A 234,487-nucleotide genomic window follows, 5' to 3' on the forward strand; every position below is an offset into this window, starting at 1 on the left:
AAACACACTGCCGAGACAGTGAAAGAATACCTGAATAGAAAAAACAGTGGAGCACTATCGGTGATGGATTGGCCTCCCCAGAGGCAGTGAGGTGCAGTGAGAACAGGACAAAAGTCAGCCAACATCCAAAGAAGAGCATTCAATGTCCTTCAGGAAGTCCGGGGCCCATTTTTCTAGCAAAATATACATTTAAATAGAGTGTGGCTCAAGATTTTCTCCACATTACCATATTCACAAGTTAATGTAACTCCATGTAAGTCTTAAAATAATCAAATTTTACCATCTAGTCTCTACAAATGTAGCAAAGTACTTTTAAAGCTATCATCACTCTGTTCTGGTGGCATCAAGTTATTTCAAATAGTTTCTTTAAACAGGTATTTTCCAGCTGTAAGAAAAACATGAGCAAGTTTTTGCAGCTCATAGAAAAGAAAAGAACAAAAAATCAAATCTGAAGCTGCAAGAAAGAAAATTGGACAGCTGGTTTTGAGATCAAAACTGAGATTACTGTAAGGACAAAACAAAAAACAAAAGTGGAGGAGCATTTGAGGACATTAAAGTTTTAAACATCTGTGAGGCGTCTGAAACGAAGCCTCTCCTGGTGATAAAGAGGTTTAATTAAAAGCAAATGATCAGCAGTTAGCAGAGGCTCCATAAATAACATCTAAATGAAGCAGCCACCAGGTGTAAAACACCACAGTGGCATTTAGCGAGTCGATAGAAAGAGGAATTAAACTCAATAAAAAAAACTGTACAAAAATGTGAAAATAACAAATGTAAATTATATTTGCATAAGGAAACTCCTTCAAAATTGAGCGTATTAGCCAAACCCAGATTGTGTCCTGTCTGTGGGGATTAGTGCCAGCAGAGCACACATAATGCAATATGAGAGCTGCTGTGTGGTCCTCTGAAAGGGCTGTGTGGTTGTATCATAACACTAATGCATTTTATTAGGAAACTGCAAAGAAGCTGCTGAAAATAAAAGCGGGTAAGGATGAAATTTATCTCGGACGGTGCAGGCAAACTAAGATTTGTTCAGGAATATATATTTTTGGTGATTTTCCTGCAAAGGAGGACAACACTCCTCATGCACTTTTCACAATGATGAGCAGTTTCCATTACAGAGCCATTATGGGCGCATTACTGCCATCTAGCTGGGATTGTGATGAAAATTCAAAGGGTGCAGTTACAGCAGGGGGATGCTGGATGTGTGGCAGCAGTGCCGTACGGTAATAATGGGCCACACAAGGGCCTGAAGCTCCCAGTTTCTATTAAGAAGCATTTGTGTGAATGTTATGAAAGTACTCAATGATAACCCAGTTCAGGAGTGGAACTGCACGGATTTAATCAATTCCAGCTTCTCTCATCTTCTGATGCTTGCTCATGGAAAACTTTGGAGATGATTTTTGCTTTAAAGATGATAAAACTGTCCATGCAAAATATAAACAAAGGGCTTCAAATGGGAATCAGTACAAATGACGTTTCAAAAAACTGCCTTTACACCAGGCTCAGAGCAGTGTCAAAGCAAGAAGTTAAATAGTTTTTCATGCATGGGCCAATTTTGAGATTTTTGACTATTTTGCTTCCATAAAATGTTTTCTTTTGTTCAGAATGCACAAAAAAAGCCTAAAATAACAGTTAAATGTGTTTATTTTACTGCTCTTTATCTGCTGGATATAAGTGGATATTTCAAACACTATACAAAACATAACATCTTGATGATTTGGGAAGTTTCTTGGTGATATCTATTAGGCAGGCGAGCACTACGCTCAGCATATCCAGGCTTTCTTTACATTAGCTGGCTCAGCAAAACCTAAAAGCTCTGTCAGAGATAACGGTCTACATGACAGTGGTTATCAACCTTTCTCGTTAATTCAGGGCTTCCAGCTTCAGGCTCAGTGCACGCTCACATAAAAGGGCACTTTGAATCTCTTGCTGCACAAACGGCAGGAAAGTGGACCAAACTGAGCGTCGCCTGCTTCAGTCAGAGAAACAGCTATAAAAGTAAAATGGCAAAAGGCAACAAAGTAAGAAAACTGTTGATGTTTCCCACTCGGGAAACAGTAATGTGACACGGAGCTGCACATTAGTGCTCTGAAACTTTATAAGTGATGTATTTAAACATCAGTCTGCTCTGATCTGACTGTCTAGTGATGGAAGTGTGGAAAAAGTCAGATTATTTGTACTGATTCAATGATCTTACTGATAGACATCCTACAAATGGACTGATTCATTTACTAATCTGTGTTCTACTCCTTTCAACTCCAGCAGTGAAAACGAGACTTCAAGCATAAAAACATTTGTTTTCCGAACGCGTGCTGTGATTTCCTGTGACCACGAGTCATATTTTACACTGCAGCATTAGTAACACATGCTCAGCAGGTTGCATGTTGTATTCCTTAAGCGGGGAAAACCTCCTTGGGCCTTTTGTAACACAGTAAGTAAAAGTGTGTCGCTTCCAGCTGATTCTAAACTGAAACTGCAAACATTACCTGCGCTGGACCAGGCAGCATTAGTTGCTATGGTGACATAGTCAGGTTCAAAGATACTCTCCTCCACATGATCACAAGTGATGCAGACTGAAAGCAGGTTGTGCTGCCCTCTGTTGCACCGAGGACGTGTTATCTGAACATATGTGACACATGTTGATGAAAATATACAATCAATTATTCATGCGTCTTATTGTGAAGGTCGGCGCCGCGCAGCACTTTCTGACAAATTATTCACTGTTAATGAGCTGAATTTAGCTGAGCTGAGTTTAGCCTTCAGGGAAATAACAAATATCTAAGCAAAGGAAACACGCTGTAACTCTCTCGATCTCTCTCCAAGTGTAAATAATAAAATTAGATTCTGACTGAGTGTCACAGGTTCTTGCTGTAACACCTCGGCTTTTTTCCACCCCAGCCGTGACAAGACAACATTCCTGTGGCGGAGCCGTCAACAGTTTCTCTAAAAAAAGATCCACAGCAATCTGTCTCCGAGCGTTAATTCCCACTCACAGTGGCTATTTTGCGGCCCCAGTTCTCTCTGCACATTAAGAGAACAGCGTCGCCGCAGGTCAGTAGATCTCATTATGCTGCTTCTGTGATGCAGACTGACAGGACGATCACGATGCATCCAGCCGCTGCCAAACTGTGTTTGTGTGACCCAGCTGCATAATCCACGACCCACTTACTGCATCTGGATGCGACTATGTCTGGTACACTGATCCCCTTTTGAACTGTTACTGTACTGTAGACATACTAAAATTAGCTGAGTACGCAGGAAAGTACCTTTAACTGTCAGAGAGATCACGCTGGTGGGTTTGAATTTGCTGTTGTCAAATGTTGTGAAAGCTGTTTTTGTTAACGTTGGGGGTTTTTCCCCTTTTGGGGCACAGTAAGACTATTTTTGAAAGTATGGCAGAAACTTTTGCCATGTTTACTTTATGAGCATAACATATTTTTTTAAGTTTATTATTACAACAGAGCATTTTCTTCACTGGAAGCTTGCCCCATCATTTGTATGTAGATACTGTTGTGTCCTGCATTCACACCAAGGACAGAACAGGAAAACATGTTATCAATGCAGGACATGCTGGCACCTTTACATTATCCTGCACACTTTTGCAAGTCGAAAAATACATTTTCCTGTCAAGGTCAATAGCTGGAATATCGCTTGCATGTGAGAGATAGCAACAGAGTGGGCTTATAATTTACAGAGATAAAAGAAGAAACTTGTTTCGAGACCAGAATGACAGCAAATTTAAACAATGTTTCAAAATAATTACACAAACTAGTGAGCAACCTGAAAAAGTAGATTTTACAACAGTTTTTTAATACATTTTTGACAATTAAGTCAAAGATACTGAATCCTCAAGTTCAGATAAGACTTAACTTTTAGAATCTACCTCGTTTCAGTGCATTATAGTTGTTATTAAATAAAAAACTCAAAACATAAAAAGTACATTTACATTTTTTTAAAATTGGCATAAAAGTTCAAATTCAAAAAGTAGAAAAATGCCAAAAGAGCGATTTTTTTATTTTAAAATAATATTTTGAAACCACTTTTGCAACATCTGGGTTTATATTTTTTATATATAATTTACACAACAAATGTAGGTTTTAGTGTTTTGTGCGTGGATTACTTTCAAATTAGTGGGTGGGACACAAATCTTCGGAGATGTTACACCAATCAAACTGTTAGAGTACTACATTCTGTATTACACTTGTATTTATTGGTTGATCCTGATGATTTTTTACAAAATTATAAAGGAATACTGCTGCAGTATATCAATGAAACACATCAGCATTTTTCTTTGGACTCTTTAAAGAGTTTAAAATGCAACGCATAGCCACGCAGATCGGCTAACTGGTGCTAATGTAATTGGTGCTACAGTAAGTAACAGACTAAGATAAAATAATTTCACTCACCAGAATTGAAGCACACATTTGTTCAGTGACCTGTAGCACACAGCAGGACACTGTGGCTGTCAGAACTTTTTCTCTAACGCAGCTCATGTTCCAGATTAGAAGGACTTTTAAAAAGCTTGTCACAAAAACACATCGTTTGTTCCAATTTCATTGGCTGAATCTATGAAAAATGCCAAGGTTAACACGGTTTCACAAAAATAAAATTATACTTTTGCCCCAACAAGGTGATTCCAAGGAGCTGTTGGCTGAAAACTTGGCAAACGTCAGCAGTGTGTACAGTGTGTCCTTAAAAAACTTGAGGAAACTGGACAAGTGGAGGACAAAAGAAGTAGCAGCAGCTGTCTACAGACAGCCCTGGCCTGTCTACAAAACTGTCTACAGCAGATGAACAGTATCTGAAAGTCATGTCCTTAAGGGAAAAATCCTAATCCTAATTCTCTTGTATGTTGTATGTAGGTCCCGTACCAAGAGCAAATACTTGATACGGGACCTGAGAGATGCATCTTGCCCTTTAGTTGATCCATATACTGTTTAATGAAGCTTCATCAGATCTCAGTGGAAGAGTGGCTGTCAATAAGCCTTTCTTATGGAAGGGAAATGGGGAGAAAAGGCTGAAGTATACCCGAGTGTACATGAATTGCACCGGAAATCACGGACAACTAGTCAGTATTGCTTAGAAAGGTCAGGAAAGAGGTACAACATGACGTGTCTACAGTCCTCCGTAAAACATGGTGGAGGTTCTGCCTTGGTTTGGAGCTACATTTCAGCCAGTGTTGTTGGTGAGCTTGCCTTGTATTTTGTATAATAAGATTGGCAAAAGCTTCATTTTTTAAGCATAACAATGGTCATAAACACACTTCCAATGCAGTAAAAGCATACCTGGATAGATGAGCCTGGACTTCAACAGAACAAAAGACAGCCAACATCCGAAGAAGAGCTTTGAATGTCCTTCAAGAAGCCTGGAGAACTATTCCTGAAGATGACTTAAAGAAATGATAACAAAGCTTAGCTAAGAGAGTTCAGACTGTGTTGAAGAATAAAGGCTGTCATCACCAAATATTCACTTTCAAGCTTGTTAGAATCATAGACTATTTGTTTTGTCTTACATCCTGTATTTTCATTCATGTGTGCATGTTTCTATGAGTTGCTACGCCTAGTTCCCATTTTTCTAGCAACATATAAATAAATTAAGGATGTCTCAAGACTTTTGAACTGCACTTCGCCCTAAAATTGGACTGAATTACAGAAGAGGAGCTATAAAGCATTTCCTTCTTTTGGATGCTCATATTAAATATGGCCAAAGTTTCACATAATGAGATCAGCGAATGCGTAAGCAATCCCTGCGAGCCAAAAGCTCAGACTTCAGGCTCCTCTAGACTCGATTTAGTCCGACAAGTCATTACCACCCTGCTACACAGAGAGCAGATATCCTCAATACATTCATCTCAGGCACACAACTCTGTCTCTGAGCACAGCATAACCATCCAGCTGCCTCTGTTTGCACGGGGCAGTCCATCAGAAGAAACTTGACATGAAGGAAGGGTGGCCCTTAAAGTGAGAGCAGCTGAAAGCAGAGCAGTGCCTGAACTCTGAGTCATGCAAAGCTAATCCAGCAGAGTGAGAACCAAAATTCTGGAGGTAAAAAAGAGCAGCATACTGCTAGTAGATACAGACATTTAAACACAGTTCTCCGTCTTAATATTTCAAGACACTGGCCCAGTTGCTGTTCTTGTTCATGAATGATTTTTGAAGAAGAAAGCTAGTAACCACTTCTTAAAGAGTGTTAAAAAAACAAACCTCAGGAGGAAATAATGAGGGAAATTTTTGCTTTGATTTTATTGAAGTCATCTGAGGCTTATGTTCGCTCTACTGGCGGTCATGCAGTGCAGTGTTTCCTTCTGGCTCGAGGCCTCTGCCTTCAGCATTTTGCTCTTCCTGCTGTCTTTGCACTCTGCTGCCTGACAACAGCAGGCGCTCTCCATCCCAGCAGCTTGCACGCCATCACGGCACTGAGGACTATACCAACGCTTCCCCCACCCTCCACCCCAACTACACTCCTTTTCCCTTTTTTTTAACTCCACTAATGCAAAAACACAGTCTCTCCTTAACGGCTTAGCTCTCCTTTCACTCACTTTTGACGCCGCCTTTATTCTGCACAGCCGCCGATGCTGTTTATCCCTCCAAAGCAACACTGAAAACAGGTCACATGCATTGTGTCTTTATTATAAATGTGCTGCAGAAGTATAATATTCCAAGTGTCAGCTTATCTTTGCAATTTGAAACTTCCATCATCATACATTACAAAAAATAAATAAATAAACAAAAAGAAAACAGAACATGCCAATAACCACAAAGATCATAGAAGCCTGGTGGGAATACAGTGACTGTCTGGAGGGTATCCAACAGCTTCAGCGCCTACATCAGATCTTAACTACTTAAAGGTAACTCATATCCACTGGAGGATTAGCACAATATCTGCAGAGTACATCAACTGTAGATTACAATCAGTAAATTTACATTATTAACAAAGGGGGGCGGGGATGGGGTGTATATATATGCCGCAGTTGTCTCGACAGAAAACTATCTGCAGGGCCAGAACTCATGATGAGACCCTTGAAGTCGCGGCATTGGAAAATCTGGGACACAGCAAAATAAAGTTTTTAATCACTTTATCGATTAAATCACAGTGAAAACCACAAGTAGATAAAGATTAGAGGTTAGCGAAGGATACACAGGAGATATTAGAACAATGATAACAAACCCGGCTTTTAAAATGATGTTCTTCACACTAAAATGCTACGACACTGCTACTTCAGAGCCCCCACCCATGTCTGATCTAGTGTTTCACAAACACCTACAACGAAAAGGTGCTGATTCATCCAGGTGAGAATCAACTACTGAGGGTTTTTTTTTTCCTTTTTCTTTTTTTTAAGTATAATATAAGAACAATCTGTCTGCTTTCAAAGCTCGGGCTACCTGAGGCTACAGCCGCATCTTTGACTAAACAATCACAAGCTATTTAATTTGTTAACCAAATAGTGATGCCTTACAGCTGCCGCTCCACTGTGGCGCAGCACTTCCAGAGTTTCAAAATCAATCCCTTACAAAGATTATCAAAAGACAGATGGTGCGGCATCACTGACTTCCCTGTAAAGTCTGTGTGTTTTGTTTTGTTTAAGCTTTAATCACTACAGCGTGACTTTTTTCCTCCTTTCTCCAGCTCACAGTGGTTGCAGGTGTCGAGCAGATACACAGTATAGTTGCACAGAGCGAAAGCACATCTCGATGCTTCCCTCCACATCAACTGGTGAGAAGTGAGGTCTTTGCAAAGCAAGAAACTTTTTTTTATCCCCTTGCTCTAAATTCTTTTATTTGGCACATATTTCCTCCTCGCTGTGTCGACTGTGCCTCCGTAATCCCCTTTTCCGTTTTAGCACCCATGGCTTGGTAAGCCCCGCTTTCATCCTCCTTTTAGTCGGCCCGTACGCTCAAACACAAGATATCATGGAGTCATTTTGAGCCAGGGAGCAAGAGACAGTCTGAAACAAGAGGACATTTAAAGGGTTTCCTCTCTGCTGCGCGTGTGAGTTCATGTGCGCAACACAAAATCCCAGAGCCTCTCTGTGCGTTTGAGGGGGATTTAACCAGAGAGGTCATTTTTTGTTGGGAAGTTGAGAGGCGATCCCTCCGCTGCGCTCTAGTCCACCAGTTTGGAGGCTTGTGATGAGATCTCTTCAAGAGTTCGAGTGTCTCTGTGTTGGAAATCTTTCCAAACGTGTTGGCCGGAATACGAAGGGACTGATTAAAGTCTGTCTGTTCCCTTCTCTCCAATCTAACGTCCCATGGACCCCTCCCCTCACACCCTCCCCAGATTTAGAGTAGCAGCATTTGCATATTTTATTCTCTTCCATTAGCAAAAAAGAAAAGAAAAGAAAACAGGGGGGCAGGAGGGGGATTTATATCGATTACAGAAATATAAGTAAGCGCTGTATATCGCGGGGAGGTGGGGGGCAAGGGGGTGTGGGGCACATTTGTCACACATCCAGGTAATGACTAGGCAGGTAAAGATGGTGGTGCAGGTGCGGGGCCAGACGGTCTGTTGCCTTATCCGGTTTCATCCTGGGATGAAACTCAGGGTTTCACATTTACTAAAAAAAGAAAAGGAAGCGTATTAGTCAGAGCTTTATATTCTGCAACTTCATATGGATGTATAAACTTTCACAGACCACAGAGGACAGTTACATAATGAGAGAAGAAGAAAAAACAAGGATTGCCAAATCCCAGCGCTCTTCAACTCAAGTTGAAGTTGAGTCTACGGTTGTTCTTCCAGTCATTGAGCTAATTAGCACATCTCTTGGCTTAATAAGACCCACAAGGCTGCAAATGGGCACGCTCAGAAATAAAGCAGAAATAAGTGTAATCTGAAGTGAAAAGGCATGATTGAGAATGACTAAACTGCACGTGTCTAAATGTAGAAGAACAGCAAAACAAAAAATAAGACAGAGGCTAGTCCCTTTCTTTGCGAGTCACTGAAATAATCACTGATCTGTTATCAGAATCCTTTTTATTTGCAAACGTACAATAAAAAGCACATTTGTCCAGCTCCCGAGCCGGTCAGCAGCTCACGAGCTGGGCATACAGTGGTTATACATGTGGTACAGAATCAACAAGGCTTCACATTTTGTACAAGCAGAGAGGGCAAGGCGTGAAAACAAGACAGTGGACTACACACGTCACTCTACAGATACACACACGGCAAAACCGAGGCATGCGGTCGGTTACAGCTGTAGGCCACCCGTGCAAACATGGAGGAACACGTCAGAAAATGTAGATCTGCGTCTGCTTCGGGAGGGCTTAATATGTTCTGATCTCTATGCAGCGGCGACATGGTTTCTAAAGGCTAAAGTGCTGCAGTGTATAAAGCCACGTGCAGGCGTTGGGGCTAGCGCTCTACTGTGCAAACACAGATAGTAATAATATCAGTGATTAAGGTCAGACTGTGCCAACAGAGCTGAATATATTATGCTAGTATGATGGGATAAACGGTGACAACAGCAGGTTGTGGAAGCTGCGACACATCCTTCAGTAATTCACGAGACGAGAGGAGAGTTCGCAGGAAAGAAGCGGCTCAGCAACACAGGAGGTTAAAAAGGAGAGGTTAGGGGGGGTTTAAAGGTCAGATTTGGGACACTCACTGGCCAGGTTGACAATGCAGGCGATGATAATGATCGTCCCTCCTACTAGTGAGACCATGGAGAGCATCTTGGCCACGCGTCCCAGACGCACGGCGCCGTCCAGATTTCCCTGCTCCAGACTGTTCTTGGACTGAGGGAGAAGATCAAAGCGTCTGTTAGCATCAGCGTGATTAAAAAGAATAAACTCCAAAAAACCAAACACGCACACACAAATCCTGCTCTCACCATGATGGAGTAGACAAATCCAACAATGTTGATGGGCCAGACTGGGCAGAAGCAGGCCAGCACGGAGAGGAGGAGGTAGTCTTTGACTTTGGAGCGGTCCAATGGTGGGTTGGTGGCGATGCTGGAGTGGCGAGAAAGCGACGGCCTGGGCGAGAAGGCGGTGTAGCCGATGGAGCTCGCCCTGCTCCCCTTCCTGGTCTTGCCGTGATGAGGGTAAGAGATGGAGTGCTGCCTTCTGGGAGGAGAGGAGACGACTGGAGAGGTGCTCTTCTCCTCGGACACTGAGTGGATCCCGTTACCTGCGTGTGAAGGATGAAGAGGACGAAGAGGTAAAACGTGAGTGCTCGCACGCCTCCCGTGCTCTCCCGGGAGTTCATCCACGCGCAGGAATTTGACTTTCCCCCAGCGAGCTGACTAAGCAGCTGCCCGACCCTGCCTCCCTCCCCACCCGCTGCCTCGGTATGAGGTCAAACTCAAGTCACTCACCGTTCTTCAGCTTCTCGTTGATGACTATGACGAGCTCTCCTTTGGATTTGCTGCGGGCGGGCCTGGTGCCAGCCGGGCTGCTGCTGCAGCTGTGGATGAGCTCTTCGCCTCTGACTGGCAGGCACAGCTCAGAGACGGGGGCCTGGCTCGACAGGGAGCCGTCTTGGTCCAGAAGCGATGGTTGTTCTTCCACAGGCCAAAGGCCGGGGACGGGCATCATGTTCACAGCCATGCTGACAGAAAGAGAAGCCCGTGTTCGTGGTCCGGTCCTGCACGTCTGTAGTTACACCTGGGGCCAGAAAGTGGGTTTAAACACATTCATAAACAAAAGCTGTTCCTTCCCATCTGCTTAGGGATTGTGCAAAAATCACTGCAGTGGAGAAGAGGGCAGACAGATGGAGCAAGAGTTAAATATTTTCTTCTATTTAAACTATTTTTTAATCAAATATTTAGACCAATTTTTGCTATTGGAGGACAGCAAAATAATAGCAAGTCTATAGATGTTGAGTTCTTGGTCACAGTCTCAACCCAACAGAAAGCAGCTATAGGAAAGTAGGGCATAGTATCAAATGAGCCACGAATGACCTAAAAGTGATTAAACGGTGCCTTTATGGTTGGGTTGTTTGCCTACAGTTTATTTAGTAAAACTCTACTTGTTTAAATCAGTTTGCAGATGCTGGAGAGCAGCGCTGCCTCCCTGAAATGAAATATTTATATGGCTGGCAGGGGATTTCTAACTAGCAGTTTTCATACAGCCCATAAACACATCCCGTTTCAGCAGATTTCAGAGTGGATGTGGGCTCAGTATCACCCATAAGCCTCTTTATAATCCCCTTTTGAACGTCAGATGACATCTCACGTTTGATCACTGCTCACAGCTGCTGAAGGATGGATGAGCAAAACACAGTGAACCGTAAATAAGGCCTCCAAGACTCGCTTTCTCAGGTAACAAAAAGCAGGTCAACAAAAAGGAGGAGCGGAAAAAAACAGGTATGGCAGATGGAGACAGCTTTCCTGCCACGGTCTCCGTGCAGGTGTGTACATAGCTTTATTTCACCGTGTGTACACAACCGCTCACCGACATATGGTGGCCGGTTTTGCCGGGCGCAGAACAATAGCTAGAGGACAAAGGGGGGAGAAAACTCGGATAGAGGCCAACAGGGAGGGAGGGAGGCTGCTCGTTAATTAGCCTGCCGCTGATGGGTTGGATTCAGTGGATGTGCGCTGCTAAACTGCACCGATAAGCAGGAAAAACACATGCACTGGATTCACAGGAAATGACTGGAATACACAAACAGCCATTTGTGTATCTCGCACCCATCAATCCATCAAAGGGAAAACTGTAATCAAACTGACCTTTGTTTCCTTCCCTTTCTTTTTTAATCCAGCGCTTGCCTCGTCATCACGTCGCTGGATTGTGCATCGTGGTAACCTCACTCCCAGGTGGGAAAAACACAACAAAAACTGTCAGACGTGACCAAACATCTCCTCCAGAGCGCAGAGGGTTTCTAGACGTGCTCCGTTTAAAAGCCCGATCATATGATTTATGTCCAGTGAAAGCTGGGGGAGGGAAAAAACAGAAAGCGGTGGGGCTGGTGTAGCCTTGCGCCAGCGCAGTGAGCTGGGATGGATGGAGTCTCCTGGATATCAGGGTGGTTCAGAGAGGAGGGGTGTGTGTGTGCGTGTAAAGAAAAGTGAAATCAACCAGAGTACGTGCTGTGCGAGGAAGAGAAAAGGTGTGTGTGAGAGATGTGCTGTAGGGGGCGGTGGTTTATAGCATCCACCTACCGCCGGTGTTAAACTGTGACCTGCTGTCTGTGCGATGCTAATTAGCCTAATTATGTGTTCATGCAGAGAAACCGTCGATACGGCGGTGGAGCGTCAGCTCGCATAGATCAGGGTAGGAGACACTGGAGCTCAGGCGAAGGTAACCATAACATTTATTTACCGACGTCAAATAAATACACAAGCATCCAATAACGTGATATGGGAGGTTTATTAAAAAAGGACACGCCACCAGCTGGGCACAGCAGACACTACATAAACACAATGACAACAAGCATTTAAAAAAAAAAAAAAAAAAAAAAAAAAAAAAAAAAAAAAAGGGGTGGCTTCAAATAAAAAATAAAGTATGTACATGACTTATATTAAAAAAAGAAGAAGAAAAAAATCATTTCCCCATGGCACTCACGATGTTTGCCTGCAAATAGAAGAAAAGAACAATGAATACAAACCAAGAGAAGCAGAATATCAATCAGATGCTCAGTTATGGAAGGATTATATTTATTTTGGTTAATATTAGGAGCAGAAAACGTGTTTTTGTAACCAAACCTGATTTTTATTTAATGTTTAACACATTAATAAAGTCTAATGAAGATGGCATAGAACCTAGCTCGCCACAGGGAGTGTGCAAAATTAAAGCAAAATCACTGAAACAGAATGCAGTACAATAATCTCCATCTAAATTATCCCATTTTAATAATTGATGAGGACAGAATTGTAAATCACAGTAAAACTCCATTAGTTGCACAGCCTTACTGTCAGTAATACTTTATTACTACGATTGAAAGTGTCTGCTGCTAAGCTCAAAGTGATCATACTCAAGTTTTAGCAGGTTTGTCAACCCCTGCTACCTCAAAATCAGCTGACGGGAATGCTTTTATTTTGGAGGGTTTTAGAGGTGCTTCTAAGAACCTGAAGCAACCCACCAAAAAGCAGAGTGGCAGAAGATAACCACTTACAATGACAGCAAGAACCTAGCTTACCTTCATGAAGGAGGAAAATCTCTTTTCCGTCATCCCCTCAACTTGTATCAGGTCTTCCACCTGCAGAATAGCAATCATATAGTCTGTGCATGTATTTATATTATAGAAGCCACAGTAAATAAGGTTTGTTTTCCAACCTTTGCGAAGTGACCGTGGATCTCCCTCCAGCCCAGAATGAGCTTCGCCTTCTTGTCACCGATCTGCTGCAGACTTTTCAGCTCTTTGAGGCAGCCTGTGTTCAGAATTTGCAGGATTTTCTGCTTGGACTGATCCACCATCGACTGGTCAAGCTGGGACTCCCAAGCACTCTTTGTGTTGTTCTCTTTACCACCTGGTGACTGATAGGACAAGAAAAGAAATATAAATGCACAGATATACACCAAGCCGTTAAAACATTTTTGCTATCAGACAACACAAGCAATCTACTTTAAATCTGAACGTCTCTGCACTGGTTGGGAGAGGAAGGCAATTTTAACCAAACAAATTTGAGATCCTTTCTGCATCTGTCGAGTCAGAGAAACACACTGAAGCTAATGCACGTTGTCAGCTTGTATCTGATGCTTGCAACTCTGCAGATGTGTCAAGTTAAGCACAGCACAGTCAAGGCGCGGTTGCTGACCTCAATCAGGTCTGAACACGTCTCCTCTTTCTTCTTGACGCACACCGACTGCTTTTTGACCACAAGAAGCTGCTGAAGGGGCTGGCGCTGGGACACTGAGGGGCAGGAAACAGGAAAACACTGCATTAGGACAGGATCTAAGACAAATATTCTTACCGCATTAAAAAAAACAAAAAAAACCAAACAACAACTGCATTTTAAAATGAAAGAGTCAAATTTTTATCACTTGAACCATTTTAAAGCAAAATGCATGCAGGAGGCACTAAGAAAAGTTCTCTGGCTCACTCTCAGTGTTGCTGAGGGTTGTAAAAATAATTCTCTCTCATCATCATTTGATACCTTCTCTGGCTCCAGTATTGTAGATTGAGCTTTTGCATCACATTGCAGCCCATCAATAGCCGCAGTGAATCAACATGACAGAATTAGTGAGTCACTAATCTTTAGTGAAGCACTCAAATAAAGAATTTATTGAGTCCTCAGTCAAGGTCAGCAGTGTGTGATACCTCTATAGTCTTTAACACTGTAGTCATTTCTTCATGAGGCAAACAATCTATGGAAATTCACTTAGTTACAGTACGATCATCTGCTCTAGGATTTCTAACAGACCTTGCAGCGGTTGGACCACAGCCTGCTGTTTATTGGGTTTTGTGGCATCTGACTGTTTTCTCCGCAGGGCAGTTGTCTTGTTCTCGAAGTCGGGCTCTTGTCCTGTAATCGACTTTTCTCCAGCCAACTGACTGAATAGCATGGCCTTGCTCTCAAGCTCCCTCTGCTTCTCTTTGAGCTCCTGCACAAAACAACAACAAAAACAAAGAAGCATAACAAAAGAGACCAAGTACAGCAATTAAATATTGACTGATTAGTAAACATATGAACAGATCATCAACTGCTGACATGTATGCAAAGTAAAACTGACAGCAAGAGCAGAAAAGGGGGGCCAACGTTACAGCCTTTCCAACTTGATATTTCCATGTATGCATGCATGCAGATGTCAATTTATAAAAAGGACAGTAGATGATGATTTGTATCTCTCCCATAGTAATCCCACAAAGCCCAGGTGTTGCTAGTGGGACTGTTGCAAGAGAGAATTAGTTTCAGCACCAGCTACCAAATCCTGGCCTACTGCTCAGAGACCACGACCTGCTTAAGATGCTGTCTCACTGTCCTCTCGATACCACTGCTTAGAGCAACTCTAAACTAAACAGAGCATTCTTCAAGTCAGCCATCCATGTGGACAAACTAGGTGTGCATTTTCACCTTGATCTCTTTAAGCATGGCCAGTCTCTCTTTATCCTGGGAGCTCATCGTTCTCTTCTCCAAAGCTATTAATCTATCCATCAGTGACTGGTCTGATGAACTAAAGGGGCAGACAAACAAATCATATCAGACAAAGAGGCTGAAAAACAGGGCAGACAGTACGATTTGAAACAAGTCAGGTATCAAAAAGTCATGTTTACAGGATTCCAGACAGACCTACACACAACAGCATCTTTCTCCGTCAAAGCCTTTCACTTCAGTCAGACATCATAATACAAACCAAACAAATAATCAGTCTGTGTGGTCTATAACCTGTGGTTACGTGTAGAGGGCGAGGAACCATCGTGTTCGGATTTCTTCTCCTCTTTATGCTTCTTCTTCTGTGGCTCAGTGCCAGACCCCCCTGTCTCTCGTTCCTCTCTGGACCGCTTCACTGGAGACGAAGGCAGATGGAAAATTAACAGTTTAGTATTCAGTGCACTGTAGCAACGGTGTCTGTGGGGGCTCTCTAGAGTGTAAAGCAACTCAGACAAAAATGGCACAGTATCAGTCAAAGCTGCATTGCAGTGCTTGAATTAAAGCCAACGGCAGCAGGTAAACATGAGGAGCATCTTTGAGAGAGTGCAGTAGGAAAGACATCAGAACGGCAAAAATGCAAGTGGAGCACCAGTTTTACAAAAAACAAACATCCATCTGACCCAGAGACAGCTGTTTACAGTTAGTCACCATCCTCTGGGATGTGACATGGGTGCCCCCTGTTGGCCTTTGGCTCAAATTGTGACAAGACTCTTCCTGTTTCCCAATAAAATGCCCTTTTATACTCTAGTGTCCCCTGAGTGAAAAAAGTGAGTGCTTTTCTCACCTGGCAGCACAGGCACAGCCACAGTTTCGCGGGTGAAGGGCTTGTTCACAATGAGCTTGGATTTGGCTGCAAAGTTGAGTGCACTGAAGGTGTCAAAATAATATTTGTACTCTGGTGCAATATTGGTGATCATGACGGAGTGTGCCGAGCCCCCCAGAGAGTCCTGCAGAAGCCGTGTTAGTTTACTGTCCCTGTACGGCACGCGCACCGAAGTGCCCGAGTTTAGAGAGTCCACAACTTTGCTGAGTGTGAAGAGAGACAGGTTGATGGCACCACTCTCCTTCAGGCGGATGCCCTGGTTGCCGGTGCGGCGGTTGTCCTCTGAGCCAGCCAAATCGACCAAGTACAGTTTGCCTGTCTGTTGTCTGTGGGGAAGTTGCTGCTGAGTCCGTACAACCTGTATCAATGCAGAGATTAAGAATGGAAAAGCAGCAGCGACACAGAAGTCAGGCAGGAAAAACAAGGAGGAGGTGAAGAGTCATGGGGTGAAAGGAGAAAAAAAAATACGAGGATTACATTTTATGAAAACATGACAACAAAGGGAAAAAACAAAGAATAAATGAAGAAAAAGGACAGCAGATAATGGTTTGTGTTTCTCTCCCATAGTAATCCCAGGAAGCACAGAAGTTGCTAGTGGGACTGTTGCAAGAGAGAATTGATTTCAGCACCAGCTACCAAATCCTGGCCTATTGCTCAGAGACCACGACCTGCTTAAGATGCTGTCTGGCTGTCCATTTGACACTAACAAATAAAACAGTTCAATAAACTACACCAAGATCATCAAACCTTAATGAGAAGGATAGCGTGGCTGCGGCTGGAACGCTGGTTTAGCTTAGTAGAAGCTGTAGTACGGTTGAGCGTCGCAGGGACAAAGTGTTTGTCAAAATCTGCGAATTTGCTAATGTTCATGTGTGTCAGGCCAGGGATAAGGATGTTCTTCTCTTTGTCCTCTCTGATGGGTAAATCCTGGGAGTTTGGTGACAGAAGATCAAGCACCTGAGAAAGGACCAGAACAACAAGAATAAGAAAGCGGTAATTGATGAATGATGCACACTAAAAGAAAAAAGGTACAATTAAAAGGTTCAGAGGCCATGCAGTGGAAAATGTAGTTAGAAAGTTTTGCAGTAAATTCAAGAAGACTGGAGGCTAAAAAGCTGTGTGCGCCCCCCTTGTTTTATTAAATCATGCTGAGGGCCAGTGACCTGAAACTGAAAGGGTAGGCTGAAGATGTTTTCACACATGAAATTTTAGGTCAACCGATTCAAATATTTTCCACATTTGTTCATTTTGACAGGTAGCGCAACAGGAATTAAATCTGCTTCAAAAGGTTTCATACTACGACATGTAGTGGATGGTGTCTACAAAAGGAAACCGCATGAATACAGCAGGTAAGAGCTGTCCAATCTGACACTGCACTGAGTTTTTATTAGAGCTGGCAGGTTAAAGGCTGGCTAACATCCTATCTGACTGCGTCAGATATCTGCATTCTCACATACAGCTCTGCTGGGTGGGGCCAAGGCTACCCTGTATGTGCCAAAACATTTTAGTTTGGACTACACCATCTGCATAATAATACTGTTGGCTTAAATTTGCAGAATTAAGGGAGTCAGCTTTTGGTCAATATAAAATCTTCTATGGGTATTAATAACATTTCTAGAGAAGTGTCCATTGGAAACGGAAATATTTCCACTTTTAAAATTAACATAAAGGCAATTTTATTTTCAATAGAGGGTTTTAATCAGGGCTGAAAAAAGATTGACCACACTATAATGATTTTCTGTTTTATGCAGTTTCACTTGCTAAAGTGACATAACAGGAATTTCATAGAGTTCTGTAAATTAAGGTAACCAAGATTCAATACCTCAGCTGTTTAGAGACATTTGAAACAATTTTACAACCTTTGGAACAAGTAAGTACCAAAGGTTCATTTGATCCATTTAAATCTAGAAAAAAAAAACAAAAAAAAAACAACAACCACCACCACAACCCCCCCCCCAAGCTTTCTATAATGCTACAAAACGCAGAAACACACCTCTTAATCTCAGTCTTTCCATGTTCTGTGCAATATTTTTGGCTCATGTGCAATTATTTTGGTCCTAGTCTGTTTCAGTGTTTCCTACACATACACCATGTATATAGTTCCACTCACATATGTATACATATACACTGTTTTTTATTTTATTCTATTTATTTATTTAATTATTTATTTATTTATTTTCCGCCTTTGTTGTATATTGGTTTCTCTTCTTCTTACTTCAGCACCTTTGTGGTTCAGCTACCCAATTTCGCTGTGCAAGAAACTGCACAATGACAATAAAAAGCTCTAAGTCTCTAAGTCTAAGTCTCTAAAGACAATGTTTTCTAACACCTCAACTTGAATGACCACCAGCTCCATTACTTTGCTTAATCGTGAACAGAAAGCCAGAAATAACTGTACGCTCTTGTCTACTTAAACAACACTTCATACCTTCTCATTGTAAATTTCCAAATACGACATGCCAATGCTGTAGTCCCATCCATCACTCGCATCCTTGGCTTTCACCAGCTTGAAGACCTCACGAACAGCTCGGGGAATCACACCCGGCTGCTCTGAACTCCCCAGCATGGTGTGGGTCTTACCTGTGAAAGAGGATGCAAAAGCCTAGAGTTAGAAAAGGGTGTCTTTGGGGAGCCAAAATATCGATAAACAAAATCAGTGACCTCGCTCAAGTCTTAACGGCTTAATTTATAAATGCATGTGCACAGCTAATATACACGTTTCTTGAAACCCTGTAGACTGTGCTTCAACATACCAGCTCCTGTTGGCCCATAAGCAAACACACTGGCATTCTGTCCGTTCAAGATGTGCGGCAGAATGGGCTTCACTGAGAGGAAAACTTCTTGCTGCGTCGTTTGTTCACCGTGAAAAACGTCGAAGCTAAAAACAATAACAACAACCACAGCTCTCTTAATATTTAAAGCTAGACAATCACTGAAATCTTTACTGATATACATAACAGATTATTAGGAAGGAACTGACTGGTATTTAACAGTTTCTGTGGCGTTCCTCCAGTTGATTATCTCCAGGTTTTGAGAGTCCAGGCCTCTTACACACGGTCCCTCGCTTTTCTCATCTTCTTTGTTCATATATGGTCGCAGACGAACAGCTACGCGGACCCTGGATGTCTTCTTGTTTCCTCCATCTGATACCGCCACACGCGTCGCCATTATTGCGCTTCCAAAAAGAAAGGCCCGAATAAAGTTTAATAATAAGCTAACTAGTTAGCCACGAACGTGCTTGAAAAAGACAGTTTGCGTATGACAGCACTGCATTAAAACGCATGACATTCAAATGAAACCTCTCCTGATAAGCTGTGTTTTCCTTACTGACGAAAGCCTCTCTCGGCTAATAACAAGCTAAAGCTGGATAGCTCAGTCATAACTTCCCCAGAGAACGGATGCTTCTTGCCTGGCTAATAATAGTCACAAAGCCAAAGCCCGCTATATGCTTACCGATATTATTTGGGAATGTCTGAGACAAGCCACACCTTTGTTATGCCCTAAATTTTCCTTCCAGCAACATTTCGGACGCTTGGTTTTAACAATGGCGACCGCGTCCCTTAAAAACTTGAGCAACTAACCGAACACTTTTTCAAATGCAGAGCGCAGAAACCGGAAGCGGCCGTAAACCAACCAGAACTCGCACAAATACTGGCGCCTGTTTTACGTCATGCGTCCATATTAATGAGATTTGTGGCTTTTCTGATTACACTTGTCAGGTTTACGCTACACGAACGTACATATACGTACGTTTTAAAAACAACAAGAACAACATGAACAGAAAAGCAAAGGAAGCTAATACAAATTTCGCCCTGTCTGCCCTAAGACCTGCTCGCGCTTGCGCAGTGTGCAGGAAGCGCGTCGAGCGTAGATCTCCAAACCATTCCCCTCTACTGCTGGAGTGTCCGCTCGCAGTGAGTGTGGATTATCCACATGACGTTGTATCAACGGTGAGGTGAAGCTCCCCCGCCCCAGCAGTGCAGAGGCTCAGGCAGATCCCTACAGCCAAAATGGCGCAATGTTTACGTCTGTGCATAAGCGTTTGTTATACTTAGTGACTCTCATGGGGAGTTTTTACTGGAAAAGTATTTGACTCAACGTTTTAATCGCTTTCACAGCAGCACTGATCCGGGAGAAGCCGTTAATGACGATTTAAGGCACGTATGTTATTAGCAGACTAACTACTGTTTAAGAAATGCTGGCGGTTAGGCCTGACGTTAGCTAGCCGCTTGTTTTAGTTGACTATACGTTCACTTATCCTTTAACAAAAGTAAACGGCTACGGCTAAAAGTTATAGCCTCTAAAAAATCATCTTACCCCACACAGTTGTGTATACCTTAAGTTAGTTTCAGCTACACTAAAATGTTTTCTAGATCTAAATGGCAGGCTTCTGTTCAGCAGATCTGTTGCGAGAAACTTCACCAGCAGGAAGCATGCAAGCTGAGGCCACAGACACCTCACTGAAAGAGGGCATAGAGGTTCTGAACATGAAGGACTCAGAGGAAGCTGCAGAGGGCAAAGAGGACGAGGACAGCACGGAGCAACCGGATACGGAGATGGCAGAGGAGGAGGACGCAACAGCCAAGGAGGATACAGGTACAGTACACGCGTAAAGATACATGCATGCATGGGCAGGTGTAGTGGAAGGACGCACAATAGACAGGAAGTTTCATTACCAGGGTAAAAGTCTTCAGTGTGGACAAGCATGTCCTGTACAGGTAACTAGTGTGAGTCGGAAGTATCAGCAAGGACAAATGCACAAGTGTCATGCAGGAGTGTGCAGGAAATGCAAGGACACAAAGCACAGCTGAAACACGGTCACGGTTTATTAGTAGGTACTTACCTTGTCGGCTTCCTAAGTCTTTACATTTTTACAAATTGGCACAAAAGGCAAAACGAGTGACTATATCCGCCCATTTTCTTAAATGCTTATTCACCCAGGGTCTGGTGTGGGTGTGGTGCTGGAGTTGGCATTGGTGTGGTACACCCTGCGCCAGTTCTTTGTATGAAAGTTAAAAAGAAAAAGCAAACAGACTGCTGGGACTAGATATAAGCTGTGGTCAGAGTAAACATGAGCACCAGTGTTGTGTCCAAAAGTGATTTCTGATGTTTCTGTTTTTAACTGTAATATGTTTGCTTATATTGGTATATAGACTGCAGTCAACTGGATTTATGATGGGGATGTATATTTAAAATACAGAAATCAAGTATCTTTTTGACCCTGCGTCATTATACCTAGATTATCCAATCTAGAGCACTTTAAAAAAAAACAACATAGTCGTCCAAACTGTTTTCCAGGGTTAAAAGACAGCAATAAAATGCAAAAACCATCTATTAAACAAAACAAAAACAAAAAATCAATACAAAATATTAATATTAGAATCAATCCAATTGTGAACTTTAAGAAAGTTGGAGGTCTTTTAATTTAAAACAGTATATATATAAGTTAAAAAATGGTTTCTATGAAACTATTCAGTAAAGCCACTATTGCTCAGTATCTGATCCAGCCTTCATTAGAAAAGTCTGTGTTGTTCTGTGCCCTGATGTACTTGATCACTTCAAGTCTTTTGGCTTTTTTATCACTTGCTGCAGAGAATATATTACACACGAGTGAAACGTTGGCTCCTGCTATCAATAAATGTCACCACTGATTTTCAAATAGTTTTGCTATTTGCACCCCGATGCCCATCAGTGGGTCTGATGTTGATGTTTTGTTGACATATCAGTCCGTCCCTACGTAGAGCTTGTCACAGAGAAGTCAAAGCAGTGTGTTTGAAAGATGTTTAAATTGGACCTATTATGTATTGCTTTCTGTCATACATACAGTACTTTTTGCAGTGCTGATTGCTCCTATTAAACATGGCTAAACCTTCACATATTGAGGTCAGTGTATGTACAAGTAATCCCCTTCAAAAGTCCAGCCTACAATCTACACATGGATCTGTCAGTGGAAGCCAATATTCCTTATGTGGTTGCCTCACACATCAGCCACACGGACCTGCAGTTCAGACCCTCTGAGGGGCAGCCAATCAGAACAAAAGCATGTAGCTCTAAATTGAGGGCGGGGAGCTACATCAAAGCCCAGTATAGGGTTAATCCACAATAAAATGTCGCTTCATTATTGTTTTTAAAAGAGATTCTAAACTGACTGTGTACGTTTTTTTTCTCAGATGGGAACACAGATGCAGTGGGAGGAGAGGCACAGCAGGATGAATCTCAGGCAGACGCAGGGGTGGAGGCTGAAGATGGAAAACAGAAAGCCGAAGAGGCGGACGGTGACTGGGAGCTTCCGTACAGCGACGAGGAAATGGAGGACCCCAAAAACTGGATGCCTCCTCCTGCAGAGATCAAAAGACTCTATGAGCTCCTCGCTAAAGGAGATATGCTGGAATTGAACTTTGTGCCCCTTCCTAGAAGGCCCCCCACGCCTGAACAGACCTCCTCGCCCGAAAGAGACGAAGAGGAGGAGGCAGCCAAGGAACGGGAGAGGCAGGAGAGGGAGCGCAAGTCAGTGTTGCTTTTCCTTTTGGTCATTTCAGGATTAAGGAGTTTGGTTCGAGTGCTTTTGGTTGTTAACACCCTCATGTTTCGTTTTGTTTTTTCAGGCCTCCAACTCCAACTGAGTTTGACTTTGATGAGGAGCAAATGCAAACCACTCCAAAAAATGCCTTCCTAAGCCGGCGCAGGACTCCTGGTATGTCACAATCAATTATTTGTGTTGTCTCTTTATAATCTGGACTTTTTTGTCTTTTATTAATAATGATTTTTGCCTGTTGTCTCCCAGGATCTTCTGCCCGCTCCTCTGTTAAAAGGGAAGCTCGGCTGGACAAAGTATTGTCAGACATGAAGCGCCACCGCAAGATTGAGGAGCACATCATGCGCACAGGAAGAGATCTCTTCAAGAGTGACAAGAAGCTGGAGGAAGCCCTTTCTCCAAACAGCCAGAGGGAGCGGGAGAAGGAGAGGGAACGGGACAGCAACCCCAACACCATCTTCTCACCACGACAGAGGAGATACTGATGGTTTCTTTTGAGACAAGGACTTGCCCAAAGGCATTTAAAGCCAAGCATTTCCCCGAGGCTTTCTAAAAAACTTGAATTTTTTTTAATGTAACAAGTTTTGTATGTTTTATGTGTTTTGTATGATGGCAATAAAAATTTTAACCCTGGAGGACGTCCCTCACCTGTTGTACTCTGAGCGTACTGACAGTTTATTTCGGTCTGTGGCTTAATGAATATGATGATATCGTTATGATTCTAAATTATATAATAAAGCTACTTTTGTCTGCTCCCTCGTCACAGGTGGTGGCCACAGTGGGTAGCTCTGCTTTGATTTGAGTTTTATGCAGGGTATAATATAATGTACCTGAAAACACTATTTAGTGAGGATTACGTTACAAAGTAATTTAACTGACGGAGTCACTTTGATCTTATGAAACTTGTTTTTTTGGCCGTAATGCAAGAATTCATATACTAAATGAAACAACTGGTGACAAAGGTATTTCTCCCATATTGGTTTCTCTTCACTGGCTTCCTTTTTAAATCCAGAATCAAATTTTAAATAATTCTCCTCACATACAAGCTCTTAAATAATCAGGCCCTTTAAAGACCTTATAGTACTGTGTCACCCTAATAGAGCCCTTTAGTTTCAGACTGCTGGCTTACTGTGGTTTCCAGTAAAAAGTAGAATGGGAGGCAGAGTCTTCAGCTTTCAGGTCCCTCTTCTGTGGAAACCGGCTCCCAGTTTGGATTCAGGAGATAGACACCCACTCTACTTTTAAGATCAGACTTTAACCTTTCCTTTTTGATAAATATAAGGTGACATTGAATAATCCTGTAGTTACACTGCAATAAGCCTAGGCTGCTGGAGGATTGGGTGGGTCATGGGGCCCACTGAGTGTTCTTCACCCTCTCTGTGGATACACCTCTCTGCATTTAATCTTAGTTAATATTAATCTGGCTCTCTTCCACAGTGTGTCTTTGTCCTGTTTCCCTCCCCTCACCCTCAACCAGTTGTGGTGGATGGCTGCCCCTCCCGAGCCTTGTTGTGCCTGAGGTTTCTTCCTGTTTGATGGGAGTTTTTCCTTCCCACTGTCCCCAAGTGCTTAAAAGGGGGGTCATATTATTGTAGGGTCTTTACCCTACAATATAAAGCACCTTAAGGTGATTGTTGTTGTGATTTGGCGCTAACAATAAATATGAGGTGCTAACTTGGCAGGCTAATGTTGTAAGTACAAAGAAATTTAAAGGATTTCATTTCAATTAAAATATGACTGAAGTGCCGATTTTCAGCTTTAATTTTGAGGCTCTACAAATATTTTGCATTGACAAAAGTAATTGAACAAACTAATATAACTTTAAACATAAGGACTATTTTTAGTACTTGATGAAAATTGTTTGCAGTCAATGACGTCCTGAAGTCTACAACTCATGGACATCACCGAATGCTGTGTCCTCCCTTTAAGTCCTCTGCTGCAGCCGCCTTCAGTTGCTTGTTTGCTTGTCTCTTTGTCATCAGTTTTGTCTTACCAAACTCCAAAGCATGCTCTTTTGCATTGAAATCAAACTCTTGGGTTGCTTTTGCAGTTTGCTTTGGGTCATTATCCATTAGCACCCATCAATTATGGAGTATTTAGCTGAATCTGAGCAGAGCACAGCGCTGCACACTTCACAAATCATCCTTCTACTCCTGTCAGCAGTCACATCATCAACACCAGAGACCAGGTTCAATTAGCAGACATGCTAAGCTGTTCCTTATCTTCTTCATACTTTTCTCTTCCCATATTTTAGTACACATTCATTTTTGGAGCTCACACTGCCAGTTCCACTGAACAGTCTCCAATTTCAAGTTCAGCACTTGGTATCAGCTCCACATCTCTTGCTTGAAACATTTGTCATGAAATAACATGAGAACACGCCTCATCTGGACATCAAAACTATGTCTGAGCCTCTGAAAATGAGGAAGTTTGTAGAAAAATGGTTGCAATTCCAAAACCTTTAATGCGAAATGTTTGCATTAAAGCTGCAAGTCTGCACTTCAATCACATCTGGACTGTTTGAGTTAAACTACTATACGACTACTATATTGATTAAACTCTAACTTTGAGCATCTAATCCACTAAACTCACATTGCAACACATTTGTAATATTATAGATGTTATTAGGCCGTAGAATTGAAAGAAAAATGCATAAATCTGCTTCGTGTGGTCTCATTAATAATTTTGGTTTGTTTTTAACTCTTCCCCCCCCCCCCATGATGATGACATGATGGCCTCCCCTGTACTCTCAATCACGAGTTTCGATACCTCGGTATATTTGAGAAAATAAGACATTTGATAACAACAGTTTTGTTTTTTTCCAAGGGTAGCTGCACAGGCAGAGACCACCCTCACTGACCCTCACTAACTTCTGATGCAAACCCAGTCAGTTTGTTTTATAAACAGGCCCCAAATATGAAAGAAAAGTCTCAGTTCAGAAAACAGCTTCAAGGATTACTCTGAGTAGGCCTTCAGGTGGTAAAGAAAGCTATAACTACAGAGCTGCAGTGGTGACAATGAATAAACTTTTCAAAAATCACACAACTTCACTGATTCTGGCACCCTCTACTGGCTCATTCCTACCTAGTGATGGAGCTAAACAATCAGTCTGATTTTAAAAAGTACTAAAAGCTTAAAAATAAATAAATAAAAAAAGAGAGTCGAGACAGGTTCAGGACAGAGAAGTATATTTTAGCTAAGATTGAGTAACAATACAGCCTTCACATAAGGCTCAGAAGCATAGAGTATAATATGTATGCATAAATATGCATTCAAAACCACAAACCAAATAAATAAATAAATAATAAATACTTACAAATAAATAACAAGCATTTCGTGGAATATACAGTACATCAGTTGAAATGTTTTGAGTATTGTCAAGAAGCAGTACCTTATGAAGTCATGGAACAGGGGAATGGATATTCTGTGTTCAACATGCCCATGGCTCTCCAGATGCTTTGGCACACACTTCCCTGTCTTTGATGTTTTTAAGCTGTCTGAGTTTTTTGTTTTTTTCCCGTTTTGTTTCCTTGACCCATTTCCAGAAAAGTGTAGCTACTTAAAACAAACATGAAATCATACAAAACAAGCTTGTTTGTTCGAAGAAGGTTCATAGAACCAGTGGCTCAAATGATTGGAACATTTCATACAGGGCTGAAAGGCTTAACTCACAGACTTAACAGTTAAAAAAAAAAAAAAAAGTAACAAATGTGCTTCCTTGTCTTTGTTGTTCCCCTTCAAACTTTGACGAAACCCCCTAACAGAGCTAGAAACACTCAAACATCACAGATCCCTTTGTGAAATATTCCTGCAAAGTAATTGGTGCTGTTGTACAACACCAAACAATTAAAAGTAACCATCTTATATGTAAAAAAAATATAATAATAATAGTGATGAAAAGGAATCTACACAATCTTTATCTACACTGAAACGAGGACCACTGTGGAAATATCTGAGGGTAGTTTGCGTTCACTAAGCTGTAAGACTGTGAAATGTTTCCGTCTTAACGTCGAACTGTCAAAAATGTCGGATGCAGAAGTCGGACAAAGCCTAAGAAAATAAATAAACACTGACCTAATACTGACATGGAATGACTTGTTTTTTTTCTTCTTTTTTAAAACATCTGCTATGTACAACCATCACATTTTTCTGTCCGAGGGAAAGCCTCTTCCTTCTTTCTTGAGAGTAAAAAATAATAATATTTAAAAAAAACTAAAACATAAAGAAACAGCAAAGAATCAGGGGGAGGGGAGCAGGAGGGAGGGATAAGGCAGCAGAATACAGTCGTATGAGATTATCTCCGTTCTAAAGATGAGTCAGTCTGCAGGTCGGTTACATTTTTGTTAGAGTGACAGTGACTACATAGAGGATACAGATAATAAACACTAACAAGTCAAAATACTGTTTAGCTGGGATCTTTTTTTCTTTTTTGAAGGTCTTCTTCATTACTAAACTGAATTAGGCCTTCCATCTACAGCGAACATACTAACATACAATATAATACATTCCTATTTTCCTGCTCTTCCAGGAGGCAGAGAGGACTGAATTTGATCTACGTGAGGGGAAACGGCCACCTATGCTTGCTGTACATCCAGGCAACTTCCTCTCTAGTCAGTGCATGTTCCTGTCTGTCACAGTGCCCGAAGACATCTTAAATACTGAGCGCGCCAACACTTCCTTTATGTTTCCTACAAACTAAGAGGCTGAAGTACTTGAAGGCTAGCCGCTGAAGCGTTTAACTGTTTTGCTGGCTACAAGCACTTCAGCACAATCTGAGGCCACCGTCTCAGCTCGTTTCAAGTCTCGCTTTCCTCCTTGCAGCGTTCCTTCCTTTACATACTCATTGGTACATTCGCCTTCTTTCCCTCCCCCGCCCCCAGCCTCCCCTCCACACCGCTCCTCTCAGTGCGTGGCCAGCTCGGGCTCTGTGGGGAGCGTGCTGTAGCCGTTGGCGGGCTGGGGCAGAGTGTTGCCATCCCTCTGGAGCTCCTTAGCGGCGGCGGCGGTCGGGTGCGGCCTCTGCGAGCGGGAGGTGCCCGTGAACAGTCGCAGGGCGCCCCTGCAAATGAGGGAGAACCAGTAGAGCTGGGGCGCCATAAGCAGAGCAGCGCCGAGGTTACAGTGCCAGGGCACGGTCAGCGGAACCATGTGGAAGGGAATGGATGCGTACCTGGACCCAAAACGGGGAGGAGACAAAAAAAAAATTGCAGGGCTGTAAAACGTGCGCTCACAAACCTTTCTAGTGGCTGTGCAAGTCACTGACCCGAGTTCAGCCAGACAGCAGAACAGAGATGGAAAGAAAGACATACCTTCCGTAGACGTAGTAGAGGTAAGGGAAGAGTAGGACTCGACAGATGAAAAAAGTGATCAGCATAAGAGCCCCATTCACTTTGTGCAGGAGAGTGTGCTGCTGTTTGTACTGAGAGCGGGAATAAAAAGAGAGAGGGAGAAAGAAAAGCAAGCGGTACAGTTTGGTGAAAGCCACCGATGTTAATCTTTGACTGTAATACTGTTAATTCTAATATTGTTATATTTGTTAATGCTATCTAAACAAGACGAGGTGGAAAGCACAGTGTAATGCTCCTGGCTGGACACTGGTTGGTTCCTACAGGAAGGGTGGGAGGGCAGGGAGATGCTGAAGCAGCCCCTTTTTACACCCTCATTAGCTTAAACCTTTATCTTGAACCTGTTTTCGTGAGATAACACAGAGCACAAACACACATCTGCCTAAGAGGTTTTTCCTCGTGCCCATTCACTAATCTCACATGCTAGAATTACATGGCATCCCATCAATAAGAACCCTTTTGTATTACATAGGTTTTTTTTTAGTTATTTCTTTAAGCAGGGAGGTCTAAGGACACAGCTTTTGCTGTTTATCAAACTGCCATGTGCACTGTGAATGGGAGAGCCAGGGTGCTAAGTGATAAAGGGTAGAAGGACATGCAGATAATGTATCTGCTGAACATCCAGTGTAAATCTAGGGGCTATGTTCAGAGACAAACAGCTGTGGGAGCCTCACTTTGGAGTACAAGCAGACACTGAAACACACAGACCTAAAAACAAATATAGGGGGGACGTGCAACTCCAGCAGCGGACTGTGTTACCAATTAAAGACTGATGTTTCTGACAGAGCTGTTCATGTAAGACGCAGCTGACAGGAGCCGCTGGGCATGAACAAGCTGCATGCTGGGAATGGCTGGAAATATACTCTCCGATGAATTAAAAAAGGGAGAAGGAAAAAAAAAAAAAAACAGTAGAGAGTGCAGGAGAACTTTAGTGTGACACATGCACATGCAAAAAGAATTTAGATAAAAATGCACTTCAATCTTCCTACAGGCTGAACTCAGATGCTTACCTGGATGAGTATTTTTCCTAAGCAGACAGACGGAGTGCTGAGCTCAGCCATGAACATTATGCCCTGGAAATAATCGCCCTTTCCTTGTCGCCAAAACTAGGGAGAGAGGGAAAAGAAGGCTGATTATTTGTCTAGACTGCTTTGTTCCTTTGTGGACTTGTTAGTACATCTGAAATAAAAATACCCCTTCTGTGGAAGTGAACGTTTAGCTAGTCAACTGAAATAGTTTGAAGACTTAATTGCTACTCTGTCAGACAAATGTGGACGGCTTTTTAATGCCTCTAGAAGCTGAACAGTGAACACGCTGCACAACAGTGAATAACTTTAAATCTATTAAAACAAGGGCATAGTTTTAATAGATTGGAAAAAAGGTACTGCTTAGTTTAGTTTGTTTATAAATGAGAGAAGAAGAATCAGAGAATTATCACGTTCTTATTTGGCACTGGGCTATTTTTCCCTGACTTAACAGTACATTAAACACAATATACACCATATAAATTGCTTTATGAGACAATGATTATTAAATTGGACTTTTATATCCTTTTTGTGCGACACAGTAAGTTTTGCTTTGGGAATAAAACGTGAAACACTTCTGCCACAAGTACACTGCACCTTTTCACAAGACTAAAATACCTGAGTGTGGGTAGATAATTCACTGCTATACTTTTCTTGCTTCGCTCAGATCCGTGCTCAACAGAAAGACCAATGTATGACAGTTACCACAGAGACGGGGAAGCAGACGGTGACCATGACAACATGGTGCAGCACCATGAGGAACTCGCGACGCAAGTAGCTGGTCAGCGCCGAGCTCATGTGCTGGGGTGCCGCCGAGGCCTCCTCGTGCCCTTTGACCCGGAGCTTGTACCAGTAGCACATGAACATGGCGTAGATGTCGTACACAAAGTAGGGAACGGCGAACATGATGTAACTGCTCGTGAGCCAGTGCCTGGAAGTATAACAGGAGGGACACAGCTTCACTAACAGTCAGAACACAACTTCATTAATACTGCGCTTGCCTGCCAAGTTGGAGCTAAGTACAATTAGCTATACAAACTATGACAACCCTTAATAAAACAAAGCTGGCCCCCTCTGCAATGAAAAAACTAACTAGAAAAACCCACCTAAAACATACAGATGAGAACAAAATTATTAGGCCCCCCCCCCTGTGACATTTAAAGTTTTTGTCAAAATCTTCGGTAAGGATTTGAGCTGTCACTTGAAAAAAGTATTATGTCAAAAACAAAAGAAAATGAAATGCTGATTCTCACAAAGCATGAGATGGATTGTAGTGTCAAAGAAGACAACCACTGGAACCCTACACAGGACTGTGAGGTTCATATCAAGAAAAACTACATTTCTGCAGAAGAGAATCGTTCAAGCCAGACTGAAGTATGTTAATGATGACCTGGCACATCTTTGGCTCAGATGAGACAAAACTAGAGCTCTTTGGCCACAGAAATGCTGCTTTTGTTTAGAGAAAGAAGGGACACAATCCATACATTGAAACACGGTGCAGGGAGTATTATGTTGTGGGGTTCCTTCAGTGCATCTGGAACTGAGGATGTCCTTGAGGTGGAAGGAATCATAAAGACGATATTTGATATCTGATGAATGATATGGGAAGATTTTGAAATAAAACTTCAAGCATTCAACAGTAAAACTAGGTCTGGGTCGTCCCTTTGTCTTCCAACATGACAACGACCAAAAACATATATTGCCCCGGTAAAGAACTAAGTGAACGCTGCTGACTGGCTTGCACAGAGCCATTACTTTAATCCCACTAAAGATCTGTAGGGCAAACTGAACACCAAGGTCCATGCTATAAGACCTTGCATCTGGAGGGGCTTGAGAGATTTGCCAAAGAACAACTGCCTGGGATTTACACGAGACATGTGCAAGAAGAAACAACAGCACGCTGTTATCCAGCAAAAAGGATACAGTATTGGCTTTTAGCAACAAAGTGAAAAGTGAAATCATTTAAGCATCCAAAGTAAAACTAGGATGTTTGGAAAAGCTGTTTTAAAAATTCCTTGTCCTGTTTGAGAACACTTGGAAAACACTTAAAAAAAAAAAAAAATTTTTTAAAGGGCATTTCGATAGAGGGATTAATAACTCTGTCCTCATCTGTATGTAGAACATGAAAACCAGAGAGCCTATACATAGTCCAGACACAGACCTGGAAATGACCAATCATGATATTAAAGCCTGATCAAATGTGACAGAATATATTCCAGAAATGTATTCATAGACTTACTGGTCCTCAATGATGTCTTCACAGGAAGAGGCAATGATGTAGCCTGCTGAGGAAGCCATGACTGCCTGAATTGAGGACACCAACCTGAAATGACAAGCATTCACTGTCTAGTTAAAAATGTGCAAAATAACACAGCTCAAAGTACCTCTAAAAACATAATAGCTTCCACATTAATCTGACACATTTGTTATGCAAAAAAATAAAATTAAAAAATAACAGGTTTAGTCTAAAACAACCTTGATCGCACTGCAGTAAAAGCACCACTTTGCTATAATTTTAGAGGGCATGCTGTTGGCATAAAAGGTAAACAGAGTGAGGGTCGAGTTTCTAGATGGCATTTCTACATCTACTGCGAATAAGACAGCACGGCAATTCAAAAGCATTTCAGAGGGGCTAACCTAGCTGATACAATCACTGCGTCCCCTTCGCTCCATTTCAGTCCTGGAATGGTCTTCAGGCATTGTTTGGACAGCAGGAAAAGGCCTGGAAAGAAAATAGAGCCAGCAGCTAGGATGGCCAGCATGGTCCCTGGCGATCTGTCGTTGAGGCAAAAAGTTCAGCAGGCAATCTGGTCCTTGAGATCCGTCGCTCTTTCACCTCTCTGAAAAACACGAGACATGACAGAGTGAATGAGGGCTCATACTGAGCTCACTACAATTCCCTGGTGTAAGCATGTCGCAAATACTATTCTAGACTACCATTGGTGGGAATAGATTTTTCTACTGAAAGGCCAAAGAAGAGCTAAGATTCAGGTAAGAGAAGGGTGCACTGCACTGAATGCTGAGAGACTACACGGGGGTAGGATGTCAGTGAGCAGACGCCTTTGTGCAACATGCCGTTTTACCTATATGCATTTATATGCATATATATATACCTATACATATAAAAGCATGTGGTTTTACTATGCGGTTTTTACAGTTTGCACATAGTCGAGGAGCTGACTCATTAAAAGTTGAAGTCCATTAGCAAAATACGCATTGCGCTATTTTTAAAATCCCAAACGTCGAAAATATTGACATTGCATGTGATGCTACTGCTGCTCACAGCTTCTGGCAGCACTGCTAGCCGAGGTTAACCTGTCTGGATAACCAGATACAGGTTAAGCTTTTGATTCACATACAAATAAGCTATGCTGACAACATTGGCGACCCAGCCTAGTCTAGTCAGTTAACCTTTAATTTTTAAATTGGCCCAAGCTCTGACGGGATGCTGACTCAAGGAGCCCACGTGTCAAATTTACTTGTTACTGAGCAAACGCTAACTTACGTTTTCTCTCCAAATTTAACAGCTAGTTAAGCTAACTAGCGGCAGAGTGGCAAGGCGAGTTAGCGGGCTTTGCCGTTTTCTTCTCCCAAGTCCTAATAAGACAAAAACTGGGTCAGCCAGTATGCATGTATGCTCAGTGTACAAAACGATATAGCCAACATTATATGCCATCCCGCGGCAGGCAACAGCAACTGTCTGCACCCCTCAACCGCCCGCTAACAATGAGTACAAACGCTAGCTAGCGCTAGCTGTGGTACTTTAGTCACCACTGGCTTGGCAACCGACACCATCCATCAATCCACAACAACAGTTAGAGAGATACTAGCACCTCCACATAAATACTAATCGTCAACTGTGTCCCCGTCTGTGTTTTCTCGCTAATTCATGGACAAGACACGGTGGCGTTAAACTGTTTCGTTAGCTTGTTATTTGTTTGTAGCACTTAGCAGTAGCAGCGCAGCTAACAGACCCCGTTAAGCGCTAACCGTGGCTAGCGGATTGGAGTTTACACATGTCTAGAATAGAGGAAGAAATTGTTATGCAACATTTACACGGCGACTCTGCAGAGTCCAGTCAGCGGCCAGTCGAAAGTCGTGTCCTGTTGAAAGCGTTTAGAGGTATCCCGGGGGTCTCCGCCTCGATGATCCGCATGTTTATGTGACCACTTCAATGTTGAAGGGTAGCAGCAGCGAGCTAGCGCTAGCGTGCCTCAACTTAGATCAAAATCTGTATGAGGGCAGCTCACCGAGGGCATCGGTGGGAAGCATGCGACAGAAATAGCAGTATCTAATTAAACAGATGACAAAAGACAATGGCGCAGTCGGGTACAGGTGTCAGAGTGACTGTAGCTGGTCCAGTCGCTATGTCATCTCCTCTGTCTCGCCACAGCAGAGCAGAGATGCCGCTGCCTCCCCTCCTCTCTCAGCTTCCCAGATGCAACGTTGACTCAACACTGTTGGACTGCTGCGCCAGCTACTTTCCTACAGGTCCGGGCGGCAGCATCTCATGTCATGACGAGAAATTTGCACCAGTCACAGCACCGCATTTTGCAAATTGTTGTTTTCTGTGCACTGAAACGCTGAATGGATCCCACGTAGGGAAGCAATCTATTTCAGCTCGATTTTTAGTTTGCAAATATTCACTCTGCTTCTTTCAAAATCACAGACGTTTTATCTGTTTATATAAAACACTGAAAATGTGCACAAAGAATAAAGCCCCATTCTCTGTGGTACAGGCTACATCTTTGAACCGTAGAGTCATTGTTTATAAGTGAACAGCAACAGCCAATAAATGTATCTCTTATCAGCCCTCAGCTGCATATAATCAGACGTGCCTAGTGTCTTTACAGGGTCACGGCCCTGCCTGGCAGACCTTGCCAGGGAAGCTTGCAGATAACGGGACAATTAATGCTACTTTGTTCAGGCTTGGCAGTGATATCCATGTCTAACACTACTCAGTTGGTGCTGGGTAACAAATGTGTATATGTATGTGCAACACATGCACATGCCAGCTGTCGGTGTAAAACGCAAACATAAGCCAAGGTGAAATTCAAAAGCAATCTGCCATGAAGGTTATAAACATGAGTGACCTTCCTAACTAGGCTCGTGAAATTATTCTTTATATTTTGTGGTTTATTACAGATTTGTAAAGACGTTAAATCATGAATAAAGTACAGTAAATACAGTAAACACACACACACACACACACACACACACACACACACATATATCTCGATCGATAGATAGATAGATAGATAGATAGATAGATAGATAGATAGATAGATAGATATCTATCTTATATCTATAAGTATAAGTCATTATACTTATAAGTCATCATAAGTATAATGACTTATACTCATTATGGGCATAAATGTTATGGTAACTATGTGATTTTAATGATTTCTTCGAACTGTTTCTTTTCCAGGATGGAATGATTGTACAAAGTCTTTAATGACTTTTAAAAACAAGAATTGGGTTTACACATTTACATGTATTTGGGACTTTCTCTTACCCACATTGGGTGAGAAGTATATATACAGCGTCTAATATATATACAGTACATATACTCACCTAAATCTTCAGTGTCTTTTAACTTAACAAGGCCAAGGCCAATGAACTTCATATTACTGACTATGATAGACTACAACTGGCAGTTTCTCTTTGCCAGCATAAAAAGAATTTGTTTGACAGAACTTATTGGATCGATCAACACCGAGAACAATGGGAAATTCTAACAAACTCAGTGAAGATCTAAGAAAGAGAAGTGTAGATTTACACAATTTGAGGAGGTCTCCTATAGCCATTTCTAAACAACTGCAGATTCCAAGATCATCAGTTCAAACAATTAAGTATAAGATATCCAGATGTGTCACCACTTTGCCAAGGTCTGGAAGATGACACTAACTATCACCCTCAGATGAGAAGAAACTGGTTAGGATGTTCAGGAACAACCCAGGAACCACCAAAGCTCAATCGTGCCATCAACTGGAAACTGCTACAACACCAGCATCACCGTCCAAAATGAAGTAAGTTTTACATCGCTATAGAGTGAGAGGGTGCTGACCAAGGATGAAGCCCCCTTCCAAAAGTGACACCTATAAGCTCAACTGAAATTTGCAGCTGCCCACATGGACAAGCCAAATGGTCAGACGAGACAAAGATTGAGCTATTTAGCCACAATGACAAGAGTTATGTTTGGAGAAGTAAAGCTGAGGCTTTCAAAACAGAAAACACGGTACCAGCTGTCAATCATGGTGGAGGTAGCATCATGCTCCTGGGGCTGTTTTGCTGCTAGTGGTATTGGATCAAATAATGAAGCCAGTGGACTACCTTCAAATTCTTCAACTTTACCTCAGATCAACAGCTATATGGTTGGAACGTGGACACAGTTGGGTGTTCCAACAGGACAATGATGCCAAACACATCAACACTGGTTTATGAAAGGATAAAGCAGGCTAACATTAGGCTTCTGAAGTGGCCTTGCTTAAGGATATGTAAAATGGGGGTGCAAGTATACTTTTGACCCTTTGTCTATGAGACAAAATCCAAACTATAGTCAAACTTATGGACCCAATTCTTGTTTTTTAAAGTTATCAAAGATATATGCTGTACAATCATTGCAACTTGGAAAAAGAACTGTGGAAAGAAATCATTAAAAGCCCCAAATTTCCATGACGTTCATGCCCTCGATGAGTGTGTGCAAACTTCTGACCACAACTGTAGAATAGTTGGTCTCTGCTGTAGGACAGTTTACAACTATCAAATAATCGTGAATTTTTAGAAATCAAACAAACAATCACACAAAGTAACCAGTACAGTTTAAATTGTTTTGGTGAAACAGCTTTTAGTTATCAAGTCAAGAAAAAAATGGACCCTTTATTACTGGCATAACCCATGTTTCTGTGGGATCCTTTGAACTTAATTTGGGCTTCATGAACAAGGTGTATGATTTCTGAACACTGCAGCATAATCATGTACTTGGAAATAAAAAGTGAAACCTGTGTATATGTGTGTGGCGCTAGGTTTGAGTTACTCAGCATTTGTCTTCAGCAAACAGTGTTCTCAGATAAAGAGGCTGATATCCAAACCTGATATTTACGACTTTAAGAGGTTGGAGAAATTTTCAAGTAACTACTGATCACTCTTAGATTATCTTGATCCCAACAGCACAACTTATGCCACTAACAATAACAGGGTAGAACAGCTACTAATAACATGCAGTGTAAAATGAGTTCAGTTTGTTACTAGTTGATCATACTTTAGTCCACACCCAAGGACATTAACAGTCTTCCTGAACGCTCAACGGCATCCGCTCTTGTAGACACATGAAATATTTTTTTCTCAGTTAAACTGCAAACTTGTAGCTGCATGTCTGAGTAGTAAAATTTGCTTGGGGCCATTTCAGCTACTGGTGTCGGAGTTCTTGTTAAAATTGATGGAATAATGAACAGAGAAAAGTACCATCAGATTTTTATCCACCATGCAATACCATTGAGAAAGCATCTGATTGGCAACAGCTTAATTTTTCTGCCAATACAGTGTTAGAAAACCACACAATGGAACAGTATCAGTCATGGATTGGCCTCCCCAGAGTTCAGACCTCGGCATACTGAATCAGTGTGGGATCATCTTGACAGAGAACAGAACAAAAGCCAACGAACATCCAAAGAAGATGTCTGTGAAGGTTCTCAGTCATCCAGGTCATCGTAGTCAAAGGAGCTTGCAAATAAGGTGGGGCCATGTTTCACAATGAGCTGACCCGAAACCCTGGCTGATTGGGACCCACACCCAGTTTCACACCTTGGCTCAGGCGATTAGAGGATCATCAGGGGGTCCTTTTGTCCCTCTTTGGGGGGAAACTCCCACTAGGTTTAAATCTGGGACTCCCCACCATTTGACCTTAGAACTGAAGAAGCTTCTCGGATGAGAGGTGAAACGTCTTCAAGCAACTTAAAGAAGTCCAGACGCTTTTCTTTGCAAGCTCCTTTATTCAAAGAAGAGCTTTCAATATCCTCTAAGAAGCCTGGAGAACTATTCCTAAAGACTACTTAAAGAAATGTCAAGAAAACTACTACTACTACTAAGGGTTGGCTCAAGACTTTTTCATAATGCTGTATAGATAGTACAGTCATCTATACAGTCTGACTATACTAATGAGTACAGCCGTACATTTCAAGTTCAAGGGAACTTAAATACTGGTTTAGCTAAACCAAATGACACACAAGGGGGAAAATGGCTGCGATAACACTAACTAATCCAAAACAATTAAACAAACTTGAACCCCCCCCCCCCAATGAATCATGTGGTTTCACCCAATTAGGCTGTCAGCTATTCTTCAGCTCTCCCAGCCCTTTGCCACACCTTTTGCCAGCCAGGAAGGGGAAGCCAAACCCCAGGTAACTCAAGCAAAGACAGATTATTATAACATAAAACAGAACTTTGACCTTGCAGTGTTAATATGTGTGCATGCCATACAAACATTGGAAGGTGAAATGAAAAAATAAATAAATTTAATAAAGAAACAATATTGGACAATAAATAGAATATATTTAAAGTAGTGACTGCAAAGTAAACTAAAGTGAATCAACTGGTGGTGAGGTGTGGAGCTTACCATGTGTGGCTTGCCGTCACAGGTGCACATCAGTAATATGAATATCCCGTTCCTCCACATCCCAAACATGCTCTACTGGATTGAGATCTGATGACTGAAAATATCCTTCACATCATACACCACGAGCAGCCTGAAGCGTTGATACACAGCAGGATGGATCCATGTTTTTATCAGTCAACATTTTTCAAATCTTCCATTTACCAGTTTTGGTGAGCCCATGCATATTGTAGCCTCAGTTTCCTGTTCTTAGCTGACAGGAGTGGCCCCTGGTGTGTTTTTTTTTCATCTGCTTCAAGGTTTGCTGTGTTGTACTTTGTAACAAGTGGTTGTTTGAGTTACTCTTACCTTCCACTCAACTCAAAGCAGTCTGGCTGTTCTCCTCTTACATCAGTAAGGTATTGTCACCCAGAGAACTGCTGCTCACTGGATATTTTCTCTCTTTTCTGAAAGCATGCTAAAACTTTTTTTCTTGTCATCAATATTTTCTGATTAATTTTAAGTGAAAAATGTTTATCCAGTATCCAAATTGGTGCTGCTGTATGGACTTTTACTAACATTATCCCTTTTTTCCACAGTGAAACCTGACATTTTAGAACAGCGGTCCCCAACCCCCGGGCCTTGGACCGGTACCGGTCCGTGAGTCGTTTGGTACCGAGCCGAGGCTCAGGTGTGAAATGTATAGTTTTCAGGGTTTTTATCGGTTTTCAGCGTTATTTTGTTATCGTTTTTATCGTTTACTCGGTTTTCCTTGGTCTTTTCACGTGTGTTATGAATAAATTTTATTTTTTTCGGTACCGGTACTAGTTTTATTTTGTTGTATTTATCCGCGACACCTTAAAGGCCGGTCCATGAAAATATTGTCGGGCATAAACCGGTCCGTGGCGCAAAAAAGGTTGGGGACCGCTGTTTTAGAACATTCCTGATACAAAAAAAAAATCCCTAATGTATAACTGCCTGTTGGAATGTTATACAAAAACCTTTTACTCAATTTAGTTGTTGTGTCTTCAGTTAAAATCAGCACTAGTGTCCTGCATTGTAAATTGCCCAACTATGAAGAAATAAATGAATGGGTAAAGATTTGTGGTCTCAAATGATCAATATGTGCAACTTTAGCATGTAATCAGACAGCACTACACTACTATAATCCTTTTAACTGCATTCCCTTACTCAACCTTTGTACTTTGCAGACCAAATTATGCATCATTTATGTTTATTGGGCTACTTAATGTGTATTTCAATGTGAAATACTAAACTGAAGACTCTCATTATTAATATTCTTATCAGTGGTGCCATTGTGGTTTGCACTGCCACCTCACAGCAGAAGGTTTTGTTCTCCCTGTGGCTGCTTTGGCTTCTTCTCACAGTCCAAAGACATGCACGTTAGGTTAGTTGGCGGGGGTGTGAATGATTGCCTGTCTCTCTGAGTTAGCCCTGTGATGGAGTAGAGACCTGTCCTGCATGTACCCTGCCATTTACTCAGTATCTACTGAAAGAGGCTCCAGGCCCCACCGGGACCGAGATGGATGGACGATCGTCTTACACGGTCGGAGAAAGGATCAGCCCACAAACCAGTGCCCATTTACTCTTTTTAATTTAAATTGTCCAAATTACAAAATAATAACATGAACTCTACTGCATCTACAAAATAACATAATATTTATGACTGTAGTAAGCATCATTGATTTTTTTTTGCTCTAACAACCTTTTAGACATGCATACTGTTGAGAAATATAAAAATATAAATATAAATACATCCCATTAATATTCTTAATGAATCCATGACTAAGATTTGAAATATTTTATCATAAAAGAATTAAAATGCAGTTGAGTACGATAAGGCATTAAGATGTATCACAAGAGCTGTACAGAATCCTAGAGTAGAGGTATTACTTTTTTTTTTCTTAATGTAATGGAGAAAAGCTAAAAATTAACTTGTAGTAATTCACTAATTTTCTCAACAGGAAGAACGTATTTCCAAAGGAAAAGAAAAAGGAGGGGAAAAAAAGGTGAAAAGAACTCTATGAATCTCGAGATAACGTATCAACACAAAACTGAAAACTCGCTCCAGTACGAAACCAGGATTTAGTTTACAGCAAATTCCGACTTATGTCATCAAACTCCAACTTGTGACTTTAGAAGCCCTTTCAACACCACTCAATCACCCACAATATAACTCAAAAAAAAAAAAAAAAAGTCCATTCTTCACATGATTAATGCAAAATGACGTGTTCGAAACATTATGTGCTATACAGAGGGTTAAATGACTAAATCTAATGCATAAGTTTCACTCATTGGACTGGTACATAGAGAAAACAAAAGGACTGTGGCGATACAATCAAATGAATGGCCAACAATGTTAAAAATGTCTGAATGAAATCAACACTTTTATAAATATTATTGTTTACAGCCAACTAACTTACTTAGTGGAACTGCTGAAAAGTTTCTTTTGTCATCACAGCTCCCTAACAATACGCATGACTGAGCTAGCTTGTTTTCATGCAAAAAGGTAGTTCTCAGGTGCAAGATTTCGCCATGTCAGAAGCTGAAGTGTTTGTTAGCAGTTGTTTCTTGCTTTTTCTTTTCTTTTTTTTTTTTAATTTCAAAGGCTAGACCCAGAGAGGAAGACTCAGAGCGAGAAAAATCCAAGAAATCTTAAACCCACTTCGATCCTTTACGGAATCCAGCAATAACAAGTTTAAGGTGCTTGACAGTGCTGAACGCAACTCTCTCGTCATCTCTGTACCTTTATGGAGACAAATGAATAAAGCACATCCCACGAATGCATGCCGTCTTCTGTCCCGATCTACAAACAACCGAATTAAAGAGACTTAAAGAAACGATCATCGCCGCTTCAAATCAAAAGTTAATTCTCTGAAAAAAAAAAACAAATAAAATAAAACAAAATACAAGCCAACATGCGAGTCGAGCCGAGACTTCCGCGCACCCATCCACGCGACCTCCCCTCTAAACCGATTCTTCGTTTTATTTTCTGGGAGTTGCTCTCTCCCTGCTACTTTTTTTCTTTACTTATTTTAAACGCAAGCCTTTTGGATTCTTAGTAAGTGAGCTGCAAAATGGAGGTAAGATCAGAGCTGGTGTGAGATATACATACAGTACTTGGTGCACTTGCAGAGAGCAGCCGACGCCGGGGTCGAGGAAGAGGCAGAGAGAGAGGAAAGAGAGAGGAGAGTGATACAGTAGATGCTCACAATACCACAGTTTCATTGGAGTTTTAAACGTACAAGAGCACTCGGAAATATCTGGACAACACATCCACGTTTGTCGTTAGTGTCACTGAACCTCCTGCAGCTACAAATGTCCTTTTGTCTGCCCCCCTCCCCGGCTCCTCCATTTTCTCTGGTGCCTCAGCTCTGCAACTCTGAGGTTAAACTGCCCTTGAGCACCGACTGGTGTTAATCTCCCCCTCAATTCTTCATCCTAACCTTACCCGTGAGTGGGGATGTGACAAAACTAAAATCGGATCAGCATCTACGAGTAACTCCAACCGTCTCTGACCTTGCCCTCTGCTGAAGGACAGGGGTTATTGCTGATGAGCTCTCTACTGCTAACTTTGGGGTTGCGGTGCTGCAATGCTAGAGCAGTCTGTGACGAGCAGGTCCACCACCGTGTTACCGGTGACGTAGACGGTGGGTGCTGTCACCATGTTGCTAAGGGTGATGGAGCTGCTGGCAGCCACATTAGAGGTGACGGGGTTCTGGGCGGCCTGGTTGTTGGTGTGGGTGCCCATGTGCCCCTGGAGCTGGGTGGGCGTCTTGCAGTGGACGCCACACAAGTGACAGACGAGCATGCCGCCAGAGGCGCTGCCGCCAAAGCCCCCCGGGCTGTCCTTCCACTCCTGGCCGTGGTGCTTCTGAGCGTGGACACGAAGGTACGTCAGTGTGGTGAAGCCTGATGGGCGAGAGGGAGAGAGCCGAGAAGCGTTATTTCAGCGAGAGATGATGCCATCGAGATCCAAGCACAAACGAAACAATGCAGCAAGCTCATAAAACAACAAATTAAAAACTCAAGGTTTTATTTTTTTCTCTTTTGCAAGACTCCCCTGACCCAAGCCTGCCAACCACAGTGCTACCATATTATTATAATACCATATTTAAATATGTAAATGGTCATAAGTGAAAGAACGAGTGTGTAAATGTGATTGGACACTAAATAAATATCAAATACTGATGTTGGAACCTCATGTTAACAGTCTGAAATTTTACAAATACACTTTACTTCAGTGGTTAGCACTGTTGTCACCGCAAGAATGTCCTGAGTTCGACTCCACCATCTGGCCGGGGCCTTCTGTGTGAAGTTTATATGGACACTTTTCAGTTAAGTGTTATGCAACAAGAGTGAACTGGCCACATTGTTAGGTACACCTTGCTAGTACTGGGTTGTACTCCTGGCTTGCCTTCAGAACTGCTTTACTTCTTCGTAGCAAAGATTCAACAAGGTGCTGGAAACATTCCTCTGAGACTTTGTTCTAAGAGATTCAAAGTGTGCCAAGAAAATATCTGACGCACCAGTGCACCATCACCACCACTGATATAAGGACTGAGCCATGAGCCATGCTTTTATGGCTCATGGCCATAGGACTGAGCCATGCTTTTATGAAGCTTATGCCAAATTCTGACCCCACCATGTTGCAGGAGAAATCAATACTCTGCTTTACTTCTGCATAACTTGGTTGTAATAAGAAGTTATCTGAGTTACTGTTGCCTTCCTATCAGCTCAACTCAGTCATCCAGAGAACTGCTCATGACGGGATCTTTTATAGACTGTTCTTTGTAAACCCTAAAGATGGTTTTAATCCCAGCAGATCAGCAGTTTTTGAAATACTCAGGTCTGGCACTAAAAACCATGCCACATTCAAAGTCACTGGACTCTTTCTCTGAAACATTCTGGAGATTTGCTATCGCAGTAAAGCTGCTGAACAAACAGCCGTGACTTCAGGCATTTGCAGCACTCAGCCAGGAAATAGTGCAGCACATAAGTGCATGCTGAAGCGGTGATGGTAGATTGATTTTGTTTTCTTCAGGCAGAGCAAGATAAATGATCCTTTTCTCTGTTTTTTCTTCATCTTTCACACAAAGCAAGAACAAAAGAGTAAAGGTTAAGCCAGGTGCACTGTGGTCTTTTTGTTTTTGACATTTTTACTACAGAGTCCACAGTCTCTGTTTCATCCCTAAAGCTATGTCTGCTTTAATGTCCGTGTTTCCTCCCTCAAAATGCAATTTATATTGAATGTAGTGCAACAAAACACCTGTACTTACTGCGGTTACAGAGATGGCATGAGTGGTGCTGCGACTGGTTGTGCACTCTCATGTGATCTGTGATGTAAGCAGCTGACAGGAGCTTCCCACAGATGTGGCAGGGCACCTTCTCTTCGTGGCGAATCATATGTGCACGCAAACGATCCTTAGTAGCGAAACTGGACTCACATGTCTGAAAAAACAAGAAAGCAATATGACAATATGATGGCAAAACTTTTTGCAAACTACAATTTTTAAAGTGAGGTTTTACAATATTATGTTTTGCACACCACAAAATCTTAGTGACAGCTGCACATATTTGAAAACCCACAAATGAATTCCGCACACTGTTTGTCGCTAATGCACTGTTTCAGGCATCACTTTCTTTACAGAAGAAATACATTTGTTTAAAGTGTTTAGGTTCTACAGCTATTTTACCTTTTCAGGATCAATGTATGTCCAAAACAATGTTCACACTGCTAATGCTGACATAGGAAGCTGTAGCTGTTAGCGCCACTGTACCACAGCTAATTTCTTTGGGGTGCTTTTGACATTTGAAAGATTTCCAGGGCATTTATCAGACAAATACTATGCTTTGCTTTGTGGTTAATGGAACTAACAGCCTGTTCAAGAAGCCTAAGCTCCAGTTTTGGTAAGTAAAATTCTTTACTTAGCAGTTATTAGCGGGTATCTGTTTGCTATCTTGCGTTAGCTGGCAACTTAGCACTTTGCCCTCTTATCCAAACATGTTCACTTCAGGCTCTAAAAAAACAAAAAAACAAAAACAAAACAAAAAAAAAAAAACACAGGATGGTGACAGTCATGATGTCAGAATTGAGACTTCAAAGAGGACTTCACAAACCACTGTGATGTCAGCAGCTTTTTTATACAGTTAGCGCATGCCCATAGCATATGATTATTCGGTCTGTTCGTACTGTTGGTAAGCTAATTTACTTAATCATAATAACAAAAATTAAAAAACAGCAGTGGTAAAAGTTATTTTTATAAATAAATAAACAGATAAATCTATGTATGTTTAAAGGGCCACGTGAACTATGTAATGACTGTGCTACTACACTCAGCACAGAGACTCTCACCCCTCAATAAGTGCATAACAATACAATTGGTATGCAAGATTTTGTTCTATTGATCATACAATGATACAGTAAAAGAGAATTTCATAACTTAAGTGTCATGATGGCTGCATATTTATATTTATATATATATTTATATTGGACTGTGTGAGTGATCCACAGTCTAATAAGTCTGTGTGTATCTGTGTGAAAGAGTTTTATCATTTTCACTGTCACGGTTCGTCATCATATAGTTGATAAACCAATATTTATCAAATTTAAGTTAACGAAAGTTCAAAGATCTGTAGTTCACATCTTTATGTATGACACACGTAGACGCACATATACATAAACACACAAGTGTGCGATGAGACATGCTGATCTTGCCTGTGTAAATATCCAGCTTTAGTTGTGCTGCATGTAGGCATAATGTTCACAATAATGTTAAATAAATGTTATGCCTACATATCTGATTAAAATACATATGTACTTTATCCACATCAGTTTCCATGGGTATATTCTCATTGTTCATATACTCGCGTCTGTCTGCAATATATAAGCTGAAAATATAAAAGCACTGCAGTGTGTAAGAGGAACACTATGCACACAGTGAAGTGACTAAACGTGTAAAGTTAAGTGAGGATAAAACACGAGATAATCGTGACTTACGGGGCATTTGAAGGGTCGCTCCGAGGAGTGCACCTGTCTGACGTGACTATTGAGGTGGTCGGGCCTTGGGAGTAGAGAAAGAACAGAGAAACACGTCAGAGCAGGAAATTCTTCACGTGCTGCGAGTGTGTCGGGAACATTCGTTCTGCTGCATTACCTGGAGAAAGCCTTTCCACAGTGGGGGCAAATGTAGGGTTTCTCCACGCCGCCCTGGTGGGAGCGCACGTGGTGGCTCATGCGGTCCTTCCTCTTGAAGCGCTGCTGGCAGATGGGACAGGAGAACGGCTTCTCGTCTGAGTGGGACAGGCGGTGACGGTTGAGATGGTAGACGTCTCTGAAGGCCTTCCCGCACGTCTCGCAGGCGTGGTTCTTCCTCACGGGGTTGGGGTTGGGGTTCGTGGGCCGCTGAGGCAAAGCAGACAAGATAAGCACACTACAGAGTTCAGACGTTAAGCTTTTCGCCGCTGCACTGTGAAAAGAAATGCGTTCATTGTTGGCTGCCCTGTTTCTTATGTGGAAACCATGCAAGATGCACACTGAGATTTTGCCAATTAAGTGTGGGTTGTGCAAAGTTTTCACTATTTGTGCAAAACATTTAGCCACTTTCACACTGTTTGCGTTACAGAGAACATGCAGGGGAGCATGGGGGAGGCTTCCAAGCACAGTGTTTCTCAAACTGAGGGACCAGTGCCAAACACTGGGATGGTATTTACTGGTCCCTTAACGGATTTCTGTTCCTGGGCTTTATGGAAAATGTGAGAAACTGGGGAATTTGAATCAAATACAAAGCAGGTGACACATGGGCAGCTGCTCGTGGGGAGAAGACGTCTTAACCATCCCTCCGGTCAGGCAGCTTAAGAAACAACATGCTTGAAGGTTCGGGGTTGACGACAGCCATCTCCACAAGGCCCTGACCCACCTGTACTGCCGCCCCTGTGGCCATGACGACAGCAGCAGGAGGCGGAGCATGAGGGTTAACACTAGCCATTACGTTTGGCATGGCCACCCCTTCACAATCCTGACCACCCAGGGGAGGCTGCTGAACGCCCGCCAGCACACCGGGAGGGGCGAGAGGGGGAGGCGCGGAGAGGTGCAGCAGGGAGAGGGGAACATGGGGCCTCTCCGCCCTCCCTCCGGCCCCCACCGCCATTGCCGACGGGTCCGCCGCCGCCGCCACCACCTGGCTGGCAGCTCTCTCCTTTGCTCCCTCCGCCTGCTCTCTGGCCCTGTCCTTCATGCGTACCCCAGTGTGGACCGACTGGTGCCGCCGCAGGTTGTAGTTGTTCTTGAACTGCTTGTTGCAGATGGCACAGATGTGTTGCACGCGAGCTGGCCGAGACACGGGCTTCACTGGAGCCGAGGGAGGCGTGAGGAAAGACAGATGATGGAAAAATGAAAGAAAGATGTTAACTTTTAATGCTTTATATGATCCTTTAAGGCATCCTGCAGGAAAACAGATACATACAGAGTATGTGGCCGGTCTAAATATAAACCTCTGGAAGGTCAACTAGTCCAAAAAAAAAAAAAAAATCCAAAGCAGAAAAGTTTGGCCTTTTCAGTCCATCTTAAGAAAATGTAATAGAAGATTTTTTAAAACTTTTTTTTTAGCTTACATAACTAACTGGTTAGCTATTAAAATGACTGGCTGATATGATTGATATATTGCGCAGGGCTGTTACTGCAGTAACCATTGCATTAACTATTCTGATGAGATTAAAGCCCATTCAGAAATGAGTTCTTCAGACACTCTAAACCTCAAAGATATTCTCTTATCGACCGCAGATGACACGCATAATCGAAAATATTCACATTTTAGGAGGGTGACTTATTATCTGAGTGACAGATGGGGATGTGGTGGTATATTGTGCTCCATATTTCTTATTTTTCTGCTGGCACACAAGTGAAGACGGTGTGCTGAAGAGCGTCATGGCTCAGGCTTTATAGGATTAAAGAAATTTAGTTGCTTTCTATGATAGCAAAAATAGACACACATTATTCATAAACTACACGATCCTGCTCTGATCACCAGTGGTATGAGTTGATATTCTTCATGCTGTTGTCATAGCGATGCTGAGATGCTCTACACTGTGTCATTCACCTGTACCTGATAATCCATGAGTGACCTGTACACTTTTTACATTTTTTAGACCACACAAGTGGTTCATTCGCTGCCATTTGCATTTGCACGTTTAAGTACTCGGCTATTTTAAGAGATTCAAATTTTTGTGGCCATCATCTGCCTCGCTGTGTCCGGTCTTTGCACAAACACTTTTTCTCCCCTTTATCAGCTCCACAGGTGTTTAAGAGTGCAGTGTCCCCTTACCAGGCAGAGGTTCCTCACTGAGAGCAGTGGTGTCCACAGTTGAAGGAGGCTGTGCTATGTGCTCTGTGGGTGGGGTCTGGGGAGAACTCGTATGAACTGGCAAGAGCTCTGATTGGAGGCTCCCCTCCACTTGGTTTTGGGTGGGAGTACTCTGGAGAAGCAAAGGAGAAGGCCATCACCAAATGTAAACACAAGTCACAGCTATATCTTCTCCAAGAGTGCGGCGTAGTAAATGCAAGAAGTGAGGGCTGCAGGACAGCTGTGGACCCACACTGAGAGACAGACAGAGGGAGAGAGAGGGGGGAGGCCTGCGCGACAGCACGCGAGCTGTTAAAGTGAAAGCAGAGCAAAGAGGAAAGAGAGAGGCCTACCTGGAAGAGAAAATTGCTCCAAGCAGCATCCATTTTGCGCCACAGCGGTGGAGATTAGAAAGTCAGCTCTGGATTGAGATCGAGGAGAGCGGTCTTTGCATCGCTTTCTTCGGGTCGGCCCGCCGCTGATCGGGGCGCAAACAGCCGCCTGTCCGGCAGCAGAAACGCCGGGCTCCCGGATCCTCTGGAAAAACGCGAAAAAAGCCGTCTGCAAAAATATGTTTCTCTCATTGAGGTAGCCTAGTGCTGACGATTAAAATGCACGCAGCTGTTGACTAACGCACGCTGCGGTACACAGGCAGTGGTGGAGCAGGCCAGGCCAATAACAGCCCGTTTCTCTCTTTGACTTTGGTTTCTAACTTTAATTAATTTAAACAGCAGTCTCACTGAAGCGCAGGATCACACAGTCCAAACTACTTCCAGAAAAAAAAGAAGCAAAAAACAAAAAACCTCGCATCTCACAGAATCACACTTTAGCAACAAACAATAAGCCAACCTGCGTGAAATAAATGCGTATTTTTACGCAAAAGAACAAATATGGGTTATAACACACGTATCTGGCAGCACAGCAGGTCATGCTTTGTTTTTAATTTATGAATCCAAATATTTTTTTTCCGATTTCCCCCCAAATAGGCCAATCGGGTGTTTGTCGAAGCCTCGCTGTTGGATTCAAGCCCTGACCCCGGCGAGCGGCGCTCTCGCCGGGCCGCAGCCTATCGCTCCACCTCGGCCGTTCAGCTGCGAGGATGTCATCTTTCTTTTTTTATCGCCCGCTCTCCCTCCTCCCTCCCTGTCTCTTTCTTCCTTTTCTTTTTTAATTCCTCTTTCTTCTCCCCCTCCTCTCCTTTTCTCGCACCGCTATGTCCCACTTGCTCTTAAAGGGATAGGGTTTCCTCTTTGGACACCCCCCTCTCATTTCCGTCTCTCTCGGCAGAGCCCTGTCCCTTCTCCCGCTTCCTTCCTGGGTTTTCGGCCGACACAAAATCCACTCGTGCGTGTTTTTTTTCTCCCCGCCTTCCTCCAGCCAGGCCCTTACTGAACAGATCTGCACCGCAGAAAACAGCCGGAGTGACTTTCCATTAACGGAGCGATGACAGACGCATCTTAAAGGGCAGTGCGCACAGATCCTCCCAGTCAGGCTAATGATGTCAGAGATACAGTGGAGGACAAATAGCAGCTCAGGATATGAACACAATGGACGAGAGTAATTGTTTAGCGAAGCATTTGTCTGCTTAGGGGAAAAAATAACAATTAAAATGATTTGAATATTTGACTTGATTTTTTTATTTTTATAAAACGAATATATTATAGATAATTAGAAAAGTTTGCGTCATCATCATAGGGAAATCATTTCATTTTAAACTAAGGAGCCCAGAAAATCACTAGGATCACTGGTAAGTGTAAGAATAAAGGGTCCATCTTCAGTTATGTATGATTAGTGATGTCTAAATAAATAAAACAATATGAGATCCTGAATTTTAAAGAGGGGGACTTCTTTAACTGGGTTATACGGAGGACCAAGTATGCCAATGAAAAAAATGCATTAAATTAAAAAAAACTGTAATAAAAATATTATTACAAATAAATATCATACAAGTAATAATATATATATATATATATATATATATATATTCTGTCCAATTTAAAAACAGTGCCATCATTACACTAGGTTTGTTGATCAGCAAAAACCTGGGCTTTTTCTATATAAAGACTAACTGCAGACTGTAAATATTAAAATTGGAAAAATGATACATAGGAATTACATTGAAAACTTGGATTTTATTTAAAAAATAAAAATACATTGATAAATAACATTAAATAAATAAATGGGTAAATTCAAATGCAAATAAAAACATGTCATTTGAAAGACTGTCTAACTGATGATACCAATTTATTTACAGTCATTTAAAAAAAAAATGTTAAATTTTGGTCCTCCATATTTTCAGCCCCCTACTGCCTAAAACATATTTAAAAACACTGACAGATGTTCTTTGCCATATCTTAAAAAACAGAAAATATTCACACTTTAGAAACTGAAACTAAGATCATTTAGGCCCCTTTTTCAGATACTTAAAAGTTATGTGAAAACCAGAAATCAAATCAAGACAAGTTAATGTGTTAATATCAATTTATTATCTTTTTTTTAATTACTTTTTTAAAGCACCCCATTTCTTTTCCAGTACATGTGTTAAGACCCTTATTCCTCTCCTTCCTCAAGCTTGGAATTGCTTGACTTGAATATTTAATAAGAATTTCAACACCCTCCCCCCAAAATCTCTGCAAAGCACCGCCGAGCATGTGTTCAATCCTCATCCTCATTCTCCTTCATCCAGGGCTCGCCACGGGAACCGAGACTCCCCTGCCTCTCACCGAAACCCCTGACAGCCGGTCTAAAAACACAGTCACACTGATGTCCCCACACACAACGGCCGTCTCCAATCCACCAGTCTTAGTTTATATAAGGAGTTTATGCATGCACTGAGATTCCAACCAAGCATAAAGTAGTAGGTTATACAGGGAATTGTCTTGAGCTGGTGTTTCTGAGTCATACAAACAGCAGGGTGATTATCCTTTTTTCCATTTTTTTGAAATAAAGTAACAATAATAAAAAAAAAAACAGAAACAAAAAAGTTATTTCTGATCTTCTTCAAGTAAATGTCAGCCCACGAGACCCTCTGTGGGCGTCACACCAAACACTGATGGGTCTTATTGATCCGTGTGGACGGGCTGCTGCTGTCACTGCTGCTGTGCCGGCACCAGAGGGCGCACCTCCACAGCAGCTCGGTCGAGGCCCGTCCTTTCACTTCCACTTCTTCCTCCGCACACTTTAAAAACTTTATCTTTTTTTTTAAACATACTGATTGCATGCTGCACCCTTCAGCAGTCAGATTCTCAACTTAACCCTGAAAACAAATAAAAAAGGAAAACCAGCGTTTACATTCCAGTGGCCAATTTTTTTTTTCCTCTATGAGAGTCCAGAAGAGGTCTGTGTTCACGTGAATAGCAGGGTGTTGTTGTAAGAGTATCTCTTTGAAATTCAGTCTAAAAATGAAAAAAAAGAAAGAAGTGGTAATATAACTAGACTTTACCGCTTGACACACATACAAAATAAATCATTAACAATTATCAATAATCCCTTATTAATAATCATTAAGACCTTGAACACACAACACCTGACAACAGTTTTTATCACCTTTTTTTGTGTTTTTTTGTTTCTTTGTTACACAGCCAAAAGTGGGCCCTTTTTGCTTATCGCAAGAAAAAAATAAAAATAAAAAAATAACCGTGAACATGATTACAACAACACTTACATCAGGATTAGTTATGGTAATATTGACACCTATAGAAAATGCAATTGGAGCTGTCACTCTAACTCTTGAATTCAATAGTCGTTTTTGAATATATCAAAATTACTATCATTATCTTTGTTACTCTATAAAACCAAATGATTGTTTTTTTGTTTTTTTCTTTAATATTCCCATAAATATGTACAGTAAAGATCCAAAAACAAACCAAATGTGGGACGAGTGATTTTAAATGCCAGTGAAACTCGGGACAGGTACGATACATTTCAAATGTGTTTCGTCATGTTTTTACAAATGTTTTTTTTTCTTTTTTCTTTTTTGCACATCTATCTCATGCAATTGGAGTGACTCCCATAGACACCTATGTTGTTTAGATACTCAATACGTCATGGATGCCAGAAAGCTATGTGTTTTTTCCCCCCTCTCTCCATATGTATTTGTACATTTCCACATAAAGATTTTTCCTCATCCCATTTTTCCTTTTTCTTTTATCTCTTTTTGTTTTTTTTTTAAGAAGAGTCTCTTAACTTTACAAACATTCCGTGTTATTTGTATTCGGCTTTGAATCACCTCGCAGCCGTCAAATTAAAAAAAAAAAAATTCAGATGGCACGACATCCCTTTAAGAACCCCTTAAAGGCATTGGTGACGTTCTGAGCAACTTTTTTACGTGTGTGTTTTTTCTTTTAAATACACAATACAAAAAAAGAGAGAAATTAACAAAAAAAATTAAACGTTTAAAGCAATAAAAAAATGTTTTTCCAAACTCCAGAAGTCTGGATATTACAGTAACCCCCGCACCTTATTTTTCTTCTTGCATTCTGCCCATTCGGCGCGTCCAGTTTACGGGCGCTTGCTGGATAATATCTGGACTACTACGAACTACATACGAGTACACACACAAGCAACAAAACATCACCCTCGTTTCCTCCCTCGTCCTCGCTCTTTCTCCATTCCAGCAAAGAATATCATAGAAGAAGACATGGCTGCCATCCCCTCTCTCTCTGTGCAGTTCCAGGAGGACACATACAGGGAAAAAAATGCTAATCGTCCCCTCTTTCACGCACCTTATCTCACTTTTATACAAAGATAAAAACATTAAACAGAAGTGTCTTTTTTTTTTTTTTTTTTACCTAATGTCACCCTAATCCAATGATTTTACAGGTGGTTACATTCCTCCCTCCCTTCCTCTTTGATACTTGTGGGAATGGAAGGGAACCTCTCCACCCACCCTGAGTCTAAAGAGGCAGGGTGCAGCTCAATAATGTCAGTTTGTCCTTTCTTTGCTTCTGATCTCTTTGACTTTCTGTGCGTTTAGAGAAAATAGCGACGTCCCTAAATCCTTTGTGTTAAGAGTTTAAAATTGAGATCAGCCCAGGAAGGAAAGAAAGAAAGGTGGCAAGCTGAGAGTATTGAGATGCAACCTGTGATAGCTACCTTCCTAAATCACTCCCACCCTTCTTCCTACCGGGCTCTCTGCTGTTTTAACGCCTGCTGTCTAAGAGTAGGAGAGGTGGGAGCCGTTGGAGATGTGCGAAGTGACTGAGGTGCTTCGGCTCAGGACGCCGTCGCTACCCCCAGCACCTCCTGGCCCCCCGCCGGACGCCGTTCTCCTCAGAGGTTGGGGGCTGTTTCTCAGGGCCATCAGGCTGGGGGCGCCGCGCACGGCCAGCCCGCTGCCGCCGCCGCCTCCACCTCCGACATAAATCCCCCCCTGCGAGGAGGAGGAAGAAGAAGAGGAGGAGGACGGCCCGGAGATGGAGGGAGGGGCAGGGGGCGGGGGAGGCAGCATCGCCAGGGACTGAGAGGAGGAGCGCGAGGGCAGGTGATGGGAGAAGGGCAGGGGGTGTGGGTGGGCCAGGTCGCCGCCGGAGCCCCGCACTCCGGCCCACTCCCGCTCCCTCTCCTTCTCCCGCTCCCTATCTCGATCCCTCTCCCGCTCGCGGTAGAGCTGTGGCGTGCTCTGGTGGTGGTAGTGCTGGGGTAGGTGGTGTCGCTGGTGGTGGGAGGAAGACGAGGAGGAGGAGGAGGAGGAAGAAGAGGCGGAAGAGCGCGACGAGTGGTGCATCTCCCTCCCCTCCCGGCCCAGCCCCAGGGCCATGCCCAGGCCATGCGAGGAAGAGGAGGACTCGCCCCTGCGATCCCCGCCGCCGCTGCTGTTGTGGCTACGGCGGGAGAGCTGCTGTGAGGGCACGTTCTGCGGGTGGATGCCGTGACTCCAGTGGCCAGCTGAGCGGGAGCTGGAGGGCGGCGCGTTGGAGTAGCCCTGCTTGGGGTAGGCTTCGCTGGGAATGCCGGTCAGTGCCATGTTGCTAAAACCCAGACGTAGGCTCTCTGCATCAAACGCCTCGATCTCGCTGGCCTGCCGTTCCAGGAGGGTGCGGATACGTTCTGAGCGCTCGTTCTGCAGGGACAGCATCTCCTCCTCGATCTAACAAAACATTAACAAAAACGCATGTGCAATCATTGCAATAATAAAAACAAAGTACTTAAAAGTAGCGATTCAGACCATAAACTAACCAAGAATGAAGTTAATGAGGTCAAGTTAGAATTGGAGTAATTTATCCACAGATTTCTTTTGTTGTTATAAAGACTGCAGGGTTAAGACACATCTTCACTGGATTCCTGTTTTGGACGACTACATCCATCTTTTATGTACAGTCTTTGATTCTTCAGTCAGTCTGAGGACATGGAGAGCTTTTTATCATCATCCTTCATAGACGGAGCTGCCCAGATGTCATTGTGAGATATCAATAAAAGTGAGGAGGAACTGCAGGCGTTAGATTGTAACTGTTAACTAATAGCTACACAATCCTCCATTATTTCCAGCTAAAAAAACAAACAAAAACCTCTTTCCACTTTCCATAGAAGGACAAACAGAGGTCTATGTCATTAAATAAATCTCCAAAAACAGCTTGCAAGGGGACACTGTGTTAAAGGTGCCCAGACAGCAGACAGATCTGAGCCTAATCTGGACTATTTTTGGCACTTATTTGCTACTTTTGGCTCAGTTACGACGCCGGCCAGATGTGACTCAAAAGTCCTGACATGCCTGAATTTTGGCCCGTGCAAGGTGGCTAAACGGAGACAACTAGACTACGCATCAGGGAGGGGCACAAGTCGAGGCCAAATGTGGAGAACTTTGGATGACGGACACCAAAACCATCTTTCCCTCTGGGAGTTGTCAGCGACTGTTATTTATCATTCAATGTGCTAGTGAAAAGATGAGCTACACCTGTCTGGGATCTTCTGTTTGCTTGTTTGAGGTCCTTGCACTTTATTCTAAGAAGCTTTACTTTGAACACGAGTGACAAAAGGCTCTAACCCTCTGTTCCAGCAGGGCCCGGCGGATGGACACCCTCTGCTCCAGATCCTTGACTTCTCTCTCGTGCTGCGTGTCCGTGTGGATCTTGATCTTGCTCTGGTAGGCGTTAAGCAACTCCAGCTCCTGCTGCAGCTGCATCCGCAACACCTTGTACTCCGCTTCCTGCGTCTCATCCAGTCGAAGCTAAGAGGAAGAGAAAAAGGAGTGTTTAAGTGGAAAAAACAAACCAAGAGAGATCTGAAGGTGGAATCACTTTGCATGTGTTCATAAGGTTAGAAGAGCAAAGGGAAGAAAAGGGGAAAGGATTGGGAAGTTAATAAAAGCGTGTGTGTATATTCAACATATTCCAAAATAAATCAATAAAAGAATATTTTCTTCAAAGTGTTGAAGTGCTTCGACCTCTGTGTGTCATGTCTGTTTTATAGTTTGGCTCATGTTTCAGATGACAGACAGATAAATATATATTTTCCTGACCTCTGGATTAAAAGTTTAATCAGTGTTTGGGAAACCGTCCCAAACAGACTTTAGCTGCAGTCGCAGCACGAGTAGAACAAACAAGGGCAGCGGGGATTTGGCTTAGCGGACAGACGTGGCGCTCTTCCGTATCGAGGTAATTAAAGCAGCGCAGAGGATCATGTTATCCAAAAGACATTTTGTTACGTCCCATCGTCTTCTTACTTTGTTTCATTCATTTAGGAGTTTAGGATTTACACGTGAATGACTCCGACACTAAGAGGCCGGCCACTGACTGAGAGAAGCTTTTACAGGATGGTCTGAAAGAGGCACAGGCTTAGAAACTGACGCTGTAATATAAGGGCACCTTTCACAGTGAAAAATAGAACCCTGTCTATTATCAATCAGCTCATTTCTTGCTTAATATGTAAAAGAGAACGGGTCGCAGGCTTCAACAGTTTAAATCAGTCTAAATTACATTTAAACTTTATTGTAGGTTCTGCTGTGATTCATGGGGCATTTACTGGTGCATGGTTCATAATTTGCTGTGATGATAAAGGAACAGCCTGAGAGCTCATCTGTGGTCCAACAACAGCAACATCCTTGACTTTATGGTCCGCTGATTACACATTCATCATTGACCAAACAGCCTCAATTAAAAATTAAACACGACCTGGCACAGCTGATATTTTACCTAAGTGCCAGTTAGAAGTTATTGCTCTAATTACACAACATGGCTTAAAAATCATTCAGAGTTTAGTCAATTACTACACTCCGTTTAGGAAAAGTGATACATTTATATAAAATGATAAAGATAAACTGAGTTTATAGCACTCTTATGTGGCTGAATAAGAGCCCTGAATTTATGGCTATAGCAGAACCTCTAACATTTATCTTCTGAACCTCTCACAAAGCTGTCATCACTTTTTCCTCTCTTCAATATTCTTACTTTGAATGGATGTTTTTTTGAGGAAGGACCTGTTTAACTGCAGGGGCAGGTAGCAGGACAGATCACAAGCTATAAAACTTAACACTGAGGGACCAGGAGGTGGTTGGTTGGCGGGCAGGTAGACAGGCAGGCAGGAAGATCCCCCAAGCCAGGCACAGCAGTGGTGCTGGTGGTGTGGTGCGAGTGTGAAGTGAACGACGTCTCCTTGCCTTACTCACAGCTTGTGTGGACAGCATGTCATTGATGGAGTGGTCATACTGCTCAGCCAGGATGGCCAGCTTACGAGTCTGCTCATCCTTCAGCCGCTTCAGCACGGCCTTGTGGTCCGATTTGGGCGTGTTCTCCAGCAGGTGGTTGCGCAGGGCCTTGTACTGGCGGGTTTGGATCTTGCAGGTGTCCTGGAACTGACGCTTGATCTGAAGCTCTTTGGACTGAAGGAGACAGAAGAAAGATGGAAGCAGCTCGGCTAAAGTGCTCCTATTGATTGTAGAAACGATCATGCTGACAGATGTGACAGACGTGTCAAACATTTTACATGATATTTAAAGTGTAAACACCTGCTGAACTGTTGGATGACACCATCACGGCCACATAAGGAAATGTCCTTTGTCATGAAAACACATGTTGGAGATTTACTGTTTATGAAGACTTGTTGGATGTTTAAAACGCACATGATCTAAATTCTAATTCAAATTCTTATAATGAATGTCTGTATCTTAGATTAACATTTATATTTAAGAGGTTGGATTTATAACATTTAAATAAACATAAGGAAGTCCTACTTAATTCCAGTGTAATCAAAGCTCTGCGATGGTCTTAATGAGATGACTTGGCTTCTTTTATTTAAATAAATTTACCTCTTCTTGTTGCTTATGTCAATATTATTTCCCTCTAAAGAAAGTGCTTGAAATCAGAAGGGTCCGAGGGAGTAGCAGAGTAACAAAGTTTAAGCCCTGCTTTGGTGATTTTACACAATCGCTGTGAACTTTTTCAAGTGCTCACATAAACCAGCAGCTGGATGAAACACACAGCACAGTCTGCTCAAAAGTCCAAGAAACTAGTTTATTTTTAGTGTACTGAGAAAAAGATTAAAGCACCAAGTTGGCCGATGACTTACTGGGGCAAAGTTAAAGGCTGTGTGAGATTACAGTGCAAGGAAAATGTAATACACTGATCCAAGGCAAAGCATGAAAGCATGCAACTTAAATAATGTAAAATACACTTTCTAAAGAGGAAAAGGTTTTGCTATCATAACCTAACATTTTGTGGTGACCTAATCTGGTCCTGTAACTGTTAATCATCACTATGTGTGAGCTCTTTAATGAAAATGAATATTTTTAAATGCTAAAGTATAATTATTTTGCTATCCATTTTTAATTCCCCTCAAAAGAAAAAGGCAGGAGTTAATAGTAAAGCACATTATTATTTAATTAAGGTGCCAAATTTCTTTTATTTAAATTAGTTTTAGTGGTTGAATGTTGTGCTTGATTGTTGTGCTTGATTAATTTCCGACTTCTGAGATACGTCCGGTGTGCCGACTCAAATTTCTGTGTATAACAACATCAATTCAGTAATTTTTAAACACGTTTTGATGGACTTAAAGTTGTTTTGTTTTAATGACAGGCAGCCTGATACATTTGTAAAGCACTGTATGTAAATGTATATATGTAAAAACACTTTCTAGGACCTTTAATCTGATGTTTATTCTTAAGAATGAGCCTTTCTGTATATTTGTCAGGCGATAATAAATCAAAAGAGTTGTTTTCTTGGCTGATTGTACTGCACAAACTAACGAGTCATGTCCAAGAAAAACTGATCTCATTTCACTAAAACCTGATCAATACTCTGCTGTTAAACAAACGGCCCAGACCTCGAGCATAATCTGGGTCAGGTCAAATCAGACGATTGCCATTTAAGATCATAAATATTTGCAAGTCATAATCACAATTTTATGTTTATACTTGCTAATAATGTTTTTGGTGGCTTATAAATGGGGGCAAAAAGGGGACGACAGACGACAACAGGAATGTGTGATGATACAGGAGGAATGAACAAATAGGTAAAAAGGATTCTTTGCGCAGTAAGATAAGGAAGAAAGTAAGCAAATGGAGACATGATAATAATGGAAACAAAAAAAATAAATCATAAAAACAAACAAGACAATGATTTGAACACAAAAGAATTTATTTTTGTGTATGACAAAATGTTTCTCTATGCTTGCGAGCACGTGGCTGTACAGTATGCCAACACTCATGCAGCTAAAATGAGAATAAAAGGACGACGAAATGTCTGCCCAACACAATGCAGCACTGGTCTTATAAATACTGCATTAATTAAATATATATATTAAAAAAAAACTCAAGGTGATATAACTCTGTGGAAACACTCAGTGTCACAACAAAACAGAATGCAGACATGTAAACATACACAAAAGGAACAAGTTACATTCAAATAAAACATTGATTGAAACTTCTCTTTTAAAGCTCGAATTGCCATATGCAAAAAAACAACAACAAAAAACCCCAAACACATTTTTTCCTTTTCTTTGGGTGAAAATACAGTTAAGACTGAGCTTTCCTACTCAGTACCGTCCCTCCACAAAAACAGCTCACATGTGGCAACACAAACAAAGCTCTTTATTCCTGCTCCGGCTTCATTTAGATGAACTCAAAGTATTTTGGCGTTTAGCAGAGACACAAACAGCAGAATTAACTGTGGGTTTCTTTTGGTCTGACTGACGCTGAGCTGAAATGATGAACTGACTGATCAGAAAGTTCATTTTCTCATCATTTCAGTCTTTTTTTTTTTTTTTTTTTTTTTTTTTTAAAAAGAAGGCTCAAACATTTTGGTTTTCAGCTTGTCTGATTATCTTTAGGTTTTAAGAACCCGTAGGCCGGGTGAAGTGGAGTTGCGATGGGTGTATTTTTTAAGCTTCACGAGCTAAAATTGAAACGATCTTTTCATAGATATTTGTATTTCTTTAATACCTTTCAACACAGTGCAAAACAAAATATTGATAGAATCAGATATCTGCCTTCTCTTCATTCGACCTGCTCAGCCTCATTTTTCACATTCAGTAGTTTCAATCTTTTTACTATAATTCTACCTCAAAAGATTGTCTATATGGCTTCATATTAAATGAGTTACATTGAAATATTAAACAGTTTCTTATACTTTCACTATGCAAAAACATATCCTGATTATCCTGATTCCTTATGTTTCCGCTATAGATTTAGGATATCACTTCACAACAGACTCTTGAAAGCCGGCACTTCTTATTCCATCACTACGAGTGAAATGTTTACATGGTAAATCATAACAAGATTATTGCACAACATGCAATAAAACATAATAGTCATAATATCTAACTAGAATCTAGATGATGTATTCACTAGCTGCATGTATAATAATAATAATTATAGCAGTAATATGTATAAACGTATTCTAGTTCAACTGAATAGGTTTTTTGTTCCAGCTAAATGGCCCCATACTTAATCATTTAAGACCAAAATATTAATAATTATTCCTCTCTGCTCTCACGATGGTCCGAGATGTCTCCACTCAGCGGTTTATTGCACTTTTCAGTCGGCTGAGAGCTAGTGTTCAGGCTGATGTTAGTGAAATTATTGACGATCTTTCATTTTCACAGTACTTTGTGCTTTGGGGAGAGATATTACAGCCGTTGAGCTACATAACACACTAATATTTGTTCGAAGCACTGAGGAAACAGCGCACCCTGTGAAGTAAGACAACTATGAAGAAGAACAAAAGATTGCACAAAAAACGGTCTCAAAAATAACCATAAAAAATATCTGTCTTACAAATTAAGAGCAAAATAATAAAAATTAAAGAAACTTCTAAAGGAACTTTTACAAAAAGCAAAAATAATGAAACATTAAAACTTCACTGGGTTTCATTCAGCAACTGTGGGTTCGACAGCTTGTTCAAGTTGCTCGAGCCAGCTCATTCAGTAATATGGCTTGTTATGTGCGTGCGCACACACACACACACACACACACACACACACACGTGCTTCTGGAGCCAGCACACACAAACCTCTGTGTGCATACGAGTGTGTGTGTGTGTGTGGGTTAAATACGGCTCATCTTTAAGAAATGTGACCAGTTTGAGTAACAAAGGAGACAATGTGGCCCAAACACGCGATGAATGGCTGCACAATGGCGTGCACACACACACACACACGCTCACACACACACATTCACACAATCTCACACCAAAATGTTCCCGACATGTCTCACTCTTGCTATCTCCACGGCCGAATTTTCCCCTTGACAAACCGTCCCGATGAAGTTCGTCTCAACCCACACTCCCACCTCGTCTCCTCGCGAAACATCCTCTCCCTCTCTTCCCTCCTCTGTCTCTCCCTCTCTCTCCTCCTCCTCTCCCTCTGTCTCCTCTCTCTGACCTCCCGGGGCAGCAGGCGCGGTAACCTGCTTGGAATTTCCTTTTTCAAGATGCCAAGGGTTTGGAGTTTTATCCTGACCCTGAGCGGCAGCTTTTTAACGACCTGCCGGGCTAGTTTTAGCACTACAGAGTTAGCTAGATCTGCCAAGACGCCGAGGGGGCGTCTGCCGAAACGCTTCACCCACAGCAGGCCCTTGGCTACAAGAGAGGTGCTCCTGCATTGAGCCTGATACTCCAAGGCCAGGCTCTTTAGTGGAACTGGGATTTTGGACTGGCGAACGCCCCAGTTGCGGCCTGCTTTAGGAAACATCTCATAAAGGTTACGCTCAGCCATACCGCCCAGCACCGACTGGCACATGGCAAACAGTGGCCGAGGCAGGCGGAAGAGGACGCGCATGCAGAGGCGGTTGACTTTGCGGGGTGCGTGCTGGAAGAAATCACGGGCTGGCCTGACAATCAGGACCACGACCAAATAGAGGGAAAGGAAAATGGAGGGAGAGCTGAGGAAGGAGGCTGAGATGAAAATAATGGGGATGTAATAAATCCCCAAACTGATGGAGAGTCCTAAACTGAAGAGGCCATTGGCCCAGAGGCTGAGAGTCAGGTAGGTGGAAAGCGACAGAGAACAGCAGGAACGAAGGAATAGGTACGAGAAGAAGAGCGCCAAGAAGGCGAGCTCAGCAGAGAGGAGAACGGATGCCACCGAGGGCAGGGGTGGAGAGCGGCGGAGGGAGAGGAGGAAGATGGAGAGCAGCAGCAAAGTGAGGTTGGAAGGCTGCGCAGCGACAGAGAGGGAGAGGAGGAGGCAGATGCCGTGAGAGAAGAGTGAGGGGAGAGAAGTCTGGGCAGGGGGCGCGGGTGGGGGTGAGACGGGTATGGGCTCCAGCTCCTCCGAGGCGTCAGGGAAGTAAAACTCTGACAGCTCATCGATGTCTCGCTCACGCAGCCGCCTCTTTTCTGGGGACGAGGACAAGATGAGCTCCGACGGACAACCGTCAGCTACACCCCTGCCCTCTTCTTCATTGGTCTCTATGCGTGCAGATTTACCATGATCCTCTTCGTACTCCCACTGCACTCCTTCTACTTCCCTGACTTCAGTCTCCTCTTCACCGACTTTCCACTCAACTACATCTTCTGATTTACTTCCCTCCTCGTCTACCTCGTCCTTCCCCTCAGCCACAGCGACACGCACACCTTCCACCTCATCTACCCCTCTGCTAAAAACTTCATCTTCATCATCTACTACTCCATCAAGCTCATCCCCAACATCATACATCTCCTTCGCCGCCACCTCGCTCTCCTTTTCTTCCTCTAGCTCCTCCCCCCCTCCCTCGCTGTCCCAGCTGCCGCTCGGCCCCTCTGTCGGCTCGCTCTTTCCCTCCTCGGGAGACCCCTGGCTCTGGGTGCTGTCACTCACTTTGAGGCTCTTGGGCTGTTGGCGGACCTCCATGGCGTGTTTCTGACGCAGCTCTTGCTCACGCCTCTTGTTATACTCCATCTGGTTGGTGAGCTCCGTCTGGTGTTGCGTGCGGATCAGCTCGGCCCGCGTACGCTGCACCAAACTCAGCTGGCGGAACTCCAGCTCCTGGGTGGATTCGTGGTGACGCAGCAGCATGGCACACTCCAAGTCCTTCAGAGTCTGCTTTTTGTTCAGATCCTGAAGAAGAAGGAGAAAAAAAACAAAAGATGCAGAAGGTGATTTGTAATACTGGGAAGACAGAAACCTGCAATAGCCACCAAAGGATGTCTTGTATCAAGCTACAATCATGGTAAAAAGTATACCCTCAGATGAATTTATGGGTCATTTATTAAAAAACAAACTATTTTCTTTTTCAGCCATACTGTTGTAGATTTGCTGCTGTGCTTGGGATCATTGTCCTGTTGCATGAACCAGTTTCAGCCAAGCTTGTCAGACAGACGGACTCATCTGACTCTAGAATACTTAGAGATACACAGGAGTTCATTTGAGTCCAAATCATATGCTAGTATGAGGTGTTTGTGCCGTTTGCTTTTCTCCAAATGCAGTGCCGTGCAAAACACGTCCACTTTAGTCTCACTTTCCAGAAGTCTTGTAGTTTATTCTGATGCTGCTTTTCAAGCCAAAGCTTTGCTGCCATGTTCTTTTTAGAGAGAAAAGTCTTTCTCCTGAAATCTCTTCCAAAAAAGTCATACATGTTTGTCTTTTTCTAATTGTACTGTCATGAACTTAATACTTGATACTAATTGAGACCTGAAGAGTCTGAGATGGTTTTTTGCACTCCCTCTAAATACTGCAGTTTGACTTTGGGATGAATTTATTGGGGCGTCCAGTCCTGGGAACAATGTTTTTCACTCACTGTAGAACGATGGATGCAGGTTGTTTGGAGATTGCTTTCTAACCCTTCCCAGACTGATGGCAGCAACATTTACTTCTTTAAGATTGTTGTGTTTCCTACTTGGCATTGTGTTAAACATCTGAATGCTTCAGCAAACTGACAAAACTTTTTAGATGTGCTCACACTTGCTCAGTTAATTAAGTGTATTTGATTAGCGGCACCCGGGTGCTACTTTACCCATTTTACTTTACCCCTTTACCCCTGTACTCATATATATATTTGAAAAATAAATTCTTCTCTAGATATTAGGTATAAACCTTAGTGTTCCCAAATAAAAGACCACTACATGCAAAACTTCAATTTTTCAGTGCACCTAATTTTCCAAGCCATTAATATTTTGCTTGTGCATTACTGTTACACATAGATGACAATAAAATGAATTGCAAAAGTCTTAACATTTATAAATATTATAAAACAATATCAAAATAAAAATGATATTAATGTGCTTCAAAGGACTAAGAACAGTACCTCTCTGAGCAGATCCTGCTCCAGGTTGTGGCGTGACAGCAGCATCTTCCTCTTGTACTGGCGACACTGCACCTCATAATACTGCCTCTGCCTCCGCAGCAGACCCGCCTCTTCCTCAGCCTGCCGCTGCTGCAGGCACTCTTTCTGATGCACCAACCACTCCTGCTTCTCCCGCTTTGGCGTTGACTGATTCTCGTTCAGTTCCTTGAGAGGAATAACAGCAGCGTTTAGCTCGGTTCACCGTTTGTGCAGCATTATACTTACCCGTCAAAATGAACCGATCGCAAGTGGAGTCATGAAAAAGAAGACACTTGTATATTTGTTGAAACATAATGTGACAAAACTCAGAGGCACCTCTTTGAGCTGCTCTTTGCGCTGGCGATACTGTCGTTTTTGGGAATCCAGCAGGCCGGTCAGCTCCTTCTTTTGCTGCGTCAGAATGTGCTGCTGGAACTTCTTCTCCTCCGACACGACCGCCTTTCCCTGGAGGATAAAAGCCCAAAAACATTCACAATTAGTGAGATTGAGTCTTATCAGTGCTCTTACTGAGACAACTCTCTGTATGCTGGTGAGAGAATGAAGACTTCTCAGTGGCTGCTACACTTTGGAAAGATCATCAACTTCATATGAAGCAGGCATGTGTACACTGAGCAATGTGAAAGTATTGACTAATATTAGCAAGACTAACAACATAGTGAGTATCAGAACCACACATTCATCACATATATTTGAATTTATTATATTTCTCTGTGATCCTCGCTCACCTCTTTCTCCAGGATACCCTGGTGCTTCTTGGTGAGTTTTTCTCCTTCCACTGAGAAGCTGTTCCTCAAATTCTCCAGCTCTTTGTCCAATCTCAGCTGATGTTCGTCCATCTCGGCCTTCAGCTTGTTCTCCAGGCCCATCAGCTGCTTCTGGTGCTGACGCCGCATTCGCTTATACCTGTGAGGAGAAACACGGTTACCTAATGGATAATAATCAGCAAGCATTACTTAACTAAGCATTTGAAGCCCTTTGTTTTCTTTTATTTGTATAAAGTTCAAAAACATGTGCAAATACACTCGTTTTGATTGTCCCGTAACACCATCAACAATTCACGACTGTGACCTCACCCGGACATCTGCTCTCTCAGTGCAGAGCCCTGCTCGTGTTCCTGGATCTGACGGGTGACCAGTGAGGCGGTCCTGATGGTGGCAAAATGGTCTCGGCCTCGTCGACGTCTGCCCCCTCCCCCTCCCCCTCCACCACCACCAGCAGATGCAGTTTCTCGCTGAGAATCAACCTCTGGCTGATAGGGATCGTCATAGATGTTGTCATGGCTCTACAAGGTGGAGAAAATTAGAGCGATTAAAGGTGGCTACAAATGCAAAGTTTTATCTCAACTCAATGTCATCCTACCGCTTCAAATAAATGAAATTATTGCTAATGCAAAAGCTCCCAGGAGGCTGCTCGCTTAGCAACTCTGCTACCAGGCATTTGTTTTGTAGGTGCCACATTGCCAATCTGCTGTGCATCTGGTTCTGCTTTTGCCTTCCTTTTCCTGTAGGTGGCACCAGATTGCACTTATAAAACTGGTCAGGGGGAAACAACAGAACAGCTTCTCCTTTGGCTCATCCAAACTACAATAAAAAGGTAAAATAGCCCAACTATAAGTATCACTCGATGCTTTTAGCCCGAAAGTTACACGTCTCTCAGCAGATACACACCAGACTCACACTTAACACTGCAAGCCTGAGTTTGGGGGGCCCCAAACCCAAACAAGCCCCAAGTACCCTTCAGCATATGGGTCACCTGCTTATCCAGGTGAGTGATTGAGGGGTTAGACTGTTAAACAACACATCCACCCACAGACGTGTTAACACGTGGACTGACCAGCGGCTTGTGCAGGACGGAGCTATTGGAGGTGACGGTGTGCTCTCCCTCCTGCATCATGGCCATCTCCCCACTGTCATCGGAGCCGTCTGCCAGACTGTTGACCGAGCTACTCTGGGAGCTGGCGCTGATGGACATGGATGGCAGAGAGTGGGAGCTCTCCATGCTGTTGACTGTGCCGGTGCGCAGCATGTACTGCTCCACATCCTGGAGGGGAAAAAATAAAGCAAGTTTTTGCTAAAATAATGACAAACCTCTAAAAAAAAAAAAAAAAAAAAAAAAAAAGAACAAATAGAGTCTGTGATTGAGGGTTATTTTCTCAGTGGGACTGTATTAAAGAAAAAAAATGATACTGAGCAAACATATTTAAACATCCCAAAAAGATGCAGGTCTGATAGATTGAACCACAGTCGCTATTCTTTCATTTACTTTTGTTTAAACGGCCATCAAAGAATTAAATAGATAAAAAAGTCTTTGTATGAGGACAAAAGGGTCTTATTTACCTTACGTCTTTATTCTTATAGTGCCTTTATTTACCTCAACTGCAGACAAGAATAGGCCTTTAAAGCAGGTTTTCAGTAGAAGCAGACACATTCATGCGCTTTGTGTTCATGAGTACAATTGTTCATGTTTCAAGACTCTTATTTGCTCTGTCAACATTACTGCGTTATGCTGGGCCAATCCTGTTTCTATGAGATTATATTTAAAAAATAAATAAATAAATAAAACCGCAAAATATCATCACCATTTCCCCTATTTTCTCATTTGTGGATTAAATAATTACCATCGGACTCTGGCTTTATTTACAATTGCAATGCAATATAAACAGCAGCAGTTTATATGAAGCAAATCCAAAACAAAACATCGTCACATGTCCCTTGACAGAAGCGCTTTCTTTCTTAATTTTACAAAAACAAAAAAATCAGGAGAGGAACTCAAATATTTAAAGCGAGCTTAAATTAAGAGATGACCCCAAAGAGTGCTGCTTGGTATTTGTTAATTGTACTTTCATGTTTCAGCTTTCTTAGTCCCCTTTCACATATGAAGCAGCTGTTCTCATGTTATGTGCCTGTCTGATGTCATTAGCCATTTCTGGGCCCAAACTCTTTTTGTGGTTTCGCTAATAAGAAAAGAAAACTGTCCACTGATCAATATTAGAGGCTTGTTTAAATTAAATTAAATAGGATAAAAGCATTACAGGGTTGATACGTCATCACCCTTTCTTACCTCTTCCTCATCGCCTCCTTCAGGTGCGGGACCATTGTGCGCCTCATGAAAGAGGATTTTCTTCATCTTCCGGTACTGAAGGTTGTCCAGCTCACGAACAGCATCCTTGGTCCGTGCAATCAGGTCCATCACAACCGTCATGGGACGCTCTCTGCATAGGAAATGGTGCTGGGTGGATGGAGGGTTGAAAGAAGGGGTGAGATGGACAGTGACAGGATGAAATACCTCAGTCTGACAGTTAAAAATACATAGACATGCCCATCACTGCTGACACAAAATTATACATCCAAGTAAAATAAAATCAGTGTTTTTCATTTAAAAAACAAACAAACAAAAAAACACAACAACAACAGAAAAAACCTCCTTGGTGATTATTTGCTTGCACACTGAACCTTCACTCAGTGTTTTCCTTCAAGCCTAAAAATCTGTTTTGAATTAAAGCACAAATTTCATTATTTGTCCAAAAACAACAAGCTGAAAAGAAACTGCTAGAAATAGAAAATATATTTCATTCTATTCTCTCAGTTAAAGATTAATCACACGGCTGTTTGTACCTTGAGCAGCACATCAGAGGTAGGTCTGTCCTGGGCGATCTTCTGCAAACAGGAGTCCACAAAATTGCGGAAATAATCCGACCTGAAAATTTCCAAAAGTCATGATTATACATATAATTTAAGCAATGCATACTGCATTATTACACATATAATAATCTTAATTATGTTATAGTCCGTTAAAGCAGCTTGAGAGATTTGTTAGCTCAATTAAAACTCTGAAAGCATTAAAAATGTCCTGATGTGGAGACAAACTGGTTAAAAAACAGCAGTAAGTGTCCCATGAGAAATACTGAAGGGTTTGTCCACAGTTACCTGAGATGATTCAAATAATGTAACAATTTAAAACACTGATCTATAAGAGCATGGCAGCAAACTCAAAGTGTGAGTTCATCCCCATGTTCAAAAAGCCTTAATAACAAGTCATTTTTATGAAACCTATTTTTTTGTGTACACACACACACACACACACACACACACACACACACACACACACACACACACACACACACACACACACACACACACACACACCCCTAATTGTGAAATAAATTACAGAAAGACACAGGTCTGTTGCAAAGCTTCGTCTCTCACCAGTGATTAGACTGCAACACAGGGCTCTCATTCTGGGCGATGTGGTATAAGGCACTCATAGCATTCATGTTGAACAGAGGAGGCTTCCTTTCCGCTGCAGAATCACAAAGCACGACATAGCGTGACAGAGAAGGAGAGGCAGACAAAGAACAAGGAAGGGAAAAAAACACTTTCAGCTTTGTGAACACAAAGAGAGACACTTGTGGAGCACTGTATGGTCATCTCTTACCCAGCTCTATGCAGGTGATGCCAAGTGACCACACATCCACCTTCCCGTCGTACTGACCCTCATCCATGGCTAAGATCACCTCAGGGGCCATCCTGGGTGGAGGAAACAACAACAACAACAACAACACATCAGCAGTAATTCAGCCATTTCCAGCCCTCTTCCTTTGATCCAGCACACAATGGCACCTGGTGGCTCACTGTTGTTTCCAGCATCTGCCCCACCTAAACAGGCAGCGTTAGCATAGCGTTTGTTGTTAGAGTAACAACAAACAATTCTGGGGTGAGGTGGGAGTAAACCACTTGGTGATTTAACCTCCTCAAATACACTTGAAAAGATTGGAAAGGAAAGATTCGGCGGCAGAATAACTTTTTTTTTTTTTTTTTTGTTAAATTAACAACTTAAAATTAAACACATGCTTATTCTACAGATCAAAGTTTTCCCCAGTGTGAACTGTACTCTGCCTGCTTTGAATGAATTTGAATGTGACATTTGGGTGGCCACGCCTTGCTTCACAAATGTGAGCATAAATGAAGCAGAGACAGCAGCGTTTAGTCGGCTATCTGAGGTTCAATGCAAATTAAAGCACGTTACCCGCATGATTAGAGACTACACTTTACCTAGACACCAGCAGTACGCTAGATATTAATGAATAATAAATTGTCGAGATCGGAGGAAATGTATCGGATTTTACAACTGCACAACTAAAAATCAACACGCGCAAGTTAATGACAACATTTAACACGTATATTTACATGTACGAAACATCTACAATGTGCAAACAAGCTTATTTAAGAGTGCTGCTGCTTCTCACTCGTCTTTACACCCAGTGGACAAAATAGACGCCACATAACAGCCATGCTAACAGTCTGAAAAGCTCATTTCGCCTGCACAGACATGACATCATCGTCTTAGGGATATCCTCTTTCTTTGACATCACACAAAGCTAGGAGTAGAAAAAAACAGAGTGAAATGGAGAGCTCAGAGCCTGAGATTACTTATACATACACTGACCTCAGTATTTGAACTTTAACATGAGCTTCTATGATTGTAACAGAACAGAAAGGCAAGGAAAATACGGCAAAACATCACAGGTATGTTTTAACCCCTTAACGCCTAGTGTATCATATTTGATACGCACGATTTTGGTTAGTTTTTGAGGCTTCTTTGAGAATCCACAATGAGTAGGCAAGTGAGACACTGGTTTGATGTTTTACCAGTAAGGTGTTCCCACGAAGGAGTTGGCTGGAGCGACAATAGAGGCCGAGCCAAAGTCTCCCAGTTTGACCTGACCTGGCTCTGTCAACAAGATGTTTCCGGCCTTCACATCCCTGAGAGAGAAACGATCAGACAGGAGAAAATGACGGGTCAGGAAAAACACGACGGAGACAAAACAGTTTGAGAGAAAATGCATTGTTGGAGGCTGGGGAGCAGCATGATGCACCATTGCATAAGCTTATCTCAGGCAGCACAGTTTGTGCTTTCTCCCCTCTATTTGTTTAGTCTCTTGTCAGAAGTGTGGGGGAGGAGAGCAGAATAGATCCAGATAAGTGAGAAATGAATAGGGGTTACCTGTGAATCATGTTGTGAGAGTGAAGATACACCAATCCCTGCAATGCACCATGGGTTATGGCAGCTATCTCCACTTCCTGCAGCGGTTTCTTGTGGACTGAGTGAAGAGAGAGATTTGGGAATATCAGGCAGTTTATGTGAACGTAAACTCAAACGGGTAAAACATGGTTTTGTCATTACTAATTTGTCTTACTTACCTTCTAAAAGGTCAGAAGCTGAACCCAAGCAGTACTCCATCACCAGCTAGAAGAGAGACGGGGAGTGTTAAACCAAGAATACACTTGGTGTTAAAAACTTTGTCACACTTGACCTAGGCGGAAAGAGCTTTTTTTGTACCAGAGACTTCGACCCATTTATCAAAGTTTTAACACTGCTGTCAAACTAAGGTGGAGTCCGGGAAAGTGTTCTCATGTCCACCTCACAATGGAGCTCTGAGAGCCAAAGTATGCATGAGATGTAAAAGCTCACCATCCCACATAATGTAACATTATTTCGGTGTCTATAGATAACAGCACACCTTCAAAGTGAAACATTTTAAGCCTTTTTTGTTTTAATTTTGATGATCGTGACTTATACCTTGTGAAAAATCAGACATACAGAATATTTTTATACGTGGTTGGAGCTCCGTTACCATGAATCACTGCATTAATGCAGCATGGTGTACAGGAAGCCCAGGCTGCTCCGATAGCTGCTTTCATCCTGTCTGTATTTTTGGGTCCTGTGTTTCTCATCTTCATTTTGACAATAACAACACAGACACTCTGGGGTTCAGGTCAGATGAGCTGGCTGGTCAATGAGGCACAGCAATACTGTGGCCAGCAAACCATTTGCTAGTAGTTTTCGTACTGCGAGCAGGGGCTGCTGGAAAAGGAAATCACCATCTCTCTCCATAAAGTTTGTCAGCAGATTAAAGCACAAAGTGCTCTAAATCTCCAGCTGGGTGGCTTTGTTGACTGTAGACTTGATAACACAGTGGATCAACTGACACCAACATGAGGAGATGACATGGCACTGCAGAAACTTCACACTGGACTTCAAGCATCTTGGATTTCGTGCCTCTCTACTCTTCCTCTAGTCTTTAGGACCTTAAATTTTACTTTTATGTGGAAAGAGAAACACTGAGCAGCTGTCCAGTTCTTTTTGATGTCGTCTCCGGTTCAGGAGTGACTCGATATTAGGAATGCTGAAGTTGTAGCTGCTTTCCTGGAGACGTACTGACACCAGCCTCAGTCCACTCTTTGTAAAGTCGCCCAAGTTCTTCAATTGATTTTCTTGACAATACCATCGAGGCTGCAGCCATCACTGTTGTTTGTGCAAAATTCCATTAATATGCTGTGATCGAGCACTCTGCGAACAGCCAGACTTTCAGCAACAACATCCTGTGGCTTCCCCTCCTTGTGGAGTGTATCAGAGATCATCTGGAGAACAGTCCAGTCGTCTCTATAACTGTGGTTACATGTACTCAACTATATAGAGAGACGCACTCAATTGCCACTCTTCAAACACTAATATACTAAAATATTGTAGTTTTATTACAAGGGCTGCTCATTTCCATGCACTACAAGGCATACTCACACAAAAAAGGCTTTTAATACTTTAATTTTTGGATGAATATGTAAAAAAAACAAAAAAAACAACAACAACAAAACTTTCACTTCATTCTAATTTTCTGAAATGCCCTAATATGTTTTGTTAAAAAACACAAAACACACCAGTTAATTACAATGATGTCATTTTTAGAGCTTTTTTGTTTTTTGCCTCATCAACTTTCTCCGGGGACTGAGAGCCTTTTGAGGATATCTGGAACGAAAAACTGCATTTTGGCTGCAGAAACCAGAGACTATATTTAATTCCTGCAGTCACGGTGAAACAAACAGATTCTGTGGCAACTGCAACTTGCCTCAAGCTGCACAGAAAAAAGGAGGAAGTACCAGAAACCGGTTTCAATATTAGAACAAATGGTCAACGTTTCATGTTTTTATTCACACTGAAACAAAAGGCAGGGTTTGCTGTTCTCTTCCTGACCGAGAGAGAGAGAGAGAGAGAAAGACGGAGCTAAGGGGGGAGAGTAAGTCGAGGGGTGAGAGAACCAAATTTGATGGTTGTTATGATCTCAAGTTGAAATAAAAATAAAACAGTAAACTGAGTATTTATTTATCAATCACAGCACTGCTTTTACTCATCTTTGACATTTTTCAAATATAGTGAAAATGAACACAGGAATACTGCAGAGGGGACAAAGTTCTGGGTGTATTTTTACAGGCCATTGGTGGCCCAAATATGTGCATAAAAAAAGAAATGTGTGGATGCTGAAATATCCCCAACTATATTCTTTGTTTTATTTTTTGAATGTGTGGTACTGGGAATGTTAACATCTTTAACAACCTCCTAAGCAAGTCACTTTTAAAATCATTCATTTGATTAACACAACACTGATGAGTGCACAGCTTTTGCACACACTCACCCAGGCTGTGTGCTCTCTCAGGTAGCAGCCACGGTACTCCACAGTGTTGGGGTGGCGCAGTTTCTGGAGGAACTTCACTTCCTTGATGATATCCTGCCATTTCTAGGATACGAGCAGAGCCTTCATCACTCTATCCTTATGATATTACATCTGCAGCAGATCAGCCATTAGAGAGTCACCAGGTCTTACCTCATTGGACTGTTTGCCACTATAGGACATCTTCTTGATGGCCACCACCTCATTTGTGCGGATGTCGTGGGCCTAGTGGGGAAAATTTAAGGACAACATGCAGTAAATTTTTTGAAGCTTTGGATGCTGCTCGAACCATCTTTGTCACTATTTCTTTAAATAGCACAGACGCCCTCGCCTTGTTTTCTTTCCCCTCCACACAAAGTTAATTGCAAGCAAAACTCAAACGCTTAAACCTGGCTGAGAGCATCAGTGCAGCATTTATTCCACAAAGCACTTGAGACACATCCATCAATGCTCCTCACATTAAATACAACAAAGAAATGGCCATTACATAAAACGAGCATTTCTGCAGAGCTTCCTTCCCTCTTCTCCTCTGCCCTCCTATCATCCCTTCATCCATGACTGGCTGCTTTTCACCCTTCATTAAACAGGGACTTTTATCCTGCTCTGAAAAGTTGTTCTCCTTCCCTGACTCGCACTGTGTTTTTACTTTTTCCTTCTCTGACCCGCCACCTTTCATCTTCAGTCGACAGGTTTATCCAGCTTGCGCTCTTAATGGAAGTACCACCATCTGTCAGCTATTCTTCTTTGCTGCGCTTAGCTTTTCTTAGCATCAATCACTCCGACTTCAGCAAGATTTATAGCAGTAATTACATTTGAACCAAGTGAAATCCACCCAAAAACAATGCAAAAATCAAAGTATGAAAGAATTTTTTAATTACGCTATGAAAATTTTGCCTGTCAAGGTTTTTGTTGTTTAAAATGCGCCTATGCACATAATCACGACTGGCCTGCATGTAGTTTAGGTAATGAGTCATGTTACCTTACTTAGTAAGATCTGTTATTTATAGTAACTTCCTATGAGGGAAGTAATAACCTCTCAGGTGGGCGCTGAAATGGTTTATATGCAGGAAGAACTGAGCCTACACTGTTGTCTATGGTGCCAAAACACTGATCAACTTACATAAGAAGAAAAACAAAGCCAGAGAAATAATTAGACATTAATAAGACAATAATATATATACAAAGGTAATGATTTTCATTTCACCTGCATTCTCATGCTTACATTATATAAATTCAGTGAAGAACAGCTGTATACAACATTATGAACACCATGCTAACTACTCAGAGACTGCAGTCTTAAATTTATAACAAGCAGAGCACTTTTTAAAGTTTGCCAGATGACTGAGTCAGTGTGTGACTGAAAACTAAAATATCATCCAAACTCCAGAATTCAAGAACCGATTTTCAGCGTACTCAGTCAGCGTTATTTGTCCGTAGCCTGTCCCCATGTTTATATGCCTTCAGGTAAGCTGCATGTTAAAACCACATACCTGAACATTTTCCTACTACTGAATTCAAACGAACATAACTACACACCTACAACTCTATTGCAGAGCTGACAAAGATCAAACACACAATTCAAACCGATAAATGAACACAAGTATCTGAAATCATATTAAGTAACAGGCCTTCACATTTAAGCCTGCACTCAGGGGAAAGCACACTTAAGGGCTCTTGTGTGCACTCTATCACATTTCTATTAAAGAGCCAAACCCTAAGAAAACTAACTTACAAAGTACACTGCTCCGAAGCTCCCATGGCCGATCTCCCTCAGGTCCGTGAAGAACTTCTCGGGATCCTCCCTCGAGAAGAGCTCAGCCACCTCCGGGTCCTTCAGGCTCCCGGCCCGCACACTCGACGGCATGGCCAGCGCCTGGTGAGCGTGGAAGAGACACACTGGGTGAGCATCTGTTATTTGGAAAGGATACCAACATTTGTGCTGAAAGCACGAGTTGCCTCGGAAACACGGTCTAGTCTGTCACATGTAGTCGACACACTTAGATCTCTGTGGTGGAAATTGTTGACACTGATGTCACTCATGCCATTTAAAAAATATATTGTTCTCAACCAAAGATGAAAGAGGAAAGGAGTACAAAGCACAAATCTGGGCTTACACCCATGTTATTTCTTTTCTTTCTTTCTTTTTAAGGAAATACACAGAGTTTCTCTTACATATCATCTACAATTTTATATCAGTCTTATTAAATATGTTTTTTAAACCCTATTCATGCTTTTTCTTCTTCTCCTACACAGATACTGTCATGTATTGCAGAAGACTGTCTTGCAATGTACGTATGAGGCTTGCAGAATTGCAGCACTATATCAAAGGATGGTCCTGGCAACAATACTGATCAATTTCTTGAAGACCTGGAACATCTTTTTAATGTTTCTAAAATGTGTGGCACGCTGCACTGAGCAGAACACTGCACACAGACTGCTGCGTGTGGCTAACATAAGCAGTGTTAGCTTTCTCTCCTCGTGGGGTAACGTCCACACACTTGAACAGAATGTGCTTTTGCATTGCTACAGCAGAGCTCTTAAATACCAGTTTACTGTGACATAACCTACATACATCCTTTTTCTCGCGATCACAATACTGCAGAACTGCACCAGCTAGGCAGGGCTGCCATCCACACGTCTTGTTCACAACTTCCCATCACACAGAGAGGAGTCAAGCCGTCTGCCAGAGCTGCAGTCCTGGCTACTAATGGGTGGCTGTGTAACATCTTAGATGCAACAGTTAACTAGCATTAAATTATACATTGTAAAATACTAGTTTTTCAGTTGCAGGCCAGCGAGAACAGCAATATTCAATTGCAATGCATCATCATGCAATCATAGCCTCCTGAGACCCGGCCTATTTGTTAATGTCCTCTGTAGTGGACACACAAATTAAAAAAAAACCAAAAAAAAAAACCCCCAAACATCAACTGAAAGATATTTTTCACTTCACATGAGGATGCGCCAACTTTCCCACCAATGTGACCAACACACTGCTCTGCAGATCCATCCATTATTTGCTGTTCTGCTTCTTAGGAGCAACCCACTTTGGTTTATACTTATAAAGTAGAATAGAAACCCTCATATACTGATTAACCAATGCTGATCCTATAACATATTCACGTGAAGGCCCCATCCTGTAACCACCAGGACTCAAAGGATCTGCTGCCACACCAAAGAGGCCCCCTTGATCATGTCATGACAGGTGGGATCTTTTATTTCTTGGTGGCACAAAAGTGACTTTTATGGTTTTAATCTTGTGGCTCATCAATGTGCATATATGTGAAAAGAGCTCATAGGACTCCATGGTGTAATCAGCAGCCACCGATTAAATGCACTCTAAAAAAGCAGAAGTTTTGACAGTTTGCTGGTCTGGAGCATTCAGATGTGTGTTAACACAATGCCACAATCTTCCCAGCAGGGAATGTCCCAACAAATTCAAGATCAGACCATTAAATGCTCAGAAGAACAAAAACAAGAACTCTACAGGCCCCAGTTAGCATTTTAAATGTTAAAGTTCATGACAGCACATTGGCTTGTTTGGAAGAGTTGGCAGGAGAAAGCTTCCTTTCTCTAAAAAGAAGCTCATAGCTTAGGTTTTCAAAGCAGCATGTGAACAAACCACAAGACTTCTGGAACAATGTGCTTTAGACAGACGGGACCAAAGTGGAGATGTTTTGCGGCGTGAGGAGAAAACCAGGCGGCATATCAGCACTAACACCTCATATCGACGATAAAGCGCGGTTGAGGAGGTGTGATGATATGGGCTTGTTTTGCACAGGATCTGGGCACACTGCAGTCAATGAGTCAACCATGCACTCCTCAGTATACCAAAGTATTCTAGAGTCAAATGTGAGACCATCTGTCTGACCGCTAAAGCTTGGCTGACATCAAGTCATGCAACAAGACAGTGATCCCAAGCACAGCAGCAATGTGTGGGCAAGAATTTCTCCACAATCATGTGAGAGACTGATAAAAGTCATACATAAAACCATTACTTCAAGTTATTGCTGCCAAAGGTGGCTCTACAGGCTACTGAATCTTTGTCTGTCTCTATATTTAGGGTGAACATGGCTGGCCACACTTACCGCTGTACGATTTTTTTTTTTTTTTGTTTAACACTGAAATTTGTGACTCCATAATGAAGTGTTTTATACATCTGCCTAACAAGCAAAAGATCTCTGGTTCGATCCCAGGAAGAGAGAGAAATCAAACAAGTGGAGGTAGCCACTGTGGCGGCCGCCTTGTGAATAAGGGAAAAGCTGAAAGCAGCTTTCTATTTAACGCTGCAATAAGATATACGTTTTTTAATTGCTATATTTTCACCAAACACAGAATATACGGCTTTAGCTTCAGTACAGGGAAACAAACACCACTTTTGAAGCACATAATCCATTTTAAAGATCCAAAATGATCTTAAAATGGTAGATGCAACATCTTTTTCCTCGAGCTATTCTTTCTTTAATGGCTTCTTTAATCTCCCTGACACATGAAACTATGATATAAAAAAAAAAAAAAAAAAAAAAAAAATCTAGACTGTTTCATATCATTTTCTTTCTCAATGCTGAACAAAACACTGCTCTCATACAATGATGTTGTCATTGGTCCTTCAGCAGCCCGCGCACAAAACCACACAGCAACTGCGACAAGATAAAAGGTGTGCTTCTGTTAAAACTGGAGAACAAAACACAGACGGGTGAGGTTGAACAACCAGGTGGGCTGGATTGCTTTTCTTTTCCTATCAAAATGTTAAGATAGTGACTCACACTTGGTTTGATTTGCATTTGTACACACTTGCACAGTATTCTGATAGGCCTTATAGAAATACATGAATTAAAGTTCATATGATTATAAGGAGAAGCAGGCATCAAACTGACTGTAGTGCATTGCAGAGCATCAGTGAGACTGGATTTCTGAGGCCGATACCAACAGCCAAGAACTTCAAAAGACCAACTGCAATATATTGACAGGATCTCTTTCCCCCCCTAAGCCGTTTCTTTCTTTCTTCTTAATGAACTGTGACCAACAAGCAAATTGAGGACTACATTTTGTAGCATTAACTTGGCCCTGTCTGACTTTCCATACAGCTTTTGAAATGTTGAAAACCACCAGACAACATCAGGCCAAATTCCACATAAAAACTACCAACCAGTTTAGCAGCCCCATGCTTTGCTTCCTGTGTGGGAACAACATGACAAGATTTACCAGTTTTAAGTGAAACAACATGTAACCACTATGCTTTGGAGAGCTATCATGAGCAAACACAATGATATGGCTAAATGGGTGCGGAAGACCACGTTTAAATATGCGGGCGATTACTCGCCAGCTTTTAGTATGTCCTGAGAGAGCTGATATTAGACTATAAACCTTGAAATAACAAAGATGAAACGTGATGTCTGTCTCTGAATTCTAGCAAGAACCATCAGATGTTTTCTGAAGGTCAAAATCAACGCATTCTTATATGTGAACCAATTCCGCCCCCTCCCCCCAAGTGTGGTTATGGAAAAGATATTTTTTGGAAATGCTGAATAAATATAGCTGTTATATCTTTACCAAAGGAAAAAGATTGGAAAAGCCAACTGATGATACACTCACATGCACAGTACAATGGTGAATGTTTTTGTGTAGCTGCAGTGCAGATAACAACTTCTCCCTGTGTGATGCACAGTGTGTCAAAGTTAGCAGCCTGGAACAAGTTAGGTCATCATGAGTCATTAAGATTTTATCAAGGGTTAACCCCTTGATAAATGGGCAATGGCAGCTTTTGCAATTTTTTTAAGTTCACAGTCACCAATCAAGCTAAAGTTTTTCCCAAACCCTTGAACATGAAAATACCAAGACTCATTTGGCCATTTTGATTCTGACAAACGGGAAGCATTAGGTTCCCTTTAAAAATGGGAAGTTCTCTGACGACTGTAACTAAGGCAAAAGGAAGCTTGTAATCATTTTAACTAAACCATCCATGTCTCGTTAACACCACACAACGTCTGCCACAATTACATGGTTTCACCAATGATTCTCTCTTTAACATACATGCATTTTACAACATCAGAGAAGCACAGACCTATTGTGCAAAACATGTCTACTGTGTTTGACTGGTCAGGCACATAAGCAATTATCCATATATGTGCTTGCCATCAGCATCAGCTGAGCGAGCTAGACGGCTTTTTGCACTCGGCTGCTCAATTAGGCTACCCACGCTGCTGCTCTCTATAGAAATCCACATGTATTCAACAGCAGCTTGACAACAACTCAAGAATGTTCAAGGTGCAGGCCAACAACAAGCTTCCACGTCAATGTCAAACTCCCCAAGATCTGAAAATCAGGCAGCTAATCATGCTAGCCGGTGTCTCCCCTGCAAACGGGGTGGGATGCGCTCACAGCCCCGCATGTTGAATGATTTATAGCACGTCTTACCGTGGCTTTTGGGATCCACTGTAGCTAGCTCTGAAGCTAGCTAACCGGCCTGCCTGGAAAATAGTGGTCTTCACTCCTCTTTCCTCGGTGCTGGTGTCTATTCAACACCAATAAACCACATTCTGCCTGTCGATGCTTTTACTTAAACCCCTCTCCATCCTGATGCCCCCAGTCAATTGGACAGCTAGCAGGCGTGTGCGACTTGACATGAGTCAAGTGGCAGTCAGTTTAAGTGACAGCTAGCTAGACCGACGCCTGCCAGCTAACCTAGCAGCAGCAGCAGCGTCGTCGTCCAGAGAAAATCAGCGGCTAGCTCTGGCTGCTGTTAGCACCAGCGCTAACTAAATAACGCAACGCCAGGAGCTGTCGGGGACGCTTTCAGTGGGAGGCTGGTGCATTCAAATGGACAGCTCCGCTCCGCTCAGCACTGTGCACTGTCATTGCGATAATGCTGTCGGCGGATTTCATCAACAGTTCGTGTTATCCCCATTTTGCTCGACTCTCATCCGTTTTTGTTCAGGACTTCATGATGGCGGAGCGGGGCGGGAGCCGAGCGGAAAACGGAAGTTGCTCTTCTTCGACGCCTTTCAAACGAACACGTGAGGTGTAAATAGTATCCTCACGTGGCCGAGGAGGTTCGCAAAAACATAACTGAACTGGTAAGAGCAGCTTCGCATTATTTATCAGGGTTCGTATAGTTAACTAATGTGGAAGCGTATTTCAGTCAAAATAAATAAAACAACAACAAAACAAAACAAAACTATGACCATAATTTAAATATTTAGGACAGGTATCTCAAAATTTCAGATTAGGAATCTCTGAATTAGACAGATAGAAAGGGACTTTATTAATCTACACTGGGGTAATTCACTTGCTACGGCCGCAAAACGGTGAGAATTGGGGATATATTAGAAAACAATGAAAAAAATAAGGCGCAAAAATGCTAAAACCGCTAAAAACGCAGAAGTAAATAAAAGACAATAAAATAAAGCAAAAATAAAATATAGGCTAATATATACACTAAAAGACATGTCACAGTAATTATATGTACATAAAGTGCAGTGTGAGTGATTTCTCAGGTATTTATGTGCATATTGAACAGTCGGATTGCTTCCAGGACGAAGGACCTGTGTTGGTACTTGGTCCTACACAGTGGCTGTAACCGTCTACTGCTGAAGGAGCCACTCATGACCTCCACATGCTCATACAGGGGTGAGATGTCTTGTTCGTAATGGACATTAGTTTCGGCTAACATCCTCCTCTACTGATTCTAGAGGACTAAATGATTCCACAAAGCATCAAGTGGTATAAAAATCTCTTAGTAATGTCCCACAACAAAAAAACAAAAACAAGACTAAATAAAATCAAGTTATATCTTTAAGACTGGAAGTAAAATTGCTTCAAAGTACTGTTTGCATTGTAGTAACTATTCTGAACTCCATCCATCCATCCATCTATCTCCTTTCACTTACTTTAAATCAGGATCACAGGATCGCAGGGGCTCTGGGGCCTATCCCATTGATAATAGACTCTCAACATTCATTTTATGCAATTTAACTGTGAGAGTTTGGTAAGTTTTCCCTTCTTAAACTACTTGGACTTTTTCAGTAGTTTCAGTAGTAATTTCAGTTGTTTTAATGCTAATCTTTCTGCAGTCATCCTGTAAACAGCACGTGCACCATATGGGATACAAAACAAACGAATGAATGAATGAAATCTTTATTAATCAGACAGACACTGTAGAAATCTAAAGATAAAAGTTCATATTATATGTAGGGTTTCTTCTGCTAAACCAATCTGAAATGAGACTAATTTGCAGAACAGAGTATGCCGTTTGAGGCAATGTGTCTCCAGAGTTTGGTTTTTAGATCTAAACCAAATAAAAACCTACGTAAGACCAATTTTGTAAAGTTGCTCTTACAAATATAGATAAAATGTTTTAATATTGGCATGTATTAATGATTTGTAATAACACAAATAATCATCTGCGTCCAGAAAATGTTATTTCTGAAAAAATGCATTGCAAAATCACATAAAAGTCCACTGTTGCTATAAATCAACCATCAACTCATGCTGACTGATTGTCAGCATTGCCTAAAACAGACACAGCAAGTACGAGAAAACACCTTTGGTGCACGTATTTTTATATTGGCCTACATTATGTCCTTAAACATCTGCAGGGCAGCCTCATAAATAGATTACACAGTGGATTGTGTGTCCTGTTCGACGTGCTCCTTTGTGAAGGTGAGAAAAAATAAATAAATAAATGAGAGGATTTGATTCAGATAACAATAATTAAGCTCTCTTAATAATTACATCATACATAGTGATGTAAGTATTTAAAGCTTAGCTCAGTGCATATTAATAAAGTTGTTTATTCTTTCCTTATCATAGTGGCCAGCATTTGGGATGACAGATTATTATGCAATCTTTATGGAGAAATTTCCGATGCTATAGCGTGATGAGATTGCGGGATTTTTCCAAAACTACTATATAATCCTTACTGAGAATTAAAAATGCTATATAGTGATGCTGTTGCATAACCTAACAGAAGGACAGACATGTCTAGCAGTGACCTACCAGCATCAGTTCAGCCATTATTTAAAATCAAGACCAGTACATGGGCTACAATGTTTCAGGTATTTGTTACCAGTGTGTAGGGGTAGAGCTTATTCAGCGACTATTAAATGGGATTTTTTTTTCCCCCAAATCCCTTTTCACTTAAATGGATTTTGTTGTTTTCCTTCATTCAACCTGATTTGATTTCAGATGATGTCTGCACGCAGCGACGCGTCATCGCAATCACACATATGGCTTGTTTGGCACGGCATTTGCTGTCTTAATCCACTCAGTATAATCTGTGTTGTGCATTTTCAGATGATACACTCTCACACACACACACACACACACACACACACACACACACACACACACACACACACACACACACACACACCCAAACCACACAAAAGAAATATTTTCCCCTCAACCTTTATGTATGTTGTGATTCTCAGAGGCTGGTCAGGCTGTAACACCAACAAAGAACTTTCTTATGAAAGGGTAACACAGCTGAGGGAGTCACACTTGTAGGATTCATGATTTTGTTTTTGCTGTTTTTACAGCCTTTAGGCATCGTAAACCTGCTCTGGTTTTTATGTTATCCTGTGTTGAGCACATTGAGTTTCATGTAATGAAATGTACTATACAAATAAAATTGCCATTGCTATTACAAACGTGGCATTGATCTTGGTCTACTTATTAATCAAATAACATATTTTTCATCAGCCTACAGCTGATGTGAAGTTTCCCCCCCCCTCCTATAGTTTTTTCTAAATCAGGCTCTTTTCACCCATATACCTCCTGCCCTCCCCTCCACAGACATCTTTCAGCAGCCGTGGATGTGATCTTGCATAACCCCTCAGCTGGCCCACCACTGCAACGACAGAGGAGAGGGTAAAAAAAGGATGATAAATCATTATTGGTTCCTGTTGCATTGCCCAGCAGATTATGCTTCTTATGCAAACAGATTCCTGGTAAATTTACATAACAGGAAGGCATGCAAAGAGAAAATGGTCAGGAGAAGAGGACACGCATGCCACCGAGACCGTTTAGTGTTTCAGCTCATCTAAAAATATCAGACTAAACATTTACATGGTTTTTGTGGAACACTCCCCCCCCCAAGCTGTTTAGATAAAGAGCTTCAGCAAACAAACTATCCAGCCATATTTGTCACTTATGGTGACATTTTAACCGTTAAAGCTAGTGTATCATGTTTGATACACAAGGTTTTGTGGGTTCTTGAGACTTCTATATAATCAGTGTGATTTTTCTTCCCCGGAAGAACCAAAATAAATTGGAAAAAACATACCTGATGTACATTATACAAATTACTCATATGTGGAATTTAATATTCTATTTAAAAAAAAGAAGAACAAGAAGCAAAATTCTCCCCACACGAAACCTGAAGATGTCGTGAACACTGTTAAATCACAATTAAAGTCATTTATGGGACATGTGAAGCAGGTTCAACACAGAGGAAAATGCTCTGAGCAGCAGCAGTAACTCTGGCAGCTTATTACTCAGCTTTGCTTATACAGTGTATTTGTCTGTTTTACAGTATTTGTGATTTTCTTTTGCAGCATAACAAATATTATTGTTAGTTTAAGAATATTAAACCTGCAATAGCAGTGTAGCTTTACTACTTTGGGGTAGGTGTTCATTAGTAAATGTTGGTCCCAAGGAGGATGAAGCAGGATATGCTTTGTTGTTGGAGTATCTTGTGATTGGCAGGGAAAAACAGATTTCTTCAACAATAAAAGAACAAAGAAAAGGAAAAAGAAACGAATGATGTTGTTATACCTATATATGAGATCTGCACATAACTAAACTTATAATTTAAAGAAAAGCCTCTATACTAGCCTTTGCAGTTAGCTGGTTTTCACATTTCCCTAACAAAGAAACAATCTCTGGTTCAGTCCCAGAAGGACACACAAATCCGTTTGGGGTTGTATCAGGATGTGCATGTGATGTAAAAACTCTGCCTGTCAAACTGGCAAAAAATGAAGACACACACACACACACACACACACACACACACACACACACACACACACACACACACACACACACATACAATGAACATAAAATACAATGCTATTTTAAACCTCTGTGTTGACTATTAACTTCAAACACAGCCGTAAATCCCTTTCTTCATTCAAATGAAACAAATAGTCGTGCAGATTATCACACAGTGGCATAATAGCTGTAATCGGCCTGTGACTCTTTAATACTTCAAAAATCTGTTTCACTCTGATGTCTTTGAAAATACTCAGGCTGGAACAACAGAGCAATGAGCCAAATGACCATCTATTCTTTTATTGTGTTACTGTCACGTGTTCTGCAGCAGAAAATATAAATAAAGCCACACAATCCAGAAACAATCAATGATCATAAACATGTAACTTTATTTGTAGTCTTTGATGAACACTGACTTTTGCTGCTAACTTCATATAAATTACCCGTTAGCGTCCTGATGAGAAGATTTTGCAGTATATAACTTTTTTTTTTACTTTCAGATATCAGTTTGTCCAAAGACATGTTTGTAGTTCTGTTTCAATTATGACATTTCCCCCAAAGTTACACTAAGAACACTGAAAAGCAAAATCCTGTTAACTGTAAAACATTTAAAGTGTTACAGGAATTTTAAGAAATACTTTAGATTCTGAAATGATTACAAATTAAAAGAGATTACTACATTATTATGTGGTGATTTTATGAGCCTGTTATTCACACAGAGGTGAGAGACCACTGTGACAGTTAAACACACAGAAAAGGGGCAATAAGCAAAATAAACCAACTAATAAATAAAAAAATAGATATGCAAATATAAAAACTTAGATATTGGAATGAGAAGCATTTAAAATAGAAATTAATGAAAAAAGTTTGGTGCTTTGTATTTCTGAGCCTCTTTATTAATCAGTTGATACACAGAACAAACTATTCTGATTAAAAATAAAACTTTTGCTGATTTCAAACGTAGATTTGTCACCAACATTTTTCAGCTTAGAAAAGCAAATTGTAGATGTTTCTTCAGGTTCATGAAAGGTATTTAAACTAATAATAAACCATTAATTATGAGTATTTGACAAATAAACGGCTATAAAGTGGAGGTGTGAGTGATAGCCCTGGTTCTTTTATGCTGCACTTGAAACAGTTATTCACAATGATAGGCTCGTGTTGCATCTCCTGCATAAAACATGAGTGAGTAGAAGGACACTGTAATTACTTCAATGGATAGAAAAGCACCTCTTAGCTGACTTCATCATATCGCATATTTTCGGTCGGCTCTGGGCTCAGATAGCAGTAAAGTTTGTGATGTCACCACTCAGCAGGAAACCAGGGCATCATCTCTTTCATCCCTGATCCCGCTTTCCTCCAGTCACACCGCTGACTCCTCCCCACAAGTCTGGATGCAGCCACACACACCCACACACACCCTCATACAATTTCCAAGCATCCTGGCAGTCTGGGCACAAAGGGTCGCCACACACTGAGAGGCACAAGCTGTTGCGGTTAATCAGAGACAGCGCTCACACTGAGAAGACTAAGCAAGAGAAGGAAGGCAGGGTAGGTTTTGCACTGCACAGGTCAGCTGCAGGTCCTCAGCTCCAGAGGGCTTATGTATGATGCGTTTGGCTGACAAACAGAATTCATCTGAGGAAGGTAACATCTCTTTAAAACTTTATTATTTAGAAGATGTCAATAACCTGTAAAGTTTTTAAGAAATTATAACAGTATATATAAATGACATGTTTATACTATTGCAAGAGTTTATTGGACTAATTATTGTGTGAATAGACCTTTTTTCAGCAGTAGTGTCTTCATAGCAAAACCCACCAAGCTCTACATCGTGTGTCAGTGATTTCCTGACATTTCATAAAAGTACATCTGTATTTCCTCTTGCAGAAATGAGCTTGGGGGCAGCGTGTATTTTCTTGCGGGGAGGGAAAAACATTGTAAGTATAAGCTGCAGGAATTTAATTATTGTTTTGATGGATTTTGTGCTGGAAATGCAAACTGCTATTGTGATTGTGTGATTGTGATAACTGCTGCATTCATAAGTAGTTAGAAAGCACCGTGTTTCTTCTTAATGTTCATATTATACTGAAGTTAAGCAATTATTATTTCTTTGTGCAGACAAGACAGCTGGCTGATGATGAGATTGATGGTAATATTTTTTGTTTTCTCATTTTTATGACTACGTCATTGTTTTTTTTACCTACATTTGTACACTTTGCACATTTCATTTTTTGATTTGATTTTTTTACTTTAAACCTCTGCAGAGCTGCGTGATGCATTCAATGAGTTTGATAAAGACAAGGACGGGCTGATCAGCTGTAAGGACCTGGGCAACCTGATGAGGACAATGGGTTATATGCCCACTGAGATGGAGCTGATCGAGCTGAGCCAAAATATCAACATGAACCGTGAGTCCTTAAAAAAAGTGTTTGTTTAAAAGTTGAATTCGTTGAGGAATCGCATAGTTAGCGGCTGTTTTCATTGCTTTAATCTAGATTTGATGAGAGACAGAAAAGTCCACAGACATGTCAAACCTTTTTTCCCCTCTAGTCGGTGGCAGAGTCGACTTTGACGACTTTGTGGAGTTGATGGCCCCGAAACTGCTGGCAGAGACGTCTGGAATGATCGGTATGAAGGAGCTGAAAGACGCCTTCAAAGAGGTGAGAGTAAAGAGCTTTTTCTGAAACTTTCCAGCCACCTGCGTTCTAGACTGCCAGATGGTGATCATTATCATCACAGCTGTGATTAAAAGCTGCTCTCTGCTGTTTGCTGCCTCTTGTTAGTTTGACATGGACGGAGATGGAGAGATCACAACGGAGGAGCTGCGATCAGCCATGATAAAGCTGATGGGAGAGCACATGAGCCGGAGAGAAATCGATGCCATAGTGAAAGAGGCCGATGACAACGGGGATGGCACCGTAGATTTTGAAGGTACAGACTGTCTTTCGCCTACATCAGTAAAGAGTAACAGTGCAGTGAAGTGAAGCAACTGATCCACGTCTTCTTCTCCTTTGCAGAATTTGTCAGAATGATGTCCCATCAATGACAGTCGAGGACAAGGCCAGTCAGGAACATTCATTTGCACCTCTGCAAACACGCACTAACACTGATGCTGTTCTTTTCTGGGCTTGCAAATGTTAAAATTAGATGCTCAAAACAAGCAATATCAGACTGATCTCAGAGCGGATTTTATAGCTATGCAAAGAATAACAATTTGTAATGATTTTTCAAGCATAAGAGTGCTAAAAAAACAACTCTGTTGTTATGTTTCATGATATATACCAGGGATGTCAAACTCATTTAGTTCACTTTCCTAGTGGGCAGTGGAAAGAAGTCTAACTATATATTTAATCACTGAAATATCTTAATATAAGAAAAAGAAGTCCAAGTATGTCTCAGTTTTTCCACATGATAAAGAAATAATGCTGTAGTAAATGAAAGAAACCCTTCAGCATCTCTTTGGGCTTAGATTGTGAGGAATAACTGTGTAAGATTACAGAAAAAATCAGAAAGTTCCTGTTACTTCACACCTTTTTTGTGGACTTATTTGTGGACTTATTGTAAAAAAACTGAAACTTCTATTTCTTCTGTAATCTTTCTGTGTTTAATTGTTTACCTATTACTTAATTACTTTGGTGTAGAATGAATGGGCACGAGGAAAGTCTTCATCAGCAGGAAAAAACTCCAAAACTTAACAATACATAAAAGTCCAAAAATGTATGCATATCTTCCAAAGGCATCTCGTGGACCAGATTGTAGTCTTTGCCAGGCCCACTCTGGCCCCTGGGCCGCATGTTTGACAACCCTGATATAGACTGTATACAGTGGAAGTTTGTTGAAATTGAATTATTTTTATATTTGTATTATTATTAAATTATTCTTACCATTTAAACAATGTTACAACAAAGCAGGATGTAAAGTTAAGTCACTACTGTACTGTACATTATTAACCTGAGCTGGTTGTATTAGGTAATCTGTAACTAACTTCCAACAAGTGAAGCAGTAACATGGATCTGCCTTTTCTTTGGCAAAGCACAAAATAAAACATTTGATCTGAACATCTGAAACAGATTCAGGAGTATCTGTGGAACAAGAAAGTTCTACGTGTCTGCCTGAAAGGAACCCACAGACACTTGACTCATTTAAGCGTAGACCATATTGTCCTTGTGACCCCTTGCATTCCAGTAATGTGCAGTCATTTCACGTCAGAAAGAAGTGATTTAAAGATGAAAAAGTTTAGGGACTCTGCTCTGCTAGGATTGAGTAAAAACTTTGGAAGGACACTAAGAAACTGTGTCACTGAAAAGAGGCAGAAATGTGGGATTTTGTGACTGATGCATAACAGATTTAAAGGTATTAAGAGCAAAAAAAAAAAAAAAAAAATCCCCCAAAACAAAAAAAAGAGGTTCATGTCCCAGAATGTGTCCTTTTAGAGAGACAGTCTGAGCCATTATTTGAGGTTAATACTCTGTAAGTTGGGAACTTCACGGAAACATGGACATAAAACACAGAGAGGAGCTTAAAAGTATTAAAGAGTATTATAACCCCATATCCATTAAAAAAAGAAAGGAAAAGAAAGGTTGAGTGAAATTTGAGGCACGTGAACACTTTTTTTTTTTTTTTTTTTTTTTTTTTTTTTTTACCTGTGGACTGATTCATTCTTGCAGTTGGTGATCAGTAATTGTGTCATACCGATCCACAGTGTGCGCGGCTGGGATTAAATATTGGGGCTGAATTCAGGGATGTGCCACGGGACACGCTGTACTGTCACATTCGGGGAACACCAGCCAGGCAGATGTTGCTGCACGACAAACTGGGCACAGCATCAAACAGACAGACAGACGGGGCATGAGGACTTATGCTGCCAATGAACAAAAGTGAACCTAATTACTAAACACACATCTGTGAATGGTGCTCCACAGAGAGAGTGTTCGCTCTGCTCGTATGCTTAATGGATAAGTAACAAAATATCTGGTCTTTTATTACTATTATTATTTTTACTTTTATTTTGAAATGATTGTTCTTTTATGTGGATTGGGACTCAGACACTGAAACAAAAAAAGTGACAAGATTTCACTGCTATTAATGGCACACTAATGTAAGTGAGGGTGTTTAAAGAGGAGGGTGGGGGGCACATTTAACCTTACGGATGTAGTGCCAAGCGAGGGTTGATGAGTCCAGAGGAAGAATCCGATGATGTAATGCTCACTGGCTGACCTTTGCCGTGATCCTTCCTGATCCCTCTAACATCCAGCATCAACCTTTATTGCATTAATCCTCAGTAATCTCTCTCTTGGTTGCTCTCAGACTCAACTCGGATGTAGCCTCTATACCCAATGACTCCTTCTCAGCCAGACACATTAAAAAAAAAAACAACCCTTACCATTTAATCTTATTGCACTGATAGCCCCTTCCCCAGGCAGATTTCATTTGGTTAGCTTTAATCTTTCTGAGAAGAGTCGGATGCACTGCGGGGTATCTGCTGCTGGAGCACCTGCCCTGTGAGAGTAAATACAGCTTATCAAAGTCATCCAGTTGTTGCTTGCTCACATTAATCTGTGAATTTGTTTTGTAACATTGAGTACAGACAATATTGCATAACACCAGCGCTATAAACACCGAAAAGCTCGTTGTTGAAAAACGCTAAGCCGAACCGTAACGACTTGAGAAATATTGTTTTTCTTAACTGATTCTTTGGGATGCTCAAATCCCAAAGATTTGGTATTTGAATAATTAAATAACAATGAAATGTTGTTATTTCATTATTTCACTGCTACAAATACTTCTACAAATCTGTTGCTATTTGCACTACCTTAACGGAAAAAGAAAGGACTGAGTGGGACAGGAGAAGTGAGTGATGAGGGAATTCTGTGCGTCTCAGTCTTACTGATGTGTGACCTGTAATAAAGAGATCAGTAAGCTGCCTCACCTTCAGCTAATTAACTTCCTTTTGGCCTCTGTTTGAAACATGTGCACAAGTTGTGTTCCTTTAAATTAATATTGTAGCTGAACAGTGAGCCACTTGTGAATCTTTCAATGCGTCTGTTGTTTTCTTACTCTTTGGTGGCCAGCGTCATATTTTTTATGCTGAAGCGTACTGGGACACCACAGCTGATTTCCTTAAGACCGTCTTAAGGAAATCACCTTCTGTCCTCTCAGTGCTGAGGAAACTTGTCAGCATAATGGACACGGCCTCTAATCTTGCATCAGAGTCACACCAGAGCGCCTTCAGGTGTAGACCAATAAGACCTGGGGGTGAACTAAAGATGACACAGGAGGTCTTTTCTATCAGCGTCCAACAATCTCTGCAGCACTGAAACCAATTATAGAAGAGATGTACACAAATGCCAAACAGTGGACAATAAAAAGGGGAGTAAAACTTACACCAGTCACTCTTTCCCACAAAATCCAAACCAAACCAAATATATAACCAAATTTTCCCAAGCTGGAGTTCAACAAAGTCTTGATAATACTGTTTATTTTATTCATCGATGCAGATTCCTGAATATTAAAACCACCTTTCTCCAAATTTTATGAAGGATATGTGAAAATTTGAAAAGTAAAAAAAAAAAAAAGAACATTTACAAAGCTCTGTTTCTATTTTTTATTATTTATTTATTTCATTTGGGCTGATTTAATATCACTTGTAATTATGTTAATATCATTCATTCTTATTCTCTATTTTCCTCTTTGTATTGTTGGACATGCGCTCAGTCCTTTCTATATTTAAGTTGTAGTTTCTGTGTCAATGGCGCAATGGCCAGTTTTTGGGTGATAAATAAAAAAGAAGAAGAAAGTAACCATATATGTTCAATAAAACTTACTTTATAATACTTAGTATAACTAATTTATACTACTTAGTTTATAAGTTATATGTATATGTCCTCATGGTCAAGACGAAAGACATAACTTGACCAAATAAATAAATAAATAAATAAATAAAGTCATTCATTAAGTAAAAAAAACCGAAAAAAAAACTGTTGCGGACGGAAGCCGAAAAGGGACATCTTGCGTGTTCTGCAGTAAGTACAGTCTCTGCCACTACACCAGAATATATTTAGCTAAAAACTGAAAACCATAGTGTTATTAGTTTTCATCCGTCAGAAACAAGCGACGGTAAGTTGAGTCGTGCATATATTTACATGCTGGTGTGTTGACGTTAAAGGACGGTTTACTGTGGCAGCTAATGGCAGCTAACTAGCTCTGCTGTTAGCTGCACGCTTGGCAGCTGTCACAACTCAAAACTGCTGGTTTTAAGTCTATGAATAAGGTTTATAATAATCATAAAGTGCAGGTATGTGGCTTTTACTAAATGATTTGCTCCGGACTAAAAAAATGTACGCTTAAGAGTTGTAGCCGTCTGTTTGCATTTGTTGCTAACTCTTGTGATTAGTGTTTAACTTTGGATGGAGTCTTTGAGCGAGGCAAAAACAACATGTGTATCCATGTAGAAATGGAAATGGACAGGTGGAAATGCGTATAAAACCATACAAAACCGATCACTGGATTAAGTTAATTAATCCAATTAAGTTATTTTTTCCTTTTAAAAATGTCAGACATTCAGTGCATGTGAGATCTGAAGGTGTCAGTGTGAGCAGCACAGGCTGGGACTGAGAATAGACTCAGCATAGACAGGACATCTAATAATTTGGAGAGGAAATCAGTAGAATCCTCATGGCCTACCTGTGGAGGTATAGAGATTACAAAGAGGGACACAGAGGGATAAAGATGACACCATGAAGACATGAGAAAAAGTTTTTGAAGCTAGATTAAGAAGAACACTGTGTAATAGTGAAGCTGCCAGGAGCAGAGGTACATATGTAAAGGTAGATATATTAGACAAAAAATACAGAAGATGCAGCTGCCAGGCAGTAGGAGAAGAGGAAGACCACAGAGAAGATTCATGGATGTAGTGAAGGAGGTCATGTAGATGAGGATTTTAGAGATAGGGTGAGATGGAGGCAGATGATCCACTGTGGTGAACGCCTAAAGTGGACAGTGGAACGAAGAAGAAGATGATAGCTCAGCAGTTGTTAGTTTCAGTCTTGTACAAAAACCTGCAGTCACATATGAATCTGTGAATGTCTAACATTTATGATTATTTAGTTATTTCTTTTTGTCCACACAGATCTCCCCTGATGTTGACTGGATGTAGAAATCTCTCTTGGACATTTTTCTCGCTCACCAGTAGAAGGCTTTGGACTAGACAGAGTTTTAAGTCCCGAGCTGCTCTGTGCTCTTCAGCCTTTTCATCTGTCCTTCATTCTCTTCCTTCATCTACCCACAGTCATCACATCCTGCCTAGCAGACAAAGCTCAGCTCGCCTTCTTCCGTCTGTTAATTTCTCCTCAGCTCATTCGTCCGGTCTGATGGAATTAAAGGAAGTCCTGCAGGTTTTGGAGCAGCTTGCTCCGCTGTCGCTTGCCGAGTCTTGGGATAATGTCGGCTTGCTGGTGGAGCCGAGCAAACCTCGGCCCGTTAAGACCATTCTGCTAACCAACGACCTCACAGATGCCGTCATGGAGGAAGCAGTGGCTGTGAGCTGCGATCTCATTATTTCGTATCACCCGCCGTTGTTTCGGCCAATCAAGCGTCTGGTTCAGAAAGACTGGAAGCAGCGGCTGGCTGTGCGGGCCGTGGAGGCCGGCATAGCGGTCTTTTCCCCTCACACTTCATGGGATTGCGTGAAAGGAGGCGTGAACGACTGGCTGGTTGGAGGACTTGGTAAGAAGTCTCTCTGAATGTAAAATGTGATGCTCGCACTTAAATCATTAGATATGAACACGATGCTTATTCACTGACCTTCATTTCATCCCCACTGCTTTTTTCTTTGTCGCATCAGGCAGCGGTCAGGTGTCGGTGTTGAGTCAGGTTCTCGGCGCCGTCTCCCACAGTCACAAACTGGAATTCACGGTCAGAAGCGCAGAGGAACTAAACATGATCATGGAGGAGCTGAAGGCTTGTGACGGTGGAACGACCCTACAGCGTTCAGGCAGCAGGTTGTGTTCAGACATCACCGATTAGCAACAAGCTTTAAATTCAAGGACCATTTTGGTAGTTTTGTCATATATGTGTTACTTTTGATTTATTTCTTCCAAACACACATTATTGTAATTTGCGTTTAGCTTTAATCAAAGCTGGAAATCACCCGCAGACTCTTGAAGTCATCACAGGTAATCCAAAGCTGCTTTTGGACTGTAACTATTACCAAAGATTTGTTTCAGTTTGCATTCGGACCACTTACAGAAACTTCAAATGTATATATTATACATTTTATTTCTGAGGGGTTGAAAGTAAGGCTGTGTTTAGCCCCTTTTCCCAACTAAAACCAAAATGTCATTATTATGGTAAATATCAGGTAGTATGGCACTACGAGTATGGATGCTTGAAGGCCTTAAAATAATTGGATATTCTATCACTGAAAGCATATTTCTAAGGCTGCAGAAACTGTAGAGGACTGATACTTTATTTACAGTTTCTCATGCATAAAGCACATAATATCCTTTTAAAACTAAGCCGGGTGAATCATTTTACACATACTAAAGTTTGAATATGGGAAAAAAGAAAAATGAACAACATTTTGATCCAACTTTAGTGTCATTTTTTTTCCCCCTATATAAGACACCATATTCAAAATCAAAATCTTTTTTTCTTGTTCCAAACTTAATGATGGATTTCTCTTCTTCCTCCTTGCATATATTTGCAGATTTTTCTTTGTGTTTTTTTTCCTCTTCTTTTTAAGCCTTGCTTTAACAGCTGTTGTTTGCGTGGCTAATGCTTTACTGATGTTAATGTCACCTTTGTTTAGTGGTCGTTCGATTTATGTGTTTGACACTCACACCCGGACCAATCACAGTACACTTACATCACTCAAAGTGCCTTTTAAGTTGGGAAAGAAGCTTTTCTGTAGTTGTAAATCATGGATTAAACATGGAAAAAAAGAGTCTGAAAGAACCTTAGCGCAGTCAGAAACCAATGTTTTCAAAATTCATGTCTCAGTTATCGAGACATGACAGTTATGTAATGGATGTAAATCATACACTTGATGTTATTAAGTCTTTTGTTTCTTTGTACTGGTAAATAACAGTTCGTGTCTCTTCATATTAGACCAGACAGCAGTGGTATTCATGTCAGCGTAACCTGTTGTGACTCAGCGCTGACCCCGAGTGTCCAGGCTCTGTTAGGACACGGCACTCCCAGCCAGTCTCTCACCATCGTAAAGTTAGAAAAGGTGCGGGCTGTTACAGGAATCTGAAGAAAAAGTTCCTGACTATTTTCATGATTAACTTGTTCTGTTCGTATTAGTAACATTTCATCTTTTCTTTAGCCCCCTCTCCTGGGCCACGGCCAAGGCCGATGCAGCGTTTTGGACCAGCCAGTGACTGTCGGAGCAGCCGTCCAAAAACTGAAGTCTCACCTGGGTTTGAGTCGCCTCCGTTTGGCTCTGGGCTGGGGGGAGACGCTGGGTGAGAGACGAGTGGACACACACAAATCTGTCACTAAATTAGAATAGTTCAATTATAACATGCTCAAATTTAATTTCTACCACTGGTGCAGTAAGGGTAGAAACGTCGATGGAGGTTCAAGAATTTCCATCCATTAGCTCTGCACTCTTTTTTTCTTATATTAAGTGGGATTAAACGTGTAGTTCAATATCATTACACTGACAGAAAGGGCAGTTTCGCTCGTTCGGTCCACTTAAGATCAAAGTGGGCTGCATGTGGCCCATGATGTCAAATTAGTTGGACATCCCTGCAGTAGAAGGTCATGGAGGACATGAGTTCATAAACACTGGTACAGAGGCAGAGTTCACTCTGGTCAGTTTGGGAGTCTTTCACAGTCGTTTATGCTCACATGCACAGAAAATTTAAATTCACTGATAATCTGAATGAGCAGAACAACAAGCTGGAGCACCCAGAGGAACAGAGAGAGCATGCAAACTCCACACAGAAAGAAGAAAAGTCATGTCCCTGTTCTGTTTTTCCTTCCCCAGAGTCCTCTGTGTGCACTGTGGCTGTATGTGCTGGGTCAGGGGCCTCAGTACTGAATGGAGTCAAGGCGGACCTCTATGTCACAGGTAACAAACATTTAATTTTATTAGTTTAAATATCACTAAAACGTCTTCATATAACAACGCTTGCAGACATAATTATGCCCCTTTTTCAGGGGAGATGTCCCACCATGAAGTGCTGGATGCTGTGGCAAAAGGAACCAGCGTGATCCTCAGTGACCACAGCAACAGCGAGCGGGGTTACCTGGCTGTGTTCAGGGAGAGACTAGCCGTGCGCCTGCCCGATAGCGTAACAGTGGTCCTGTCGAAGGCTGACAGAGACCCTCTGGAGGTCGTTTGACTGACTCTTGATTGGAAGTCACAGTAGTTTTTCTGAAAGATGACTTTTTACTACAGATATGTGTGACATTTTGGCAACCTCCCCGGATTTTAACATGCAGGCTCTTTACGTAAGGCTATCCACTGGCTGTGCCTTGAAAATATTGTTAAATGTTGTTGTATTTATCATGTCTCTCTGGAAGGGTCTTAATAAAATGGGCTGTGGTTGATCAAAATGTGCTGTTGGCGTGTGGAATAAGACAAAATATCATCAGCTAACAGATGCAGTACGAGCCAAAGATAAAACAAGTAATCTGTAATCTTAATGCATGCAGCTCCTACATGCAGACGACACGTGTGTTTTAATCCCAATGATGTGACCTTTGCTTCCATGCCGAGAGGAATTTCAGCATCCGCAAGTTTTTTTTCCTAAAATGAATAGTTTCTGCTTCCTGCACAGAGAGAAGGTAATCCTTATCGGATTAAAATGTTTGCTGTTGCTGTATAAACGTGGATATTGGACCCCACCTGCTCCACAGGAGACATCAGCACCAGCCTGAGCCAGCTATGAAGATTCAAAGCTGCAATACAAGGATTTTTTTTTAATGTATCTCATAACTTGTGAAAGATAAATGAAAGTGACAGGTTCTTCTCAACAAGATGACCTTTTAACCTCTGAACAAACATGGATGGAAATCAAACGATTTAGCACATGCATGTCAAAGAGCAGGCCTTTGGTATTGCTTCAGTGCACGTACTCCTGCCCCACTGCTGAGGCTTAAAAACAAAAACAAAACTAGTAACAGTCCTCATTATTGACTTTTACAGAGTCTTACGCCTGCACCGCCTATGACACACCTGTTCTTTCATAAAAACATTAGGAGACATCACACACTTCGCTGCCCCCCCATCAGGGTAGTGGCTTTTCTCTCAGTGTGGTGTTCACACCTCCGCTTCCTTTCAGTCCTCAGCAGCTTTTATCCCTAACAACACACAAATGGAGAAGGAAAACAGCTAGAACAACGCGTATACTTCGCTCCTGTAAACCGACTCCAGCTGTCACTTTTATAGTGCAAGCAGGTAGGTCTGAGGCCTGTCAGCTTGAAAGTTTCCTTCTCCCACTGAGCCCTACGAGGTGGATAAATATACTGCAGGGCATCATCCACAGTGAGGCAAAGCTGCAGAGTGTAATGTGCTTTAAAGTCTCTATTTGATTTATATTTGAAAGTCTGTTGAGGAAACTGTTGGTTAATAAGTCTAATGAAACTCAGCAGCAGCCTGTTTGAACTAAAGTTTCTTGTGACAACTTTCTTCTTGTGATCTTTACCAAGTCAGGGAGTTGAAACTGATTCAGGAAAAGCAGAATGAGGACTGCTGCACGCAAGAAAAAAATGCTGATATAAAATGATACTGTATTTTTACTTTAAAGTAAAATTTAGAGTAAAATATTTCACTTTTATACTTTGCTTCTGCACACCGTCACAGTGGAGTGACTTAAGTGCAGACATCTTTAGATGATGGGCTTAAAATGAGCATTAACTGTTTCGAAATTATGATAAAAAAAAAAAACACTCCTTCATTTTTCAGAGACTCATAAGTAATTGGACAAAATGATATAATGTTAAATTTAAGGATCATTATTCATGCTTGGATAAAAATCTTTTGCAGTTGCCAAGAAATGCTGCGTTTCCTCACTTGAGACGTTTTGCTAGGCCTTTTCAGTCTTCAGTTGCTGCTTGTTTGTGGGAGTGAAAAGCATGATGGGTTGGGTTGAGATCAGGTGATTGACTTGAGCCCTGAGGAATATCCCATTTCTTTGTCTCAAAGATCTCTTGGTTTGCTTTAGCAGTTTGCTTTGGGTCTTTGAAGTGCTGTTCATCAGTTCTGCAGCATGTGGCTGAATCTGAGCAGACTTAATTTATCCTGCTATTCCAAACAGCAGTCATATCATCAAGAAACACCGGTGACCTGGTTCTACTGGCAGCCAAATTATACCTATACCATAATAATAATAATGCCATAATACTGCCTCCAGCATGTTTGACAGCTAATGCGGTATGCTTCAGATCATCAGCTGTTAAATGTTTCCATTATTCTGGCACAAGTTCATAGTGTTTTCATCTGTTCAAAGAGGGGTTTTTGTTTTGTTTTGTTTTGCCCAACTGTGCAGACTCTTTTAGGCACTTTCTGGCAAAGTCCAGTCCGGCCTTCTTGTTCTTGAGTGTAACAAGTGGTTTGCACCTTGTTGCAAACCCTTTATTTTTCCATTCATGAAGGCTTCTCTTCTCCAGAGTTGGTGTTCATTTACTTGTTGTCAAGTTGCTTTTCTTATGATTCCTCCACTCCTCACATTTTTGCTGCTCTGATGCAAAACTTGTACAAATCCTTGAATTAAAGCTGAAAGTCACATTTTAATCATTTAAACTCATCTGCAGTGGTGTTCAGAGGCAAAACTACAAAAATTATTAAACAAATTATGGTTACTCCATTTTTTACTCCTTAAATCCTGTGCAGACCATTCCTATTAATGATTATTTAATCCAAACACATTTACTTTGGCTTGCAAATGAGTGTAATGACCCTGTGGTACAGCTACATTTACATGCCTGCTTAACAAATGTCAGTCACAAAAAAATCAGGACACTGTGAATCAGTTTGAATGGGTCCATTGTTTTGGGCACATAATCCCTAAATACAAACTTGCATATAAACACTTAGACAGTCACACTTGTCTAGTGGCCAAACTGCAGCCGCTGGCCAAACTGTCGTCCTCCTCCACCTAAACTCAGGGTCTGACTCCCTGCTGAGACAGCCTAACAGGCAGCCTGCTGGGAGGAAGAAACATGTCATCAAGTCATCAGAAAGCCCCAGGGGACCAAGCAATAAACTCCTTTAATGTATAAGAAGTTTTGCATTTCCAAGAACTATTCATTAGAGAAAATTAAGAAAGTTAAAAAAAAATAGCTAGATGATAACTATGTAAAAATTATTCTGCATTTACATCAATAAATGCAAAAAACAACAAAAGTAAATAGTTACTAATTATAATAAAATAAAAATGTACTTATTTTCTCCTGCATGCATTACTGTGCAAATGCCTTGAACCACCAGACTTCCATGTAGGTTTTAAATTGGTGTTGAGGCTTTTCTTTGCTCTTTGGCTTTTTTGGGGTCATTTTTCGTCCAGTCCTTGTACCTGACCATATTCAGATGAATGCCTCTTTACACTGATTAATGAATTGTTTAAGCATACAAAAAAGGCGTCTAAAGAGCTATTAGCCAAAACCTTGGCATATCTTAGCAAGGTGTGCAGTGTTTCCTTAAAATAATTAAGGAAACTGGACAGGTGGAGGACAAAAGAAGATGGGACATGTCTAAAAAAAAACATATAGCAGACAAACAGTATCTGAAAGTCATGTCTTTAAGGAATAGGGAATAAAATATCCAAAAAAGACTTGACACAGGACCTGAGAGATGCTTCATTCAGGTTATTGTTAATGAAGCCTTAACAGAAATGGTCTCAGTGAAAGATTTGCTATCAAGAAGCTATTCTTAAGGAAGGGAAGCACTTATGGAGTGATGAACCCAAATTTGAAAGTTTTGGTTCAAATCTTGATGAATATGTGAGGAGAGAGGAACAGCAGTGAGCGTCTACAGACATCTGCAACACAAGGTGGAGGATCTGTCATGGTTTGGGGCTGCATTTCCATCAGTGGTGTTGGAGATCTTTTTAAAATTAATGGCACTGCAAAAAAGTACAGTGAGATTATGAGCGACAGTGCAAAACCATCTGGACTGCATCTGATTGGCATGACAACAATCTCAAATTCACTGACAATGCAGTAAAAACATGCTTGGACAGAAAAAAACATATAAAGGAACACTATCAGTTCAATTCAGTTCAGTATTATTTATATAGTGCCAAATCACAACAACAGTTTCCTCAAAATATGTAATGCTATAAGATAAAGATGTTATAATAATTAGCCATAGATTGACCATAGATTACTGAAGCAGTGAGGGATCATCTTAACAGAGAACAGAACATAAGGCAGCCATCATCCAAAGAAGCGCTCCGAGTTTTCTTCAAAAAGCCTTGAGAAGTATTCCTGAAGAGTACGTCAAGGAATGACAAGAAGGCTTCCCAAGACAATTCAGTCTGTGTTAAAGAATAAAGGTGGTCATACCAAATATCAGCTTTCAAACTGATTATAGAATTGTCAAAATTCTGTTTTTTTCTTATATACTACGTTTTCATGGATGTTTGTATGTTTTAATCAATTGCTGGATCTATTTCCCATTTTCCCAACAAAATATAAAGAAGGGGTACCGACTGTTGTATTGGACTGTGCTTGATGCATTAATGCATGTTCTTGTTGATGGTTGTGATTTAGCATATTTGACCTCTAGTTAGATAGTTTACCGATTTGCATGTAAAATAATGATCTTCAGTGCACTAAGTAAAAGAATAAAGGAAAGTAAATCACAATCAGTGTTTTCAGATATTGAGATAAACCCTGATTTCCTCCAATGTGACGAGTGTTGTTTGTTTTCTTTGTTGGAACAGAAATGAGAATTGAGGGTAAAGGGAGGAGAGACAGGGAGGCAAATAAAACTCTATGTGAAAATGGGCCCATTTGGCCATAGGTGTGAAGTCCCACTCACCTATTTAAGAGAGCACGTCAGCCCTGTGGGCTCTGACGGAAAAAAGGACAGCCGATGGTTAAGAGCGCGAGTCAGAAGTTGAGTGAAAATTTTAAGAAAAGCTCTCTAGTTGCAGCTACTTTTTTGTTATAGAAAGCAGAGGAAAATCTGTACGAGGAACAGGAGAGAGCAAAAGGAGCTGAAGAAATGTTCATTTGGATCCGGTGAAGAGGACGAATAAAGACAGACAAGAAGGACTATGCTGAGCATGGAGATGTTCCCTGGTTTGACTCTGGGACCACAAAGGATTGGAGACTGCTTTTACAGAGGTGAGAGGGACTGAATGCATTCATGTTTAAGCAATAAACATAAACAGATGTCTTATTTTATACTGTTAATTGTTCATTAAGGAATAAATGTTTTCGTAAATCAGAACCTTTTTAATTTCTCACTTTTTAGGTCCTTAGAAAATGACAAAACAAATATATTAATGCCCTACAGCAAAGACAAAGGCATGATGGGGCCTTTAATGCAGCAGCCAAACCAGAAATACTACATTAAAAAACGTTTGCACTGAAAGTTCCAGTCAAGTGCTGAAGACACAATTTACTCTTTAAACCTTATTTTGGTACACCTGAAAATACATGAAAGTGGTTTTAGATCAGATGGAAAAGATTGAATGAACACTTAGTGATTCAGTAGTTTGTACAAGTAATTAAATATATTTAATTTATAAGTATACAATTAAAATATGACTCCATATTTGCTTTCAGCAGTTAAATAAAGTTTTTTTCCTTGGATTTGTTCTTTCCCACAGAGCGGGAGGCACCTGTGCATATACCGTTGTTCCCTCCGGCATGCGAAGCAGCCGCCAAAGCTCTGCCTCCAAGACTGCTGGCTCCTCCTCCTGCTCCCGTCTCCAATGAGGCTGCAACCACAACCCCGAAAGATGAGGTGAAGATGGAGCTGGAGAACTCGTCTTTATGGAAGCAATTCAGCTCGGTGGGGACAGAGATGATCATCACAAAGAAGGGCAGGTGAGAGATTACTGTAGAAGTGTACATGCTGTATGTACGACCACTGACCCTTGACCTTCCAGTTTATTTTTTTCATCTGTATTACTCCCCTTATCCCCTAGCCCTTATTTGTGGGGTGTAGCAATTTATCCCAGACAAACCTCAAAGTCATATCACGACCCATCTTGGGGAAATAAATGCACTTTATGTTAAGTCGCGGTCTCCTAAATGGGTCGTAGCAGTCTACCATCTCTTCTAACTTTATACTCGTCTGTTTTTAATGTTTTCATCCCATCTTGCCTTCATCAGTTTTAGTTCTTCCCTAATTCCTTCTCATTTACTGTTTTCTGTGACCTTTGGTGTCCTGAACCTATTTCATTTTGTTTTTTTAGACGGATGTTTCCTGGTTTGAAGTTGAAGCTGTCGGGCCTGAATCCATCTCTCCGTTACATCCTCCTCCTGGATATTGTTCCTGTTGACAACTCCCGTTATCGTTTCCAAGGTGGCGGGTGGCAAGCTGTTGGAGCTGCAGAGGCGAGGCTACCAGACCGGGTGTTCATCCACCCAGATTCTCCTGCCACAGGTGCCCACTGGCAGAGCCGCACCATCTCATTTCACTACGCCAAGCTCACAAACAACACCCTGGACACACAGGGACATGTACGTACTGCACATGAACAGGCCTAGCGGAGATATAGCACATAACTGTGGTGCATGTTGAGTTAATCCTTTTTCTTCTATTCAAAGATCATCCTACACTCTCTGCATCGATACCAGCCCAGAATTCATGTGATAGAAGCCCGGGATGTACTGAGGTGGGGTGGAGGGCAGCACTCCTTTGTTTTCCCCGAGACCCAGTTTATCACCGTCACCGCCTACCAGAACAGCAAGGTACCGTTATTTTCTGCTCTGACTGTGAGTTTTGTGTTACCAAGCAACAGACTCACAGAGACACTCATTCATTTGATATATAGGAGATTCTTTGCAACATTAAGAACATGATTTCAAACAACAGATGTAATGTAATATTAAATGTGTTTTGTGTTTATTTTCAGATCACTGAGCTTAAGATCAACTCCAACCCCTTTGCTAAAGGCTTCCGTGAAGACGGCATGAACAGCAAAAAGTAATTCCCAACACAAGCAGCAAAAAACTCACAGTCTACATTCATCTGTTGTTGTGCAGGATCTAAATGCCTTTTTTCTTTATAGACAAAGAGATGCGAGACAGAAACGCAAAATTGCCGTCTTGACAGAAACTTTAGATATAGGTAAGGGGGAAAACCAGATTTATGGCACGTTAAGTAACTTAATTTAAAAATGAATGTAATGTATTTCTTATTTTGAAACATTTCCACTTGTCTGCCATCAGTGAACTGTGATCCATGCGACTCCACTGAGCTCCTGCAGCAGCCCCCAGTAACCGGTGCAGACCTGCAGGCCCTCGCTCTGGCCTCTCTGCCTGCACTGCCCGAAACCTCCTGTGGGTTCAGACCAGGGGACACCTCCTATCAGGACACTTTGGTCCCGGAGCAGTCACTGGACCTTGGCCAGGGGTTTATGGCATCCCAGATGTCTGACATCAACATCACATTGGCCAGTGGCATTCAAGAGCTGCCAGGAAGAGAGAGGGCAAATAGTATGATTGAAAGGTAGGAGTCAGAGGAATGTAGATTGATATTAGCATGATTCACATAGATAGACTATACAAAGAATAATGTTTTATATTTTTAGTCTAATTTCTGCTTTACATTACCTAACCTAGCAATGTCAAAATTTCTGGTTCAGTCTTACTGCTAGGAGATGTGTGGTTTACACACATCTCTAATGGCTGATTATTATTATTTTCAGAAATTACAACACTAAATTGCTTCAAGCTCTCATTTCCTTTCTCCTCCACAGATCAGACACAATGGCTGAGGCAGCCTACACCTCCAGCTTCCCTGCTGCTCAAGCCAGCTCCTCCTCTTTCCCCTCTGCTCCGCTCCCTCAGTCATCCTCCTCCTTCCCCTCCCATCCGGCCTCTGACCCCTCGGACAGATCCGATCCTCAGCCCTCCATCCCTCCTATCAACTATCCCTCCCTTCTGTCATCTTCCCCCGCACTCTCTTCCACCTCCAATACTCCCTCGCTGCAGCAGACCTCTTTCACCTTCCCCACTCCGCCCCCTTCCAGCTCTACCTCCCCACAATCACTCCTTTCGTCATCATCCTCCCCTTCCTCCTCCTCAAACAACTACCATACAGTCCCAGACACCATCAGCCCCCACACTTCTACTGATGCCTCTTTTCATGCCCCGTCGTCCACCACATGTCCGTCAGATCTCCAGGACCAAGTAGCTGTTCATTCTCTGCTCACCCAGCCTGGCCAGCAGCTACAGGCTGGACCTCTTGCCACTGATTCACCCAGTGATCAAAGCTCTGCAGCTTTTATGTATCAAAATATTGTGCCAACAAATCCCAGCCCCACTCTGAGCACTGCTCAGCCTTTCCCCTGTCAAAACCAACCACCAGCTCCAGCTCTGTCTTGCTCCTTACCCATGCATGCTTCTTCCACATCTTTTGCTCCTCCATCTGTTCCCCCACAGATGCAAAATCTGCCTTTTTCCCATGTATCTCCCAGCCCGGCCCACCCTGCCCTCCACCTCTCAAATCTGACCCACCAAGCTCAAGCTCCCTCACTTGCTCCAGCTACTGCATTTCCTCCCTCTTCTTTCCCTTACCCACCATCCACCCTTCCTCACCCTCCTTTTCAACCCTCCTCTTGCTTGGCTGTTGCTTCTTCTTTCCAGCAGTCGGTCACCCCGGCTGCCACACTGCCGCCAGTAGCACACAATCCTTGTACATCATCTTCTATGCCCTCATATCCTGCTGTTGAAATTGGTGCAGTGCCTCCCTTCAATCCTGCACCACCTTATCGTCCAGAGATGGTACGGCACCACCCATCTCTTCTCCCACAGCTGGATCCATCACTTCCCCCTTCTGCCCCTAACCCAGCCCTCTACCCCACCTTTAAATCCTACCCTCTCCGGCTATGTCAGGACCCTCACCCCTCCCTCTCAATCCCATTCAGGCACTTGTACAGGCAACAACATGGCCACTCACTCTCGCAGGGGTCCTACCTGGAAATGAGCACAAGACCAATGTTTTGAAATATGGTATTTTCATATGGATGAACTTTTAGGGGAATCAATGATGTGTAGAATTAGCTTAAGCACAGTGTTTGTGTGTCTGTGTCTTCTCAGCAGTTCAGCTGACAGACTGATGAAACTGGGCCTCGTTTGTATATACTTGTTGAAGATTTTCTTTTCTATATTCATTCCAGTGTGAAAAATAAAATATTGTTTTTTCAAGCGTTTCTGACTCAATCCTTTTCAACTGAAATATTTTGCTGACAAAGACTGTAATATTTGTATGTAGCTTGAAGGATTTGTCAGATATCCAGCTGAGACTTTGGGGAGTTACTGAGAAGATATGACTAGTTTAAGTAAAGACTGGAAACTAGAGATACAATGTAAAAAATAAAAAATCGAGCACTCTTCAGTGAATTTCTGCCTTAAATCATCTTCTTAAATTTGACTGTTGGACTGGTTGGAAAATCTATGCATATTAGCCCCAAACAATCAGTGTAACCTACCACTCTCATCAACATTGAATGAAAACATAGACTGTATAAAAAGGATGGACGCTGCCACCATGATGTCACTTATGGTGTGTTCCTCAAAAAGTCAAAAAAAAAATTCCGACTTCCTAGTCAGAAATGTCTTTTGTGGAATCCTGCCTCAACTCAGAAAGTCGGAGCACGCTGACATACCCCGAGTTAGCAATCGAAGATGTCAGCACTGTTGCCAGGTTCTGTAGTTGCAAAACAAGCCCAAATCATCACCCCTCCACCACTGTGTTTGACAGTTGGTATGAGGTGTTTGTGCTGATATGCCTGCGCTTGGATTTCTCTAAACATTGCCAGATATCTCCACTTTGGTCTCATCCACAAGAAGTCTTGTGGTTTGTTCAGATGCAACTTTGCAAACCTAAGCCATGTTCATTTTAGAGAACCTGGAAACCCGTCCAAACAAGCCATACTTTTTCAGTCTTTTGCTGAGTGTACTGTCATGAACTTTCCAGACTGATGGGCACTAACAATCGTATCATTGTATTGTGTTAACACACACTTGAATATCCCAGAACTAAAATATCAAACCTTCTGCATTTACAGAGTTGCTCACACTTGCCGATAACCAGTTTCAGAACTACACTGAAAGCTTTATTTTTCTCATATAAGTGTACCTCATAATTGCTGTTACGCAAATTACAAGGAAGACTAAACAGGAAACATCTGATTTTCTATATTCAGACATGGGTCAGGATTGAATGTCTAATAAGCTCCACCCCATTCATTCAATCAAATGTGAAAATCTATTTTGTAAATAGATGGTTTATATGTTAAAGTTTTTAGAATTTAATTTTACTTCTTTCCATTGAGTTTTACTCAGAAAATGACTCTATCTTATAATTTGTTATGCAAAAGTTTTAGCTTTGATGATGAGTTTGACACCCCTGATCTAGAAGATTAGAAGCAGTTAAAGCTCTGTCACTGATCTCTGCCACAGTGCAGACAAAGACAGCATCAGTCATTTTGTGGACAGCTATGAGTACTTTTATGGCTGGGAGAGCAGAGATTGTGGGGGATTAACAGAATTTTTAGACTAACAAGTCAAAGGTACTTGACGAGGACGTCAGCAGGCAGCAGTTAATCATTTCCTCTCTTGGCTGCTTTTCGTGGCTTTTGGGGAAACAGATGTTTGAGCTCAACCCTTCTCTAGATATAATGGAGCTTTCAGCATTTGTTAAGTGTACAATTTTCTCTCCTGTTCATTACTGTAACATCACATGGGCCACAAACTACACAGCTCATTCGATCATTTGACTGAATTTGATCCACATTAATGGGACTACCATCTGAACCCATGCATGGTTCCTGCCGTGAATTGCCCTCTGCAGACAAATCTATTTTAAAACTTCCAGGAGACAATAAAAAAAAAAACTAGATTCAACATGATTATATATCTTATACATGATATCTATACTCAGGTGAGCTTTTCTTGTCCATTCGTTTGATTTCATTCTAAGGGTCAACCTGATGTTTACTCAAATTTCCAAGTTGTCATTTATTAACCAGCGAGTTAACCAAATATGATAAATTCTACCAGCTCACACTTGGACTGTCAAAGCTTTGGCTTTTCATTGTTTAGCTCTTCCGATTGCCACTGTTAGGATGGACGGTAAGGTGTTTGTTTATACAGTTTTATTACTGCAACGGATAGTAACAGACGCTGCTTCTGATTCATCATGATTGTGACTGACCGTTCTTGGAGTAAGGCCGACTAACTGTACAGACACTTTCTTCTTTCAACAGGGAATAACTCTTCCTGAGACGATCACTGAGAGTCTGTTTTTTATTTAACACACTGCTGCATTTGAGAGGAAACAAAGAAAAGAAAAAGCTTTATCTACAAGCTGCATCAGTCACACACTGCACACTTCTCCCGGGACCATGCTGTGCTCTTATTTACGTCCCTCTCTCCCTCATATTTTGCCGCTGAGGCTCCTGAGTTCTGCGGCCTCCAGGGTGGCAGCGGTGAAACAGCATGAACTGCTCTCAGACACTCTGGCCTTTGAGGACCCCCGTGCCTTCAAGGTGAAGAGTCTGGGTGAGCTGCTTCGTGCTCTGGGCGTTTTCCACCTCTGCTCCTTCCCAGTGCTGGTTAATAACTGTGGAAAGGTGAGACTGCGGTTTGTCAGAAAAGCTTCAAAATATACAAATTGACATCTGGCATTCAATCCAGTCACTACGTTTGCTCCACTTTCCTCTTCTGCTAATTTCAGTTGATGTCGGTGGCACGCACGCTCCTGGGGAAAAGGGGGTTTTCCTTGCTGCTGAGGCCCACTGTGTATGCCCAGTTTGTGGCTGGAGAAAATGAGACTGAAATCTCGCAGTCCATGCAGAAGATGAGCCTGCAGGGACTGAGACCCATGCTGGCCGTGCCGATCGAGGAGGACCTCGGAGAAAGCACCGGGTATGACTGAGTCTAAGAAGTCGCTGAAAGGCTGCTTCAAAAGACACTTTTAATTTTCACTCAATGTTCCTATTACTTGGAAGTTTCGCAGCTGCTGGGCAGATTTTAGCCTTCACTACTCTTTAGATCAATGCATGTGGACGTTTAGGTTTTTCGGGACACTTATTAACTTAACTTAATTGAACAATGATGGGATTTTGAAATACAAGAACAAATAAATACATTTCTAATTTTGCTAGAGACAGAAAAACTCATTTAACTGCACACAATCATGAAATGTGAGAAAAATCTGATGCAGATGTTTTTTGCTTATAGAGCAGTTGAGTGGGAGAGATTGCTCCTCTCAAAGCCAGCCTTACAAACTCAATAGCTCACTTGTGCAGCTACAAACAATGTCTTTAATATTTGTCTTGCACCTATCACATAAAATAAAATAAAATGTTTGTGGTATTTATTTATTTTGATAAAAATAGGCAAAGAAAAGAGTGTCAAATATTCATATATGTTCTGAATTTGGTCAACGGGAATCCAATACACACTGGGAGTCTGATAGAAGCTGTTTTTCCTCTGTGGAAGCTGAGACTGCTCGTAGATTGATGGATTTTTTTCTTGAAATCTTGAAATTTCTTGAAATCTCTTCTCAACAGGTTTGCATTAATTTGTACATAATTTCATACGTTTCATACGATTTTTTGTTTATGTATTTTTCTATGAATTGTGGCTTGTAGACTGTCTGAAGTCTGCCGTATAGGTCCCAGCCCACCTCCTGCCTCTGCATCTCAAGCGTATGATGACAAAAGTTAAAGGACCTCACACTCAGCTCCAACCCACGACACACACAACTGTGCACAGCTGTTACACTTGGGTGTGAAGTCCACTCTTCGCGGTTCTCATGTTACGGTTTATGGTTTATCGCCTGCAGTGAGAAAAGATACGACGACAACATGGATACCATGCTGGAGTGTGTGCGAATGTCCCACAGCAACGCTTGGAGCAAAGACCCGATGATGCAGCTGAAGATCACAGCGCTGCTCAGTCCAGAGCTGTGTGTAAGGCTTCCAAATCCCCAGTCCTTAATATTATTATTTATTAGAACAGATGCTCGAGGGGACTTTAAACTTCTTTTTTTTTTTGAGTGGGTGGGTAGGTGGAGGCATTTCTGAGTATTCTGGATGTATGGGAACTGGAGTGTTAACATCAGAGGCTTCAAATATGTGGGAAAAAAGATAAGGACACACATTTCAGTGTTTGGTGTATCCACAGCTGTTCCAGGTTGTTCTTGAATGTGCAAACCCAGCTCCCCCTACCTATCTGCCTTACCTCTGTTTTTATTCAGTTTTGACACTGTTTATTTCCTGAAAATGTACTTGTTGTATTAAAGGTAAAACTCACAAACATCATTAGGCAACAGCCATACGATCTGAATCTCCTCATCAGATCAATGGATGGTGAGGTGAGTCCACAATTCAACAAGTGATCCAGTTTCTTATTTGTCACCTTTCAGTTCCCATATAAAGAAGTTTAGCCTAAAATCATCTCTTTCAGCCAATCAGCTTCCCCGGTTTAGATGAAAAGGAAGCTGCCCACTTACGATCTGGCCTACTGAGACTCAACAAGATAGCCGAGGTAGGGGAGAGACAATCGAACACTTAACAAATGCTCCCATAGATGGGACCTGTTATGCTCACACACTTTTATTCTGAGATTTACCAAGAGTATTCACAGTTTTAACAAATAAAAACAATTTTAAATATGTAATTCATGCAAATATTGGCATTTAGACGGTCTATTAATGCTTGTCTCTGTAATGCCCTCTGCCTAGAAGCCCACTTTGTTCTGATTGGCTGCCCCTCTCCTGACTTCCACAACCAGAACTTGGTGGTTGTAAACTCCACCTCCTCAGTCAGGGCCAAAACTGTAGCTCTGACTGTGCCTGAGGTGACTATATAAATGGGAGACCATTTTAAAGTGATGTCAGTTCGGCACAAGTATACAAAAAATAGTTGGGGATTATATTATTTTAAAATCATGCACGAAAGTAATTGAATATTTATTAAAGAAAACAGAGAGAAGCACAATACGCCCACTTTGACACATGAAGCAAATTTAATAAGTGTAGATGCAAATTTTGAATAAAATGAATAAAACTTTTTTAGGCAAGTGTGAACAAAGTCAGAGTCCTGGTTGATGCTGAGTACACCTACATGAACCCCGCCCTCTCTCTTGTCACCATGGCAATGATGAAGAAATTTAACAAAGATGGTACCTGGATCTGGAACACATATCAATGTTACCTGAAGGCAACTATCTTTATCTTTATTTCTCTTCTCATATTATCATCAAATATCACACACTTTATGTCACTTGCACTGAGACAGTTAATGGTTTTAATTCTCTTTGTGTCTGTGGTTAAATTCTGTGGTTATCAGGACTCCAGGTCTCTCCTCTTAGACGCGCTGTCTCTATCCAAGAATGAGGGCTTGTGTTTGGGTGTCAAGCTGGTGAGAGGAGCCTACATGGACAAAGAGAGAAAACTAGCGATGAAAGAGGGTCACCAGGACCCCATCCATCAGAGCTGGGAGGACACCAATGACAGGTTGGTTAGACAGAAGGAAAACGTCCTGAGTGCAACAGTCAACTATTATTTTTGTTTATCTTGATTCGACTCTTGATACATTTCACGTCTTCTTGAACAGTTATAACGGATGCCTTGATGTGATGCTGGGCGTCATATCCCAGGAACCTGAGCGGTACAGGATCATAGTGGCCACTCACAACGAGGAGTCAGTGAGACGAGCTGTGAAACGGTGAGAATCCACAACGACGTAATCGAGGTGGTATGTGTGAAACATATGCATAATGGAAGTGCAGTTATAGGTGAGCCAATGTAAAATCCATACTAGAGTGATAAAGTTGACAAATCAGCAAATGTTTTCATAACTACTTTAAATATAAAAATACAACAAACTGTTAATGTTACTGGATTGTTGTTTAGCTTTGACAGGCAATATCTGGCAAGTTTTTCATGGGCTTAACTCAGATACTCAACTCTGCTGCTCAACCACCAAATGCTTTCCAACAGTATAAGATTGTTTTTCCAAGTAGCATTGTTACATCCAAGAAATAATCACAAACAATTACTTTTTTTTGCAGAATTTATGATACTTTCAACTGTCTTGCAGAGCAAATACAATAAGGATAAAATGAAGCTTAGGGGTGTTCCTTTGGTCTTATGTGATAGAGGTTTATAGATAGATGTTTATTGGTGAGAAAGGTACAACCCCTCAAATGTATTTATGACCCCTAAAGGTTGGGAATCACTGCCATTTAATATATAAATGTTGTGCACATGCTCATCAGAATGGAGGAGTTGAGAATAGACAGAGATGGAGGCTCAGTGTGTTTCGGTCAGCTGCTGGGCATGTGTGACCACGTCTCCCTTACACTGGGTGAGCTGATTTTCGTCACATCACAGCTTGACTGATGCACTTAACATAACTATTAAATGACTGTCCACGCTTTCATCACCAAAACTGATAAACCTATGCACAATCACTGCCTGAGTGGGTTGAGAAAGGAAGCTATGGTTTTGACTTGTCTGATAATCACACCATCCCATCTCTCCTCTCCCTTCCAGCTAAGGAGGGTTACTCAGTGTACAAGTCAGTGCCCTATGGCTCAGTGGATGAAACGCTGCCTTACCTGGTGCGCAGAGCTCAGGAGAACCGCACGGTGTTGCAGGGAATCCGGAAAGAAAGAGACCTACTGAGGAAAGAGCTCAATCGGAGACTCCGGCTGAGTTTAAGGGGAGGCAGCTAAAAATCAACCAAAACTGAACTCTGCAGTTTTATATTAAAGTTTGCAACCAGGAGGTGGTGTGGAAAAGATCTTAGTGGGGAGCACTGTTGTTTAATACACTTTCATATCTCTTGAAGGTGTAATATCCAGAAAGCTCCTGAAAACTACTACTGGGCCTGTTATTTAGCAACAGAAGGTAAACTGAATTAAGCATAAAACCTTTAATTAACAATGATATGATCATGTTAATGCGTGTGGGTGAACTGAATAAAGATCTGATCACGAGAGAACACTGTATTTGATGGACAGGGTATCATAAGATTGCTTTTGTGTACTTTAATGTATGAAATGCTTATGAAATGTAATTAAACAAAAGAACATGATGCTCAGAAATGAGGATTTATAAAACTAGACTGAAGAAACAGATTCAAACTTCTCTACAGAGTAAGCTGCTGTTGCAAGATTTTTGGGGAATTTAATATACAACTTTCCACTGTTTCGCCAGAATGTGATTCAAGTTGCTGTGAAGCATCAACTAATCAGTAATAAATGTCAGCGGTAGTGACACAGTGACTGTTCCATGGTTAGTATTTACCCAAGTTTACCAAAGCACGAAGGCTTCTATGTATGCCACAAAAGATGTAACACTTTATAATTAACGCTCGACCCTGATAAACAAAGACGTTAATGAAATTTTGTTCCACGCTTTAGTGTCTTTGTGCTGATTTTAAAAAAAACAAACAAAAAAAAGAACAAGCACCAAAACACACTTTATTATTTATTTGATAAATATTAGTCAATAACACTTTTTTATCCCTTAACTGTACTGCCACACTGTAACGTCAGTAATTTCTGTTAGAAATAATAAAACTTCATATTTATTGGAAGTGGACTCTGCAGTTGCTGAGACAAAGCAACACTAGCAGACAAAGGAGTAGCAGCAAAACAGTTTTATTGAGGGAGCACGGCCAAGAGCCAAGCACACAAACATGGGGTGTTGATCTTGTTTTGAAATGAAGAACAGCTCTCCTGGAAAAACTGAAATCCACAAACTTCAAGCTCAATAATTTCCTTGATTTTGATTCCTGTAACCGCCTCTCTGGTAACCAGACTGCTTCTGCTGGTAAGATTTCTGATCTGTGGTTGTACAAAGACAACAATCATCTCATTAGTGTTCACACAAATTCATTCAATTACAAGAAAAGAAGAAAAAACCAAACAAACCTCAAAACAAATCAAAACACAAAGGTGTTACACTGAAGGACTTTGCATGTTTTCTAGCAATTGCAATTGGACGAATTTAAAATAGCATCTATTGCTGAAAACATAACCCAACCTCATTAACATATGAAACAGGAAACAACCTCAGTGAAATTTAACATACCTCTCTGGTAGGATTGCTTCTGTTGGTAGCCACCTTTCTGATCTGTAATACAAATAAAAGATCATTATCATCTAATAGCAAGATTAGCCTATGATAACAAAAGTAGACAAAGAAATGGTTCAGAAAGGTTAGAAATAAGTTCCCAAAGTACTGTGAGAACAAGATGAACTTACCCCTGTTGAAGTAACCTCCATAGACGCCCTGTTTGAGGTCAAAGACGCGCTCGTTGTTCTCCACCAAGTTGCCCAGTTTCTCTGCCAGCTGCAGAGCCATGTTCTGCAGAGACGTTGGCTCAGTGCGGTGCATCACTACCGTCTGTGTGGGCTGGTCGAGTGACGCCTGTTTTGAAGAGAAAAGAGGGGGACCCACATTAATGGCATATAAAAAGTAATCACAAATATAAACACTCTCAAAAATAAAAGCCCCACATGAGACTGCTGTGTCAGTCCACAGAACAGAAACGTCGAGTCCTACCATCAGCTCCTCGTTGATGATCATCTTGCTGATTATGCTGTGGACTGTGGGCATCTCCAATTCAAACATCTCAGACAGCGTTGCCATGCTGAAGGACAGACAAGCGTAGTAAAATTAAGGTTTGGCAGAACAGTGACCGATCACCTTTGGTCTGTGGGGAAGCTGCAGAGACACTGGTCTACAGAAATCTGTGGTTTAGTAAAGACTGATGAAACTAATACATCTGTGCTCACCTGATGGAGTCGTATACACTGCTGTAGGTGAACAGATAGGTCCTCAGTGACTCTTCTTGGATTTTCCTATTAAAAAAAACAAAAAACAAAACATAAGGACGTCTAAGTGGGATTATCACACTGGTGAATGAACCAAGTGATGAACAGGGGCAGTGTATGCTAACCTGACGAGCATCTCGCGTACTCTCTGCGCCTCGGGGAACAGGTCCCAAACCTTACTGTTCATCTTCTCATTGATGATGAAAGAGTGGCAGGTACGCCAGTCTCCCATCTTCATGGCTTTGCTGGCTGCCACCACGTGCTCCCTCATGCTCTCTGGGGGTCCTGGAGGACAAATAAAGCTGTGGTTATCCTCTGTGGATGAAACTTCCTGCTACAAAGAGCTCTCGTGATGCGTTTCGTACCTAGCAGGGGCTGTCTCTCCCCGACCCTGAGCTGGTGGTGGAACTGCTTGCTGATCATCCGGCGGCGGGCATCAAACTCATGGGCGGCCATGTAGGGTATTTCCAGCAGCATGGCTGACACCAGGTACACACACTCCAGCAGCTCCAGGTTGATGTGCATGTGGAACGGCACCTATTAGGGAGGATAAACGTCACGATGCATGTGTGTATCATCTAATGGATGTCTGACACATCAGTGTTTTAAAAATAAAGACCCAAACATTTGTTGTTTCATCACAGCCTTGATTTCACACTATTGTGGACACAGGCAGCTGGAGACACCATGGAATAGTTGGCACATTAATGTGAGGTCACAAATGTCAAAGCCCAATTAGGGAAAACACAAAAGTAACTAGTCACCAAGTGCACATGAACAACTGTATGAAATCTTCTGGAAATCTGTCCTGCAGCTGTGAGAGAGGGGCCCAAAAATTCACTCACTCACGGAGTAAATCCAGGTTACAAGCAGGTCAACACTGACAGAGAAACCAACATGTTAGTTAGAGTTAACTGCTCTGGTCAGACAGCACTTACTTGTCTTCGCTTTTCAATCTTCTCCTGCTCTGCATTCCTCTCCTGCATGTTCCTCATGAGCAAACCTTGACCCAGCAGCTCCTTGGCACGGCCAGAGGACTGAATGTCCAGGAGTGCATTGTGGGCATCTTTAATCATGCCCTGCCTAAATGCACAAATGCCAAGTTGGACCATTGTTCTGTTGTACAGGATCTGGTAGGAGGAGGGGAAAACGGTTAAAACAGGCGATCTGTATATACAACTAATAGTTTCAGTCAGAACATGTTCATATGAAGAAATAATGATTACGAGTGCCTACCTGTACAGGTGGGTCAGCGTGTTGGATGTTGTCCTGCAGGTGACTCATCAGCATCAGGTCACGTGCCTGGTACCAGCGTGAGTGCAGAGCATGGTGATATATGTGGCAGAGGATAGCACAGGTACGGATACGGTCGGTGCGATCCTTGGCGTAGATGAACTTGCAGAGGCGGTCCATGATCACAGCGCTGTCCTCTCCCTCGCTCTCCTCCTGGTCCTGCTCGGACTACACAACAGAAAAACACTTCAGCACACCATTTTACACCTTATGCATAACATTTCATTAAACATCATAAAAATAGCATCATGATGCAGATGTTTGTCAAGAAAAGAAAGTTCTGATTCTGCACAGTGCCGTCTCTCACCTTGGTCTCTCCCTGCAGGCCCAGGCTGCGTCTGTGAGCTTTGTAGTCAAACTTGTAGTAGGTGTGCATGATTCTGCGCAGGTAGACACGGCAAATTTCTTCTGTGGAGCCTTTGTTCTCCAGGTAGGTGAGCAGCCGGTCAACGATGCCACAAACCCTGCCCTCATCTTTGAGATTGTCAACGTATTCTGAAGGAAAATTTAAAAAAAAAAAAAAAGAGGAAAGAATAAGCAAAATACATCCATATGAGCAGCAAATACAGCAATACAAATTTCAAGGGTGATGTAAATCCCACATTTTAGATTGCAACCCGTTAATCCACATTTACAGTCCTAACACATTCAACCTCACAGCAGTTAATAACCGTCAGTCAGGTTTTGGCACCACTCACCCTGAGAGTGGGGATCAGTGTTCTGCATGATCTTTGTAAATTCTTCATCCATCCTTTCTACCAGGGTTAAGATGCATCCGCGCACCCTGAAAGGCTAACAAATACACACAAAGAAATTAATACCAGCCCATAGTTCACAAGACAGTTGATACAAATGCAGACAGTTCAACAGCTATGTGAGTGTTTTATTAGTCTAAACTGCTTTCTTTCTTTAAGTCCACAGATTGCTTGGGGTGGATGAGTGGGATCACCTGATCGGAGACGGCCAGATTCTCGCTGTCCTCTGCGATGTTCTCTCCGATGAAGATGTTGTTGTGCTCAAAGAGAATGTCTAGCAGCTCATCTATACAATCCAGACACTTCTTCCACATGTCAGGCTAAAAAAGGAGACAAGCCAGAAGAACCATAACTCAGGAACTCATTCTTTTCAATCCAAAATGTTAAACAGCACAAATAATATTTGTGATGACTTGCAATTTTAAGATATTTCATGTAACATGAAACACTACAGTAAATCACAGGAACCCTTTTGGTTTTGTTGATACTGTAAGAATTAAAAGCAGTGTCACTCACTTTCATGAAGGCTGCCAGGTTGGGGTTGTAGTCGTACAAGGAGGCAATAATGTTGAACTTGATCTTGACCAGGATACCTTGGCCCAAGTTATTCTCTGCAGCGATGGCTGCCAGAGCATGAAATAGCTCAATTTGAGCCGCCCTGTCAGTGAGGGAGGAGAAAAAAAGAAAAAAAGGAGTCAGGATTTGTTCAGGAGAAGAATTTCTCTGAAATACTGGACATACTTCCACATGACACGCCTGGTTTTACATTGACTGGATATCAACAGTCGTGTGAATACGTAACATTTTTAAAATATATATTTTTAAGCTTTAGTGACAAATGCAGTCGTACCTGTCTGTTCCTTTTTTGCCTCTTGCTTGCAGGATCTCATTCAGCTTCTTCACCACCACCGCTGTGTTGATCTCGGTGCCTTTAGCAAACATTTTGGGTTTCTCCTGAATGGTCGCAATGGGGAAAAAAACAAACAAACTTAAAATTAAAAATACAAATAATGTGTTGAATAAACTCTTAGAGGCAAGTTTTTCTTTTTACAGTCATTGATTTTGTTAAATTAGCCAGACAATTGCATGTTGATTTTATCACTGTCATTACTATAAATGAACACGTCGGCACTGAAACACAAAAAAGCTAAACTAAAATAAGAAGCAGCACCAGTGCATCTATTCTTCTGTCCGGCCGGCATCAAGTCGAAACAGTTTTATATTACCATCTGTTCTTTACCTTAACCAGAGGTACTCCTCCCTTAACCTTCTCCCAGCCTCCCCCGGCCTCCTCGCCTCCTTCCTCCTCAGCCTCCTCCTCAATTCGTTCTTTCTGTTTGGGCTTCTTCTTCCTCTCTTCCTTCCTGACACCGGGCTTTTCAGTGTCCTGGGCTCTGAGGACAGACGCAGTGTTTGGTAACAACACATTCACTCTACATGACTCTCTGCGGTAAAATTTGACTTAAAATCTAAAAAGTGTTTCAAAAGTTTTCTGAAGTATTTAGAACTTGCATACATTTTTTTGTGCAACACAAAATAGAGAAAAACTCACTTCTTGAGGAAGAGCACAGACATGGATGAGGTCTTTCCTTCTTCCTTATCAGAGGTTTCACCGCTGCTGCCTGACTGGTCTGAGCCCCAGTCTTCATCATCATCATCGTCGTCATCATCTTCATCAGAGGAAGAAGACTCATCCTTTCAAGAAGAGGGAAAAACTCTAAATCTTAGCTCAAGTAACTGTACAAGTATTTTGTCTTTCCCACCAGATCTTCTGCTTTTCTTGCTGTAGTTTAGTTAAATGACCTCTTACCCCAGATTCCTTGGCAGTCTTAAGAAACTTGGTGGCTTCTGAAGGCGCCTCAGGCTTTTTCTTCAAGAAGGACTTGGATGACACCTCTCCTTCACTGTCAGAGGACGAGCCTTGTGGAACAAAAAGACAAATATCAGACGATGCTGGCTCCTTTCCCCTCAGCACCAACACACATTGATCATCTCATCATTTGCAGCTAATCTTTGTACAGCACGTGAAAATGTGACTGACTGAAGCACAGAATGAAGTAATGAAAGGGGGCAAAAAACTCTTAAACTGAGTTTTTAAGTAATAAAATGCAATAAGTTCTCAACTTCACCAGTTATAGCTGATTAATCTGCTGGAGTTTCTTCAGAGTAGATTAAAAACAGTCAAAAGTTTCAACCGAACAAACTTTTAAAATCAGTTTATTTTTTGCAGTTAAACTTCAGATTCTGTGTAATATATGTGTAATATATGTATAATATATGTATAGTATATCATGGAGCTGGACCTTCAACAGTCCTTTTTAATAAGCCCATTTTCACTGGCAGCCTACAGGTTGATGTACAAGAATGATTGATCACTCATGATGAGACTTGACACGTGCACTACACATAGACACATTTCACCTATGCCCCTATTAAATCCTATGCTTTCCGGTTTGAATCCTTTACACATAACCTGTATAAACAACAAGCTCACCAGAGTCCTCTGGCTCCTTCTCCTCCTCCTCCTCATCTGCAGACTCCTGCGGATTCTAGCAGGGAGAGAGAGACAAGACATTCTGATAACTGCTTTTTTTAAGGCTGGAATTCGTATAAATTCTAATACACCAGATTAAATAACACCAGAAGGAAGCTGCTCAGCACATTCACAGAACAGATCTGATGAGACCTAAGTTTACACACCCCCCCAGAGATTCATACAATGCATAGAAAATAGACATGAAGATTTAGTCTTTGACTTTACCTCCTTGTATGCTGCTATTTCTGACTCAAAGTCTCTGTTGTACTTGCGGATCTTCTGACGCAGGGTGCTGAGAGCTTTTGCATTGTTCTTGTTCATCTTCTTCTTCCCCTCTTTATCCTCCCAAAGCTGTAAAAATAATGTTAAGTATTTGATTAGGACAAAAACAATTAAATCATGAAATTGCAGTTTAACTTTTTGTCTAAGCTACTAACCTGGTTCAAATAGTCCTCCAAGTCAGCCAGAAGGCGGATATAGAAGGGAGGAATACCCTCTTTATCCACTATATTCTTGCTTTTAAGGAAGGCTCGACAAAGCTGCTCAAACTCCTCCAGACATTTGGACATGTCTCGAATCTTCATAGCGTTGCGGATAGTCTTTATGAGGTTCGTCAACTCTTCAAACCTAAGATTCAAGAATAAATTCAGTCAAAAGAAAGAAAAAAGGGGCAAAATTTTGTATAGACTTTAAAGTTGTGACCTTTTAAAAATACCACACCAACCTTTTATCTTTGGCGCTGCGCACCACTCTTTTTGTGTCCTCCTCATCGTCGCTAAGAAGCAGCGACCTGTGAAAACCAAGTGCACAAGTCAGATCTTTACAGGAAGAACAATGTGTGTGATGAGCTTGTGATGAGATTTATTCCAAGTTTCACTTACTGCTTGAAAGTGGCTCCGGGTGCCTTAGGGGTGATCTCATCGGCAGATGAGGACTCCTCTGACTCACTGTCAGACCCAGTGGCAAAAAATCGAGACATTGCTGAAGGATGTTGCCAATCTGTACAGAAAGTAATGAGTGGTATTACAAAGATGCAGCTCCAGATTCTACATGTGTTCTATCAGCACACATTCAGCTGACAAAGATAATCACTGTGCATCTAGGGCTGGGCCATATTATACCGTTCACGGTAATACCGGTACAATGTTAGGCAACGATAAGAAAATGAAATATCGCAATAGAATATGGGTAAAACGCGCATGCGCAGTGCCTTTGTTTTCATACAGACATGGCCAAAAACCACGGCGGCAACGGAGAATGATTAGGGGGAAAGTGGATTGTTGAGTGAAACGGATGAACCAGAATTGGTTTGTGAAAATGGTGCAGCTTCAGTGATGTGGAACTGGTTTGGTGTTTGTCTGTCAGATACACACAAAGCACATTTTTTTTTGTAGAACATGCAAGTGGGCCGTTGTTATTCCCGTATTTGTCGGTGCTCGTAAATCTGGGAGTAATCTGGGTCCTAAACTCCCTCGCTTCAGGTCCCAAAGTCAAACGAACACTGCAGCATCACTGAGAGTTAAAAACTGTCTAAATTCTTTCAACTTTAATAAAATGATCAGCATTGCTGCTTTACCAGGTGTAATTATGAAGTTTAACATCCAGGCATCCATGAAAACAGAATTTATTACATTTAACGGAGTTAGAAGTTAGCAGGAAGTTAGCGGAAGTTAGCTCGCTAGTTTCGCTAGTTGCCTAAGCATGATATAGCATGTTCTGACTGAGAGATTTCTGAAAACATTCAACGTACTGCTCTGCTATCACTTCCAACATAAATGAAGACAGGAAACTAAACAGCAGTGACGTTTGTAGAGTTACTGAAGTTGGGCTAGGCAGTATGCTATGCTATGTTAGCATAACATAAACAGTGAAGCTGGAGGATGAACGCTAACACTTTTCCACTCGATAAAAGTTAACGTGAAGGTTCCTGATGGTTAGAGACATCTGCTATCGCATGGCAGGATGCTGTAAAAGGACCAAACTTCAATCAGGAGAACAACTGAGATAATCCATCCACAATACGAGATTAGTCATTAATATACTGCAACAACATGGGAATAGAGTAGCTGTGATAGAATACAGCATTAATGAATCAATGGTACAGAAGTGGAGGAAGCAAGAAGAATGAGTTGAATAAAGTTTGATTTATCTGACTGCTTTGTTTCGCTTAATGTGCCTTATAATCCTGTGCACCTTATAGTCTGAAAAATACGTATTTGACTTTTTTATTTGGCACACTGCAGTTTAATGTTGCAAAGCACCTCTTTTTAACTTCAGTGGTTATTATACATGGTTATGCTCAGGATATGTCAGCCCATTTCTACTGGAAATGCCTTTTGGTTAAACTTTCAGCAAGGAATTTGCATTTGCACTGTTAAATTTGTATATAGCTTTAATGCACATAAAAAACAGCTGCTTGTTTAAGTGAAAATAAATGGATGGGTTTTTTTTTGCGCTAGTAAAGTTGTGGAGTTGTATTTTGTCTCCCAGAAATTATACCGTCAGTTATATCGTTATTGCAAATTTTCAAATATATATCGTGATATAAATTTTGGGCCATATCACCCTGCTCTATGTGCATCTATTAAAAAAAGAAGCTGATGCTTTAAGTCCCTTAATCACAAAGGGCGTCACCACACTGTAGTTTGGGAGATTAAAAAAAAGAAGAAAAAGACTGTATTCCCTTCCTTATGCATCCTGAAAGGGATTTGTGTCCATTCTTATTAGTGATCAGGGATCTTTTGTTCATTAAACTAGAACCACACATAATCTGCTACAGGGTTTCCCAACCTTGGCACATATTTCACATTAGAAAAAAGAAAATCACACGGTACCACACAAAAGTGTCACAAAAAGCACATTGGTAATTTTCCCCCACGCGCCAGGTGTTTGTCCTCTGTGTGATATGACCAAAATCTCTTATCCCAATATAAGACGTCCTGATAATTATATAAATCACAAAAACTTAACATTTTCTGTAAATTCTGTGAATCTCGGGCAGCTCGACTCGTGTGAAGTGTTTCCAGCTGGGCGTCATGTACCTGGAGTGGAGTGTTTTAACTAATGCATGAAACTATACATTTTTAGACATAAGTTGTAACGGCCGCTGTTTTCTTTGTGAGTATTTATTACACAGCGTGCTGCGGAGAAAAGCCTATTCTAACGTTTGACTCTAAGGTTTATTTTTTAGCACCTGAACTGCTCTTTTTGGCTTCTCATCCGTAAATGCTCTGCAAACTCTTTCACGTGATTCAGTTTATTTTGAAAAGTCTCAAATGGATCTTTAGCTTTATTGTGAAAGGTTTCTTGTCCATCCGTAGTATGGTTATATTAAATATAAGAGAAAGATAGAACTTTAATAAATTAATATAGCCACTACAGTGACCATCAAAACGATGAAAAAAATATTGCCGTAAACAGTTCATTTTGCGACACCACGAAACAAACGATAGCTAAAATGAAACGATAGACGTTTTTATATCGTCATCCGATATATATCATTGTATCAAACAGCCCTAGTCCCCAGTATACATTTTTTTTGCTTTCTTCTACCACTACTCATGCTAGGGCCTTCATCCGGGTCGGGATTTTCTCCAAGACCCAGGTCAGACTGACTACTTTTTCTTTTCAAACATAGGGCCGATGTCCTGCAGGTTTTAGATGTGTCATTGATCCAACACAGCTGATTTAAATAGCTAAATTACCTCCACAACATGTCTTTAAATTCTCCAGAGGCCTAGTAATGAACTAATCATTTGATTCAGGTGTGTTGACCCAGGTACTAATCAGGTGGAACCAGACGATCTTCCACGGAACACCGGTTGGGAAACACTGGTCTACTATGCAACTCCACATTTGAAAATGGTAAATCCATTCAATATACTCAAACACATAAATAAAAATTTCTGGCTCCATATAGAGGGTGTTTTATTACTTGGACGGCGTTAAACACCCGCCAAGAATAAAATAGTAATGATGATGATAATGATGATGATGATGATGATGATAATAATAATAATAATAATAATAATAATAATAATAATAAAGCTGGGACAAATAATACTGTAGGTTCCACTAAAAGTTGCTAACGTGATGGCCTATAACAGTGCTAAAGCCTTTCATTTCACCCCAGCTGCTATCTGGTTGGCCAGTATTAGATAGTTATTGATGCAGCAACCGGCAAACAAGGAACCGGCGTTTCTCCAAAAGTTGATTCTGTTCATCTGGACGTAGCGTTTTCGATGGGAGAAACGTTTCGTCACTCATCCAACTGACTTCTTCAGTCTCCAATGTTTCTCTTTTCTTTTCCAACTGTAGTGTGTATGATTTAATTATTTTCCAGAAAAAACGTCCACCGGCCTTAGTGCTGACGCTTACATGCGTCTATACCGCAGACTGTTTGTCTAATGCTAGCATACAGGCTATACAGACTGGATTAGAGTGAACAAAGCAAATGAAAACCAAATTGCAGTATAGGTTACACGCCGTGCCCAAAATGCTTTACGCCAAATAAAACAAAATACAAAAAATACACAACAGCTAACAAGGGTACAAGTTAACTGTATCATATCAGATAACGGAACACAAACGTGCCGCGGGGTTGTTGCTAAGCTAACACCCTAACAAGAAAGCATGGGGCCTCCTCGTTTGTGCAGCCGGTAAATAAGCATCGCTTAGTCACACACTCTTATCTTAAATCTTACTGAGCCAAACTCACCTACGACCGGGTGAAAGTGATGTTTCGTTTAAGCTGTTTTAAAATCCAGTTTTGCTGCATGAGCAGGCACAGAAAAGGCGTGCGGCACAACTGTTACTCGCGTGAGGACAGGAAGTGTGCTGACGTCATCACGCAAAAGGAGGACCCGGCCTTCACGGTCTACCTGGGCCGGGTCCTTCGAAGACCGAGAAGGCCGAAAGTGCGAGGCTGTGAAATTGGATAGTCTAGCCTTCAGATTTGCGTCACCGCTGTCTCGGTTAGTGATGGTAAATTCGATTCTTTTTACTGAATCGAGTTTGAATGAGTCATTTGAGTCACTGAGTCAGTTGACCAGAGAGTGCAAAAAATTTACATTTTCACTCAAACTTAATTTGTTTCTCTTTTCATGTATATCCTACTGCTAAGATGAGTGATTGAAAAAGAAAAACAACTATTTTTATAAAGCAAAAAATATTTCTTTTTTGGTGTTTGTAAACTCCATCTCCTCAGTCAGGGTCAAAACTGTAGCTCTGACTGTGCCTGAGGTGATTATAAAAGGGAGACCATACCAAAGTGATGTCAGTTTGTATAGAAGTATAGAAAACATAGTTAGGGATTACATGATTTTAAAAACAGGCACAACTGTAATTGAATATTTATGGAGAAAACGGAGAGAAGCACAATAAGCCAACTTTGACTACATGAAGCAAATTTAATGAGTGTAGATGCAATTTTTTTTTTTTTTTTAAATAAAAAGTGATTCTATTTAACAAAGATGGTCTCTGGATCTGGAACACATATCAATGTTACCTGAAGGCAACTATCTCTATTTCTCTTCTCATTTTATCATCAAATATCAGACACTTTACGTTACTTTCACTGGCAGTTAATGGTTTTAATTATAATTCTCTTTGTGTCTGTGGTTAAATTCTGTGGTTATCAGGACTCCGGGTCTCTCCTCTTAGATGTGCTGTCTCTATACAAGAATGAGTGTTTCTGTTTGGGTGTCAAGCTGGTGAGAGGAGCCTACATGGACAAAAACAGAAAACTAGCGAGGAAAGAGGGTCACCAGGACCCCATCCATCAGAGCTGGGAGGACACCAATGACAGGCTGGTAAGACAGAACGAAAACCTCCGGAGTATAACAATCACCAATCATTTTTGATCTTGATTCGACTCTTGATACATTTCACGTCTGCTTGAACAGTTATAACGGATGCCTTGATGTGATGCTGGATGTCATGTCGCAGGAACCTGAGCGGTGCAGGAACCTGAGCGGTACAGGTTCATAGTGGCCACTCACAACGAGGAGTCAGTGAGACGAGCTGTGACACGCTGAGACAGCAACGTAATCGAGGTGGTATTTGATGTACAGAAAATCAAGATTGCTTTCATATACTTTAATGTATGAAATGCTTATCAAATTTCACAAAAAAGGAAAACATGATGCTCAGAATTTTCTGTAACCTACAGGTGAGGATTTATAAAACTAGACTTAAGCAACAGATCCAAACTTCTCTACAGACTAAGCTGCTTTTGCAAGATTTTTTGTTTAAAGCATAATCGAAATGCTTTTTTTCCAGTTTTTATATAATAAATATAATTTCACACACACACACCGTCCTCTTTATAGAGCCTCTGTAGCTTTAGTTAGCAGACAGACTGCATGTCTTTTCTTGTGAATTAAAGTATTGTACTTGTCCAAAGCATTGTACAAAATGCAATGACTTGTATGTAGGCAACAAAAGATGTACCACTTTTTAATTCACCCTCAACCCACTGACAAGCATCTTAAAGCAGGTGGACTGAGAATGATTTTAATGATATGCTTTCAGTTTTCCATCCATGTACTGAATTTATATTATCACTGCAAAAAAAACCCAAACAAAACACAACACTGTTTAATATTTATTTATTAATATTCTGTTAAAAATAATAAAACTCCAGATTTATTCCAAGCAATTGACAGAAATGGAATATCACATTCTGCCGTTGCTGACACAAAGCAATGCTAACTGACATAGAAGCAGCAGCAAAACAGTTTCATTGAGGGAGCACGGCCAAGAGCCAAGCTCACAAAATGAGGTACTGATGTTGTCTTGGAATGAAGACCAGCTCTGCTGGAAAAACTGAAATCCACAAACTTCAAGCTCAGTAATTTCCTTGATTTTGATTCCTGTAACCGCCTCTCTGGTAACCAGACTGCTTCTGCTGGTAAGATTTCTGATCTGCGGTTGTACAAAGACAACAATCATCTCATTAGTGTTCACACAAATTCACTAAACTACAAGAAAAGAAGAAAAAAACAAACCCCCCAAAAAATCAAAACACAAAGGTGTAATACTGATGGATGAATTTAAAATAGCATCTACTGCTGAAAACAGAACCCAACCCACATCTACCTCATTGACATAAAACAGGAAACAACCTCAGTGAAATTTAACATACCTCTCTGGTAAGATTGCTTCTGTTGGTAGCCACCTTTCTGATCTGTAATACAAATGAAAGCTAATTATCATCTAATAGCAAAAGTTGGAAAATAAATGGTTCAGAAAGGTTAGAAATAAGTTCCAGATTTAACAATCCCAAAGTACTGTGAGAACATGATGAACTTACCTCTGTTGAAATAACCGCCATAGATGCCCTGTTTCAGGTCAGATACGCGCTCGTTGTTCTCCACCAAGTTGCCCAGTTTCTCTGCCAGCTTCAGAGCCATGTTCTGCAGAGACGTTGGCTCAGTGCGGTGCATCATCACCGTCTGTGTGGGCTGGTCGAGTGACGCCTGTTGGGAAGAGAAAAATGGGGGGATCCAAATTAAGGGCATATAAAAAGTAATCACAAATATAAACACTCTCAAATATAAAAGCCCCCATGAGACTGCTGTGTCTATATTTTCAGTCCACAGAACAGAAACGTCGAGTCCTACCATCAGCTCCTCGTTGATGATCATCTTGCTGATTATGCTGTGGACTGTGGGCATCTCCAATTCAAACATCTCAGACAGCGTTGCCATGCTGAAGGACAGACAAGCGTAGTAAAATTAAGGTTTGGCAGAACAGTGACCGATCATCTTTGGTCTGTGGGGAAGCTGCAGAGACACTGGTCTACAGAAATCTGTGGTTTAGTAAAGACTGATGAAACTAATACATCTGTGCTCACCTGATGGAGTCGTATACACTGCTGTAGGTGAACAGATAGGTCCTCAGTGACTCTTCTTGGATTTTCCTATTAAAAAAACAAAAAAAACAAAACATAAGGACGTCTAAGTGGGATTATCACACTGGTGAATGAACCAAGTGATGAAAAGGGGCAGTGTATGCTAACCTGACGAGCATCTCGCGTACTTTCTGGATCTCAGGGAACAGGTCCCAAACCTTACTGTTCATCTTCTCATTGATGATGAAAGAGTGGCAGGTACGCCAGTCTCCCATCTTCATGGCTTTGCTGGCTGCCACCACGTGCTCCCTCATGCTCTCTGGGGGTCCTGGAGGACAAATAAAGCTGTGGTTATCCTCTGTGGATGAAACTTCCTGCTACAAAGAGCTCTCGTGATGCGTTTCGTACCTAGCAGGGGCTGTCTCTCCCCAACCCTGAGCTGGTGGTGGAACTGCTTGCTGATCATCCGGCGGCGGGCATCAAACTCATGGGCGGCCATGTAGGGTATTTCCAGCAGCATGGCTGACACCAGGTACACACACTCCAGCAGCTCCAGGTTGATGTGCATGTGGAACGGCACCTATTAGGGAGGATAAACGTCATGATGCATGTGTGTATCATCTAATGGATGTCTGACACATCAGTGTTTTAAAAATAAAGACCCAAACATTTGTTGTTTCATTACAGCCTTGATTTCACACTATTGTGGACACAGGCAGCTGGAGACACCATGGAATAGTTGGCACATTAATGTGAGGTCACAAATGTCAAAGCCCAATTAGGGAAAACACAAAAGTAACTAGAACTGTCGTCATGAGCACATGAACAACTGTATGAAATCTTCTGGAAATCTGTCCTGCAGCTGTGGACAAACTTTAGTGTGGACTGAGTGAGAGAGGGGCCTAAAAATTCACTCACTCACGGAGTAAATCCAGGTTACAAGCAGGTCAACACTGACAGAGAAACCAACATGTTAGTTAGAGTTAACTGCTCTGGTCAGACAGCACTTACTTGTCTTCGCTTTTCAATCTTCTCCTGCTCTGCATTCCTCTCCTGCATGTTCCTCATGAGCAAACCTTGACCCAGCAGCTCCTTGGCACGGCCAGAGGACTGAATGTCCAGCAGTGCATTGTGGGCATCTTTAATCATGCCCTGCCTAAATGCACAAATGCCAAGTTGGACCATTGTTCTGTTGTACAGGATCTGGTAGGAGGAGGGGAAAACGGTTAAAACAGGCGATCTGTATATACAACTAATAGTTTCAGTCAGAACACGTTCATATTATCTAAATAACTCAAATGTTTGAAGTTTTTCGGTCCGGCTTTAAGCCGTTTCATAACACAGAGACAGCTCTCATAAAGGTTATGAACGATATTCTGGTAGCGACGGACTGTGGTAAACACGTAGTGCTTATACTTCTAGATATGACTGCTGCATTCGACACAGTGGATCACGACCTGCTGATCTCTCGATTACAGCATTGTGTGGGCATTTCTGGCTTGACACTCCTGTGGATAAAATCATATTTCTCAAACAGGAGCTTCTGTGTTAAGTTGGGTTCATCATCGTCCTCTGTGGCCCCTCTTCCATGGGGTGTACCACAGGGATCTATTCTTGGGCCATTACTGTTTTCGTTGTATCTCCTGCCACTGGGTGCAATCTTTCGTAAACACAAAGTCTCATTTCATCTATATGCTGATGATTGCCAGCTTTATTTTCCTTTCAGTCGTTCTGATAGCTCCCCAATTAGACTCCTGCTTGATTGCCTTAGCGATGTTAAGTCATGGATGGCTCTAAACTTTTTTTAAATTTTAATGAACGTAAAACGGAAGCAATTCTGTTTGGCCCGAATCGTTCCTCTGATATGATGTTGACCTTGCTGCTCTGACCCCCTCACCTGAAGAGCTCGATTACCAATCTTGGGTTAAAAATCGACTCTGCACTTACTTTTGATGGCCACGTGAATGGGGTGGTGAAATCATCATTCTATCAACTCAGGCGTCTGTCGAAGGTTAAACCTTTTCTTTCAAGGCGTGACTTGGAGACTGTTATCCATGCTTTTATAACCTAATAATAGGGGTTGGACTGGGCACTCTGACACGCCTGCAGCTAGTACAGAATGCTGCGGCATGGTTTTATCTGGTAGAAGGAAATTTGAGCACATTACTCCGGTTCGGGCTTCCCTGCACTGGCTTCCAATTGAATTTAGGATTCATTTTAAATTTCTTTTATTGGTTTTTAAATCCTTAAATGGTCTGGCACCTGCATATTTTTCTCATTTGCTGAAGCCCTATGTCCCCACTCGTTCGCTCCGGTCAGCTGAGCAGCCGTTACTCTAAGTCCCCAAATCACGGCTGAAACTGAGAGGAGACAGAGCGTCTCTATCGTGGCTCCAAAGCGTTGGAATAATCTTCCTCGAAGATTATTATTATATTATATTATTATTATTATATTAATAATCAACATCAGTGCTGGTTTTTAAATCCAGATTGAAAATGCATTTTTATTCGCTGGCTTTTGACTCAGTGGTTAACTGACTTGTATTTACTTATATTTTATTGTTTTTGCTATGTTTATTATTTTATCGTATTTATTATTCTTATTGTATCTCTTATATTTCTATTGTTCAGCACTTTGGTCAGCCTTGTGTGTTTTTAAAGTGCTATATAAATAAACTATGATGATGACGATGATATGAAGAAATAATGATTACGAGTGCCTACCTGTACAGGTGGGTCAGCGTGTTGGATGTTGTCCTGCAGGTGACTCATCAGCATCAGGTCACGTGCCTGGTACCAGCGTGAGTGCAGAGCATGGTGATATATGTGGCAGAGGATAGCACAGGTACGGATACGGTCGGTGCGATCCTTGGCGTAGATGAACTTGCAGAGGCGGTCCATGATCACAGCGCTGTCCTCCCCCTCGCTCTCCTCCTTGTTCTCCTCCTGGTCCTGCTCGGACTACACAACAGAAAAACACTTCAGCACACCATTTTACACCTTATGCATAACATTTTATGAAACATCATAAAAATAGCATCATGATGCAGATGTTTGTCAAGAAAAGAAAGTTCTGATTCTGCACAGTGCCGTCTCTCACCTTGGTCTCTCCCTGCAGGCCCAGGCTGCGTCTGTGAGCTTTGTAGTCAAACTTGTAGTAGGTGTGCATGATTCTGCGCAGGTAGACACGGCAAATTTCTTCTGTGGAGCCTTTGTTCTCCAGGTAGGTGAGCAGCCGGTCAACGATGCCACAAACCCTGCCCTCATCTTTGAGATTGTCAACGTATTCTGAAGGAAAATTTAAAAAAAAGAGAGGAAAGAATAAGCAAAATACATCCATATGAGCAGCAAATACAGCAATACAAATTTCAAGGGTGATGTAAATCCCACATTTTAGATTGCAACCTGTTAATCCACATTTACAGTCCTAACACATTCAACCTCACAGCAGTTAATAACCGTCAGTCAGGTTTTGGCACCACTCACCCTGAGAGTGGGGATCAGTGTTCTGCATGATCTTTGTAAATTCTTCATCCATCCTTTCTACCAGGGTTAAGATGCATCCGCGCACCCTGAAAGGCTAACAAATACACACAAAGAAATTAATACCAGCCCATAGTTCACAAGACAGTTGATACAAATGCAGACAGTTCAACAGCTATGTGAGTGTTTTATTAGTCTAAACTGCTTTCTTTCTTTAAGTCCACAGATTGCTTGGGGTGGATGAGTGGGATCACCTGATCGGAGACGGCCAGATTCTCGCTGTCCTCTGCGATGTTCTCTCCGATGAAGATGTTGTTGTGCTCAAAGAGAATGTCCAGCAGCTCATCTATACAATCCAGACACTTCTTCCACATGTCAGGCTAAAAAAGGAGACAAGCCAGAAGAACCATAACTCAGGAACTCATTCTTTTCAATCCAAAATGTTAAACAGCACAAATAATTTTTGTGATGACTTGCAATTTTAAGATATTTCATGTAACATGAAACACTACAGTAAATCACAGGAACCCTTTTGGTTTTGTTGATACTGTAAGAATTAAAAGCAGTGTCACCCACTTTCATAAAGGCTGCCAGGTTGGGGTTGTAGTCGTACAAGGAGGCAATAATGTTGAACTTGATCTTGACCAGGATACCTTGGCCCAAGTTATTCTCTGCAGCGATGGCTGCCAGAGCATGAAATAGCTCAATTTGAGCCGCCCTGTCAGTGAGGGAGGAGAAAAAAAGAAAAAAAGGAGTCAGGATTTGTTCAGGAGAAGAATTTCTCTGAAATACTGGACATACTTCCACATGACACGCCTGGTTTTACATTGACTGGATATCAACAGTCGTGTGAATACGTAACTTTTTTTAAATATATATTTTTAAGCTTTAGTGACAAATGCAGTCGTACCTGTCTGTTCCTTTTTTGCCTCTTGCTTGCAGGATCTCATTCAGCTTCTTCACCACCACCGCTGTGTTGATCTCGGTGCCTTTAGCAAACATTTTGGGTTTCTCCTGAATGGTCGCAATGGGGAAAAAAACAAACAAACGTAAAATTAAAAATACAAATAATGTGTTGAATAAACTCTTAGAGGCAAGTTTTTCTTTTTACAGTCATTGATTTTGTTAAATTAGCCAGACAATTGCATGTTGATTTTATCACTGTCATTACTATAAATGAACACGTCGGCACTGAAACACAAAAAAGCTAAACTAAAATAAGAAGCAGCACCAGTGCATCTATTCTTCTGTCCGGCCGGCATCAAGTCGAAACAGTTTTATATTACCATCTGTTCTTTACCTTAACCAGAGGTACTCCTCTGTTAACCTTCTCCCAGCCTCCTTCCTCCTCAGCCTCCTCCTCAATTTGTTCTTTCTGTTTGGGCTTCTTCTTCCTCTCCTCCTTCCTGACACCGGGCTTTTCAGTGTCCTGGGCTCTGAGGACAGACGCAGTGTTTGGTAACAACACATTCACTCTACATGACTCTCTCTGCGGTAAAATTTGAATTAAAATCTAAAAAAGTGTCTGATAAAAAATATTCAAAGTATTTAGACCTTTTAACTTTGAGGAAGGTCACAAGACGCTTCCTCTTTAAGGCGTTTTCTTCTTCCTTATCAGAGGTTTCACTCCTGCTGTCTGAGTCGCTTGGGCTCCAGTCTCCATCATCATCATCATCATCTTCATCAGAAGAAGAGGACTTATCCTTTTGGGAGAAGGGAAAAACTCAAAATCTTAGCTCAGGCATCCTCTCAAATAAACTGTGCAAGTATTTTGTCTTTCCTACCAGATCTTTTGCTGTAGTTTAGTTAAATGACCTCTTACCTCAGATTCCTTGGCAGTCTGAGAACGGTCGGTGGCTTCTGAAGGCGCCTCAGGCTTTTTCTTCAAGAAGGACTTGGATGACACCTCTCCTTCACTGTCAGAGGACGAGCCTTGTGGAACAAAAAGACAAATATCAGACGATGCTGGCTCCTTTCCCCTCAGCACCAACACACATTGATCATCTCATCATTTGCAGCTTATCTTTGTACAGCACGTGAAAATGTGACTGACTGAAGCACAGAATGAAGTAATGAAAGGGGGCAAAAAACTCTTAAACTGAGTTTTTAAGTAATAAAATGCAAAAAGTTCTCAACTTCACCAGTTATAGCTGATTAATCTGCTGGAGTTTCTTCAGAGTAGATTAAAAACAGTCAAAAGTTTCAACCGAACAAACTTTTAAAATCAGTTTATTTTTTGCAGTTAAACTTCAGATTCTGTGTAATATATGTGTAATATATGTATAATATATGTATAGTATATCATGGAGCTGGACCTTCAACAGTCCTTTTTAATAAGCCCATTTTCACTGGCAGCCTACAGGTTGATGTACAAGAATGATTGATCACTCATGATGAGAATTGACACGTGCACTACACATAGACACATTTCACCTATGCCCCTATTAAATCCTATGCTTTCCGGTTTGAATCCTTTACACATAACCTGTATAAACAACAAGCTCACCAGAGTCCTCTGGCTCCTTCTCCTCCTCCTCCTCATCTGCAGACTCCTGTGGATTCTAGCAGGGAGAGAGAGACAAGACATTCTGATAACTGCTTTTTTTAAGGCTGAAATTCGTATAAATTCTAATACACCAGATTAAATAACACCAGAAGGAAGCTGCTCAGCACATTCACAGTCTTTTGACCACAGAACAGATCTGATGAGACCTAAGTTTACACCCCCCCCCAGAGATTCATACAATGCATAGAAAATAAACATGAAGATTTAGTCTTTGACTTTACCTCCTTGTATGCTGCTATTTCTGACTCAAAGTCTCTGTTGTACTTGCGGATCTTCTGACGCAGGGTGCTGAGAGCTTTTGCATTGTTCTTGTTCATCTTCTTCTTCCCCTCTTTATCCTCCCAAAGCTGTAAAAATAATGTTAAGTATTTGATTAGGACAAAAACAATTAAATCATTAAATTGCAGTTTAATTTTTTGTCTAAGCTACTAACCTGGTTCAAATAGTCCTCCAAGTCAGCCAGAAGGCGGATATAGAAGGGAGGAATACCCTCTTTATCCACTATATTCTTGCTTTTAAGGAAGGCTCGACAAAGCTGCTCAAACTCCTCCAGACATTTGGACATGTCTCGAATCTTCATAGCGTTGCGGATAGTCTTTATGAGGTTCGTCAACTCTTCAAACCTAAGATTCAAGAATAAATTCAGTCAAAAGAAAGAAAAAAGGGGCAAAATTTTGTATAGACTTTAAAGTTGTGACCTTTTAAAAATACCACACCAACCTTTTATCTTTGGCGCTGCGCACCACTCTTTTTGTGTCCTCCTCATCGTCGCTAAGAAGCAGCGACCTGTGAAAACCAAGTGCACAAGTCAGATCTTTACAGGAAGAACAATGTGTGTGATGAGCTTGTGATGAGATTTATTCCAAGTTTCACTTACTGCTTGAAAGTGGCTCCGGGTGCTTTATCAGTGATCTCATCGTCAGATGAGGACTCCTCTGACTCACTGTCAGACCTGGCAAAGAATCGAGACATTGCTGAAGGATGCTGCAAATCTGTAGAGAAATACAAAGTAATGAGTGGTATTACAGAGATGCAGCTCCAGATTCTACGTGTGGTATATCAGCACACATTCAGCTGACAAAGATATTCACTGTCAAACAGATGTGTGCCAAACTTGTTTTTCAGGAGCCGCTACCAACAAACCCGCAAATACACACTGAATATTTCGTCCTTGACATTTCTGAGGTTACCTTAAACACAAAGTCTTCTTACTCTTCAACAATAAAACATAAACTGTCTTGAGTTTACCTGGTGATATTCTCATGCACGAGGCGATATTCTCACGAGGCGACTGCGAAAACGGCAAACAAATAAACGTCACCACGCAGATGCTGTTTACAGGACAAGAATCAATGATCTGGGGAATCTTGTCTTCGTTGTTGTTCCCCTCGTACATTTTATTATTCCGATTTCAGCATTTTCGCCCCACAAATAAAGCATGCAGTTTGCTTTGTGTGCACTCAAATGGAGTCGAGCCACCTAGCATCACCTGTGGCCAAGTGCCATAGCCTACAGTCAGATCAACTTCTGACACATCTGCACCTGGCTCTATTACCATGTTTGAATTATAGTTTTATGCACAATATAACTGTAACTTTCACTGTTTTTTGTTCTTGTGGGTCTTGCAAATAAACCTTTAAACTAAATAAAATGGTACCAAAATTAAATTAGCACTCCTATTGTTCATAATGATTTTAATATTTTTTTCCATAACAAAGAAATATGTCTCCAGCAAACATTACACATTAATCCTTGACTAGTGTTGCAACATCACATCCTCTTATCATAGTCTCATAGTGTTTTCTCTGAAAAACATTTGAAATGATGGGATAACTGATTAGCACAGCTAGCGAGAACTGTTTGGTTAATTTAACAAACATTTGTGAGGAGATAGGACTTACAGTAAATGTACAGCAGTTAGACAATAATTAGTAAGCAATAGAGTCAGTGTGATTAAGTAGACCTTGTGAAAGTGAGTTACTCTTGTGTGCCAGTTGGTGTGTCATGTGTTTTGGAGTTTTTAGGTGAGTTCGTTTTAAAACGTCAACTTTCTAAGTTAAGAATATTCATAATTTAATTTCCCCAAATTACATATGACCTCTATTTTGTAGCTGGATCCACTGACGTATCACATAGTAGCTGGAGCAGTCTCAAATGGAGAACAGCTCACTGCTGCCACCTGTGGCCAACTGCATAGCCTACAACAGGATTACATCTGTAATCGCTCTCTGCACAAGGAAAGTCAACACACACTGTGCGGTACCACTCTCCACAGCAGGTGCATTCAATCTGAAAGAAAAACTATGTTGTCAGAGTAATTTATCTAAAGTCAGGTTGCTGAATGAAATTACTGCAGATAAGGCTTTTCCTTAGCTGTGGATCGCTCAATGTGTTCTGCATCCTCAGCTTCTTCTGTGCTCCTAGGTGTAAGCCCTCAACTTTCTTAGTGTTCAAGTTGAACATTGTACATTTAGTCATTGGTGTTGAAGTAATCAAGCAGTCTGCCTTTAAATCCAGGGTGTCATCCAAATTGAAATACTTGGCTTTGAGGTTCACTGTACCAAAGCTTTGACAGTTTAAAGAATAGGAGAGCCCGCCCACCACAGGCAGACCTGAAAGATCTTTAGTCCTCAGCTACCACTGCCAGAAGCGTCATCATGGGTTTCAACCTCCTATGGTCCTTAGCATCTGTGTCACATTATGCTTTGATAGATCGGGGACGACTTCAGAATTGTTGTCTTTAGGGCTAGTGGTTATATTACTGACTTCAGGTGTAGGGGGCTTGTCCGAAGACCTCGGGCGGATGTTGCATGAGCTTGTTTCTGACAAAGTTATGGTGCCATTGGGCCTGGAGGTATTGTGGTGACTGTCATTTGGGTTCGCCTCTGATAAAGTTATTGTTCCATTTGGCTTGGAAGCACTTTGGTGACCGTCAAATGAGCTCATTTCTGTCAGAGTTATTGTGCTATTAGGCTTTGAAGCAATTTGGCTACTTTCACTCTGGACCGTTTCCAACAAAGTTACTGTGTCGCTCTTCTTGGAAGGTGGTTGAGAATCAAAGGTGTTGTTCTTGAGGTCTTCCCTTAATACAGTGCTGCCACTGCATTTATGCAGAGGATGCTTTTCAAATGTGGTGTTCTGCACAGCAAATGGAGCACATTGCTTTACAGATGAGCAATTTTGATGTGGGATGTTTCAGTGGTGCCAAAACCTGCCTGACCTGAAGTTCCTGTCCCATCTTTGGTGCAGCTTACATTAAATGGAGGAAGATCGGGTGTCTTATTCTGAGAGTGGGAAACTGAAGCAGTAGTATTTAAATCATTAGGCACGCTCAGATCAGCGGCTTGCAGGACATTAAATGTCCCATTCCTGGAGTTTGATGCTTTTGCTAGTTTATCGGTAGCGGCTCCTGAAAAGCAAGTTTGCCACACATCTGTTTGACCATCACCAGTCAATCTGAAACACCGGTGTTGTGCCAAAAAGTGATTGCCTGCCAAAAAGTGATTTCCAATGTTTCCGTGTATTTTTTATGTGTAATATAGTTAGGTATGTTGCTAAAAAGACTTTGGTGAACAGGTATTACAAAGGAGTTATATATAAAATTTAAAAAATACCTGTTTCTCAAGTATCATTATAACTGTGTTATTGTACTTACATTATAATCAATCAGGTCCCTTTTGTCCACTTAAAATATGTTTACAGAACTATTGTTGTATTTGTTGCAATTTCAGCTTAAAAGAGGCATTTTTAAAGTCAACAAGAATTTTTTTTAACTGCAAAAATAAAGGATATATAAAAGTCACTGCCAAAAACTGATTGCGGCTTCTACCTTGTTAGAGGAATGTTGTTTGTTGCTCAAGATGACTTGATATCATTCATGAGTGATACATTTGATATATGTTTCACATATTATAGACCAACAAGTTATTTATAGCAGTTTAAATATAAGCAGTTTTTAAACTTAAATGGTTTAATTATTTTCCAGAAAAACGTCCACCGGCCTTAGTGCTGACACTTAAATGCGTCTATACCGCAGAATATTAGCCTGATGCTAGCAAACAGACTGGATTACAGTCGACAAAAGAAATGAAAACCAAGTTGCAGTTGGGCTTACACGCCTTACCCAGAATGCTTTCACGGCAAATAAACGAAAATACAAAAAAGTCGCACACTTAGTGACACTCTTATTGAATTAAACTCACCTACAACCTGGTAAAAGTTATTCCGCGGTTAGTTTGAGCTGTTTAAAAAATCCAGTTGTGCTGTAGAAGGAACAGAAAATGCGTGCAGCACTCTTACCGGGCAATTTCGTCAGAACAGGAAGTACTCTGACGATCAACAACGTGAATAGTCCGCAGCACTGAAGGCTCTCCGCTCACAGCGCCACTCAGCGGCTGAAACAGTGCATTTAAAAATCCCATTCTGTTGTTCTTACGGGAGTTTGGAGAAAAAACCGAATCGTTGGTCTCCACTTTTTCCTTAGCTGGTTCACCACTGCTTCCGAGGAAAGGGATTACACCAGCAAAACTGGACAAAAGTAACAGTGAAACCATTACATACGGGTAAAGTTTTAACAACTCTACCTTGATATAATATTGTATTGGAAAACCTTGCGTTTAAATCGCAGTGCATAGTAAATATTTGCCTACACAGTATTCTTGTATTTATGGAGATATACCAGTGTGTTGAATAACCTGAGATAAAGATATCCAAAGTCACAAGGTTTCACTGGAAATTCAATATTTTTAACAATAGAATATTAATCTATTATACAATATTTAATTTCAGTGGTGGAATGCCAGTAGCTATGCGTGTTGAATATGCTGATATTTTATTTATACCCGGCAGCTTGACAATGAGTATCAGTATTTGAGTGCAGTAATTCTAAATCGCAAAGACTGAAATTTCTAAATACTGAAAAAAAGGTGTTCAAATGTGTCCTCCCAGCAGAGCACTCTCCAAAGTGTTAGACCAACCAAATGAAAGACCGACACATATTAAATTTATTAGAGATGAAAATAAACAGTGTAATGTTAAACACACAAACAGACAAAATCTCATCCTCACTGCAAAATAGAAAAAACAAAAAAAACATTTCTACTTCAGTGAGTAAATTATTTTATATAATTATTAACATTTAAAAACAGCAGATATGCTTTAAAGTATTAACACTGGGATTTCACTGGGACATCTTGTTTAGTGTATTTCAGCAACTCTAGAAGAGAAAAAGAGGAAAACTTAATTATGTTCCTACAATAAAAGATTGCTTGTGTAACATAAATAACATAACCAAAAAGGAAAAAAAAGAGGATCACTTGATAATACTGAGTATATGATATGATTTGATTAAGTAAAGTCCAAATTCTTCAAGTTGTAATGTTGTAATGACTCCTGACTTCTTAATAATTTCTACAAATTAGACCCATATAACCACAGTAACAGGCCATGTGATACCTTCTTTCAGCCTTGTGTTTTCTTCTGATATCAGTTTAAGTTGTTCTTCAAGCTCAGCACATTTTGCACAACCTGAAAAACAGTTTGCATCATTAATTAAAGAGGACAAATGGGAAATTGTAACGCCCACAATTTACAGTCTATGCTAATTATTTTCACCATTGTCTTTAAATAGCAATTGATATACTGGGACATTGTATGAATACATAGGACTTAACAATCTTGTGTTAGTTGTTGTCGTCGTTTAATGTTCACAATTGTATGACATGAAATTAAAATCCAATTAACACGTAATAATAACAACAACAACAACAACAACACAGAATAAAAGTAACCTTCAGACAACATGAACACGTGATTTTAATAAACATAAAACAACCAAATTGGTTCTGAGTACCAACAGTCCACTAGAAATTACACAGCTGAGACTTGTCTCCTCAGCACTCTCAACTTACTGTGGATTTGGGTTTTAGGTAGTGGTGCTTTATTGCTGATTCCAGGCTGTTTCAGGGGCCTGGCTCTGTTGGGAGCATTACACGCTTTTGAGGGTTCACTCATACATGCTGGCACTGCAGCCTCTTAAAGCATGAAAGCACCACAGGAGTTCACTACAGGTTACTGCACTCGTGAAGCTGTTCAGCAGCATAAATCACATCAAACTTTGGCCAACTGCCCAACAGTTAGTGGAAAAAGCCAACAAACCCTTTGGCATATCAGGAAATCTGCACTGATTAGTTTATCTTTAGAAAACACAGTGAAGTACTGTTCTATACCTGTGACTTAGATAAAGTTCAGACCATGTCACAAGTTTCAAGTGCAGAAATTCCAGTAAATTTCCAACATACCTTCTCCTTGAGCTTTGGCAGGCAAAGCTCTCTTACTGGGCTGCTTGAGGATTGTCGCTTTGTTTCTAGCATCACAGGCAGATACTGGAGCTTCGACACTATTGCATGGATCGGAAGCATCTGCAAAGGGTGGAAAAAAGAAAAATCTACATGACTGTACACTTACACTTAGGTTTCAAGCTGCATAAGTTTCATGCAAATACCAAAAATACCAAACAAAGCTGTTAAAAAGGCTGCAATACTAGAGCATGCTTTTCTTATTTATTTACCCATTTTCTTCCTCTTTGACACTAGCAAACTGTCAGCTCTGGTTAGAGGGTGCTTCTTTGCTTGTGAAGTCTTGGTCACAGGGTTAGTTGCTATGTAGACAAAAAGGAGAAACTGTTACAGAAAAATAAATGAACACATCTTTCACAAAAATCAGATACATTTCTACAGTAATTTCCTTCTCTATAAAAAGCCTGAAAGACCACAGAAGACAACTAAAGCAGATGATCACAGAATTATTTCCATGGTTAAAAACAAAACAACTTCACAACATCTACCAAAGTCAACAACACGCTGGAGGAAGTAGAGGTATCATTGTCAAGACCTCCAGTCAAGAGAAGCCATTTATAAATGGAAATACAGAGAGTTTACAATGAGGTGTAAAACCACTAGTTACACTCAAGAACAAGAAGGCAATATTAAACCAGAAAACACCTAGAAGTTTGGCATCAGCTGCATTTTTATCAATTTTTTTCCCCCTCGAGTATCAGAAGAAAGGCAACTTTACTGTGTATCTGAAGTGAGGGCAAATTGAAACTTTCTAATGTACAGATACAGTTTGACAAATGTGTGAGTACCTGTAGGTCCACAGAGCTTGTCGGTACTTGAAGAAATTGCTGTACTGCTTCTTGTTAAAGGTGGCCTAAGACACATAGTAGCTCTCTGGATCCCTGATGGGATTCCACTAAACTGCGATCTTTGTGAGCCACAAGCGGGCAGCTTGGATCCTGGTATTGGTACAAAGGGGAAGACAGAGATGCCCCGGACGCACCGTGCGAACACACAGATACAGTACATAGTTACACTGAGGTTATTAAACACATGATTATGGGAATAACAAAACTGGGACCTATGCAAACCTTTCTAAAAACAAAGGTATACACTTCCTACCTGTTGCTGTAGCACGCAGGTTGTAGCAGGATGTTACTCCTGTGGTCTTAAATACACACACACGAAAAGAGGACGTTAACGACAGACTGTCAAGTACATGGATGTACAGCTTTTAATCAGTACAAAATAAAATGGAACAAATAATAACTAATAGGTTCAACCTGTGTTCATGTTCTCAGATGGTAATATCAACATTTTGCAAACATTTAAGTCCTACCCCCTGGGGTGCATCAGGGGCAGTGGCAGCAGTGTTTCTTGAAGCTTCAGCTTGGGTTCTTTGTCTTTTCATAGGTAAGTTGGATGCCACTGTATTCAACCTGGCTGGAATTGAGGAATGTGACTTTGATTTCATCAGCTGAGCTCCAGCTTTCGGGGGAGGGCAAAGGGATTTAGCAGCTGGCTGTTTCAAGAATGTTTTACGGTCACAGACAAGGTTTGATGGAGGATCTGATGGCATCTGATCAGCTGGCTTCCCGGGACCATCTGTGTACAGCTTCTTCTGTACTCCTATGTGTAAACCCTCAACTTGCTCAGTGTTCAAGTTGAACATTTTACAGTTAGTCATTGGTGTTGAAGTAATCAAACAGTCTGCCTTTAAATCCAGGGTGTCATCCAAATTGAAAGACTTGGCTTTGAGGTTCACCGTACCAAAGCTTTGACGGTTTAAAGAATCGGAGAGCCCGCCCACCACAGGCAGACCTGAAAGATCTTTAGTCTCACAGCTACCACTGCCAGAAGCGTCATCATGGGTTTCAACCTCCTTGGCACTATGGTCCTTAGCATCTGTCGTAACATTATGCTTTGATAGATCGGGGGCAATGTCAATATTGTTGTCTTTTGGGCTGGTGGTTAGATTACTGACTTCAGGTGTAGGGGGCTTGTCCGAAGACCTCGGGCGGATGTTGCATGAGCTTGTTTCTGACAAAGTTATGGTGCCATTGGGCCTGGAGGTATTGTGGTGATCGTCACTCGGGTTCACCTCTGATAAAGTTATTGTTCCATTTGGCTTGGAAGCACTTTGGTGACCATCAAATGAGCTCATTTCTGTCAGAGTTATTGTGCTATTAGGCTTTGAAGCAATTTGGCTACTTTCACTCTGGACCGTTTCCAACAAAGTTATTGTGTCGCTCTTCTTGGAAGGTGGTTGAGAATCAAAGGTGTTGTTCTTGAGGTCTTCCCCTAATACTGTGCTGCCACTGCTTTTATGCAGAGGATGCTTTTCAAATGTGGTGTTCTGCACAGCAAATGGAGCACATTCCTTTACAGATGAGCAATTTTGATTTGTGATGGGGGATGTTTCAGTGGTGCCAAAACCTGTCTGACCTGAAGTCCCATCTTTGGTGCAGCTTACATTAAATGGAGGAAGATCAAGTGTCTTATTCTGAGAGTGGGAAACTGAAGCAGTAGTATTTAAATCATTAGACACGCTCAGATCAGCGGCCTGCACGACATTAAATGTCCCATTCCCGGAGTCTGATGCTTTTGGGTTTGGCTGTGTCGCATAGTTTTTCAACTCATCGTTTACTTTGTGACAAGATTCCACAAGTTCTGAGGGGGCGTTCTTTTGACTACTACTACACTCCATATTCGATGTAGACCTTACACTCTGAGCTGACGTGTCATTGGACGAGGTTGTGTCATGTGTAACATTAGCTGGTTGACTGCTGAATGTATCATCAGGTGATGTTGAGCTCATCTTCATATTTTGTCCACTGGGCTCGTTGGCTGACTTTGCTTCATGGCTGGCAATCAGGTCTTTAATGATAGCTTCAAGTTTATCAGAAAACTCCACAGGCTCTTCCCGGATCTCTGAGGTAACTTTTTGATTAGCACTGCACTCCACATTAGAGTCTGCAGATATGTCACTAGAAGATATTATTTCTCGAGTAACATTAGCAGGATTTTTCCCAAGTGTATCCCCTGCTGATGCTTGACTCGTCTCTATATTACATTCACTGGGCTCTGATGAAGACTTGCTATTTTCCAAAACACTTCCCATAGTAATATCCTGAGTTACATCCAAAGAGGTTTTTGCTGTGCTTTCCCCCACACACTTGTCGGATTGTACACTTGTACTTTGCAATTTTTCGCCCGAGATGACATCTGAACTGCTAGGCTGTGCCGCAATTTTTCCACTTTCCATTCCATTGAAAGACCTGTCGCGTTTCAAATCAAGCGGCGGAAGAGCCTGAGTCACATCCATGGAGAATGTCTGTTCTCCTGGTGATAATGGTGAATCACGTGTAACATCAAGGAGAGTAATTTCTGGCAAGAATTTGTCAAGTATCAGCCAGGGGACCGGAGCATGCTTGTTCTGAGAGGCATCAATCATTTTGACATCTGGGTCTGTAATCTCTGTTGTTGCCATATGTTGTGAAAGATCAGGAGGATGAATTTCAGGAATATTTATTTTAGGGCTTGTGCTTGCAGAAGTTGCAGGTGCGCTGTCAGGAGCAGGGGAGTCATTTCTAGTAAGCTGTATGGTAGAATCACATGTAGAATCAAATAGGGTCACTTCTGGCAAGCATTCGTCACCTAGAAAGGACACAGGACCATCCATGTCACTGAATAATTGCCCAGAATAGCTACTAGGGGGATCTGAGTTTAACTGTTGGACAGAACCTTTTGTTGATTTTTGACAATCTGCTGTGGCTGCACCAAAGGAGAAAAGAGAAAGTGTCTGACGACGATTATTTTCATGTGTTGAATTTTCTGGAGATTTGTTGCCAATATTTAAGTATTTTAAAATTGGTGTCAGAGCAGACTGGAAAGAAATCCGTGACTTTGGCTTGCTGCCTGTTGGAGCAGGGGTTGAAAAGGTGCAGGTGTCAGAAAGAGGCTTGTTTTCTTCATGGGGCCATTTGAGTTTAGAAGTCCCAGCTTTAACAGTGCCCCTGGGTGGAATGTTTTCACAGCACTCATCGGCATCTGGATTTTCCCGAATGTATAAGCCTCGCCCAGTTGGTTTGTTGGCCATGGATGGTGATGCTTCTTCTCTCACAGAATAAATGAAGGGCTTCTTATTTAAAACAGAGGGCAATACTCAGACTCCACACATATTATCAGCTGTCTCAGACTCCCTGTGCCTAAAATAAGAAAACAGAGCTTGACTTCATTGGCTTATGTAGACAACTGAATGAAAATGTCTCACTGCTGAATTCTTTTACAGCTATTTTATTTATACAAACTAGATATTAAAACAGCAAAATCAAAATGCAATTTAGCACCGACAGTAACGGACGACCATGTAATCTAAACTTGTGCTGAGTTTCTAATGTTACACCCCCCCACCCCCCAAAAAAACAAAACCCGTGTCAATTTATTTTAAACCGGTAAAACTAGAGATTAGGTAACGCATACAGCAACATCATAGCTTAGGAACACAGATTTGGTTTGTAACGTAGAGATTACGGCGGTTTTAGGTTGGAAAACGTTGCTCTCCGATTGTTTACTATGTCCTATATATGTACTATATTTACGATAAATAGTTATTTCATTCATGTAATGCTCGGAACACGAGATCATCTTGAACGAGCATAGGTTAAGCTAAAACCTTGTAACGTTTGTTAGAAGAACGGAACCAGCTCTGCTTACCTGTAAACACGAACTTCTTAGCGGATGTTTATAGATGTGAACCTGTTTTAGTCTCAACGAGATTCTGGTTTGATAAGACAAACAGGGATACTACAAAAGAAATATCAGCATAAACTCTGAAACTTTTATCTTGTTAACCAACGAAGCGCCTGTCTAGTTCAAAATGTCAGTTTCCTTCACGCTCATTGGATGATTTACACCAATCATAACGCAAGGATTCTTCTTCTGTGTTTAATCGTGAATTAGCCTTCATGCACAGACGATAGCGTTACAGTGCCATCTAACGTTGTTTTGAAAACATTTCGTGACTTTTAAAGTGTGCTTAAGTGGGCTGGGCCAGTGAAACGCTCCTTTCAATCAGTGTGTAAATAAGGTTGACTACACATGTAATCCATCTTAATGTAAAAAAGGAATGCAATTTCAACAGTATGTCTCAGTTTTTCTACATCATAGAAAAAAATGCAGCTATAGCAAATGAAAGAAATGTGCCAGTATGACTATTTGGGCTTAAACGAGAAGAAATACATATGTAAAATTATAGAAAAAGCTCACTGGCACCACTGTAAAAAAACAAATAACAAACCCCCCCCCCAACAAAAAAACAAAACAAAACAGAAATGTCTGTATGATTATATAATAGCATTTAACTGCTTCTGTCATTTAATTCCTTTTTAACCATGGACACACTGTAAAAACACATACATTTTTATAGTATAAGGAACTTCCCTGTCATTTAAACGATTAAATGTATCACCTGATTACTTTAGTGTAATATGCGGGGGAAGCTCTTTATCAGTAGGAAAAGTTGTACAACTTAATAAAAGTCATCCAGTGGGCTGCATTGAAGTCTTTGTCGTGGCGATTTTCGCTTCCAGACATTATGTTTGATACCACTGCTCCAGGAGGTTTAAAACAGTATTCATTATAACATTGTGCGCAGCTCTCTGATCTGTTTCTTTTTAGATTCCCCTTTAGTTTTCTACACTGTGCATAATAGGTATGTCAATTCAAACTGTTCTACCATGTTTGAATAGACATTTAGGAAAAGAAATAGAGTAGGGGTTAGAAATGAGTTTATTAGGGTGGCAACTCAAGTTGAACAGTTTGGAGAAGAAATGTTTTCGTGACTGCTCATACAAGGGAACTCATGTTTCTTTGTTTTGTTTTGTTTTGTTTTTTAAATTGAGATTAATTGTATCAACACTGTTTTCATGCAAGAAAGTTTATCTTTATTTTACAAATTACATTGAACAAGTAGGGGACATAAAGAACAATTTCTCAGTACACAAAAGGTATCTGCACGCAGCCATTGAGCTTCTCACTCCTTTGGTGTTTTCTTCAGTTTGGTCTTTAGCTCTGCCATCAGGGGATTTCCAAATCCTCTGTGGACACAGAAGAAAAATAAATAAATACATTTTTAAAAAGTCAGAAACAGGACGTGTCTTTTCTGGTGACTGTTTTTTTTTTCCCTGTTGCCATCCTTACCCGGGATGTTTTGGTGGCATCCATTTAGGCTTCTTCGGTGCCTCCTCCTCCTCCTGTGGGGGAGCGTCGTTCTTCTCCTCTGGCTTTGTTTCAGGTTCCTGTGGTAATTCCGTCATTTTAATGATACATATATATATCTTAACTTAAGAGGAAAAAAAAACAGGTATTTAAACACTCTTAGCAGTACCTGTGACACTGTTTCCTGGGTATTTTCGTCTCTCACTGCCCGCTGTATCTTTTTTAAAACAGGAAATCCAGCACCGAGCCCTAAGAAAAGCAAACGTGTGAAATTATTTGGAAGTTGTGAAAATAACAGGATATAAAGACCAGAGAAAGTCTTAATAGACTATCAAGACTAAGATACTGTGATTCATGTATCATGAGTGACCTACCAGGGAGTTTTATTCCAATACCTATGCCTCCTAAAGGCACACCTCCAGGGAGTTTGACCGGCAAACGTGAAGATGGTGTAGGTGTGGGTGTGGGTTCCTCCGAGGGCATATGGAGCAGGGAGCGGGGATTTTTAGGTGGCCTTACACGAGGGTTCTTAACAGCAATTCGTGACCTTTGCACAGCAAAGTCCAGCACAGGGCCATCCACCTGTAATGCCCCAAAAGTCTGTTATGAACATTGTTTGATTTTAATCAAAAAATTTTTTATGCCATATAGAAACAATACCTTATTCTCATATTCGATTGTTGGCTCTTCGGCTACCTGGGCCTCGTTTAGCACAGGGAATAAGGATGAATGTGCAGGCTGTGGTCTATTCAGTGAGGACAAGTTCAGTGTGTCCTTCTCAGGTTCACTTTGTGAGTCACTTTCAGATTCTTCAGACTCAGCGGGTTTGAGTTCATCTGAAGAATCAGATGCGGTTACCTCAAGATGCTCCTCCTCAGCTTCTGCCTTCTTGTCATGCGAAGGAGAGCTCTGTGTTGTCATTGTTGTTACATCTGCTTCTTCAACATCCTCATACGCTTTCTGTGATCCACTTTCAGTCTCTAATGTTTCAGCTCTTTCTTCTGCTTTTTCTCGAGATTCCTGGTTCAGATGTGATTGAGCTTCTATATCAGCGACCGATTCTTTCTCTGTCTCGGCTGATTCCTCTGTCAGTAAGTCCTGAGTTTGAGGCTGTGCGATAACACCAAAGATGTCTGTGGACACGCTAGCCACCAGCTCATGGATCCCCTGGAGTGAGTCAGTGCTCGTTGATTTCAGCAGCTGGGTCTCACTACTCTGAATACACGATTCGCTGAGAAACTGGTCCAAAAATCCAGACTCCACAGTTGATGAAGACATTTCTGTGTCACTTACTGCCTCAGATTCCCTACAAATGGCCTCTGCTAGTGACACTTTCTCATTCTCTGTTGATATTTCACCCTCATTTAAAGTGTCTGTTTTGACGTCCAGTGGCTTGGGCTCTTCTTGTTTAATCTCATCAGTGTCCTCTGACATCACCGCCTCAATCCACAAGTCAAGGATTTCTTCATCAATTACGTCTTGATGTCCACTGACTGAACCACCTTTTTCCTCTGATGACGTCATTGGCAAATCCTCTGGTCTGGGCTCGTCAGCTGTTTCAGCTACTATTATTTGTGTCTCACTTATCTCAAATGCTCTGTGTGGCGACTGATTGTTTATCTCCTGAGTCTCAGAGTATTGAGATATTTCCAATTCTGCATTCAGAGGAATCTCTTTGTCGCCTCTTTCTGTGATTAGCTCACCTGCAGTTTCTTTAGTTATCTGTAGATCCATTTCATTTAAGGTCTGGATTCCATTTTCTGCTTCCTCCTCTTCATCTTCACAACCCCTTCCTTCTTTTTCAATGGCTTTATCTTGCATTTCAACAGAGCTATCATCAACTGATATAGGCTCAGTTTCAGCTAAGGGTCTCACAAACCCATACTCACTCGTGTCTTCTTGTAAACTTAACGGTCTGCTGATGCTTTGATCCAACTTTATGGCTGCTACTGACTCCTGAATGACGAATCCAACCACTTCTGCTGCTGCAACCGCTTCTCTTGTTTCACCTCCTGTAGATCCTCTGCCACCATCATGCAGCCCTTCTGATCTCCTTTCAGTCTCGTCCACTAAACCAACATGTGTTCCAGTCACCTCTGTCTTCATTGAACTTGTCAGTAATTTTCCTTCTTCTTTGTCAAGTCCCGATTCTTGAATTATTCCTTCAACAAGCTTTCTCTCTGCCTCTAGTTCAAGGTCCGGTGTTCCTTCGTGCTCCTCCGCAAACAAACCAAAGCTCGTCTCAGTCTCTTCTTTGCTTTCTTGTTTCTCTTCCATGGACTCCTTCAGCAGTAAATAGTCAGCTCCAGTCCTGCAGCCACTGTTTTCAAGGCTCTCCTGATCTCCGCTCTCCACCTCTTCTGGTAATTGAGTTGCCGGGATTTCCTCACAATCTCCTGCTTCCAGGAACCTTTGTGTTGTATTTTCATCGGCCCCCCGAAGCTCATTGTTATATTTGGAAACTCCCTCTTGAATTTCCTCACACGTTGGAGTATTTAGTTCCTGCAGCACGGCACACTGGCCTTCACTGATCCCCGGGAGAGTGTTTTTAAATTCTTCGTCCGTTTCCTGCGTCGTCTCGCCTTTGGGCTTTACTGTAACTGAGGTGCTTGAATCTATAATTTCGTTGTAAAATTCTCCGGTGTAGGATTCACTGGAGACGCTCTCCTCTTTTTCTTGGTCTTGATCAATGAGTCTCTCTTCTGCTGAAATATCTGTTACTGTCACACCGGTCTGCCTAGTTTTGGTCTGCACTCCTGGGACTCTCATATCCTCCTCGTATTTATCTGTGAATCCAGCTGTGTGCAGCTGTGAAGCAGTCTTCAGTGCAGCTTCTTTACCGGATAAATCATATTCAGTTAAAAGATTTTCTTCTTCAGTGTCTTCTGCTTCTGTTCCGATGTTCTCGTCCAGATCTGGCACTCCTGTTGTCTCGTTGACGGCAGGCCGCTCTGTCTCAACCCACTTCTCTTTCTCACCTTTATCATTTTCACTGCTATGAGTCATGGCATAAGATTTTGTGATAACAGTGAGCATAGCCACTGATGCATCTGGCTGGTCTCCAAAAGCTGAGAGCTGATTTTCAACTTGACTTGTTTTCTCCTCTGACTTGATTACATTTTGGGAGTCCAGTTGTAGCATAACATCACAGGCTTCTGATTCTAAAACTTGATCATCTTCATGCTGCATTTTATCATCTTCTTCCTTTAACTCAGTTTCTTTAATGTTATCTGTCATTGGATGATCTTCCAGTGTCATTACATCATTTTTCTGTACCTCTGCCTCCTCTTCTGGACTTATATCTGTACCTATGCACACTTTCACCTCAGTGTCAGTTTTATCATTGTCCTCTGCTGCCTCAACGGTTTCTGGCTCTAAATCTTGTTCATCTTCATGCTGCAGTTTATCATCTTCTTCCTCTAATTGAGTTTCTTTGCTTTCATCCTCTCTTGGATGTTCATCCAGTGTCGCTGTATCAGTTTTCTGTAACTCAGCCTCTGTTTCCTGCTTGTGATCATCCAGTACGGAACTTATATCTGTAGTTATGCACAGTTTGACCTCAGTGCCCTCTGCTCCTAACTGCTGTTCATCTTCATAGTCTGTTTTATCATCTTCTTCTGGTACTTCAGTGTCTTCTGCTTCTAAATCTTGTTCATCTTCATGCTGCATTTTATCATCTTCTTCCTCTAACTGGGTTTCTTTAGTAATTTCATCCTCTCTTGTATGTTCATCCAGTGTCACTGCATCATTCTGCTGTTCTTCAGACTCTATTTCCTGCAGGCGATGGTTATCATCATCATCGGGACTTAAACTTGTGCTAATGCACGCTTTTATCTCAGTGTCTTCTGCTTCCAAATCTGCATGATCTGTTTTTTCACCTTCTTCCTTTAAGTTGTCTTCTTTGAACATTTCATCCTCTCTTGGATGTTCATCCAGTGTCGCTGTATCAGTTTTCTGTAACTCAGCCTCCGTTTCCTGCAGGTGATCATCCAGTACTGGACTTATATCTGTAGTTTTGCACAGTTGGACCTCAGTGCCCTCTGCTCCCAACTGCTGTTCATCTTCATAGTCTTTTTTATCATCTTCTTCTGGTACTTCAGTGTCTTCTGCTTCCAAATCTTGTTCATCTTCATGCTGCATTTTATCATCTTCTTCCTCTAACTGGGTTTCTTTGGTTTCATCCTTTCTTGGATGTTCATCCAGTGTCACTGCATCATTCTTCTGTACTTCAGACTCTATTTCCTGCAGGTGATCATTATCATAATCATTTAGGCTTAAACTTGTGCTAATGCACACTTTTATCTCAGTGTCTTCTGCTTCCAAATCTCGTTCATCTTTATGCTGCAGTTTATCATCTTCTTCCTCTAATTGAGTGTCTTTGGTTTCATCCTCTCTTGGATGTTCATCCAGTGTCGCTGTATCAGTTTTCTGTAAATCTGCTTCTGTTTCCTGCTTGCAATCATCCAGTACTGGACTAATATCTGTAGTTATGCACACTTTTATCTCAGTGTCTTCTGCTTCTAAATCTTGTTCATCTTCATGCTGCATTTTATCACCTTCTTCTTCTAATTGAGTTTCTTCAGTAATTTTATCCTCTTTTGGATGATCATCCAGTGTCACTGCATCATTCTTCTGTACCTCTGCCTCTCCTTCGTACGTATGAGCCTGATCTTCTGGACTTATATCTTTGATACTGCACACGTTTATCTCTGTGTCTGCTTCTAAATCTCGCTCTTCTTCATGATGAAGTGTATCATCTTCTTCCTTTATTTGGGTGTCTTTGATAATTTGGTCCTCTCTTGGATGATGATCCTGGGTCACCGCATCAATCTTTTGTACCTCTCCTTCCCCTTCGTGTACGTAATCCTCCTCTTTTGGACTTTTTGTCATGCATACTTTGAACGTGTCGTTTTCTGCTACCAAATTGTCATCATCACAGTGCATGTTGTTATATTCCTCTGTTACTTCAGTGGCTTCTGCTACTGAATCTTGTTCCTCTTCATGATCTGCTTTAGCATTTTCTTCCTTCAGTCGGGTTTCTTTAACAAGTTCCTCCCTTCCTGAACGATCATCCAATAACACTGCATCATGCTCCTGTACCTCTCCCTCTCCTTTCTGCATGTGATCCATATCATCTGGACTTATACCTGCAGCTATGCATGCTTTTACCTCAGTGTTTTCTGCTTTTAACTCTCGCTCATCTTCACTGCGCAGTTTATCATCATCTTCTTCTTTTCTCTCAGTGTCTTCTGCTTCAAGGTCTTCCTTCTCTTTATCATGCGTTTGATCCTTTTCTCCTTTTACTTGGGTTTCTTTTATTTTTTCCTCCTTTGTTGGATGATCACTGGGCAACCCTAATCTCACTGTTGCATTCTCAGCATCAGTTTCCTCCTCAGTTGTTTCTTGGCATGTTGCAACCTCGGAAAAATTTTGTGGTCCAGAAGCAGCATGTTCATGTTCATCATTTCCAGGCCCTGCAAGTCCTGCACAAGTGGGCATTTTTTCGATCTCCATCGTCTCTCGTTCATCTTCTTTTGCTCTTGAATCATTTGAATGATCATTTCCTGTCTTGTCGCGCTGTTCCTCTCTCTTGCCCTCACCATCCTCTTTGCTCTCGTCGACTTTTCTCAGCTGGGTTTTGTACTGCATGCTTTCTTCATCAACCCCTAAGTCGATTTCTGTGGTGCAAAGTTCCCATTCGACAACGGGACGAGACGAGCTCAGCAGAGAGGATGTTGCGACAAGCTGCTCCTCCTCGACACCTTCTCTGCTACTGTCACCCTCTGTTGAGTCAGAGGGAGGGTGCTTGATTTCAGCTGCAGATTCCTGATTTGTGTTTGGGTCATTGTTGACAGTGTCAGCGGGCTGTGACCTGATGAATCTGTTTACAGCTCCAGTTATGTAGTACTGAGAAAAAAAAGGAAGGAAAAAGAAATTTGCATTATGTAACACTTTATTTTGCAGCATCAATAAAATCCAACAAAAGACAAAAGTGTGAATATATTTGTTTTCCCGCATTGATTTATTTTCAGTCATTCCAGGCAGTTTGTATAGCCCATGGTTTTTTTTTAAAAGATGCACAAGTAGCATTTAAAGACTCTTAGTGTCACTGCATTCAAGGCTATTTACACAATAGTTTCTTTCCAGCTTTGTAGAAACTTCAGGGAAGTCTTTTCCTGTTTCAGCACCACAATACTCCCATGCACAAAACACAGCCATGAATAGGAAGAACCTGACCGGCCTCCATGGAATCCTGACTTCATTGATTATAAGTTACATTAGCTGCTGATGTATTAAAGTAAAAAAATAAAAAAATAAATAAAATAAAAAAATAGACTTTAACCCTGTCAGTGCCCACCCCCAAAAAACAAACAAACAAACAAACAAACAAACAAACAAACAAACAAACAAACAAACAAACAAACAAACAAACAAACAAACGAAGGAATTGCATAAAAATGAAAATAAGAATTATTTGTATTATTTTTGTTTCATTTGTTAAGATGTCCAACAAACACTCCTGTTAAAAATAATAAAATAAAAATCATGGTCCATTCTTTACAGGATTGACCAAAACACAAACATTTTATAAATACAACATGGCAAACATAAAGCATTTAGTTTACGCTGAGAAACATCTGCATTTATTTCAACTTATGTATTTTTGATGATCTCAAGATATTTTCTTTGTTTAGCTGTTTCTTTTATCTCCAACTTCCCCATATTTGTCTGTTGTAGCTGGTGCACACTGTTCACCAGCAAGTAGCCAGTGTCGCTTGTTATCAAGAACGTAGGACAAAGTTTGATTGTATTAAGATTTGTTTGTGGGCATCTTGTCCTTTATTGGACACAGAAGTGCACACAATAGACTCAGAAGTGGGGAGAAGGAGTGTGAGTAAGCAGACTCAAACCCAAGCACCTAGAAAGGAGACTCGAGCCTCCAGAATATGGGTCACCTGTTCGAACTGGTGAAACAGGCTTTAAAACATCGGAATCTGTTTTTTTTTTCATTGTATATCACCAAGTGTCACAATGGCTACTGAGACCAGCTGTCAGGCGACTAAACTGTGACAATAACTACCTGCCACGTCTGAAAAGCAGGTTGTTGAGAGAAGCGAGAGTGGTTTAAAAGCAGATGTGAGTCCAAAATAAAGAGATGAAAGGACCTGAATGTTTTTTTGTAGATGTCATGGGAACTGCAATTAGTTGATGTGGGTTCATCACTACCAGAAATGTGAAATAATTAAACATCCAATCCAATTATATTTTAATCTAACTTAAAAAACAAACAGAGTTTCATGAAGTGCTGTCTGTTATTAGACTCAATTGGCTTCTCTCAAAATGTAAAAGAACCCACCCACCACTTTAATCACACTCTAGATCTTGTTTTAACATATGGCATAGAAACTGAACATTTAACAGTGTTTCCTGAAAACCCTCTCCTGTCTGATCATTTCTTGATAACATTTACATTTACAATAATTGATTACACAGCGGTGGAGAGTAGATTTTATCAAAGTAGATGTCTTTCTGAAAGCGCTGTAACTAAGTTTAAGAATATAATCCACCCACTGTTATCATCTTCAACGCCCTGTACCAACACAGAGCAGAGCAGCTATCTGAACGCTACCCCAACAGAGGTCGATTATCTTGTTAATAATTTCACCTCCTCACTACGTACGACTCTGGATACTGTAGCTCCAGTGAAAACTAAGGTCTCTAATCAGAAGTACCTGACTCCGTGGTATAATTCTCAAACACGTACCCTAAAGCAGATGACTCGTAAGCTGGAGAGGAAATGGCGTGTCACAAATTTAGAGGATCATCATTTAGCCTGGAGAAATAGTTTGCTGCTTTATAAGAAAGCCCTCCACAAAGCCAGAACATCTTACTATTCATCACTGATTGAAGAAAATAAGAACAACCCCAAGTTTCTCTTCAGCACTGTAGCCAGGCTGACAAACAGTCAGAGCTCTGTTGAGCCAACCATCCCTTTAACGTTAACTAGTAATGACTTCATGAACTTCTTCACAAATAAAATTTTTATCATTAGAGAAAAAATTACCAGTAATCATCCCACAGATGTAATATTATCTACAGCTACTCTTAGTACCATTGATGTTAAGTTAGACTCTTTTTCTCCAATTGATCTTTCTGAGTTAACTTCAATAATTACTTCCTCCAAACCATCAACGTGTCTTTTAGACCCCATTCCTACAAAACTGCTCAAAGAAGTCCTGCCATTGATTAATTCTTCGATCTTAAATATGATCAACCTATCTCTAATGGTCGGCTATGTACCACAGGCCTTCAAGCTGGCTGTGGTTAAACCTTTACTCAAAAAGCCATCTCTAGACCCAGCAGTCTTAGCTAATTATAGGCCAATCTCCAACCTTCCTTTCATATCAAAAATCCTTGAAAGAGTAGTTGTCAAACAGCTAACAGATCATCTGCAGAGGAATGGTTTATTTGAAGAGTTTCAGTCAGGTTTCAGAGCTCATCACAGCACAGAAACAGCTTTAGTGAAGGTTACAAATGATCTTCTTATGGCCTCTGACAGTGGACTCATCTCTGTGCTTGTCCTGCTAGACCTCAGTGCAGCGTTCGATACTGTTGACCATAATATCCTATTAGAGCGATTAGAACATGCTGTAGGTATTACAGGTACTGCACTGCAGTGGTTTGTATCATATCTATCTAATAGACTCCAATTTGTGCATGTAAATGGAGAGTCCTCTTCACACACTGAGGTTAATTATGGAGTTCCACAGGGTTCAGTGCTAGGACCAATTCTGTTTACATTATACATGCTTCCCTTAGGCAGCATCATTAGAAGACATAGCATACATTTTCACTGCTATGCAGATGACACCCAGCTCTATCTGTCCATGAAGCCAGATAACACACACCAATTAGTTAAACTGCAGGAATGTCTTAAAGACATAAAGACCTGGATGGCCGCTAACTTTCTGCTTCTTAATTCAGATAAAACTGAGGTTATTATACTCAGCCCTGAAAATCTTAGAAATATGGTATCTAACCAGATTCATACTCTGGATGGCATTACCTTGGCCTCCAGTAACGCTGTGAGGAACCTTGGAGTCATTTTTGACCAGGACATGTCCTTCAACGCACATATTAAACAAATATGTAAGACTGCTTTCTTCCATTTGCGCAACATCTCTAAAATTAGAAATATCCTGTCTCAGAGTGATGCTGAAAAACTAGTTCATGCATTTATTACTTCCAGGCTGGACTACTGTAATTCATTATTATCAGGATGTCCAAAAAACTCACTGAAAAGCCTTCAGCTAATCCAAAATGCTGCAGCAAGAGTACTGACAGGGACTAGAAAGAGAGAGCATATTTCTCCTGTTTTGGCTTCCCTTCATTGGCTTCCTGTTAAGTCCAGAATTGAATTCAAAATCCTGCTCCTCACATACAAGGTCTTAAATAATCAGGCCCCATCTTATCTTAATGACCTTGTAGTACCATATCACCCTATTAGAGCACTTCGCTCTCGCTCTGCAGGCCTACTTGTTGTTCCTAGAGTATTTAAAAGTAGAATGGGAGGCAGAGCCTTCAGTTTTCAGGCCCCTCTTCTGTGGAACCAGCTTCCAGTTTGGATTCGGGAGACAGAAACTATCTCTACTTTTAAGATTAGGCTTAAAACTTTCCTTTTTGCTAAAGCATATAGTTAGGGCTGGACCAGGTGACCCTGAATCCTCCCTTAGTTATGCTGCAATAGACGTAGGCTGCCGGGGGATTCCCATGATGCATTGAGTTTTTCCTTTCCAGTCACCTTTCTCACTCACTATGTATTAATAGACCTCTCTGCATTGAATCATATCTGTTATTAACCTCTGTCTCTCTTCCACAGCATGTCTTTTATCCTGTCTTCCTTCTCTCACCCCAACCGGTCGCAGCAGATGGCCGCCCCTCCCTGAGCCTGGTTCTGCCGGAGGTTTCTTCCTGTTAAAAGGGAGTTTTTCCTTCCCACTGTCGCCAAAGTGCTTGCTCATAGGGGGTCATATGATTGTTGGGTTTTTCTCTGTATCTATGAAGCGCCTTGAGGCGACTTTTGTTGTGATTTGGCGCTATATAAATAAAATTGAATTGAATTGAACTGTATGAAGCAGCAAAGCATGACACAGCAATAAAACAATAAAAAACAGTGATGAAGACAAAGTAAGAACACAGCACTATCATTCTGGGTTAAAAGCCAAGTAGTTTAAATTAGTTTCAACATGTGTTTTAAAAAAACAGGCAACCAGCGGGACATCCTAACATGGACAGACAGATCATTCCAAAGTCTATGGCTGTGACAGATGAAAAATAAAAAACCCAAACAAACAAAATCCCCAAACAGGAAACATAAATCAGTGCACCCTAAGCAGAAGTGAACAACAATAAAATCAGGACTCTGAAATTTAAACCCAGTAAATGGTACACCTGCGTTTCCTGTTTGTAAGACTGTCTCCTGTGTAATAACAGTCTCAAACAGTCATTGCGCTCCGGGATGCATTGTGAGGAATCTCACTAATGCTGCAACTGCAAGGAGCGCACATATTACAAGGATCAGTTCTCAGAAAGAACTGCAGACAGTCTCCAGCTGATGACCAACAGAACAATCAGATCTGCTGTGATCTATAATCATAATCTCTCAATCAGCATCCAGCAGGTTAATGTGCACTTTGAAAGAGAAAAGGTTTCAGCAGTTAATAAAGGCTTCTGTCTAAAACAGAGAAGCTGTTCCAACAGATGGACAAAAGATATCTTTGAACTGGGTTAAGCTTTGATTTGCACTTAATGTTTTTACTTTTGAAGAATTACTTTATTTGAACCTGTCCAGGTTCAAATAAACTGTCCAGGTTCAAATAAACATGGAGAAGACTTCTTTGTCTTGGACGTGAACATGCCAGTGATTCACAGACATCCCCTCTCTCCCTCCCTCTCTCTCTCACCGAAAAAGGGAGGGGGTAAGCAGAGACATTGCTATAACGTAGACGGATATGCGTGGAGAGAGAGAGACCCACTGACACACAGGAAGAGAGACTATTTACATCCACGTTTGACGGACTTAAAAGTTTAAAACACAAATATTTCCTTTCGTTACAGGTTTGGATTGAAATGATGACGGCTTCTCACCCAGACTGTCCACAAAGTTCTCTCCATGCGGGACACGGGACTTTCAGGGTCCATCCTTACGCTTCCTCCTTGGTCACTCTCTGACCATCTGACGTTATTAAAAAAATCATGGACAAACCAAAGCACCGTGTCACTTTAGTTTCCCCCCCTAAGCGGTCTTTGCAACCAGGCAGAAAGTCAACAGAAAGTTGCAGCCAAGCGCGTCCAGGATGGAAACACATCAGCTGTTAGTGGCCGTTCACTTCCTCCCCCTAGAACTGACATATGTCCGGGGTATGATAATGAGGAAGAGACAGATTAACACACACATTCACACGTTAACACAAGAAGACGCGTTGCAGACTTTGCGGATGTGAATAATGAGCATAGCCACAGGAAAAAAAAAAGTTCGTAAAACTGTGACAGATACCGAAGCGCTGCTCTGAAACGGCGCTGCCAGGATCCACCTGAGAACACGCATTCATGATTAAATGACTGAGACCGCCAGATAAATAAGCACATCTTTATTGTTTGCATGAATACATTAATGAAATGGAACACAGAGGAGACTTTTTGACTGAATTAGAAACCATTTAAAGAGACCCATAAACCAAGACAGAGCCATTATTTTCACGTTACAAAAAATAAATCATAAGGCATATGCACAAGCAATAAAATATTTCTGAAGATAGCTTCTTGACTTTATGAATCTTCTTTTTGTGCATCATAAATGGGTGACTTCACCAGCCAGTTGTTGCCGAGTGCTGCTGCATATGAAGGATAATAATACAATGCCTTTTATGGGTACATAGAGAGCTGTGCAAAGTCTCAGAAATAGCTCCAGCTGATGCGACATGAGTCAGCTGATCGCTGCAAGTCTTAAAAACAAAACAAAAAAAACAACAAAAAAACATCTGGGGGCGTGAAGGTGGCCTGTTCCAAACCACCCCCCCTCCCCCGCTCATGACACACTGTAGAATCAGGTCAACTGAGCACGAATGAGTCACATTGGCATTAAAAAAGCGCATGTCCCAAATTTGGTTTCATCTGATTTTAGCTTCTTAAAAAATACCTTATTTCCAGTGACGTCATTGACCCATTGGACGTGACTCACCTCTAAGTTCCACTATTAAGCAGATATCTCTTAGTGAAAATGTTTTTAGCCCTTCATACTGTCTCCATCGAATCAAATGCTCACAAAGTCACAATTATTCTCACTTTTCATTTGGTTTGTAACTCTGGGGCAAATTTTAGGGCTCTGTTATTTTTATATAGAACAATTTCTCATGGCAGTTAAGCAGCTGTTTATGTTTTTATATGTAGGAAATAATATGCAATTTCTACAACATGGAAGAGGTGGAAGTAAGATAACCGTTATTTTTACAATTAAAGAACTGAAACGGTGCGCTGCAGTATCTACGGGGAGGTTGTTAACATATTTGCAGCAGAAGTAGCTGCTCTATGAACTGAAAGGCAGAAGCTGCAAGCTAAAGAACTAAGAAGTTATATATTTATTGGGCTCAGCCGCACAACACCTCCTCGCAGCACTGCGGAGGCGGTGCTCCTGTGGTCAAGAGTGGAGAGTAAAAAAACAAAAAACAAAACCCCAGCGTCAAAAGCAGAAGTGCCTTTTAAAACGAGAAGTAATTTCCGATACGTCGGTTGACCAACAACAGATATCTCCTTTGCATAAGGCTTGCTGCAGTAACCTTTTCTAATAACTCATTATCACGAGAGCCTTGAAAGACTAGAATATTTAGCTTTTATTTCAAAACGCAGATTAAAGCCAATCAATTACTGTTGTAACATTATTTGTAAAAAAAAAATTAATATTTGTAAAAATAAGCAGGAAGGAAAAAAATAAAAGGATGTCAGAGTAAGAATAGACTAAGAATATAAATAAATGCATGATCACATCATAAACTGTTGGATATCCTAAAAACATCAGTAATAGTTCATATTTCCTGAGGGGATAAATATTAGATACATTATAATAGAAATAGACTGGTGCAGGACTTTCATGCAGTGGATGAATTCTCCTCACTGGGCTCTGGAAGAGGAAAAGAGCAAAACATGAGAAAAACTCTCCCCTACTCCATGTGATCGAATTAGCCTTTTCCTGCACGGATAGATAACAGCAAGTACTCGATAAGTGATTTTCTGGCCTTACTGGGGTTACTTCAAGAGGAGGAGGGCTTAAGTGTTCACCTGTCCATGTCCGGTAAACAGGAAGCTTGAGAGCAGGGTGCGTGATCTCCACGCAGACTCTCAGACGTGCCCTCTCGTTTTCTTTGAGAACCCTGCTCAAGTTGACCTTATTGATGTGCAGCGCGCTCGGGTCGTCCTCCCCGTCCTTCTCGCCGTCATCGACCACGTCTGACGTCGAGTCTTCATCCCTGTCTATGGTGTTATTCTCCTCATCCACGTTTTCGTCGATGTACTGTATTCCTTCGATGTCGGGGTCTGTGACTGCCGCTTTTGTTTCTGAAAAGTGATGAAAGTTCAAAAAACACATACAGAGCTGTATATTTTTGCTCTCTTACAATCACCCTCGCTTGTAAAAGGAAAGTGGACATTTTAATGCACACCAAAGAAAGATTTACTTAAGTGTTTATTTTCCTTTAAAAATAATCCTAGGGGATAGCATTCCACGTTTAGTCTACAAGACCATAGACAGTAAAAAGCATTCAGACTTTCAGCTTTCCAGGTGTACGTAAACTGCATTCTATCCGACGGCCAGCAGATGGCGACAGTTGCATGGCAAAAATAATAAAACTGAGTCTGTTTCGTATATTTTGGTCACAATATGGAGGATTATCTATGATATGAAAAGCTCATTGTCTAATGAGCTGTCAGTCCCAGATCATTAGCCAGTGTGGGTGTAGTTTTAAACTGAAAACCATCAGAAACCAGTGGGTTCCATCTGTATTTTATACCATCTTTGACTCTAAGAAAGGTTATCTATCTATCTATCTATCTATCTATCTATCTATCTATCTATCTATCTATCTATCTATCTATCTATCTATCTATCTATCTATCTATCTATCTATCTATCTATCTATCTCCTTTTACGTGTAGATATTTATGTATGTCAGTACTTATTGCATATCCATTTGTTTGTCTCTTCAGCGGTTCGTTTGTCTGACTCGGTAGGCTTGTGGACATCTCCAGGGCACACACGCTTTTCATTTCTCTTTGTCCGTCATCTCCGATCTCCTCCGTCTCATTGGACACCAGTGGCAAGAGCGTGGGTCCTCCTGCTGACCACTGTAACTTGGCCTTTGGGTGACCTCCCTTCAACAAGAGGGAGAACACACCAATGCCTTCGCTGCTCCAGCAGACTGAGATTGATGGAGGAATGGATGGAGCGACTGAGGAACAAGGGATACAGATAGTTACCGTTGGAACATCCTTGAGACTTTAATTGTGCAGTTTAAAAAGCAGGTAAAAGTGCGTCAGTCAGTCCTACCAATGTCAGCATTTCTCCAGTGTTTCTCAACAGGATCCTGTAGGGAACAGTGTCTCACTCTACAAATAATCCCTCCTCTTTTGTCGATTTTCTCCTGATTTGTTGCCCTTCTCTTCAGAGTGGCTGTCGCCCTGTAGCGTCTGGGTTCAGTCTGTATGGGGCCCCATATCTCTCCTCCCTCTATCACCTCCTCCTCTCCATCATCTTGCTCTCCCTCCCTGAATCTAAGCCAAGTCACTGAAATGTTCGGAGGGTAGAAATCTGTGATTTCACATCCTAGAGTTTGATCTTGGGAAATGGTGGAGCTGACAATTTCAGACACGCACGGCCTCCTGATGAATCCTGTTTGGGATCAAAATAAAAAAATAATCTTTGATTTTTCAACATTTCCCCCATTCCCTCCTCATCCCTCATCCTTACCTCTGGTCTCCCGGGTGATGGGCTGCTTCAGGGCAATGTGGTGGACGCTGACCCACACTTTAGTTGCTCCTTTCTCCAGTTCAGCGCGGGGAAGTTTACACTGGCTGTAGGCCGAAAAGAATCCCTCTGAATTGGGCCGAGGGGAGGACGATGCCTGGGACGCCACGGGGCTGAGCTCACCGCCCTGGCAGAACCAGCGGAAAGTGATGACGTCTGGATGGAAATGGGACGCTCGGACTGTCAGGCTGATGACATCTGGAAGATGGAAATGTCATCAATGGTAGCCTCCTGCAAACAGGTTAACTTTAAACATGCAATACAAAAGGATAATCTCCTTGAATTACCTGAGTCTCTTTGTGTTTCTGCCAGCTGTATTTCTGACACCTCAGGAGGAGCTGGGCAACAAAACATACAAGTGATTCAGCTGCAGGAATTACAAAAATAAGCTGAATAATAGAAAAAAAAAACATGTTCTTACACAGAACAGTGAACTTCTCCGACACCCTCTCCTCCACGATCTTGTCCTTGCCTATGTAGGACACCTGGCACTTAAACACAGCACCCTTGTGGACTGAAATCTTGGGGATGAAGGTGAGCGAGGAGATCAGCTGTTGAGTGCCGTTTTTGGACGAGTGCAGCGGCCCCTGAGTATGCAGCTTGTAGTAACCCATTTCACCTCTGGAGGGCAGCAGAGGACCTTTCTCTGACACTGGGGAGGTGAGAGTTAGACCATAGGGTAGATGGATGGTGATTAGGGGGTTACAGAGGCAGTTAAAGTTAGCTTTGGAAGTCCCTGTGAGTGTCAGGTGGTCAATTGTTAGCAGAATCAATGTGTTAAAGAGGGGGAAACAGAGGATGTTAAAGGGTGTTTGCGAGAAAAATCCAACATGTATAGCACCAACACTTGCACTTCATTTCCCCAGTTCCCTAAACAACCAGCTTCCATCACCAAAAATTGCTTTAAAGATTGATTCTGCTGTGCTTTAAATATGTGTAAATTAATTCCTTCATTCAAACAATAAGTGTAACAGCTGGATCACAGAAAAAAAGGAGAATGCGACGCATCCTACCTGCGAGGGAGTTGTCAAGAATAGGGGTGTCATTGAGAAACCATGCGGTCTGCACCCGGTCCACCCTCCTGCCTTCAATGCTCAGCGACACCCTCCCCTTTTGACCTACTATCACTCGGGGAGGGAGGATGATCCCTGACACGCTGAGAGATTTCTGTTTCTCTGAGCAGGGTCACAAGGAATTATAAAATAAGAGACACTGAGAGAGAGAGAGAGATAAGGTGATATATTCACATACAAATATGCCTTTAAATTCCTTATCCACAGCTCTACACTTGGAGTAAGGTGAATAATGCCATAGTGAACATCAGTGGACTAAAATGTCTTCATGCAAGCACAATCATTCGCGTAAGGAAATCCCAGAAATTTGGATGAGTGGTGAAAACACAGCATTCAGATGAACAGATTCAGCTCTTTGGTGTCGGTGGACCTCTTTTGATAAAGATCAGAATTCAAAAGGGGGCGCTGTTGTGTTGTAATGCTTTTAGCTTTTCTATAATGATGAAGCTTACTTGGAAACTACAGTGGGAGAAAATGACAAACGTGAAGTCACGCTCTTATTATTCAGAACTTTTTCAAGGCTTTTCTCGAGTATGTGGATTTTCCGAGAATAAAAAAACTACAACTTCCTCCTCTCTCTAAAGGTTTTGTACAAACTTAGTTCCTCCTTCTTAGTCACAAAGGACAAAAATAGAATTTGCCTCATTTCTTCAATGCCTTGCATATCACAAATCTCCTGCTGCAGTTGCTGCGTGGTGAGCTCTGACTCACCATCTCTTCTCCTCCAAGAAAAGCCAAAGCAAAGCAGGAAGACCAGCACTATAGAGATGCACATCATAGCCACGGCTGCTTTGGCCGAGTTATTCAGCACTGGGGCCTCATCTAAGAGGAAGCAGAGAGAGATATTTATCAGATGATTCAAAGAAGGACCGGCAGTAAGAAAATAATCCAAGCAATCCTTTTCTTAGGCAGCCAGAGTTGTTTCTCTGGTACCTTTTTTTAGTCAAAGCATTGTGTTACTTCATTATAATTTTGTGAATTGCACAATCAAAAACTGGGTCATACTCTGAGGATCCAGCTTGTCCAGGTATGTTGAGCTACTGACGGGATTCACTAAACCAGGCTGGTTCATGGCACACTCCACCTTGCCACGCTGTGCCCTCTGCTCGGGGCTTAAAGTATAGTAGCGTCTGGTTCTGTAACTCCCATCTGGTTTCTGCTCAGTGACAGGCAGGTCAGGGAGGGTTGTGCCATTTTGATACCAGGACACAGACACTTCCTCTGGGTAGAAACTCTCCACGTCACAGTAAAGAGTAAGAGGAGAGTTTTTGGAGGTTGTCGGCAGGACAGAAAGCCTAAGAGTGGAAGGACCTGAAGAAGGGCAAAGAAAGTATTTTTAAAAAAGCTTGTGGCTTTGTCACAGGCTTCATCAGATTAAAGGATTTAAAGAACAGAAGTGACGTTATGGAATGATAGAGGATGTAATATTAGAAATACTGTGAGAAATACTGACAGGTCATGAGGCAGTAAGGCCATTAATATGGAAACAGTGACTCTCAGTGACTCACGGGTGATACTGAGCTGAAAATCCAGCTCTTGATAGTTTCCACTGTGTGAGACTTTGCAGCCAAAGGTCACATTCTGGTCCTCATGGGAAGGATAGAAGGTCAGGTTGCCCACAGCCCTGTAGTATCCATCTGGGGTCAGTTCACCTTCAACCTGGTAGGGAGGTTGAATCACTTCTCCTGCTCTGGTCCAGGAAAAAGAGACAGGAGGAGGGTAGAAACCGTCTGCATGGCATTTAAGCTGGGTCTTAGTTTCCAGCACCACCCACTGATGAGGAACTGAGAGAGTGGGAGATGCTGAAGGGGGTGGGGGGAGAAGAAGAAATGGAGTTGAGCTTAATTTTTAGATTCAGATGTGATCATAGGTGAGAAACAGGAATCAAAACCACGAGAACAGAACCAAGACGTACCGACGATACTAAATGTAACGTTACTGTAGTGCAGAATAGTAAAGTTGTAGCTGATGGTGCATTCATACATCCCCTGCAGGTCAAGACTGGCTTTGAGGACGACCAGAGAGAAGTCCCCATTGACGAAGTCAGCGTTGTCCCAGCTGAAGCCTTCCTTTATTTGCGTTGCTGCTTTTCCAAACGAGGCGATTTCAGAGCCATTTTTTATCCAGCTGACTGTGATCAGAGACTGGTTTATGTTGTCCCCCTCAGCAGAGAGCATCACGTTGCAGGGGAGGGTTGCGTTTGTATTTGGACTGGCCTGAATTTCACTCGAAGACACTGAAAGTAGAGAGAGATGGACGGAAAAAAACAAAACGGGAATCATTAAGGCTCCTTACTTCAACACATGAGGGCTTGTAAGATGCAATGTACCCTTTTTTGTGTGGTTGGGTCTGCATTTCAGGAACCCCCCAGCCCCCCCCCCACCACCACCAAAAAAAACTATGTTACAGACAAAACTATGTTATGATCAAAAGTTGTTACATATTCAATAAATGTTTCCAGTGCACTTGGTAAGAAGTGCCATGACTTCTTGAGTTATTGGGTTGTTTTTTTGTTTAACTCTTGTCGTGTAACATTTGTGAAACAGCTTCTTCTTTAGAAAGAAGAAATATCACAATCTTCCTCTTACAACTGGAAACGTTGCCGCGAAACTGACTGATGAACCAGTTACATGACCTTATGGCATTTTCCTGTTTTTGCTGATGCAAAACAGAACCATTTGAGTTCTTTTAAAAACAAAAATAACCCAGGACACAAACATGTGGAGGATACAAAATTGTCTTTCTAATGTGTTTGACTTAATTATGTAATAAATGTCATTAGAAGGCACAGAGAACAAAGTAAAACCGTAAAAGCAAATAGCTGTCTAAGGCTGAACAAATAACACTTGTCCAGTTTGTTGACTTAAATTGAATGAACAGTGAATACATTCTTTCTTTTCATCCCTGAGAGTAAATCAGTAATCTGACTACACTTTATTGATTCAGTGCAAATACAAGGCCTTTAAGACAGGTCCGGCCATCCAATCAGCTTAATTAGTAGCTAGTACAATAAACACTTCTTGGCAGGTGTAACACAAAGCGGTGGAAAAATTTCCATTAGCATGAAGCGCTTATTTACGCTTCTCGCTAAATGATGGGTCGATCAAAGCAGATTAACAAGAAACCGAAGAATGGAGGTCAAACTGTACTGTTGACGCTTTTGACAGCCTACTTTTGAAAAGCACCTCAAATCAGTTAATAGCAAACATCGTGCTGATGCACCAAAGAGCAAGAGGTTATTTTTCGTTTATACTCACTGATGTCACTTCAAGTTCCACATGGTGGAGAGAGACTTATACTGCATTACCAGGTTTATATTACATATTTTCTAGAAGTTAAGCTGTGATGCATTGTGTCTGATGGGCTGTTAATACTGTGCCACTTCCACTTAATAAGCGGCTGAACTTCACCAGACATTATAAACCCAACAGCCGCATTAGGCAGCACTGGCCACACTGGCCTATAAAGAAAACAACAAAAGCTACATGAATATTAAAAATCACTCATGTCTCACTTCACATACTGTCATATCGCTCTGTTACATACACTGTAACTTAATCCAGGAATCAACACAACATAAAGGTCAGGTGGATGCTGACAATGTCTAACACTTAAGGTCTTTAATATGCACCATCCATACTAAAAGATTCACTTATAGCCCACCTGAGGTAGCCCACCTCATACCTTGTCATCAGCCAGAGTAAGATCAGTGCCGCCTCTGTAAACATCCATAATACTCACCATGCTTTATCAGAGTCAGGAGGACAACATAGGCGAGGACTTTACACTGCATGGCTGGGCTTGTCTTGAGACCGACTTCTTATCATCAGGTCCTTTTCCCTGTCTTATATAGAGCTATGAGGTGACAGTGGGCGGGATTGTCCTGCAAGTCAGTGAAATAAGAAATATCGTTCCTGGACCTCGGGAGTGAAAGGAGGCCCTTGATATGTGTACGTTCCTCCAGAAGCAAGCAAGGCCTGAAGAGCAACAGGGTGGAAACGGGAGAGAGGAAAAAAGGAGGGAGATGTGCAGGGACGCACAAGTGGGGAAACTGGTCACTTAAAATTCAGACGGGCCTCAGGCCAAGGTTTCGGGGCTACTTTACATTGGTGCAGTGTTGTCACGAACAAACAGAGTGAGTAATCCCACTGAGTTTATGTGGGCAAACACTCAGGCGAGACTACAACTCTTTTCTGTCTGTGGGAGGGTTAGGGTGCCGATGCATTTTGCGGAGAAAAGGAGGTTCTTTTATGCCCCTCTGTACAAGCCCCCCTGTCTCTTCAGTCAGCTCCTCTGATAATATTTAACCAGAACAAGCGCTTGATGTCTGAAGAGAACAAAAGGTGTTATCTGGTCAATCCCCCCTCTTAACAGTCATTAACTTGATTAGGAGTTTAAATTGTTTGACTTTGCACTTTAATTGGTCTTAACACGCACATCAGTCAAGGGTTAATTTCTGATCCAGAGGGGATCTGCGTCACTGAGCTGAAGTAGTCAGTCAGTATTTTCTGCTGTACTTTGCATGAGGAGGAAACAAAAGCAAGAACTGAAAGTGTGATTAATGTGTCCCAAATCCTTGTTTGTCTTGAACCTGTGCTCACATCCAACTCTTTGTGACTGAACTTTGTGTTTTCTCTTCTTGACACGCTCGCTGCTTTCAACAGGCTGGAAGATTGAGTGAAGAGGAGGGGCATGTGAATCTGGGCCAGCTGATCGAAGGAATGAAGTTATTTAACTATTGTGAACATTTTGCTTTTGTCTCATTTATGCTCTTATTCAATATGTGACCATGATGTCAGCAAAAACCTTTGAAGCTGAAGTATGAGGAATTTATGATTTGAATACAAGGTAGAAATAATAATAATAAAAAAAATCAGCTTTATAAAGGCCTTTATGGTTTGTGTGTGATTATTAAAGCAACACACATTCCCAGCTTGTCAGAACTTCTATAATTAAGAATCATTATCAAGACATACTCAATGATACAATGATTTGTTTGTTTCTGGGTATCTCAGCAACCATTTCTTCTGTTTCAAGAAAACAGCCCGAAGCTTCCAATATACCCTCTGCAGTGGTCGCTTCGCTCAGAGCCTCGCTGCAGTATTGTCCTAAACGATAGGTGTCGCCATTTAGTCAATAGTGGAAAAAACGTGCTAATAGGGAGCATAAGAAGTTAAAACCAGGAGCCAAGACTTTGTTAAGTGTCAAGTGTTGTTTTGCAAATTTCTTTCCACAAACTCAAGCTCCTAAACAGATGCAACATCTAACTCTGTGTATTTCTACATCTCTGAGCTTCTGTGCAGGATTATTCTTAAAATGGTGGTAAAAACTGGCATGATCTGGACTTAAAAAGGCAATATTTGCCTGTCAGTTTGTTGTAGCTCAATAATATCCTAGATTAATAAAGTTATTCAGTTATTCAGAAAGGTGTTTAGAAATGCATTGGTGGTGGTGTTTAGGAAAGACTACTGAGTGTTTTAGGCCTGAAACTGGTGTTGCGACTTCCATTGTGGGAGGTCACAGGGTGAAAGTGCAGCAGTGTAAAGAAACAGGTGTGCTGCATTTTTTAACCCAGGACAAAATTAGAGCACTGCTTCCAAATGCACACAGCAAGTATTTTTTTCCATTAGATCTATTCTTTTCCTGTCAATTTGAAGGAGGAATGCATAGGAGGAAATGACGGTACTGAACGTGCCAATAATAGTCATTACATGCTGTGTCTGCAATGCGTGTGGTTACATTTCTAGCAAACAGTACGATAGATTATGGCGTAAGCTAAGGCGTAGGGTTTCAGATAGGTTTGTGGATAGGTTGACAAAATTTACATTACCTAGACCAAAACAGGCCATTGTGGACTTGTGGACATATGAAAACTATAACCAGTTAACCTCAGTGGTGTGTACAGAAAGTCTTAACTACAGACCCCTTGTTTATGTCTTCCTTTTATTTGCTCTGCAAAGTATAGTCTTTGTTTTCCTGCTCTCACTCAGGCTTATGCAGACATGACTGCTGTGTATAAGTAACCCACAAGAACTTAGATGTAACAATTTCTTGATTGAAAGTTGTACATTAGTTTTGTGGATAAAGCTCATAAGGTAATTACATTTTATATTTGTGGTTATGTGGGGGCAGAGAAGTCCCCAGCAAGAAAATACTGTATGTGACTCTAGTTCTTTTTGCACATCACCTAATCAAGTTCACCGGTACTAGCTAGACTGAAGTCTGTTGTGCCCATCTTGTGGCACGTACCCTGTGCAGCATGAAGATAAAATATGAGTACATAGGATGGTGAGAAACCACCCACAACATGGGAATCACTCGGTTTCACTTTCATGACAGGTTTTATACATTCATTTTTTAAAGTGATGTGGTTTTAATAGTCAGCCCAGTCTTATTCCATACACACATCAACACCATGCACCATTACATTATTAAGCCTCTCAAGGCAGGTGTTGCCGATTTGCAACAGTTAAAAACTAACAACCTGAGTACCCCACATACATATTTTATGAGTTTTTTCTACTCAGAAGTACCACTGCAGGACTTGGTTGTGCATTAGCAACAAAAAACTTAATTTGAGCCTGAGAGGGTTAGGTAGCCTATAGTGGAAGTCCAACTGGATTGTTTGTTCACCATCTTGCCTTGCATATAAAACTGTATACATTTTGTTTTTATTAACATAGGTAACATCCGACATCCTGAGCAATAATATAAACCTGCCCAGGTTAGGGCAGACGAACCAAGTGACGGCTGGACATCAGCTGTTCCCACCCGAGGAACTGGTATGGGTGCAGGAAATGGCTGGACCTTAGTCGCCCTGGGAACAGGAACAGGTGGACAGGTATGCTCGGGGATGATCACAGGAAGACGAACAGTCTTCACAGCCACAGGTTGGGAGGCATGAACAGTCTTGTTGACGACTGGTTGAACATTACAAAAAGTTTCTATAGATGAAGGCGGGACAGCACAAACAGTTTCTGGGAAAGCTGGCTCAAAAACATGGAGAACAGATTCAAACCGACACAACTGTGGAACACAAAACTCAACCTGATCTGAAGCACTCAGATCAAATAGCCAGCTTAAAAATAGAGGATGCCTTCTAAAATGTCCTTAACATTTCAAACAGTATCAATTATTAATCATGGCAAAAGCGATTGAAACCAAGTGAAAGCATGTGGGCTGGGAAGCCATTTCAGCATTATATTATCATGTGGCGATCGTGGCTCAAGAGTTGAGTGTTCGTCTTGTAATCGGAAGGTTGCCTGTTCGAGCCCCGGCTCGGACAGTCTCGGTCGTTGTGTCCTTGGGCAAGACGCTTCACCTACCGCCTACTGGTGATGGCCAGAGGGGCCGATGGCGCAATATGGCAGCCTCGCTTCTGTCAGTCTGCCCCAGGGCAGCTGTGGCTACAACTGTAGCTTGCCTTCACCAGTGTATGAATGTGAGAGTGAATGAATAGTGGTATTGTAAAGCGCTTTGAGGGGTCCCGAAAAGCGCTATATAAATGCAATCCATTATTATTATTATTATGGTCACGTCGTTCTGTCATGTGATTAGAACTTACTGATTACTGAGCAGACAGGGCACACATACAAGGTGGGAATGACAATGGTGTGACAAAGAACAGAGGGAAACTGAGGACTTAAATAGACATGATTAAGAGACACAGCTGGGGGAAAAGAAGGCACAGGTGAACAGAATCAATTAATGAGCAAGAAAAGAGCAAAACTGAAAAACAACCCACACAGGAGAAGAGACTATCAAACTATAACAGGTAACACTGAGACTGAGGCTAACACACGTGAACCTGACAGGCCAAAGTAAACACAAAGACAAAACATGGAAGAAACACAGAAACACAGACTTGGCATCGGGAACGTAGGAGGGCTGGAAAAAGAATAACAAAGAATATGATGAATACAAAATCAGAATAAAAACCCAAGCAAAGCAAAGGTAAAGTTTAAACTGAAAACTATAATAAAGTCAAATGGAAACTATCAAACAGAAAACAGAGTCCCAAATATAAAACGCAGGGTACAAAACCCAGGATCGTGACACTTAAGTTATGATGGAATGTTGAGAAACCGGTTAGAATAGGGAGTGAAAGAAAACTATCTCAATGACACCTCTGCTTACTGTAAATACACCTTTACTGTGAGTGCGCAGGATGGCAGCCTGGATCCTCTTGGTGTGTGCGCTCATCACTCTGCAAGGTGAGCCCTAATCTTTAACAGGGCTTTGGTTAACCTTTTGCTTAGTAACTTAGTAATGACAAGTCTTCAATGTGTCAGAACAAACCACAATGGAATATCACATTGCAGAAAGTTTTTCATGTATTCAACAGAAATACAGTGCGGCCTGCATCAAGTCAAATTTGTTGACTTGAAATAATGCGAGTAAAATGTGATCTAAGAAATCACAGTACTATTTGGCACTTAGCTGTATTTACAGTTATGGAAAAGTTAAGGAAAGTAAGGGTAAAAAAAGCTGTAACTCTAGTGTCCCCATGTGGCTGTTGTTACACACTTATGGCAACATTCACAAAGGTTATAATTTCTAGTAACTTCTTCTCTTATTCTTACAGGCTCAAAGGCTCAGGGTGAGCACATCACATTTCATATATACCATACAACTGTGTAAATACTCTGAATGTTCATATTCCAGTGTGACTAGAATCAAGCATGAGAAATTTTATTGCATATTAACTGACAGCCAGCTGTCTTTGCTCTGTCAGATTGTGGGGTGGCACCTCTCAATTCAAGAATAGTGGGTGGTCAGAATGCCCCAGCTGGGTCATGGCCCTGGCAGGTGAGCGTACACTATCAATCATCTCACATCTGTGGAGGCACCCTAATCAGTGACCAGTGGGTGCTCACAGCAGCTCACTGCATTATAACGTAAGATATACTCTTTGTTTCATTCTGTATTGCACGTTTTTACCGGAAGCCTATGTGGGAACATTGTGTTCAAATTCAGTATTTTAGAGACCCCCCAAAAAAGCCGTCAGATTATTTATATTGCCCAGCAGACCTCAAAGAAACCAAACATCAGAGAGAGACTCAAAAAACAAGTGAAGCATGTGAATTAAAAGTTGAGTAAAATATCCTGATAGACGTGTTCACAGAGCAGTTTTAATAAAGTTAGCAGATACAAATCAATATTTGTTGGTGACAGATAACGAGCATAACTAACATACAAGTTCAACCAGTTCACTATTGTGCAGGTGTTTCTTCAGTGAATAATGGTGATTCCAGCTCATCAGAACAAATATTTATGTTAATAAACTATTAAAAGAATGGTTATACAAAATCAAATTAACATATTCACGTCTGGCCTTCAGTGCTATTTGTACTTCTAAATGTTGAAACGAGTTATTTCCTGTATGTTATCTTGAATACAATGGTGCTAAGTGGCACTCGTCTTCTGGTTCTTAAACTGTTGAACAGGCAAGCAAACAATATTAATGAACTGATGCGAAAAAAAAACCCCAATTTGTGCTTTACATAGGATCTACTTTCTTTCTACAAACTTGCCGCCACAAACCATGACTGCGCAGAAGGAAGTGTGTGTCTAAGTGTGACTACAGGCTTGTTCCTGAGACAGAATGATAAGGTGTCAACACTGATAGCAGTGTTAGCTGGCGGTACCTTTTGTAGATGTAATCAGTAAAAAAGATTTTGTCAAGAAGTGGCTATTTCCTTTACATCTAATCCTCAAACCTGGTGATGTTTCACTGCTTTGCTTTGACATCTGATTGATAAACAAGAATTTCACGCTTAAGATGTTTTCCTCGTAACTTGAATTTTTGCTTGTTGCACAATAGTCAACCTGTGTGATAACAATTTTGTACCATGACACGCGTCTGCCAACGGATGAAGAAATATCCTCTTAGCATGTCTTCCTGTTTAATTTCGTGTCATACACAGTACATTTAAAGGTCACACATTCAGACTAGTCACCCTGACTTTAGTGACAATAACATGATAAGTTAAACCTGATGCTGTGAGGGTGAATTGACCTAATTAATCTAGTTCAGTAGCTTGTTGAAACATGTATATGTACAGAATACTTCATGGCTGACTGCAAGGTGCTGTGGACCTGTGGGTGTTAAAATCGTCACGCCTACACCACATGATCGACTGGTGGAATGAAGTGTGTGTGCTGACATGCTGCGTTTGTTTTTACCATACATGGCAGTGTACATTATGGACACATTTTCTCCATTTTGATCTTATCAATTCAAAGGAAACTGTTGCAAAGGTTTTGTGGTTTGTTCAAATGAAACTTTGCACACATGAACAATGTTTCCATGCTTTGTTTTGTTTCTTTCTTAGAGAGAAGACGCTTTCTCCTGGCAGCTCTTTCTTCTTTCTTCAGTCTTTTTTTAATTGTACCGTGATGAGCTCTAACATTTAGCACGCTACCCAGGCCTCTGTACCCTGAGATCTAATCCTTTTTTAAAGTGAACATTTGCTGGGACATCCAATCCTGGATAGATTGTGCCATCGTGTGAACGCACACCTGAATGCTCCAGACCAGCAAACTGCCAGAACATCAGAACTCCTGATGATCAGATAAGCACCTATTGCTACTGATCCTCGTAATTCCTATCCAGTCAGTGGGATGTGCTAAGTTTTACAGGACTGCGCAGAGTCCTGTAAAAACGCTCTTTTTTTCCTGGATGGACTTTGCTGTTATGTAAATACTGCTGGGTATTATGAGGCAGGAACTCACACGATCTATTTCAGTTCCTTCACGCTGTAAGTTCTGTCACAGTGTTTGATACAATGCACATACAAAAGTCATGTGGTAAAGGAAGTGAGTCTTGGTACATAAGTAGGTCAAATACAAGGCTTTCACTCACTCACACAAGATTGTGTCATGTGTAAAATAAGTTAAATTTTTGAAACTTATTTTTTTCTGTGTTTCTGTGCAGTTTGCGTAATTTGATCCAACAAAGCCTCTACATTACATTTACAAAAGTACCCCAATTTTCCTTAGCATGAACCCAAGTGGGAATTCAGTTTTGACTTTTGTCTTCTGGGTGAACGTCTTGTGTCTGGCCCATTCATCCAGCAAAACCTGCACTACACTGGTCTTTTTGTTCTCTCAAAGGATTTCCTAGTCTTTCTGCCAGAAGGGAAATATCCAGGTCAACACCTAACTGAAACTTAGTGGTGGTGGCTCATTTTACTGCCTAATTAGCAACATATCTGCTCAATTAGCAGTCAGTTCAGTCACCAGGAATTAATTTTGACTCAAACAGGTTCACCCACTACACTGTTTGTAATGACCCAAATAAAGGTCTCCTAATGCCTTATTTATATGCTTCGAGTCTTTCCAGCCTTGGTGATACATGAGCATACTGCAAGATAAGGGCTTTTAATTTTATGTTTTATTGCTTATTCTTACTTATGTAAAAACATTTTTGGCTTTACTTGAAAGTCAGAGAGAAGCAGGGAAGCAGAAGGATATGCTGAAAAGTGGGGAAGTGAGTCGTGAATGGTATCTGCTTCCACGTGGTAGAAATGATTATACAATAGAGCCAATTTATTTATTTGGAGAACTGAAATTTACAGATTTACTACCATGTCTATGACAGTTTCTTACAGCCAGTATTTTGGTTGTTACTCAAAAAAGTAATCTATTAGACATTACTCATTACTTTTTTAAAAAGCTAATGCATTACACTACTTAACTACTCCCTTGAAAAAAAATTGTCACACTACTTGTTACATTCCTTGTGCATCGCTCCATAACATGACCTGATATACATTTTCACATAATAACCAATATATACCTTAGGCTACATTATGCAGATAACTGAGCAACTTGGGTAACACAACTAAACACATAATTATAACTGTAACCCGATTAGTCAGTTCAGTGCACTAATGTGCTACATTAATGTATTACAGAATGTGACCACAGTATGTTTTGCACAGCTGTAATGATGCTAAGTGGGATGCATTACTTTTTAACCTTTTAACCTAAACTTTGTAACTTTGCTTTGTTGTAACACACTTTGATAACACACTGTCTCATAAATGAAGCATTTCTTCATTTTAAACTTGCATGATACATCTACAGTCTAAAGAGAGCTCAATGCACTCTACATAGATCTCATACATAGACTTCTATAAATATGTCTCATGTTCAAACCAAGACGTGGCCAAGTATAGACAGTAAATAATTTAAATAACAAGTTACTGTCCCTGTGTGGGCTGGTTTTAATTATACAGTTGCAAGAACACCAAATTTGAAAGGGATCATGCAAAGATCGTGTTGTGTTTGGATCTTTCAATTTGGGCCAAATTGGACACTGGCACTCGAGGCCTGGAGTTTGACACATGTGTTCTAGAGAGAGCCCAGCAGCGAACTTGAAGCCAAATAAGTCAGTGAAAAATGAACTTTAAAAGGCGACAAAAATGTAAAACCTGGTTAGAATAAGCAAAAGTGCAAATCCAAAAGTCCAGGAAGGAATAAAGGAGTACGGGCAACAAGATTATAGAAAAAAATGCAACAACAAAAAGGACGACAGGGCTCTATACTCTATACCAGGGGTGTTGAACTCCAGGCCTTGAGGGCCGATGTCCTGCAGGTTTTAGATCTCACCCTGGGTCAACACACCTGAATCAAATGATTAGTTCATTACCAGGCCTTTGGAGAACTTCAAGACATGTTGAGGAGGTAATTTAGCAATTTAAATCAGCTGTGTTGGATCAACGACCCATCTAAAACCTGCAGGACACCGGCCCTCAAGGCCTGGAGTTCAACACCTGTGCTCTATACACAGCTGTGAAACTAGTGAAGGAGAAAAAAAAAAGAGAATTAAACAGAAAAACAAAAGACAAAAACACTAATATCTGTAGATTAACAATAAACCTGATGTGGGAAACAGGAGGATACAGGAGGCCAAAGAAATAAATTGAAACACAACAGAACCACTATATTTAACAAGGACCAAGGAAAACATGTTTACTCATATCAATTCTTACTATCCACAAAAAACTACGTTGGGCCTTATTTACCAGTGTATACATGCAAAGAAAGTAGTTTTTGCACAAAATTACCACCCATATAAGCTACTTTTCTGTTTCATAACTTTGTATTAATGTGTTTGTTAGATAATTTAACTCAGTAGTGGTTATGGAAGGTATGTGGCAGTTCTATTTGTTTGCACAACACGTACAAGTTCAGTTGGGGAAATATTGATGTTTTATATGCATAGTTAAAAGTTTTGATTACATAGGTAGAACGTTTTTTTTTTACAGTTAGCTTCTGACCCTGTGGTTTGTGAAGTTAGTATAAGTCAGGGTGACCCATAAACACACTGTTTATCTAGTTCATCACTTGGGTTTGATTGACTTTGATTGGGCACAAGCTTCTGTTGTCACACCTTGTTTTTTTTTGTAAATTCGCACACATGTTTCTATCGGGCAGCATGGAGTTGCGGTGTTGCCGCTGTCACCATTCACCGAGAAGCTCATGGGTTCAAATCAGGTTCAAGCCTTTCTGTGTGGAGTCTGCCTCATCTGCCTCCGTCTGTGTGGTACTTGGGTCTACTCTCAGCTCAAAAACATGCATGAAGTTAGATTAATTGGTCATTATAATTTGGCTGTACATGTGAATGGCTGTCCTGCCCACGGCGTTCCCTGCCTTTTGCCCCATGACAGCTGGGTTAGGCTCATGTGACTCTGAATTGGATGAGATAATGGATGTATGTTTCCACTAGTGGTTAAATACAATAAAAACCAATTGCCAACAAAATAGGTCATGACAGGTTTGAGAAAATATTCTAAATCCATGGATTGATTTCATTATTATTCATTTAATACAGAAACTCACTCAGTGCATGGACGCTCTACTTCGGGAGAGAGACTCAGGCTGGGCCTAACACTCATGAGGTGAAACAGAGTGTGTCGCAGGTCATTGTCCACCCTAACTACAACAATTCTTACTTGAACAACGACATTGCCCTGATGAAGCTCAGCAGCCCTGTCAACTTCACTGACTACATCAGACCTATCTGCCTGGCAAGTAGCTCCAGTCAGTTCTACAACTCCACATCCTGCTGGGCCACTGGCTGGGGCAAACTCAGAAAGAATGGTGAGATTTTTATTTAATTTGTGTAGCTGGTGGAGGTGGAAGCATCATATCAGGTTTTTTCTAGTCTCGCTTTGCCACTTAAATTTGTATTTGCATGTCAACTGTCAGGGGCTGGGTCTGTGACCCAGTTTGTTTCTTATTGTCAAGCTTGTTTTGTCATGTCTCTCAATGTTTCCTGTTTTATTTTGAAAAGCCAGGATTTTCCATGTTCAATGTGTTTTGTTCGACTTCCCCCGTGGTGTCATTATGTCTATTACAGTCAGCTGTTTCTCCATGTGTTTCCACTTCCCCTGAAATGGCCCTCAAAGCCCCCAAAGAAGACGTCACACACAACACGCTCTTTGTTACTTCCTTTAAAAGTTGTTGCTATTAAAGTTTTTCACCCTGCAAGGTGTGCAGTTCACATATTCGCATAATACTTTTTGGTGCCTGAACTGCTAGACAGATGCACAAACTGTTTGTTGCTGACAGGAATGTCAGTTTTTTGTGGGAGTTTAGATATTGAATAATCACATCATCATTCGTGTTATCGTTTGCACATATCCATTGAAAATACTTTTGAATTCGTGAGACTGGACGCGAGTGGACTCATTTCATGCTTTGCCTTTCACAGAGACTTTGCCAGCTAATGCACCCCTCCAAGAAGTTCAGATTCCTGTTATTGGAAACAAACAGTGCAGCTGCAATTATATCCCAGCAAAAGATGCGAACATCACTCAGCAAATGATTTGTGCGGGGCAACAGAACAAAGGAGCATGCCAGGTTAAAACAAAAGCAAATTGTTGTAATATGTATTCTCCCTTACAGAAAAACAAGTTTATTTATTTATTTATTTTTTGCAATTTCAGCCCTATAATGTAAATATAGACTTTTTTAGTTTTGAGAATATGCTGTTTCAGTCCCCTTCTTAATGTTTGTGTTTTATCCTACTTTTTTCAGGGGGACTCAGGTGGACCCTTGCAGTGCAAACAGGGTTCCAAGTGGATCCAGGCTGGTATTACCAGTTTTGGAATACCTTGCGCCCAGGCAGGTTTCCCTGAGGTCTACGCTCGAGTGTCTGAATTCCAGACTTGGATCACAAATAAAGTAGCGGGGGCGAATGTGGGCTTTGTGAGCTTTACTTCTAGTGGCACCAACACAGACAGCAGCTTTGTGTGTCGCAGTAACAACTCCACTGGCAGCACTAACTCTGGAAATTCAGCCAAGTTTGCACCTGAGCTTGGATTTTTTATCTTCTCAGTGAAAATGTTGCTAGACCGCATTTTAGTTTAACACTAAAAATATCTCCTCTTCTGCTCTTTTTGTCTTTAAAGGTGTCTTTAAAGGTACAGTGTGTAAACTAGCACCCACTCATATGTATTTTTAATAACTGAATGAATGAAGTTCGTGATGATGCATGAATTTGTTAGATGTAATGGCACACTAATCAATGTATATTTAGTACAACGAAGTGTTTTTCTATTATGTAATCTTAAAAAATACTTACGTAAATTGTTAATTGTTTGTTAAAGTATTTTGATTTTAAAAAACATTATAGTCAACTATAACATAACTGCACTGTAGCTCGGGTGGATCAGCTTTTCTTTTCTTTTCTTTCACTACACTCACTACATCAATATTTTTTCTTTTGTTAATCACTTTATAAATCAATTTGTGTTTTCAGCCAAACTAGAGTACCTTGGATATGGAAACAAGCTAAAATTAAAGGTTCTAATTCTGATTTGCTGGTGTTACTGAACATTATGTACAAGACTGGAAGAGATATGCAGAAGATATATGAATATATAAATATGCTCAGTTGTGTATGTTTGGACGTAACGTACAACATCTACTAGATTTTTGGTTTTGGCTTTTTTTCTTCCTGTTATAGCTTTTTAATTTCAGAGGCTGCTCATGTCATTTTAAACCTCCCCAGAACTCTGAAATATGAGTTTTATTTTAGTGATCTGAGTATTTGAGGGGACAGGGAAATTGTGGGTGGGAACATTTGGGGAAGCAATTTTTAAGAGAGGTTCTGCATTGATACACTGATGGATGTGGTCACGATGACTTCTGTCTCGGGCTTGTGAGCTGTCACCAGTTATGCTCTTTGAAACCGTACTTTATGGTCAAAGGATTGATCTGAAACTGCAACTGATGCACCCAATGACATTTTCTTTGTCCAAGAGAACGGCTGACACCTTTAAATTTGACATGTAGCTCTTCCTCTTATGCGATGCTCCAATCTAATCAGAGAAAATGGAAATTATATATCAAAAAAACAATATTTTAAACTCAGGCTTCTTAAATAAACCTGGATGTATCAAGGATCGTTAAAGTGGCTTATCTCCTGTTATGTTTGATGTATGTCCTGTTACATTATTAGATACTCATCAGATACTCATAGTGCCAAATCCCAACAACAATTGCCTCGTGGCACTTTATGTTGTAAAGTACAGACCCTGCAATACTACAAAGAAAACACAGTAAACCCCAACAATCATACTGACTCCCTATGAGCCAGCGCTTTGGCGACAGTGGGAATAAAAAAACTTCCTTTATCAGGAATAAACCTCCAGGAGAACCAGGCTGAGTGAGGGGTGACGGGTAGGGAGATGAGAGGAGGACGGGACAAAGACATGCTGTGGAAGAGAGCCAGAGTTTAATAATAACTTATAATTAAATTTAGAGAGGTGTATAAAACATAGTGATTGAAAAAGGTGACTGAAGAAGAAATACTCATGGGAATCCCGCAGCAGCCTACACCTGTTGCAGCGTAACTAAGGGAGGATTCAGGATCACCTTATCCAACCATAAGTATGTGCTTTTATCAAAAAGGAATGTTTTAAGCCTAATCTTAAAAGCAGAGAGGGGGTCTGAAGGCTCTGCCTCCCATTCTACTTTTAAAGGTCATGAAGATAAGATGTGAGGAGCAGGATTTTAAATTCATTTCAGGATTTAACAGGGAGCCAATGAAGGGAAGCCAGTATAGGAGAAAGATGATGTCTCTTTGTAGTCCCTGTCAGTACTCGTGCTGGAACATTTGGGATCAACAACTCCAAGATGTTTGTAACCTGCACTAAAGCTGCTTCTTTACTGTGACGAGCTCTGAATCCTGACTGAAAATCTTCAAATAAACCATTGCTCTGCAGATGATCAGTTGTTTTAAAATTACTGAAGAATTTCTAACACAAAAGTACATAGCCAGATAATACAGACAATTTGATCATATTTAAAATTCAAACATTAATTAATGATAGGACTTATTTGAGCAGCTGCTCTATGACAACCCCCATTAATGTTTAAATAGCTGGGACTCTCCACCATTTGGTTTCAGAACTGAAAAAGATTCTTAGATGAGAGGTAAAACCTCTTCATGGACCCAAAGGAGTCCAGTAGGTTTCTATCAAAGCTCCTTGGACTATCATGACCTGGATTAGTGAAAACCTACAAAGACAAACTCCTGTTCAAGCCTTTTATATACGAGGGGCAGCCAGTCAGAAGACAGCTGAGGATTAAATTGGGCCTCCATAAAGCCCCAGTATAAAATGTATTATTTTATTTATTTATTATTTAGGATTTATTCCATCTCTTGCAGTTGAAGTTGGTTATTATGTACTTTTTCAAAGTACTACTGAATTCCCTGACTATAAGGGAAAGGTTTCTGCATTGACTGTTTTTCTTAATGCTTCTACTTTTTATGTGCAAACAGTTCAACTTGTAACAAAGAATCAATCCTCTGGGGATCCGAAACAGTTAGAACAGAGGTTTTAGAATAACAGTAACAAGGACATATTTTACTTCTGTTTGGTAATTTGCTACCTTACAGTCCCATCAGCAAACTTCATTTGCTAATAAAAATAAAGCTAGATCAGTAAACCGCGTTAGGCTACTTCTGCTTGAAGTGCAATTATTATGGCAACTGACAGTGTTAGTTTCATGGGAACTTAAATGTTGAGCAGTGAGAAGTAAAACACAAAGTAAAACCAGAAAAAGGAAGGAAAGCGTCACGCTACGGTAAATACTTTATTCCATGGTAACAGTATAAATCATATACTGAACTTACTGGAAGCAGACCAAGGAAAATAGTACAAGTTGTGTAAAAACAGTGTGGGAATCTTCACCTGAAAAAAGGTGTTTAAAAATAAAAGCTAAGGGAATGGAGGAAGAACGTGTTTTAGTCTTCTAGCTGCAGCAACCACTCAAAGCTTTTTTCCTTCTTTCTCTTTTGCTTCCTACTGAGATGTAAAAGTGCTGCTGTTTCTGTTGTAGCGTTTAATAGTAGAGTGTGAATTTCATAGGTGGTGCCTTAAGGGACGTGTCCTTTTCCGTGATGATGTAATAATGGAGGGGTAGGGGTGGAAAAAGGGTGGTTATGCTTAATAAGCATGATTAGCCACAAACAGTGACTCTCCACCAGCAGCGCTGGCTCCAGAGGAAACATATTTGCCCACACAGGCCTGGCTGTTAGCCTGTAAGATAGAAAATATGATATTATTTAATGTACAAGAGGATTCTAGAGCATAAGTTTGATGTTAATAACAATAATACAACTCTTTCATATAGCTTTATATTTTAGTTACACAGTTCATATTCAGACATACCAGAGCTCTCTTTACAAACTCTTCTTGGCATGCCTTTCCGTTCTCCTTCTTCCCACCCCAGGCTTTCAGGGCAGAGGCCTGCAGTGCACGGCCATATGAGAAGGTGAGCGCCCAGGCCTTGTGCAGGGGGCACTGGTTCATGGCGTTCAGGTTGACAGAGGCCTCCTCCTCACTCTGACCACCAGACAGGAAGGTAATACCTGCAAAGCAGGTAGAGTTTAGCAACCCAGATTGCAGATCTAATGCAGATTAGTCATAAAAGATTATGTCTAAAAAAGTGGAAAAGTGTGCATATCAGCAAGCGTGTGATGTACTTTCTTACCAGGAACTGCAGGGGGAACGGTGCGGCGCAGGGCAGTAACAGTTGCCATAGCAATCTCCTGGTTGGTGTACTTGTGTGAGCAAGAGTGTCCAGCGGTAACCATGTTGGGTTTGAGCAGGGTACCCTCCAGGTAGACGTGGTGGTCGGACAGGGCCTTGTAGACGGCAGCCAGGACCTTCTCAGTGATGTACTGACAACGCTTCAGGTCATGGTCACCATCAGGAAGAATCTCAGGCTCAACAATGGGGACAATACCGTGCTAGGAAAGGCAAGGACACAAAGACAGGGTAAAATAGGAGCTCATATTAAGAAGGCAAGACCTGAAATCCAAAAGTGAAGACTTTAAAAATTTTATGTTATGCTGCCTTGATAATACTATAACATAGTACTAATTTGGAGAAAAGTTTTTTGAGCTTGTTGGCACATTATGAGGTTTCCTCATTGTGTGTTTCTACCCATGCAGGAAGTATGTGTGTGGCATGATCATATCAAATGCACAAGCAAAAACAGCAAAAATATTTTAATGTTTTTTTTTTTTTTTTAAATAGACCCAATAATAGATCTTGTAAAATTCAGTTAAACTGGGTTATCTGTCTGTTGAGTCTTACCATCTGGCAGATGCTGGCATAGCGAGCCAGGACATTGGCATTCTCTATGATAGCCAGTCTTGAGGGCGTGGTGGGGGTGATCTTCAGAACACAACGCCACTTGGCGAAGTCAGCACCATCCTTCTTGTACTGGGCGCAACGCTCATAAAGCCCATCAAGACCTGTTAGGAAGGAAAAACATACACGATACGTTAGATAAAGATATTAAAAGATGATTATGTAATACGGATGATGTCTGGATCTTTTCTGTGCTCACCCTGGGTGGTTGTCTCGCCATTGGTTCCTGCCAGGGGGACAACACCTTTGTCGACCTTGATACCCACCACCATGCCTCTTTCTTTGAGGTATTGAGGGAAAGGCTTGCCATCGTCGGTCTTCTGGTACATGGTCTCGTGGAAGAGGATAACGCCACCAATACAGGGATTGATGCGGTCGTCAGCAGTGAAGAGGAGCTGGCGGTACAGCCTCCTGTTCTCCTCAGTGTTCTCAGCATTGATGCTCTGGAAGCGCTTGGCCACACTGCCTGGAGGTTATAGAAACAGATAAAATCAGACTGACTATAAAAACATATTATATTATTAGGTGTTGGAAGCCACAGTCTGTCTGCACGTTTGCAGAAATGTTTCAGTTCAGGTCTGAGAAAACACACACAGTGAAACCAGTTTCAACTGTAGCCTAACTGCAATCCTTTAAGCCATAGTTTTTGGCAACTGTTGAGTTGACTGTCCCAAAGAACTGATTGTTAGTATATAGGTTCATTTTCTTACCAGTTGACTCATCTGCGGCAAGGATTCCTTTGCCTGGAGCCACAATCTTCAGAGCAATATCATTGAGCTCCTTCTTTTGCTCAGGAGTGAGGAAAGGGTATGCGTGAGGCATCCTGACTCTTGATATAAATAGAGGGAAGACAAAAATTTGAGAAATTAATAATGAACATGACACAGGGGTTATACATTTTTACAGTGTGCCAAGGCGAAAGGTTATACTGCACTGCAAATCTGCTTTAGAGTGTAACAGTTTCAGGGTATATGTGTGGGAAACTGCTAGATGAAAGGAGAGCAGAACATCGGGTTCATTGTGTGAAGGAAGTGGTAAAACAAAACAAAATGTCTGGCTCATGGTTTTATGTTTTCCTGTCAGACTATCTTTTGCTAAAACAACCCAGACCAGCTTGTGTCCTACATGCGACAGCAGCTGTTTAAGCTTTAACTGCTGCAGCAGCTTGTGCACTGGTTTCACACTATTCCCCAGGCACAATATGTAGCCTCACAGAGGATCCAGTGTCAGAGAACTACCACAGATCCCCCACCACCACCACCACATGCCCCACCCTCCATGCATCTGACCACCCTTAAAAAATCGTGTGCACGTCCGTGACCTATTCCATTTTCTAGCCTCTTATCCCTGACCTTTCCATTCCCCTCCACAGTCCCCCTTCCCTCACCATTCCTCTTGACTGGCCTCTATCGCATACCTCCTCCAACTGTCACCCTGTTGCCACTATCAATACGTTAGACTAAATATACCCAGTGTACCCAGTATACTGCTTGCATGAGGCAGTGAGTGCACTGTAGCTCATGTAGCATGAATGGGCTGCATAAAAGAAAAATGTGCAGCGTTCCACCCCGCTGTTGATGAGGCATGCCACATTGCAGAAGGCAGTCTAGATGAATTTATCTAGTAAAGCAAGAAATTAGTCAGACTATTGAGTCACCGCTGACCAACGATTCAATGGAAACTTTGCATCAGATAAAGGTAGGTGACTGAAGTTTACCAAAAATGATCAGCTTTGTTTAATATCAAGGGAGAATAATTCTCACAGTTCATCACAATCATTATTTAGTGTTGTTATACTATAGAAAGTTATCAGATATTTTCATCTGTCTAGCATCTGGTTAATTGAGGTTGAAGTAACAAACAAAAAAAAGACGCACACTTGCATTTAACCAACAGACATGAACCTGCGGGTTACACTGATATAGTTCGCGCTAGTCATGTTAACCACACAGTTGTGAAAGCTACAAGAAGATGCATAACACTGTTTTTATTTTATCTCTGGTATACAGGTCATAAGCCTCTCGTTATGCCAAGGCTTTATAACATAACATTCAATAGCTAACCAACAAATCCACTTCAAATACTGTTTTCTTTATGGGCATGAAATCAATCTTTTACCTTTGAGGTTGCGAGGAGAGCTGAGAGAAGAGAGAAGAAGGGAGAAGATCCGGCCTTCGTCTGCGACACCCCTGCAAGCCTGCTGGCCCTTGTATTTATCCTCCCATTGTGACCCCTCACATTTCAGCTGCCCAACTATAAAAAGAACAGGATGCAACCAGAGATGGCTTGTGACATTCAGCAGGACTGGGGCTGGAGTAACGTGCTAGCAAGCAGCCACTCAAAGGGCAAAGAGTGTTTCAGTGAATGGCACAAAATGCGATGGAATAACAGGCAGTTAGGGTTTAGGTGAAGTCCAGATAGAAGGGGTTGAGTAGACGATATTATCCAGAAATGTGCAGGGAAGAATGGCCTACTATGTAAGTGTTTCTTACACTCTCCTTAAACGAAATTATGCATCTTCCAAGCACATCCTTTACATTCTGTCTTATATTAAACATTTTATTTAGCTGCAGTTATTTTAAAATGTGCTGCCTCACCAAAGAAGAACATCTAATATCCGGAGGTCATTTGAAATAGTATGTGAAGGAAGATAAACTTGGGGGTATATGTAGAATGCACTAAATGTGTGTGTCTGCGTGCACACAGACACACAGAAACAGAGTGAGAGTGAGAGAGGGTTGAGCATGTTGCAACATTGCCAACCTGCCCTTAGAAATCCAAACCAGACGCAGCAACGCAACACACTGATCCTTGACCTTTTCTCGACCTTTCTTGATCGTCTGTGCTCTGCAGGAAGAGGTCAACCGCCAAGCTAGGGAAAGGTTGCAGGTTCATATTTTCGGGGCACATTGCACTTTGCATCTGTTTCTGTGTCTCTCACTCAGCTCATGGGAAAGCACAAAACAGACATGAAAAGACATAAAATTTTGCAACTCGGATGTTCTCACAGTTTCAGACTTTGGGTTTTGTAGTGCACGCTACACTTTTTTTAGTGGCACGCACTTACCGTAAAAGAGGCCAACTTCCTGACAGGAGGGCTTGCGGGCTGAACAATGCAACAGGAATAGATGTGTTAAGTAGAAATCTGAAGAAGCAAATTCAACTTGCTAGTCAATTACAGGGAAAGTAATAGTCATAATGTTAGATGCTCAGCATTCCCTTTTCTTATTTACAATTTAACATGATAAACAAAAAGAATTTTATCGAACTGACCCCAAATTTTCAGCAAAAAATTTATCTTAGACCTGCTAATGAGGCAGATGGTTTTATTTAAATGTTAACATTTTAATTATATTTAAGATAATTTCATCTGGTTGTCCACATGTCAATAAACTATCCAGTCGGTTTACTGTTATACTATTGTTTAAGAAAATTAGAGCTTAAACTAAATTAAAAGTCAGCCGACCACCACCACAGTCTGTCTTATATAACACAGCGCTGCCGCTATTGAAACTCCTCCTTCATCGAGTTCCTCTAAAGATGCCTCGGCTTTGATCAGTCACCTGATTATTTCTGCTTTTTGGCTCCTTCGTACATGCTTTCAGCAGAAGTGGCACCTTGCTCAGCAGTGAAAATTAAAAATAAAACCAAATATCACAGTTTCAATTATTTCCCATGGGAGTAACACAATGAACTGGATAATTAGTGCTACAATATTCTTGTCAGGTAAGGGAGTTTGTGCCTTTTATCTTTCATTGTGTAGTTATGCCTTCATTTTAAGTAAAATATTATGGAGCAGTATGTCTGTTGTGCTCATTTCCTTTTTTTTCTCTGTGAATCAAACTTACTGAGATGTGTGATCAGCCCAGTTAGTTTCAGAGTGTAAAAATAGCTTAATGAGTACAATATTTTGATTGCATTTCACCTCTAGCATGCACTGAGTGAAATAACCCTTTCATAAATAATTTTGCAAAATTTAATTCTTGATTATTAATCCATAATAAATATGTAAATGCTAAATCACAAATAATTCTGTGCTAATGCAATCATCACATATTTGAGGCCCGTTTCCAGTGTCACATTGTACTTTTTGATCCTGTGATGAATAATTTAACTAACACTGTGTTGACAAGAATTAAACTTGAGGGCATGGCATTGTAATAAAATGTTTTAATAAATTTACTTTTCAGGGGGTTATGAAACCATTTAATGTTTTTTCTTTATATTCATCACTATTTACATTAGATTCTCACTGAAGGCATCAAAACTATAAATGAGCACATATGGAATCAAAAACATGTTTTATAGTTTAGATTCTTCAAAAATCGCCACCCTTTATTTTGATTACTGCTTTGCACACTCTTGGCATTCTCTTGATGAGCTTCATGAGGTCGTCACCTGAAATGGTTTTCCAACATTCTTGGAGGAGTTCCCAGAGATGCTGCGCACTTGTTGGCCCTTTTGCCTTCACTCTGCGGTCCATCTCATTCCAAACCATCTCAACTGGGTTTAGGTCAGGTGACTGTGGAGGACAGGCCATCTGGCGCGGCACTCCATCAATCTCTTTCTTGGTCAAAAAGCCCTTACAAAGCTGGAGGTGTGTTTGGGGTCATTGTCCTGTTTACAAACAAATGATGGTCCAACTAAATGCAAACTGAATAGGATGGCATGTCACTACAGAATGCTTTGGTAGCCATGCTGGTTTACTGTGCCTTAAATTTTGAATGAATCCCCAACAGTATCACCAGCAAAGCCTCTCCCATACCATCACACCTCCTTCTCCCTGTTTCACGGTGGAAGCCATGCATGTAGAGACCATCCGTTCACACTCACCAAAGACTCAGCAGGTGGAACCAAAGTTCTCAAATTTGGACTCATCAGACCAAAGCACAGCTTTCCACTGGTCCAATGTCCAATCCTAGTCTTTCTTGTCTCAAAAAAATCTCTTCTCCTTGTTTCTTTTCCTTAGTTGTGGTTTCTTAGCAGATATTTGACCATAAAGCCCTGATTCGCACAATCTCCTCTGAACAGTTGATGTAGAGATGTGCCTGCTACTGGAACTCTGTGTGGCATTTATCTAGGCTCGAATCTGAGGTGTATGGGCTCAAAATGTGGTCATAAATATTTTGTACTTGTAAAAAAGATTTGTATGTGTAAAAAAGATTTGTGTGTGCGTAAAAAAGATTTGTATGTGTAAAAAAGATTTGTATGTGTAAAAAGAATTTGTGTGTGTGTAAAAAAGATTTGTGTGTGCGTAAAAAAGATTTGTGTGTGGACTTAGCCCAAAAAAACCCCTGCAAGTTACAAGTACGAATTTTGACCCTATTTTTCTTCCTTTCATCTGATTGGTCAATGTCATGTCAATCACAAATGTAACAATCCAATCAGAGAACAGATGGGTTTGGCTGTCGGAGGGGCGCTTTTTTTGAACTGCAGGTCTTTGAAGGGAATAAATGCCCTTTTACATGCCAACCCAGCGTTTTCCTTCATCACCACGAAGGAAAACAGTCTGTGGTCGTCCGAGTTTGGTGATTTTTGTGTCACAGGTCTACGTGTTTAATATAGGGACTTCGACAGCCTTTTCAACAGCGCTGCGGACCGTGGGGTGGGGGCGGGCAGTGTTTTGGAAATGACAGTCTTCATTACAAAGCTTTCTTCGTTATGAATTAGCATACATGTTTTTATTGAACATTTGAAGAACCAGCAAAAAACCCCAGAAACTCTTGTAGAGGACATAAAGTCAGAGATAGAAAAGACAAGGAGCAGGTGCATCTAGTACAGGTAGAGCTGCTGCAAAAACCCACAGAGCCCAGCAGCCAGCGCAACAAATTCTGGATCCTTTGCTTTTAGTTAGCAGTTAGCATTAGCAGCACATCCTGCGTCTGATGTGAAAGGACTTTTATGCTGCGCACTGTGACTCACAGCAATGGTCCCGGGTCAGCCCTGACTTTGTGTTAAACTAATCCTAAAGTAATAATGGTATTTCTAACCACTGATATAGCACAACTTTATCCTTTCAACAGCTGCTGAAAGTTAGGGGACCTAGCTGCTATCGGATATTTATATAGAGATCCTCCAGCTTCAAACTGTATTACCCTTCAAGGACCTGCAGTTCAAAAAAAGCGCCCCTCCGACAGCCAAACCCATCTGTTCTCTGATTGGATTGTTACATTTGTGATTGACATGACATTGACCAATCAGATGAAAGGAAGAAAAATAGGGTCAAAATTCGTACTTGTAACTTGCAGGGGTTTTTTTGGGCTAAGTCCACACACAAATCTTTTTTACACATACAAATCTTTTTTACACACACACAAATTCTTTTTACACATACAAATCTTTTTTACGCACACACAAATCTTTTTTACACATACAAATCTTTTTTACACACACACAAATTCTTTTTACACATACAAATCTTTTTTACACACACACAAATTCTTTTTACACATACAAATCTTTTTTACACACACACAAATTCTTTTTACACATAGAAATCTTTTTTACGCACACACAAATTCTTTTTACACATACAAATCTTTTTTACACACACACAAATTCTTTTTACACATACAAATCTTTTTTACGCACACACAAATCTTTTTTACACATACAAATCATTTTTACGCACACACAAATTCTTTTTACACATACAAATCTTTTTTTACGCACACACAAATCTTTTTTACACATACAAATCTTTATGACCACATTTTGAGCCCATAGAGGTGCTGTTAACTTGCGATGTGTGAGGCTGGTGATTCAAATGACTGTATCCTCAGCAGCAGCAGTGACTCTTGGTCTTCCTTTCCTGGGGCTGTCCTCATGTGAGCCAGTTTCATCAAGTGCCTGATGTTCTGTGCGACTGCACTTGGGGATACATTCAAAATTTTAGCAATTTTTCGGAATTACTGTCTTCAGTTCTTGAAGTAATGATGGACTGTCAATTCTCTTAACTTAGCTGATTGGTTGTTGCCATAATATGAATTCTAACAGTTGTCAAATACGACTGTCAGCTGTGTATCAACCTGACTCCTGCACAAAACACTGACTGATGGTCCCAATCTCATCAAGAAGGCAAGAATTTCCCCAAATGAAACCTGACAAGGCACAGCTGTGAAGTGAAAACCATTTCAGGTGACTACATTATGAAGCTCATTAAGGGAAGGCCAAGGGTTTGCAGCGCTGTCAGCAAAGCAAAGGGTGGCTACTTTCAGGAATGTAAAATATAATACATATTTAGAGTTATTTATATTTTTTTCTTTGCTATATAATTCCATATATCGTGTATATATTTGATGTCTTTAGTATGTCTTTACAATGTTGAAAGTACTAAAAATAAAGAAAAACTATTAAATAAGAAGATGTGTCCAAACTTTTGACTGTATATATGGAATTTAAGACATAAAATTGACTCCAAATTGAAGTCTTGAGTGTGTTTTACAAGACAATAATTGCTCTGAGTTCTTAGAATTTAAAAATATCTAGCTTATGTGCTCTCTAGTTGTAATAAAAGATCACCCACTGAGGCATACCTCAAACTGCTACACTCCAACACAATTAAAGAGAAACACAGACTCTATACAATTTTCTGTATGTGGTATTCAACAGAGGTGCTATAATCACATTAGAGTACCTCTATTACTATATAAAGTTGTTTATAGTAAAACAAATGGTTTTTGTTTTTTTTTTGCTTCTTTAATTCTCAGTGTTAAATCCTGCGCTTTCTTTCAATATTGATCCTGGGGCTTGGAAGACCCTGAGTAGCTCTGCTCCTGGTTTTGGGTATAAGGTGATTCAAAGAAAATCAGAGTAAGTCACAAGACACACTGATAAAGTGTGTGTATGTTAGTGTATCACACGTACACACACATACATGTTTGTTAAATGTATGCTTGCAATTGGACTATTTGCTTTTTAAGAATATTGCTATTTATTACTAATTTTCTTCTAACAAACATCATAATAGGTTAGTAATAAATGAACAAACATGCAATATTTCTTAACAGAAAAGATATGTAGTGTATTTAACCACAGTTTGCTCTCTAGACTTACATCGTTGTCTGGATTTATCTCCGTAGTTTGATCGTCAGTGCCCCACTTGAACAGGAGAATGGGGGAATATATAGCTGCACCACTTCTCCTCCAAAATGTCAAGATATAAAACTAGAAGGTAGGTAACCATTAATTTGTAAATGTCTTAAAACTTCAACAGTAACTATTTTACCTTTGCAAAAATTCTGCTCAGACCCTGGCACAGAAACTTGGTTTGATATCTTTGTATTTAATATTGAGCCTTCAAAACAGATCAACTTACTTTTTAAATTTTTACAGCTACGAAATGAAGTTATAGTGAAAGTGAATTCTGTGTTGCATTCCTTTCTGTTGTAAATGTGCCGTGTAAATTGATCATGTAAAAAGGGAAGTGTATTAATTGAGGTGCTTTGTAGTCTTCGGCTTCACTGTTTCTTCCATTATCAAGGAGTTTTTTGTGTTTTAACAAATATTGCATTCTTTAAATACAGCCCCAGATTTGACAGCTAATGTGTCCCTTGGTATGTCAATGGCAAGTGATCCCTCTGGAGAAAACACTGTGGTGAGTTGCTAGCTCCAGACCTTATGTTAAGTACTTTTTAAAATCACTGATGATCCAACTCAACTGTCTTATGTATGTAAAATGTCTTGTGTTAAAAATTGCATTGTGAAAAATCACTGAACCTCCCAGTGGTTCTCCACAGAATCAGCTAATTTTAAGAAAACAACAACACATTTTACATATTAGCTTAATGTTACTGGGTGACTGTGGTCCCATCTGCACCAGAATGCATGCCACACATACTTGGGCAAGATACTAACCCCAAGCTGCACTCTGATGCAAGAGTATACATGCATGTAAATGTCAGATAGAAAGCACTTACATAGGAAAAGGATAGAAAAAAATCATTTGTTTGAGTGGGTGTGAATGAGTGAGGTTGTATAAGAAAAGTGCTACATAAGACCCAGACCTTCTACGATTTACTGGTACAGATAATGTTCAGTGTGGTGTAGATAGAGAGGAAAAACAGGTCTCTCTGAATGTAGAACGATGACAAAGGAATAGAAGTGAGGTTTGTATTTTGAGTGAGCTCTGTAGCCTGGATTGAGTACCACACCTCCAGAGTTCCCACAGGTGTAGTAACCTGTCACATATTCACACACATGTTCCTGAAAGAGAGGAGAATCAGAAATTCTTTAAAAAAAACAACAACTAGGATTTCTAGGCGCAGCCAAGTGGCGGAGGGCTTTCACTTTGGTGGCCTCAGAATCTCATCTCTGCTTTTTGCGGATGATGTGGTTCTGTTGGCTTCATCGGGTGAGGGCCTCCAGCTCGCACTGGAACGGTTCGCAGCCGAGTGTGAAGCAGCGGGAATGAGGATCAGCACCTCCAAATCTGAGGCCATGGTTCTCAGCCGGAAAAGGGTGGAGTGCCCACTCCGGGTCGGGGATGAGTTCCTGCCCCAAGTGGAGGAGTTCAAGTATCTCGGGGTCTTGTTCGCGAGTGATGGGAGAAGGGAGCCGGAGATCGACAGACGGATTGGGGCTGCAGCTGCAGTAATGCAGACGCTGCACCGGTCCGCCGTGGTGAAGAGGGAGCTGAGTGTAAAAGCGAAGCTCTCAATTTACCGGTCGATCTACGTCCCTACCCTCACCTATGGCCACGAGCTGTGGGTAGTGACTGAAAGAACGAGATCGCGGATACAAGCAGCAGAAATGAGCTTCCTCCGAAGGGTGGCTGGCCTCTCCCTTAGAGATAGGGTGAGAAGTTCGGCCATCCGGGAGGGGCTCAGAGTAGAGCTGCTGCTGCTCCACATCGAAAGGAGCCAGCTGAGGTGGTTCGGGCATCTGACAAGGATGCCCCCTGGGCACCTCCTGGGTGAGGTGTTCCAGGCATGTCCCACCGGGAGGAGGCCCCGGGGCAGACCCAGGACACGCTGAAGAGATTATATCTCTCAGCTGGCCTGGGAACGCATTGGTGTTCCCCCGGATAAGCTGTAGGAGGTGGCTGGGGAGAGAGAGGTTTGGGCCTCTCTGCTTAGGCTGCTGCCCCCGCGACCCGGCCTCGGATAAAGCGGATGAAGATGGATGGATGGATGGAAAAAAAAAAAACATTAGCTGATACTGAAGATTTATGTGGGAATTTATTTTTTTCATATCTGATTGATTTTTATATGGAATAAAGGAAACAGGGACAGGAAATAATCAGCCTAATCAGAACTTGTCTTTGTCTGTTTTTAGGTGTGTTGTCCATCCATCCCAAAGCACTGCAAAAGTATCACCATGTACAACGGTGTGTGCTTTCAGATTGACAGTTCTAATTCATTTGGACCTCCGATACCATCTTCTCTTGACGGTAATAGTAAACAGAGTTTATGAAAATGTACCTACAATGAATAATGTATTTGAGAAAAAAAAAAGATTTTAAATGACGATTCCATTTATTAAGGAAAAAATGTCAATGAGTGTTTTGGCCCTGTGGCGGCCCACTAGAGGGCTCCACTCACACCCAAGGAGGACGGGTTTTGTCGAGTTGTGTGGCGCGACGTGTTCAGTTAATGTGTTGTGATGAATAAAATCGGAGTGGAAAGTTAGAGCTTCTGTTTTGTCTTTACTATACCTCCACAGCACACTTTTTTTTTTGAGAAGTGTTTTAATTCAGCCCGCCGGTGGGTTTTAGACTGTGAATGCCCTTTTTAATGTCATGTTAATCTGCGTTAGGTCCAGACTTTGACTAGGCAACTTCAAAACCTTTATTCTCTCAACTTGAGTTCAACTTGCTGATTGTTTTAGATCATTCTCCTGTTGCATGACACAAATGTGCTTGAGCTTTTGACATGATCATTTTGGATTTTCTGGTCGAGAACATAATTCATAGATCCATCAATTACGCCAAATCATCAGGAAGCAGCAAAATCAGCCCTAGACACACTGCAATCACCATGTTTGATTGTTGGTGTGATGCTTTTTAAATAAAATGCTGTGTTGGTTTTTCTCCAGATTTAACTGGACTCAAACAATTAAAAAAGTTCAGGTTTTGTTTCAGTCTAAAGAATATTTCCCCAAAATCTTCAAGATATTTTTTGGCAAATGTGAGACGAGTCTTTGTGCTTTTTTGGTGATTTTTCTCCTTGAACTCTCTATTTGTATGCCATTTTTACCCAGTCTCTTTTCTATTGTTGAATCATGAACTCTGACCTTAACTGGGACAAGTGAGGCCTGCAGTTCTTTAGATGCTGGTTTGGTTATGGCTGTGACCTTCTTGATGAATCGCCGATGTGCTCTTGGAGTAATTTTGGTAGGCTGGCCACTCCTGAGAAGGTTCACCTGTTCTTAGTTGTTCTTAGTTTTTCCATTTGTAGATAATGGCTCTCACCATGGTTTGCTTGAGTCCAGAAAACTTAGAAATGACTTATAGATGTCAAAGATATATTTCACATCTCTTCTTGAGTTTCTCTAGATCGTGGCATGATGCGTTGCTTTTTGAGATCTTTAGCATGCTTCAGTTTGTCATACAGGTTCTACTTAAGTTATTTCTTGATTGAACAGGTCTAGTAGTCTGTACTAATTGTTTTGAGTCATGTTATACAAATATTTTTAACTCACAAGACGTTTGTGTAAGAAACTGAGATGTTTTGTCTTGCTTCTAAGTGACAGAGTTGATTCTGTTCATCTGGATGTTTAGAAGGTTGGAAAATCCTGTAGTCACCTGAGACTGAGAAAGACACTTGGATGAGTGATGAAACCCACTGTAAACACTGCATCCACATGACCACAATCAACCTTCTGGGATTTCAAATAATTTAAGCTTTTCTGTATTTTCTTAAAGAAATAAAAATAAATGTAAACAATAAGACTAAGAATAATTGTGGTTGGAGATCTTATACATTAACTTTGGTAAAACCCTGATAAGCATTTTTGGACCAAACTCATTTAATCCCTTAATCTTCTTGTCTCTCTTGTTAAACTAACATAGACAACAGCGACTGAGCTATGCCACTAAATAGACAAACATACGTACATTTAGTGATTAACTAGCAAATGCATACTACATAGATTGTCTTTGTGTTATTCATAATGCCTTTACCGAGGTGCAAAATTCTTTTGCTTTGCTTTTTATATGAGTGAAAAAATATAAAAATCACCCCATAAAACTAAATCTAATTTTGAATCCATTTCTTTGACAGACTGTGAAACACAAGTCGACCTTGCCTTTCTTTTGGATGGTTCAGGCAGCGTAAGTGGTCCTGATTTTCGAACAATGAAGAAGTTTGTGAGAGATCTAATTGTATCATTTCTCTCAAGTGACACACAGGTGAGACACTGTTGTCCCTCTGCTACTTAAATAACAGCAAATCATGACATAGATTACATCTTTGTTTGCATTTAACACCATAAAATATAATCTAAAACATGTTTCACATATTTTCTTTTCTTTCAGTTTTCTGTTTCCCAGTTCTCCAGTGCCCCACAGATCCATTTTAACTTTCAAAAATTTAACTTACCTGAAATGGAGGATAAAATCAATAGAATTCAGCAACACACGGGAAGGACTTTCACGGCTAAGGCCATCAAAGAAGTTGTGTAAGTGATGCAAAGATATTGCTGAAGCACTGCATTATCAAGACTTCCCGTACAATTTTTTTTCAGTGAATCTGACCACAGTAACTACTGTGCATGTTCAGTATTATGTTCTACAAAGTGGACAAGATGGCACAAACCAAGGCCAATTTGAAATACTTGCAGATCTAATGCTGCATCTGCAAAGTACAAAAATATCTGTATTTTGGAAAAATTATGAAAAAAATGAACGACACTGAAATATGTATGACCACAAGGTGCACTTACTTTGTGTTGAAATTACATTTTATTCTTTTTTTTATTTGATAGGGAAAACGTTTTCAGCCCACAAAGTGGCTCCAGACCAAATGTGAAGAAGGTCTTGATTGTAATTACTGATGGAGCATCTAATGACCATGAGAACCTGGAAGGTGCAGTAGAGCAAGCAGAAAATAAAACGATTGCTCGATTTGTTATTGGGGTAAGCACATTCAGTTATTTAAACTTGTAGAATATTGAGTTTCACATTGATTAATGATGGTGTCATTTGTCAGACATGCTATGAATTCATTCAGTCAACAAGAAATAACTGTTATCGTTGATTTGAGTTCTTTTCAGTGTTAGAGAGTATAATATCTGTGTGTAAATTTGAATATTAATCAGGTGAGGAGAAGGACTGTATTTTACCAAAGTCAGCAAATGATCTTGAATAGTATGAAAACGTAATCATAGTTTTTCAAATCTCCAGGTCGGGGATGCATTTGATAAACCTGAAGCAAAACAAGAACTGCACACCATTGCATCATCTCCCTCAGAAAAACATGTGTTTGAAGTGAAGAACTTCAACGCACTTGAAGAAATAAGACAGAATCTACAAGACAAAATTTTTCCTATTGAAGGTACAAATATACATTCAACATTAAAGCTTTGTTAAAATTCCTGTCACATTGTATTCTTTTTAATGCATGTTACAAATTTTGTCTCATTTTAAGTTAAACAGCTTGTTGCTTTATGAAAAGAGCAATAAATACTCAGCACATTTATAATAAACAACAAAAAGTCATTTGAATTGTTTACTTTAAGTATAACTAAAATTTTGTCTTGTTTCTTTTTCTGTCACAGAAAGCAGTGGAGAGTCACTGAAAATGGAAATGTCTCAAGAGGGATTTAGTACAGTTTACGCACCTGAGGTAATTAAAACTACATGAAACTCATCAGACAGTCTAGTCTGATGAGAAAGAGAGATTCACATGTGCCACCTTTTGTAGCTTGAAGGCAACCAGATAATTAAACACAGTCCAGATTTTAAATAAAAAAATTATTGTATATTAAATGTATTTTCTGTCTGCACTGTAGGGAATTCAGATGTCTATTGTTGGTGCAAACCAGTGGAGGGGAGGCTACGTGCAATACGCATCAGGAGGCCAGAAGGTGAAAACATATGAGGATGTGTCTTTTGAGCCTGACAGCTATCTTGGTAAGAATATTACAGCTTTAACAGTCTAACTCATACACATGTGATCATGTATATTCACAGCTCTGCTGTAATTCTTTTACACAAACAAGTGGATTAGTTTGCACATGAACAAAATTTAAAAGGAGAAATAAGTTGTCTTTCCTTTTTTGATTACCAAATTCTAGGTTACTCCATGGCAATTGCTAGAACCCAAAGTGGTTCTCTGACAGTTCTTGGTGCTCCAAGATATAAACACAGAGGAGTTGTGGTCTCTGTTAACAGAGAAAACTTTGAAAACCAAACGATTGAGCCCTTGGCATCACAGGTATGAATTTACAGCAAGACAGATCTGAATGACCTTGTAAAAAGAAAAATTACCATCATAATCCGACTACCCCTTCGGCGCCAGCTGTGGGCTCAAGGCTGGAGCCGAACAAAAACTCCCTGATAACGACTGTGTTGAGTCTGTTCCTTCCCATTCCATGCAAGGCCACCTGGGTTGGCTGGAAGACTGTTTACTTAGTGGCGGGGCGAAGGACACTGTCTCAGCTGAACTATGGACACGCACACACATACATATACTGATACTGATAAGCACTCACTGACGCATCACCCTCCCTACCCCGGATCCAACGCCACCTCCAACGCTTACCTCCCCTCTGATGTGGACATCGGGTCAACTGGAGGCGCAGTCGAAGATTGCAGTGGTCCCAGACCGCTACACTGGAACACTTTCCCATGTTGCTTGTCTGTGCTTATTGTGCTATGGTGTGTTGATATCTGTGCATTCCTGTATTATCCTTCTGTGTTGCACATTTCGATGTTTTTTTTCCTCGCTACCTAGCCTGACCTGTCTCCCCAATGTGATGTTTGTGTATTGTATGTACGGTCGGCAAGGTCTGTCATCTCGGTTGTGGGCAAAAGACCTGCAACTGACAAATAAAGGCTATCTCATCTCATCTCATCTAAATTATATATAAATAATTTTTTCAAATAAAAATGTATATTTTTTTGCTTACACAGTATCAGACTGGTGAATATTTCGGGGCAGAGGTGTGTACCATGGACATAAATAATGATGACATCACTGATCTAATCTTCATATCTGCCCCAATGTACATGGAGCCTGATAGAGAGGGAAGAGTTTATGTTTGCAGACTAACTGGTTTGGTAAATCAAACTTTTATCCACTTCAATTAAATGAATTATTTTATTTGTCAACTTCCCTAATGATCATATAATATTTACTCTCCTGCTTTCAGGTTGTGGAGTGTAATTTTGATGATCCATTAATACTAAGAGGACATTTAGCTGTCAAAGGAAGGTTTGGCTCTTCTCTTGCTGTGCTGCCTGATCTAAACGGAGATGGTTTCAGGGATTTGGCAGTTGGAGCACCTTTGGAGAATGGTGGTGAAGGCAGCATCTACATTTTCCACAGTGAAGGACGCGAAAGAATCAGTCCTACTTACTCACAGGTACACAGCATCAAAGAACTCACAATGATTATTAAACTTATCTGTGATTTAAAAGTGTATCTATACAACCTGCAGCTTTATTAATTAAAATATGTTCATTCACACAGAGAATTACTGGCTCTGAGGTCCAGTCAGGACTGAAGTTCTTTGGCCTGTCAATCAGTCAGTCGGCTTTTGACCAGAGTGGTGATGGACTACTTGACTTAGCGGTGGGTTCAAAGGGTAAAGTTGTCTTGCTGAGGTAAGTCAAAGATAGTCCAGCCATGTGTTACTGTTGTCAGTGGTACTTTTTTGTGAAGGTTCAATTGTAATGAATAGAATACTGCTAAAAACTTAGTGTAAATGTAAAATTTTCTAATTATAAAAAAGGCACATTAATGTAATTAGAAATTACGTTTGCAGAACACAGTTTACTTCAAAATGTACAGGAAAATACAGGAAAAAATGCATTTTTTTGCAAAGAAAAAAGGGTGATGCACACGTGCAGCTACACATAGAGATTAGCCAAGCTAAATTGAACAGACAGAAAATCAGCAGTAGCTCACATAACCACTTGTTACTCCCAAGGTTTGCATAAGGGCATAGGACTCACCAAAAATGGACAACAGAAGATTGGAAAAACACTCTGATGAGTCTGGTCTCTAACAACAATGGTACCCACAGTCAGCAGATCTCAGTCCAATAGCACCTTTGGGATGTGGTTGAACAGGACTACAACACCTTATTGAATTTATGCAACTAAGAATTAAGGCCATTCTGTTTAAAGCAAAGGAGGGTCCATCCCAGTACTACCAAGGTGTCAGTAACAAACTTGGTGGTGATTGTAGATACTTCTTTATAAAGCATTACAGATTTATAATGAATGCTTCCTTAAATCATTAAATTTCATTTAAAACATATCTGGTTGATGCCATATAATAAGAGAAAATGTTCTTTACTTAGAAAATTAACATCTCTCACTGACCCCAAACTTTTAGTAGCAGAGATATTGATAGAAATAAGTAGACATAGTGGTTTATAAAATGTGCAGTGCGAGTAAATCAAAGAAAAGTGTACACAGTTGTGAAGTCTTGATCAGAACATCTACAATGAAGATTAGCTGTCAGCTTAGTATTAATTACAAAGGTAATAGTCATTCACATGTCTAGTTCATCATCTCCTTTCCCTATTATGTCCATTTCCAGATCAAGACCCATTGTAGAGGTAAAGTCTGACGTGTCATTCAGCCCAAACCAAATCTCTACTCAGAATGTAGACTGCTCAAAACCATTGGAGAACACAGTTACAGTCTGCTTTACCATGAGCAGCTTGTCTACGAAAGAGCTACATGCAGGTTTATTATTCTTATCTGTTTCTAAATCACTAAACCATTCATCAGTTTACTTTATGTATGCATGTGCATTTGTAACATTTAAGTCGAACTCTGATCTATTCCAGCTCAAGCAAGGATTGATTATATGTTAACATTGGATACCACTCGCAAACCTTCAAAAAAACGAGCTTACTTCAGTATGAAAGAACAAGAGCAGTCTGGATCAATTAATGTCACCTTGGGGAAAACGTGTTTAACTGTAACATTTTTTATTGAGGTAAATTCTATTAATAACATCACAATTATCAAATGAACCAACAGATGTTCAAGTCAGTAAAGAAAATATTTTAATTTTAGTCTTGTAGTCCTGCAACACTGACATTGCTCTCTTCTTGCAGGCCTGTCCAGAAGATGCTCTCAGTCCTCTTTCTAATGAGATTAAATTCAGTTTTTATGGTTTGCCTTCTGACGAAAATCTCACACCAAGTCTTTCCCCGCATGCTCCAACAGCAACTAATTATCCCGTAAGCAATGTGCACTATAAGTGTACAGTTAATACTTTTGCCTTTACTTTTTATGTAAGTCTGGCATTGAGAAGAACCTGTGCATTTGTCAGGTCTTCAAAGAGTAGTGACAAACTCTAACTGAAAACACTGAATTAAAAATATTCAAGCCTTTCTAACTAGAGTCCTTGCATCTACAGAGGAACAAGATCCTTTTTAGAAGTGGACCAAGAATATCGTTAGAAAGAATTTTATCTTCAGTACAGAAAGTTTTGGTTAATGTTAGTCCATTTCACAGCAATAAGCATGCAGCTGCTTAGCTTGGTGACATAACCAGCTAACACTACTCACCTAACTTATAAAAGAGAATACATTCATTGTTGCTGTGGAATACATAGTAATACATAGTAAGGTCCATAGGTATTACATTTACTCTTCAGCCTCTGAAACTGTACAAAAATGATCTGTTATTTCTAAACCATTAATGGAGACATTTGTTCAACCCTTTGAATTAAAGGTAAATATCTGCACTTCAGTCACACATTGTTTGATTTAACACTGACTTTAGTGGTGTACAGAGGTATAATTACAAAACCATTGACTCAAATGCAAATGTAAAACTTTATAGCTGGGACAGTTGTTGTGCTGATATCTCCATCCGTATAAGGCATCTGTGACAGAAACTGTGTGTAATGTATTAAGTTCTGCCAATGCCACTGTCACTGCTAGCAGGCAGCATAGAGACCGCTGCTATATCTTAAGACCACGAGAATGGCAGCATTGCTAAATGACAGAAATTGGTGGAGTCTTTAAGTAGAATAAAATAGTTTCTTTATAGTTTTAAAATAAAATGAAATTATAATGAGTGAAATGTATAATGTAAATACACCATGCTTTCTTCCACAGTTAAATTTTGAGATCAACTGTGGCACTGACAAGAATTGCAATGATAACCTGAAGGTTGATTTCAACTTCACCAGGTGAGGCCCAGTTACTTTACTTGTGTCACAGTCAGGCGACCGTGTGGCTCATGGATTTGAAAGGGCCCAACATGTAGAACACAGGAAGCAGACACAATCAACAAAAAGCCTAATTTAATGCTAATAGCTAAGTTAAAAATTATAACACATTCCTAAGAAAAGACCAAATCCCAAAACACAAGGGAATGGAAAAATCTCTTTGAGGAAATAACAACAGAGTGCAACGAAATACAGAAAGAAGAAAAAAATCACACTCAGGGAAACGCTGGGGAGGCAAGAATGAGAAAAACCTAGAGCCAAAACCAAAAAGACAATTATGTCACAAAACTTAAAAGCATTCCAAGAATAATAAAACCAAGACTGGACACCAAAATAAAACCAAAACAATAATCCAAAATTTAAAAAAATTATTATTAAAACATCCGCTGAAAATCTAACTCAGACATATTTATGATTAAACTCAAATTCACAAAAACCCCCAGAATTTGACAACTTGTGTGCCTGGAAATGTGCTACTTTTAATTGCTTGTACATGAAGTATAAAAACACTATTCTACTGAAACATTTGAATAAAATTTATAGCTACTCTGTCAAAATTTTCCTTCTTTATGATTAATAAGTCACAACAAAACTGGAAAGAAAAATAAAAAAACAAAAATAAAACAAACAAAAAAGAAGAGAAAAACACCAACACAAATCATAAATCTGTTTACGATGGCATATGAGGGACACAGAAGAAAAAAATGTTACTTATTATTTTGAGAAAATTCGAAATGTGGAGATTACAATTGTTGTTTCAAGACAAACTGCCATGGCTACTGTACCCTCTGAGTCAATGAAATCGTACTTCAGAATTGTGTCATGCACTGTGTGAAGCAGGCAGGATTGGGGGATCCAAAATGCAGAGTCGTAGGCAAAACTTAAACTCAAAAAGCAGCTCTTATGCAGAACCCCAGGGATACAAACCAAATAAACAGGCAGAACGCAAAGCAGGGAATGAGGGAGAACACGACCCCAGACAGAGGGAGACGCAGACATTAAATACATGAGGGAATCAGGGCAGAGAGGAAACACCTTGGGAACATGGCTGGCAACAATCAAACAGACGGGACAGGTGGAAGCAAAACTGAATATGAGGCACATGAGACAGAAAACTATCAAAGTAAAACAGGAAGTACAAGGAACACAGACACTGGGACGCAAAATGACAGAACATGCATACACATCACTAGAGAAACCGGCAAAACATAAAGACATGACTGACCTAATTGGGGAGGACACACAGAAGCAACACTACGCCAAACAGAACACAAAAGGAAACAGACTAAAAGAATACGAAACTAAGAACAAGAAAAACAAACAATGAAACAAAGAGGCACAAAGAAGTCCAAAAGTCCTTGAACCAAGAGGAAGAGTGGATTAGTACAAAATGAAATGGCAGGTAATGGACAGAGGTAAAAATATCGATGGTTCATTAATTTATCTACTCAAGGCATCTTGTAGAGCAGCGGTCCCCAACCCCCGGGCCTCGGACCGGTACCGGTCCGTGAGTTGTTTGGTACCGGGCCGCAAGAGTTGAGGCTCGTGTGTGAAATGTATGGTTTTCAGGGTTTTTATCAGTTTTCAGTGTTATTTTGTTATCGTTTTTATCGTTAACTCTGTTTTCCTGGGTCTTTTCACGTGTGTTATGAATAAATCTTCTTTTTTTCGGTACCGGTACTAGTTTTATTTTGTTGTATTTATCCGCGACACCTTAAAGGCCGGTCCATGAAAATATTGTCGGGCATAAACCAGTCCGTGGCGCAAAAAAGGTTGGGGACCGCTGTTGTAGAGGGTATAGCAGCTGTGGCAACAACTGTTATCTGCACATTTAAACTTTTCTCCCCAAATAGTATTTCAACTGTTTCTCGAAATTTAGACTTAATTTTTTAAATAATGAATAATATATATTTTTTGTAATGTGGCCCTAATACTCTTTCATGTCTATTTGCCCGGAGACTCGATGTGTAAAATTATTTTTCTGCTTGCTACATTAATTAAATAACGATACTCATTGCAGTCTGTCTTTCCCCTGTTAGTGGGTTGACTGTACAAATGTCAGGTTGAGTTTTTATGCTATTTCATCATGTTGTGGTGCACAATAAAGCATGGCTATTTAAAAGAATGCAATATAATGAAATATAACTGATCAGAGAATTACTCATGATGGCTGAGATTATCTGCTAAGAAACCTCCCAATGTAGATAAAAATCAACTTTTCTCTATTTGAACCCGTTTTATATATTTTATTTCCAATTTTACTAGGTCATAAGCTGAAATATTGTACAATTTGATAAACACCATGTTGCCTCCTAATGCCGAGTTTTAAGCATTATCCTACCCTGTGTCAGACTGGCAATCTGTCCAGGGTATACTGCTGGCCCTTGCCCAATGTTAGCTGTGATAGCAGTAGAAAGTGAGTGGATGGCTAATCAGTAGATGCTAACATGTTAATGCAATAAGTTAACTTGGTAAATATACTACATCCCTTAGGATCTGTAAGTTGTTACCATTTTAACATTCAATTGAAAACTACCATAAATTTAGCATTTTGTGCTTTTAGCTCAGCTGTTGTCTTGTTTTCCTCTCCTTTTATTCTTATCTGGCTTCATACTCCACAGATCCTCAGAGGTTAAAGTGGGCATTGATGAGCTTTTGAATGTCACAGTCACAGTGGAGAACAGAGGAGAAAACTCCTACAACAGCCGTGTTATTCTCATATATCCAGCTGGACTCTCCTACAGGAAGTTCACGAGTCAGCAGGTAAGGCATCAGGATCAAGTCTGTATCAGTTCATCACTGATCTGCTGCTCTTCCAAAGCATCTAGAATCTTTTTTTTCCCAATAAAAGGGAAGAATTGAGTGCAAGTCCTTGGACAGTGAAGATGGTTTATCACGAGGAAGGACAGACTGCACTATTGACAAGCCCATTTTCAAGAGCCAAACTAAGGTTTGTTTTTTAATTTTATTTGTACAAAAAAATCTTTTATCAATTTGTTTTTTCTGACTTTTGCACAACTTAAGGACAAAGAGAAGTCACTCATCTCTCTCATTCCATTAAGGCTTCCTTCATTGTCTTCTATGGGATTGACACCAATAGTCAATTTGAGAGGAAGATCTTTTTCACTGCAAATGCCACCAGGTACTGTTTCTCTGGTACATGTACTTTTCATTTAAGCAGTAGACCCACAGATACAGTATAAATATGTTCACTTCTCTCTTTCAGTGGAAATCAGGAGCATGCGCCTACAAAAGAACTCTACAAAATGAAATTGATTGATGTAAAATACAGCATTTTTATGACAATTAAAGGGTATGTGTTGTTCTCTGTGTAACAGAAAAGGAAACAAAAAAATAGAAAGTGACAACTGTTCTAATACATGGTATTTAATCAATCTTTAAAATATGTCTGTTTAGCTCCCCCAGCTACAACAATTTCACATTTGGGAAGAATGATTTGCAGAAACCAGTCCAGCAATCAATCACGGTAGAACATGAAATGTGTATATATCTGTATTTTGTAAAGGTAATTCTATGATTTAGATCCAACTATTATGCTTAGCTCTTGTTTTCTTTTCTTGTTTAGGTAACAAATGATATCAGAGCACTTCATAATTTCACTGTGTGGATCAAGGTTCCAGTGAAGCTTGGGGGAAAAGACATTTGGGTGCATCCGAACAGCCTACAGGTAATATATATGCAGTAGTGTGCAAAAGTCTTAAGTCACCCTTCATTTCTTTATATTTTGCTATCAAAGATAAATGTAAGTGGTCTTGAGTAATAGTTCTTCAGGCTTTCTAAAGGTTTTGCTGTGTTGAATATTAAAGGAGGAGGTCATACCAAATATTGACTTTCAAGCCAAAGTCTACACACTGTGTCTTATTTACTATATATTGATGTATGTTTGCATTTTTCAGTAAAACATAGAGAAATGATGGTGGCTCAAGGCTTGTACACAGTATTGTATGTTGTTTTAGGTATTGACTACAAAAATGGCTCATGCTTAGCAGTGTAATACATGCATGTGGTAACACTGGGACCATAAATCAAATGTATTATAGATTGCAGACTGTAAGAAAGGAAGTTATGAAGAACCACATGTTAAAGACTTTGTTCCTCAGATCCAAAAAAATAAAGTAGTGGTAAGTATTAGTCTAAACATTGTAGATTTAACATTACAATGGATCAACTTTTGTTGCATTTAGTCTTCTTTAAATGATCCACAGGACTGCTCTGTGGCCATGTGTAGAGTGTTTGAGTGCAAGACATCTATGGAAAGGCAGGAGAAGAGGACGTATGAAATCTCTGGAAACCTCACTTCACAATGGATAGAGCAGGTAACTGATGGGACGTTTATGTTAAGTGCTATATTAGTTTTTTTTTTTCATGTCACACTTCTTCCTTATTTGGTACTACTAACTCATATATATATATTTTCCTATATATATTTATTTTCATTTTCAAATTCAGCTCATCCCTCTTGATTTTTTCTTAGATTGGACTTCAATCTGCTAAATTCGTCTTGACCAGCCAAGTCAGTCTGAAGTACGACCAAAGCAAGTACGTCTACTTTTCAACAGGGTCTGACTACAATTCTCCTGTTCACAAGGTGAGCACTTGTAATATATATAGTATATAATGTTATCTTGATATAATAATAATAATAATAATAATAGTTTCCATTTTATTCACAAACTGTCACTTCATCTTTCAGATTGAGGCAGAGGTAGAAGTGTACCCTGAGCCAGATTTTATCAAAGAGATCATTGGAGGATGTCTGGGAGGGTTGGTTTTTCTGATTTTACTCACAGTTGTCCTGTATAAGGTGAGATGATGATCACACTTTTTCAATTAATTTTTTCATAAGAAAAGCTATTAGAGAACGTGGACAAATAATTAAATTTTCTTTTCATTAATATAATTTTTATGCACAGTTACTTGAATTTTATGTTTTTCCTTGCACTTCTAGGCTGGATTTTTCAAGAGTAAATATAGCAAGGTAAAGACTGAAGAACCGGAAGATGGTCCAGGTGGAGACGTACCCACAGGATAAAAACAAAGGTTCATATTTGTAGATCTTTATCTAATCTTCAAAGAAGGTCTGAAATCCCTCCCCTGCTCGCCCATTTACTTACAATAGAAGTTCCTACCTGGTGGGCAGGACCTGACATAGCAAAATCGGTATGGCCCGGATCTGGCCCACACAGTGTGCTTACACATGGCCCACATACCGCAAAGAATGACGGCCCTTTGGTGGCCCAGATCTGGTTTGCCAGAGGTGGCCCACACATGGGCCAACACAAGGCCAATGCTGGCCCAGAACAGTTTCAGCTCTGGCCCCAGATGTCAGCCTAATGTGTACCTTAATCAAGCCATGTAATAACAACATGTGCCGGAACATAATAGTGCAAAAGTAACATGACGAAACTCTGTTCGGACAGCGAATGGACTGATTCTTTTCTACTATCAGAGATTACTCAAAGTGCTCTATACCAGCGGTCCCCAACCCCCGGGCCTCGGACCGGTACCGGTCTGTGAGTCGTTTGGTACTGGGCCGCGAGAGTTGAGGCTCAGGTGTGAAATGTATAGTTTTCAGGGTTTTTATCGGTTTTCAGCGTTATTTTGTTATCGTTTTTATTGTTAACTCGGTTTTCCTGGGTCTTTTCACGTGTGTTATGAATAAATTTTCTTTTTTTCGGTACCGGTACTAGTTTTATTTTGTTGTATTTATCCGCAACACCTTAAAGGCCGGTCCATGAAAATATTGTCGGGCATAAACCGGTCCGTGGCGCAAAAAAGGTTGGGGACCGCTGCTCTATACGACATGCCACATTCAGCCAATCACACACTTTCTCCAAACCGAGTGCTTCCTAACCACATTCATACACATTAAAACTCTTGACATGCAGACTGGAGGAGCCAGGGATCAAACCACTAACCTTCTGATCAGTAAGTGACCTGCTCTACCGCCTGAGCCACAGCCACCCAGTGGTAAACATGAGTAAACCCTCACTAGGTTTTGGATAAAGTTGGCTACCATAGCAGTATAGTATTGCAACATGACATTTGGGTCTTCTAACTAAAATAGGAAAATAGGAACATAAATAGTGCCATCATTGCCAGACCTGGCCCACATCTGGTTGACATATACCCTGCCATGACACCAGTCAGTCAGAAGTGCCAGCTTGATGCCGGATCCGGGCCAGACCTGTTTTCTATGAGCCTGGGCCACATAAACCAAACCACAATCGGGCCAGATGTGGCATGCTATCACATAAACAGTGCCATCTACGCCAGGCCTGGCCCATATCTGGATGACATACCACTTACCATTCCAGAGGTCAGCCAGCAGTGCCGGCTTGATACCAGATCCGGGGCAGACCTGTCTGCTATGTGGGACCCTCGCAATGGGAACATGAAATGAACTGAAGAGATCTGAAAAGTAAATCTGAAATTGTTCATTCTCTTTTTCTGGACCCAAAAAGTAAATAAAATTGTTCAAATTAAACTGTACTTACATTTAACACAAGCACCTGAAGACCACCTGAAGAGGCCACACTATGAAAGGTTGTGAATTACTATCCTGTATAACAGACACTTATAGTAGTAAGTGTCTGCTATACAGTCATTTGCTTTCAAATTAAATTTAATGCACAATACAGAAAAAGGATACTCAAATAAAATGGTTGAGGTTGAATATAGTGAAGTACCTGAGGAGATGTAGAGTGATTCTGAAACAGTCCTGTAAAGAATTATGGTATGAAAGTTTTTAGAGTGACTGTACTATTTTTTTTAAAGAATAAAAATAATTGTCCACCATGAAATATCTCTGTATTTATATTTTTACAAACTGTATGTTTGTAGACATTATTGTACAGTAAAAAACTTTTCATGTCTCCCTGTAATGTATAATGAATGAAATTTAATATATTTTATATGCTTAAAAGCACTTAACTGCTGTAGATGTGCAAAGTGCCAATAACAATGTGAATGCCGTTGTTCAATAAATTGTAAAATGTGTAATATTTATAAAAGATAAAGTTTTTGCTTCATCATTATCATTCATTATATGTAATATGTGAATAAAATTCATTTCATTTTTCATACATAAATAATCATCCAGTTTCTTTTATTAGAAAAACAACATATTGTTGATTGCATAACTAGTTATATATTCTCTCTCTTTTTATGATTAAAAGCTTAGGACTCTAAACATTACAAGTTTATCTTTCAGAACCATCAACACAGCATTTAATGATTTATATTGTTAATTATAGGACAGAGCATTGGTCTCCAACCTTTTTTGTTCTGTGAGTTATGTGATCCAGCATATTTGGAGGACTTGAACTTCTCTAAATTCACAATTTATCAAAACAAATTAACAACAAACAGTGCAGATTTCTGAACTCCAGAAAAAAATACTTGAAAAAAAGGGATCAAAATTAAACACCACCACCACAGCAGTGTGTCTTATAAAACAGACAGTGCTGTCAATACTGTAGCTCCTCCCATGAAAACGTTACCTGCCATACCTTTCATCAGTCACCCTATGACTGTGACACAGAGCAGAAGTAATACCTCACCAACTGTATCAGTCAAATTAAAAAAACAAACAGACTAGGTTTTTTTTTTTCATGGAAGCAACACAATGGATTGGATAATTTGTGTTACACTATTTTCATCTGGTAAGACAAGTTTGTGCCTTCTGATTTTGTCTTTAGTTCTTTAATTATGAATGAGTACAACCTTTGAAAAAATGACTGTAAGTGTACACAGCCACATTTTTCTATTTAAAAAATATTTCTTTTAGTATTAAAAAACAAAAAATAAATTGACGGTAAAATACAAAGTGAAACCATATGAACTAGAAATATTTTTGTGATGGCCATTTCCTTATTTGCACTTCATCCTCTGTGAATCAAACTACCTGCTGAAATGTGTCATGAGTTCAGTCAACTTCTGACTCTAAAAATAACTTTATAACTAAAATGTTTTGATGTTTTCTGTCGTAGAAATGCAGTGTGAAAATTTCACGAAGTAATACATTCTTAATTATTAACCCCACAAAACCTGTAGAACTGGATTTATGAACCCAAATGATTTAGTAGTTTATGCAGTCATTATATATGCCTCCTTGTTTTATGCAGGGCTACACAAAACTGGAAACTTTTTACGACCACGACACACCATATTCTTCCTTCCAACTTATTCTGTCCATGTACTGAAAATCTTTAAATACAAAAGATTACAGTAATCTAAAGAGACAGTGGTAATAAGAGGAACTTGAGAGGGTGTCAGTATTATAAAATATCTATGTCTAAATACATCTAGTTTTTGCAAAACTATCAAATTAAGCTTTCATTATTGAACAGAAAAATATATTGATTGTACATAGCATGACCCAAAAAAAGGAAATGTGATAAATATAAGTTGTTTCATAAAAATAATTGGCACAAAAATTCAGGTCTAGCCTTATATAGAACAACGGCTATGTAGTATTGCAACAATATCAGAGTTTCACTTTATGGCAACCATATAACAATACAACTTCCGTGCCTCTATACTGTTTTTATTATCTAAAGTGCACGCTACTGATTTAGATTTTCTTCTTTGGGGATGTACATTTGTGATATCAAACTTACTTCCCTCAGAATGTGCACGCAAGCAGCATTCTCCATTCTATGTTATTTTTTAGCACTGTAAGTAAGAACATGCATACAAAAAGGTTGTCTATTTTTATACTGTGGAATATCCTGAAACTAATTGTAGAGTTAAGCATTGATTTTTATCCTTTAAAGCTTTAAATGTCTGTATTTTTTTAAATGGGGGAAGATATAAGAAGCAAAGATAGAATCTGATTTTAAATTTTAATCTTCAAGATGTTTTTTAGCTTTATAAAATATCTGGCTTTAGAGCACTGTAGTGGTAATGACAGATTCACTGTAGCGCAGGGGTGTCAAACATAAGGCCAGAGGGCTAAAATACGCCTGGCAAAGACTCCAACAAGACCCACTGGATGGCTTTGGATCAAGTGAAAAAGGGCAAATATATTTTCATAGGTTTTACAGCATTTCCTCCTGATAAAGATAGAGAATTGTACCACACCAAAGTAAATAAGTAATAGACGAACAATGAAATGACAGAAAAGCTCCTGTTTTTTCAGTATCTTCTCTAAATCTCTATTTGTTATTACAATGGGTCCAGTGAAAGAAAACAAAGAAAGGATTATTTATGTGAATTAACAAAAGGTTCTTTTGTATAATTACAGGACAGTCTGCAATGATCTAATAGAACTTTGTTGTTTTACACATTGATTATCTAAAATTTAAGCCCAAAGGGTCATGCTGACAAGATGTTCTTCATTTACTACAGCAAAATTTCTTTATCATATATACAAACTGAGACATACTCTTTAAATTGCACTCTTTTTTCTTATATTTAGCTATCTCAGGGAGTGTGTAGTACTGTGAGCTGTATGTGGTCCTAGTGTGAAGTGACTTTGACATCTCTGCTATAGTGGTAGTCTAGACATAGTATGAAAATAAAACATAGACTGCATATAATTTCCTAAATGTGATTACATTGAGAAAGGCTATAATTACATTATTAGATGACCTCAAGTAAGATTATTGATGTCATTCTTTCTTTTTCTTTTTTTCTTCTTCTTTTTTTAAAAAAAAAACTTCTCAGTGTTAAATGCTGCACTTTGTTTCAATATTGATCCTGTGGCTTGGAAGACCCTGAGTAACTCTGCTGCTGGTTTTGGCTACCAGGTGGTTCAAAGACAATCAGAGTAAGTCAGGACATGCATTTTTATGTTGGATGTGGGTCTGCACCTGCGTGGTTAAGAGTATTTTACAGATTTTGCATTTTTTGAACTGGCCTCTCTGTTATGCCTTACAGTAATAATTAAACAATACTTCTTAACAGAAAACATACAGTGTATTTTAATAATAATAATAATAATAATAATACATTTTATTTCAAAAGTGCCTTTCAGAACACTCAAGGACACTGTGAAGAGCAAGTAGTAAAAGCAGGCATAAAAGCAGGGAATATACACAATAATGAGAAACATAATAGAAGGAACAGATTAAAAGTTAGCAGAGTGGAAAGGTTATGTGGAATAAGCTATTTTGAACAGGTGAGTTTTGAGTCTAGACTTAAAAAGAGAAAATGAGATGATATTTCTCATATCAGGAAGTAGGGGATTCCAAAGTTAAGGAGCATAGCAACTGAAGGGCCTGCCGTCCATAGTGACAAGACAGTGGGAATATGTCAGTGAAGGTTCTCAGTCATCCAGGTCATCGTAGTCTAAGGAGCTTGGAAAGAAAAGCGTCTAGACTTCTTTAAGTTGCTTGAAGACGTTTCACCTCTCATCCGAGAAGCTTCTTCCGGTCTTGGGTCAAATGGTGGAGAGTCCTGGATTTTAAGCCCTGTGGGAGTATCCCCCGAGAGGGACAATGGACCCCCTAATGATCCTCTACCTAATCACATGAACCAAGGTGTGAAAATGAGTGTAGGTCACAATCAGCCAAGGTTTCAGGTGAGCTCATTGTGAAACCTAGCCCCACCCTATCATGTGACTTCCTGAGGTCAGATGGCCCAGGATGTGAGTGGGCGTTCTCTGTCCAAAATGTGTACAATGGCATCCTCGAAAGAGTGACCTTTGTCCTTTAAATGCAGATGGGCTGCCGAGTTTTGTCCCGTGGAGGTGGCTCTTCTATGTTGTGCCATGCGTTTATGAAGTGGCTGTTTGTTCTCTCCAATGTAGAGGTCTGAGCATTCTTCACTACACTGTACAGCATACACTACATTGTTGAGTTTGTGTTTAGGACTTTTGTCTTGGGGATGAACCAGTTTCTGTGTGTTGCTGGGTCTGAAGTAAATTGCGATGTCGTGCCTGGAGAAAACTCTCCTGAGTTTTTCTGATACACCGGGTATATAGGGGATGACAATGTTGTTGCGTCTGTCTTTCTTATCCTCCCTCGCTGGTGTCTGATCTTCTTTTCTGTGCATCTTTGCTGACTTGATGAAAGCCCAATTAGAATAACCGCATGTTTTAAGAGCTTCCTTTACATGTGTGTGTTCCTTCTTTTTCCCTTCAAGCTTAGAGGGAACATGTTCTGCCCGGTGGTGTAGGGTCCTAATTACCCCAAGTTTGTGTTCCAGAGGGTGGTGAGAGTCAAAGAGGAGGTACTGGTTTGTGTGTGTGGGCTTCCGGTAAACTTCAATGTTGAGGTTTCCATTCTCTTCAATGTGCACGGCACAGTCCAGGAAAGGCAAACAGTTGTCCTTTGTGTCTTCACTGGTGAACTTGATGTATTTATCCACAGCGCTGATGCGAGCAGTGAAGGATTCCACTACTTGTGTTTTGATTTTGACCCGGGTGTCGTCTACATATCTGTACCAGTGGCTGGGTACTCTCCTTTTTAAAAGAGCCAAGAGCCTTTCTTTCCAATTCCTCCATGTAAAGGTTGGCTACAATGGGTGACACCGGGGAGCCCATGGCACAGCCATGTTTTTGTCTGTAGAAACCCTCATCGTATTTGAAATATGTGGTGGTAAGGCAGACACTGGGAAGGAACGGAGAGAGAAAGAGAAGAGGATCTGAGGCACCGAGATGGAATGGTGATCTGAACCAAATCAGAGAGATATGGAGGGGAGAGAAGATGAATAGTCTTGAATGTATACAGAAGTATTTTAAAATTGATGCGATGTTTGACCGGAAGCCAATGAAGTTGCTTCAGGACAGGGGTGATGTGGTGAATAGAGGGAATTCTAGTGTTAATACGGGCAGCAGAGTTCTGGACACGTTGAAGCTTATTGATGGATTTTTGAGTCAGACTGAAAAGAAGTGAATTACAGTAACTGATCCGAGAAGTAACAAGGCTATGAACAAGAATGGCAGTGGCATGTGGGGTGAGAAAAGGACAGAGACGATTAATGTTACACAATTGGAAATATGCAGAGCAAGGGACATTATTGATGTGTGAGTTAAAGGATAAAGTACTGTCAAGGATGACACCCAAACTTTTCACAGAAGAAGAAACAGAGGTTATTGACAGTAATAGAGAAACTATTAGTTCTAGATAGTGTTGATTTAGAGCCTACAAGAAGAAGCTCTGGTTTGTTGCTGTTGAGTTTAAGAAAATTGGAAGAAAACCATCAATTAAGTTCAGCTAAGCAGAAGGTGAGTGAGGATGGAGGAAGAGTAGAATCAGGTTTAGAAGACAAAGCTGGGTGTCGTCAGCATAACAGTAAAACTGGACATTATATTTACAAAAAATGTGTCTAAGCGGAAGAAGGTAAATAACAAAAGAGAAGGGGGCCCGAGGACAGATCCCTGGGGCACACCAGTAATCAGAGGAAAGGGCTCAGAAGTAAAGGATTTAAGTTAAATAAACTGAGTGTGATCAGACAAGTATGATTTAAACCAAGCTAGTGGAATATGGGAAAGACCAATGGAAACTAACCTGCTAAGGAGAATAGAGTGAGAAATAGTGTCAAAAGCTAAAAGTGTCAAAAACACTCAGTTGAGGAGAATAGGAATGAAGAGTAAACAGGAGTCAGCTGCCATAAGCAGATCGTTGATTATTTTTATAAGGGCTGTTTCTCTGCTATTGCAAGGGCAAAAACCAGACTGGAACTGTTCATAGAGATTATTGTTATTTACCAACAATTCACTGTCTGGACTTACGTCATTGACTGGATTTATTTCTTTAGTGTGCTCGTCAGTGCCCCAGTAGAACAATATTCACAAAATCGAAGGGGGAAAATTTATAGCTGCACCACCTCTCCCCAAAACTGCCAAAATATCCCGTTTGAAGGTAAGTAATCATTCATTATTGAATGTATTGACAAGATGTGATGGAACTCTAACAGCAAGTGTTTTGCCATCAAATAAATTATCGTGAGCTGTACAGAAACATGTGTAAATCAAATCATAATTAGATTTTTCAAAGTAAATATCTTAGTTTGTAACACTGAGTCTTTAAAACTAATAATATCTTGCTAAAATAAGCAAGGAAAAAGTCAATGGCATTAGTAATGTTAATGTTAAGATAATTCTTTAAGTGAAACTAAATTATATGATATTAAAGCGGCCTGGTTTACATCCTGGTTTGCAGTTGAGAGAAGTTCCAATGGGAAGTATTTCAGTCATGCTGCTTTGGAGTCATTGATTTAAGTCTTGTTTTCTTCCTTTCAATTGCCTTTTATGAGTATTTAAAAAAATATTGCTTGCTTTTAATACAGCACCAGATTTTGCAGTCAACATGTCGCTTGGTCTGACAATGAAAAGTGATCCCACAACACAAAACACTGTGGTGAGTTGGTGAACTGCAGACATTACCAGTACATTGTCAAAATCTCTTGTTATTGTCATGTCCACTGTGGCAGATGTGTGGAGGTGGATAATTAGGACCCAAGGGTGATTCAGGGTGATACAAACAGATACGGCGAAGGTGAGCATGGAAGCTAAGCAAAACCTAAACTGGGAAAACTAACTGAAACAAACCAGAAACAGAGATGCAGGGAGACTCAGGGAAAGGACGCAGGGAAATACACAGATGAGCCAGCAACGCACACAAGAAAACACAGGGCTTAAATACACACAGGGAATGGGAGACACGGCTGGGATTAATTGGACATAACGAGACAAGGGGAAGCGAAACTAGAAACACTGACAAGAGACACGGACCTTCAAAATAAAACAGGAAACACACCGACTGAACTCTACACACGCAAACTTAACACAGACTGGGGAGACAGAACATAGGAACGTGAAACATGGAACAGGAGAGTACAAAGGACACAAAACACTAGGGATAATCATAAAAAACAACCCAAAATAAACAAAACCACAGAATAATAATAATAATAATAATAAACTTAAACATAAACATGGAGTCCACAGACTCTGGACCATGACAGTTATAGTTAGAAAATGCATGAAGGCCATTCCATGACAACTTAGGCTACGTTCACACTGCAGGTCTTATTGCTCAATTTAGATTTTTTTGTCTGCTTGTTCACACTACAAATAAAATGCGACAGCAAACGCGCTCTAGTGTGAACCCTCAAAGCGGCACGCATGCGCAAAAGAAGACGTCACACACAACGCGCTCTGTTTAGACCCAGAGCAAACAATATTGTTTGACTGATGGCCCTTAACCCTCTCAGGCTCAAATTAAGTTTTTTGTTGCTAATGCACAACCAAGTCCTGCAGTGGTACTTCTGAGTAAAAAAACTCATAAAATATGTATGTGGGGTAATCAGGTTGTTAGTTTTTAACTGTTGCAAATCGGCAACGCCTGCCTCGAGAGGGTTAATATAAAGACTTCGGACTTTACGTTTCCCAATTTTTGCTTTAAGTTATTTTGTTATTTACATAATGTAAATGTAAATATGTAAATAACCTAATAATTATCCTTATTGCTGTTTGCTTCAAAGGATAGTTGCAGATTTCTGTCAGAATCTGCAGATTATACAGTTATAAATAACATGTTCACGTTCACGTTTTCTCCAACGTTGTCTTCCCAACACTGACACAGGTTTCACTGCTGGATGGCCAGGAAGCGTTTGCGATGTCTTCTCCGGAGCTGATAATTGGCGTCTGTCTTGTGTCAGTGACGTAAAAGACAGATTTAATGCGACTTGACCGTTCAAACAGCAGTCGCTTTCTAAAACATTGGATATTTATCAGATTCAGTACCACATATGAAAGTGACCCAGATCGGATTTGAAAATATCGGATTTGTGCCGTTCACACTGTCATACCATGATCGGATATGGGTTGCATAGGGTCAAAAAAATCGGATTTGATGTGCTTTCGCCTGCAGTGTGAACATAGCCTTAGTGTGCCTTCCACCAACACCCCATAAAATCAGCTGATGTTTTGGGTACAATACGTTTAGCATATTTAATGAAGCCATTCAAAATTTTACCATGTTTACTGAAAAACACTTAGAAACACTTAAGACATAGGACAGGTATATAAGACTGGGTCTGCTTATTTTAGTTCACTTGTTTAACATAGTCAAGCTCTGTGAAAAACTAAATGTATTTTTTCAGTCCTGAAATGTTAATGCGGATATATCACATACATAAACAAGAAGTTTGGAAGACTGAAAAATGTTGAAAAAAGTTATTTAAAAAGATGTAAGAATTATAAATTGCTTAAATTTTGAACCAACCCCAATACTTTAAGGACTTCTAGCTTGGAAATGTTTCATGGTAGAATTTAGTGTGGCTTCTTTAAATATGTTAAAGTTGTAAAAAAAAGCAAATTTCAGATTAATTTCAGGTATGTTTGATGTTATATCAAAGTAATCATTGTATGAAGGACAGGGAAGTAATCAGCCTACTGTATTAATGGAAAATTGACACTGTCTTCTCTCAGGTGTGTGGTCCAACCATCCCAAAGGACTGCAAAAGTATCACCATGTACAACGGTGTGTGCTTCCACATGGACCGTTCTAATATATTTGGACTACCCATACCTTCTTCTCTTCAAGGTAACAGTAAATAAAATTTGTGATGATATACCCATAATGCTTAGAGTCCTGGTGCCTCACTAATTAAAAAAAAAGCTTTTGGATTTTATACTTGAACGTAGAGTTCTGATGACTTATTTTGGTGCTTGTACAATCTCTAAATCTCAGATCAACTGAAACTATATTGAGACTTCTGTTTATACATGTCAGCAAAAAATAAGGTTTAGTCAAAACAGAAGTGGAGTAAATTAAAAAAAAAGGGATTGATGCCAGGTTTTGTGTATGACTTGTATGATTTGGTGGTCTAAGATTACAGATGAGACCAAACCTCAAGATCTAAGCTTGGATGGATAGATGCATCCAAAACTGTCATACCACAAAATAACCAATAGGAAGTTGTCACCTAAAAAAAACAAAAAAAACAATAAAATTGTTTTAAGTTGTCAATTTACTCCTATTGGTAAGTAAGTTTTAACCTTAGGCTAAAATCCCACACACTGACACAAACCCCTCTCCTAGTTAGGACACAGTCTCTCTTTTAGTGTGCTGATTGTGGCCAGAGGTAGATTCTTTTTACATGAACCTCTAAAATTAGTTTTAGATCAAACTAATTTAATCTTTTATTCTTAATGTTTTGTCTGTCAAATCAGATTACATTTAGTATTTACTACGTAGATGAACTCAAAGGGCCATTAACGAGAAGTTTATTTCAGCATGTGGTACTGTGTGGTACTGTTAACCCTTGTATTATGTTAAAAAAAAATCACATTGATTATGTTGTGGGTCATTTTGACCCGTACTGTGTAAATCCACTCAGAATTGTCAAAAAACTACAATAAAACAATAGCAACTTTATTTTCCATTAGAAAAACATTTAGAACACAGACATACAACACAGTTTGAATTACCATAACTCTTTTTAAGAACAATTTAGTAAAAGTTTTTCCTTCTTTACAAACACATTTCTTTTGAACTTGCCCGATTTTCTCAGTTTTTCAGTGTTCAACATTTTCAATTTTGTCCACATGATGGACAGAATGTGACTGTGTGCTTTCTGCAGATGTACTTTTTGCATTTCTCACAAACAGTGCTTGTTTTAATGTCTTCTCGTGAGGGACAGACCTGGCATCTTTTCCGTTTCTTTACACCTGTATCCACTGGATCCACTGCAGATTGGTTGGATGGTGCACACTTGACCTTTTCAATGACAGCTGCTGCTGCTGGGGATCGAGCTGGTCTGACTCGCATCTGGATCTTGGGAGTGACAAGACTTTTTCCCAGTTCTTCCAGGAAAAGGCGACGTCGGTACAATTTACCCGCATTCCAATGTTGGTTGATTTCAGTCCACAGGACATAGGCATTGTAAGCAGACACATCCAAAATGTTGTAGAAAATTACCAAGGGCCAACGAGCTGTCTTGCGCTGGCAGCTGTATGTCGCTGTGACTTTGTCAAGATTGTCCACTCCTCCTTTGGTGGAGTTGTAGTCTAGGATCATTTGTGGTTTTTTGTCTTCTCTTGTGCTCAGAGATGCATCTGTGTGCATTGTGCTCATGACAAGAACATTCTTGTTTTTCTTTGGGCAATATGAAACAACTGTTGCTTTCTCAGTGAAAACAAATATTGAGGAATGCAGAGATCTTCCCTGCATCTTCAAAATTTCACTGGGAAGTTCTGGCTTATTTCTTCTGATTGTTCCCAACATAGTCAGCTTTCTCTTCTGAAGTTCCTCTCCAAGCCAGTAAGATGTAAAGAAATTGTCACAGGTGATGTTATGCCCTTGCAGCCCTTCACTCATCTGCAGCACCACACGCATCCCCTGATTCTTCTCAGATGCTCCTCCAGGTAGCTTTCCAGTGTACACTTGCATATTCCATGCATAGCTAGATTTTGCATCACAGGCTGCCCATATTTTGATGCCATACTTGGCCGGCTTGTTGGGCATATACTGTCGGAAAGGACAGCGACCCCTGAATGGGACAAGGCGCTCATCAACAGTAACGTGGGGACCAGGGTTGTACAACAAAGGTAGAATTTCCACCCATTTATCCCATACATCTCTGATTGCAGCAAGTTTGTCTCTTTCACGTCGACCAGCTCTGGTTTCACGGTTGTCAAATCTGATCACACGAGATATCTTGAGAAATGTCTCCAAAGACATTGTTGCTCGAAAGATTGGCCTTCCATTCTCTTCATTCCATAGACTTGCAGTTGCTTCTCCCTTGGACCTGTATACTCCAGCTAATATCAGAATTCCAATATAAGCATGCAAGTCAGTCTGATCCAGTGGCTTCCATTTCTCTTGAAATACACGCCTCCCTTCCAGGTTAGTCATGTCCAGTATAATCCTCTCTATTGGAGGGGATATGAAGAGTTGAAATGCTGATTGAATATCATCAACTCGTGTGATGGCAAATCTTGTAGGACCAGGAGTCATTTTAATGACATTAGAAGATGACAGCCTGCCTTGACTTCGGTGTGGTGATAATAACCATTTTATATTACCATCTTTAGATGTCCATGTCTCCTCTGTGGATGATGATTGCTGCATTCCTTGGTTTTCATTTGATGTAGAGATGGCGGCACACTCTCCCTCAGAATCATCCTCCTCGTCTGAAAATTGGCAGTCTGGATCATCAATAACATTGTCCTCGGCCTCTGAAAGATCCTCAGTCTCTGAAACATCTTCTTCTTCATCACTATCCCAGTTGAAAAGCAGTGATAAAGCTTCTTCAGTCGTCAACCTTCTGGAGCTCATTTTTGAAATGACATGAGAACAGTGACAAGAATAGGGGAGAGAAAGTTTCTTGCATGCACACCTGGCTCTGAATGTATATTCAGAAGCAGTCAAAACAAAGTACATCAAAGAGAAATGTTTATTTTGGATCTGAACAACTTTTTACTTACATAAAAGTGTGCGGGTCAAAATGACCCGCAACATCATCTTTGTATACAAACACTGCAGAGACATTCCAGGACACATCAAAGTGTCCATATTTTACACACCAGTTCATGACCCCAGATAAGGAAAAGTCATAAGCTTTCATGAAGAAAAAGAAAGGATGACCAGTACTTTGGTCAACACAAAAACTGGAATGGGTCAAATTGACCCTTAACATAATAAGAAGGTTAACTTTAACCCTTTGAAATTAAATTCATTTTGAAATTAATCTCTTTGATAGCATGCCCGCCGCAAGTAGACATTGCTTTCCTGTTGGATGGTTCAGGCAGCATATCTAATACAGACTTTCAAACAATGAAGACATTTGTGAAAGCGCTAATTCAGTCATTTCTCTCAAATGATGCACAGGTAAGACCCTGCAGTCCCTCTGTAATTTAAATCATGGCACATAAAATTGTTTTATCTTTATTTCTATTTATCTTCATATAGCATGACAATTTCTTTTTCTTTTCTTTTTTTGCAGTTTTCTGTTTCCCAGTTCTCCACGTTCCCTCAAATTCATTTTTATTTTAAGAAATTTACCTCATCTGGACCATGGAATGACATAGATGGAATCCGTCAGCTGGGGGGAGCTACTTACACAGCTAATGCCATCAGACATGTTGTGTCAGTGATGCAATAATATTACTAAAGCACTACAGTGAACTTATTGTCTAGACTTCCTGTTCAGATTATTTTTTTCTGGTGCATCTCACCACACTAAGTACTGTGTGTTTGAAAGCCTGTAAAAAGACAGACTTGGGTTTTGAATAATTATTTCCCACAGATTTGATGAGATGAGCATAACCAAGGCTAAATTCAAATACTTGCATTAGCTGGATTTGCAAAGTGCAAAAATATCTGCAATACTAAAAGATAATACAAAAATGATGCAATAATAACACATGCAATTTAGTCATGACCATAAGATGCACTTTGAAAAGTTGTTTTGTGTTAAAAATAGATTTTTTTTTTTCACTTGGCAGGAACAATGTTTTCACACCACAGACAGGTTCTAGACCAAATGTAAAGAAGGTCTTGATAGTAATTACTGATGGACAATCCCATGATCGTTATGATCTGGGAGGTGCAGCACAGCTGGCAGAGAGTAAAACCATTATTCGATTTGCTATTGGGGTAAGTACTTCCATTATTATTATTATTATTTTTATTACTCACGATGTGTTTCAGTCAACTATCAGACAAAACTCACAAGATATAACACTATATACACAACTATAACAGTAGATGATGGAGTACACAGGAGGGAAGAAATTTCACAAATTGACAGTACCACACTCAAATTCAGTGAGCTCTTTAGAACAACCCATTCTTTCATAAATGTTTGTAAAGAAGGCCTACACTGGTAGTTGTTTGTTTATTTATATCTGTGACAATGGGATGCAAAAAACACCTGAAGGCTAAGACTAACGTAGTGAAATCAAAGCCCATTTCACTGACCACATAAACGTAAAATAGAATTTCTTAAATTAATGAAAAGGCAGAATTTTTGATGGGAACATAAACTGTTCATAATCAAATTTATGTGAAAAATATTTTGCAGAATTACGTAACTGTTATCATGAATGTGGGTCATATTCAGTGAGTGCACAATACCTGTCTATAAACTGGGTGAAAGTCCGTAAAGTTATGGACCATAATCTGTACTGAGCAAATCCTGTTGCATAGTATAACAACTCAAACATATATTTTATAACACCAGGTGGGGAGTGCATTTACTTACAGTGCAGCAAAACAAGAACTGGACACCATTGCATCGTCTCCCTCAGTCAAATATGTGTTTCAAGTGCAGAACTTCAACGCACTTGAATTAATAAGACAGAGTCTGCAGGACAAAATCTTCTCCATTGAAGGTACAAAGATAAATGTATTGTAATAGCTTTTTTACAATTAAAATGACATACATGGTATTACTTTTCATTTAGTTTTGACCAATCAATCTCATTTCAATCTCTCTTTTGTAATCAAGAGAAAAAAATAATTTGGAGCTACTACTTAACTTAGAATAATTAAAAAAAACAATAAACAAACTTCTTTTAAAGTGAAATTTGTTGTAGTGTGTCTTTTACCTTCTCGTTTATTTTTCTGTTACAGGATCTCAAACCAGTGGAGAGTCATTGAAAATGGAAATGTCTCAAGAGGGATTCAGTGCAGTTTATGTGCCTGAGGTAATTAAAACCCACCTGAAACTCACTAGACAGTCTAGTCATAGAAAGAGAGATTCACACATTTATAATAACCCAAAAGCAAGCAGACAGTTATCCAGTTAAACATACTCCAGGTTTGAAATGTAAAATAAATTATATATAAAATTTCTTTTCTGTCTGCATTGTAGGGAATTCAGATGTCTATTGTTGGTGCAAACCAGTGGAAGGGAGGCTACGTGCAATACACAACAGGAGGCCAGAAGATGAAAACATATGAGGATGTGTCTTTGGAGCCTGACAGCTATCTTGGTAAGAATATTACAGCTTTAACAATCTAACTCATACACATGTAACCATGTATTACACAGCTCTGCTGTAATTCTTTCACCCAAACACACTAATGTGTTTGCAAAATGGACACATTTTAAAAGGAGGAATAAGGAATCCTCCCCTTTTTGAATACCTAACCTCTAGGTTACTCCATGGCAACTGCTAAAACCCGAAGTGGCTCACTAACAATTGTTGGTGCTCCAAGATATAAACACAGAGGAGTTGTGGTCGCTGTTAACAGACAAAGCTTTGAAAACCAAAAGATCGAGCCCTTTTCATCACAGGTATGAATTTACAGCAAGACAGATCTGAATGGAATTGTAAACTATATATGAATTATTTTCTTAAATAAAAGCTGTTGTTTTTTTTCCCTAAACATGAATCCTTTCATTACGAATTTGTTGATTATACAGTATCAGACTGGTGAATATTTCGGGGCAGAGGTGTGTACCATGGACATAAATAATGATGACATCACTGATCTAATCTTCATATCAGCCCCAATGTACACGGAGCCTGATAGAGAGGGAAGAGTTTATGTTTGCAGACTAACTGGTTTGGTAAATCACAATTTTATGTACTGCAATTAAATGAATCAGTTTATTTTTCAACTTTCTTAATAACCATAAAATATTCACTCTCCTGCTTTTAGTTTGTGGAGTGTAATTTTGATGATCCATTAGTACTAAGAGGACATGTAGCTGTCAAAGGAAGGTTCGGCTCTTCTCTTGCTGTGCTGCCTGATCTAAACTCAGATGGATTCAGGGATTTGGCAGTTGGAGCACCTTTGGAGAATAATGGTGAAGGCAGCATCTACATTTTCCACAGTGAAGGAGAAGGAAGAATCAGTCCTACTTACTCACAGGTACACGACATCAAAGAACTCACGAGGATATATTAACACAGTTATCATTTAAGGCCCATATCTATACAATGAAGTTTGATTAATTAAAATATTTCACGTACACAGAGAATAACTGGCTCTGAGGTCCAGTCAGGACTGAAGTTCTTTGGAGTGACAATCAGTCAGTCGTCTTTTGACCAGAGTGGTGATAAACTACCTGACTTAGCGGTGGGTTCAAAGGGCACGGTTGTCTTACTGAGGTACGTCCAAGATACTCCAGTCATGTGTTATTATTGTCTGTGGTATGCCTACCAACTTTGTCAATGTCAAATGAATGCGCCAACTGTCAAACGTTTAGGTCTGTTTGAAGACCTGTGCATTGGTTTTATATAATATAATAATGTATCATAAATCATCATCAATGATAAAATGATTCATGAAAAGTAATTTTTAATCCTTAATGGAATACATATGCAGGATAAAACAGGCATCTATTTTTTTCTCCCAGAAGTCACGTTATATGACTTAAAGTTTATCATGTCAAAAGCCTTTCTGATCATGAGATAAAAATTTTTTTTCCTTGCGACATGATGGAACCCAGGAAAATGGCAAAACATGACATGCATGCAGAAGTTGCAGTAAGCTGCAGTAACAGCAGAGGGAGCTATTTTATTTCAATCCGACGTGAACATTATCACAGGAAAGCGTTTTAGCAGACATTATTAACACATTTACATGTTTATACATATTAGGCACCTAGCTTAAACTTTTTTGGCAATTAAGGACCTTGAAATGTTCTTTATACGTTTTGTGTTCACTATTGATTTGTCTTTACATATGTTATCTCCCTGTGCTGGTAATACAACTTTTGCATGCAGAAATGCAACTGCATGCATGTCCACTTCATGTTTTGCAGAAGCGTGAAATAAAAATGGTGGTCTGGTGTCTATTACACGTTTTGCCATGATATTGGGTTGCATAATGAGAAGTGCTCTGGTGATTAAAGGTGGAATAAATGTGGTTGGTTAAGCACCTGGAAAAACAGCTTCTGTGGGTTTTATTTTGAGACTCAAGTCTCAAAATAAAATGCGTAATTTATAACAGTAGCCTTGTTGTTCTAAAAAATGATTTCCAAGCAGAAATGGAAATGACTACATTACCCAGAAAGCTGCTGTACTAATTGAAAAACCAAATGTTGTTCATATGTGTTTTTCCTTTTTTCCAGATCAAGACCTATTGTAATGGTTGAAGTTGAGGTGTCATTCAGCCCAAACCAAATCCCTACTCAGAATGTAAGCTGCTCAAAACCACTGCAGAACACAGCTACAGTCTGCTTTACCATGAGCAGAGTGTCTACAGTTGATCGAGGTTCTTTATTCTCCTCACTTTTTCAAAATCAAAATGGCACTGCCCATCCATTTTCATTTTTTACTGTATGTACATTTGTAACATTTTAAACTGATTTATTCCAGCTCAAGCTAGAATTAATTATACTTTTACACTCGATGCCACTCGCAAACCTCCAAACAACCGAGCTTACATCAGTGGGAAACAACGAGAGGAGTCTCGATCGGTCATTGTTGACTTAAGTACACCAGACTGTTCAACTGTAAACTTCTTTATTGAGGTAAAACAACATCAGAGAAAAACTAATATAACCAATAATCAAGTTCAATTTGGTGAACAGCAGATTTTGTTTTCCATTTTGCTTTTAAGAGTCTTCCAACACAGAACCTAAATCTAACACTGCTGTCTTTTTGCAGGCCTGCCCAGACGATGCTCTCAATCAGCTTTCCAATGAGCTCAAATTCACATTTGATGGTTTTCCTTCCAACACAAATCTCAGACCAAGTCTTGCTCAGCAGGCTCAAACAACAATAATTTATCCTGTAAATACCTTTAAAAATGTACTAGCTGGACATGAACTGAAGAACACAGCATTAGTTTTGACCTTATTTTTCTGAATTAACTTTTTGTTGCCATAAAACTGACTAACACTACTTCTACTAAAGAATTCTTGGGTGTGAAAAGGACTTTGCTGTTTTCCAAAAGCGTATCAAGAATATTCAATTTGTTCAGATTAACAAAAATGTAAAAGTACAGTTAGATGGCAGAACAAACAGATTATTCGTTGGATTCACCTATGTTTCATTTATTATGTAAATAATGTGTAATATACATACTTTTCACATCATGCTGTGTTCCATAGTTAGGGTTTGAGATCAACTGCGGCACTGACAACAAATGTGTTGATGATCTAAAAGTGGACTTCAACTTCACCAGGTTATTATATTATATTATATTATATTATATTATATTATATTATATTATATATTTTGTCGAGAACTTTACAATTCACCAAGAAAGCATCATGGTCCATTATTCTTTACACAGAGACATGGTTCAAATACTCAAGAAGCTGTTTTTTTGACAATTATTAAAGAAACACGAAACAAAAGAGGCATCAATCCACTTGCACAAAGTTAATCAACAGCATATCAGCTCACCAGTGGGCAAATGGGCTCCTAGATGAAAAGAGTATCAAAAAATTGCCAATTCACACATATCTCTTCTCTACACACCTTCACAATAATCTGCAGGTTAAACCAGGGTTGCATAAAAAAAACACAGCGCAAATGCCCCCACCAAACGCACCCAGACACCTCCACTTCAGGCCCTCAGGTTCTTAATAAAACAAAATACAAAAGTCATTCATATTTCAAAAAGATACAAAAAACCAGCAAATATGGCCTTTCACATACAACACATACATAAGTGTTATGCATTAAAAGGGCTCAAAGATTTGACCAATACAAAAAATATAATAAGCACAGCATATATGTTACATACTACATATTTTGAATTCTAACATGGTATGTTAGAATTCAACACAAACATGTGCTATATTTAGCTTATGAAAAGTTCACCAACACAGTGCAATCTGTTTTCCTCTCCCTTTATTCTTGTCCTCTGTCAGATCCTCAGAGGTTAAAGTGGGCATTGATGAGCTTTTGAATGTCACAGTCACAGTGGAGAACAGAGGAGAAAACTCCTACAACAGTCGTGTTATTCTCACATAGCTGGACTCTCCTACAGGAAGTTCACCATTCAGCAGGTAAGGCATCAGGATCAAGTCTGTATCAGTTCATCACTGATCTGCTGCTCTCCATCCAGAAGTCATTTTATTTTCTAATAAAGGGAAGAATTGAGTGCAAATCCTTGGACAGTGAAGATGGTTTATCCCGAGGAAGGACAGACTGCACTATTGACAAGCCAATTTTCAAGAGTAAAACTGAGGTTTGTTTTTTTGATGCAATTTTCTCTTCTCACTTCTGCACAGTTTAGTAAAAAGATGTGAGGGAATCAAGATTTCTCTCCTTTATTTCAATTAAGGCTTTCTTCATTGTCTCCTATGGGATTGACACCAACAGTCAACTTGCGAGAAAGATCTTTGTCACTGCAAATGCCACCAGGTACTGTTCATTTAGTCATTTAGGTACTCCTTGTTTAATAACCCCACAGATACAGTACAAATCATTTCACTTCTCTCTTTCAGTGGAAATCAAGAGAACACTACTACAAGTGAAATCTACGAAATGAAAGAGATTGCTGTGAAATACAGCATTTTCATGACATTTGAAAAGTACGTGTGTTTGTATTTGTAACAAAGGAAATTATTTGCAAGCCAACATTCTTTTGTCTTACACATTATTTATATAATGTTTAAATCTTTCTAGCACCCTCAGCTACAGCAATTTTACTTTTGGGATAAATAATTTGCAGAAACCGGTTCGACAATCAGTCACGGTAAAATATAATAAAATATAATAAATATTATTGTGTGAATTAGACCTAACCATTATAATGCTTGACTGCCTTTTTCTTTTCTCCCCATGTTTTAGGTAACAAATTATATCAGAGCGCTTAATTTCACTGTGGTGATCAAGGTTCCAGTGAAGCTTGGTGAAAAAGAGATTTGGGTGAATTTGAGCAGCCTACAGGTAATAGAAAAGATACAAAAATGGGTCACAATTAGCTGTGGGATGGGTGAATTTGCTAAAATTAGGATCAATCACCCTGACATTATTTTAAATGTATTTCAGATTGCAGACTGTCAGAGAGGAAATGATGAAGCACCAAATGTCACAGATTTTGTTCCAAAGATACAAAAGAATAAAGTGGTGGTAAGTATGCCTCTGTACTTTTGCTACCTACCTGTTAAAACTGAACCATGGTACAGATTCAAAACATAACATTGTACTGAATCACAGATTTGTTTCATTCAATTTTCTCTAAATCACCCACAGGACTGCTCTGTAGCCATGTGCAGAGTGTTCAAGTGCAACACATTCATGGGAAGACTGCAGAGTAGGACATACGAAATCTCTGCCAATCTCAGTTCAGGATGGATAGAGCAGGTAATTAAAGGATAGTTTTTATAAATGATTTATACATATTTGGATTATAGGTGGTCCTATGTACTTGAATATGATAACAATTTCTCCCTTAAATTGAACAATATTTTTAATTCAGCCTCATCCTAGTCTATTTTTTTTTTCCATAGATTGGACTTCAATCTGCTAAATTCCTCTTGACCAGTACAGCCACTGTGGAGTATGACAAAGAACAATACATCTACTTTTCAACAGGGTCTTACAACAATCCTCCTGTTCGCAAGGTGATTTAGCATTATTTTCTCTTGTTTGAGATGTACAAGAGCTTAAATGTCATCCACATTGTGTCTCTTCATCTCTCAGATTGTAGCAGAGGTAGAAGTTTACCCTAAGCCAGATTTCACTTAAGCCATCATTGGAGGATGCCTGGGAGGGTTGGCTATTCTGGCTTTACTCACTGCTGGCCTGTATAAGGTGAAAGACTCTTCTTACACTTTTTCAATTCATTACATAGCTTTAAGATTTTTAGAGATCATGACCAGTTAAACAAAGGTTAAAGGTTTTTATAGTCACTCATATAGTTATTTTCATTCATTTTGTTTGCAACTGTAATACACAATTTCTGCCTTTTTATGTTTTTTCCTTGCACTTCTAGGCTGGGTTTTTCAAGAGCAAATACAAACAGATGATGAAAGACAGTACAGAAGATGTTCCAGGGAATGATGCAAGTGCACTCACAGCAGAATAAGAAAATCACATTTGTAGTTGTACATTTACTCTATATGAAAATTTTAAGGCCCAGTGTGTGTGGCAATGTCCATACTACCACATTTGATTCATTCAACAAAAGATAGCTTGCTGTGTTTGAAATCACTCCTTTGCTTGCTCATTTACTATTATCTAATATAGAGGCTCCTAGCTGTGTCCTTCCACTACCTTCAGAAGCAGAAAACTGCTGAAATTAAATCATCCGAGCAGAAAAATACAACTACAAAGGAGACACAAAGTCTGCATTCTCAAATAAATTAGATGAGATTAAATTTAGTCTGTGAAAGTCCTGTGATGGATTATGGTTGGAAGTGTCTTTTCAGGGTGACTTTTTCTTTGGTGAAGAATTTTACTCTCTAATCTGATCAACAATAAAAGATGTGTTGTCAGCTTTGTGTTGTGAATTTTTAACTAATCATCAGTGTCTATCCTGTGCAGCATGTAAATGCAACTATGCTTCCTTTTTTCATTCTTATTTGACTTATTATCTCACTTTTAATAAGAAAGATAACATCAGCATATTCTTGCATAATTTATGTATTGGCAAAAGGACCATCATTTTACAAAACAATGCTATAGATGTCATGTTTCGGCTGTGTGGCAGGCAGGGATTGGACCCAAGCGCAAACTCACAGGGACACGGGGGATAAATTCAACGGAACAAAAAAACCAAAAAAACACTGGCGTACAGTTCACCAATAACTCAGGGGGCCGACCGTGCGGGCGGCAACAGGGAAACAGTTCTGGGGGCTGACCGTGCGGGCGGCAACGGGGAAACATTTCTGGGGGCCGACCTCGACGGCGATAACGTCCAGCTGGTGGCCCGGAAAGTGGCCGGCGATTCCGAGGTGCAGAATGTGGCTTGGTCGGCGGCGTGGCAGCTGCAGGACCAGGCGAGGCGGATGCAGAAGCTGAGGCTGATGCAGAAGCTGAAGCTGGACCAGGCGACGCTGAAGCTGAAGCTGGACCAGGCGACGGCGAAGCTGAAACTGAAGCTGGACCAGGCGACGGCGTAGGTGCTGCAGGCCACGGCGTGGCAGCCCCAGGTGGTGGCTGGACGGGCTCCTCGGGCCCCCCAGCTGACGTGGCATGAGGCTGGACGGGCTCCTCGGGCCCCCCAGCTGACGTGGCATGACCAGTAGGGGCAGAGACCACTGGCTGAACAGAAGGCTGAGCAGGGTGTGGAACAAATGACTGAGCTGAACACTGGGGAGATGGCTGAGCTGCACAGTGGGCTAAGGGGTGAGCTAACAGTAACACAGGAAATTGAACTATGGACTGGGCTGCTAACAGAGCTAATGGCTGTATCCCAATTCAGGGTCTGCAGCCTTAAATGCCGCATTTTAAGGCCGATTACGTCACAGCGACGCGACGAAGGCTGTCCCAATTCGAAGGCTGCTCGAAATGCGGCCCTCAAATGCGTCCTTCATTTCCCTGAATTTTAAGGATGTGGCGGTGTAGACTTCGTGGCCCAACATATCCCAGAATGCATAGCGCGGCGGTGGGTGTGGACAATTTTGCCGAAAAAAACGGCGGAAGAGGGGTGCCCGAAGAGTAAACTTTAAGTAAGTACTGAATATTATGTCACTTATGTGCAAATGTTTAATAACGAAGAACATTAAAACATTACTGTTGGCCACCTGTCGGCAAAGTTATGTGACAATAGTGACGTTTGTATCAACCTGGTTTTAAAGCCTTTACTTTAAAATATACGCCATTCAATAGCTGACCTTAATCTTACAGAGAATGATCAAAGCTCATGTAGAAACAAACAAACAAATGAACAAAAGATTTTCTCCTTCATTTCTGTCAAACAATGCTGTATGAAACGTTTCCAGCTGTTAGTATCATGGTTGCTAGGCAACTTGGGCAGCGCGACAGAGGCTAGACCATCCCATTTCACAAGCCTCGCACTTCCGGCCTTAGCGGTCTTTGAGTACGCGGCCCTTGTGGACCGCTAAGGCTGCGTATTTTAAGGCTGCAGACCCTGAATTGGGATACAGCCAATGACTGAGCTATAGACTGAAATGCATGCAGTAGTGATGGTGGTGATGATGGTTGTGGACTTAACTCTCCTGAGCCTCTGGAACACAGGGAGGACTGCTGGGCGGGCTTGCCTGAGCCTTCAGCAGAAACAAGAACGGGTGCAGGCACCTGCCGGACACTAGCCGCTCCCACCCCAGGAGTAGGTACGGGTGCGGAGACGGGCTGTATCCTGGCTGACCTCACCCTGGGGACCGGCATGGGTGCAGGGGTGGACTGGTTCACAGCCCCCCTCACCCTGGAAGCCGGGACAGGCACCGGCAACGGCTGGGCAGCTGCCGTTCTCACCCGGGGCGCTGGTACGGGTGCAGAAACTGACAGAGCCTCAGCCGGCCTGGAAACCAGAGCAGGGACCAACTGGGCCCCAGACTCCCACACCCGAGGAACTGATACGGGTGCAGGGGTACGCTGGGCTCGAGCTGCCCTGGGAGCAGGAACACAAGTAGGCAAAGGATTGGGCTCAGAAAAAACAGTCTTAGAATGGGCAGGCTCAGGGTTAAAATGTACTGGGTCAGCAAAAACAGACTTATCAAAAATGAATTTTGCACTTTTTCCACCACGCTTTACAGTCTTTTCTTTAGTAGTGTTTAAAGGGTTTGAAGTGTTTGACTTGTCCTTAATTAAACCCCCCCTCCCAGGGAGCTGAATGAAAATAATTTTCCCAGTCATTGTCATCATCCATAAGGGAAGTTCCCCATGGATCAGAGGTGAGTTTATTGTTCTTCTCAGTTGTGGCTTCAGGTGGAATGTGTGAAAGGCAGTCATGATGACTGTTACGGCTGTGGCCATAAGAACACTGTGTGGGCTGTTTTGTTCTGTGTCTCTTTACTGTGTTTAAGACTCTTTGCAGGTCCCTCCCCTAATGAAGAGTAGTGAGCAGCTGATTGGACCATGGAACAGGTGACCACGTTCAAAAAGCCGCTCTGACAGCTCCCGGGAGAGAGAGAGAGAGTGGAGCGAGCGAGCGAGCGAGCAGCTTGGCTCCTGACCCTGGTTTCCAGCCTATACTTTTGTTGTGTACTTGTGTGAGCGTGATCTGTGAGAGCCGCTCTTGGTGCATTAACTTAGCGTTTAGGCACCCTTAGGCTGAAGCGGAAGGGGTGAGCCGCCTTTTTCTTTGGAACAGTTTTCTCCTGTTTTCCGGGTTAGGGAGCGAGGGTTAGTATTGTCATTTGTTTGTTCTGTTTCTTTCTTAGGGTTTAGTTAGTTTTCTGGTGGGACTTAGTTGGTTTTGTTTATTATTTTGGCCTGGGTTCACCCTGGAGCTATGCTTCATTACCTTCAATAAAATCACCTTTTTTTACTCACAACTGGTTTTGGATGTTTGGCTTGGGAACCAGGGCGGGTATTTGTCTCTCTCTCCTCCAACCTTATGTGCGTCTCTACACGCCTAGACTAGGGGCGTAACATAAATGGGGGCTCATCCCTTTTCGTTCGTGTGATTGGTTCGTTTCCTTTTTGCGTTTGCGGTGGGGGGAAACGTCGTGGAGGGTGTGGGTAGTCGGAGTGTTTCGTTCGTCTGTGCGGTAGGCGCGAGTTGCGGCTCTGGAGTGCGCGGATGCGGTTAGTTGTCTGCAGAGTTTTGTTTTTCTTTGTTGCTTTGCTCGTGATGTCGTTTGACATGGATGATTTTGCGCAGCAGCCCTCCATTGAAAAGTTGGAGCGGTGCACAAAAGCAGATTTGTTGGTAGTGGCTAATTTATTCAATGTGGATGTTCCGTTGCATTCTAAGAAGGTGGAAATTAAACAATGTTTGATAGAGAAACTGGTGGACAGGGGAGATTTTGGGAGGCAGAAAACCTCGCCGAGTGGGTCTGGGAGTTTGGAGACGGCAGTAGGGGCGGAAGCTGCTGGGGCCGTCCCGAAACCTTCCAAGGGGCGGATGACGTCGGGGGCGGAAGCTCCTGTCGCCGTTCAATCTCCTAAATTTGACCCGACTGGTCAGGTTGCGGCGGGTTTGGTGACGGAAGAGCTCAAGCTTGCCCTTCGCTTGAAGGAGGTGGAGCTGGAGGCTAAGGCTAAGGAAGTCGAGCTCATGCATCTCCGCATACGAGCTATGGAGCTGGATCATTCTCAAGCGAAAGACTCTGTTCCCGTCCCTGTAAGTACACTCCCCGACACTTCCACCATAGACCAGTTTAACGCTAGCAAGCAGATTGTTTTGGTTCCTCCTTTTAGGGAGGGAGAGGTTGATTCATATTTCACTGCTTTTGAGCGCATCGCAACCACTTTAAAATGGCCAAAGGATGTCTGGAGTCTGTTGTTGCAATGCAAATTAGTAGGAAGAGCGCAGGAGGTTTGTGCGAGTCTTTCCATTGCTGACAGTTTGGATTATGAGATTGTCAAATCCACTATTTTGCGGGCTTATGAATTAGTCCCGGAGGCGTATCGGCAGAAGTTTCGTGCCTGTCGCAAGTCCGACAGTCAAACGTTTGTGGAGTTTGCACGTGAGAAAGCTGTCTTATTTGACAAGTGGTTGGCTGCCAGTAAAGCAGAGAACTTTACTCAGCTGAAAGAGTTGATCCTGCTGGAGGAGTTTAAGACATGTCTCCCTGAAAACATTGTGGTGTACCTTAACGAACAGAAGGTGGGGTTATTGTCTAAAGCCGCTGTCCTTGCCGATGAATTTGTGTTAACTCATCGTGCCGCACTTTCGACGGCGCGCCGTGAGTACACTTCCGCAACTCATCCTGCCAAAAGTTATAGGGTTTCCCCTAAGCGCCAGACACGTTCTGCTGCTATTCCTGTGTCAGATCGCAAATGCTTTTATTGTCATGAAATTGGGCACCTCGTTGTTGTTTGCCCATCATTACAGCGCGGGGAGCAGGCCCATACGGTAAAGAAGCCGAAAAGTGTGGGTTTCGTTCGTTCTATGTCTGCTTCCACTTCACCTAGCAATGAAGTGGGAAGTGAAACCTTTGATGACAGCTACCGTCCCTTTGTGTCGGAAGGATTTGTTTCTTTGAACGGAAAAGAGGAGGATCGGGTGCCGATTACGATTTTGCGTGACACTGGAGCCGCGCAGACACTCATTTTGAGGGGTATTCTACCTTTTTCTGATGACTCTTTTTGTGGTTCGGATGCTCTTGTCTGGGGAGTAAAAATGGATGTGCTGCGAGTACCACTACACAATGTGTTTCTTCAATCGCCGCTCGTTTCGGGTTTGGTACCGGTTGGAGTGCGCGATCAATTGCCAGTGCCCGGAGTTGCGATGATTCTGGGGAATGATTTAGCGAACGGGAAAGTGTTTTTTACCCCGAGAGTGGTTGAGAATCCTGTGCCTGATACTTTGTTATCTGACCCTGCCGCAGAGCGCTCCCCCTCTGTTTTCCCTGCCTGCGCTGTAACTCGCGCGCACAAGCGCAAGTATGGTGATGTTGATTTGTCTGATTCTTTTCTCTGCGCTGGTGGTGAGCCGGAGTCTGAATCTAAAACCTGTGACCCGCTGACGGGCGACTCTGAGGCGACGCTGCCTATTAGCCCATCAGTGACATCTCAACTGCCTTTGGGAGTTAACAAAAAGGATTTTGTTCTGGCACAACACAGTGACCCGACTCTTGTGGCTTGTTTTTCAGCTGCCAACTCTAGTGACCAGTATCCTCGTGTTTATAGTGTTGAGGATGATGTGTTGATGCGTACCTGGTATCCGCCTACAGCTGGTGATCTGGGCTGGAATGTGTTTAAGCAGGTTCTGGTGCCTCAACAGTACCGACACAAAGTTCTTAGTCTTGCCCATGACAGCTTTTCTGGACATTTAGGTATTAGAAAAACCTACCACCGTATTCTGCGTCATTTCTTTTGGCCAGGATTGAAGAATGACGTTGCTAAGTATTGTCGTTTTTGTCACACCTGTCAGATTAGTGGTAAGCCTAACCAAGTAATTCCACCCGCTCCATTACACCCTATTCCAGTTTTAGGGGAACCTTTTGAACACATACTCATCGACTGCGTTGGTCCACTTCCTAAAACAAAATTGGGCCACCAGTACCTCTTGACTTTGATGTGCGTTGCTACACGTTTTCCCGAGGCAATTCCATTGCGCACCCTTAAGGTTAAACCAGTTGTTAAGGCGTTGGTGAACTTCTTTTCTACTTTCGGGTTACCAAAAGCTGTTCAAACCGACCAAGGCTCTAATTTTATGTCTAAGATTTTTGCTCAAGTTTTGCAATCACTTGGCATTAAACACCAGAAATCTAGTGCCTATCATCCGGAGTCGCAAGGTGCGCTCGAGCGGTTTCATCAGACATTGAAATCTATGATGCGCAAATTTTGCCTTGAGTCTGAAAAGGAGTGGGATGAGGGGTTGCCGCTGCTCCTTTTAGCAGTGAGGGAAAGCGTGCAGGAGTCGCTAGGGTTTAGCCCTGCTGAGCTGGTGTTCGGTCACACAGTGCGTGGCCCGTTGCGACTGCTCAAGGAGAGTTTCCTGTCCGACACAGATGCTCCTAAGGAAAATGTGTTAGATTATGTGAGTTCTTTTAGAGAGCGTTTGCATAAAGCATGTGCAATCGCACGCGATGCTCTCATTGCAGCGCAGGGTAAGATGAAGAGGAAGTTTGATGAGAAAGCTGTGCAAAGGAAATTTGAGGTTGGTGATAAAGTTTTAACACTTCTACCGGTCCCTGGATCTTCTCTCCAGGCAAAGTTCAGTGGTCCGTATACAGTGCAGGCGAAATTGAGTGACACGCGACTGTGGGGGTGCCAGGTTCCGAAACCCGGTATGACCCAGTAGGTGATGATTTGGTTTTCGGTTGTGCTGTGGGCTGCGCACGACTTAGGAATTCTGAAATCCTACGTGATTTAAGGTCACATTTAACTGAGGTAGATGATGATGTTCGAAATGACGTGTGTCGGTTGATTGAGAATCATCCTAATCTTTTCTCGGACACTCCATCCTGTACCACCGTGCTGGAGCATGATATCGATGTGGGGGACCATCCTCCAATCAAACAGCATGCCTACCGGGTGAATCCCACTAAACGTGCTCTTTTCCAGACAGAAGTCTCTTATCTGTTGGAAAATGGTCTTGCTGTTCCTAGCTCTAGTGCGTGGAGTTCCCCGTGTCTCCTAGTGCCTAAAGCGGATAAGACCCCACGGTTTTGTACAGATTTTCGGAAGGTGAACAGCGTGACCAAACCTGACTCCTATCCTCTTCCCAGAATGGAAGATTGTGTCGATAGGGTCGGTTCTGCGAAGTTTGTTACTAAGCTGGACTTGTTAAAGGGCTATTGGCAAGTTCCTCTGACATCACGTGCGGCCGAAATCTCTGCCTTTGTTACTCCTGACCATTTTCTCCAGTACACTGTCATGCCTTTCGGGTTGCGCAACGCTCCCGCCACATTCCAACGGCTCATGAATATCGTTCTGGGCAGCGTCTGCAAGTGTGAAGTGTATTTAGATGATATTGTCGTTTATTCAGACACCTGGTCAGAGCATATGGAGACACTCACTGATGTGTTCCATCGCTTGGAAAGGGCATCCCTCACCCTCAACCTCGCCAAGTGTGATTTTGGTAAAGCTATGGTGACGTACTTAGGAAAACAGGTGGGTCAGGGACAAGTGCGCCCTATCTTGGCCAAAATCCAGGCCATATTGGACTTCCCTGCCCCTCGGACTAGGCGTGAGCTCCGCCGTTTTCTCGGCATGGTGGGTTACTACCGGGGTTTCTGTCAAAATTTCGCGGAAGTGGTCGCACCCCTCACCAGCCTCACTAGTGTGTTGAAACCTTTTGTGTGGTCCTCTGCGTGTCAGAGTGCGTTCCTGGCTGTTAAGACTCTCCTCTGCAGTGCGCCAGTGCTGGCTGCCCCTGATTTTGCATGCCCTTTTAAATTAGAGGTTGATGCCAGTGCAAACGGAGCAGGTGCCGTATTGCTACAGGAAGACCATCATGGTGTGGATCACCCAATCGGCTATTTCTCCAAGAAATTCAATGTCCATCAGCGAGGGTACAGCACGATTGAGAAAGAGGCCCTCTCTCTGCTGTTCGCATTGCAACATTTCGAGGTGTACGTCGGTTCCAGCCCCTCGCCTGTGATTGTTTATACCGACCACAATCCCCTGGTATTCCTAATGCGAATGCAGAACTCGAACCAAAGGCTAATGAGGTGGTCTCTCCTGGTGCAGGATTTCAACTTGGAAATCCGCCATAAAAAGGGCACAGAGAATGTGTTAGCGGATGCCCTATCCCGTGTCTTCCCGTAAACATAACTGTCCAAAACATCTACAGAGGAGATGTCTTTGATTTTGGGAAGGGGGGTGTTACGGCTGTGGCCATAAGAACACTGTGTGGGCTGTTTTGTTCTGTGTCTCTTTACTGTGTTTAAGACTCTTTGCAGGTCCCTCCCCTAATGAAGAGTAGTGAGCAGCTGATTGGACCATGGAACAGGTGACCACGTTCAAAAAGCCGCTCTGACAGCTCCCGGGAGAGAGAGAGAGAGTGGAGCGAGCGAGCGAGCGAGCAGCTTGGCAGCCGACGCGGTCCTGACCCTGGTTTCCAGCCTATACTTTTGTTGTGTATTTGTGTGAGCGTGATCTGTGAGAGCCGCTCTTGGTGCATTAACTTAGCGTTTAGGCACTCTTAGGCTGAAGCGGAAGGGGTGAGCCGCCTTTTTCTTTGGAACAGTTTTCTCCTGTTTTCCGGGTTAGGGAGCGAGGGTTAGTATTGTCATTTGTTTGTTCTGTTTCTTTCTTAGGGTTTAGTTAGTTTTCTGGTGGGACTTAGTTGGTTTTGTTTATTATTTTGGCCTGGGTTCACCCTGGAGCTATGCTTCATTACCTTCAATAAAATCACCTTTTTTTACTCACAACTGGTTTTGGATGTTTGGCTTGGGAACCAGGGCGGGTATTTGTCTCTCTCTCCTCCAACCTTATGTGCGTCTCTACATGCCTAGACTAGGGGCGTAACAATGACTCACCACCGGGAGTTGCTCAGCAGGTGAAAAGTGACGGCGGCGTGAGCGTCGCTTCCCCTGAGGTGAGGAATCTGACGGGGTGTACAGCTGAACCTCTGACGTGCAGGACGGCAATGCAGAGGCTGGTGCGTGAGCATCAGAAGAAAAACTGAGCACTCCCACCTGAAGCGGCCGAGGCTTGGGTGCGAGCGGGGCAACAGGCGGAGGCTTTTGGCAACTTCGGGGACCTCCGAAAACCAGCCGATTTCCTCGGAAAATCCGCCCGTAGTCAGGAGTGCGCCACGGCCTCCAGCGGAGCTCCTCCTCCAGCTGGGCAAAGGCAGCATCCTGATGCTCACGCAGCTGGGAGCTGTTTTCTGGGTCCGTGTAATGGTCATGTTCTACTGTCATGTTTCGGCTGTGTGGCAGGCAGGGATTGGACCCAAACGCAAACTCACGGGGACACAGGGGATAAACTCGAAAAGCACAGCTTTATTGCTGGAAAAACAGGCAGGATTCAGAGACAATACTAACACAGTACAGAGGAAACAGGAGGAACATGAGGGTAGAACTAAACCTGAGAGCTAGAAATCACAACCCAGAAGGACAAGAAATCTAGAAAAGCAAAACAGGACCCAATAAACAATAATATAGAATCAAAACACTGGGCCACAGGCCCAGGACCGTGACAATAGAAGTAAAAGACTTTACAGCTTTAAATTCTAAACCATCTGTGTCAGTAACAAAATAAATGCCAAAAATGAGATTGTGCTGCTTTTTGCTTAAATGTAACATTTTAACCTAATATCAAAAAATTTCATGCACACGTATTTTTAAAGAAATTGTTTGCTAGAATATCAAACTAGCTGTACTCAAAGAAAGGTGTGGTTCAGCAATTGCAATCTTACATTGAGAAACAATATGCTAAAAATATTTGACCTGCACATTTGACCTGGCCCTCACAGGTCTTAGCAGCCAGGTTAAAATGATGCATCTTCAACGAATTTGCCAATATTTTCAGTTGATAAACAAACTTATTATTGTTCAAATGCCCTCTAAAGTCTGGAGTGGGTTTTCAGGTGGAGATATTATATAGCAGCTGGGTTTAAGGAAAAATGAGCACAGCTTTAAATATCCACACCATCTGTGTCAGTAACAAAATAAATGTCAAATATGAGATTGTGCTGCTTTTTGCTTAAATGTAACATTTTAACCTAATATCAAAACATTTTATGCGCATGTATTTAAAAAACATGTTTGCTACAATATCAAACTAGCTGTACTCAAAGAAAGGTGTGGTTCAGCAATTGCAATCTTAAATTGAGAAATAATATGCTAAAAATATTTGACCTGGCCATCACAAGTCTTAGCAGCCAGGTTAGACTGATGCATCTTAAAAGACTAGAATAAAAGAAGGAAGAAAGGTCTAGATGTGTAAGAGGGTAGTGGCCTCTTCAACCTCTGTGCTCTTTCTCAACTTGTATTACAAAACACAGATCAAGTCTTGTATTATATATCTTTATTCTTAAAGCATCAGAGCCTGGACTATCATCCTAAAGAATGAAATTACAATTTTCCAAATTCTTGAGTATTTAGAAAATTTTGAAATCTAGGCAGTATTAAATTAATCACCTTTTAAAACATGCAGCATATTATCTACTACTAGAGGTAGGAAATAAAGAAATACAGACAATTCATTTCTGTACTTAAGTAGAATTTACAGGTATTTCTACTTGAGTATTTATTTTTCTGACAACTTTTGACTTTTACTCCCGACATTTTTAAACAAATATCTGTACTTTCTACTCCTTACGTCAAAACGGGCTCGTTACTTTAGGTTTGATGCATTTGAGGGGAGTTATTATTAGTTCACGTCACTGTGGGCCTTGACACATCAAGCCAATTTGAACAAATGAAAGGTCAGAGTTAAGCTGGGCATACACTGTTCGATTTTTTCAGTCGCATCAGTCAGCTCCTGCTCAAACTGTACAATTGAATTGCAGGGGTTAGAAGTTTGTTGGTCATGATGGAGGGTCTCACACTATACAGCCCGATGCTCTGATGCGACCTGAGTGCTCACACTGCATCTATAACATGAAGTGATAATATGAAGCTTATAACACAAAATCTGTCTCTCGCTCTCCTTCTCTGTCTTTCACTCACACAGACACACACACCACCATCAACTTTGCTAAATTGCTAATGAAAAACATTGACCAGGCAGCTGCAATTGAGCAGCAATGTCCATCTCTTTTCACGGTTGGTGCGGCCGTGATAATTTTGTGAGGCCACATCGAAAAGGCTCGGATGAACTTGCCAAAGTTCTACAAGTTGTGCCTCCATCGCTTGTGTCCAGATCACATGCTGCACTGCCGTGCTACTCCGTCTTTTTCACTTCCATTCTGTGTTTGTGCGTGCACAGTCTGAGAGGTTTCGTTGATACCCTCATGAGGGGCAACAGGATTTCAAACAGGTTTGATTTTCTTGCGACCATAC

General features: G+C 40.9%; 18 protein-coding genes and 2 pseudogenes across 31 annotated transcripts; 8 read left to right on the forward strand and 12 right to left on the reverse strand.

The window, feature by feature from the left end:
* Positions 1–6,611: 6,611 nt before the first annotated feature.
* On the reverse strand, positions 6,612–12,110 carry prrt2 (proline-rich transmembrane protein 2). Of its 2 annotated transcripts, XM_084937778.1 has the most exons (5): positions 11,672–12,110; positions 10,316–10,604; positions 9,830–10,128; positions 9,605–9,734; positions 6,612–8,557 (listed from the first exon to the last, which is right to left on the reverse strand). In XM_084937778.1, exons 2-5 carry the CDS (start codon positions 10,545–10,547, stop codon positions 8,541–8,543), a joined length of 678 nt encoding a protein of 225 aa, XP_084793904.1. In that variant the 5' UTR covers positions 10,548–10,604; positions 11,672–12,110; the 3' UTR covers positions 6,612–8,540. The 2 variants fall into 2 exon arrangements, with proteins under 2 accessions (XP_084793904.1, XP_084793903.1); XM_084937777.1 differs by lacking the exon at positions 6,612–8,557 and having other exon boundaries at positions 8,955–9,734.
* A 182-nt stretch (positions 12,111–12,292) lies between these two features.
* On the reverse strand, positions 12,293–19,673 carry kif22 (kinesin family member 22). Its single transcript, XM_084937774.1, has 13 exons — positions 19,311–19,673; positions 18,838–19,032; positions 18,611–18,735; positions 18,286–18,437; positions 16,605–16,814; positions 15,819–16,215; positions 15,269–15,389; positions 14,957–15,056; positions 14,306–14,486; positions 13,700–13,794; positions 13,218–13,418; positions 13,081–13,140; positions 12,293–12,515 (listed from the first exon to the last, which is right to left on the reverse strand). The coding sequence occupies exons 2-13, from the start codon at positions 19,023–19,025 to the stop codon at positions 12,486–12,488; spliced, it is 1,860 nt and encodes a 619-aa protein (XP_084793900.1). The 5' UTR covers positions 19,026–19,032; positions 19,311–19,673; the 3' UTR covers positions 12,293–12,485.
* Positions 16,758–23,025, forward strand: pagr1 (PAXIP1 associated glutamate-rich protein 1). 2 transcript variants are annotated; one of them, XM_084937775.1, is made up of 6 exons: positions 16,758–16,850; positions 17,113–17,206; positions 20,259–20,453; positions 22,028–22,364; positions 22,463–22,551; positions 22,642–23,025. In XM_084937775.1, exons 2-6 carry the CDS (start codon positions 17,170–17,172, stop codon positions 22,875–22,877), a joined length of 894 nt encoding a protein of 297 aa, XP_084793901.1. In that variant the 5' UTR covers positions 16,758–16,850; positions 17,113–17,169; the 3' UTR covers positions 22,878–23,025. The 2 variants fall into 2 exon arrangements, with proteins under 2 accessions (XP_084793901.1, XP_084793902.1); XM_084937776.1 differs by lacking the exons at positions 16,758–16,850; positions 17,113–17,206 and adding an exon at positions 19,824–20,014.
* Positions 23,026–25,563: 2,538 nt separating this feature from the next.
* On the reverse strand, positions 25,564–33,277 carry tlcd3bb (TLC domain containing 3Bb). 2 transcript variants are annotated; one of them, XM_084937780.1, is made up of 7 exons: positions 33,013–33,277; positions 31,400–31,602; positions 31,002–31,085; positions 29,468–29,693; positions 28,748–28,843; positions 27,702–27,811; positions 25,564–27,562 (listed from the first exon to the last, which is right to left on the reverse strand). In XM_084937780.1, the coding sequence occupies exons 2-7, from the start codon at positions 31,522–31,524 to the stop codon at positions 27,295–27,297; spliced, it is 909 nt and encodes a 302-aa protein (XP_084793906.1). In that variant the 5' UTR covers positions 31,525–31,602; positions 33,013–33,277; the 3' UTR covers positions 25,564–27,294. The 2 variants fall into 2 exon arrangements, with proteins under 2 accessions (XP_084793906.1, XP_084793905.1); XM_084937779.1 differs by having other exon boundaries at positions 32,819–33,274.
* A 5,671-nt stretch (positions 33,278–38,948) lies between these two features.
* Positions 38,949–48,170, reverse strand: mazb (MYC-associated zinc finger protein b (purine-binding transcription factor)). 2 transcript variants are annotated; one of them, XM_084937783.1, is made up of 7 exons: positions 47,068–48,170; positions 46,697–46,847; positions 45,293–45,723; positions 44,531–44,778; positions 44,374–44,437; positions 42,653–42,824; positions 38,949–41,285 (listed from the first exon to the last, which is right to left on the reverse strand). In XM_084937783.1, the coding sequence occupies exons 1-7, from the start codon at positions 47,098–47,100 to the stop codon at positions 40,942–40,944; spliced, it is 1,443 nt and encodes a 480-aa protein (XP_084793909.1). In that variant the 5' UTR covers positions 47,101–48,170; the 3' UTR covers positions 38,949–40,941. The 2 variants fall into 2 exon arrangements, with proteins under 2 accessions (XP_084793909.1, XP_084793910.1); XM_084937784.1 differs by having other exon boundaries at positions 45,617–45,723; positions 47,068–48,166.
* Positions 48,171–49,177: 1,007 nt separating this feature from the next.
* Positions 49,178–77,906, reverse strand: taok2b (TAO kinase 2b). 2 transcript variants are annotated; one of them, XM_084937782.1, is made up of 20 exons: positions 77,326–77,902; positions 72,641–72,781; positions 71,062–71,133; positions 70,873–70,974; positions 68,606–68,651; positions 68,409–68,505; positions 68,054–68,167; positions 66,840–66,931; positions 66,611–66,704; positions 66,020–66,101; positions 65,466–65,633; positions 64,239–64,445; positions 63,479–63,687; positions 63,131–63,308; positions 62,721–62,849; positions 62,367–62,570; positions 60,941–61,180; positions 55,317–55,529; positions 53,697–53,879; positions 49,178–52,802 (listed from the first exon to the last, which is right to left on the reverse strand). In XM_084937782.1, exons 2-20 carry the CDS (start codon positions 72,770–72,772, stop codon positions 51,870–51,872), a joined length of 3,495 nt encoding a protein of 1,164 aa, XP_084793908.1. In that variant the 5' UTR covers positions 72,773–72,781; positions 77,326–77,902; the 3' UTR covers positions 49,178–51,869. The 2 variants fall into 2 exon arrangements, with proteins under 2 accessions (XP_084793908.1, XP_084793907.1); XM_084937781.1 differs by lacking the exons at positions 49,178–52,802; positions 53,697–53,879; positions 55,317–55,529 and having other exon boundaries at positions 57,262–61,180; positions 77,326–77,906.
* Positions 77,907–83,258: 5,352 nt separating this feature from the next.
* Positions 83,259–88,495, forward strand: cabp5a (calcium binding protein 5a). Of its 2 annotated transcripts, none has more exons than XM_084937790.1 (7): positions 83,259–83,451; positions 83,791–83,840; positions 84,022–84,052; positions 84,168–84,311; positions 84,454–84,563; positions 84,687–84,834; positions 84,921–88,495. In XM_084937790.1, exons 2-7 carry the CDS (start codon positions 83,793–83,795, stop codon positions 84,947–84,949), a joined length of 510 nt encoding a protein of 169 aa, XP_084793916.1. In that variant the 5' UTR covers positions 83,259–83,451; positions 83,791–83,792; the 3' UTR covers positions 84,950–88,495. The 2 variants fall into 2 exon arrangements, with proteins under 2 accessions (XP_084793916.1, XP_084793915.1); XM_084937789.1 differs by having other exon boundaries at positions 83,259–83,547; positions 84,921–88,492.
* Positions 88,496–88,820: 325 nt separating this feature from the next.
* nif3l1 (NIF3 NGG1 interacting factor 3-like 1 (S. cerevisiae)) lies at positions 88,821–93,468 on the forward strand. Of its 4 annotated transcripts, none has more exons than XM_084937785.1 (7): positions 88,821–88,925; positions 90,032–90,627; positions 90,746–90,902; positions 92,011–92,134; positions 92,231–92,369; positions 92,897–92,980; positions 93,070–93,468. In XM_084937785.1, exons 2-7 carry the CDS (start codon positions 90,042–90,044, stop codon positions 93,252–93,254), a joined length of 1,275 nt encoding a protein of 424 aa, XP_084793911.1. In that variant the 5' UTR covers positions 88,821–88,925; positions 90,032–90,041; the 3' UTR covers positions 93,255–93,468. The 4 variants fall into 4 exon arrangements, with proteins under 4 accessions (XP_084793911.1, XP_084793913.1, XP_084793912.1 ...); XM_084937787.1 differs by having other exon boundaries at positions 88,847–88,925; positions 90,256–90,627; XM_084937786.1 differs by having other exon boundaries at positions 88,869–89,019.
* A 4,667-nt stretch (positions 93,469–98,135) lies between these two features.
* tbx6 (T-box transcription factor 6) lies at positions 98,136–102,042 on the forward strand. The gene is made up of 8 exons (XM_084938683.1): positions 98,136–98,205; positions 98,694–98,913; positions 99,285–99,552; positions 99,640–99,783; positions 99,948–100,018; positions 100,104–100,162; positions 100,264–100,543; positions 100,794–102,042. Exons 1-8 carry the CDS (start codon positions 98,136–98,138, stop codon positions 102,040–102,042), a joined length of 2,361 nt encoding a protein of 786 aa, XP_084794809.1.
* A 2,062-nt stretch (positions 102,043–104,104) lies between these two features.
* Positions 104,105–109,452, forward strand: prodh2 (proline dehydrogenase 2). The gene is made up of 11 exons (XM_084937792.1): positions 104,105–104,172; positions 104,307–104,672; positions 104,777–104,967; positions 105,890–106,016; positions 106,349–106,420; positions 106,513–106,593; positions 107,124–107,267; positions 107,397–107,563; positions 107,664–107,774; positions 108,328–108,416; positions 108,605–109,452. Exons 2-11 carry the CDS (start codon positions 104,445–104,447, stop codon positions 108,784–108,786), a joined length of 1,392 nt encoding a protein of 463 aa, XP_084793918.1. The 5' UTR covers positions 104,105–104,172; positions 104,307–104,444; the 3' UTR covers positions 108,787–109,452.
* A 248-nt stretch (positions 109,453–109,700) lies between these two features.
* LOC146381687 (eukaryotic translation initiation factor 3 subunit C-like) lies at positions 109,701–120,336 on the reverse strand. Its single transcript, XM_084937791.1, has 23 exons — positions 120,197–120,336; positions 116,361–116,478; positions 116,204–116,269; positions 115,917–116,106; positions 115,705–115,830; positions 115,438–115,492; positions 114,754–114,863; positions 114,496–114,638; positions 114,184–114,337; positions 113,794–113,897; positions 113,460–113,601; positions 113,138–113,263; positions 112,887–112,980; positions 112,496–112,683; positions 112,132–112,356; positions 111,834–112,025; positions 111,261–111,432; positions 111,021–111,180; positions 110,857–110,922; positions 110,624–110,711; positions 110,323–110,488; positions 110,150–110,191; positions 109,701–109,902 (listed from the first exon to the last, which is right to left on the reverse strand). Exons 2-23 carry the CDS (start codon positions 116,456–116,458, stop codon positions 109,826–109,828), a joined length of 2,784 nt encoding a protein of 927 aa, XP_084793917.1. The 5' UTR covers positions 116,459–116,478; positions 120,197–120,336; the 3' UTR covers positions 109,701–109,825.
* Positions 120,337–122,070: 1,734 nt separating this feature from the next.
* Positions 122,071–133,706, reverse strand: LOC146381688 (eukaryotic translation initiation factor 3 subunit C-like). Its single transcript, XM_084937793.1, has 23 exons — positions 133,582–133,706; positions 130,257–130,371; positions 130,100–130,165; positions 129,813–130,002; positions 129,601–129,726; positions 129,320–129,374; positions 128,636–128,745; positions 128,368–128,516; positions 128,114–128,249; positions 127,724–127,827; positions 127,390–127,531; positions 127,068–127,193; positions 126,817–126,910; positions 126,431–126,618; positions 126,055–126,291; positions 124,343–124,534; positions 123,740–123,911; positions 123,500–123,659; positions 123,335–123,400; positions 123,102–123,189; positions 122,792–122,957; positions 122,624–122,665; positions 122,071–122,403 (listed from the first exon to the last, which is right to left on the reverse strand). The coding sequence occupies exons 2-23, from the start codon at positions 130,349–130,351 to the stop codon at positions 122,327–122,329; spliced, it is 2,781 nt and encodes a 926-aa protein (XP_084793919.1). The 5' UTR covers positions 130,352–130,371; positions 133,582–133,706; the 3' UTR covers positions 122,071–122,326.
* A 521-nt stretch (positions 133,707–134,227) lies between these two features.
* LOC146381689 (uncharacterized) lies at positions 134,228–140,690 on the reverse strand. Of its 2 annotated transcripts, none has more exons than XM_084937794.1 (8): positions 140,431–140,690; positions 137,054–139,922; positions 136,837–136,882; positions 136,524–136,673; positions 135,948–136,037; positions 135,679–135,798; positions 134,834–134,905; positions 134,228–134,594 (listed from the first exon to the last, which is right to left on the reverse strand). In XM_084937794.1, the coding sequence occupies exons 2-8, from the start codon at positions 139,811–139,813 to the stop codon at positions 134,545–134,547; spliced, it is 3,288 nt and encodes a 1,095-aa protein (XP_084793920.1). In that variant the 5' UTR covers positions 139,814–139,922; positions 140,431–140,690; the 3' UTR covers positions 134,228–134,544. The 2 variants fall into 2 exon arrangements, with proteins under 2 accessions (XP_084793920.1, XP_084793921.1); XM_084937795.1 differs by lacking the exon at positions 140,431–140,690 and adding an exon at positions 135,289–135,411 and having other exon boundaries at positions 137,054–139,843.
* Positions 140,691–141,405: 715 nt separating this feature from the next.
* On the reverse strand, positions 141,406–153,490 carry LOC146381690 (uncharacterized). The gene is made up of 6 exons (XM_084937796.1): positions 153,082–153,490; positions 142,594–147,840; positions 142,308–142,515; positions 142,103–142,182; positions 141,916–142,013; positions 141,406–141,812 (listed from the first exon to the last, which is right to left on the reverse strand). The coding sequence occupies exons 1-6, from the start codon at positions 153,133–153,135 to the stop codon at positions 141,749–141,751; spliced, it is 5,751 nt and encodes a 1,916-aa protein (XP_084793922.1). The 5' UTR covers positions 153,136–153,490; the 3' UTR covers positions 141,406–141,748.
* Positions 153,491–153,569: 79 nt separating this feature from the next.
* On the reverse strand, positions 153,570–162,101 carry LOC146381691 (hemicentin-1). 2 transcript variants are annotated; one of them, XM_084937798.1, is made up of 13 exons: positions 161,824–162,101; positions 159,998–160,318; positions 159,591–159,884; positions 159,088–159,393; positions 158,794–158,904; positions 158,023–158,184; positions 157,431–157,661; positions 157,297–157,347; positions 156,953–157,207; positions 156,533–156,874; positions 156,162–156,434; positions 155,269–155,544; positions 153,570–155,110 (listed from the first exon to the last, which is right to left on the reverse strand). In XM_084937798.1, exons 1-13 carry the CDS (start codon positions 161,873–161,875, stop codon positions 155,079–155,081), a joined length of 2,706 nt encoding a protein of 901 aa, XP_084793924.1. In that variant the 5' UTR covers positions 161,876–162,101; the 3' UTR covers positions 153,570–155,078. The 2 variants fall into 2 exon arrangements, with proteins under 2 accessions (XP_084793924.1, XP_084793923.1); XM_084937797.1 differs by having other exon boundaries at positions 157,431–157,745.
* A 4,148-nt stretch (positions 162,102–166,249) lies between these two features.
* LOC146381692 (chymotrypsin-like protease CTRL-1) lies at positions 166,250–173,621 on the forward strand. Its single transcript, XM_084938632.1, has 6 exons — positions 166,250–166,295; positions 166,667–166,681; positions 166,817–166,979; positions 171,923–172,191; positions 172,805–172,953; positions 173,131–173,621. Exons 1-6 carry the CDS (start codon positions 166,250–166,252, stop codon positions 173,461–173,463), a joined length of 975 nt encoding a protein of 324 aa, XP_084794758.1. The 3' UTR covers positions 173,464–173,621.
* A 2,561-nt stretch (positions 173,622–176,182) lies between these two features.
* On the reverse strand, positions 176,183–179,992 carry aldoab (aldolase a, fructose-bisphosphate, b). Its single transcript, XM_084937799.1, has 7 exons — positions 179,880–179,992; positions 178,472–178,590; positions 177,961–178,227; positions 177,705–177,865; positions 177,097–177,355; positions 176,775–176,974; positions 176,183–176,642 (listed from the first exon to the last, which is right to left on the reverse strand). Exons 2-7 carry the CDS (start codon positions 178,581–178,583, stop codon positions 176,550–176,552), a joined length of 1,092 nt encoding a protein of 363 aa, XP_084793925.1. The 5' UTR covers positions 178,584–178,590; positions 179,880–179,992; the 3' UTR covers positions 176,183–176,549.
* Positions 179,993–181,316: 1,324 nt separating this feature from the next.
* Positions 181,317–203,217, forward strand: LOC146381694 (integrin alpha-M-like). Of its 2 annotated transcripts, XM_084937802.1 has the most exons (30): positions 181,317–181,487; positions 185,471–185,573; positions 185,843–185,934; positions 186,287–186,357; positions 188,037–188,151; positions 189,983–190,110; positions 190,237–190,379; positions 190,686–190,836; positions 191,104–191,254; positions 191,478–191,545; positions 191,712–191,832; positions 191,997–192,136; positions 192,835–192,981; positions 193,074–193,286; positions 193,394–193,527; positions 194,471–194,619; positions 194,724–194,875; positions 194,997–195,122; positions 196,008–196,081; positions 198,742–198,883; positions 198,972–199,070; positions 199,183–199,262; positions 199,347–199,433; positions 199,538–199,607; positions 199,707–199,808; positions 200,182–200,262; positions 200,347–200,457; positions 200,616–200,729; positions 200,835–200,945; positions 201,090–203,217. In XM_084937802.1, exons 1-30 carry the CDS (start codon positions 181,451–181,453, stop codon positions 201,171–201,173), a joined length of 3,396 nt encoding a protein of 1,131 aa, XP_084793928.1. In that variant the 5' UTR covers positions 181,317–181,450; the 3' UTR covers positions 201,174–203,217. The 2 variants fall into 2 exon arrangements, with proteins under 2 accessions (XP_084793928.1, XP_084793929.1); XM_084937803.1 differs by lacking the exons at positions 181,317–181,487; positions 185,471–185,573; positions 185,843–185,934; positions 188,037–188,151.
* A 138-nt stretch (positions 203,218–203,355) lies between these two features.
* LOC146381695 (integrin alpha-M-like) lies at positions 203,356–226,008 on the forward strand (annotated as a pseudogene). The gene is made up of 33 exons (XR_014801232.1): positions 203,356–203,805; positions 205,811–205,913; positions 208,847–208,950; positions 209,378–209,448; positions 211,524–211,638; positions 214,799–214,926; positions 215,042–215,184; positions 215,544–215,694; positions 216,281–216,431; positions 216,673–216,746; positions 216,914–217,034; positions 217,200–217,339; positions 217,469–217,615; positions 217,708–217,920; positions 218,026–218,159; positions 219,125–219,267; positions 219,372–219,526; positions 219,663–219,788; positions 220,109–220,182; positions 220,877–221,014; positions 221,098–221,196; positions 221,293–221,372; positions 221,456–221,542; positions 221,637–221,706; positions 221,802–221,900; positions 222,003–222,083; positions 222,207–222,317; positions 222,464–222,577; positions 222,657–222,767; positions 222,949–223,017; positions 223,769–223,926; positions 225,156–225,546; positions 225,955–226,008. The product of XR_014801232.1 is annotated as an integrin alpha-M-like (transcript).
* LOC146381696 (uncharacterized) lies at positions 206,608–208,825 on the reverse strand (annotated as a pseudogene).
* Positions 226,009–234,487: the final 8,479 nt, after the last annotated feature.

The sequence above is a fragment of the Perissodus microlepis genome, chromosome 8, assembly GCF_051167445.1.
Source record: "Perissodus microlepis isolate ML-2025 ecotype Zambia chromosome 8, ASM5116744v1, whole genome shotgun sequence".
NCBI lineage: Eukaryota > Metazoa > Chordata > Actinopteri > Cichliformes > Cichlidae > Perissodus > Perissodus microlepis.

Excerpts from the sequence above, each read along its gene's own strand:
- tbx6 (XM_084938683.1), top strand. The coding sequence starts at position 98,136 with ATGCTGAGCATGGAGATGTTCCCTGGTTTGACTCTGGGACCACAAAGG. Across the intron at positions 98,914-99,284 it reads ATCATCACAAAGAAGGGCAG|ACGGATGTTTCCTGGTTTGA; the intron begins GTGAGAGATTAC and ends TTGTTTTTTTAG. Across the intron at positions 100,019-100,103 it reads GACGGCATGAACAGCAAAAA|ACAAAGAGATGCGAGACAGA; the intron begins GTAATTCCCAAC and ends TTTTCTTTATAG.
- LOC146381689 (XM_084937795.1), bottom strand. The coding sequence starts at position 139,813 with ATGGCCAACAAACCAACTGGGCGAGGCTTATACATTCGGGAAAATCCA. Across the intron at positions 136,883-137,053 it reads CCCCTGATGCACCCCAGGGG|ACCACAGGAGTAACATCCTG; the intron begins GTAGGACTTAAA and ends TGTGTATTTAAG. Across the intron at positions 134,906-135,288 it reads ACCTAAAACCCAAATCCACA|GTTGTGCAAAATGTGCTGAG; the intron begins GTAAGTTGAGAG and ends ACTGTTTTTCAG.
- kif22 (XM_084937774.1), bottom strand. The coding sequence starts at position 19,025 with ATGGCGACGCGTGTGGCGGTATCAGATGGAGGAAACAAGAAGACATCC. Across the intron at positions 18,438-18,610 it reads TTATGGGCCAACAGGAGCTG|GTAAGACCCACACCATGCTG; the intron begins GTATGTTGAAGC and ends CCTCTTTCACAG. Across the intron at positions 13,795-14,305 it reads TGTGGTCCAACCGCTGCAAG|TGTCCCAGCGCCAGCCCCTT; the intron begins GTCTGTTAGAAA and ends CCTGCCCCTCAG.
- prodh2 (XM_084937792.1), top strand. The coding sequence starts at position 104,445 with ATGCTGTGCTCTTATTTACGTCCCTCTCTCCCTCATATTTTGCCGCTG. Across the intron at positions 104,968-105,889 it reads GACCTCGGAGAAAGCACCGG|TGAGAAAAGATACGACGACA; the intron begins GTATGACTGAGT and ends TATCGCCTGCAG. Across the intron at positions 106,017-106,348 it reads TGCTCAGTCCAGAGCTGTGT|GTAAAACTCACAAACATCAT; the intron begins GTAAGGCTTCCA and ends GTTGTATTAAAG.
- LOC146381687 (XM_084937791.1), bottom strand. The coding sequence starts at position 116,458 with ATGTCTCGATTTTTTGCCACTGGGTCTGACAGTGAGTCAGAGGAGTCC. Across the intron at positions 114,639-114,753 it reads AGACTGCCAAGGAATCTGGG|GATGAGTCTTCTTCCTCTGA; the intron begins GTAAGAGGTCAT and ends TCTTCTTGAAAG. Across the intron at positions 111,181-111,260 it reads GGAGAGACAGCCCCTGCTAG|GACCCCCAGAGAGCATGAGG; the intron begins GTACGAAACGCA and ends TTTGTCCTCCAG.
- tlcd3bb (XM_084937780.1), bottom strand. The coding sequence starts at position 31,524 with ATGCTGGCCATCCTAGCTGCTGGCTCTATTTTCTTTCCAGGCCTTTTC. Across the intron at positions 31,086-31,399 it reads GCAGTGATTGTATCAGCTAG|GTTGGTGTCCTCAATTCAGG; the intron begins GTTAGCCCCTCT and ends TTGTCATTTCAG. Across the intron at positions 27,812-28,747 it reads TAGGAAAAATACTCATCCAG|TACAAACAGCAGCACACTCT; the intron begins GTAAGCATCTGA and ends TCCCGCTCTCAG.
- LOC146381694 (XM_084937802.1), top strand. The coding sequence starts at position 181,451 with ATGAACTGGATAATTAGTGCTACAATATTCTTGTCAG. Across the intron at positions 191,833-191,996 it reads TGAGCCTGACAGCTATCTTG|GTTACTCCATGGCAATTGCT; the intron begins GTAAGAATATTA and ends ACCAAATTCTAG. Across the intron at positions 194,876-194,996 it reads CTGTAACATTTTTTATTGAG|GCCTGTCCAGAAGATGCTCT; the intron begins GTAAATTCTATT and ends CTCTTCTTGCAG.
- pagr1 (XM_084937775.1), top strand. The coding sequence starts at position 17,170 with ATGGTGTCTACAAAAGGAAACCGCATGAATACAGCAG. Across the intron at positions 17,207-20,258 it reads AAACCGCATGAATACAGCAG|ATCTGTTGCGAGAAACTTCA; the intron begins GTAAGAGCTGTC and ends TCTGTTCAGCAG. Across the intron at positions 20,454-22,027 it reads AACAGCCAAGGAGGATACAG|ATGGGAACACAGATGCAGTG; the intron begins GTACAGTACACG and ends TTTTTTTCTCAG.
- mazb (XM_084937783.1), bottom strand. The coding sequence starts at position 47,100 with ATGGATGCTGCTTGGAGCAATTTTCTCTTCCAG. Across the intron at positions 46,848-47,067 it reads GGAGCAATTTTCTCTTCCAG|AGTACTCCCACCCAAAACCA; the intron begins GTAGGCCTCTCT and ends TTGCTTCTCCAG. Across the intron at positions 41,286-42,652 it reads ATGCCATCTCTGTAACCGCA|GCTTCACCACACTGACGTAC; the intron begins GTAAGTACAGGT and ends CTCGCCCATCAG.
- aldoab (XM_084937799.1), bottom strand. The coding sequence starts at position 178,583 with ATGCCTCACGCATACCCTTTCCTCACTCCTGAGCAAAAGAAGGAGCTC. Across the intron at positions 178,228-178,471 it reads TGCCGCAGATGAGTCAACTG|GCAGTGTGGCCAAGCGCTTC; the intron begins GTAAGAAAATGA and ends TATAACCTCCAG. Across the intron at positions 176,643-176,774 it reads AGTTTGTAAAGAGAGCTCTG|GCTAACAGCCAGGCCTGTGT; the intron begins GTATGTCTGAAT and ends TCTATCTTACAG.
- LOC146381690 (XM_084937796.1), bottom strand. The coding sequence starts at position 153,135 with ATGGACCCTGAAAGTCCCGTGTCCCGCATGGAGAGAACTTTGTGGACA. Across the intron at positions 147,841-153,081 it reads GAACTTTGTGGACAGTCTGG|TACTACATAACTGGAGCTGT; the intron begins GTGAGAAGCCGT and ends TTTTTTTCTCAG. Across the intron at positions 142,516-142,593 it reads CAATCGAATATGAGAATAAG|GTGGATGGCCCTGTGCTGGA; the intron begins GTATTGTTTCTA and ends GGGGCATTACAG.
- taok2b (XM_084937781.1), bottom strand. The coding sequence starts at position 72,772 with ATGCCGTCGAGTGTGCGGGCCGGGAGCCTGAAGGACCCGGAGGTGGCT. Across the intron at positions 68,652-70,872 it reads TGAGAGAGCACACAGCCTGG|CTGGTGATGGAGTACTGCTT; the intron begins GTGAGTGTGTGC and ends TCTCTCTTCTAG. Across the intron at positions 63,309-63,478 it reads CTGAGAGAGCAGATGTCCGG|GTATAAGCGAATGCGGCGTC; the intron begins GTGAGGTCACAG and ends TTCTCCTCACAG.
- LOC146381692 (XM_084938632.1), top strand. The coding sequence starts at position 166,250 with ATGGCAGCCTGGATCCTCTTGGTGTGTGCGCTCATCACTCTGCAAG. Across the intron at positions 166,980-171,922 it reads GCAGCTCACTGCATTATAAC|AAACTCACTCAGTGCATGGA; the intron begins GTAAGATATACT and ends CATTTAATACAG. Across the intron at positions 172,954-173,130 it reads AGAACAAAGGAGCATGCCAG|GGGGACTCAGGTGGACCCTT; the intron begins GTTAAAACAAAA and ends TACTTTTTTCAG.
- LOC146381688 (XM_084937793.1), bottom strand. The coding sequence starts at position 130,351 with ATGTCTCGATTCTTTGCCAGGTCTGACAGTGAGTCAGAGGAGTCCTCA. Across the intron at positions 127,532-127,723 it reads GGCAAAAAAGGAACAGACAG|GGCGGCTCAAATTGAGCTAT; the intron begins GTACGACTGCAT and ends CCTCACTGACAG. Across the intron at positions 122,958-123,101 it reads TCATCAACGAGGAGCTGATG|GCGTCACTCGACCAGCCCAC; the intron begins GTAGGACTCGAC and ends TCTTCCCAACAG.
- nif3l1 (XM_084937785.1), top strand. The coding sequence starts at position 90,042 with ATGTTGACTGGATGTAGAAATCTCTCTTGGACATTTTTCTCGCTCACC. Across the intron at positions 90,903-92,010 it reads CTACAGCGTTCAGGCAGCAG|ACCAGACAGCAGTGGTATTC; the intron begins GTTGTGTTCAGA and ends TCTTCATATTAG. Across the intron at positions 92,981-93,069 it reads GGCGGACCTCTATGTCACAG|GGGAGATGTCCCACCATGAA; the intron begins GTAACAAACATT and ends CCCCTTTTTCAG.
- prrt2 (XM_084937777.1), bottom strand. The coding sequence starts at position 10,547 with ATGGCTGTGAACATGATGCCCGTCCCCGGCCTTTGGCCTGTGGAAGAA. Across the intron at positions 10,129-10,315 it reads CAACGAGAAGCTGAAGAACG|GTAACGGGATCCACTCAGTG; the intron begins GTGAGTGACTTG and ends CTTCACACGCAG. Across the intron at positions 9,735-9,829 it reads GATTTGTCTACTCCATCATG|TCCAAGAACAGTCTGGAGCA; the intron begins GTGAGAGCAGGA and ends CTTCTCCCTCAG.
- cabp5a (XM_084937789.1), top strand. The coding sequence starts at position 83,508 with ATGATGCGTTTGGCTGACAAACAGAATTCATCTGAGGAAG. Across the intron at positions 83,548-83,790 it reads ACAGAATTCATCTGAGGAAG|AAATGAGCTTGGGGGCAGCG; the intron begins GTAACATCTCTT and ends TTCCTCTTGCAG. Across the intron at positions 83,841-84,021 it reads TGCGGGGAGGGAAAAACATT|ACAAGACAGCTGGCTGATGA; the intron begins GTAAGTATAAGC and ends TTCTTTGTGCAG.
- LOC146381691 (XM_084937797.1), bottom strand. The coding sequence starts at position 161,875 with ATGCAGTGTAAAGTCCTCGCCTATGTTGTCCTCCTGACTCTGATAAAG. Across the intron at positions 158,905-159,087 it reads GGACAAGCTGGATCCTCAGA|ATGAGGCCCCAGTGCTGAAT; the intron begins GTATGACCCAGT and ends GCTTCCTCTTAG. Across the intron at positions 155,111-155,268 it reads TGTTTACCGGACATGGACAG|AGCCCAGTGAGGAGAATTCA; the intron begins GTGAACACTTAA and ends TTCCTCTTCCAG.